Source organism: Dendrobates tinctorius, unplaced genomic scaffold (assembly GCF_039654945.1).
Source record: "Dendrobates tinctorius isolate UK_male_01 unplaced genomic scaffold, ASM3965494v1 ptg000069l, whole genome shotgun sequence".
NCBI lineage: Eukaryota > Metazoa > Chordata > Amphibia > Anura > Dendrobatidae > Dendrobates > Dendrobates tinctorius.
In genome coordinates this window covers 16,363,210-16,651,567 of record NW_027361737.1, presented here as the reverse complement: position 1 = coordinate 16,651,567, position 288,358 = coordinate 16,363,210, and positions in this window count along the sequence as shown.

Below are 288,358 nucleotides of genomic sequence, written 5' to 3'. Positions count from 1 at the left end.
TGCCATCTAGTTTCCTACCCCTCTTATTCTACCGGTACTGTGGGCACACTGACTGGTACTGAGGAAGAAAAAGAAAGAACAGAGAGAGAGAAAAAAGAAAACAGAAAGAGAAAGAAAGAAGAGAGAAAGAAATAAAGAAAGAACAGAGAGAGAAAGAAAGAACAGAGAGAGAATGAAACAAAGAGGGGACAGAAAAAAAGAACAGAGAGAGAGAAAGAAAGAAAGAGGGGACAGAAAAAAAGAAAGAGGGGAAGGAAAGAAAGAACAGAGAGGGAGAGAGAAAGAAAAGGAGGAAAGAAAGAACAGAGAGAGAAAGAAAAAAAAGGGAAAGAAAGAATAGAGAGAGAAAGAAAGAAAGAAAGAAAGAGGGGAAAGAAAGAAACAACAGAGAGAGAAAGAGAGAAAGGGGAAAGAAAGAAAGAACAGAGAGAGAAAAAAGAAAGAGGGGAAATAAATAACAGAGAGGGAGAGAGAAAGAAAGAGGGGAAAGAAAGAACAGAGAGAGTAAGAAAGAGGGGAAAGAACAGAGAGAAAGAAAGAGAAATAAAGAAAGAACACAGAGAGAGAGAAAGAACAGAGAGAAAGAAAGAATAGAAAGAAAGAAAAAAGGGAAAGAGAGAACAGAGAAAGAAAGAACAGAGAGAAAGAAAAAACACAGAGAGAAAGAAAGATTAGAGAGAGAAAGATAAAGATTACAGAGAGAAAGAAAGAGGGGAATGAAAGAGAAAGAAAGAAAGAACAGAGTGAATGAAAGATCAGAGAAAGAGAGGGAAGAAAGAACAGAGAGAGAAAGAAAGAGAGGAAAGAAAGAAAGAACAGAGAGAAAGAAAAAAGAAAGAAAAAGAACAGAGAGAGAAAGAAAGTGGGGACAGAAAAAAAGAGAGAGAGAGAAAAAAAAGAAAGAGGAGAAAGAAAGAACAGAGAGGGAGAGAGAAAGAGAGGGGAAATAAACAAAAAACAGAGAGAGAAAGAAAGAAAGAGGGGAAAGAAATAGAGGAAAGAAAGAACAGAGAAAGAGAAGGAAAGATGGGAAAGAAAGATGGGAAAGAAAGAGAACAGAGAAAGAGAAAGAACAGAGAGAAAAAGAACAGAGAGAGAGAAAGAGAGGACAGAAAGAGAGAAGAGAGATAGTGAAAGAAAGAATGAGGGGAAAGAAAGAGAACAGAGAGAGAAAGAAAGAACAGAGAGAGAAAGGAAGAACAGGGAGAGAGAAAGGAAGAACAAAGAGAGAGAAAGGAAGAAAGAGAAAGAAAGAACAGAGAGAGAAAGAAAAAGCAGAGAATAAGAAAGATTAGAGAGAAAAAGAAAGAGGGGAAGAAAGAAAGAACAGAGAGAGAGAGATAAAGGAAGAGGGGAAAGCAAGAAATAATAGAGAGAAAGAAAGGAGAGAGAAAGAGAGGATAGAACGAACAGAGAGAGAGAGAGAAAGAAAAAAAGAAAGATTAGAGAGAAAGAAAGAACAGAGAGAGAAAGAAATATTCTTTCAAGATACTATAGCAGCCCGGCTCCCATTGTAGTGCCCACCTGAGCCTCCCGATTCAGGACATATCATGATCCGCTCACATTGCCGGCATCCCCGAGTCCAAGGCGATCCAGCTGTCCGTGCTGTCGGAGGACACAGTGATGGATCTGAAGCATTCCCTGAAGTGCCTCCATGGTTCCGTCACAATCTCCTCCCGAAATTACTTCATCTCCGGTCAGCTTCTAGCCCGTCACTTCCGGTGGAACATCATGTGTGAATTTTAAAGTGCTCCTCGGGGCTCAGACTTGTACTCCTGTGTCCGCGGAAAAAGTAAGCTCCCGGCCGGGGCATACTCTCTCAAAATCGGGACTGTCCTGCTGGGAGGTATGGATGCTCCCCACCATACACCTTGTACACGTATGGCTCCGCACACTTCATACTTACACGGTTCCGCTTTTTATGCCTCGCACACACATGGCTCCACTCCGTAAACCTCGTACACATGCGGCTCTGCTCCATACACCTTTTACACACGTGGCCACGCTCTGTACACCTTGTACACACATGGCTCCACTCTGTAAACCTTGTACACATGTGGCTTTGCTCCATACACCTTGTACACATGCGATTCCACTCCATACACACGTGGCTCCACTCCATACACACATGGCTCTGCTCCACTCCATACACACAGCTCTGCTCCGTACAGTTCATACACACAGGGCTCCGTTTTGTACGCCCCATACACACACAGCTCTCTCCGTACAACCCTAACACACGCGGCTTCGCTCCGTACACCCCGTACACACGCAGCTCTGCTCCGTACACCCCGTACACACGCGACTCCGCTCCATATACCCTGTACATACTCAGCTCCGCTCCGTACACCCTGTACACATGCTGCTCCGCACACCTCGTACACACGCAGCTCCACTCTGTACACCTCGCACACACACAGCTCCACTCCATAAACCTCGTACACATGCGGCTCTGCTCTGTACACCTTTTACACATGTGGCCACGCTCTGTACTCCTAGTACACACATGACTCCACTCTGTAAACCTTGTAAACATGCGGCTTTGCTCCATACATCTCGCACACACGCGGCTCTGCTCCATACACACGCGGCTCCACTCCGTACACCCCGTACACATGCTACTCCGGTCCCTACAGACGCGGCTCCGCTCAGTACAGACATGACTACACTCCGTAAACCTCGTACACATGCGGCTCTGCTCCGTACACCTTTTACATACGTGGCCATGCACTGTACACCTTGTACACACATGGCTCCACTCCGTAAACCTTGTACACATGCGGCTTTGCTCCATACACCTCGTACACACGCGGTTCCACTCCATACACACGTGGCTCCACTCCATACACACATGGCTCTGCTCTGCTCCATACACACAGCTCTGCTCTGTACACTTCATACACACAGGGCTCTGTTTTGTACACCCCATGCACACACAGCTCTCTCCGTACACCCCGTACACACGCGGCTCTGCTCCGTACACCCCGTACACACGCGACTCCGCTCCATATACCCTGTACACACTCAGCTCCGCTCCGTACACCCTGTACACATGCTGCTCCGCACACCTCGTACACATGCGGCTCTGCTCTGTACTCCTTGTACACACACGCTCCGCTCTGTAAACCTTGTACACATGCGGCTTTGCTCCATACACCTCGCACACATGTGGCTCCGCTCCATACACACGCGGCTCCACTCCGTACAACCCATACATATGCTGCTCCGCTCCGTACAGACGCGGCTCCACTCTGTACACCTCGCACACACACGGCTCCATTCAGTACACACATGGCTCCATTTCGTAAACCTCGTACACATGCGGCTCTGCTCCGTACACCTTTCAAACATGTGGCCACGCTCTGTACACCTTGTACACACATGGCTCCACTCAGTAAACCTTGTACACATGCGGCTTTGCTCCGTACACCTCTCACACACGCGGCTCCGCTCCATACACATGTGACTCCACTCCGTACACATACTCCTCTGCTCCGCTCCATACAAGAGCGGCTCAGCTCTATATACTTCGTACATACAGGGCTCTATTTTGCACGCCCCATACACACACAGCTCCACTCTGTACAGCCCTTACACACACGGCTCAGCTCCGTACACCTCGCACATGCACCGCTCCACTCCGTACACCTCGCACACACATGGCTCTGCTCCATACACCTCACACACACATGGCTCTGCTCCGTACACCTCGCATACACAAGGTTCTGCTCTGTACACCTCACCCACGTGCAGCTCCGCTCCGTACACCTCACACACACATGGCTCTGCTCCGTACACCTCGCACACACACGGCTCCACTCCGTACACCTTGCACACACATGGCTCCGCTCCGTACACCCCATACACATGCAGCTCTGCTCCGTACACGCTGTACACACGCTGCTCCGCACACCTCGTACACACCCAGCTCCACTCTGTACACCTCGCACACACACGGCTCCACTCCATAAACCTCATACACGTGCGGCTCTGCTCTGTACACCTTTTACACACGTGGCCACGCTCTGTACTCCTTGTATACACACGGCTCCGCTCTGTAAACCTTGTACACATGCGGCTTTGCTTCATACACCTCGCACACATGCGACTCCGCTCCATACACATGCGGCTCCACTCCGTACACACATGGCTCTGCTCCGTACACCTCCTACACACACAGCACCACTCCGTACAACCTGTACATGCACAGCTCTGCCCGGTACACCTCGCACACACACGGCTCCACTCCGTACACCTCGCACACACACGGCTCTGCTCCATACACCTCGCACACGTGCGCCTCCGCACCGTACACCTCGCACACACATGGCTCTGCTCCGTACACCTCGCGCACACACGGCTCCGCACCGTACACCTCGCACACACGGCTCCGCACCGTACACCTCGCACACACATGGCTCTGCTCCGTACACCTCGTACACACGTGTGTTGCGAGTTCATTTTTCCCTTCACTACTGAGGCCCGAGGAACTCCCTCTTCTGGTAAAGAAAGGTAGTGAGCCTGATTATCAAACACCTGAGTCTGATGATGATGACTGGCTGAGTGGAGTTACTGACTGGATATAAGGCTGCCGACGCACTTCTGCCCTGCGGGTGATTTCTCTGTGGGATCCTTGGAGACCAGTCTGAATTCCTGCTCCTCTAAAGCTAAGTTTTCTGCTCGGCCTTTTGCATTTGTGCTTAGACTTTGTTTTGCTTTGTTTTTCTGGATTTCTGCCATTCCCTGCTGGGGTGTGCTGAATTCCTTTAGCTCTGTCTTCTGCAAATACCTGAGTGCTGATTTAGTTTTTGAAGCCTAGCTGCTTCAGGGTCTTTTTCATATCAGCTTGTTGGCTTATGTCTTTGATAGGGTTTTGGCAGATTGCAGACAGCAACCTTCCTTTCCTGTTCTGTTTAGCTAGCTTGGGCCCCATCACTTGCTCAGCCTATCTTTCTATCTGTGTGAGTGTTTTTTCATCTTGCTTCACCGTCATTATATGTTGGGGGCTGCCTTTTACTTTGGGGTCTGCTCTGGGGCAGTTTAGATTTCCTTTTCTGTCTTTAGGCTATTTAGCGCTCCGGCTGTGATCGAGGGGTCTAGGGCATCGTAGGAACCCCCCACGGCTACTGCTAGTTGTGTTGATAGGTTCAGGGGTCTGCAATCTGATAGTTGCCAACTTCTCTGGTTTTCTGGACGTAGCTTCTATTTTTGTGTCTGCCTCCTACGGTGACTCAATCATAACAGAATCACCGGCCATACCGCAGATCCTAGGGTACTCAATAGCAGGAAAGAATTGTAAAAAAAAAGAAAAAGTGTGTATATTTTTTCCTCTATATCTCTGAGGCCGTAGGGGGAATTTTTTTTTCTCTCAATGGAGATAAAGCAATTGTCCGATCGTGTGGAGCAGCTCGCTGTGGAAGTGCGGGGAATTTCCGCCTACCTTGCTCATTCACATGCTGCTGAACCAAAGATTCCTACACCTGATGTATTTTTTGGGGATCGGTCTAAATTTTTGAATTTCAAAAATAATTGTAAATTACTTTTTGCCTTGAAGCCTAACTCGTCAGGGAGCTCCGCGCAGCAGGTTAAAATTGTCATCTCTTTGCTGCGTGGCGATCCCTAGGATTGGGTGTTTTCTTTGAAACCAGATGATCCTATTCTGACTAATGTGAACGCATTTTTTCAGGCCTTGGGGTTGTTGTATGACGAACCTAATGCCATTGATCAGGCTGAAAAGACCCTGCTGGCATTGAACCAGGGTCGTGATTCTGCAGAATTGTACTGTCAAAAATTCCGAAAGCGGGCAGTACTTACTACCTGGAATGATAATGCCTTGGCTGCTCTCTTTCGGAAGGGGTTGTCAGAAGCCGTAAAAGATACTATGGTGGGATTTCCTGTTCCCTCTGGTCTTGACGATTCTATGTCATTAGCCATTCAGGTTGATCGGCGTTTGCGTGAACGCAAAGCTGCATGAGAGGTGTTGCCACCTGTTGAACAAATGTCTGAACCTATGCAATGTGATAGAGTTTTTTCCAGAGAGCAGCGTCGGGAGTTCAGAAGGCGTAATAAGTTGTGTTTTTTCTGTGGAGATGCCTCGCTTATTATTTCTGTCTGTCCTAAACGAGAGAAACGCTTTGCACACACGTTTTCTGTTGGTGGTGTTCAACCTAAGTTTCTTCTGGCTATTACTCTGATCTGCTCCCTGTCCACATTTTCCGCCAAGGCTTTTGTGGATTCGGGAGCAGCCCTAAACCTAATGGACTTGGATTTTGCTAAACGTTGTGGATTTCCGATGACACCTCTGCAGACGCCTATCCCTTTGAGGGGGATTGATGCTACTCCTTTGGCTAAAAATAAACCTCAGTTTTGGACCCAGGTGGTAATGCGGGTCGCCCCAGACCATCAAGAAAATTGCAGATTTTTGGTGTTGCATAATCTGCATGATACTATTGTTCTGGGGTTTCCCTGGTTACAAATTCATAACCCAGTTTTGGATTGGAAATCTGTGTCTGTGGTGAGTTGGGGTTGTCGGTGTGCCTTTAGTGAGGCTCCAGTGTTTTCCACCTCTCCTCAGTCGCATGATGTTCCTGATTATTTGGCGGACTTTTATGATGTATTTAGTGAGAATGAGTCTGCGTCTCTGCCTCCTCATAGGAGTTATGACTGTGCAATTGAACTGAGCCCGGGGTGTAAATTTCCCAAGGGTCGGCTCTTCAATCTATCTGTACCCGAGCACGAGGCTATGCGATCCTATATTAAGGAGGCGTTGGAGAAGGGTCATATTAGACCATCCTCGTCACCCTTAGGTGCCGGTTTTTTTTTTGTAGCCAAAAAGGATGGATCATTAAGACCTTGTATTGATTATCGTGCCCTCAACAAAATTACTGTTAAATATCAGTATCCGTTACCCCTGATTTCTGATCTATTCTCCAGAGTTAAAGGTGCTTGCTGGTTTACCAAGCTAGACCTCAGGGGGCGTATAATCTTATTCGCATTAAGCATGGGGATGAATGGAAGACGGCGTTTAATACTCCGGAGGGACATTTTGAGTTCCTGGTGATGCCTTTTGGGCTCACTAATGCCCCTTCTGTCTTCCAGTGCTTCATGAACGATATTTTCCGAGATTTTGTCGATAAATTTTTGATTATCTATCTGGATGATATTTTGATCTTCTCCAAGGATTGGGATTCTCATGTGGAACATATTCGGACTGTGTTCCGGATCTTGAGGGAGAATTCCCTGTATGTCAAAGCATCTAAATGCCTTTTTGGAGTACAGAGGATTTCTTTTTTGGGATTTATTTTGTCCCCGTCAACTATTGAAATGGACCCGGCCAAGGTACAGCCCATTTACGATTGGGTTCAGCCCACTTCTTAGAAGGCTCTCCAGAAGTTTTTGGGTTTTGCTAATTTTTATCGGAAATTTATAGCAAAATTTTCTAGTATTGCCAAGCCATTGACTGATTTGACTAAGAAGGGTGCTGATGTGTTAAATTGGTCTCCGGAGGCTGTTTCTTCCTTTCAGGAGCTGAAGCGAAGATTCACCTCCGCCCCGGTTTTGCGGCAACCTGATGTCTCACTTCCGTTCCAGGTAGAGGTGGATGCTTCTGAGATTGGTGCAGGAGCTGTTTTGTCCCAAAAGGATCCTGTAACATCTAAAATGAATCCATGTGCTTTCTTTTCCCGAAAGTTCTCTCCATCTGAACGTAACTATGATGTGGGGAATCGGGAACTGTTGGCCATGAAATGGGCATTTGAGGAGTGGAGACATTGGTTGGAGGGAGCTAAGCATCAAGTCGTGGTCCTCACTGACCACAAGAATTTGATTTAACTAGAGTCGGCTAAGCGCTTGAACCCTAGACAAGCTAGGTGGGCCTTGTTTTTTACACGTTTTGATTTTGTGGTTTCTTTTCTTCCAGGAACTAAGAATGTCAAGGCAGACGCCCTCTCTAGGAGCTTCTTTGCTGATTCTCCTGTGGTGACCAAGCCTGCTACCATCTTAGGCGAAGGGGTAGTTCTTTCTGCCATCTCGCCCGATTTGAGACGTGCTCTGGAAGAGTTCCAGGAGGACAAACCTGAGCATTGTCCCAGTGGAAAGTTGTATGTTCCTGACCAGTGGAAGAAGAGAGTGATGTCTGAAGTTCATTGCTCTGCTTTGGCTGGTCATCCAGGTATTTTTGGTACTAGAGATCTGGTGAGTCGGTCTTTTTGGTGGCCCTCCTTGTCTCGTGATGTCAGGAATTTTGTGCAGTCCTGTGGGACGTGCTCCCGGTCTAAATCGTGTTCTCTCTCTAGTGGGTTGTTGATGCCTTTGCCTGTCCCCAAGAGGCCATGGACCCATATTTCAATGGATTTCATCTCTGATATGCCTGTCTCTCAAAGGATGACTGTTATTTGGGTGATTTGTGATAGGTTCTCTAAGATGGTTCATCTTGTACCACTCCCTAAGTTGCCGTCTTCCTCTGAGTTGGTGCCCCTGTTTTTACAACAGGTGGTTCGCTTGCACTGGATTCCTGAGAACATTGTATCTGACAGAGGAGTCCAGTTTGTGTCTAGATTTTGGAGAACTTTCTGTTCCAAGCTGGGAATTCAGTTGTCCTTCTCCTCTGCTTTTCACCCTCAGACCAATGGGCAGACAGAGAGAACAAGCCAGACCTTGGAGTCATATTTGAGATGTTTTATTTCTGCTGATCAGGATGATTGGGTTTCATTTTTGCCCTTGGCCGAATTTGCTTTAAATAATAGAGCTAGTTCTGCCACTTTGATGTCACCTTTTTTTTGTAACTTTGGGTTTCATCCTCGATTTTCTTCAGGGCAGGTGGAGCCCTCTACCTGCCCAGGTGTTGACACTGTGGTGGAGAGAATGCACCAGATCTGGGACCAAGTGGTGGATGAGTTATCTCTCTCCCAGGAAAAGGCCCAGCGGTTTTCCAACCAACATAGGACCATTGGTCCCCAGTTTAAGGTTGGTGATATGGTGTGGTTATCATCAAAAAATATTGCTATGAAGGTGGCTTCTCCTAAGTTTAAGCCTAGATTTATTGGACCTTACAAGATTTTCGAGATTATTAATCCGGTCTCTTTTCGTTTGGCTCTTCCTGTCACATTTAAAATTCATAATGTGTTCCATAAATCTTTGTTGAAGAGGTTTGTTGAACCTGTTGTTCCGGGGGTGGCACCTCCAGACCCTGTATTGGTTGAAGGTAACATGGAATATGAGGTAGAGAAAGTACTGGATTCCCGTCTGGCTAGACGGAGACTCCAGTATTTGGTTAAGTGGAAGGGTTATGGTCAGGAGGATAATTCCTGGGTCTCTGCCTCTGATATTCATGCCAAAAGATTGGTGCGTGCCTTTCATCGGGCTCACCCTGATCGCCCTGGTGGCGTGGTTGAGGGTTCGGTGACTCCTCCTCAAGGGGGAGGTACTGTTTCAAGTTCATTTTTCCCTTCACTACTGAGGCCCGAGGAACTCCCTCTTCTGGTAAACTCCATTTTGATACAGGGAAGTGGAGTGGAGCCGTGTGTGCAATGTGTACGGATTAGAGCCGCGTGTGTACGGGGTGTACCGAGCAGAGCCGTGTGTACGGGGTGTACAGAGCAGAGCCGTGTGTGTGCGGCGTGTACGGAGTGGAGCCGTGTGTGCAAGGTGTACGGATTTGAGCCGTATGTGTGCGAAGTGTATTGTGCGGAGCCGCATGTGTACGGGGTGTGTGGAGCAGAGCCGTGTGTGTACAAGGTGTACAGAGCGGAGCCAGGTGTGTACAAGGTGTACGGAGTGGAGCCGCATGTGTACAGCGTGTACGGAGCAGAGCCATCTTCTGGTAAAGAAAGGTAGTGAGCCTGATTATCAAACACCTGAGTCTGATGATGATGACTGGCTGAGTGGAGTTACTGACTGGATATAAGGCTGCCAACGCCCTTCTGCCTTGCGGGTGATTTCTCTGTGGGATCCTTGGAGACCAGTCTGAATTCCTGCTCCTCTAAAGCTAAGTTTTCTGCTCGGACTTTTGCATTTGTGCTTAGACTTTGTTTTGCTTTGTTTTTCTGGATTTCTGCCTTTCCCTGCTGGGGTGTGCTGAATTCCTTTAGCTCTGTCTTCGGAAAATACCTGAGTGCTGATTTAGTTTTTGAAGCCTAGCTGCTTCAGGGTCTTTTTCATATCAGCTTGTTGGCTTATGTCTTTGATAGGGTTTTGGCAGATTGCAGACAGCAACCTTCCTTTCCTGTTCTGTTTAGCTAGCTTGGGCCCCATCGTTTGCTCAGCCTATCTTTCTATCTGTGTGAGTGTTTTTTCATCTTGCTTCACCATCATTATATGTTGGGGGCTGCCTTTTACTTTGGGGTCTTCTCTGGGGCAGTTTAGATTTCCTTTTCTGTCTTTAGGCTATTTAGCGCTCCGGCTGTGATCGAGGGGTCTAGGGCATCGTAGGAACCCCCCACGGCTACTGCTAGTTGTGTTGATAGGTTCAGGGGTCTGCAATCTGATAGTTGCCAACTTCTCTGGTTTTCTGGACGTAGCTTCTATTTTTGTGTCTGCCTCCTACGGTGACTCAATCATAACACACGTGGCTCTGCTTCGCACACCTCGCACACACACGGCTCTGCTCCGTACACCTCGTACACACACGGCTCTGCTCCATACACCTCGTACACACACAGCTCTGCTACATCCACCCTGTAAACCCCTCCTGACCCCACAAACAACGGCACCTTGAAAAAGAGCAGCGAAACGTGCGTCGGTGGCGTGGGGTTTAGGTCCTGTTATATATCGTCATGGGTAAGCACTTGGGCCATGTAATTATGATGTATATTTAATTGTACTTTTGCCTGTTCCATCTTTGGGGGATTTCATGCATACTGGCTTGTACTTTTATAATTTACTCCCATGGCGTTATATTTATTATGTATAGCACTTTGGCACTTTATGTGATTATGTAATCTGAGACCTAGCCTTCATTGCCTGATCCTGTCTTGTACTTATATGTATTTATGTTTGTGAAACTTATGTTTAATAAATTTTATATATTTTTTATAATTTGGACTCTGTACTCCTTATGGTTGTGGTTATCAAGTTCTAATGTGGAGTGTCCCCTGGGAGCCTTTCATGACCTAATATGGGTATTGGTTGAATGGGTGTCCTATCATATACTGTGCCTTGGTTGGTATGTTATTACACAACCAGCACAGCAGAGTCTTGCTTACACTGAGGCCCCTGATCATGTGACCTCGACTCCTCCCTTCCTGTGACCTCATCACAGGTCCTGTCACTGTGGCAGAGAATAGAACATAGCTGCAGAGCAGGGACGGAGATGATTAGTAGACTGAGGGCTGATGCGCACAGGACCTGTGATGAGGTCACAGGAGAGGAGGAGTCAGTGGTCACATGATCAGGGGGCTCTGACTTCTTCCCTCCTGTGAGCTCATCATTTACAAGCCTTTGCACGCTACCAGCAACACCAGCATGCAGGCTAAATTGTAGGTTCTGCTGGTATGCTGGTAGCCCCCTGAGCACAGCTACTGCCTGCCGCCTGAGCCACAGGCTCAAATGGCCTCATTATAGGTGCGGCCCTGTCCATTGTCTTCCCACAATTGCATTGCAAGAGCTAATGGGAATTGACATCAGAGATTGAGATTCAAATGGATAAAGCAAACTTCAGTCACTAAAGTTACAGGCAGTTGTCAGCTACAGTGGGAAAAATAATTATTTGATACACTAACGATTCTCCTAATTTTCCCACCTACAAAGAATGGACAAATCTGCAATTTTTATCAGAGGTACATTTCAACTTTGAGAGACAGAATTGAAACATTAAAAACATAAAATCACTTTGCATGATTTTTAAATAATTAAATTGCATTTTATTGCATGAAATAAGTATTTGATCACCTACCAACCAGCAACAATTCTGTCTCTCACAGACCTGGTAGTTTTTCATTAAGAAGCCCTCAAATTCTCTACTTATTACCTGTATTAATTGCACTTGTTTGAACTTGTTACCTGTATAAAAGACACCTGTCCACACACAATCAATTACACTCCAACCTCTCCATCGTGACCAAGACCAAAGAGCTGCCTAAGGATGCCAGGGACAAAATTGTAGACCTGCACAAGATTAGGATGGGCAAAAGGACAACAGACAAGCAGCTTATTGAGAAGGCAACAACTTTGGCATAAATATTAGAAAATGGAAGAAACACAAGATGACTGTTAATCTTCCTCGGCCTGGGGGCTCCATGAAGGATCTCGCCTCATGGGATAAGGATGATTTTGACAAAGGTCAGGAATAAGCTTAGAACTACATGAGAGGACCTGGTCAATGCCTTGAAGAGAGCTGTGACCACAGTCTCAAACATTACTGTTAGTAACAAACTTTGCTGTCATGGATTAAAATTCTGAAGGGCACGCAAGGTCACCCTGCTCACACCAACACATATCAAGGCCCGTTTGAAGTTTGCCAATGAACTTCTGGATGATCCAGAGGAGGCATAGGAGAAAGTTATGTGGTCTGATGAGATAAAAATCGACTTTTTGGTATCGACTCCACTCGTCACGTTTGGAGGAAGATGAAGGATGAATACAACCCCAAGAACACTGTCCCAACCATGAAGTATGGTGTTGAAAAATCATACTTTGGGGGTGCTTTTCTGCAAAGGGGACAAGACGACTGCACCATATTGAAAAGAAAAGGGATGGAGTCATGTATCTCGAGATTTTGGCCAACAACGTCCTTCCCTCAGTATGAACATTGAAGATGAGTCATGGCTGGGTAACTAAGGAGTGGCACCATAGGAAGCATTTTAAGGTCCTGGAGTGGCCTAACCAGTCTCCAGATCTGAACCCAATACAAAATCTTTGGAGAGAGCTGAAACTCAATGTTGCCCTGCGACAGCCTCCAAATCTGAAAGATCTGGAGAAGATCTGTATAGAGGAATGGGCCAAAATCCCTGCTGCAGTAAACTATTTATCTTTTATCTATTTATCTATCTATCTATCTATCTATCTATCTATCTATCTATCTATCTGTCTGTCTATCTATCTATTTATCCCTCACTCTCTCTCCTCTTATCTCTGCTTATTATATTTACTTCATTTGTGGTGGTTTCCCTCTCATTACCACATAGTACTGGTTTCTTCACTATCAGATCTCTACAAAGCATGAGAAAAGACATAGCAAGGAAAATACTGAGCATGTGCGTCCACCACTTGTAGTGGAACAAAGTTTTAGTGACAAGACAAACAGTATGGGACAACCCCTTTAGTGTAAAAATAAGATCGATTCTATTTTACTAAAAGACACTAGTAAACAAAATTACATCTCAGTTCAACCTAGGTCCATCAGTCACGGCAGATTTTGTACACAGTTATGGAAGCTTATTCATTTTCTCTTGTCACTTCTAGCGTTTCACACCATAAAGTAGAATGTCAGCTGAAAATTAGAAAGGAAGAAAATATTAGAAAATGGTTTCACTCACAATTGACCTGTCAAGTAAAATATAATGTATGTCACACACCCAGAACCACATAATAACCCAAGTTCAACAAGGGACTGACTGTGTTGTCATTCTTCTGCCCAAGAACTCGAAGATCAATTTTCAATACATCATACACTTCTGGGACAACTCATTGATTTCTTCTTTCCGTCCTTTAGATTACAATCTGGCTTCAGAACATTTCAATTAAAAAACTATTTCTTCCAAGATTTAAAGATCTGAGATATTCATTCGGAGGAAAAAAAACTTTTCAAACTATAGATCCTAGCAGCTTGTGTTAGTTGTGTGAAACAGTGCTTGCTCACTTCCTGATTTCCTATTCCTTTGCATGTTTATCACACTTAAATGTTTCAGATCACTAAAAAAATATAAATATTAAACAAAGATAACACAAGTAAACACAAAAAGCAGTTTTCAAATGAAGGTCTTTATTATTAAGAGAAATAGAAAAAGGAAATCCAAACCTACAGGGCCCTGTGTGAAAAAGTGATTGCCCCCACTTAAAACATAAACGAACTGAGAGTTATCACATCTTTGGGAAGCTGAGTTGAAATTCCTTAGCCACCTGAAGGCCTGATCACTGCCACACCTTTTCTCAATGAAGAATTCATTTAAATAGAATATGCCTGAAAAAGTGAAGAGACCAAAGGATCCTCAAAAGCTAGTCATGCAGAGAACCAAAGAAATTCTTGAACAAATGAGAAACAAAGTAATTGAGATCTATCAGTTTGGGAAAGGCTAAAAAGCCATTTCTCAAGATTTGAGACTCCAGCTAACCACAAGAGAGCTATTATCAACAAATGGAACAGTGGTGAACCTTCCCAGGAATGGCTGGTAGACAAAAATTACACCAAGAGCATAGCAACAACTCATCCAATAGATAACAATAGAACCCACAACAACATACAAAGAACTGCAGCCTCACTTGTCTCATTTAAGGTTAGTGTTCACGATTCCACCATAAGAAAGAGACTGGTCAAGACAAAAAACATTGATGAGCAATAAAAACATGAAGGCGCATCTCAATTTTGACAGAAAACATCTTGATGATCCCCAAGACTTTTGGGAGAATACTCTGTGGACTGACGAGACAAAAGTTGAAAAAATTTTTTGAAAGGTTTATATCACATTACATTTGGCATAGAAGTACCACAGCATTAAAGAAAAAAAGGAACATCATACCAACAGTAAAATATGTTGGTGGCAGTGTGATGATCTGAGGCTTTTTTGCTGCTTCAGACCCTGGAAAACTTGCTGTGGTAATTGGAACCATGAATTTTGCTGTCCAGCCATCTCTCCGTAGCCTCAAGCTGAAACGTGTTTGGGTTATGAAGCAGTACAATGATCCAAAACACACCAGCAATTCCACCTCTGAATGGCATAAGAAAAGCAAAATTAAGACTTTGGTGTTGCCTAGTCAAAGTCCTGATCTTAATCCATTTGAGATGCTGTGCCATGACCTTAATAAGGCGGTTCTTGCTTGGAAACCCTCCAGAGTGGCTGAATTGCAAAAATTCTGCAAAGATGAGTGGGCAAAAATTGCTCCAGAGCATTGTAAAAAAAATCCTTTTCTCTATCACATGTTGTGAATCATGTCCTAGAATCTTTCAACAATTGTGATTCCCATCATGTGGTTTATTGTATTGAATGCTGTTTGTGTAATGTAAGGTACATTGGTTGCAGGATCAGGAATATCAAAAAGTGAATAGCAGAGCATATAAATTTTATTAGCAACAATAATAACACCTACTTAGGTGCGGTTAAGAACTTTGCTACCATCCACGACAGTAAATTATCACATTTTAAATTCTATGGTATATAGAAGGTGCTTTGTATGCATAGGGCGGGAACTGACAAAAACAATTGGCATTAAGAGAAACTTTTTGGATTTTAAAATTAAATACAAAGTTCCTACTGTTTCTCTTATTCATTCTCGTCTGGACTATTGTAACTCTCTTCTAATCGGTCTCCCTCTTACCAAACTTTCCCCCCTCCAATCTGTCTTGAATGCTGCAGCCAGGATCATATTCCTCACCAATCATTACACCGATGCCTCTACCTTGTGCCAGTCCTTACACTGACTACCCATCCACTCCAGAATCCAGTACAAACTTATTGCCCTCACCCACAAAGCCCTCCATGGCTCAGCACCACCATACATCTCCTCCCTTGTCTCAGTCTACCACCCTACTGGCGTCCTCCGTTCTGCTGATGACCTGAGGTTAGCATCCTCGATAATCAGAACCTCTCACTCCTGTCTCCAAGACACGTGCTGCGCCAATTCTTTGGAATGCACTTCCCAGGTCAATACGAGTAGTCCCCAATCCCTACAATTTTGTGCATGCCCTGAAAACTCATTTATTCAGACTGGCCTACCGCCTCAACACATTAACCTAACTATCCCTGTGTGGCACAGTCAAAAGTTTTACCATAACCAAGTTCCGCGTATCATGTTCCCAAATGCTTTATGCATCTATTAGCCCTCTGTGTCCATACTGTTACACACTTAACATTATGGCTGGTCCATACAATCAGGGCAACTGTTACCACCCACCTTTCGTGTCTCCCCTTTCTCCCTCATAGATTGTAAGCTTGCGAGCAGGGCCCTCATTCCTCTTGGTATCTGTTATGATCTATGTGATTATTGTTATTCTGTAATGTCTATTGTCTGTACTTAGAGTTGAGCGAAACGGGTCGAAAAAATTCAAAAGTCGCCGACTTTTGGCAAAGTCGGGTTTCATGAAACGAAACCCGACCCTAGGATGAGGTCGGCCAAGAGGTCGGCGACTTACGCGCCAAAGTCACGTTTCAAAAGTTTGTTTTGCGCTCTTTTTCAGCCAATCAGGATCCACGGACACTGTGGGCAACGTGATGACATAGGCACGGGTCACCACCATCTTTCAGAAGGGCATGCAAGTGATTGGCTTGCTATAGTGGGCGTCACAGGGGGTATAAAAGGGCGTGCACGCCGACCGCCATCTTACTTCTGCCGATCTTAGTATAGGGAGAGGTTGCTGCTGATTCTGTAGGGAGAGCGTTAGGCAGGGAAGAAGAGAAAAAAACTGCTTCTGCTGCTAGCGATTTGGCCTGCACAACACACAAGTCACTGTGTGTGCAGTGCAAGGGGAGGCTATATTGTGGTGTATCAGTGGTGTTGGTTGTTGGGCTGCCTTCTAAGGCTTCCTGACACGCTGGCATTGCTGTTTACCCACTGCTCCGCAAACTGCTTTTTTAAAAGCAATCCAATCTCCCTTATCCTCTCGTCACTTTGGTCACAGGCAGCTGTGCCATCGAGCGTGTGACATAGCGCTCAGATATCAGTGGGCCGCACACAATCCACAAGTGTCCAGTGTCCAAAAGTGTACGCAGAGATTCAAAATCTCCATTATCCTCTCGTCACTTTGGTCACAGGCAGCTGTGCCATCGAGCGTGTCACATAGCGCTCAGATATCAGTGGGCCGCACACAATCCACAAGTGTCCAGTGTCCAAAAGTGTACGCAGAGATTCAAAATCTCCATTATCCTCTCGTCACTTTGGTCACAGGCAGCTGTGCCATCGAGCGTGTCACATAGCGCTCAGATATCAATGGGCCGCACACAATCCACAAGTGTCCAGTGTCCAAAAGTGTACGCAGAGATTCAAAATCTCCATTATCCTCTCGTCACTTTGGTCACAGGCAGCTGTGCCATCGAGCGTGTGACATAGCGCTCAGATATCAGTGGGCCGCACACAATCCACAAGTGTCCAGTGTCCAAAAGTGTACGCAGAGATTCAAAATCTCCATTATCCTCTCGTCACTTTGGTCACAGGCAGCTGTGCCATCGAGCGTGTCACATAGCGCTCAGATATCAGTGGGCCGCACACAATCCACAAGTGTCCAGTGTCCAAAAGTGTACGCAGAGATTCAAAATCTCCATTATCCTCTCGTCACTTTGGTCACAGGCAGCTGTGCCATCGAGCGTGTCACATAGCGCTCAGATATCAGTGGGCCGCACACAATCCACAAGTGTCCAGTGTCCAAAAGTGTATGCAGAGATTCAAAATCTCCATTATCCTCTCGTCACTTTGGTCACAGGCAGCTGTGCCATCGAGCGTGTCACATAGCGCTCAGATATCAGTGGGCCGCACACAATCCACAAGTGTCCAGTGTCCAAAAGTGTACGCAGAGATTCAAAATCTCCATTATCCTCTCGTCACTTTGGTCACAGGCAGCTGTGCCATCGAGCGTGTCACATAGCGCTCAGATATCAGTGGGCCGCACACAATCCAAAAGTGTCCACTGTCCACAAGTGTGTGCAGAAATTCTAAAACTCCCCTGTCCTATAGACACCTTGTACCTTGTTTTACATTACTATATAGTTTGTTGGATTTTGTCTACATTTCTACCAAAAATGAGGAAGGCTGGTGGAAGAGGCCGTGGAATTGGGCGGGGGTTGGCAGCTGGTAATGATGGTGTTGGTGGTGGATCTGATGGTAGTGGCAAGAGCAAAATAGGACCAAATGCAGGAGGTGTTGAGCCTGCGTCATCGTCTGTCTACATAAGGCCTCGAACGCTAAGTTTTCTAGGAGTTGGCAAACCGCTTTTAAAGGCAGAGCATCAGGAAAAAGTTTTGTCTTACATTGCTGACTCAGCCTCCAGCTCTATCGCCTCCTCTTCTTCAGTTGTAAAAAGTAAAAGCACTGAGTCGTCATTGGAGGCTCATGTTCATGAACCACACCTTTCCTTGTGTCCTTCACCCCAACCAAGATTAAAGGATGACGCAGGCCATACTACTGATTACTCCATGGAGCTGTTTTCACATACCATGCCTGGATTATCAAGTCAAATGGTGAATTACCCAGGCCAAGATGAATCTGACATGGAGTGCACTGATGCACAGCCGCTGATGGATGATTCTGCTGGTACATTCACTCAGAGCACTACATTGTCCTCGCAGTGTACAGAGCCAGATTTTGACCATGATGAGACTCAGGTGCCCCTTCCCGCACACTATACCACCATACACGGTGACACAGAGAAAGGTGCACATGACATAGAAGAGGAGGTGATGGATGACCCAGTTGTTGACCCAGATTGGCATCCATTGGGGGAAGAGGGTGCTGCTTCCAATAGCTCAGATGAGGAGCATCCACAGCAGACATCGACATCGCAACAGCTGTTATCTGGCAGGCCCGGAGCACTCCAAAGACAGGTTCCAAACATCAAAAGAGTTGCTGGACAGCTTGTCCAGAGGGTCAAAAGATCACAGCGTGCTAGGCCGCAAAATGTCTGCCAAAGTAGGAAGAGTGCAGTGTGGCATTTTTTTGAACAAAATCCTCATGATCAGGCCAAGGTTATCTGTAAGAAGTGCGCAAAGACCTTTAGCCGAGGGAAAAATCTGAAAAATTTGAATACCAGTTGCATGCTTAGACATTTAACCAGCATGCACTTGCAAGCGTGGACACAACACCAAACCTCAAGTGCCACATGTGCAACTGATCACAACGAAGGTAGTCAGCAACGCTACATTGTTTCCCCCACTGTAAGCACACCGGTTAGCACAGCAGCAAATGTTGAGGTGTCGTTGCAAGGCCACAGCAGTCAGGGAATCCCACTGTTATATCAACGAAAGACTGATTCTAGGCCATCAGAAACAACACCAACTCCATCACCATCATCAATCCTGTCTCAGTCCGCCCTGTCCACCGCTACTTCCACCATATGCAGCTCTCAAGTCCAGCTCACCCTCCCAGACACTATGAGTAGGTCAAGAAAGTACTCAGTCTCTCATCCGCGTACACTGGGTTTGAACGCCCACATTGCCAAACTAATCTCGTTTGAGATGATGCCCTTTCGGTTGGTGGAAAGCACAGCTTTCCGCGAACTCATGGCCTATGCAGTACCACGCTATGACCTACCCAGTCGCCACTTCTTCTCTCGCAAAGCCATCCTAGCCCTCCACCATCATGTGAAAGACCGCATTGTCCATGCACTCAAGCAGTCAGTGAGCGGAAAGGTGCACCTCACAACTGATGCATGGTCCAGTCGGCATGGCCAGGGCCGTTACGTGTCCATCACTGCGCACTGGGTTAATGTGGTGGATGCAGGGTCCACAGGGGACAGCGGTGGTGGGACAGTGCTGCCTAGCCCACGGTATAGGAAACAGTTGGCTGTAGGCGTTCGACCCTCCTCCTCCTCCTCCAGAAGCGACAGCTCGTCCACAGAGCGCAGTCGTACGAGCACTCCATCTGCAGCTGCCACTGTTGCACACGATGTGTCCCCCTATCGAGCAGCTAGTGGAAAGCGTCAGCAGGCTGTGTTGCAGATGATGTGTTTGGGCGACAGACACACCGCCGAGGTGCTGGCCGAGTACTTGAAGCGACAAACTGAGTTATGGCTGGGCAGTGTACATCTTGAGGCAGGCAAGGTAGTTAGTGATAATGGCCGTAATTTTGTGGCAGCCATAGCCCTTTCAAAACTCAGCCACATACCTTGCTTGGCTCACACCTTGAACCTGGTGGTGCAGTGCTTCCTCAAAAATTATCCGGAGTTAACAGCCCTGCTCCAGAAGGTGCGAAGACTGTGCGCGCACATCCGCCGGTCGCCAGTACACTCCGTTCGTATGCAGAAGCTGCAGCGATTGCTCCACCTTCCCAACCACCGCCTCATTATCGACATTGCAACAAGGTGGAACTCCACCCTGCACATGGTGGAGCGGCTGTGCGAGCAGAGGCAGGCCATAATGCATTTGTGGGAGGATACACGGCCAGGCACTTTGAGAGCAGACATGGAGTTGACAGGCGTGCAGTGGTCGAAGCTGAAAGACCTTTGTAAAGTCCTTCAGTGTTTTGAGGAATGCACACGGCTGGTAAGCGCAGACGACGCCATCCTAAGCATGAGCATCCCACTTATGCGTCTGCTCATGCAAACTTTGACGCACCTTAAGGAGCAGGCGTCTGCAGCCAATGTTGATGAGGAGGAAGAGGAGGAGGGAATCCTTGATGACATTCAGCCATTGTCTGCTCAGGGACCTCTCCTGGACGAGGTGGAGGAAGAAGAGGAGGAGGAGGAGGATGATGGGGATGATTACTTAGGGGAGGAGGATGCATCTCGTGGGGCAAGTGAAAATGTTGGCGTGGCAAGGTCTGGTACAGGGTTTGTGCATGACTGGAGGGATGTGGATTTGCCAGAAAGTGCTCCTCCACCCAGCACTCGCAGTGCATCATTGACACCGGGAACATTGGCCCACATGTCAGATTATGCCTTGCGGATCCTAAAAAGGGACCCCCGCATTGCCAAAATGATGAACGATGACGACTACTGGTTGGCCAGCATCCTGGATCCACGCTATAAAGGCAAATTACAAAACATCATGCCACAGGAGAACCTTGACCTAATATTGGCTAATAAACAAGCAACTCTGGTAAATCGGTTGCTTGAGGCATTCCCAGCACACAGCAGCGGTGATGGTTCTCACACGAGCCGTACGGGCCGGGGGCAGCTTGGCAGAGGTGTTCGTGGTGCACACAGCAGAAGTGGCGTTGGAGACAGGGGTTTCATGACAATGTTGTGGACTGATTTTTCAAATACCGCTCACACAACTGGTAATACTGCATCGATGGAAAGTGACAGGAGACAGCAGTTGTCAACTATGGTTACAAACTACTTTTCCTCCCATATCGATGTTCTCCCACACAGGTCATTCCCCTTTGACTATTGGGCCGCTAAACTGGACACCTGGCCTGAATTGGCCCAATATGCCTTACAGGAGCTCGCTTGCCCAGCTGCAAGTGTGCTATCGGAAAGAGTCTTCAGTGCAGCTGGATCAATCCTGACAGAAAAAAGGACCCGTCTGTCAACCCAAAATGTGGATGATCTAACCTTCATTAAAATGAACCACGCATGGGTTTCCAAGGATTTTGTCCCACCTTCCCCTGATGACACATAGGGTGACAGAAAAATGGCTTGCTTTGGTCCACCTCTTCCTGGTACTTCACCTATTTCGCCTTTTGCATCAGTTGAATGTCCAACATCAACATATGCCACTTTCTAAAACTCCCTAACTGTGCTGCCTCCCCCCCCATGGCCGGGGTCACCACCTAGCGCACGACACCGTGCGAGTGCCGTTGCCCTGGACAGGTGGGTAGGCCGACTCTTGGGCGCGGGCACTGGCACAGGGTCCCTCATAGTGCAATCAAGTGTCTCTGACGGTGGTGGTGCACACCCGCCGTCAGACACACCGCTGTACTATGAGGGGCCCAGTGCCAGTACCGACGCCCACGAGTGTGCCCCCCTTGCTTGGCCAGGGCCCCAGCATTTGCAATCTTTACCTCTCCCTGCTCCTCCGCTGTGTAATCTGGGCCGTCAAATCCATACTGTGCCTGACACCGTCTGAGCCTGCCTCCTGATGTATAGACATATATTTTGAATGTGTACGCTATCCATACATGTTATCCGGGGATACGGTACCCCTTCTAACCTTTGTGCAATGACGTGCAATCCATACTGGGCATAACACCGTCTGAGCCTGCCTCATGCTGTATAGACATATATTTTGAATGTGTACGCTATCCATACATGTTATCCAGGGATACGGTACCCTTTCTAACCTTTGTGCAATCACGTGCAATCCATACTGGGCGTGAGAACGGCTGGCGAGCTGTTAAGCAAGCTACAGCACCTGTCCAGACAAGTACAGGGATTCCCTAGCGAGGAGACTTATTTGATTGTTTTCTATGTTGGGACAGCAATTTTTGGGGAGCACTATACTCTGGAGAATGATAGATGGGGCCCACCATACACTGGAACATTCCAAAGGTGGACATCAGACACTGGAGCAGCATTTACAGGGCCCATTATACACTAGAGCATTAGAAATGGGGCCCATTATGTTTGGAGCATTATTTGGGCCCATAAGACAGTGGAAATTCATCCATGGGGACCAACATATACTGTAGCATTATGTGGAGCTCATCATATACTGTTTCAAACATTATATGGGACCAATGATTTTGTATGGAGAAATAGATGGGCCTCGTCATGAGATGTAAAAAGTGAGGTATTTTTCATTGTACTATACCGCTATTTCTCTGCCGTATCGGAGCATGATGAGTTGTGGTATGTGTTAAAGGGGCGCTCTTTCGCCCAGGGCACATGAAAACCTGCAGCCAGCCCTCCCCCCCCACAAATTTAGCCAAATAACCCCCATTTTTCAGTGCGTAACTTGTATTATGAAGTTAATTAAGGTTGACAAGCTTAAGTAAGAAGAATTGATGCTTTTGGCATTCAAATGGGCACTGTAGGTGTGTTTCCTGTCCTCCTCTCACTGCCGACTTTTATTCCCCATTGACTTACATTGGGTTTCGTGTTTCGGGACGACCCCGACTTTTCCCTATAATCGGACGATCTTGCTCGACCCGACTTTTGGAAAAGTCGGGTTTCACGAAACGAAACGCGACCCTAAAAAAGCAAAAGTCGCTCAACTCTATCTGTACTAGTCCCCTCTGAAATGTAAAGTGCTGCGGAATATGTCGCCGCTATAGAAATAAAATTTATTATTATTATTATTATTCTCTAATGGGATGAACTACAAAAACAATTTATATTATATTTATTAAATCAACTATAATTATATTTCACCTCCATTTTTTCCAATTTCCCTGCCATATTACAGTCATTATTTTACTGCTCAAGATTTTTTTCTCTCTGTAATCACCATAGTTAATCAGTGTAGCATGTAACTGTTGTTTCTAAATGCAATTTTCATTCCTTTGCATGTGATTGGCATTTACCCGTATATATATATATATATATATATGTTGTGTGTATTGAAAACCTATATCCTATGACTAAGTGACTAAGGCAACCTGCATCGTGCCAGAAACGCATCGGGTTTGATATAGTTTCCTTGGATCCTTGTTTTTAATGGATTATGAATAAACTCCCTACCTCTTCCGACAAGGCTACAACCTGCAGTAACCACCGATTGACCAAACCGCTGCACGACCAGCTCTACCCTCATCTACGGTATCCTTATCCATCCCTTGTAGGTTGGGAACCGTCGCGGGCAGGATCCTCTCTCCTCCTGTACCAGTCGTGACTTGTATCGCTTAAGACTGTACTTGTTTTTATTACATATACCCCTCCTCACATGTAAAGAGCCATGGAATAAATAATAGTAAGTAATAATAATAGCTGAATTTCAGTGTTGGATGGTTGTGCTGGATTCACTCCTTCCTCTTCCTCTAAGTGAAGATGAGTTTTTATTTTTAAAGCAAACTGCGCTTTGGAACCCTGGAGTTTCTGAAACTGAAAAATCCCTGTAAAATGATGGCTCCTGCCTGCGATCTACGCTTAGAGAAAGACAGCTATATTTTGAAGCAAACAACTGTATTAAAAGGAGGTCTTTCTGTTTACAAAGTGAATTGTTTTTGCATATGTTTCCTCTTCAACTTACAGTACATACCAAACTTTATGAAACTGGTTACACTTTTAAATACTCATTCATCACAGTCAGTACACTACAATAATGCAATATAGTGCATTTATGACAAGTGCATGGAATAAAAATGCTGCTGATTTTTGCTTCATATTTTTACTTGGGAAATCCATAGTCTATTACAGTATTAACTACGGTATGTGTATGTAAGCAGGTTGCGGGATGCAGTGACGCAAGAAAGGCAGAGCAAGAGTTAACAATTTAGTTGAACAATAAATATACTCCTCTCAAAGAGATAAACAGTTAAATTGCAAATGGAAGGAAAATAAACAATGACAGCATGATATCAGTTCACTCAATAAACTTATCGTGTCTGTGGTTTCCTCTGCAGCAGATGATTCGGTGAGGGTTGTAGACTTCGGAGGAGATTCCACAGCTCACGGTATAACTTCTGGTGGCGACGGGTGGTCTTGGGTTTTACCCGTTGAGCCCCTAGTCCATAAACTTGTGCAGCCAAAGTCAAGGGATCTGCATGCAGTCTGTTATCAAGGGAAGGCTGCAGCGTGCTATTTGGCAGAGGGCCACAATGACAAGTCCTTCACACAGCCCACGTGCCTATGCCCGAGCGTAGCACTGAGCTTAACGGAGCCCACGGCTCTTGCTCCACTTCTGGTGCCGGCGGCGTGCTTGTGTGGAGTCGACCATGGTACGTCGCAGTACTGCTGTACCCCAAGCGGAACGTGCTGCGCATGCACCAGCTCTGATACCACAGGTGGCAAACTGGCCATCGCTGCACGTGCTTTTTCTTTAGCCACACTCCCTGTTTCCGGGTTATGGTGTCCATCCGGTTCCCTATTCCTTCCCCCGGACAACATGGGATGCAGCCATGACAGTTTTGGACCCGGCTCAGTACAGGTACCTGCAGCCCGGTCTTCCTCCTTATACTCCACCTCTCCTTTAGCTTGCCATACCACAGGCGAGAGTTCCTGTAGTAGACGTTTACATTCTTCCATCTCTTGAATAATCCGCTGCCAAATAAATTGATCTTGTTCATATTCATTATGAGTGGGGGGTATTCCAGCTGTCGTCCGCTCGGTGCGACGTAACTCAGGTTGAATGATAGAGTCAGGCTGGGGTGTGGAGGACGGGGTACACCTTGAGTTCCCTGGAGCAGCCATCTCTGGAATTTCGGGCCCATGTACCTCCTCTGGTCTAACAGGCAGTGAACTCTCCATTTCAGGTAATGAAACAAATGGGTCCTCTTTATCACAATCAGGAACTGTAGGGGTGAGTGTTGCAGGGGCACTTGGCATTCTCTCACCTTTTACGGGATCTCGGGACAAGCAAGGATGCAACATGCTTTAGTGAATTATTCAGGTAGGTGCCCCTTCTGGTCAGCCATCACCAAGTAGTGTTCATACCCCAGATGGGCTGTGCCCACGGTCAAGAAGTCGATCATCAATAACTCTAAGGGAGCAGAAGTCACGATGGTTTGTGTGGGGCTCTATGTTCTGGAGGTTTAACCAGTTCACAGCTCTGAAATTGCTGACAGGCCTCTTCTACCACAGTTTTCAATCAGGGGTGGTAGACCAACTTCTGTAACTACTGGAATGTCTTTTCTGGGACAAAGTGAGCTCCTATCTCATGGGCCTCTGTAGCTACCATGCTGATCAATTTCTCTGGGAGTACCACTTGTCAGGTAACCCCCAACTCCCGTACCAATTGCACTTTCCGATACAGCAAGCCGTCTTCCAACTGGAGCCTCTCCCATAGCCTGAGAATCTGCAGCATTCCTGGGGACAGAGCATCCCTTTCTCTTCAGCTAGGGAGTTGTTTTAAGGCCACCCACTGTCTCAGCTGGGCAAGTTCCCTATCTTCTATCTGGAGTCGCACCCAGTTGTCTCAAGATCGTCCTAGTACTCGTTATCCCGACGCCTCCCCGATCTGTCCCTGCATCGCCACCAATGACCTGTCGAGTCCCCAGAACCTAGGAATCTCTTCTGCCTCTAGCTCTTTGATCCAGTCGGGTCCAGGTAGGTCATGGGTCACTCTTGACAGAGCATCAGCGTGTGCATTTTCAGCTCCTTTTCGGTACGCGTTCTTGTACTGATACTTCACCATTCGGGTCACCCATCTCTGCTCCAAAGCCCTCAGTTTTTCATTTTCTAGGTGGACCAGGGGGTTGTTGTTGTTCTGCGCTAAGACCTCAGACCCTAACAGATACTCTGAGAATTTCTCAGTCATCGCCCATACCAGGGCCAGCAATTTTAGCTTGAAAGAGCTGAGTTATCCGTGTTCTGCTCTGAGTCATGAAGGGACCAGCTTGCATAGGCAATCACTCGCTCCTTCCCATCCTGCATTTGTCACAGTACGGATCATAGATCATGTAGGCTTTCATCGGTGTGAAGGATGAAGGGCTGGGAGAAGTATGCATAGGCCAATATTGGGGCTTCAGTCAAGGCCGTGTTTAAGGCTCAGAAGGCTTCTTCCTGGCTATCTCCTTACTGGATGGTCCAATTCTTTGCACCAGACAGCATTCCTTTTAGTAACTCCAGCAGTGGATAAGCAATTTGAGTGAAGTTCTTAACAAACCTTCGATAGTACCCAGTGAGCCCCAGAAAGGCCCGAAAGTCTTTCACTGGCTTCGGGTTAGGCTAGTCTTGCACCGCCGCTATTTTCTCTTGTGCTGGTCTCAATCCCTCAGTGGATAAAACGTGTCCCAGGTTTTCAATTTGCTTGCAAAAAAGGTGACATTTTTGAGGCTTCACATTTAGGCCGTGGTTCTGTAACTGACTCAACACTTGCTCTAACCGTCGGAGATACTCTTCAAAGGTGGCTGCATAGACGATGATGCCATCAAGAGAGATGAGGACAGCTTCAAATTTCAGATCTCCTAAACATCTCTCTATCAGTCGCTGAAACGTGCCAGGAGCATTAGTCAGGCCGAAAGGTATTTGTTTGAATTCAAATAATCCTATGGGCATTTTGAACGCTGTCTTCGGCCGGTAATGCTCAGCCATGGGTACCTGCCAATATCCATGGGCCAAATCTAGGGATGAGAAGCGCTTCACTTTCCCCAAGATGGACAACAACTCCTCAATTCTTGGTAGGGGGTACGAATCCCACACTATACATGCATTCATTCGCCTATAGTTGACACAAAAATGCAGGGTTCCGTCCTTTCGAACTAGAATGATGGGAGCCTCCCATGGGCTCTGGCTCTCCTAGGTAACTCTATTCTGCAGCATGGGTGCCAACATCTCTTTTACTTCCTGGTATATCTGAGGCGGGATCTGCTGATATCTCTCACGGATTGGTGCAGCACTTCCTGTGGGTATCTCAAGGGTTATGGCTGTGGTACACCTGAAGTCATCGTCATGACGGGCGAAGACGTCTTGGTAATTCTCCAGCACAGCTTCCACCTGTTGCACCAGTTGGGGTGAGAGTCCCATCAGTTCAGCCCGCATCTGCTCCAGGATTCGACGCCCCTCCTACATACTCCCAGACTACTGTATCAGGGACATGGTAATGGTTACGACCCAAGGGTCCCCTTTTTTTTACTGCTAGCTGAACAACCTCTGGTTGTATTAGTTCTTCCAGCATGGCCAGCACCTGCGCCACTTCACTCTTGGGTGAGAGCGTAAGATTGTCCTCTCCCAGGTTGACACACCGCACCACTGCGCTACCGTCATGAACGATAGCCAATGTCCAAGCAATGAGGAGGCCCCGGGATATTTGTTCCATTACCATTGGCTCTATCTGGACTTCCATTCCTCGAGGAGAGTACAAGCTCGTACAGGTAGCATGAACACAGTCTGCCTAGGCAGCAGAACAAGTTTAGCACCTTCCAGGATCTTCACTCTTCCCAAAACCTTTCCTCCACTCGACTTTTCTTGGGCCTGAACAGTCCGTATCAGTTGTTGAAACACCTTCCTCTGAGGTGTGCGGGGGCTCCATTGATCCAGAAAAGCATCTGGTGACTCGCTGATAAGAAGAGTCCCTAGTTCTTTTAGTACGTTCATCCCCACATGACTTTGGCCATTGCCTGAGTCTCCAGTGGTTAACACAACTCCTTTCCGGCCCACATCTTTGCTGCACATGGTAATTTGCATCCAGGCCACCCCTGCCACCGGGATGGACAATTGATTGGCTGCTGTTAACTTAATCACCGGGCCCCATTCGGGCCGCATTGCCTCAGAAAAAGACATCTGAAATAGGTTTCTGGCATGGTAGTCACCTGGGAGCTGGTATCAACGAGACAGCGGACAGCCCGACCATCCATTTTGGCCCATATGAGGGGGCTCAAGGAAATCGTCCCACCGGCCATGGAGCCCACTAGTTTAACAGCTGCTGGGGTGAGCGGCCTCCCCCGCTTTTTGCACCCTCGGGCATAAGTATCCAATGTCTACACATCTGAAACAGATTGCCTGTCTCTCTGTTTGGGATGTCCCATTTCCTGGCGAGGTATAGGAGGCAAGTGGGACTTGGGGCCAGTTATGTCTTTGGGTGAATTCAGAGCCACAAGGGGGCTTTGCTGAGGTCATACCACTCTTCCTGCATTTCCTTCCAGATCTCTCTGATCCATCCTGGTTCAGCTATGAGGGAAGCGGGTACCTCCCCGCTTCGGATCTTCCCTGCCGAGGCTGCCGTCTCATGCTCACGCGCGTGCTTCTGCCCCAATTTTTAAGAAAGACATGCACAGATTAACAAGTAAGCACTCCCGCAGGGCCTGCTTAGGCGGCAGACTCCTGAAACTAGCTACAAGTTGGTCTCTCAAAATCACGTCAGGAGGCCCCACGCCCACATCATCCTGCTTGGTGATCGCTGCATGTGTTAAGCATCGGGTTCCTGCCTCTGCACAGGAGGAATCCCGATACTTGCATTCTGTGGTCTCCCATTCCTCTCCGGCCACAGAGGAGCCTGCTCAGCAAAGATGTTGTTCCCGGCGTCTTGCTCAGTCTACTACTGTTGACTTGGTTACTGCTGGCAATCAGGGTTCAGCTATAGTAACCTGCAATAGCCAGCAGTGAGCAGCTCTTGGGACTAAGTCCTTCTTTTGGCCCACTGAGCATGCCCGTCCTCTCATTGGACGTCTGAGGTCACATGCTCAGGTCCGATTGCTGCTCCCATTGGACCACTAGGAAAGTCCCGGAAGGACGCTGCTATAAAAGAGTCGCATGGCCACACAGCCATGCACTAGTATAAACAGCAATTGGTAGAGATGTGTGTGATGATGGATGCTTGTGAACCGCTGAATGACTCATTATGAAACCCCTTCCCTTTGATACGCATGTTAGTAGGGTTTAGAGATCAGAGTCAGCGCCGAGTTGTGTGGCAATGCCTAGTGCCCCAGTGCTCCCAGCTCCTCACACATGCTAGCACCTGTGTGCGCCAATGTACCTAAGGCACTACACTACCGCAGGTACTGCAGCATTCATTAGTGCAGCTCCGTGCGCATCCTATGCTCTTTCCAGGTCTGAGTTTAGGCTGGACAGCGGCCTCCGCCAGAGCTGCGCTGTGCGGTAAGCAACGTTCAGCTTCACCCTGTGACTTCTAACAGGGTACAGCATTCTATAGGTGTCTGTTCAGGCATCGCGGTTGCAGTGCTGAGCACAAGTGGGGCTAGAGGGGCTCTAACCCTGAGTCCTTGGGGCAGAGTCCTGTGTCTTATCACTAACATTCTCTTGCCAAGTCCTGTGAGGATAAACAGGCTCTGGTACTTGTTCCAGCGGCTCTGTGAGGTAAAGAGTTCACTCCTGTACACACCGGTTCAGCGGTTAACCCCTGGTGTTTAGTGCTTCGCCATTACTGAGCAGCAGTTTCCATTTCTGCAAGGTGGACCCCGGGTTGCGATCGCACTCCTTTATATTTTATATTTAGTGCGATCTGCAACCCTAACAGCGTGGATCTCTTGCAAGGCATTCATGTGTTGGGTCACGGACTTCCCCTCACTCTGAACATGGCTAAACAAGTGTGTGCACAATTCTCTGACATCCGTTGGGTCCCAATGCATTCCCTCCAAAATTTGTCACACGTTGGTGAAAGTATTCCACTCATGCGGGGGCCGAAACATAAAAGAACATCTGGCTTCTCCATCCAGGGACATCACAGCAATCACTCCCTGATGAAGCAGAAGCAAAATGGGCGTTGGAGTGGTGTGTGTGGGGGCAGAGGTGTGTCAGCACTGGTTTATAATTGTGGTGTCCATGTATGTATGTATACTGAATCATAGGTGTTTAAATTTCACTTTTATTTAGTTTTTTTTATTGTGGTAACACTTATTTTTTATAAGTGAATTTCACTTGATTATCAATCATGTTACTTTCCTCATATGCATATGCACTTTGATGCACTTTATATAATTTAACCATGTGGAATTATTATCATGAACACTTGGTTTCTTTCAATTGATTTTTTATTCACTAATGTATATTTTTTTAACCCAATGATTGAATAACGAAATATATACAGTATATACTATATATATATAAATATATATACATATATATATATATACAGTGGGGAAAAAAAGTATTTAGTCAGTCAGCAATAATGCAAGTTCCACCACTTAAAAAGATGAGAGGCGTCTGTAATTTACCGTACATCATAGGTAGACCTCAACTATGGGAGACAAACTGAGAAAAAAAAATCCAGAAAATCACATTGTCTGTTTTTTTTTCATTTTATTTGCATATTATGGTGGAAAATAAGTATTTGGTCAGAAACAAGCAATCAAGATTTCTGGCTCTCACAGACCTGTAACTTCTTCTTTAAAAGTCTCCTATTTCCTCCACTCATTACCTGTAGTAATGGCACCTGTTTAAACTTGTTATCAGTATAAAAAGACACCTGTGCACACCCTCAAACAGTCTGACTCCAAACTCCACTATGGTGAAGACCAAAGAGCTGTCAAAGGACACCAGAAACAAAATTGTAACCCTGCACCAGGCTGGGAAGACTGAATCTGCAATAGCCAACCAGCTTGGAGTGAAGAAATCAACTGTGGGAGCAATAATTAGAAAATGGAAGACATACAAGACCACTGATAATCTCCCTCGATCTGGTGCTCCACGCAAAATCCCACCCCGTGGGGTCAGAATGATCACAAGAACGGTGAGCAAAAATCCCAGAACCACGCGGGGGGACCTAGTGAATGAACTGCAGAGAGCTGGGACCAATGTAACAAGGCCTACCATAAGTAACACACTACGCCACCATGGACTCAGATCCTGCAGTGCCAGACGTGTCCCACTGCTTAAGCCTGTACATGTCCGGGCCCGTCTGAAGTTTGCTAGAGAGCATTTGGATGATCCAGAGGAGTTTTGGGAGAATGTCCTATGGTCTGATGAAACCAAACTGGAACTGTTTGGTAGAAACACAACTTGTCGTGTTTGGAGGAAAAAGAATACTGAGTTGCATCCAACAAACACCATACCTACTGTAAAGCATGGTGGTGGAAACATCATGCTTTGGGGCTGTTTCTCTGCAAAGGGGCCAGGACGACTGATCCGGGTACATGAAAGAATGAATGGGGCCATGTATCGTGAGATTTTGAGTGCAAACCTCCTTCCATCAGCAAGGGCATTGAAGATGAAACGTGGCTGGGTCTTTCAACATGACAATGATCCAAAGCACACCGCCAGGGCAACGAAGGAGTGGCTTCGTAAGAAGCATTTCAAGGTCCTGGAGTGGCCTAGCCAGTCTCCAGATCTCAACCCTATAGAAAACCTTTGGAGGGAGTTGAAAGTCCGTGTTGCCAAGCGAAAAGCCAAAAACATCACTGCTCTAGAGGAGATCTGCATGGAGGAATGGGCCAACATACCAACAACAGTGTGTGGCAACCTTGCGAAGACTTACAGAAAATGTTTGACCTCTGTCATTGCCAACAAAGGATATATCACAAAGTATTGAGATGAAATTTTGTTTCTGACCAAATACTTATTTTCCACCATAATATGCAAATAAAATGAAAAAAAAAACAGACAATGTGATTTTCTGGATTTTTTTTTCTCAGTTTGTCTCCCATAGTTGAGGTCTACCTATGATGTAAATTACAGACGCCTCTCATCTTTTTAAGTGGTGGAACTTGCACTATTGCTGACTGACTAAATACTTTTTTTCCCCACTGTATATATATATATATATAGACATGCATTATATATTTTTTGTCTATTTGATAAGTAATTATATTTATATTGAATACCACAATTATGATATATTTCATATATACTTTTTATTTATGATCTCTTTGCCAATCAGTTTTACATACCCTGCCCCGCACAGACAGTGTTATTTAATATAAAATTTTTAATTTTATTTTTTCGTACATTTTTTTATTTTAAATTATCTTAACAAAAGTCTCTTGTTTTTAATATGATATATTGTGACACCATGTTATTAATAATAATAATAATTTTATTTATATAGCGCCGACATATTCCGCAGCACTTTACATTTTAGAGGGGACTTGTACAGTCGATAGACATAACAGCATAACAGTAATCACAAAGGTCAACTCATAACAGATACCAAGAGGAATGAGGGCCCTGCTCACAAGTTTACAATCTATGAGGAAAAAAGGGAGACACGAAAGGTGGGTGGTAACAGTTGCCTTCCCCTTCATTGTTCAGACCAGCCATAGTGTTGAGTATGTAACAGTATGGACACAGAGGGATATTAGATGCATAAAGCATGTGGGAACATGATGCAGGGAACCTGGTTATGGTAAAACTTTTGACTGGGCCACCCAGGGATAGTTAGGTTAATGTGTTGAGGTGGTAGCCCAGTCTGAATAAATCCGTTTTTAGGGCACACTTAAAACTGTAGGGATTGGGGACTAATCGTATTGACCTGGGTAGTGCATTCCAAAGAATTGGCGCAGCACGTGTAAAGTCTTGGAGACGGGAGTGGGAGGTTCTGATTATTGAGGATGATAACCTCAGGTCATCAGCAGAATGGAGGGCATGGGTAGGGTGGTAGACAGAGATGAGGGAGGAGATATAGGCTGGTGCTGAGCCGTGGAGTGCTTTGTGGGTGAGAGTAATAAGTTTGTACTTGATTCTGGAGTGGATAGGTAACCAGTGTGATGACTGGCACAAGGTAGAGGCATCGGTGTAACGATTGGTGAGGAATATGATCCTGGCTGCAGCATTTAAGACAGATTGGAGTGGGGAGAGTTTTGTAAGAGGGAGACCGATTAGTAGAGAGTTACAATAGTCCAGACAAAAATGAATAAGAGAAACAGTAAGAGTTTTTGCAGAATCATTAATATATTAATAAAGCAATTATTACATTATATTTTTTGGATGAATATTTTTTGGAGGTTTATACCATCAATGCAATCTCTGTCTGCATAGTGGGTTTTATAGAGTGCATCCTCAGCATGTCCTTGACTCGCTCTGTCCAGCGCCTCAGCAGCGAGTTGCTCCCTATAAACTTTGGGAGATTGCTGACCATGTTCCCCAGTGGTAAGCTGGCCCTTGGAGCACCCATGACCACCTGGCCTGCCATCTATGTGCCCGTGGACTGTATCCTGCCGACTACGCCAAATGTAAGCAGGTTGCGGGATGCAGTGACACAATAAAGGCAGAGCAAGGGTTAACAATTTAATTAATAATAATAATAATCTTTATTTATATAGCGCCAACATATTCCGCAGCGCTTTACAATTTAACAGTTTCAAAACACAAGTCATAACTTACAACGCTATCAATACACTAAAGCAAAATAAGATGACCCTGCTAGTGAGAGCTTACAATCTACAATGAGGTGATGGAGATACAAGGTACAGGTGTGTATTTACAATGGTGTATTTACAATGATGGTCCAGCCATCTTCAGGGAATGAGGGATGGCTGGAGATAGCACATTCACTAAACATGCACACTTACACATAGAGTGACTTTGATTAGTGAACGTGATAGGACGCTCTGAACAAATATGTTTTGAGGGACGCCTGAAACTATGCAAATTGTGGATAGTCCTAATTTCGTGGGGTAGAGCATTCCAGAGGATTGGCGCAGCGCGGGAGAAGTCTTGGAGTCTGGAGTGGGAGGTACGAATTAGTACAGAGGTTAGTCAAAAGTCGTTTGCAGAGCGCAGCGGTTGGTTAGGCGGATAGACAGAAATGAGGGAGGAGATGTAGGGGGGTGCTGCACTGTGGAGAGCTTTGTGGGTGAGAACAAGTACTTTGAATTGGATCCTATAATGAAGGGCAGCCAATGTAAGGACTGGCGAAGAGCGGACATGTCCGAGTACCGATTAGCCAGATAGATGACCCTGGCTGCTTCATTAAGTATGGACTGGAGAGGGGATAGTCAAGTAACGGGGAGGCCAATTAATAGAGCGTTGCAGTACTCCAGGCGGGAGTGGATCAATGCTACAGTGAGGGTTTTTGTTGTTTCCATGGTGAGAAAAGGGCGGATTCTAGACATGTTATTTAGGTGTAAGTGGCAAGAGTGGGCAAGAGATTGTTAATGGAATGTGAAGGAGAGATTGGTGTCAAACATAACACCCAGACAATAAAGATACTCCTCGCAGGGAGATAAACAGTTAAATTGCAAATGGAAGGAAAATAAACAATGACAACTTGATAGCAGTTCACTCAATAAACTTATAGTGTCTGTGGTTTCCTCTGCCCCAGATGATCCAGTGAGTAGTCCCAGCAACGCCATTGCACTGTCTTCAGAGGAGGTGCCACAGTTAACGGTATAACTTCTGGCAGCAACTGGTGGTCTCCGGTTTTACCCGTTGAACCCCTAGTCCATAAACTTGTGCAGCCAAAGTCAAGAGAGCTGCATGCAGTCTGTTATCAAGGGAAGGCTGCGGCATACTATTCGGAAAAGAGGGCCACAACGACAAGTCCTTCACATAACCCACGCTCCTATGCCCCGTGCGCAGCACTGAGCTTAACAGAGCCCATGGCTCTTACTCCGCTTATGGTCCCGGTGGCGTGCTTGTGCAGAGTCTGCACCCCAAGCGTAGTACGCTGCGCATGCACCTGCTCTGACACCGCTGGCAGGAAATTGGCTGTCGCTACACACACTTTTTCTTTAGCCACGCCCCCTGCTTCCGGGTTATGGGGTCAGTCTGGTTCCCTATTCCTTCCCCCGGACAACATGGGACGCAGCATCGACAGTTCCAGATCCGGCTCAATACAGGTACCTGCAGCCCGGTCTTCCTCCTTACATGTATTAAATTTGAAGTCATCTCATCTGTATGTAGCAGATTTTGGGAAGGATTTTAAATTGGGCAACATGTCAAATTTGATTTTTGTTTTTTTTCTTTTATTGTAGGGGATGAAACCTACAGATCTGGGGTGTACAGCTCAGCACCTGCGCTTCCCTTGCTCGTCATCATGATTTCAGCAGCATCCATATCCTCAGAAAACGGACACTGTTGAATAGAATGGTGGATTAGGGAGCCATAGTAGATCTTCAAATGAGGCTGAAGAGCTATTTGTAGATCTGAAGCCTCTGTCGCTCCAGCTCTTTCCCTTATCCAGCTAGTCTTGGTTCGTCACTTTTCCCCTTGCTTGTCCCGTTTTGTCCTTTTCTATGTGCACTGACATTGTTTTCTCTTGCTGGATTGTCACTTCTCTTTAGACCCGAGGAAGAGGAATGTTAGGGCACATTGAAAGGAATTAGCCAAGGGAGTGCATACTGAGCATGTGTAGGAACTGGCTACTTGCGAATGCTCAATACAGCAGAGACTGTAAAAAACAGACGTACAGTAACTGAAGGCCCCGTCACAGTAAGCGACTTACCAGCGATCCCGACACCGATATGAAGGTGTCAGGATCGCTAGTAAGTCGCTATGTGATCGCTGGTGAGCTGTCACACAGACAGCTCCACCAGCGATCAGCACAGCGATGCCGAGCGCCCGGCATTGCTGGCCCTCCCTGTAAAAAATAGAATCAAAATAAAAAATATAGTTATTCTCACCTTCCGACGTCCCGTTCAGCCATCAGGCCTCTCTCCGGTCCCAGTGATCCTTTGCGAGAATGACCGCGAGATGTCACGGTCTCGAGGGATAACTAAGTCTCGCAGTCATTCGTGCAAAGGATCACTGGGACCGGAGCGTGGAGAGAGGCAGGATGGCTGAACGGACGTCGGAAGGTGAGAATAACTATATTTTTTATTTTTTTTATTATTTTTTACACCTGATCGCTGGTGTCCCGCCTGTCACACACAGCGATGCGTGCTGGCCAGCGGGAGAACAGCGACCAAAGAAATGTCCAGAGGTTTCTTCCAGCGATCAGTGATACCGGCAGGGGGGCTGCTCGCTGATCGCTGTCACACACAGCGATCTCGCTGGTGAGATCGCTGTTACGTCACAAAAGTTGTGACTCAGCAGCGATCTCGCTACCGAGATCGCTTAGTGTGACGGGGCCTAAATGACATCCCATTTTAGGGTTGTGAATGCAGCTGTCACTCCCCACTAAACACTTATTTGAGTCTCCCTGGTGCATGCTGAGACACCGTATGAAATGTAATTAAAAGTAAAAAATAAAACACGCAAAGGAAGATGGAGCAGAGAGGGATTCATATGGAACTTTAAATTGATGTACATTAGATAAGTGGCAAGATTATTAGATTAAATAGTTAAACATTTAGTGTGATATTCACTTTCGATTTTGGTCAACTCTTTAAAGGATTAAGTAATTTAGTCATTTAGTAATAGTACCATATGTCTGTTAAGTATCTTGTTTCATTTTCATCTAAAAAGCGCAGTGGAACTTTATGTAATAAGCAGATAAAATAACATGTAAGTAGCTGCCATGGTATTTATTAATGTGACCAGTAGCGTACAGGCGTAGCTTACAGGCAGTCTAACTCACAGATGATTTTCTAATCATGATAATATTGTATCCACTTCTTAGTTGTGAGCCGGACAAGGTTTTTACATACTGTATATCTGCCACTGAAATTTAGTCATCATTAGAGTTGAGCGAAACGGGTCGAACAATTTCAAAAGTCGCCGACTTTGGCAAAGTTGGGTTTCATGAAACGAAACCCGACCCTAGGATGAGGTCGGCCACGAGGTCGGCGACTTACGCGCCAAAGTCGCGTTTCAAAAGTTTGTTTAGCGCTCTATTTCAGCCAATCAGGATCCACGGACACTGTGGGCAACGTGATGACATAGGCAGGGGTCGCCACCATCTTTCAGAAGGGCATGCAAGTGATTGACTTGCTTTGGGGGGCGTCACAGGGGTTATAAAAGGGCGTGCACGCCGACCGCCATCTTACTTCTGCCGATCTTAGCATAGGGAGAGGTTGCTGATTCTGTAGGGAGAGCGTTAGGCAGGGAAGAAGACAAAAAAACTGCTTCTGCTGCTAGCGATTTTGCCTGTGCAACACACCAGTCACTGTGTGTGCAGTGCATTGTGGTGGATCAGCGGTGTTGGTTGTTAGGCTGCCTTCTAAGGCTTCCTGACAGCTGCATTGCTGTTTCCCCACTGCTCTGCAAACTGCTTTTTTAAAAGCAATCCCAATTTTTTTTTGTCCTGCTAAGGTACTGAGCGTGCATTTATTCACACCATACAGCGGTGTACGCTCCTCACACAATACCGTGTAACGGCTGTTATCACAGCCACAGTGAAGCTATCTGTGTGTCACTGTGGAAGGATAAGTGGAGGACTTGTTCCGTTCTTACAGACCTACACTCTAGGGAGATTCCTATTCTGCCCAATTCTACAATTCACTTTTTTCACACCTGTGCCATCGAGCCTGTGACATAGCGCTCTGATATTCAGTGGGCCTCACACAATCCAAAAGTGTCCAGTGTCCACAAGTGTCTGCAGAAATTCAAAATCTCCCTTATCCTGTAGTCACTTTTTTCACACCTGCTGCATCGAGCCTGTGACATAGCGCTCTGATATTCATTGGGCCTCACACAATCCAAAAGTGTCCAGTGTCTGCAGAAATTCAAAATCTCCCTTATCCTGAAGTCACTTTTTTCACACCTGCTGCATCGAGCCTGTGACATAGCGCTCTGATATTCATTGGGCCTCACACAATCCAAAAGTGTCCAGTGTTCACAAGTGTCTGCAGAAATTCAAAATCTCCCTTATCCTGTAGTCACTTTTTTCACACCTGTGCCATCGAGCCTGTGACATAGCGCTGTGATATTCAGTGGGCCTCACACAATCCAAGTGTCCAGTGTCCACAAGTGTCTGCAGAAATTTAAAATCTCCCTTATCCTGTAGTCACTTTTTTCACACCTGTGCCATCGAGCCTGAGACATAGCGCTGTGATATTCAGTGGGCCTCACACAATCCAAGTGTCCAGTGTCCACAAGTGTCTGCAGAAATTCAAAATCTCCCAGAAATTCAAAATCTCCCTTATCCTGTAGTCATTTTTTTCACACCTGTGCCATCGAGCCTGTGACATAGCACTGTGATATTCAGTGGGCCTCACACAATCCAAGTGTCCAGTGTCCACAAGTGTCTGCAGAAATTTAAAATCTCCCTTATCCTGTAGTCACTTTTTTGACACCTGTGCCATCGAGCCTGTGACATAGCGCTGTGATATTCAGTGGGCCTCACACAATCCAAGTGTCCAGTGTCCACAAGTGTCTGCAGAAATTCAAAATCTCCCAGAAATTCAAAATCTCCCTTATCCTGTAGTCACTTTTTTCACACCTGTGCCATCGAACCTGTGACATAGCGCTGTGATATTCAGTGGGCCTCACACAATCCAAGTGTCCAGTGTCCACAAGTGTCTGCAGAAATTCAAAATCTCCCAGAAATTCAAAATCTCCCTTATCCTGTAGTCACTTTTTTCACACCTGTGCCATCGAGCCTGTGACATAGCGCTGTGATATTCAGTGGGCCTCACACAATCCAAGTGTCCAGTGTCCACAAGTGTCTGCAGAAATTCAAAATCTCCCAGAAATTCAAAATCTCCCTTATCCTGTAGTCACTTTTTTCACACCTGTGCCATCGAGCCTGTGACATAGCACTGTGATATTCAGTGGGCCTCACACAATCCAAGTGTCCAGTGTCCACAAGTGTCTGCAGAAAATCTAAATCTCCCCTGTCCTATAGACACCTTGTACCTTGTTTTACATTACTATATAGTTTGTAGGATTTTGTCTACATTTCTACCAAAAATGAGGAAGGCTGGTGGAAGAGGCCGTGGAATTGGGCGGGGGTTGGCAGCTGGTAATGATGGTGTTGGTGGTGGATCTGATGGTAGTGGCAAAAGCAAAATAGGACCGAATGCAGGAGGTGTTGAGCCTGCGTCATCATCTGGCTCCATAAGGCTTCGAAGGCTTAGTTTTCAAGGAGTTGGCAAACCGCTTTTAACGCCAGAGCATCAGGAAAAAGTTTTGTCTTACATTGCTGACTCAGCCTCCAGCTCTATCGCCTCCTCTTCTGAAGTTGTAAAAAGTAAAAGCACTGAGTCGTCATTGGAGGCTCATGTTCATGAACCACACCTTTCCTTGTGTCCTTCACCACAACCAAGATTGAAGGATGACGCAGGCCATACTACTGATTACTCCATGGAGCTGTTTTCACATACCATGCCTGGATTATCAAGTGAAATGGTGAATTACCCAGGCCAAGATGAATCTGACATGGAGTGCACTGATGCACAGCCGCTGATAGATGATTCTGCTGGTACATTCACTCAGAGCACTACATTGTCCTCGCAGTGTACAGAGCCAGATTCTGACCCTGATGAGACTCAGGTGCCCCTTCCCGCACACTATACCACCATACACGGTGACACAGAGGAAGGTGCACATGACATTGAAGAGGAGGTGATGGATGACCCAGTTGTTGACCCAGATTGGCATCCATTGGGGGAAGAGGGTGCTGCTTCCAATAGCTCAGATGAGGAGCATCCACAGCAGACATCAACATCGCAACAGCTGTTATCTGGCAGGCCCGGAGCACTCCAAAGACAGGTTCCAAAAATCAAAAGAGTTGCTGGACAGCTTGTCCAGAGGGTCAAAAGATCACAGCGTGCTAGGCCGCAAAATGTCTGCCAAAGTAGGAAGAGTGCAGTGTGGCACTTTTTTGAACAAAATCCTCATGATCAGGCCAAGGTTATCTGTAAGAAGTGCGCAAAGACCTTTAGCCGAGGGAAAAATCTGAAAAATTTGAATACCAGTTGCATGCTTAGACATTTAACCAGCATGCACTTGCAAGCGTGGACACAACACCAAACCTCAAGTGCCACATGTGCAACTGATCACAAAGAAGGTAGTCAGCAACGCTACATTGTTACACAGGGTCGCCTTATTTCGCTTTAATTATTGTATTGTTAACGTTGTTATTATGACTGTTGTGTTTGAAACTGTTCAACTATAAAGCGCTGCGGAATATGTTGGCGCTATATAAATAAAGATTATTATTATTATTATTATTATTGTTTCCCCCACTGTAAGCCCACCTGTTAGCACAGCAGCAAATGTTGAGGTGTCGTTGCAAGGCCACAGCAGTCAGGGAATCCCACTGTTATATCAACGAAATACTGAATCTAGGCCATCAGAAAGAACACCAACTCCATCACCATCATCAACCCTCTCTCAGTCCGCCCTGTCCATCGCTACTTCCACCATATGCAGCTCTCAAGTCCAGCTCACCCTCCCAGACACTATGAGTAGGTCAAGAAAGTACTCAGTCTCTCATCCGCGTACACTGGGTTTGAACGCCCACATTGCCAAACTAATCTCGTTTGAGATGATGCCCTATCGGTTGGTGGAAAGTGCAGCTTTCCGTGAACTCATGGCCTATGCAGTACCACGCTATGACCTACCCAGTCGCCACTACTTCTCTCGCAAAGCCATCCCAGCCCTCCACCATCATGTGAAAGACCGCATTGTCCATGCACTCAAGCAGTCAGTGAGTGGAAAGGTGCACCTCACAACTGATGCATGGTCCAGTCGGCATGGCTAGGGCCGTTACGTGTCCATCACTGCGCACTGGGTTAATGTGGTGGATGCAGGGTCCACAGCGGACAGCGGTGGTGGGACAGTGCTGCCTAGCCCACGGTATAGGAAACAGTTGGCTGTAGGCGTTCCACCCTCCTCCTCCTCCTCCAGAAGCGAAAGCTCGTCCACAGAGCGCAGTCATACGAGCACTACATCTGCAGCTGCCACTGTTGCACACGAGGTGTCCCCCTATCGAGCAGCTAGTGGAAAGCGTCAGCAGGCTGTGTTGCAGATGATGTGTTTGGGCGACAGACACACCGCCGAGGTGCTGGCCGAGTACTTGAAGCGACAAACTGAGTCATGGCTGGGCAGTGTACATCTTGAGGCAGGCAAGGTAGTTAGTGATAACGGCCGTAATTTTGTGGCAGCCATAGCCCTTTCAAAACTCAGCCACATACCTTGCTTGGCTCACACCTTGAACCTGGTGGTGCAGTGCTTCCTCAAAAATTATCCGGAGTTAACAGCCCTGCTCCATAAGGTGCGAAGACTGTGCGCGCACATCCGCCGGTCGCCTGTACACTCCGTTCGTATGCAGAAGCTGCAGCGATTGCTCCACCTTCCCAACCACCGCCTCATTATCGACATTGCAACAAGGTGGAACTCCACCCTGCACATGGTGGAGCGGCTGTGCGAGCAGAGGCAGGCCATAATGCATTTGTGGGAGGATACACGGCCAGGCACTTTGAGAGCAGACATGGAGTTGACAGGTGTGCAGTGGTCGAAGCTGAAAGACCTCTGTAAAGTCCTTCAGTGTTTTGAGGAATGCACACGGCTGGTAAGCGCAGACGATGCCATCCTAAGAATGAGCATCCCACTTATGCGTCTGCTCATGCAAACTTTGACGCACCTTAAGGAGTAGGCGTCTGCAGCCAATGTTGACGAGGAGGAAGAGGTGGAGGGAATCCTTGATGACATTCAGCCATTGTCTGCTCAGGGACCTCTCCTGGACGAGTTGGAGGAAGAAGAGGAGGAGGAGGATGATGATGGGGATGATTACTTAGGGGAGGAGGATGCATCTCGTGGGGCTAGTGAAAATGTTGGCGTGGCAAGGTCTGGTACAGGGTTTGTGCGTGACTGGAGGGATGTGGATTTGCCAGAAAGTGCTCCTCCACCCAGCACTCGCAGTGCATCATTGACACCGGGAACATTGGTCCACATGTCAGATTATGCCTTGCGGATCCTAAAAAGGGACCCCCGCATTGCCAAAATGATGAACGATGATGACTACTGGTTGGCCAGCATCCTGGATCCACGCTATAAAGGCAAATTACAAAACATCATGCCACAGGAGAACCTTGACCTAATATTGGCTAATAAACAAGCAACTCTGGTAAATCGGTTGCTTGAGGCATACCCAGCACACAGCAGCGGTGATGGTTCTCACACGAGCCGTACGGGCCGGGGGCAGCTTGGCAGAGGTGTTCCTGGTGCACACAGCAGAAGTGGCGTTGGAGACAGGGGTTTCATGACAATGTTGTGGACTGATTTTTCAAGTACCGCTCACACAACTGGTAATACAGCATCGATGGAAAGTGACAGGAGACAGCAGTTGTCAACTATGGTTACAAACTACTTTTCCTCCCATATCGATGTTCTCCCACACAGGTCATTCCCCTTTGACTATTGGGCTGCTAAACTGGACACCTGGCCTGAATTGGCACAATATGCCTTACAGGAGCTTGCTTGCCCAGCTGCAAGTGTGCTATCGGAAAGAGTCTTCAGTGCAGCTGGATCAATCCTGACAGAAAAAAGGACCCGTCTGTCAACCCAAAATGTGGATGATCTAACCTTCATTAAAATGAACCATGCATGGGTTTCCAAGGATTTTGTCCCACCTTCCCCTGATGACACATAGGGTGACAGAAAAATGGCTTGCTTTGGTCCACCTCTTCCTGGGACTTGACCTATTTCGCCTTTTGCATCAGCTGAATGTCCAACATCAACATATGCCACTTTCTAAAACTCCCTAACTGTGCTGCCTTCCCCCCCATGGCCGGGGTCACCACCTAGCGCACGACACCGTGCGAGTACCGTTGCCCTGGACAGGTGGGTAGGCCGACTCTTGGGCGCGGGCACTGGCACAGGGTCCCTCATAGTGCAATCAAGTGTCTCTGACGGTGGTGGTGCACACCCGCCGTCAGACACACTGCCGTACTATGAGGGCCCCAGTGCCAGTACTGACGCCCACGAGTGGGCCCCCCTTGCTTGGGCAGGGCCCCAGCATTTGCAATCTTTACCTCTCCCTGCTCCTCCGTTGTGTAGTCTGGGCCGTCAAATCCATACTGTGCCTGACACCGTCTGAGCCTGCCTCCTGATGTATAGACATAGCTTTTGAATGTGTACGCTATCCATACATGTTATCCGGGGATACGGTACCCTTTCTCACCTTTGTGCAATCACGTGCAAGCCATACTGGGCCTAACACCGTCTGAGCCTGCCTCCTGATGTATAGACATATCTTTTGAATGTGTACGCTATCCATACATGTTATCCGGGGATACGGTACCCTTTCTCACCTTTGTGCAATCACTTGCAAGCCATACTGGGCCTTACACCGTCTGAGCCTGCCTCCTGATGTATAGACATATCTTTTGATTGTGTACGCTATCCATACATGTTATCCGGGGATACGGTACCCTTTCTCACCTTTGTGCAATCACGTGCAAGCCATACTGGGCCTAACACCGTCTGAGCCTGCCTCCTGATGTATAGACATATCTTTTGAATGTGTACGCTATCCATACATGTTATCCGGGGATACGGTACCCTTTCTCACCTTTGTGCAATCACTTGCAAGCCATACTGGGCCTTACACCGTCTGAGCCTGCCTCCTGATGTATAGACATATCTTTTGAATGTGTACGCTATCCATACATGTTATCCGGGGATACGGTACCCTTTCTCACCTTTGTGCAATCACTTGCAAGCCATACTGGGCCTTACACCGTCAGAGCCTGCCTCCTGATGTATAGACATATCTTTTGAATGTGTACGCTATCCATACATGTTATCCGGGGATACGGTACCCTTTCTCACCTTTGTGCAATCACGTGCAAGCCATACTGGGCCTAACAACGTCTGAGCTTGCCTCCTGATGTATAGACATATCTTTTGAATGTGTACGCTATCCATACATGTTATCCGGGGATACGGTACCCTTTCTCACCTTTGTGCAATCACGTGTAACCCATACTGGGCGTGAGAACGGCTGGCGAGCTGTTAAGCAAGCTACAGCAGCTGTGGTTTGCACACGTAAGTTTTTCATTTTTTTCAGGAATGACTGTTAGGCCTAATTCCGGAACTGCGGTTGACCTGCACTTACTGGGAAATCATCGTTCGCGAGTAATAATTGTAATCAGTGATCCCCATCACTAACGTTGTTCAGCGGGTTATCTGCACCTGTATGCGACAAACGCTGGCCTTTTCAGTGTAGCGCACATGCAGCCACGGACATGTAAGGGCATGACACACCAGTTATTGGCCAATCTCATGTGCCAGAGCCTCACGTGTCCCTCTAGTAAGCCGGACTCGGACCGCGGGGCATGACGGAGTCTCGTTCGTTAACGGAATTAAGCTTGCAATGTGTGCATCTGTTCTGTAGCTGGCATGGTTGAGGTTGCCCGTGTTGAGTCAAATTACGCCGTAGGCTCCACTCCTGGTGGTGCCCTTCTGGACATTCCTTTAAGGTTCAGCTTTGCAACCATACTGCCCACGTAAAACATACACTTTGCCTTCATGAACGCTGTTTGGAGGGTCATGACTCGTGGGAATCACGCCGCCCAATCATTTAACCTGCTAGAGAGATCCTTCGTTGCTCCCAAGCATGACATCACACTCCCTAGGAGGAAGGTAATGCCACTCTGGCGACCGTACTCCTGGGGGCGACACAAGTGCACTGATGCCCAGCCACTGCTCGATGAATCTGCTGGTACATTGACCCAGACCACTACATTCCCCTCGCACGCTACCCGGCCTGAATCTGACCCTGATGAAACTCAGGTTACCCTTCCCATATACAGTTCTATCTTACACGGTGACAAAGAGGAAGCTGCAGATGAAAGTGCAGGTTCGGCCCACCCGCCATCAGACACACCACCGTACTATCAGGGGCCCTGTGCCAGTGCCATCGCAAAACGAGTGGGTCCCCCCTGCTTGCTCAGGATCACAGCACTTGCAAGGTTGAAATACTGTGCAGTGAGATGGAAGATGGGGACGACGAGGAGTCCAGACTAGTACAGGGATTCCCTAGCGAGGAGACTTATTTAATTGTTTTCAACGTTGGGACAGCAATTTTTGGGGAGCACTATACTCTGGAGAATGATAGATGGGGCCCACCATACACTGGAACATTCCAAAGGTGGACATCAGACACTGGAGCAGCATTTACAGGGCCCATTATACACTAGAGCATTAGAAATGGGGCCCATTATGTTTGGAGCATTATTTGGGCCCATAAGACAGTGGAGCTTCATCCATGGGGACCAACATATACTGTAGCATTATGTGGAGCTCATCATATACTGTTTCAAACATTATATGGGACCAATGATTCTGTATGGAGAAATAGATGGGCCTCGTCATGAGATCTAAAAAGTGAAGTATTTTTCATTGTACTATACCGCTATTTCTCTGCCGTATCGGAGCATGATGAGTTGTGGTATTATGTGTTAAAGGGGCGCTCTTTCGCCCAGGGCACATGAAAACCTGGAGCCAGCCCTACCCCCCCACAACTTTAGCCAAATAACCCCCATTTTTCAGTGCGTAACTTGTATTATGAAGTTAATTAAGGTTGACCAGCTTAAGTAAGAAGAATTGATGCTTTTGGCAATCAAATGAGCACTGTAGGTGTGTTTCCTGTCCTCCTCTCACTGCCGACTTTTATTCCCCATTGACTTACATTGGGTTTCGTGTTTCGGGACGACCCCGACTTTTCCCTATAATCGGCCGATATTGCTCGACCCGACTTTTGGAAAAGTCGGGTTTCACGAAACGAAACTCGACCATAAAAAACCATAAGTCGCTCAACTCTAGTCATCATGTTAAATGTGTTTACTGGTAAAAAAAAATGCTGAGATCAATGATTCTTTGCTCTCTGCCTTTAGGGTGTAAATACTGTATAACCAATATAATAAATGACATTCATAGTTTCATAGGCATGCATGCTCTGACTGATGGAGCATTTGCATGTACATGTGAATTCAGATATCTTTAGTGGTTAAAGCCCCCGTCACACATAGCGATCTTGCTAGCGAGATCGCTGCTGAGTCACAATTTTTGTGACGCAACAGCGATCTCACCAGCGAGATCGCTGTGTGTGACACTGACCAGCGACCGGCCCCCCTGCAAGGTATCGCTGATCATCCTGGAATAGCTAGGACTTTTTTTGATCGCTTGTCTCCCACTGGCCAGCACGCATTGCTGCGTGTGACAGGCAAGAGACCAGCAATTAGCAAGCTGGTAACTAGGGTAAACGCAGGGTTTCTAAGCAGCGCGCGTCACTAAGAAACCCGATGTGTACCTTAGTTACCAGCGCGCTGATGCAGGGAGCTGGTAACCAAGGTACACATTGGGTTTCTAAGTGACGCGTGCTGCTTAGAAACCCGATGTGTACCTTAGTTACCAGCTCCCTGCACCAGTGCGCTGGTAACTAACGTGCATAGCGACACCGCGCGCTCGGCGTCTCTGGTGCTGGTCGCTGCTGAAGCTGCCTGTTAGACAGCTCACCATCGATCATGTAGCGACACACCAGCGATCCTGACAAGATGATATCGTTGTCGGGATCGCTGGTGAGTCATTGGTGGTAGAAGAAAGCTTTAAAGGGAATCATCTGTCAGCAGGATTTCAGTTGATGGTGGGAACAGAGCTTGAGTGAGAAAGGCTTCAGATCTACCATAGCCATTCAGCCTCATTTGCATATCAATTTGAACACTGATTTCTCACTATGATTGGAGCAGACTGGCTAGTCTGTGTCACATTTCCATCAGAACCTGCTTCTGCGATGTCTGCGTCTGTCGCCAGGCACCGCCGTTTTCACTCTGGGCAACGTTCATGATGTCAGAGATATGAGGTGTAGGATGTTGAACTCAGAAGCTCTGGACAGCGTAGGCTCTGTGCAGCCACTAAGGTTAGGGTGCATTGGACCTGCAGTACTCACCACTCTGACAGTGTAGGTGTGTGCTTTCCAATTGATATTATCAGCCCCTTTCTTTAGCCAATTGGAAAACACCACACCGTACTAAAGTTTCCAGCTTACTGCTGGAAGTTGCCAGATTTAGCTATGTGATTCACTGGTTAAGGTTTATGTTTCCTGCCCCTGTTAAGTATTGTGTTTTCTTGTTATGACCTTGGCTTGTTTATTGACATTTCTCCTGCCTGACAATTTTCTACATTTGGCTTTGACCCTGCTACCTGACTATCCTTCTATATAGCTTGCATTTCCAAACAGTAGCAGACTCTGGCCCTTGTCCAGGGGCCGCTGTGTAAGTTCAGATCCCTGTACAGAGTGTAAGGTAGCGCTTGTTATTCGGTTTGGGGATACTCGCTGTGCAGCCAAATAACCAGGTCTGGCACGGGTTTTTCATAAAACATCAACAGTCAATGCGGTTTATTCATCAGCATAAACCAAAACAATATGCAACAGTCTTATAGCAGACAACAGGGTATCTTCATAGTGGAGCTCTGCTCCCTCAGCCCTGTTGTCACACAGGCTGTGCTTTATCCAGCCAACAGGCTATTCAGACTCTCAGATAATCTCCCCTGTCCGGGTTACCTCTTATCTGCTTCATACTGCAGACATTCATTCCCTCTCCTGGGAACTGTCAGACACGTGCAGCCCTTATACACAGCGTCCACACATGCACTCAGGAAGGCAGCCACATCTTCCAGCACGTTAGCCAGATGAGACCTTCCAAACGGACCAAACGGGTCCAAGCATTCCCTCATGTGACCTACCCTGGTCACCTTATATGGTCCGTAGCCACGCCCATCGGATCACATGGCTATGACCTCATTGCAGGTCCTACAACCATTCACACACATACTGTTCACTATAGGCGTTCTAGACACACGCCCCTGGGTGGGTTTGTAGATGGTTGATGCCACCTGTCTCACCAACCACCTGAAGGCTTCTCCTTGACACATTGGAACAGAACATCAACAGTAGCCCTGCTGATCAACACATAATCTAGCCTTCATCCCAAGGCCACCCACCTTGGGATACATACCGGTCATTTAGGATCCTGTTCCGATTACCACCCTGGATATGGCTTTCTGCCCGTCCTTCACCACAAGAGGTTAAGAGTAAAGGGCAACCCCAGTGTTCTGGGCATTGGAGTAGCTTGTACCAAACCTTGTTTCTGGTAGACACTTTAGTGCTGCCAGACGACCACTGACAGAGACTTCATTGCAACCTGCTCACAGATTCCATTTAAAGCACCATTCCAGAATTTTTTTCAGCACTTCAGTGATGCCACTAAGGCATGTTTGCTACCTCTATTATTACTTAGCAGTTCCCTGCACCACTCCAGAACTGATCCGCCATCTTGTAACCTCAACTTATGACTGATCAGAGGTCAGAAGTAATTGTCAAAAGCTTTCAATAGAAGTCTATGAGAGCCTTAGTGACTTCCAGATTGCCCAGCAAACAATGGAATAATTTGGCATGTCGCAACCGATAACAGATGAAGACAGCGGCTGGTGAGTATAAGACTAGGGCCAGGTAGCTTACATTACTGACAGTATTACAACATTGAAAAAAACAGAGCACTGGACTGGTGCTTTAGAGGTATGGTCATGCAAAGTTTTTTTTTATATACACAGTAAAAATGAGCAAATCCATAGAAGATGGAATATTCACTCAAGTTTTCCCAGCAAATTTGATAAGCATCAGATTTTTTTGGACACAACGTACCCCAACCCAGGCAACAGGCTGGTTGATATGAAACTAATTGAATTGAACTTCACTTTACACACTCACCAGCTTTTCATGGAGGTCAGTCTTTCAGATTCACTGAATGTGTTGGTATATTGAGCAGTTGGTATTTAGATATATTAATACTGAGAGTTTTTCTTTTACTCTTGTGCAATCATTTAAGTCACCCAAAATTATATGTTCTTTATCTACAAAAAGTATATTTCATGTTATGTGAAGCTGATAGATTGCAGCATCAGTGACGTCTGGTTAGGACTCATTTGTGCCTTGTTCTGAGGAAGAGTGCAAAGCTTTATGTTCTCCATAAAAAGACCTGAATTCTCCGCCATGCCCACAGTCCTGATGACCCGGCCTTGTCCCCATTTTATAATGGACTGCTTATTGCACTTAAAATCCTGTATGAAATCTTATTTCTAGGCTTAACTGAAGTAATAAATAAATAAATAAACATGCATGCAAAAAAGCCTTATTGGTGTTCAAAAAAATGAATGAATTTTCCAGCATACTGTGTTTCAACTATTCAGTATTTTCAAGATCTCATATACCGTAGCTGTCTGTGAAAGGAAAAAATCCTCCTATCTTTTAGGAGTTTGCTGAAAAACATAGTCTGTAAGCCAAACACAGTAGCAGCACAAATCGTACTATTGTCGTAAAGGTTGAGTTCTCAGCACTGGTGAAAGAGTTGAACCAGTAATGGAGGTGGGTCCATATTAGTGTGGAGAAAGAATTTGACTAGCAGCAGAAGTAGATCCATATTAGTACAGAGCAAGGGCGTACATTAGAAATCATGGGGCCCCATATCAGACGTGTACCCCAAACAAAAATAATAATATTCAATGAGGTCACAGAAGAGCATATCTAACAACTTTGAAGGCTTTACAGAGTAATTTTTCTTCTCCCCTTTCTTTGCACCCATAAGGTATGATGCCAACAAAATTGCAACACAAACACCGCAGTGAATTCCTACACTGTACCCTTCACACGTACAGTATAATGACCATACTGTACCTCATCTCAACTCCCCCCGGTAAAGTATAGTGACCCCAACACAGTATGATCTCCCAACTGTGACCCCCACAAAGCAATACATGCAGTATAATGGGCGTACATACAGTATAATAGCCCCAAACCTCACCACACTCTATAAAGACCCCCAATAGCCCTTCAAGCAGTATAATTACCCCCACACAGCCCTCCACACAGTATGATGGACCCCACACAAATCTTCACACTGTATAATTGGCTGCATACAGTATAGTGGCCCCCAAATAACCCAAAATTAAATTATACAAGTGCATCTCACAAAATTAGAATATCATCAAAAAGTTAATTTATTTCAGTTCTTCAATGCAAAAATTGAAATTCATATATACTGTAGATATACTGTAGAGTCACTACAAACAGAGTGATCTATTTCAAATGTTTATTTCTGTTAATGTTGATGATTATGGCTTACAGCCAATGAAAACCCAAAAGTGTAGAGGTGAGTTCAGCGCATTTCACCGGAAGAATTTCACTGCGGTGAATTTGAACTGTGGTGAATTCGCATCTGCACCGTGAGACTTTTTCTCACTGAGCTACAGGTGATCTCACCAGAGGGAGGTCACCACAGTTCATTGGCCCGGCTAGGAATGCAACCTCAGTCACCGCTGGTCACTGATGCTGCACTCGCAGGAGCTCATTTATCAGTGGTTTTCAGCCTGAACGGTCACATCTTGGCATCATCCAGGTTCAAAACTAGTAATCCCCAGACATGGATTACGGCATGGGAAAGAACGACGAACCGGTGAGGGATATTGTTGTTTTTTGTTTTTTTTTTTATTACAGAAGATGAGAGCTTAGGTGTAAAAGGAGTTATGTAAGTATAACTGTGTTTGTTATTTTTAAATAAAAAAAGGAAAAGTATGTTTTCTTTTTATTTCAAATAAAAGACTTAATTCTGGCTGTGTCATAATTTACCATATAACTATAGGATTAGCCATGGAAATGAGTCTTATAGAAGCCTCTCCATTACTAATCCGTGGGCTTGATATCACTGGACAATACAAAGGTGACATCAATCTCACAAATATTAAACCACTTCCCAACGCTACAGGGAAAGTGGGAAAAGCTAGGCAAAGCAACAGAATCTAAGAGATCTGTCTTTTCTGGGTGGCTGCAGGCTGCTATTTTTAGGCTGGGGGGAATCAATATCAATGGCCCCTTACCAGCGTGAGAATACTGGCCCCCAGCTGTCTGCTTTAACAAAACTGGTTGTCGAAAATGGGGGGAGACCCATTCCATTTTTTTAAATTATTTATTTAAATAATTAATAGAACAGCATGAGGACCCCTCTATTGTTGATAACCAACCTTGATAAAACTGACAGTTGAGGATTGCAGCCCCCAGCTGTGAGTTTTGCCTGGCTGGTTATCAAAAATACAAGGCAACCCAACAGCCTCTCCTGCTCTCACTGTTATTAATGGCAGCAGGCATAGGCTGATAGGAGCAGTAGTCCTATCAGCTGATTCCAATGACCAGAGGTAAATTTTATACCTTCAATCATAGCTGTGAGCTGCTGCCATCTGACAGCGTGGGAACCGCGGTTGTCTGACTTGTGGTAATTATTTTACCACCAATTAGAAGCAGTGTTTGCCGTGCTGTCATGCACATGACAGCGTGGCAAATACTGGATGTTCAGGCCCCCCATTCAAATGAATGAGTTCCGGGTTTAAGTCTGGGCCCTGTTCTGGTACCCGAACCTTAATTTTTTTTTTTTAACTGTTCAGCTGAACCCGCTGGACCATAACATCCAGGTGTCCACCATCTCTGAAAATGAGGTCACATATTGGGGGTTTCTGCTATTCTGGCACCTCAAGGGCTCTTCCAATTTGACATTGTATCCTCAAACTATTACATCAAAATTTGAGCTTCAATATTTCGTGTCTTCCCTTCTGAGCGTAGCAATGTGCCTCAAAAATAGTTTTTCACCACATATGAGGTATCAAGAGAAATTGCATAACAAATTGTATTATCCACTTTGCTCCTCTTACCCTAATGAAAATCCAAAATTTGGGGCAAAACCAACATTTGTTCGGGAATATTTTTTAATAGTTCAATGTAATAAACTTCTATGAAGCATCTGTCAGATCAAAGTGCTTACCACACATTTAGATTAATTCCTTGAGGAGTTTAGTTTCCGAAATGTCATCACTTGTGAAAGTATTTCATTGTTTAAGCAGATCAGGGGCTCTACAAACCCAACATGATGTCTGGTAACGATTGGAGCCAATTTTGCATTTATAAAAGTGGTGCTCATTCCCTTCTGATCCCTGCAATGCACCCAAACAGCAGTTTTACTCCACATGTAAAATATGATATTTTTGTTTTCATGGCTCAAAGTTATAAACTTCTATGAAGGACCTGAGGGTTTAAAGCACTCACCAGACATTTAGATATATTCCTTAAGGGGTCTATCTTCCAAAATGGGGTCACTTTGGGGTTTTCTACTGTTTAGGCACATCAGGGACTCTTCAAACGCGACATGGCAACTGCTAATGATTTCAGCAATTTTTTTCCAAAAAGTCAAATGGCGCTCCTTCTATTTCGAACCCTGCCATACACCAAAATAGTAGTTTTCCTCCACATGTGGGTTATTGGCATACTCAGGAGAAATGGCACAACAAATTGTACAGTACATTTTCTCCTGTCACCCTTGTGAAAATGCTAAATTTTGGAATAATAGAACATTTTTGTGGGAAAAATGTAAGTTCTTATTTTCATGGCTATATGTCATAAACTTCTATGAAGCACTTGGAAATTCAAGAGGCTCACCACATATTCTGATACATTCCTTGAGGGGTCTATTTTCCAAAATTGGGTCACTTAAGAGGGGTTTCCACTGTTTAGGCACATCAGGGGCTTTCCAAATGCGACATGGTGTCTGCTCTCAATTCCAGCCATTATTGCTTTCAAAAAGTCAAACAGCGCTCCTTGCCTTACCTGCCCTTTTATGTATCTAAACAGTAGTTATACCCCATTTATGTTATATTGCCGTTCTCAGGAGAAATGCACAACAAATTTTGATGTCCATATTCTCCTTTTTCCTTTTTGAAAATAAAGAAATATGGGGCTAAAGTAAAGTTTTTGTGAAAAGTAAAGCACCTCAACGGTTAATAATCTTCTTGAATGTTGTTTTGAGGACTTTGAGGGGTGCAGTTTTTAGAATGTTGTCACGTTTGGGTATTTTCTGTCATATGGGCCTCTCAAAGTCACATCAATAATAATGTGGTCTCTAAAAAGATGATTTTCTAAATTTTGCTGGAAAAATTAGAAATCGCTGGTAAACTTTTAAGCCTTCTAACTTCCTTACAAAAAAAACTATATTTCAAAAATTGTGCTGATATAAAGTACACATGTTTGAAATGTTAACTATTTTGTGTCACATAACTCTCTGGTTTTAAGGCATACAAATGTGAAAATTGCAGAGTTCTCAAAGTTTTTTCCAGATTTCCATTTTTTCACAAATATACACAAATAATATCAATAAAATTTTACTAGTATCACGAAGTCATGCAAAAATAATCTCAGAATCAGTGGGATCTGTTGAAACTTTCCAGAGTTAATGCCCCATAAAGTTACATAGGTCACAATTGTAAAATTTGGCCTGATCATGAAGATGAAAACTGACTTGGAGAGTGAAGGTGTTAAAAAAGTACTCAACACTCCTTTTCATTCAGTAATGATGTCATCATGCCCAGTAAGCTTAAAAGTCAGACTCAAAGTGAGAATGATAGAAGAGGAAGCGTCAGCCACTCCCTCTTTCATTAATACCTTCAACTGATGCCCATAGATTTGAGCGTAATGAGGGGTACTATCACCGGGCTCCCTCAGCTCACGGACCCTATAGTAGCCACATGGCCAACCGCCATTGGAGGTACACAATTGGTACAGAGGAAGGTGTTTTTATTAACCTCCTAATGATTTTTTACATTTTTGCGCTCTCTGTCTTTTCCTTCTCTTTTTTAAAGAGCCATAGCTTTCTGTTTTTCAGTCTACATACATACACTGATCACAAAAATTTAGGGAATTTTTTTTAGAAATTGTAAAAAGAGATGAGTGGACACCTGGATGTTAGGGTCCGGCGGGTACGGTAGAACAGTTAAAAAAAAGTGAGGGTTTTGGTGCCAGAACAGTACCCAGACCCAAACCTGGATGGAATGGGGGGGCCCGAACATCCAGTGTGCATGACAGTGAGGCAAACACTGCTTCTGATCAGAAGTAAAATCATCACCGTAATAAAACAAAAATAAAAAACAACAACATCCCTCAAAATATCCCTCACCTGTCCGTCGTTCTGTCCCACACCGTAATCCATGTCTGGGGGATAAACATTTTTCAACCTGGATGGTGCCAAGATGCGACTGTCCAGGTTGAGAATCACTGATGAATGAGCTGCTGCAAGCGCAGCATCAGTGACTAGCGATGACATCATTGAGTTTACCACAGGTTACTGAGGCTGTGTTCCCAGCAGGCCAGTGAACTGCTGTGACCTTGGAGAGATGCTTGCTAGCACCATGAGAAAAAGTCTCACGGTATAGAGGCGAGTTCACCACAGTTCACTGGGAAAATTTAATTGTGGTGAATTTAAACTGCAGTGAAATTCTAATCCTCCCTAGTAACTTGAACCTGCTATTGTTATTGCTTATTATGAATACTGAAATACTATAGTATAGAAATATCTAATGAAAGTGTGGTTCTCATATGAAGCTCAATTTACTGCTGAGCTTCATAGGACCCCCAAGATGGCAGTTATGGGAGCCTTCAGCACCCTCCCAGATACTATTGTAGCCCTTTGGTTACCTGCAATCAGAGATATACTGTGGCACTTAAATGGATAAAGGGAATCTATCAGTTGCATGTAAGTAATAGGAACAGAATAAAATGGCACCTTGATATTTGGAATCCAATGTCCAGAGATATCTATGTTTTTCTTATATGTAAATGAGATGCTCAGGTCTAAAGGCCGGACACTGATCCCCCTGAAAATCTGCCTGCAGAGCTTAATTTAAATGAAAGAAGGCGTTACCAGTGTAAGATGTGTAACTAGCACAGAATAGTAGAATTGAACTTTCTCTAATAAGAAACCAGTAGCAGATGCAACTCTCACAGCTATGCTGTATTGCGACAATATTGCAGCATTGTCTACCTGTGAGATGGAAGCTGAAGCTGAGAGGAACCTGCAGATCTGTCAGGTATAACCACACACAGCTCTGCAGTAAGATAAAGAGAACAGAGAGTGGACATTGCATATCACACAGGTAACTCCCACTTCATGTAAAATAGATTCTGAAGGCAGTTTCTCATGCAGATCAGTGTCCAGCCCATACAGGGCATCACCATTCAACACACCTGAGCAAGTGCTGGGATCCTGAGCAAGCAAGGAAGGCCCAATTGCTTTCTGGGTCTCTGGCAAGCTATGGGCTCTGAGTCGGTGGGCCCCGTGCCAGTGTGTGCCCTGCCATTGGCAACCCCCATTGTGCTTTAAAGTGTTTGAAATAATTACCTCTCCCTGATACTCCACAGCTCTGGTCTCATCCGTGTCTTCTGACTCTGTGATGTCTCAGGGCAGAGGGCACGATGACATCACTACAGCACGTCCTCTGCGCTGACCACTGCAGGGGGTCAGAAGAGGCTGAGGAAACAGGAGCTGCAGTCAGCATGGAATGAGGAGAGGTGAGTGGTTGATTCTTTTTTATGTATTGAGCAATATATGGGGCCCATTATATACTGTGTGAAGCATTATGTGGGGCCCATTCTGTATGGAGCATTATATGGGGCCCATTCTGTATGGAACATTATATGGAGCACTGGGGTCAATGCTGTGTGGAGCATTGTATGAGCGCCATTCTTTATGGAGTACTATATGGGCCCCATGCTGTATGGAGTATTATACGTGGCCTATTTTTCTGTGTGGAGCATTATATGGGGCTCATTATGCTGAATGGAGCAATATATTGGGTCCATTATACTGTATGGAGGACTATGTGGTGCCCATAATACTGTATGGAGGACTATACTGTCCGGTCTAAAATGAAAAGATTGCAGTCACTCTGACTGCAGACAATTGAATCCCTGCCAGTACCTGACCTATTGTAGAATTTGCAAAAGATATCACTCATGTATTGCAAGAAGTAAGTGAAATCTTTGGCATTGAACTATACCTATGTTTCTATGCATCATGAATAGTGGTATGTGTTAAAATGAACTCTGTAACTCTATTTCCCCGGGCTCCCATGCCGCAATTCCTCTGGCATAAGACATTGTATCTCAGATATCAAGGTATCATTTTATTCAGCTTCCTATGACCTACAAGCCCATACAGATGGCTTATGAGGGTTGATCCTACTGACAGATTCTATTTAAAGGGAATCTGTCAGCCCGTTTTTTGAGTATTAGCTGCCCGTACCGCCATCAGGGGCTTATCTACTGCATTTTGTAATGCTGTAGATAAGCTCCCGATGAATCCTGAAAGACAAGAAAATAATATTATACTCACTCAGGGGCAGTCCGGGTTCAGTTTTGGTCCGATGGGTGTCGCGGTCCGATCCGGCGCCTCCCATCTTCTAATGTGACGTCCTCTTCTTTGCTGCCTGTCGTGGCCCCTGCGCAGGCGCACTGCTCGCCCTGTTGAGGGCAAAGCAGAGTCCTGCAGTACGCAGACGCTGGGAGAGGTCCGGCGCCTGCGCATTGCAGTTTTCTGCTCTGCCCTGTTGATGGTGCAGTAGTCACGCCAGGCAGCAAAGAAGAGGATGTCACCATTAGAAGTTGGGAGGTGCCGGACCACAAGACCCATCGGACCAAGACCGGACCGCCCCCCGGTGAGTATTATATAACTAATTTTTCTTATTGTTCAGGTTACATCGGGGGCTTATCTACAGCATTACAGAATGCTGTAGATAAGCCCCTGATGGCGGTGCCGGCAGCTGATACTCAAAAAATGGGGTGACAGATTCCCTTTAAACTACAATGATCGGCGTCACATCTAGCCACTGAAGTAGCAAGCTGATAACGGCTATGTAATACAGCTGGCATCCACCTGGTATAAAAGAGGATAAGCGCCTGGACTGGTTTCAGTCTTTTCTTAATGATCTATGCTGAAAATGTAGGTGGTATTACTGAGGAAGATCTAAACTAGTACAGGAAGTGTCAATTTCTTACTTTCATCTGTTCTATGACCACTACCACAGGGTATGTGCACAAGTTGCGGATTTTGATGCGGATCTGCAGCATTTTTGGATGCATCAAATCCACAGTGTAATGCACAACCAATGTTATTCAATGTTAAATTAACAATTGCTGTGCACATGATGCGGAAAAATCTCTCTCTCTCACCAAATCCGCACAGCAAAAATGCAATACAATCCGCAAGAAATTCGCATCAATTCTGCATGAGAATCGCAAGCATTTTGCCCTGCGTTTTCTGCCAACAGGTGCGGATTCTGTGCAGAAAATTCTGCAGGCTAATCTGCAACTTGTGCACATACCCTTAGCAGAGGAAGGGTAATTCAAGTTATCAGGCTCCTGAAAAGTGATATCTGAAAATCTAAACACTTTCCCATATAATAACCTACAATTTGCATTATTGAATGCATAGTCAATGGAACTTTACATTTGTATACAGCCGGGATGGAAGGAGTTGTTGCATTTTGTATGAATCTGACAGAAACACACAGTTGTGTGATAAAGTGTTTGCCCCCTTCCTGATTTCTTATTCTTTTGCATGTTTGTCACACTTAAATGTTTCAGCTCACCTGTGGCACCCCTGAGGCTCAGTCGTCACAGAGGTACTGCACCTTCTCCTAAGGTGTAGTGCCCCACCGCCTAGGTAAGTTGGGAACTCCTTTCCACGCTCCAACACACATTGCGGCTCATGCTTAGTGGGTAGCAGAGCACCTCTGGTGATTCCTTGCTTCGTAACACGAGATGTGCTGGGAGGTGGGTGGAGTGGAGATCCATATAAAAGAGTGGGAAGGTTTAGAATTGCAGGTCAGTCTGACAGGAGGTCAGGCGAGAGGAGTTCAGTTCTGAAGTTAGTTTTGAGTTCAGTTTGAGTTCAGTTTAGAAAGAGTGCTGCAGCTGCCTCAGTGATCTGAGCCAGCTGGCACGGGAAAGAGAAGAGAAGGAGAAAGACGTAGAACTGCCACCTAAGCTTCCATAAGAGAGAGAAGGAACAGCGCAGAACGAAGGAGTAGGAGAACAGAGAGGAGTTGTGGGTTGGAAGAGGAACCCTGCCTATAGGTTCTCAGCGCAAGGCCGGGGCCCGGTCCCCAAGGTTGTATGGACACTTATGGTTCTGCAACAGACACCGGTGGAGTAGTTGGCTGTAAATGCACTACTCTCATCTGAGACTTGGGACACAACATCAACACGGATAGAGAGCCGGGATCCAGGAGGTCCCCGATCGGGCTACAGCTGTCTGTCATGCAAGTAAGGTTCTAGGAACATCTGACAGGAGGAACTTCAGAGAACCACGGTACTGGAGCGCTTCACACTAAAAGGCGCAATAGAGGAGTCGTTCAGGAAAGGCACATGTTGGCGGAATGTTGGAGAGGAGAACCCTGACTTGCCCGGGAGGTTGATTGAGTCTCTACCCCGGAGGACACGGCATGGAGGCAGGCACCAGTGGGTACCACGAACTGTGAGTAAAGCTTTGAAACTACAAGCCCTGGTGTCCTCCATTCATTCGTCGCTAACACCTCCAGCACCGCTACATCTGGGTAACAGCATCTATACCATTCTATGCCTCTCCTCGTCCATTGCCCCTACACTGCCCTGGGACTACAGCTCCACCTGTGGGGAGCTATACCATCTTTGCTGCAACATATCATCAGTCCCAGCGGATCTGCATGCAGCGTTGGCTTAACATCTCCCTTGCCAAACACCACGGGTGGCGTCACAAACTATCCAAATAAACTATTACACTATTAACATCACCGCCATTGATATTGGGCGCCCAGGGCCACGGACCGGGTCACAGATGCCGTGATACTTTCCCCCTGACACCGGCCTGGTACCGAGTACCCCGCTGCCCTGGGTGTGAGGGCGACCCAATTTTGGCGTCACGAACAGGATGACGAGACCCGATGCCATCGGGTTCTGTGCGCCTGAAATTTGTGAGACTTTGTACTTTTGAAAATGTGTAGAAGACCTAATTTAATAGACTGTAAAATGGACATTAGAAATGGCCGCTGGAGCGGAGAAGAAGGGCGTGAAGAGATGGAAGGTCCTAAGAAAAGACCGCAAAGAGTATTGGGCCTTCCCTGCCTGAATTACTATGTGACAGCAACATGGCCCACACCCCGAGGGGTTCGTATACTGGCTTTGTATGGAGACGCTGGAAGAAGACGCCGCCCCCAGAAGGAGGGGCAGAAGAAGCCAGAGGAGGGAAAGGGGCCGAGGAAGGAAGAAGAACGACAGAACGCCATTTTGGAGAGTGAGGGAAGGAGGCCTGCGGAGCGCGGGGAAACGGATCTCCCTGGCGCCATGGCTGACGACTCCAACCCGATCTACGAGATGAACCGCCGGCATTTGGAAGAAGAAATAGTCAAGCTGACCACCTGGCAGCGGCTGAGGCAGGAGGCCTTGGGGAGACTGAGCTGGCAGCGCGCCCCGGAGGGGCCTACACCTGCGGTACCTGCGACACCGGTACACGCCGCTGCTGCACCGGATCTTCTCCTGGCAGACCTTGCGGAGCTTGGAGTCGCTGCCATGCCACCAGCAGCGTACTCTGTCACCTCTTTGCCGCTGATACCGGAGGAGTTGTACGCAGCCCTGGGAGCTGGAGCAGAGGAAGAGAAGCTCCTGCCCAGACCTGGCGTGGCTGCACAGGTCCCACCAGTGACCCCTGCGGAACCGCAGCTGCTATTGGCTCCATTGCCATCCCCGGTGTCTCACCGGACAGCGCCTATTGCCACCACGCCTGAACCGGAGCAGAGGCCACACCATCGGGAACTCCCTGGTATATACCCCAGCCTTCCTAACGGGTTGATGGGGAGGCAGAGGGGGACTCTTCTGTTGGGAGTACGGTTGGAGCAGGCATGCCGGATTCAACATCTACAGGCCAGAGGAGGGTCTGGATCGTTTCGGGACGTTGATTTCGGGATTCCTTCACTGCCCAGTCCCCAGGTAGTTGCTTGTCTGAGCCGCCAAGATGTAGAAGCACTATGAGCTAGACCTCATACCAGGACAGTAGAACTGCCTATTGAGGAAGAGCAGTTGATGGGCATTGAGATACATCATGGGTTCCATTTGCCACAGCTTCAAGGTCCTTTAGAGAGAAGCCAGAATCGGGATGATACCACCTCTGAGAACAGTTCCAGTTCAGCTTCCAGAACCCCAGGAGGGAACCACAATTAAGAAATACTTTTCAAATCTCGTTACCCAGGAGAGTTTGTTTGCACCAGTTGTGCCTTGTTTTGCTGTCATGTTTTTGTTTTTCTGGTAGCACCTTTAGTTGCCCTGTTTTGATTGGCAGCGTTCTTCAATTTTGAACTAGCGATCATGAGCTTGGAGTGATCCAAAAACTTTTATTGTAAATAGTTGCACCTCTTTAGGTGCCCTTTCTTGGTTTTACATAAAGACACTTTGCGAAGATAATGCTTTTGCATGGACACTTTTCGAAGATGATGTTTACCTCAAAGGACACTGCAAGAGATCCCGGCTGAGAGCGGTGTCCAGCACTTACAAGAATAACTGTTGAAAGTTTTACTGTGAAGTATTTAATAATGTGTTTTATAAGAGTATTAGTAACTGAGAAATGGCTTTTATAGAAGAATTAGGATGTAAATAAAGAACTGAAAGTAGACAGGTGACGGACCAGGTATTTGCGGTCAGCGTCTTGTGTCTAGAAGAGACAGTGAAAGTAGAAAAATAAATGTGTACTAGAGAAGGAAACTGAAAAAGAATGTATTACAGAGAATAGCACTTTGACTTGAGAATTGCACTTAGAATTAAAAATTTTAGATAGAATTGTTTGTAACGTTCAAGATGAGTACCTCCTATACTAGGAAGTTTAGTATAAGAAAAGTTTGTTATGCATTGAAAATTTTGTATGTTTCTTTGCTGTCTACTTTGTTATCTTGCAGCCCGCGGACGTGCTGTGTTTAATGGGGGGGATATGTGGCGCCCCTGAGGCTCAGTCGCCATAGAGGTACTGCACCTTCTCCTAAGGTGTAGTGCCCCACCGCCTAGGTAAGTTGGGAACTCCTTTCCATGCTCCAACACCTGCATCCCACACACAGGATAGTTCAACACTGATCACATTGCGGCTCATCCGTAGAGGATAGCAGAGCACCTCTGGTGATTCCTTGCTTTGTAACATGAGATGTGCTGGGAGGTGGGTGGAGGTGGAGATCCATATAAAAGAGTGGGAAGGTTTAGAATTGCAGGTCAGTCTGAAAGGAGGTCAGGCGAGAGGAGTTCAGTTCTGAAGTTAGTTTTGAGTTCAGTTTGAGTTCAGTTTAGAAAGAGTGCTGCAGCTGCTTCAGTGATCTGAGCCAGCTGGCACGGGAAAGAGAAGAGAAGGAGAAAGACGTAGAACTGCAACCTAAGCTTCCATAAGAGAGAGAAGGAACAGCGCGGAACGAAGGAGTAGGAGAACAGAGAGGAGTTGTGGGTTGGAAGAGGAACCCTGCCTATAGGTTCTCAGCACAAGGCCGGGGCCCGGTCCCCAAGGTTGTATGGACACTTATGGTTCTGCAGCAGACACCGGTTGGCTGTAAATGCACTACTCCCATCTGAGACTTGGGACACAACAGCAACACAGATAGAGAGCCAGGATCCAGTAGTGTTGTGAGTTCATTTTCCCCTTCACCATTGAGGTCTGATGAACTCCCTCTTCTGGTGAAGGAAGGTAGTGAGGCTGATTACAAAGCACCTGAGCAGAATGATGATGACTGGGTGACTGGGATTGCTGACTGGATATAAGGCAGCCGACGCCCTTCTGCCTTGCGGGTGATTTCTCTGAGTGATTCTTGGAGACCAGTCTGATTCCTGCTCCTCAAAAGCTAAGTTTTCTGCTCTACTTTTTGCATTTGTGTTTTGGTTTTGTTTTGCCTTGTTTTTCTGGATTTCTGCCTTTCCCTGCTGGGTGAGCTGAATTCCTTTTTGCTCTGTCTTCAGATAATACCTGAGTACTGATATAGTCTTTTTGAAGCCTAACGTCTTCAGGGATTTTTTCCCTATCAGTCTGTTGGCTCTTGTTTTTGAGAGGGTTTTGGCGGATTGCAGACAGCAGCTTTTCTGTTCTGTCCTATTTAGTTAGCTTGGGCCCCATCATTTGCTCAGCCTATGAGTCTATCTGTGTGAGTGTTTTTTCATCTTGCTTCACCGTCATTATATGTTGGGGGCTGCCTATTGCTTTGGGGTCTGCTCTGGGGCAGTTTAGATTTCCCTTTCTGTCTTTAGGCTATGTAGTTCTCCGGCTGTGATCGAGGGGTCTAGGGCACCGTAGGAACCCCCCACGGCTACTGCTAGTTGTTGTTGTTAGGTTCAGGGGTCTGCAATCCGATAGCTGCCAACTTCTCTGGTTTTCTGGACTTAGCTAGTATTTCTGTTTTTGCCTCCTACGGTGACTCATTCATAACAGAATCACCCGCCATACAGCAGATCCTAGGGTACTCAATAGCAGGAAAGAATTGTAAAAAAAAAGTGTGTATATTTTTTCCTCTATATCTCTGAGGCCGTAGGGGGAATTTTTTTTTCTCTCAATGGAGATAAAGCAATTGTCTGATCGTGTGGAGCAGCTCGCTGCGGAAGTGCGGGGAATTTCCGCCAACCTTGCTCATTCACATGCTGCTGAACCAAAGATCCCTACTCCTGATGTGTTTTTTGGGGATTGGTCTAAATTTTTGAATTTCAAAAATAATTGTAAATTATTTTTTGCCTTGAAGCCTAACTCGTCAGGGAGCTCCACGCAGCAGGTTAAAATTGTCATCTCTTTGCTGCGTGGCGATCCCCAGGATTGGGCGTTTTCTTTGAAACCAGATGATCCTATTCTGACTAATGTGAACGCATTTTTTCAAGCCTTGGGGTTGTTGTATGACGAACCCAATGCTATTGATCAGGCTGAAAAGACCCTGTTGGCATTGAGCCAGGGTCGAGATTCTGCAGAATTGTACTGTCAAAAATTCCGAAAGTGGGCGGTCTTTACTACCTCGAATGATAATGCCTTGGCAGCTCTCTTTCGGAAGGGTTTGTCAGAAGCCGTAAAAGATACTATGGTGGGATTTCCTGTTCCCTCTGGTCTTGACGATTCTATGTCATTAGCCATTCAGGTTGATCGGCGTTTACGTGAACGCAGGACTGCACGAAAGGTGTGGCCACCTGTTGAACAAGTGTCTGAACCTATGCAATGTGATAGAGTTTTGTCCAGGGAGCAACGTCAGGAGTTCAGAAGGCGTAATAAGCTGTGTTTTTTTGGTGGAGATGCCTCGCATATTATTTCTGTCTGTCCTAAATGAGAGAAACGTTTTGCACACATGTTTTCTGTGGGTGGTGTTCAACCTAAGTTTGTTCTGGCAATTACTCTGATCTGCTCCCTGTCCACATTTTCCGCCAAGGCTTTTGTGGATTCGGGAGCAGCCCTGAATCTAATGGACTTGGATTTTGCTAAACATTGTGGATTTCCGATGACACCTCTGCGGAAGACTATCCCTTTGAGGGGGATTGATGCTACTTCTTTGGCGAAAAATATACCTCAGTTTTGGACCCAGGTGGTAATGCGGGTCGCCCCAGACCATCAAGAAAATTGCAGATTTTTGGTGTTGCATAATTTGCATGATACCATTGTTCTGGGGTTTCCCTGGTTGCAAATTCATAATCCAGTTTTGGATTGGAAATCTGTGTCTGTGGTGAGTTGGGGTTGTCGGTGTGCCCTTAGTGAGGCTCCGTTTTTTTCCACCTCTCCTCAGTCGCATGATGTTCCTGACTATTTGGCGGACTTTTATGATGTATTTAGTGAGAATGAGTCTGCGTCTTTGCCTCCTCATAGGAGTTATGACTGTGCAATTGAACTGAGCCCGGGGTGTAAATTTCCCAAGGGTCGGCTCTTCAATTTATCTGTACCCGAGCACGAGGCTATGCGATCCTATATTAAGGAGGCGTTGGAGAAGGGTCATATTAGACCATCCTCTTCACCCTTAGGTGCCGGTTTTTTTTTCGTGGCCAAAAAGGATGGTTCATTAAGGCCTTGTATTGATTATCGTGCCCTCAACAAAATTACTGTTAAATATCAGTATCCGTTACCCCTGATTTCGGATCTATTCTCCAGAGTTAAAGGTGCTTGCTGGTTTACCAAGCTTGACCTCAGAGGGGCGTATAATCTTATCCGCATTAAGCATGGGGATGAATGGAAGATGGCGTTTAATACTCCGGAGGGACATTTTGAGTACCTGGTGATGCCTTTTGGGCTCACTAATGCCCCTTCTGTCTTCCAGTGCTTCATGAACAACATTTTTCGAGACTTCGTGGATACATTTTTGATTATCTATCTGGATGATATTTTGATCTTCTCCAAGGATTGGGATTCTCATGTGGAACATGCTCGGACTGTGTTCCGGATCTTGAGGGAGAATTCCCTGTATGTCAAAGGATCTAAATGCCTTTTTGGGGTACAGAGGATTTCATTTTTGGGATTTATTTTGTCTCCGTCAACTATTGAAATGGACCCGGCCAAGGCACAGGCCATTTATGATTGGCTTCAGCCCACTTCTTTGAAGGCCCTCCAGAAGTTTTTGGGTTTTGCTAATTTTTATCGGAAATTTATAGCAAAATTTTCTAGTATTGCCAAGCCATTGACTGATCTGACTAAAAAGGGTGCTGATGTGTTGAATTGGTCTCCGGAGGCTGTTTCTTCCTTTCAGGAGCTGAAGCGAAGATTCACTTCTGCCCCGGTTTTGCGGCAACCTGATGTCTCACTCCCGTTCCAGGTAGAGGTGGACGCTTCTGAGATTGGTGCAGGAGCTGTTTTGTCCCAAAAGGATCCTGTAACATCTAAAATGAATCCCTGTGCTTTCTTTTCCCGAAAGTTCTCTCCATCTGAACGTAACTATGGTGTGGGGAATCGGGAACTGTTAGCCATGAAATGGGCATTTGAGGAGTGGAGACATTGGCTGGAGGGAGCTAAACACCAAGTTGTGGTCCTCACTGACCACAAGAATTTGATTTACCTGGAGTCAGCCAAACGCTTGAACCCTAGACAGGCTAGGTGGGCCTTGTTTTTTACACGTTTTGATTTTGTGGTCTCTTTTCTTCCTGGCACTAAGAATGTCAAGGCAGACGCCCTCTCTAGGAGCTTCTTTGCTGATTCTCCTGTGGTGACCAAGCCTGCTACCATCTTAGGCGAAGGGGTAGTTCTTTCTGCCATCTCGCCCAATTTGAGACGTGCTCTGGAAGAGTTCCAGGAGGACAAACCTGAGTGTTGTCCCAGTGGAAAGTTGTATGTTCCTGACCAGTGGAAGAAGAGAGTGATGTCTGAAGTTCATTGCTCTGCATTGGCTGGTCATCCAGGTATTTTTGGTACTAGAGATCTGGTGAGTCGGTCTTTTTGGTGGCCCGCCTGGTCTCGTGATGTCAGGAATTTTGTGCAGTCCTGAGGGACTTGCTCCCGGTCTAAACCTTGTTCTCGCTCTAGTGGGTTGTTGATGCCTTTGCCGGTCCCCAGGAGGCCATGGACCCATATTTCAATGGATTTCATTTCTGATATGCCTGTCTCTCAGAGAATGACTGTTATTTGGGTGATTTGTGATAGGTTCTCTAAGATGGTTCATCTTGTACCACTCCCTAAGTTGCCATCTTCCTCTGAGTTGGTGCCCCTGTTTTTGCAACAGGTGGTTCGCTTGCACGGGATTCCTGAGAACATTGTATCTGACAGAGTTCAATTTGTATCTAGATTTTGGAGGACTTTCTGTTCCAAGCTGGGAATTCAGTTGTCCTTCTCCTCTGCTTTTCACCCTCAGACCAATGGGCAGACGGAGAGAACAAACCAGACCTTGGAGTCATATTTGAGATGATTTATTTCCACTGATCAGGATGATTGGGTTTCATTTTTGCCCTTGGCCGAATTTGCTTTATATAATAAAGCTAGTTCTGCCACTTTGATGTCACCTTTTTTTTGTAACTTTGGGTTTCATCCTCGATTTTCTTCAGGGCAGGTGGAGCCTTCTGCCTGCCCAGGTGTTGACACTGTTGTGGAGAGAATGCACCAGATCTGGGACCAGGTGGTGGATAAGTTATCTCTCTCTCAGGAAAAGGCCCAGCGGTTTTGCAACCGACATAGGACCATTGGTCCCCAGTTTAAGGTTGGTGATATGGTTTGGTTATCATCAAAAAATATCGCTATGAAGGTGGCTTCTCCTAAGTTTAAGCCTAGATTTATTGGACCTTACAAGATTTTGGAGATTATTAATCCGGTCTCTTTTCATTTGGCTCTTCCTGTCACATTTAAAATTCATAATGTGTTTCATTCATAAGTCCTTGTTGAAGAGGTTTGTTGAACCAGTTGTTCCTGGGGTGGCACCTCCGGACCCTGTATTAGTTGAAGATAACATGGAATATGAGGTAGAGAAGATACTGCATTCCCGTCTGGCTACAGGGAGACTCCAGTATTTGGTTAAGTGGAAGGGTTATGGTCAGGAGGATAATTCCTGGGTCTCTGCCTCTGATATTCATGTCAAAAGATTGGTGCGTGCCTTTTATCGGGCTCACCCTGATCGCCCTGGTGGCGTGGATGAGGGTTCGGTGACCCCTCCTCAAGGAGGAGGTACTGTTGTGAGTTCATTTTCCCCTTCACCATTGAGGTCTGATGAACTCCCTCTTTTGGTGAAGGAAGGTAATGAGGCTGATTACAAAGCACCTGAGCAGAATGATGATGACTGGGTGACTGGGATTGCTGACTGGATATAAGGCAGCCGACGCCCTTCTGCCTTGCGGGTGATTTCTCTGAGGGATTCTTGGAGACCAGTCTGATTCCTGCTCCTCAAAAGCTAAGTTTTCTGCTCTACTTTTTGCATTTGTGTTTTGGTTTTGTTTTGCCTTGTTTTTCTGGATTTCTGCCTTTCCCTGCTGGGTGAGCTGAATTCCTTTTTGCTCTGTCTTCAGATAATACCTGAGTACTGATATAGTCTTTTTGAAGCCTAGCGTCTTCAGGGATTTTTTCCCTATCAGTCTGTTGACTCTTGTTTTTGAGAGGGTTTTGGCGGATTGCAGACAGCAGCTTTTCTGTTCTGTCCTATTTAGTTAGCTTGGGCCCCATCATTTGCTCAGCCTATGAGTCTATCTGTGTGAGTGTTTTTTCATCTTGCTTCACCGTCATTATATGTTGGGGCTGCCTATTGCTTTGGGGTCTGCTCTGGGGAAGTTTAGATTTCCCTTTCTGTCTTTAGGCTATGTAGTTCTCCGGCTGTGATCGAGGGGTCTAGGGCACCGTAGGAACCCCCCATGGCTACTGCTAGTTGTTGTTAGGTTCAGGGGTCTGCAATCCGATAGCTGCCAACTTCTCTGGTTTTCTGGACTTAGCTAGTATTTCTGTTTTTGCCTCCTACGGTGACTCATTCATAACACAGGAGGTCCCTGATTGGGCTACAGCTGTCTGTCATACAAGTAAGGTTTTAGGAACATCTGACAGGAGGAACTTCAGAGAACCATGGTACTGGAGCTCTTCACACTAAAAGGCGCAATAGAGGAGTCGTTCAGGAAAGGCACGTTGGTGGAGTGTTGGAGAGGAGAACCCTGACTTGCCCGGGAGGTTGACTGAGTCTCTACCCCGGAGGACACAGCATGGAGGCAGGCACCAGTGGGTACCACGAACTGTGAGTAAAGCTTTGAAACTACAAGCCCTGGTGTCCTCCATTCATTCTTCGCTAACACCTCCAGCACCGCTACATCTGGGTAGCAGGATCTATACCATTCTGTGCCTCTCCTCGTCCATTGCCCCTACACTGCCCTGGGTATACAGCTCCACCTGTGAGGAGCTATACCATCTTTGCTGCAACATATCATCAGTCCCAGCGGATCTGCATGCAGCGTTGGCTTAACATCTCCCTTGCCAAACACCACGGGTAGCGTCACGAACTATCCAAATAAACTATTACACTATTAACATCACCGCCATTGATATTGGGCGCCCAGGGCCACGGACCGGGTCACAGCTGCCGTGATACTTTCCCCCTGACACCGGCCCGGTACCGAGTACCCCACTGCCCTGGGTGTGAGGGCGACCCACACCAACAAAAATTAAAATATTATACAAAGAAGACACAAGTGAACACAAAATGCAGTTTTTAAATGAAGGACTTTATTATTAAGAGAAACAAAATCCAAACATAAAGGAACCTGTGTGAAAAAGTAATTGCCCCTAAACCTAATAACTGGTTGGGCCACCCTTAGCAGCCACAACTGCAATTAAATGTTTTTGATATCTGGTAGTGAGTCTTTTACAACAATCTGCAGGAATTTTTGCCCATTCATATTTGCAGAATTGTTGTATTTTAGCCAGATTGTAGGGTTTCTGAGCATGAACCACCTTTTGAAGTTATGCCGCAGCATCTCAATCACATTAAAGTTAGGAGTTTGATTAGGCCACTGCAAAGACTTAATTTTGTTTTTCTTAAAGGGAACCTGTCACTTCATTATAAAATGCTGTAGATAAGCCCCAAAAGGCAGTGGCTGCATCTTATAGTGGCAAAACAAGGTGACAGGTTCCCTTTAAGACATTCAGAGGTGGACTTGTCAGTGTGTATTGGATCATTGTCCTGCTGCATAACCCAAGCACGATTAAGCTTGAGGTCACGAACAGATGGCTGGACATTCTCCTTTCAGGATTTTTTGGTAGACAGCATTATTCATGGTTCCATTTACCACAGCAAGTCTTCCTGGTCCTGGAGCATCAAGTCAGCCCCAGAACATTACACCACTATCACCACATTTTACTGTTGGTTTGATGTTTCTTTTCTGAAATGCTGTGTTACTTCTACGCCACAAGTAGTGGGACATATACTTGCCAAAAAGTTAAGCTTTTATGTCTTCAGTCCACCAAGTATTCTCCCAGAAGTCTTTGAGATCATCAAGATGTTTTCTGGCAAAACTGAGATGAGCCTTTTTGTTCTTATTGCTCAGCAGTGGTTTTCGTCTTGGAATTCTGCTATGCAAGTCATTTTTGCCCAGTCTTTCTTATGGTGGAGTCATGAACACTGACCTTAACAGAGGAAAGCGAGGCTGCAGTTCTTTGGATGTTGTTGTGGATTTTTTTATGATCTCTTGTATGAGTTGTCACTGAGCTGTTGGGGTAATTTTGGTCTGCCGGCCACACCTCAGATGGTTCACCACTGTTCCATGTTTGCACCGTTTGTGGATAATGGCTCTCACTGTGGTTCGCTAGAGTCCCAAAGCTTTAAAAATGACTTTATAACCTTTTGGGTATTTTCTCCCACTCTTTATTCAAGCTCTTGAATGTTTGCAGGGTTCTTTTCCTAATGGCAGTTTTCAGCTCACCCCAAAGATTTTCAATGGAGTTGAGGTGATGGCCATTTTAAAACAGTTAATTTTTTCTTTTCCCACTATTTCTATGTACTTTTGGAGGTGTGAATTGGGCTATTGTCTTGCTGGAAGACCCATGATCTTCGACTCAAACCAAGTTTTCTTACACTCTGTAGGACATTTTGCTCTAAATTCTCTTGAAAATTCTCTGATTTCATGATTCCTGTCATATGGTCAAGGCCTCCAGTGCCAGACGCAGCAAAGCAATCCCACAGCACTATGGATCATCCACAATGCTTAACTGTTAATAGGGTGTTCTTTTCCTTATAAGCTTCATTGCGCCATCTGAAAACAAACTGCTGCTTTGCATTGCCAAAAAGCTCTAATTTTATTTCATCTGTCCACAGAACATTTTTACAGAAGGATTGTGGTTTGTCAAGGTACTCTTTAGCAAAAAAGTTCCTTTTCTTCAGCAATGGTTTCTTCCTTGACCTTTGCCCATAAAGCTCTGCTTGTTTTCGTGTGCAGCATATGGTACTTGTTGAAACCATGATCGAAGACTGTTCCAGGTTGGACTTTAGGTCTTTTGATGTTTGATGGTGAAAAAAGAAAGAGGACAACATCTACAAAAATCATACAATGATCTAATGACGCTAGGCAAAAATATATATAACTGAACATGAGGTTATTAGTTTAACATTCTGATCAAACTGTATGACGCCTACTGCCACGTCATGGCAAACCACGTAGTGGGTCCCTTTGATGTTTGATGTGTTTTTTCCACCATTCGCACCAAGCTTTGAAGACATCTCTTGTCAATTTTACTCTTTCCCCAAGTCCAAGGAGATTCTTGACAATTTCATGCTTGGCAAACTTCTTAATAACATTGTGCACTGTTGAAACTGGGATGCCAAGGTCTTTGGAAATGGCCTTATACCCTTTGTAAAGGCCCCTTTACATTTAGCGATGCACCAGCAATCCGACCAGTAATCCGACCCGGTCAGGATCACTGGTGCATTGCTAAATGATAGCTAGTGAGCTGTCACACAGGCAGACCTCACAGTGATGCAGCAGCGATACAGCGGACGATACTCACCTTTCACACACAGCGATCCTGACGTCCTCCTGCCCGCCTCCACGCGTCGCTCGTCGTCACAGCAGGAAGCCCAGCAGGAAGCTGACGACGAGAAATGGGGCCGGACATTCTCGCGCAATCAGCAATGGACAGCGGGGGAGCCGGTCGGAGGTAAGTATCACACATAGCGATATCGCTAGCGATATCACTATAACGTCACAAAATCGGTGTAAAACCCCCTTAAGTCTTGTGTCTGCTAATAATAGCAGTTCTCATATCCTTAGACAGCTCTTTTTTCTTCATCATTGTGACAAAGGAACAGGTCCTACCATGTGGCTTTTTAAAACATTGAAGTCATCAGTTATTGGCTAATTTATGTCACATGGGAACCGACAAATAATCATAGGTTATTCTCACTTGTGATTTACCACAGGTGAGTGAAAATGTGTTTCCATACTAATTTAATGTAAAGGGTATCAATACCAGTATCACAGCAAGATTTAAGTTTTTCTATTTTTCCCTCCCATTGTTTTTCATTTTAACCACTTAGTGACAGAGCAAATTTGTTACTTAATGACCAAGCCAATTATTACAACTCTGACCACTGTAACTTTATGAGGTTATAGCTCTGGAACGCTTCAACATATCCCACTGATTCTGAGAATGTTATTTTGTGACATATTGTACTTCATGTTAGTGGTAAAATTTCTTCAATATAACTTGTGTTTATTTATGGAAAAAATGGAAATGTGGCAAAAATCTTGAAAATTTTGAAATTTTAAAACTTTTAATTTTTGTGCATTTAAATCAGAGTCATGTCACACAAAATAGTTAATAAATAACATTTTCCACATGTCCACTTTACATCAGTACAATTTTGGAAACATAATTTTTTTTTGTTAGGACTTTATAAGGGTTAAAAGTTGACCAGCAATTTCTCATTTTTCCAACAAAATTTACAAAACCATTTTTCTTAGGGATCACCTCACATTTTAAGTGAATTTGGGGGTCAATATTACAGAAAATACCCAAAAGTGACACCATTCTAAAAACTGCACCCCTCAAGGTGTGCAAAACCACATTCAAGAGGTTTATTAACCCTTCTGGTGCTTCACGAGAACTAAACAATTGGGAAGGAAAAAATGAACATTTTTCTTTTTCTCATAAAACATTTACATTGGAGCCAAATTTTTCATTTTCACAGGGGTATCAGGAGAAAATGGACCACAAATTTGTTGTGCAATTTCTCCTGAGTACGCCAATACCCCATATGTGGGGAAAAGGCACTGTGTGTGCAGGGCTCCGAAGGGAGGGAGCACCATTTGACTTTTTGAATACAAAATTGGCTGGAATCAATGGTGGCGCCATGTTGCATTTGGAGACCCCCTGATGTACCTAAACAATGGAACTCCCCAATTGTAACTCCAACCCTAACTCCAACACACCCCTAACCCTAATTCGAACCCTGACCATAATCCTAACCACGACCCTAACCCCAACACACCCCTAACCCTAATTCGAACCCTGACCATAATCCTAACCACGACCCTAACCCCAACACACCCCTAACCCTAATCCCAACCCTAACCATAACCCTAACCACAGACCTAACCCTAACACATCCCTAACCCTAATCCCAACCCTAACCGTAATCCCAAACATAAACTCAACCCTAGCCCTAGCCCAACCCTAACTTTAGCCCAACCCTAATTTTAGCCCAACGCTAATTTTAGCCCAACCCTAACTCTAGCTCCAACTCTAACTTTAGCCCAAACCTAACTTTAGGCTAACCCTAGCCCAACCCTAAATTTAGCCCAACCCTAACCCTAGCCCCAACCCTAACTTTAGCAGAACCCTAACTTTAGTCTAACCCTAACCCTAGCCCTAGTCCAACCCTATCCCTAACTTTAGCCCAACCCTAACTTTAGCCCAACTCTAACCCTAATGGAAAAATGGAAATAAATACATTTTTTATTTTATTATTTTTACCTAACTAATGGGGAGATAAAAGGGGGTTTGATGTACTATTTTTTTAAATTTTGATCATTGTGATAGTGTCTATCACAGTAATCAAAATGAACCAATAGGAATAGGAACAATTTCCTATTGTTGCCGGGTGATGACCGCCAGATCTTGGCGGGTACACTGCACATGCACCCGCCATTTTCTTTCTGAAAGAAGATGCCGGTGGCCCGGGGGACTTCACAGGGGGTTTCATGGACAATAGAGGTACCAGGGGGATCAGGGGACACCATTTTTCTCTCATTTGACTTGCGATCACATCAGAGGAGAGAGAAATTAAATGGGAAATCTGACTTTTTTTGCTGTCGCCTTTAATCTGTTAATAATGGCAATCACAACACTGGGGTCAGTAAAAATCGACCCGAATCATGTTCTATGGGGTCTCAGCTACCCCCAGTAGCCGAGACCCTGGAGAAATTCTGACTCTGGGGGTCGCTATACACTTATTTCTCAGGGGTTGTAAAAAGCAGTGCTGAGGCATTAGTACCCTTAACTGCCGCCGATAAAATGCATATCGGCGGTCGTTAAGGGGTTAAATTATTGTTTATCATTTGCTCTTTTGTATTTAACGCTAGTGCTCTTCACAAAGGTACTGTTTCACTTGAGTCATTTTTTTCTAGTGATATTCCACATTATGCGTTTAAACTTCATTGGTGCCAATAATTATGAGCAGAACTGTAAGTGATTTCTTGATTGAGAACGGGTGTGACAGTAATCAGGCCTGCGTGTGATAAGATGTGATAAACCTCAGTTAATTTATGTTTTAAGAGGAGCAATCAGTTTTTCACAGGGCCCTGTAGGTTTGGATTTCTTTTTCCATTAATAATAAGGAAGACCTTTTATTTTGTGCCTAATTGTGTTATCTTTGTCTAATAATTAAATTTGTCTGGCGATCTGAAAGATTTAAGTGTGACAATCATGCAAAAGTATAGGAAATCAGGAAGAGGGCAAACACTTTTTCACACAACTGCACAACTGTACTTGCTTCTTGTTCCATTTGATGCCGTGTTAGAGAGGTATTCTGCCCTAGAAGCACCTGACAGAGCTCCAAAGTGCAGTATAATAAGCACCTACAGCTTAGTGTGGAGCTGCCTGGACTCCATATACCTCTGCACAGCTTTGCATATATTTGCATATTTAGCCTTTCTCTTGTTTTCTTGTTTGTATGTTATTAACATTTCATTTTGGAGGAAACATCAGTTCTCCGCTGTGGGTTGGATGAACCCATCTCCCTTGGTCACTTCCCCTATTTGTTTTCTTACAATTTTTAAGCATGTGTTTTTTATAGCTTGATACAAAGTGCTTTTTAATGTACTGTACAAGTAACAAGTTGACAGTTTCTTTATATTATCCTCACCTTTAAGCCGTGGCTTGTGCTGTATAAACAATGTGGGAGCTAATTGACTATTTATTGTTGGCTGTCTGCCTTCAAATCTGTATCTGGCTTCCTATAAACCATGCACCATCCATTAATGTATGTTTAACATTGTCTAAATGGATCCAGGTCCAACCCTTAATATAAACACAAACTCCTATTAATATGTGTAGTAGAGTGAGAATTGTAGCTTACGTTCCAAGGTTGGACGAAGGGGCAATTATTTATTATACATCCTTACACATTTTAATTCCTTCAAATAAAACTAAAGACTATCCTGTTCTGAAGACAATAAATCAGAACTTTCCATGTCATAAAATTACAGTAGCTCAAATTTCAGAAACTTTTAGAAACCTTGGGCACGCAGTAACAAAAGTTAGCAGATTACTTAATGGTAGTCAAGTAATCTGGGCAGTATATATTCTGCAATGATTGCTTGTGTGTACTCAGGGTGGCAGTCATTTTCACGCAATTAAAACCTATCTTAAAAAAATTCAGAAATAGATGGATGGGTTGTACCACACACCATATCATTTTATTTGCATCAGGGAAGAATCCAGATGTTTAGGACCAAACGTACCATTCATCTTAAGCAGTTGATGCCCTTTTCTGGTGCCTTCAGAACTTTGTTCTCTAAATCCAGAATCTGAGACTGGGATTACTAGAGACATAAAAGACATACAGATAAGGTCAATATAAACAGCATAAGAATGGTGGATGGATTAAATAGTCTCTGTACATGGAGACAACTTGATCTTGTTTATTAGATATTGTGATAAATAGGTAATGGGCAAATGACTTTATTTAAGGGGACTCTGTAAGCACAGAATGACTGATCAAACCTAGTACAGGTGCTTGGTACATCATTGTGGGGGCATACATTAAAATACATATTCCCACCGGCTTGTTTTCTATCTGTCTAGCTGTCAATCAAAGAGAAGTGAGGGGTGATGCTTGAGGGAAGACAAGCAGGTAAAAAATGACTAGCCACACCTTTGTGCACACAGTGGAGGTACTTGGTGTATACAGTCATTCTGTGCTGACAGAGTCCATTTAAAAATCATGTTTTCTTATCCCCCAAAAAATTACTCCAAAAATCCTCAATTCTGTCTACACTGCTACTCATTTCTCTGATCGTGTGTAATCCATCTCTAGTAGCAAAATAAAGGATGGAATCTCCAGCGCTGGACTTCAGTTAAAAATACATCATTTATTGTAAATTCTTAAAATCGAACAGAAAAAAGTGTGGATAAGGACATACAGGCAGATGGGGTCTCTGGTGGTCTCCAACCAACGCGTTTCGACCTAGAGGGTCTTACTCATGGTTCACACTAGACCAATACTGACGACTACAAATAGTACAAAAACTAGTAAATCACAGGTGTTGGACAAAAGAATTAATGAAAATAGGGAGTATCCCTACCAGTTAACTCTTGCAAACACTCAGCCTAATGTGGAGCTGAAACAAAAACTAGTCGGAAAAACAGGAAAAAAAAACAAAAAAACAAAAAAAAACTAATAAAAAGATATCATAAGAATATAATAACAATCACAAAAATTATCAGAATAACCAGAATTGAATAGGACTAAGTAGAATGTAAATATACAGAAGAAAATATCAATCTAATTGCAATATTAAATCAAGTCGTTTGTTCAGACCTAATGGTACTCTTGTATTTAATTTAAAAATCCAAAAGGATTCACGATTCAATAATTTTCTCCTGAAATCACCTCCCCTAGTAGATCTATAGACTTTCTCTATTGCTATAATTTTGAGGCTATCAGTTTTACCTCCATGAACAGTTTTACAATGATAAGAAACTGTTGAAATATTATAATTGCTACTAGTAGCTTCTGACAAGTGTTTCCTAATTCTCTTTTTAAGAGGTCCTATTGTGCAGCCTACATATTGTAGGTTACAAAAAACGCATTCAATAACATATATTACTCCTTCTGAATTACAATTTATGTGAGACTGAATAGGGTATGATATGCCAGTAACATATATTACTCCTTCTGAATTACAATTTATGTGAGACTGAATAGGGTATGATATGCCAGTAACACTAGAAGTGAATCTGCTGGTTTTAACCACATAGTTGCAGACTTTACAGGGATGATGTCCACATTTGGAAAAGCCTAAATGTAAAACTGGTAAAACTGATAGCCTCAAAATTATAGCAATAGAGAAAGTCTATAGATCTACTAGGGGAGGTGATTTCAGGAGAAAATTATTGAATCGTGAATCCTTTTGGATTTTTAAATTAAATACAAGAGTACCATTAGGTCTGAACAAACGACTTGATTTAATATTGCAATTAGATTGATATTTTCTTCTGTATATTTACATTCTACTTAGTCCTATTCAATTCTGGTTATTCTGATAATTTTTGTGATTGTTATTATATTCTTATGATATCTTTTTATTAGTTTTTTTTTGTTTTTTTGTTTTTTTTTCCTGTTTTTCCGACTAGTTTTTGTTTCAGCTCCACATTAGGCTGAGTGTTTGCAAGAGTTAACTGGTAGGGATACTCCCTATTTTCATTAATTCTTTTGTCCAACACCTGTGATTTACTAGTTTTTGTACTATTTGTAGTCGTCAGTATTGGTCTAGTGTGAACCATGAGTAAGACCCTCTAGGTCGAAACGCGTTGGTTGGAGACCACCAGAGACCCCATCTGCCTGTATGTCCTTATCCACACTTTTTTCTGTTCGATTTTAAGAATTTACAATAAATGATGTATTTTTAACTGAAGTCCAGCGCTGGAGATTCCATCCTTTATTTTGCTTCAGTCAACACCCCTGATCAAGGTGACTCCGTGCGCAGGAGGATTATGGATCGCAACCGAGACTGGTGAGCTGACCTCCCTTCATTTTCCCTATCCTTCTATAATTATCTCTAGTAGCAGAGACACCGAGGCAGATTACAGGAAGTGGGGGTAGGTCTGTTTCTTTCTGCTCCTGCTCTCCTGTGTGATGGCGGTGGGTGTGGACCCACTGCTCCACCGGCCGAGACTATCCTGGAGGGGTGTGAATTACCTACTACACAGTTTTCACTAGAACCTCTGGTGTTGATGATAGGTTTGAGTCGGTAAGTCAACTGGTGCCACTCCAGGGCAGTCCCCAGACCTGAAACAACTGACTGTCAAGGAAGGAATGTGTAGCACAGGAAAGTGAACACGGAAGTGTAGTCACGCAGTCCAAGGTCAGGACATGCAGCACATGTTTAGGATGCATAGCCGGATTCTGGAGTGGAGAGTAGAGTTGAGTGAAACCGGTCGGTCAAATTCAAAAGTCCCCGACTTTTGCTGAAGTCAGGTTTCGCCGATCGAATCCCGACCATAGCGACCCGCGTGCCAAAGTTGCATTTCCCATCATGCTTCCAGCGCCTTTTCTCAGCCAATGATCAATGACGCACACTGTGGGCAACGCGATGACATAGGCAGCGGCCACCACCATCTTATATATGGGCAGTGCAGTGATTGGCTGACTTTGTGTGGCGTCACAGTGGCTATAAAAGCCCTGAACGCCGACCGCCATCTTACTTCTGCCGATCTTAGCATAGGTAGAGGTTGCTGCTGCTCGTTCTCAATAGGAAGAGTGTTTAGGCAGGAAAAAAAAATTCAACTGTGCTTCTGCTGATAGCGATTTTCACTGTACAATGCAACAGTTTGTGTGCAGTGACAGGGGAGGCTATATTTTTGTGCAGCAGCTCTGGTGGTTATTAGGCTGCCTTATAAGGCTACCTGATAGCTGCATTGCTGTGTGCACACTGCTGTGCAGACTGCTTTTTTTCAAAGCAAAAATACTTTTATTCCTTTTTTCTGCACAGTTATCGAGCGTTCATTTTTTCACACACCGTATAGAGGTGTACGCTCCTCACACACTACCGTGTACCGGCTGGAATCACGGACAAATACGTGCTATCTGTGTGTGACTCCGTACAAAGATAGACGGAGATTTTCATTTTTCCATACATACACCGTATAGAGCTGTCCGCTTATCAAACAGTATTGGAGATCTTCTGTTTGTATTGAGGTCAAATCTATACAGAGACAGCGTGTGTGTGTGAGACTCCGTAAATACATATACAGAAATTTAAATTTTTCCATACACTGTATAGAGCTGTCCGCTTGTCAAACAGTATCCTATATCTGCTGTTTGATTATGGTCAAATCGATACAGACACAGCGTCTGTGTGTGACTCCGTTAAAAAATAGCCGGATAATTAAAATTTTCCATACAGACACCGCATAGAGCTGTCCACTTGTCAAACAGTATCCCATATCTGCTGTTTGATTACGGTCAAATCGATACAGAGACAACGTCTGTGTGTGCCTCCATTAAAAAATAGACGGATACTTAAAATTTTCCATACATACACCGTATAGAGCATTCCACTTGTCAAACAATATCCCATATCTGCTGTTTGATTATGGTCAAATCTATACAGAGACAGCATCTGTGTGTGACTCCATTAAAAAATAGACGGATACTTAAAATTTTCCATACATACACCGTATAGAGCTGTCCGCTTCTCATACAGTACCATATCTCTGCTGGTATTTTTGGTACATTTTCCCAAACATGAGGAAGTCTGGTGGAAGAGGCAGTGTACGTGGGCGGGGGGGTGCAGCTGGTCCTGATGGTGGTGGTGGGGCATCTGCTGGATATGTCAAAAGAACAATAGCAGCTAAGGCAGGAGGTGTTGAGCCTGCATCATCGTCTGGCACAAGAAGGCCTTTAAGATTCCATTTTCTGGGAGTAGGTAAACTGCTTTTAAAGGCGGAGCATCTGGAACAGGTTTTGGCTTACATTGCCGAAACAGCCTCCAGCTCTATTGCCTTCTCTTCTGAAGTTTCAAAAACTGCAAGCACTAAGTCGTCAGTGCAGGCTTCTGGTCAGGAACAACACCTTTCCTTGTGTCCTTCACCCACACCAAAAGTGAAGGATGCGGCTGGCCACACTTCAGATTACTCCATGGAGCTGTTTTCAAATACAATGCCTGGTTTATCAAGTCAAATCCTGAATTCCCCAGTCCAAGATGAATCTGACATGGAGTGCACTGATGCACAGCCACTGCTAGATGATTCTGCTGGTACATTCACCAGCAGCACTACATTCCTCTCGCACGCTACAGAGCTAGAATCTGACTCTGATGAAACTCAGGTGCCCATTCCCGCATACTATAGCACCTTACACAGTGACACAGAGGAAGGTGCTGATGAAAGTTCCGGTTCCCTGAGCAGGTGGTGGGGGGCATACTCATGGGCGATGGCCCTGGCACAGGGCCCTTCATAGTACGCAAAAGTGTCTCTGCCGGTGGGAGGGTCCACTCACCGTCAGACACACCGACGTACTATGAGGGGCCCTGTACCAGTGCCGTCGCCCACGAGTGGGCCCCCCCTGCTTGCTCAGGGCAACAGCACTTGTAATACTTACCTCACCCTGCTCCACCACCGTGACGTCTTCCGCGTTTCATGACAGTGACATTTAGGTCAGAGAGCGCGACGACATCAAGTCTGTATGCCCTCTGCCTAAACAGTCCAAGTGTAGAGAGCTGGAAGATGTTGACGCTGAGGAGTCTAAAGTAGAGCAGTGCCCAGCGAGGAGAGGTATTTAATTTTTTTAACGTTTGGGATCAATTTTTGGGGAGCACTATACACTGGAGAATGAGATATGGGGCCCATCATACACTGGAAAATTCTAAATGGGGCAGATCAGACACTGGAGCAGCATCTAGGGGCCGATTATACACTGGAGCATTAGAAATGGGGCCCATTATATATGGAGCATTATTTGGGCCCATAAGACAGTGGAGCATCATCCATGGGGACCAACATATACTGTAGCATTATGTGGAGCTCATCATATACTGTATGGAACATAATATGGGACCAATTATTCTGTATGGAGAAATATATGGGGCTCATTATTCTGTATGGCGTACTATGTGATGGCCATAATACTGTATGGAGTAATATACTGTCCGTTTTTTTAGCTATTGTTGAATTTAAAATAGATCAGTCATGTCATGTAAGCAGTGAAGTATTTTTCATTGTACTATACCTATATTTCTGTGCCGTATCGGAGCATCATGAATTGTGTTATGTGTTAAAGGGGCCCACTGACACTCTTTGGCCCGGGGCACACGAAAACCTGGAGCCAGCCCTACACCCCCCCCACAACTTTAGCAAAATTACCCCCAGTTTTCAATGCGTAACTATTATTATAAAGTAAATTAAGGTTGCCAAGCTTAAGTAATTGGAATTGATGTTGTTGGCATTGAAATGGGCACTGTAGGTGTGTTTACTGTCCTCCACTCCCTGACGACTTTGCTTCCCCATTGACTTGCATTAGGTGTCGTGTTTCAGTCGGACCCTGATTTTTCCCTATAGTCGGCCAATTTCGTTCGACTCGACTTTTGAGAAGATCGGGTTTCATGAAACCCGACTCGACCCTAAAAAAGGCAAAGTCGCTCATCTCTAGTGGAGAGATCAGACAAGGCAAGCAAGGTTGGTAACAGGATAAATGGCGCAAACAACACCCTGCCAGAGCTCAAGTTACTACCTGCAACAGAAGCTAGGCTCAGGGAAGGTGTGGAGGGAGGAGCTGCCTAATATAACACCTGCTAGGAAGAGAAAGGTCAGGGAAGCTAATCAGTGCAGGACCTAGAGGCTACAAGTTCCTGCAAAGTCCGGCAATGACCCACTATAGCCGGGTGGACAGTCTCCAGCAGAAGGAGATATAGCATAGCTGGAGATGTTACACAAAACACAACCCAGGCGAGTCACCAGCATAACATCCTGTCTGTAATAACACATACAGGTATAATAGAAAGGCATGCTTTCAGTTCAAGTCAGGCAAATCATTAGACACTGACAGAAGTAATAAATGCTGAGAAGACAGGGATAGGAAGTTCAAGCACCTATAGTGCTGGGTAAATGCTGATGAAGAGCAACCACCCACTCAAAAAGATTAGGATGACAGGTCACAGTTCCTGGAGATTAGACAGCCATGAGTCCAGGGTGGATTGGTCAGCCTCACGTAAGGAATGGCCCTGTTGATGTTATGTTGGAACTTCCCCAAAAAATGGATCCTGAAGGAAGTCCCACAGGCAGTGTTCAGCACATAGCACTGTATGCAATATGTGTAAACCAAACCTATCAATAATATACACCATCTGTCTTACCACTTGGCACTGAAGTATGTCTTCATCGTATGTTTCAGAATAGTCTTTCTAACAATCCATATACTTTACAATGTTCTTAAGTCATTACTCAATTTCCATAAACATAACTCTACATTTACAAACTTTTTTTTACATAATCGCTTATTTTTATGCCTGACCCTCTCATTTAAAAATTGCCCTTTCGTATTTTCTTGTAAGATCCTTTCTCCTTTTTACCAAATTGCTCAAAATGCAAACAGAAAAGTTGAAACACCCTGTAATCAGCAGGTAATTTCACATAATATATGTTGTGTGGTATAAATTTGTACGCCGCCCTAATACTTTTGTGATTCCTGATTTACTCTTGTAATATGTAACACATGGCTGCTTATAAATAGCAGACCAAGGATGAGGATGAGACTATTGAGCTCCTATACAGAGATTAGATTCAAAATCTGCTTTACCAATGATTCATTGATTCCAGGCTCTTTGATCTGTTTGCAAAGATTTACTAATCTGTGAATTGCTAATTAAAAGATCTGCAGAGCACAAGAATATGACATGTGTGCTAGTAAATGTTATTTGTTGGGATCCCACCTCCTTCTGTGGTGTCTGTATGCCACATTTATTCTTCTGTTCTTAGTTATAGATCACCACAGTTAACAGCCATTGGGTCTGATTTATCTTTGCATTGTTTTTAAATCACTATTTGTAATACTGTGATATTCATTGACTTTGTCAAATTTTTTTTGTCAAATTCTCAAAATAGCACATGTGGTTTATGAACTTAGCACCAAAATAAAAAATCTTCTTGACTTTTGTCTTTTAACTTTTTTTTGTGACTTTTTAGTGCCAGGAGTTGTGTTCTGCTAAAATGTCCCAAAATTTTACAAAAAATTCAGACATACAAAAAAATCACTCTGGGGGAGGGGATGAAGTACATTTAGACAAAAAAAAAAATCAATTTTTAAAAAGTTGCAAATGATAATTTTGCTGAAAATCTGGAAATCCAAAATCCTGCCTACAATGTAGAATAAAACATCGGATAGCACTTTGCTGTGTTATTCGCTCATGTAAGCAAGCCCAAAGACAAACAAAGTAACACATAGTTCAACAGTTGCAGCTGTGAGGGCTCTGTCTGTAGTTTGAGAAATTGACACCTCACAGGTCCTCAACTGCCAGCTTCATTAAATAGTACACACAAAACGCCAGTGTCAATGTCTACAGTGAAGAGGCGACTCCGGGATGCTGGACTTCAGGGCAGAGTGGCAAAGAAAAAGCCATATCTGTGACTGGCTAATAAAAGGAAAAAATTAATATGGTCAAAAGAACACAGACATTGGACAGAGGAAGATTGGAAAAAAGTGTTATGGACAGATGAATCCAAGTTTGAGGTGTTTGGACCACACAGAAGTACATTTGTGAGATGCAAAACAGCTGAAAAGATGCTGGAAGAGTGCCTGACACCATCTGTCAAGCATGGTGGAGGTAATGTGATGGTCTGGTTTTGCATTGGTGCTGGTAAAGTGGGAGATTTGTACAAGGTAAAAGGGATTTTGAATAAGGAAGGCTATCACTCCATTTTGCAACGCCATGCCATACCCTGTGGACAGCGCTTGAATGGAGCCAATTTCATCCTACAAAAGGACAATGACCCAAAGCACACCTCCAAATTATGCAAGAACTATTTAGGGAAGAAGCAGGCAGCTGGTATTCTCTCTGTAATGGAGTGGCCAGCGCAGTCACCAGATCTCAACCCCATTGAGCTGTTGTGGGAGCAGCATGACCGTATGGTACCCAAAAAGTGCCCATCAAGCCAAACCAATTTGTGGGAGGGGCTTCTGGAAGCATTGGGAGAAATTACTCCAGATTACCTCAGCAAATTAACTGCTAGAATGCCAAAGGTCTGCAATGCTGTAATTGCTGCAAAGGCAGCATTCTTTGACGAAAGCAAAGTTTGAAGGAGAAAATTATTATTTCAAATAAAAATATTTTTTTCGAACCTTGTCAATGTCTGGACTAGATTTTAAATTCACTTGGCAACTCATTTGACTAATAAATGTATGAGTTTTCATGGAAAATACAAAATTGTCTGGGTGACCCCAAACTTTTGAACGATAGTGTATATTTAATGGGTTACCTAAATGCTAGCTAGATATTACATGAAATAGAAAAAAAATAATGGTAAAATTCAGCTCATAGGCTCTATAAAAATGGCACAACATTTGTCTATGCTACTATATTAGAGTTTAACCCCTTAACCCCCAAGGGTGGTTTGCACGTTCATGACCAGGCCAATTTTTACAATTCTGACCACTGTCCCTTTATGAGGTGATAACTCTGAAACACTTCCATGGATCCTGGTGATTCTGACAAATTTTTCTCGTGACATATTGTACTTCATGTTAGTGGTAAAATTTCATTCAAATAACTTGCGTTTATTTGTGAAAAAAAACTGAAATTTGGCGCAAATTTTTAAAATTTCGCAATTTTCCAACTTTGAATTCTTATGCCCTTAAATCACAGAGATACGGCACACAAAAAACTTAATAAGTAACATTTCCCACATGTTTACTTTACATCACCACAATTTTGGAACCAAAATTTTTTTTTTGTTAGGAAGTTATAAGGGTTAAAGGTTGACCAGCGATTTCTCATTTTTGCAACACCATTTTATTTTTACGGACCACATCATATTTGAAGCCACTTTGAGGTGTCTATATGATAGAAAATACCCAAAAGTGACACCATTCTAAAAACTGCACCCCTTAAGGTGCTCAAAACCACATTCAAGAAGTTTATTAACCCTTCAGGTGTGTCACAGGAATTTTTTGAATATTTAAAAAAAAGTGAACATTTAACTTTTTTTCCCCAAAAAAATACTTCAGATTCAATTTTTTTTATTTTACCAAGGGTAACAGGAGAAATTGGTCTGCAAAAGTTATTGTGCAGTTTATCCTGAGTATGCTGATACCTGATATGTGGGGGGGAACCACTGTTTTGGCGCATGGCAGAGCTCAGAAGGGAAGGAGCGCAGTTTGACTTTTTCAATGCAAAATTGGCTGGAATTCAGATCGGATGCCATGTCACGTTTGGAAAGCCCCTGATGTACCTAAACAGTGGAAATCCCCCAAAAGTGACCCCATTTTGGAAACTAGACCCCCAAGGAACTTGTGTAGATATGTGGTGAGAACTTTGAACCCACAAGGGCTTCACAGAAGTTTATAACGTACAGCGGTACAATGAAAAAAATCATATTTTTTCCACAAAAATGATCTTTTCATCCCCAATTTTTATTTTTCCAAGGGTAACAGGACCCTAAAAGTTATTGTGCAATTTGTCCAGAGTACGCTGATACCCCATATGTGGGTGTAAACGACTATTTGGGCTCATGGCAGAGCTTAGAAGGGAAGCAGCGCCATTTGACTTTTTTGGCTGGAATTGAGATCGGACACCATGTCGCGATTGGAAAACCCCTGATGTACCAAAACTGTGAAAACCCACCACAAATGACACCATTTTGGAAACTAGACCCCCCCAAGGAACTTATCTAGATGTGTGGTGAGAACTTTGAACCCCCAAGGGCTTCACAGAAGTTTATAACGTACAGCCGTACAATTAAAAAAATCATATTTTTTCCACAAATATGATCTTTTCACCCTCAAGTCTTATTTTTCCAAAGGTAACAGGACCCTAAAAATTATTGTGCAATTTGTCCTGAGTACGCTGATACCCCACATGTGGGGGTAAACCACTATTTGGGCGCATGGCAGAGCTCAGAAGGGAAGCAGCGCCATTTGATGTTTTTGGCTGGAATTGAGATCGGACACCACGTCGCGTTTGGAAAACCCCCAACAAATGACACCATTTTGGAAACTAGACCCCCCAAGGAACTTATCTAGATGTGTGGTGAGCACTTTGAACGCCCCAGTGCTTCACAGAAGTTTATAACGCCCGGGCGTGAAATTAAAAAAATCTTATTTTTTCAACAAACATGATTTTTAGTCCCCATTTTTTATTTTCCTAAGGGTAACAAGAGAAATTGGACCCAAAAGTTGTTGTCCAGTTTGTCCTGAGTACGATGATACCCCATATGTGGGAGAAAACTACTGTATGGGCACACGTTGGGGCTCGAAAGGGAAGTAGTGATGTTTTCGAATGCAGACTTTCATGGAATACTCTGTGGTTGTCATGTTGCATTTGGAGAGCCCCTAATGTACCTAAACAGTGGAAACCCCCCACCAAATGACCCCATTTTGGAAACTAGACCCCCTAAGGAACTTATCTAGATGTGTGGTGAGCACTTTGAACCCTCAAGGGCTTCACAGAAGTTTATAACGCCCGGGCGTGAAAATAAAAAAATCTTATTTTTTCCACAAACATGATCATTTAGTCCCCAATTTTTTTTATTTTCCCAAGGGTAACAGTAGAAATTGGACCCCAAAAGTTGTTGTGCAATTTGTCCTGAGTACGCTGATACCTGATATGTGGGAGAAAACTACTGTATGGGCACACGTCGGTGCTCGGAAGGGAAGTAGTGACGTTTTGGAATGCAGACTTTGATGAAATGGTCTGCGGGTGTCATGTGCGTTTGGAGAGCCCCTGATGTACCTAAACTATTGAAACTCCCCACAAGTGACCCCATTTTGGAAACTAGACCCCCCACGGAACTTATCTAGATGTGTGGTGAGCACTTTGAATGCCCAAATGCTTCACAGAACTTTATAACGCCCGGGCGTGAAAATAAAAAAATCATTTTTTTCCACAAAAATGATATTTTTGCCCCCAATTTTTTATTTTCCCAATGGTAACAGGAGAAATTGGACCCCAAAAGTTGTTTTGCAATTTGTCCTGAGTAGGCTGATACCCCATATGAGGGGATAAAACACTTTGGGCGCATGGCAGACTTGGAAGTGAAGGAGCGCTGTTTGACTTTTTCAGAGCAGAATTGGCTGGAATTGAGATCAGATGCCATGTTGCGCTTGGAGAGCACCTGATGTGCCCAAACAGTGGAAACCCCCCAATTATAACTACAACCCTAACCCCAACACACCCCTAACCCTAATCTCAGCCCTAACTCTAGCCCTAACCCTAGCCCTAACCCTAACCCTAGCCCTAGCCCTAACCCTAGCCCTAACCCTAGCCCTAATGGGAAAATGGAAATAAATACATTTTCTTTTAATTTTATTACTTTTTCCTAACTAAGGGGGTGATTACGGGGGGTTTGATTTACTATTTATAGCGGGTTTTTATATTTGGCAGCTGTCACACTCTAAAAGACGCTTTTTATTGTAAAAATAGTTTTTGCATCATCAGTTCACCACATATTGAGAGCTATAATTTTTACATATTTTGACCCACCGAGTCATGTGAGGTCTTATTTTTTGCGGGACGAGTTGACATTTTTATTGGTATCATTTTCGGGCACATGACATCTTTTGATCGCTTTTTATTCTGATTTTTGGGACGCAGAATGAACAAAAACCAGCGTTTCATGAATTTCTTTTGGGGGGTGCATTTACATCGTTCCACCTGCGGTAAAATTGATAAAGCCCTTTTATTCTTCAGATCAGTACGGTTACAGCGATACCTCATTTAGGTCGTTTTTTATGTTTTGGCCCTTTTATGCAATGAAAACAGTTATATATAAAAAATAATTATTTTTGCATCGCTTTATTCTGCGAGCTATAACTTTTTTACTGTTTTTGCTGATGATGCTGTATGGCAGCTCGTTTTTTGCGGGACAAGATGACATTTTCAGCGGTACCATGGATATTTATATGCGTCTTTTTGATCTCGCGTTATTGCACTTTTTGTTTGGCGGTATGATAATAAATCATTATTTTTTGTTTGGTTTTTTATTTTTAATTTTTAAGGGTTTCGCTAAAGGGGTTAATTAGTGGGACAGTTTTATAGGGCGGGTCGCTACGGACTCAGCGATACCAAATATGTGTACTTTTATTGTTTTTTATTTCCAAAAAATGAATTTATTAGGGAATATTTTTTTTTTTTTATTTCGCAATTTTTAAAAAATTATTTTTACACCTTTTTTTTTTTAACTTTATTACATTGTCCCAGGGGGGACATACCTGTCATGTGACAGATCACCCGGTACACCCCCCCGGTACACCACGATCATGTTTGTTCGCGGTGTGCAAGGGGTTAACGTGTCGGGGGCGGTCCGTGACCGTCCCTGACACATTGTGACGGGTGTCAGCTGTGATAATCAGCTGACACCCGGCCGCGATCAGCGTTCGCTCACCACGTGGGCGCCGCTGATCGCTGTGACGTACTATCCCATCCTGGGAATTAAGTCCCAGGGCACATGGACGGGATAGTACGTCACATGACAGAAAGGGGTTAAAAGGGTTGTCCAGGTTTGGCATGAAAGTCCAAGTCACTCAGTGTGACTGCTGGTTTGTGAATCTTCCATTGCACATAGCACGCACTGTCAGGATTTTCCAGTGCCGGTGGTAGAAACGGGTGGTCATGTGACTGTAGGTATCAATATGTATACTTCCGGCGACATTCTGACTAGATGTGCACAGTCTCACTCAATCCAAGTTAATTGAATAAGGCCATGCCCGTCTAGTTGGAATGTGGCTGGGAGTTTGCATATCACATACTTACTATCGCAACCTTTACAGCATGCAATGTGTGCGTTTTGGAGATTCACAAGTGATTTTCGTGATAAATCTGGACAGCTCCTATGATTAACCCAATAATAATGTGACAATTTTTCAATTTTTTTTTCATCTCTGTAGTTTAAAAGCTTTTGTTTTATTTTTCAAAACGGCATATTTTTTGTGGGATAATTTGATATTAAAATGGCATAATTTCAGATCTGCGTGTAACAAATTGCCTAGCTTTCTATTCACTTTTGGTGCAGGTAGGGAGAAAAAACATAGCAATTCCCCCATTTTTTAAAGGTTTTGTATTAATAACATTGACCATGAAGTATTAATGACACAATAACTTTCGTCTGTGTGTAATTACGGTTTTGGTAAAACCAAATTTATTTAGTTTTTATTTTTATATTTTTATTAGTGATAAGCAAACGTGCTCGGATAATATGTTGGAGTCCCTACAGCTGCATGTTTTGCAGCTGTTAAACAGCTGCAACACATATGAGGATTGCCCATGATTGTTTGTTAGGCAATCCCCGCATTTGTTGCAGCTGTATAACAGTCACAAAACATGCAGCCGCAGGGATGCGAACATATTATCAGAGAATAGAACTTGAATTCTGAAGCCACCTATTTGAAGTAGCAATCCTAAAAAGTCGCTATCAACTCTTAAATGAGCTTTGCCACATGACTTAGAATAAAAGGCAAACCAGAATCTCAACATGAAGAAGCCTGTTTCAGAGTGTTTGCCCCTCCTCAGTGCATAGCATGAGATCTGATTTGAATGTATCAGAGGGCTCTGACTGTGGTCTAAAGACTAATATTTCTCCTTATGGAGAGCGACATGCTTGACATGTCCGGGAAAGGAGGCTTATAGGCCATGCAATGCTCCTCTGGGAAGTTAAATATGCAAGTTGTTTCTTTAGAGAAGAAGGGAACTTAAACTCTGGTGCAACTTGTTGGAAGTAGCAGTCCTAAAAGTGAATATCAACCCTTTGTTGAGCCTTATCATATGACTTTGAATAAAACAGATTTCTTGCTATGCACTGAGGAGGGGCAAACACCCCAAAACAAGTGTTGGCACATTGAGATTCTGGTTTGACTTTTATCCTAAGTCATGTGACAAGGCTAAATGTTATTAAAGGGTCAATATTGACTGTTAGGATTGCTACTTCCAATGGGTGCCGCTAGAGTTCAGGTCCTCTTCCTCTAGGAAGAAACAACTTGCACATCAGAAAGGCTGAAACACACAGCAAGTAATGAAGACATGAGGCTATATTGAATTCCTCTTATGTTGCTCTTTATACTGTATATTTAGCATAATACATGTGCAATCCTTCATGAACACATCAAATTCACTGAGACTTAGATATGGGCATACAGTTGTCTGAAAAAGTGTTTGCCCCTTTCCTGTTTTCCTTTTTTTGCATGTTTGTCACATTTAAATGTTTCAGATAACCAAACAAATTTAAATATTAGCGAAAGATAACACAAGTAAACACAAAATGCAATTTCTAAATGAAAGTCTTTATTATTAAGGAAAAAAGAAATCCAAAACCGCATGGCCTTGTGTGAAAAAGTGATTGCCCCCTAAAACTAATAACTGGCTGGGCCACCTTTAGCAGTCACAACTTCAATCAAGCATTTGTGATAACTGGCAATGAGTCTTTTACAATGTTCTGCAGGAATTTTGGCCCATTCATCTTTACAGAATTGTTACAATTCAGAAACTTTGAAGGGTTTCCGAGCATGAACCACCTTTTTAAGGTCATGCCAAAGCATCCCAATCGGATTAAGGTCAGGACTTTGACTAGGCCACTCCAAAGTCTTAATTTGTTTTTCTTAAGCCATTCAGATGTAGACTTGCAGGTGTATTTTGGATCATTGTCCAGCTGAATAACCCAAGTGCGTTTCAGCTTGAGGTCACTAACAGATGGCCTGATAGTCTCCTTCAGGATTTTATGGTAGACAGCAGAATTCATTGTTCCATTTACCACAGAAAGTCTTTCAGGTCCTGAATTAGCAAAACAGCCCCAGACCACCATCACCATATTTTATATTTGGTATGATGTTCCTTTTCTAAAATACTGTGTTACTTCTACTCCAGAAGTAATGAAACATATATCAGCCATAAAGTTTAGCTTTTGTCTTGTCAGTCCACAGAGTATTTTCGCCAAAATCTTGGGGATCATCATGATGTTTTCTGACTAGTGTTGAGCATTCCGATACTGCAAATATCGGGTGTCGGACGATATTCGCTGTATCGGAATTCCGATACCAAGTACCAATATTTTTTCAATATCGGATACCAGAATCGGAAGTCCCCATAATGCAATGAGCCACTGTTGTGGCTGTGATTTGCTGCTGAAATGATGTCATCATGATGCACGGTCTGTGCCGACTGCGAAGGGTCTGTACGGGTCTCTCGGGGGCCTGTGCCAGCTGTCGGTGGTCTGTGCCGGCTGCCGGGGGCATGTGCTGGCTGCCGGTGGTCTGTACGGACCTCTCAAGGGGCCTGTGCCGGCTGACGGTGGTGTGTACGGGCCTGCCGGGGGCCTGTGCTGGCTGCCGGTGCTCTGTACGGGCCTCTTGGGGGCCTGTGCCGGCTGTCGGTGGTCTGTGCCGGCTGTCGGTGGTCTGTGCGGGCCTGTCGGAGGTCTTGTGTGTGTGCAGGCATCGTCCGATGAGACTACAAGTCCCATCGGGCGATGACTGCTACACTGACAGTGATTGACACATTAGCCAATGATGGGACAGTAGTAGTCCCATCATCCGGCTAATGTGTTGAATGTAAAATAAAAATATATACATACTACATACATACTACATACATGCTACATATATACAACATTCATACAACATACATGCATACTACATACTACATACATACTACATATATACAACATTCATACAACATACATACATACTACATATATACAACATTCATACAACATACATATATGCTACATACTACATACATACTACATATATACTACATTCATACAACATACATACATACTACATACATACTACATATATACAACATTCATACAACATACATACATACTACATACATGCTACATATATACAACATTCATACAACATACATACATACTACATATATACTATATTCATACAACATACATACATACTACATACATACTACATATATACTACATTCATACAACATACATATGCTACATACATGCTACATATATACTACATTCATACAACATACATATATACTACATACTACATACATGCTACTAGGGTTGAGCAATACCATCCGATATTCAAAAGTATCGGATCAGAATGGATCGGCCTGATACACAAAAAAGTATCGGGTATCGCCGATTCTGATACCGGAAGTCACATTAAAGTCAATGGGACAGAAATATCGGAATTAAAAAAAACCCTTTCGGGAGGGGGGAAGAGTGTGGGTGGTGCGTGGGCGGATACTGTGCGTGTCTGTGTGTGCGGGCTGTCGGTGGTCTGTACGGGCCTGCCGGGGACCTGTGCCGGCTGCCGGTGGTCTGTACGGGCCTCTCGGGGGCCTGTGCCGGCTGTCGGTGGTCTGTGCCGGCTGCCAGGGGCCTGTGCCGGCTGCCGGTGGTCTGTACGGGCCTCTCGGGGGCCTGTGCCGGCTGTCGGTGGTCTGTGCCGGCTGCCGGGGGCCTGTGCCGGCTGTCGGGGGTCTGTTCCGGCTGCCGGGGGCCTGTGCTGGCTGGCGGTGGTCTGCACGGGCCTCTCGGGGGCCTTTGCCGGCTGTTGGTGGTCTGTACGGGCCTCTCAGGGGCCTGTGCCGGCTGTCGGTGGTCTGTGCCGGCTGCCGGGGGCCTTTGCCGGCTGCCGGTGGTCTGTGCGGGCCTGCCGGGGGTCTTGTGTGCGTGCAGGCATCGTCCGATGGGACTACAAGTCCCATTGGGCGATGCCTGCTACACTGACAGTGATTGACACATTAGCCAATGATGGGACAGTAGTAATTCTATCATCCGGCTAATGTGTTGAATGTAAAAAAAAATATATATATATACATACTACATACATACTACATATATACAACATTCATACAACATACATACATACATACTACATACATACTACATATATACTACATTCATACAACATGCATATATACCTCATACATGCTACATATATACTACGTTCATACAACATACATATATACTACATACTACATACATGCTACATATATACTACATTCATACAACATACATATATACTACATGCATGCTACATATATACTACATTCATACAACATACATATATACTACATACATACTACATACATACTGCATACAATACATTCATACATTCATACAATACATACATATAGACATACAGTACATATAACATAGAGTACATACTCACCATCACTTGTCACTTTGATCCCCGAAGCCAGTGTCATCTAAGAAAGAAATTAGAAAATAACAAACAAGCCATATACTCCCTGATCCGCAGAAATCCACGAGAGTCCCACGCTGATTTTCCATGGCGAACAGCAGCATCAGCTGATGCAACCGCTCTCTAGGGGCTTCAATAATCCAATGACGGAAGGTAGGTATCCTTCCGCACTGTATTCCTCCGCCACTGTAAAAAAATAGTCTTCCATGTTTTTGCCATTTGAGAATAATAGCTCTTATTGTGGTTCGATGGAGTTCCAAAGCTTTAGAAATGTCTTTATAACCTTTTCCAGAGAGATAGATTTCAATTGCTTTGTTTCTCATTTGTTCCAGAATTTCATTGGATCACAGCATGATGTCTAGATTTTGAAGATCTTTTGATCTTGGGGGGGCTGGATGTAATCACTTTTTCACACAGGGCCCTGTAGGTTTGGATTTCTTTTTGCCTTAATTATAAAGGCCTTAATTTAAAGATTGCAATTTGTGTTTAATTTTGTTATCTTTGTTTAATATTTACATTTGTTTGGTGATCTGAAACATTTAAGTGTGACAAACATGCAAAAGTATAGGAAATCAGGAAGGGGGCACTTTTTCACACAACTGTATGTGTTATTATTGTGTTCACACTTTCCCAGACTGTCTATGAAAATCAAATGTTCTACCATAGGAGGGCTGTTTAGAAATATCCAAGGAAATGCAATTACTGTGCAGCACTGTGGTAAACCAGGAAATTAGTTGGAAACTACTCAGGCAGAATCATTTAAAGTAGGCCCTGTTAGAATATAAAACTGCATCTGGGAGTAGAAGACCTTTCGTTTCCTAATGGTATTAATTTGGAGTCACAGATAATATGACTCTCTGGAGGACTCGATAGTACAGACTACAGAACACTCAGAAGCTCTTCATTACTGGCAGTAAGGTCAGAATACACCAGCCTTAAGTATTCCATTACTTTATTATATCTCATTACAAATTATTCTAATACAAGAGAATGAATATACAATTAGAATAGCAGGAAAGCAATTTTATTACTTAATATTATCCACTAAATACTATATATATTTATATTTCCATAATAAAGCTGGCAGGTAATTGTAGAAAAAAACATGCACAGTCTATCCCCAACAATGACCAGTATAACTGTATATGTATACAATTTTACAGGAAACATATTTTGGAAATACGTAAGATGAAAATACCTAAAGAAAAATTATAGCAATTGATGTCAGTGACTCTAGATCTGTTTGGCAACAATGCTAGCCACCGTGCCACCCATCTGCCCACATTATGCTTGTTAATTAAAGGTATCATAAATGCTGTAAAGTAAAAGTTTACAGCCTAATGAAAATGTTAAAAAGATATAAGACACTTGTGTTTTTCTCATAAAGTTTAGTCTAAACTTACATAGTGCTGGATAAACTGTCAGAATGAGTTTTCATTCCATGAATGGAATAAGGATTCTTTCATTCATTGCCAGAAACCAGAGTTCTTGAATATGATAAATAGTTGAAAGTATCTCAGAAAGTTTCTCTTACATTCAAGGGATTAAAAGATATTGACAGCATTTTGCAACTGTTTCAGTGCATTGCAATGAAAAACAATCCATGTATCTCCATTAGTGATGAGCGGGTATGACAAAATTCAAATTCACCAAATCGATTAGCAGAGAAGTTATTCTCTGCAAATTGAATGTCACATATTATGTTTTGTCGTCTCTCTAGATGACAGAACATAATAAATGTAAGGTGTAAGAACAGAAACCATAAAGCACAATCACCTCACAATTCACCTGTCCGGCCCGACTGCTCACTCTGGTGCCCGCTGCCCGCTGTTCAGTCCTATTCTTTCCCTTGTTGTGACCTGCATCTCCTGGCCTATTCCCTCCAAACTGGGACCTTTAGCATAGAACAAGCCTCACATGTTACCTCTCATTTGTGTTGCACGCGATGGCATCATTTTTTCTCTATGATTCTATGATGTGTGAATCGCAGTGACCTCTGAGACCTGGTCGCGGCCTGAAGAACTGGTCTCAAGTGAACAGGCTGGAACTACTACATCAAAAAGCATGAGAATAACAGGAGCAAACAAAGTATCAAAGGTTTAAATAGTAATTTTAATGCACAATGTTTAAAGGTAAACAATTAGTACAAAATGTGCGTAGAGACAGGTAGATGCATGACAGCCATAGGTAAATTAAATCCACCAATGAGTCAGTGCAAGGTACATAGCATATAATTGTAGATAAGAGGAGCACAGTGCCAGCCTAAGTACATGTATTCTCAAGCTCAATGAGCATAATAAATATGTGGTTGGAAGGGGTTCATCTTACCAAGAAAAGTGGATGGCATTGTATGTCATAGCTAGGGTTTTGAACTGGAGCCTCTGGACAATAGGAAGCCAGTGAAGGGCTTGGCATAGAGGAAAGGCTGGGGAATAACGGGGAGACAGGTGGATTAGTTGGGCAGCAAAGTGTAGGATAGATTTGAGTAGTGCAAGAATGCTAGAGGGGAGGCCAGAAAGTAGGAGGTTGCAATAGTCAAGGCAGGAGATGATGAGGGCGTGCACTAGTGTTTTTGGTCAAGGAATGCACGGATCTGGGAAATATTTTTGAGTTAGAGTCAGCAGGAGGAGGCAAGGCCATGGATATGTGTCTTGAAAGAGAGGGCAGAGTCGAGGATCATCCCCAGGCACCGAGCATGCGGGACTGGAGAAAGTGAGCAGCCATTGACATTGATTGATAGGTCTGATGGAGGGGTAGAGTGAGGTGGGGGAAAGATAATGAATTTTGTTTTGTCCATGTTCAGTTTTGGAAAGCGAGCAGAAAAGAAAGCTGAAATAGCAGACAGACATTGTGGGATTTTGGTCAGTAGGGAGGTGATGTCAGATCCAGATAGGTAGATCTGCGTGTCATCAGCATAGAGATGATACTGAAAGCTGTGAGAAGAGTAGGGGTCAAAGAACTGAGCCTTGGGGAACACCGAAAGACAGGGGTTGAGGTGAGGAGGCGGTGTGGTGGTGCGTCTCAATCCACATTGTGTAATAATTGTTTACTTTTAATCATTGTCTATTAAAATTGCTATATAAACCTTTGATACTCCGTTTGCTCCCGTTTTTCTCATGACATTTTGGAGTAGGTTTCTTGCCTGTGACCCATTGCACCAACCCTTGGTCTAGTGTCTCACATTATTATGGAACTCGGTTGCCAGTTTGTTACATCAAAAAGCAGATGCCTTGAGGACTGTTGTTCTCTGCCTACCATCCAATCCTGTTCTGTCCACTGTTGAATTTTTTACCTGTTCACTTGCGTCATTGATTGCAGCCATGAACAGAGCTCAAAGGTCACTGTGTTTTACGTGTCACTGACATCATGACATGCGATGAGTACTGTCCTCCGACGCGTGAGGTCGGTAATAAACATGTTAGAAGATGCGGGTCATGATGAGGGAAAGAAGAGGTCTTTCTAGGGCCGGGGTCAGACTTGCGAGAAACTCGCACAAGTCTCGCACGTCAATACCCGGCACTGCTGCCGGCACTCGAGACCGGAGCTTTCAGCTGCATAGAAATACATGCAGCTGAACACTCCGATCCGAGCGCTGACCGCAATGGCAGGTATTGACGTGCGAGACTCGTGCGAGTTTCTCGCAATTCTGACCCGCCCCAAGGACGAGGCTGCCGGCAGCAAGGAGCAGAGAGGCTGAACACATAAGGGGTGAGTATAGATTTTGTTTCTTAAACGGCCACCATTTTTCTGAATTCATGAAATACGAATTTACAACAATCGATATTCTCAAAATTGCAGATATTTTTTTATAGTTGAGTAGCATGCAATTCTACTTTAATAAGTTTGTTCATCTCTAGTCTCTATGGTTACACACCACAAATAAATTTGTGTGCATTTATTATTATTATTATTATTATTATTTATTTATATAGCACCATTAATTCCATGGTGCTGTACATGACAAGGGGGGTTACATACAAAGTTATAGATATCATTAAACAAATTTACAATGACAGACTGGTACAGAGGGGAGGAGACCCTGTCCTTGCGGACTTACATTAGATTTTTTAAAGGCCTAAATATTATTACATAGTTGATTATAAACATGAGTAACATGTTTGGTGAATGAAGGAGGTGATTGATTCATCACATAACGTATTAATCAGTAGTGAGATGCCAATAAAGTTAGGACCTCAGTGCATCTTATTACACCAGTGCTTTGTAACCTGTGGCTTTCCATTTTGTGAAAAACTACAAATCCCACCATTCCCTGACAGCCAGTGGCCTGTCGCTATCAGGGCTTCATGGGAGTTGTATTTTTCAATAGCTGGAGAGCTATAGATTTGGGAACGTTGCTATTACACCACGCTTCGGTGTTATTCTCTGCAGGTAATCTTGGATGACTGGTTACCAGTGAAGACATAATTGTCTCATGTAAGGTCAGCATAATATTTAAGGTTTCCAAATCCAGTTGCTCCAGTGTCTCTTGGTATTCAGCCTTGTCTTGCATATCTATATTGCTTACACCAGTGGGAATACATAATACGGCAATCCGCTGATTGCATTGTAAAACATGCAATGTATAACATTAGACAGTTGCTCTCACCAAATAGCTGATTGCTACATCAGCGACAGCTACAAATCGACACATAGCACTGCCCAAAGCGTGCATTAGCAGATCATGTGTGCCAGACAGAGGGAGAACGGGAAAGCTAAAGCTTTTAAGGTTGTGCACAGCATGGAAGTGGTCACCACTGAACAAGCGTGAATACACCAAGAATAGCGACACTGCTGGGGTTTTCAGTAAGATCAGTGTCACACGTGTATTAAGAAAGAAAACAGCATCTTAATAGCATTCACCCAGCAGCAGCCCTGTGGTCAGAAACCAAGTACAGGTGGAAAAGGCCAAAGTAGGCTAACACAGTGATGATGTGAACGAGGCAGCGGTAGAGAGCAGCACCAGTAATCATAATGGAATAGCGAAATGTATAACAGAATGGATGGTCTAATGTAGTACCCCCTCCATATAGTGCAAGTGTCAGGTGTTTTACACAGCCGATTCTTGAAAGTAACTACTGTAATGGGAGCAAGCAATGTTTATAACAGTTTGACTTCGTAGATGCTGTTGCTGTTGATAATCGTGACAATGAAAGCTAGGAATAAAGGAAGTTTGCTTCTGATGTCTATTGCCCCATCTATGACATTCACAGGACACTGGCAATTATCAAGTAGAATACTGGCATAGTATGATGACAAAGGTATATAGCAGCATCACATATATCCCAAAAATAAGCTCAGCTGCTGTAGATCAGGACCATTATTGGATCAATCGCTAGACAATACATATACAAGCAGAAATGTGGAAACCACAGAATGCGACCAAACGATCCTTAATATGCAAAAATTGGTATCAATCTTTATTGAGATGACAAGAACGGGGTAACAATGAAAGGACATGTGCAAAAAACAGCAAAAAGTGCAATAGTGCGAAACGGACGTGCAGACCTGACCACGGCCAAGGAATACGTAATAGATAATATAAGTCACAATTTCAAGTGCAAACAATTATTACTGCCATGTTATATTAAGGGAATGCATAAACATCAAAGTACTCGTATAAAAATACATGCATGATTCCCTTCAGAAGCAATCAGGGCGGCCATATGCTGAGGCTGATATATACACCGGGTAAATATAAACAGGAAATACCTCACATATGCCCTTAGATAACACCAAGTGGCGCTGCCTAAATACTGCCTATTAGTCCTCAACTAGTAACAGCAGCCCCAGAATATGCATCCATATGGAAACAAAAATTCATACTTAACAGAGGACCCACAGCTGAAAAGGTAATAATGGTGGTAAAGCTCTAAGCCACCCCAAGGGGAGATACAAAATCCCACCCCCCATGCAACAGTAGTCAGCCGCAGGATGATGTTACCTCAGGCAGTAGATTCCAACAGGCCAGGCGGTCAGCACGTCACCCCGACGCGCGTTTCGGAGGAACACTCCTTCGTCAGGGGGCGTGAAGAGATTAAAAACCCTCTAGTTTAAATAGCACTCAACTGGAAATGCCCGTGACGCAGAACAGGAAGTGATGCATGCGTCCCCATGACAACACGGGACGCCAGATGGAGACCGCGTCATGCAGCGGGAGGTCCCGGGTGAAGTACCCGACACTCCCCCACACACATAGAGACGCAGAGACCATACAACATGCCGGAGCATGACACACACGCGTAACATGTCCACGCCACGTCATTTACCCACATTAACGCTTATCTTCAGAATGTATCAATAGGAACTAGATGTAGCAAACTAATTGTTAAAACTACCAACTTTAAACATAACTCTAATGTCTCTGTGCCACCATATAGATTGAACAATCACTGTATAGTGGCAAAAAGTGCATACCATATAAATATGTATGTTGTTATATACATTGCAGTAAACATTGAGGTAGTAACCACAATGAGTCACTATATGTGGACAGAATAACTATATCGTAAAAATATGTACATAAAGCAATGCATATCAATATGGACAATAATCTAAATATTACATACATATCTATAATAATAAATGCCCTAAGCAGCTTCCGGTTGTAACAACTTCCGTCCAGTTGTAACCGGTGACGTCACCACACACACACGCACATATTAACCCTCAACACACCACACCGCCTCAACACACACTCCTCTCACCTTTCACCTCCACTCATGTCCACTCACTCTTTCACTCCACATACGTTCCTTTCTCTCACTCCGTTTCTCATACTCACTCCGTCATCGTCGCTGCCCCGACATCTTCCTCCGCCACCGCGATCCAGGATCCAGACGTTCTCCAGGCCGCCGACATGTTCTTGCGGGACGCCATCTTGGATGTCGTGAAATCCCGCGAGATTCAAGATGGCGTCGCTGCAACAATATGTCGCTGGCGTGGACGACATCGGGATCCAAAAAGATGGCGTCGGCGAAATATCGCGAGATTACGCCGACGCCATTTTGGATTCCGATGTCGCCCATGCCAGCGACATGTTGCGGCGACGCCATCTTGAATATCGCGGGACTTCACGACATCCAAGATGGCGTCCCGCAAGAATATGTCGCTGGCGTGGGCGACATCGGGATCCAAAATGGCGTCGGCGTAATCTCGCGAGATTTCGCCGACGCCATCTTTTTGGATCCGGATGTCGTCCACGCCAGCGACATGTTGTTGCGGCGACGCTATCTTGAATATCGCGGGATTTCACAAAATCCAAGATGGCGTCCCGCAAGAACATGTCGGCGGCCTGGAGAACGTCTGGATCCTGGATCGCGGCGGCGGAGGAAGATGTCGGGGCAGCGACGATGACGGTGTGAGTATGAGAAACGGAGTGAGAGAAAGGAACGTATGTGGAGTGAAAGAGTGAGTGGACATGAGTGGAGGTGAAAGGTGAGAGGAGTGTGTGTTGAGGCGGTGTGGTGTGTTGAGGGTTAACATGGCAAGAGGTGTTAACGACGTCCGCCGACGCCATCTTGCATTCGTGAAATTGCATCATTTACCTCACGCCGACTTGCTGTGCGGACGCTTGGCATTGCCTGTACCACCATAACTACTGCTGCCTTGGTCCTATGCCTGTTTACTGCCGGTGTCTAATTACTGGACCAATTTGCCTATACCGCCATAACTACTGCTGCCTTGCTCCTCTGCCGGTGTCTAATTACAGGACCAATTTGCCTCTACCGCCATAACTACTGCTGCCTTGCTCCTCTGCCGGTGTCTAATTACAGGACCAATTTGCCTCTACCGCCATAACTACTGCTGCCTTGCTCCTCTGCCGGTGTCTAATTACAGGACCAATTTGCCTATACCGCCATAACTACTGCTGCATTGCTCCTCTGCCGGTGTCTAATTACAGGGCCAATTTGCCTATACCGCCATAACTACTGCTGCCTTGCTCCTCTGCCGGTGTCTAATTACAGGGCTAATTTGCCTCTACCGCCATAACTACTGCTGCCTTGCTCCTCTGCCGGTGTCTAATTACAGGACCAATTTGCCTCTATCGCCATAACTACTGCTGCCTTGCTCCTCTGCCGGTGTCTAATTACAGGACCAATTTGCCTATACCGCCATAACTACTGCTGCCTTGCTCCTCTGCCGGTGTCTAATTACAGGACCAATTTGCCTATACCGCCATAACTACTGCTGCATTGCTCCTCTGCCGGTGTCTAATTACAGGGCCAATTTGCCTATACTGCCATAACTACTGCTGCCTTTGTCCTCTGCCAGTGTCTAATTACAGGGCCAATTTGCCTATACCGCCATAACTACTGCTGCATTGCTCCTCTGCCGGTGTCTAATTACAGGACCAATTTGCCTATACCGCCATAACTACTGCCTTTGTCCTCTGCCAGTGTCTAATTACAGGGCCAATTTGCCTATACCGCCATAACTACTGCTGCCTTGCTCCTCTGCCGGTGTCTAACTACAGGACCAATTTGCCTCTACCGCCATAACTACTGCTGCCTTGCTCCTCTGCCGGTGTCTAATTACAGGACCAATTTGCCTATACCGCCATAACTACTGCTGCATTGCTCCTCTGCCAGTGTCTAATTACAGGGCCAATTTGCCTATACCGCCATAACTACTGCTGCCTTGCTCCTCTGCCGGTGTCTAATTACAGGACCAATTTGCCTCTACCGCCATAACTACTGCTGCCTTGCTCCTCTGCCGGTGTCTAATTACAGGACCAATTTGCCTATACCGCCATAACTACTGCTGCCTTGCTCCTCTGCCGGTGTCTAATTACAGGACCAATTTGCCTATACCGCCATAACTACTGCTGCATTGCTCCTCTGCCGGTGTCTAATTACAGGGCCAATTTGCCTCTACTGCCATAACTACTGCTGCCTTTGTCCTCTGCCAGTGTCTAATTACAGGGCCAATTTGCCTATACCGCCATAACTACTGCTGCCTTGCTCCTCTGCCGGTGTCTAATTACAGGGCCAATTTGCCTATACCGCCATAACTACTGCTGCATTGCTCCTCTGCCGGTGTCTAATTACAGGACCAATTTGCCTATACCGCCATAACTACTGCCTTTGTCCTCTGCCGGTGTCTAATTACAGGGCCAATTTGCCTATACTGCCATAACTACTGCTGCCTTTGTCCTCTGCCAGTGTCTAATTACAGGGCCAATTTGCCTCTACCGCCATAACTACTGCTGCCTTGCTCCTCTGCCGGTGTCTAATTACAGGGCCAATTTGCCTCTACCGCCATAACTACTGCTACCTTGCTCCTCTGCCGGTGTCTAATTACAGGGCCAATTTGCCTCTACCACCATAACTACTGCTGCCTTGCTCCTCTGCCGGTGTCTAATTACAGGGCTAATTTGCCTATACCGCCATAACTACTGCCTTTGTCCTCTGCCGGTGTCTAATTACAGGGCCAATTTGCCTCTACCGCCATAACTACTGCTGCCTTTGTCCTCTGCCAGTGTCTAATTACAGGGCCAATTTGCCTCTACTGCCATAACTACTGCTGCCTTGCTCCTCTGCCGGTGTCTAATTACAGGGCCAATTTGCCTCTACCGCCATAACTACTGCTGCCTTGCTCCTCTGCCGGTGTCTAATTACAGGGCTAATTTGCCTCTACCGCCATAACTACTGCTGCCTTTGTCCTCTGCCAGTGTCTAATTACAGGGCCAATTTGCCTATACTGCCATAACTACTGCTGCCTTGCTCCTCTGCCGGTGTCTAATTACAGGGCCAATTTGCCTATACCGCCATAACTACTGCTGCCTTGCTCTTCTGCCGGTGTCTAATTACAGGGCCAATTTGCCTCTATCGCCATAACTACTGCTGCTTTGGTCATCTGCCTGTTTACTGCCGGTGTCTAATTACAAGGCCAATTTGCCTCTACCGCCATAACTACTGCTGCCTTGCTCCTCTGCCGGTGTCTAATTACAGGGCTAATTTGCCTCTACCGCCATAACTACTGCTGCCTTGCTCCTCTGCCGGTGTCTAATTACAGGGCTAATTTGCCTCTACCGCCATAACTACTGCTGCCTTGCTCCTCTGCTGGTGTCTAATTACAGGGCCAATTTGCCTCTACCGCCATAACTACTGCTGCCTTGCTCCTCTGCCGGTGTCTAATTACAGGGCTAATTTGCCTCTATCGCCATAACTACTGCTGCTTTGGTCATCTGCCTGTTTACTGCCGGTGTCTAATTACAGGGCTAATTTGCCTCTACCGCCATAACTACTGCTGCCTTGCTCCTCTGCCGGTGTCTAATTACAGGGCTAATTTGCCTCTACCACCATAACTACTGCTGCCTTGCTCCTCTGCCGGTGTCTATTTACAGGACCAATTTGCTTATACCGCCATAACTACTGCTGCCTTGCTCCTCTGCCGGTGTCTAATTACAGGGCTAATTTGTCTCTACCGCCATAACTACTGCTGCCTTGCTCCTCTGCCGGTGTCTAATTACAGGGCCAATTTGCCTCTACCGCCATAACTACTGCTGCCTTGCTCCTCTGCCGGTGTCTAATTACAGCATCAATTTGCCTCTACCGCCATAACTACTGCTGCATTGCTCCTCTGCTGGTGTCTAATTACAGGGCCAATTTGCCAATACCGCCATAACTACTGCTGCCTTGCTCCTCTGCCGGTGTCTAATTACAGGGCCAATTTGCCTCTACCGCCATAAGTACTGCTGCCTTGCTCCTCTGACTGTTCACTGCCTGTGTCTAATTACAGGGCCAATTTGCCTCTACCGCCATAACTACTGCTGCCTTGCTCCTCTGCCGGTGTCTAATTACAGGGCCAATTTGCCTCTACCGCCATACCTACTGCTGCCTTGCTCCTCTGCCGGTGTCTAACTACAGGGCCAATTTGCCACTACCACTTCATAACTACTGCTGGGCAATTACAGGGTCAATTAGTATCTGTTTACTCTACAATACTCCAGGACGCCTTCTTCACTGCCAGATAACTGCCAAATAGACTCCTTTACCTGTGCCAACCTGAGTCATAACAAAAAGTATGCCAATGCCAGTGAAAGGAAAGCAGCTTTAGCACTACGACAAAATCAACATCGTGCTAATGAGACTCCTGAGGAAAAACACCATCGCCTTGAGAAGATTAAGGCTTATAAACGCCGTCGCCTCACACACGAATCCCCTAACTCTAAATCCATAAGATTGGCTGAAGAAGCCTCTGCACGCCGTCACCGCCGACAACAGACGGCCTCTTCCTCATCATTATTAGACTCACAACAGGATGCTTCCACATCAGCATGTGGAACAATTTACTGCTACACTTCATCCCATATGCCGTTCACTGACATAACTAATCAGCAATCTGTTTCTGCCCTATCAATACCACCATTCAATACCAATGCACAGTATGCCAATGCCAGTGAAAGGAAAGCAGCTTTAGCACTACGACAAAAACAACGCCGTGCTAATGAGACTCCTGAGGAAAAACAGCATCGACTTGACAAGATTAAGGCTTATAAACACCGTCGTCTCACACACTAATCCCCTAACTCTAAATCTATTACATTGGCTGAAGAAGCCTCTACACGCCATCACCGCCAACAACAGACGGCTTCTTCCTCATCATCTATAATAATAAATGCCCTAACCAGCTTCCGGGTTGTAACAACTTCCGTCCAGTTGTAACCGGTGACGTCACCACACACACACGCACGTTAACCCTCAACACACCACACCGCCTCAACACACACTCCTCTCACCTTTCACCTCCACTCACGTCCACTCACTCTTTCACTCCACATACGTTCCTTTCTCTCACTCCGTTTCTCATACTCACACCGTCATCGTCGCTGCCCCGACATCTTCCTCCGCCGCCGCGATCCAGGATCCAGACGTTCTCCAGGCCGCCGACATGTTCTTGCGGGACGCCATCTTGGATTTCGTGAAATCCCGCGAGATTCAAGATGGCGTCGCCGCAAGAACATGTCGCTGGTGTGGACGACTCGGGATCCAAAAAGATGGCATTGGCGAAATCTCGCGAGATTACGCCGACGCCATTTTGGATCCCAATGTCGTCCACGCCGGCGACATGTTCTTGCGGCGATGCCATTTTGGATCGGCGAAATCCCGCGATAGTCAAGATGGCGTAGGCGCAAGAACATGTCGCCGGCGAGGACGACGTCGGGATCCAAAATGGCGTCGGCGAAAACTCGCGAGATTTCGCCGACGCCATTTTGGATCCCGACGTCGTCCACGCCGGCGACATGTTCTTCCGGCGACGCTATCTTGACTATCGCGGGATTTCACGATACTCAAGATGGCGTCGCCGCAAGAACATGTCGCCGGCGTGGACAACGTCTGGATCCAGGATGGCGCCGGCGGAAGAAGATGTCGGGGATCGTGGAGCAGTGGCGATGACGGCGTGAGTAGGAGAGACGGAGTGAGAGAAGGGGTCGTATGTGGAGTGAAAGAGTGAGTGGAGATGGTGAAAGGTGAGAGGAGTGTGTGTTGAGGAGTGTGTGTGTTGAGGGTTAACATGGCAAGAGGTGTGATGCTATCGCATCCTCCCGATGCGATAGCATCGGGCCATAATCTAGTCTTTTTATAAACATTTCCACCATCAATATAGTTTACATATAAAAGTACATCACTCACATTTTGCAATATAACCCTCATCGATACAATTTGCGTATGAAAATACATCACACACATTTTTTACAGTACATAAATCAGTGACTTCGAGTACTTTCTTCCTGAAAGCGTGGATGTCGTGCAGTGGAAGATCAGGGCAGTTCCAGGGCCAAAGATAAAAAATCTAAAAATTAAATAAAAACACGTAAATAAAACTACTGCACGAATGCCTATCCTGACACTACTCCAAAGACTAGGCACGTAAATCACAGGAATGGAACATATGATATACTTTCATACAACCCATAGGGATGCACCGTGTTTAGAGGGTTTTTATTCTCTTCACGTCCCCTGATGAAGGAGTGTTCCTCCGAAACGTGCATCGGGATGACGTGCTGACCGCCTGGCCTGTTGGAATCTACTGCCTGAGGTAACATCATCCCGCGGCTGACTACTGTTGCATGGGGGGTGGGATTTTGTATCTCCCCATGGGGTGGCTTAGAGCTTTACCTGTTGTGAGTTCATTTTCCCCTTCACCGTTGATGCCTGATGAACTCCCTCTGCTGGTGAAGAGAGGTAGTGAAATTGATTGGGTTGGGAAGAACCTGTCATCTGAACAGGTGGAGCGTGATTGGACACCCGGAATCACTGAGTGGATATAAGGCAGCCGACGCCCTACTGGGGTGCTGGTGATCCTTTCTGCTCTGAGCTCTTGCAAACCAGTTCAGTACCTGTCTTCTGAAAGCTAAGTATTTGCTCTCTTATTTTTCCATGAGATATTGTCTGTTTACTTAGTGTTCGTGTTCTGCCTGCCCTTGTTGGTACAGGCTGAGCTCCATTTTTGTCTCTGGTCAAGTTGATCTTTTGCTCAGTCTTCAGAGTATACCTGAGTGCTGACATAGTGTTTTTGAAGTCTAGTGACTTCAGGGCCTTTTTTCTATCAGACGTGTTGGACATTATTTTGGCAGTATTTTTGCGGATTGCAGCCAGCATCTTCTCTGTCCTTTCCTATTTAGTTAGTTGGGCCCCATCGTTTGCTCAACCTGTCTTTCTGTCTGTGTTTGTGTTTTCATCTGCTTTTCACCGACAATACATGTTGGGGGCTGTCTATTGCTTTGGGGTCTGCTCTGGGGCAGTTTAGATTTCCCCTTTCTTTCTTTAGGCTTATTTAGTTCTCCGGCTGTGAACGAGGGGTCTAGGGCACCGTAGGAACCCCCCATGGCTACGGTTAGTTGTGTGAATAGGATCAGGGGTCTGCAATCCGATAGCTACCAACCTCTCCAGTTTTCTGGACTTAGTTTGTATTTTTGTTTTTTCCTCCTTCGGTGACTCATTCATAACATTTACCTCCATTATTACCTTTACAGCTGTGGGTACTCTGTTAAGTATGAATTTTTGTTTCCATATGGATTCATATTCTGAGGCTGCTGTTACTAGTTGAGGACTAATAGGCAGTATTTAGGCAGCGCCACTTGGTATTATCTAAGGGCGTATGTGAGGTATTTCCTGTTTATATTTACCTGGTGTATATATCAGCCTCAGCATGTGGCTGCCCTGATTGCTTCTGAAGGGAATCATGCATGTATTATTATACAAGTACTTTGATGTTTATGTGTTCCCTTAATATAACATGGTAGTAATAATTGTTTGCACTTGAAATTGTGACTTATATTATCTATTACGTATTCCTTGGCCGTGGTCAGGTCTGCACGTCCGTTTCGCACTATTGCACTTTTTGCTGTTTTTTGCACATGTCCTTTCATTATTACCCCGTTCTTGTCATCTCAATAAAGATTGATACCATTTTTTGCATATTAAGGATCGTTTGGTCGCATTCTGTGGTTTCCACATTTCTGCTTGTACAGTAGAATACTGGCAGGTTTAAGTCCCCTTAGGGGCCAATAAAAAATATGTAAAATACATTAAACAGAGATAAATATGTAAAAAAATTAAAAGTTTAAATTAACTCTCCCTTTCTTGCAATGCAAATAAGGTAGCAAAAAATCTTAATATAAAAAAGTACATATTTGATGTCAACAAATGTGTAGTTGTGCAAACTAATAAAATATTAAAAATATATCCCATATGTTGAAGTCAAAAACAACTTAAATCTAAATATAAATAAATTACTGTAACCAATCTGTGACGGATCGCACAGAAGAAGGGGGTGTTGACTTCACTCACCTTGGGGAGGGGAGAGAAAGACCCAGCAAAGATCGGCTCTCTGACACCACCACTTGCCCCAGGTTAGTCAGGGAACTGCACCAAGGACAAATAGTTGCTGGAAAGGCTTCCCTTAGAGGTACGAGTTATTGAGGCACTCCCAGTGAGGGAGATGTACATCACCAGTCCAGGCTGGGGATATACATATAAACCTCCTGGCCATCAAAGCCAGAGTTCCTCACTAACACAGTGCGGTATTTTGCCACCAGTTTCTCATTCAACATAAGCCCGTCCCACAACAGGCTTATATCAGGTCAGAAACCAACCCGGGTAGCGTATAATTAACCAACGGAGCATGCGGACGTGGGGATTCACTTATCGACATAAAAGAGCAGCCATAGATTAATTTTATATTTTATCACCGAAAAGACGCACTAGAAATATACAGGTATATATTTACAAGAACAATATACAGGTATACAGTCAGGAGTGTAGTACAAAGATAGGGTTTAGATAGGTTGCAATTACCGTGTTTTGTAGCATGTGACCACAGGGAGGCGCTGATGGATCACAGGTCCAAATCTTAGTTGTGTGGTTTTCCTTGCTGCATCAGCTAACGTTCTCTCCTGCCAGTAAAAAAAAATCAGTTCAAAATGAGGGTGTGCCTGATATCTCCTGGGCTGCTCCCTCCCACACTCTGCACCCATTGGGCTTGTACAGCCTCTCTCCTCCCACATCGGAGAGTATTATTTTCTGCCTACAACCATGGGGGCTAATAACTTTCCGCCCGAAGCTCTGAATGAAATGGCAGCAATGTCACTGGATTCTGCTAGATTTTATCTGTGCATAGAGACTAAATATACCTACTGTATGTTGTTATGAATGAGTCACCATAGGAGGCAAAAACAGAAATACTAGCTAAGTCCAGAAAACCAGAGAAGTTGGCAGCTATCGAATTGCAGACCCCTGAACCTATCAACAACAACTAGCAGTAGCCGTGGGGGGTTCCTACGGTGCCCTAGACCCCTCGATCACAGCCGGAGAACTAAATAGCCTAAAGACAGAAAGGGAAATCTAAACTGCCCCAGAGCAGACCCCAAAGCAATAGGCAGCCCCCAACATATAATGACGGTGAAGCAAGATGAAAAAACATTCACACAGATAGAAAGATAGGCTGAGCAAATGATGGGGCCCAAGCTAACTAAATAGGACAGGATAGAAAAGCTGCTGTCTGCAATCTGCCAAAACCCTATCAAAACAAGAGCCAACAGACTTATAGGGAAAAAAGCCCTGAAGACACTAGGCTTCAAAAAGACTATATCAGTTCTCAGGTATTTTCTGAAGACAGAGCAAAAAGGAATTCAGCTCACCCCAGCAGGGAATGGCAGAAATCCAGAAAAACAAGGCAAAACAAAACCAAAACACAAATGCAAAAAGCAGAGCAGAAAACTTAGCTTTTGAGGAGCAGGAATCAGACTGGTCTCCTAGAATCCCTCTGAGAAGTCACCAGCAAGGCAGAAGGGTGTCAGCTGCCTTATATCCAGTCAGCAATTCCAGTCACCCAGTCATCATCATCCTGCTCAGGTGCTTGGTAATCAGCCTCACTACCTTCCTTCACCAGAAGAGGGAGTTCATCAGACCTCAATGGTGAAGGGGAAAATGAACTCACAACAGTATGTTATTCCTGGTAGCTAAGCTTTACAACTCCATAATGCAGGGTTCTGGAGGTGGCTAAATGGTATGAGTGTGTTGGGGTAGGAGTGCCGATTCCGATTAGGTGCTCAGCTAGTCTCAGAGATATTGCATTCTGTTATTATAGGTCATTTTCCAGATTCAATACTTCAGAGCCTTTCTGTGACCTGCAGTGCATGAGTTAGATAAAAGAAATCTAGTTTGGCTGTAGCTGCACTAGAACTCAGACGCTTGTGCGAATTGCTTGTCACCCGAGCTTCAAAGAGCTTGTTCTTGGATTTTTAATTAAAGAAAACCATTGCATTAATTTTTGTGGCCTGGGGGAATGCCAAGGTGGGGGCACATTCCAGGAGGGACATCTCTGTAGTCCCTCACAGCCATATTATAGTGCAGGTTTTACTGTGCCATGACAAACTGGGAGGTGCCAGAACAGCCGAGTGACCACATTTTATAAACTGCACCTCTCAATGAATTTATCTGGAGGTGCAGTCATCATATTGACACTACAGGTGTGTTACAGAATTTTACACCATTGGGCAATGAAGTAAAAGTAATTACATTTTTAGTCCCAGATTATTCAATTTCACACTGGGAAGTATGTAAAAATGGCACCAAAATTTGTCCCACAATTTCTGCTGAAAATGGAAGTACCCATATGTGGCTGTACAGCACTGCTGAGCCACATAGTGAGACTCGGAAGGGACAGAGTGCTATTTGCCTCCTGGAGAACAGATTTTCCTAGAATAGTTTGCGGACTCCATATACAGAGTGACCCTATATTGGAAATTATACTCCTTTGAAAATTCTTCTGGGGTTCTGTCTGAATCATGTATTTCAGAGATTTACATGGAAATCCCGTCTGTGTAAACGCTCAGCACAAAGTGCAGGATAAATGTGAACCGAGTCTTACTGTGATTTTTGGGAAACAGAATGCAGTTGAAGAATTGGTTTAATTTATTTTTTACTCTGTTCCTCATGTAGTATAACTGATTAGACAAATTTTTCAGGTTGGTGCAATTACAGCGATACCAGATTTAGAGTGGCTTTTTATGTTTGGCTGCTGTCACACACTAAAAGATGCTTTATTTGCAAAAAGCAGTTTGTGAAATGCCATATTTTGACAGCTTTAATTTTTCCAAATTTCTGCTGACAGAGGTATGTGAGGTCTTATTTTTTGCATGACAAGTTGACATTATTATTGGTACCATTTTTGAGCAAATTGTATTTTTTGATCACTTTTTATTCCGATTTTTGGGAGGCAGAATGAACAAAAACCAGCAATTCAGGATTTTTTTTAAACTGATAACACAGATATAACACATTTATTTTTTTTATGTTTTGGTGCTTTTACAAAATAAAACTATTTTATAGAAAAATATACTGTAGTGTCTATATAAAAGTATACTTGCGGTCTTTCCTGATGAATAAGTGTTTTGCACTTTGAAATGCATACATTACTATTTCATTTGACAATCTGGGATATACGTCTTATCAGTAATCAGCAAGCGCATAAATCATCCACAAACCTCTCCTTTCTTTCCTGGATATTGTTTGGTCATTTTACTTACCCGTGGATCTGCTGCAGCAGATGTGCTTTATTACATGCTTTGTAGATACTCATAAAAAGTGAGTGTAATTTTGATTTTATCGCCTGCCATACTCCTCAGATAAGCAAAAACATAAGCCACGGAGACACCATCACATGTTTCTCAACGCAAGCAATGACTAGCCAGGTCTTTCACCGGGAAGGAACAACCACGGGAAGGGCAGTCTCCAATGAAGGAAACCACCTATGCCAAAACATGGTATCCATCCACAGACAGCTGTTTCGGGGTATTGCCCCTCATCAGTGTGGAGTAGGAAACTGGCTAGTAGGAGCAATGCCTTGTAAAAGACCATGAAAAAGGGAGGATGATTGACCTCATGGAGATCAACATCCGACACTGCGGAGACACCATCACGTGTTTCTCAACGCAGTGATTCTAGAGCACTGCCCCCATCCCTTATGGGAAATATGTAAAACATGCAAAAACATAAGCCGCGGAGACACCATCACATGTTTCTCAACGCAAGCAATGACTAGCCAGGTCTTTCACCGGGAAGGAACAACCACGGGAAGGGCAGTCGCCAATGAAGGAAACCACCTATGCCAAAACATGGTATCCATCCACAGACAGCTGTTTCGGGGTATTGCCCCTCATCAGTGTGGAGTAGGAAACTGGCTAGGCATTGCTCCTACTAGCCAGTTTCCTACTCCACACTGATGAGGGGCAATACCCCGAAACAGCTGTCTGTGGATGGATACCATGTTTTGGCATAGGTGTTTTCCTTCATTGGAGACTGCCCTTCCCGTGGTTGTTCCTTCCCGGTGAAAGACCTGGCTAGTCATTGTTTGCGTTGAGAAACATGTGATGGTGTCTCCGCGGCTTATGTTTTTGCATGTTTTACATATTTCCCATAAGGGATGGGGGCAGTGCTCTAGAATCACTGCGTTGAGAAACACGTGATGGTGTCTCCGCAGTGTCGGATGTTGATCTCCATGAGGTAAATCATCCTCCCTTTTTCATACTCCTCAGATAAGACCTATGTTGAGCTGATCTCTCCTCCAGCTCTGCAATTAGTGCGGCTGCAATGATACAAGTTAAGGGCCTGTCACACTAAGCGATATCGCTAGCAATATTGCTATAACGTCAATGGTTTTGTGACGTAGCAGCGATATTGCTAGCGATATCGCTATGTGTGATATTTACCTCTGACCGGCTCCCCTGCTGGTTATCGCTGATCACGCGAGAACAGCCTGGGCCATTTCTCATCATCAGCTTCCTGCTGGGCTACCTGCTGTGGCGACGAGCGACGCGGGTGGGAGGACGTCTTCATTGCCTCGACTGACAGGTAAGTAGCGACCGCCGACCGCTGCTATGTCGCTGGTGAGATCTGCCTGTTTGGCAGCTCACTAGCAACCATTTAGAGATGCACCAGCGATCCTGATCGGGTCATATCGTTGTCGGGATCGCTGGTGCATCGCTAAGTGTGGCAGTACCTTTAGTTACATTATGCACTCTAATTAACTTGCTAGAGCCTGGTGACCCAGATGTCGTAATGATGACATCGAGTCACTATTTCAAAGATTGGGCCCCTGCAATGACATTGGAGGGCAAATGGGGCTTCTTCCCTCTGCTTGCTTTCTAAATGCTGCGAATGTGGCGCCCCTGAGGGTCCGGTCACCACAGAGGTACTGCACCTTATCCAGAGGTGTGATATCCCACACTCAGGTAAGGAGGGAACACCACACAGAACTCCTATCACTTGCACCCAATACACACCAGACTGGCCAGGAAAGGGTGTTGGGAAGCAGGTGAGAATGGTAGGTAGAGTGGGAGGAGCTTAGAAGTGGAGTGATAGCTAGGCATCCAATCAGATTGAGGAAGGTGACAGTTGGTGGGAGGAGTTAACTCTGAGGTAAATAGATCTTTCCAGAGTAGTCAGTCGGTGACAGGATAGCGGAGGACCAGGACTGACGCAGTGAGGGTCTCAGTCAGTGAGAGAAACATCCAGAGAAAAGCTCCTAAGAGAAGGGATCCTAGGGGCACTGATTGTGCGTTAAGCCAACCGTGGGACCCGCATCCTGAAAGGGAGGACCAGGTCGCAGTGAGGAAGCCGGCCCCTCAAACTAGTGGAGTACTACAAGGCTCAGCTAGAAAGCCGGAGGCTGAGGTAACTTTAAGTGCCTCAGCCACAACCGTACACATTCCTAGCAAAGGTGGCTGTAGAGGATCCCGGGGCCCGACCCCTGTCGCCCGGTGAGATCCGTGGCTGCTGGCTTGGGGACACTGTGTGTGAAGGCGCAGGGCAGGAGAGAGAGGAGTGAACAGTGCAGAGAGATGGCCTAGAAAGGTTAACACAAAGAGGAGTCCTGAAAAGGTGAACCCAATCTACCTGGGAGTTGGCTGGACCCCTCACCCGGAGGACACAGTACCAAACGGGTCATCAAGTAACAAGAAACTCGTGAGTAAAGACCTTGAAACTGCACCCAACTGTGTCCTTTGTCTTTTTACATCTCTCCTGCCATACACTGCACTCAACATCACCATCACCGGCTCAACTGCCCTGGGACACAGTTCTACCTGTGGAGAGCTTTACCATCCCTGCTGCCCTAACACTGTCCCAGAGGATCTGCAGAGCAGCGTCGGTTTAACACCCGCATTGCCGAATACCCCAGGTGGGGCCCCAAATCCCCTTTCTCCTACAACTTTCCTAACATCTTGCCCCTACATCTGAACTTCCATCATCATTGACATTGGACCCCCAGGGCCACGGACCGGGTCACCATCACCACCGTGACACACTTCAACTTTGAGAGAGCCTGAAAGGCCCAGTACCGAGTAACCCCCAGCCCCGCTGGGCGCTCCACAATCAATATCCATCACAGCATTTAGGGGGTTATTCTATCTCACATACAGCTTGCACCCCATGTATTCCACATACAGCTGGTACCACCATGTACCCCACATATAGCTTGCACTCACATAGAGCTTGCACTCCTTGTATCTAAGTACCATGGTTATCTGTGACTAGTGCCCCATCTTCTCCAGTCCCTGATGTTTAATGCAAGGAAAAAAAAATTCCTGCAGTTTTTATGATGGCTCTCCTACACGAGTCACATGGACATGACATCATCACAGTTCCTTCACCAGGAGGATTAATGTCTTCTGTCCAGGAAGAATGCTAATAAGTAGAGTTGAGCGACTTTTGGTTTTTTAGGGTCGCGTTTCGTTTCGTGAAACCCGACTTTTCCAAAAGTCGGGTCGAGCAAGATCGTCCGATTATAGGGAAAAGTCGGGGTCGTCCCGAAACACGAAACCCAATGTAAGTCAATGGGGAATAAAAGTCGGCAGTGAGAGGAGGACAGGAAACACACCTACAGTGCCCATTTGAATGCCAAAAGCATCAATTCTTCTTACTTAAGCTTGTCAACTTTAATTAACTTCATAATACAAGTTACGCACTGAAAAATGGGGGTTATTTGGATAAAGTTGTGGGGGGGGAGGGCTGGCTGCAGGTTTTCATGTGCCCTGGGCGAAAGAGCGCCCCTTTAACACATACCACAACTCATCATGCTCCGATACGGCAGATAAATAGCGGTATAGTACAATGAAAAATATCTCACTTTTTACATCTCATGACGAGGCCCATCTATTTCTCCATACAGAATCATTGGTCCCATATAATGTTTGAAACAGTATATGATGAGCTCCACATAATGCTACAGTATATGTTGGTCCCCATGGATGAAGCTCCACTGTCTTATGGGCCCAAATAATGCTCCGAACATAATGGGCCCCATTTCTAATGCTCTAGTGTATAATGGGCCCTGTAAATGCTGCTCCAGTGTCTGATGTCCACCTTTGGAATGTTCCAGTGTATGGTGGGCCCCATCTATCATTCTCCAGAGTATAGTGCTCCCCAAAAATTGCTGTCCCAACATTGAAAACAATCAAATAAGTCTCCTCGCTAGGGAATCCCTGTACTTGTCTGGACAGGTGCTATAGCTTGCTTAACAGCTCGCCAGCCGTTCTCACGCCCAGTATGGATTGCACGTGATTGCACAAAGGTTAGAAAGGGTACCGTATCCCTGGATAACATGTATGGATAGCGTACACATTCAAAATATATGTCTCAGGAGGCAGGCTCAGACGGTGTCAGGCCCAGTATGGATTGCACGTGATTGCACAAAGGTTAGAAAGGGTACCGTATCCCTGGATAACATGTATGGATAGCGTACACATTCAAAATATATGTCTCAGGAGGCAGGCTCAGACGGTGTCAGGCACAGTATGGATTGCACGTGATTGCACAAAGGTTAGAAAGGGTACCGTATCCCCGGATAACATGTATGGATAGCGTACACATTCAAAATATATGTCTCAGGAGGAAGGCTCAGACGGTGTTAGGCCCAGTATGGATTGCACGTGATTGCACAAAGGTTAGAAAGGGTACCGTATCCCCGGATAACATGTATGGATAGCGTATACATTCAAAATATATGTCTCAGGAGGCAGGCTCAGACGGTGTTAGGCCCAGTATGGATTGCACGTGATTGCACAAAGGTTAGAAAGGGTACCGTATCCCCGGATAACATGTATGGATAGCGTACACATTCAAAATATATGTCTCAGGAGGCAGGCTCAGACGGTGTCAGGCACAGTATGGATTTGACGGCCCAGATTACACAGCGGAGGAACAGGGAGAGGTAAAGATTGCAAATGCTGGGCCCTGCCCAAGCAAGGGGGGCCCACTCGTGGGCGTTGGTACTGGCACTGGGCCCCTCATAGTACAGCGGTGTGTCTGATGGCGGGTGTGCACCACCACCGTCAGAGACACTTGATTGCACTATGAGGGACCCTGTGCCAGTGCCCGCGCCCAAGAGTCGGCCTACCCACCTGTCCAGGGCAACGGCACTCGCACGGTGTCGTGCGGTAGGTGGTGACCCCGGCCATGGGGGGGAGGCAGCACAGTTAGGGAGTTTTAGAAAGTGGCATATGTTGATGTTGGACATTCAGCTGATGCAAAAGGCGAAATAGGTGAAGTACCAGGAAGAGGTGGACCAAAGCAAGCCATTTTTCTGTCACCCTATGTGTCATCAGGGGAAGGTGGGACAAAATCCTTGGAAACCCATGCGTGGTTCATTTTAATGAAGGTTAGATCATCCACATTTTGGGTTGACAGACGGGTCCTTTTTTCTGTCAGGATTGATCCAGCTGCACTGAAGACTCTTTCCGATAGCACACTTGCAGCTGGGCAAGCGAGCTCCTGTAAGGCATATTGGGCCAATTCAGGCCAGGTGTCCAGTTTAGCAGCCCAATAGTCAAAGGGGAATGACCTGTGTGGGAGAACATCGATATGGGAGGAAAAGTAGTTTGTAACCATAGTTGACAACTGCTGTCTCCTGTCACTTTCCATCGATGCAGTATTACCAGTTGTGTGAGCGGTATTTGAAAAATCAGTCCACAACATTGTCATGAAACCCCTGTCTCCAACGCCACTTCTGCTGTGTGCCCCACGAACACCTCTGCCAAGCTGCCCCCGGCCCGTACGGCTCGTGTGAAAACCATCACCGCTGCTGTGTGCTGGGAATGCCTCAAGCAACCGATTTACCAGAGTTGCTTGTTTATTAGCCAATATTAGGTCAAGGTTCTCCTGTGGCATGATGTTTTGTAATTTGCCTTTATAGCGTGGATCCAGGATGCTGGCCAACCAGTAGTTGTCATCGTTCATCATTTTGGCAATGCGTGGGTCCCTTTTTAGGATCCGCAAGGCATAATCTGACATGTGGGCCAATGTTCCCGGTGTCAATGATGCACTGCGAGTGCTGGGTGGAGGAGCACTTTCTGGCAAATCCACATCCCTCCAGTCACGCACAAACCCTGTACCAGACCTTGCCACGCCAACATTTTCACTTGCCCCACGAGATGCATCCTCCTCCCCTAAGTAATCATCCCCCTCATCCTCCTCCTCCTCCTCTTCTTCCTCCACCTCATCCAGGAGAGGTCCCTGAGCAGACAATGGCTGAATGTCATCAAGGATTCCCTCCTCCTCTTCCTCCTCATCAACATTGGCTGCAGACGCCTGCTCCTTAAGGTGCGTCAAAGTTTGCATGAGCAGACGCATAAGTGGGATGCTCATGCTTAGGATGGCGTCGTCTGCGCTTACCAGCCGTGTGCATTCCTCAAAACACTGAAGGACTTTACAGAGGTCTTTCAGCTTCGACCACTGCACACCTGTTAACTCCATCTCTGCTCTCAAAGTGCCTGGCTGTGTATCCTCCCACAAATGCATTATGGCCTGCCTCTGCTCGCACAGCCGCTCCACCATGTGCAGGGTGGAGTTCCACCTTGTTGCAATGTCGATAATGAGGCGATGGTTGGGAAGGTGGAGCAATCGCTGCAGCTTCTGCATACGAACGGAGTGTACAGGCGACCGGCGGATGTGCGCGCACAGTCTTCGCACCTTCTGGAGCAGGGCTGTTAACTCCAGATAATTTTTGAGGAAGCACTGCACCACCAGGTTCAAGGTGTGAGCCAAGCAAGGTATGTGGCTGAGTTTTGAAAGGGCTATGGCTGCCACAAAATTACGGCCGTTATCACTAACTACCTTGCCTGCCTCAAGATGTACACTGCCCAGCCATGACTCAGTTTGTCGCTTCAAGTACTCGGCCAGCACCTCGGCGGTGTGTCTGTCGCCCAAACACATCATCTGCAACACAGCCTGCTGACGCTTTCCACTAGCTGCTCGATAGGGGGACACATCGTGTGCAACAGTGGCAGCTGCAGATGGAGTGCTCGTACGACTGCGCTCTGTGGACGAGCTTTCGCTTCTGGAGGAGGAGGAGGAGGAGGAGGGTCGAACGCCTACAGCCAACTGTTTCCTATACCGTGGGCTAGGCAGCACTGTCCCACCACCGCTGTCCCCTGTGGACCCTGCATCCACCACATTAACCCAGTGCGCAGTGATGGACACGTAACGGCCCTGGCCATGCCGACTGGACCATGCATCAGTTGTGAGGTGCACCTTTCCGCTCACTGACTGCTTGAGTGCATGGACAATGCGGTCTTTCACATGATGGTGGAGGGCTGGGATGGCTTTGCGAGAGAAGACGTGGCGACTGGGTAGGTCATAGCGTGGTACTGCATAGGCCATGAGTTCGCGGAAAGCTGTGCTTTCCACCAACCGAAAGGGCATCATCTCAAACGAGATTAGTTTGGCAATGTGGGCGTTCAAACCCAGTGTACGCGGATGAGAGACTGAGTACTTTCTTGACCTACTCATAGTGTCTGGGAGGGTGAGCTGGACTTGAGAGCTGCATATGGTGGAAGTAGCGGTGGACAGGGCGGACTGAGAGAGGGTTGATGATGGTGATGGAGTTGGTGTTCTTTCTGATGGCCTAGAATCAGTCTTTCGTTGATATAACAGTGGGATTCCCTGACTGCTGTGGTCTTGCAACGACACCTCAACATTTGCTGCTGTGCTAACCGGTGGGCTTAAAGTGGGGGAAACAATGTAGCGTTGCTGACTACCTTCGTTGTGATCAGTTGCACATGTGGCACTTGAGGTTTGGTGTTGTGTCCACGCTTGCAAGTGCATGCTGGTTAAATGTCTAAGCATGCAACTGGTATTCAAATTTTTCAGATTTTTCCCTCGGCTAAAGGTCTTTGCGCACTTCTTACAGATAACCTTGGCCTGATCATGAGGATTTTGTTCAAAAAAGTGCCACACTGCACTCTTCCTACTTTGGCAGACATTTTGCGGCCTAGCACGCTGTGATCTTTTGACCCTCTGGACAAGCTGTCCAGCAACTCTTTTGATGTTTGGAACCTGTCTTTGGAGTGCTCCGGGCCTGCCAGATAGCAGCTGTTGCGATGTCGATGTCTGCTGTGGATGCTCCTCATCTGAGCTATTGGAAGCAGCACCCTCTTCCCCCAATGGATGCCAATCTGGGTCAACAACTGGGTCATCCATCACCTCCTCTTCTATGTCATGTGCACCTTTCTCTGTGTCACCGTGTATGGTGGTATAGTGTGCGGAAAGGGGCACCTGAGTCTCATCAGGGTCAAAATCTGGCTCTGTACACTGCGAGGACAATGTAGTGCTCTGAGTGAATGTACCAGCAGAATCATCCATCAGCGGCTGTGCATCAGTGCACTCCATGTCAGATTAATCTTGGCCTGGGTAATTCACCATTTCACTTGATAATCCAGGCATGGTATGTGAAAACAGCTCCATGGAGTAATCAGTAGTATGGCCTGCGTCATCCTTCAATCTTGGTTGGGGTGAAGGACACAAGGAAAGGTGTGGTTCATGAACATGAGCCTCCAATGACGAGTCAGTGCTTTTACTTTTTACAACTGAAGAAGAGGAGGCGATAGAGCTGGAGGCTGAGTCAGCAATGTAAGACAAAACTTTTTCCTGATGCTATGCCTTTAAAAGCGGTTTGCCAACTCCTAGAAAACTAAGCGTTCGAGGCCTTATGTAGCCAGACGATGACGCAGGGTCAGCACCTCCTGCATTCGGTCCTATTTTGCTCTTGCCACTACCATCAGATCCACCACCAACACCATCATTACCAGCTGCCAACCCCCGCCCAATTCCACGGCCTCTTCCACCAGCCTTCCTCATTTTTGGTAGAAATGTAGACAAAATCCAACAAACTATATAGTAATGTAAAACAAGGTACAAGGTGTCTATAGGACAGGGGAGATTTAGAATTTCTGCACACACTTGTGGACAGTGGACACTTTTGGATTGTGTGAGGCCCACTGATATCTGAGCGCTATGTGACAGGCTCGATGGCACAGCTGCCTGTGACCAAAGTGACGAGAGGATAATGGAGATTTTGAATCTCTGCGCACACTTTTGGACACTGGACACTTGTGGATTGTGTGAGGCCCACTGATATCTGAGCGCTATGTGACAGGCTCGATGGCACAGCTGCCTGTGACCAAAGTGACGAGAGGATAATGGAGATTTTGAATCTCTGCGCACACTTTTGGACACTGGACACTTGTGGATTGTGTGAGGCCCACTGATATCTGAGCGCTATGTGACAGGCTCGATGGCACAGCTGCCTGTGACCAAAGTGACGAGAGGATAATGGAGATTTTGAATCTCTACGCACACTTTTGGACACTGGACACTTGTGGATTGTGTGAGGCCCACTGATATCTGAGCGCTATGTGACAGGCTCGATGGCACAGCTGCCTGTGACCAAAGTGACGAGAGGATAATGGAGATTTTGAATCTCTGCGCACACTTTTGGACACTGGACACTTGTGGATTGTGTGAGGCCCACTGATATCTGAGCGCTATGTGACACGCTCGATGGCACAGCTGCCTGTGACCAAAGTGACGAGAGGATAATGGAGATTTTGAATCTCTGCGCACACTTTTGGACACTGGACACTTGTGGATTGTGTGAGGCCCACTGATATCTGAGCGCTATGTGACACGCTCGATGGCACAGCTGCCTGTGACCAAAGTGACGAGAGGATAATGGAGATTTTGAATCTCTGCGCACACTTTTGGACACTGGACACTTGTGGATTGTGTGAGGCCCACTGATATCTGAGCGCTATGTGACACGCTCGATGGCACAGCTGCCTGTGACCAAAGTGACGAGAGGATAATGGAGATTTTGAATCTCTGCGCACACTTTTGGACACTGGACACTTGTGGATTGTGTGAGGCCCACTGATATCTGAGCGCTATGTGACACGCTCGATGGCACAGCTGCCTGTGACCAAAGTGACGAGAGGATAATGGAGATTTTGAATCTCTGCGCACACTTTTGGACACTGGACACTTGTGGATTGTGTGAGGCCCACTGATATCTGAGCGCTATGTGACACGCTCGATGGCACAGCTGCCTGTGACCAAAGTGACGAGAGGATAATGGAGATTTTGAATCTCTGCGCACACTTTTGGACACTGGACACTTGTGGATTGTGTGAGGCCCACTGATATCTGAGCGCTATGTGACACGCTCGATGGCACAGCTGCCTGTGACCAAAGTGACGAGAGGATAATGGAGATTTTGAATCTCTGCGCACACTTTTGGACACTGGACACTTGTGGATTGTGTGAGGCCCACTGATATCTGAGCGCTATGTGACACGCTCGATGGCACAGCTGCCTGTGACCAAAGTGACGAGAGGATAATGGAGATTTTGAATCTCTGCGCACACTTTTGGACACTGGACACTTGTGGATTGTGTGAGGCCCACTGATATCTGAGCGCTATGTGACAGGCTCGATGGCACAGCTGTGACAAAAGTGACTAGAGGATAAGGGAGATTGGATTGCTTTTAAAAAAGCAGTTTGCGGAGCAGTGGGTAAACAGCAATGCCAGCGTGTCAGGAAGCCTTAAACGGCAGCCCAACAACCAACACCACTGATACACCACAATATAGCCTCCCCTTGCACTGCACACACAGTGACTTGTGTGTTGTGCAGGCCAAATCGCTAGCAGCAGAAGCAGTTTTTTTGTCTTCTTCCCTGCCTAACGCTCTCCCTACAGAATCAGCAGCAACCTCTCCCTATACTAAGATCGGCAGAAGTAAGATGGCGGTCGGCGTGCACGCCCTTTTATACCCCCTGTGACGCCCACCAAAGCAAGCCAATCACTTGCATGCCCTTCTGAAAGATGGTGGTGACCCGTGCCTAGGTCATCACGTTGCCCACAGTGTCCGTGGATCCTGATTGCCTGAAAAAGAGCGCAAAACAAACTTTTGAAACGCGACTTTGGCGCGTAAGTCGCCGACCTCGTGGCCGACCTCATCCTAGGGTCGGGTTTCGTTTCATGAAACCCGACTTTGCCAAAAGTCGGCGACTTTTGAATTTTTTCGACCCGTTTCGCTCAACTCTACTAATAAGCACTTCTCTGCCCATGCTGCAGGGGCATTTACATCTAAAGCTCAACTTCAAAGGCCCCGACTCTGAAAAAGCCAGGTTTTTGCACTTCATACAGCATGAGTATGAAGAGAAAAAAAAAATTAATTATTCCTCCCTCACCTGCCGCCGTAGGCACTCGCCCTCGGTTGCCTTGTGGCAAATTCGGCCCTGACTGTGGCTGCCAGATATGGCATAACCCATTGATCATATTTATATGATATTTTGGCTGAATTTATCTAGGCACTATCACTATTTGTTAACTGTTGGTTTCTCTCAAGTCTTTGACTGTTGTAATGGAAAGAAAAGTTTGCATGTCAAAAAGATAATGAATATTTCCTGTGCTGAGGATTGTAATTGATAAGCGCATTGCAAATTCTTTCCCCGTTCTTTATGGTGGAGAAAATGCCTCATTAATGCATTTTATAAAAGAAAACAACATGAGCTCATAATAGTTGCATTTCCCCATATGTAAAAGGTAATATTAAAGAAACATATGGGGAGGTTTATCAGTAGTGTTGTAGGATACACAAATTAATGGGTTGGTAAAAAAATCAATAGACTGCTCTAAATTTGTTACATGGTTTAATATATTTTGCTACCCCATAACTAGGATATATCTACATCATGATTATGATTATGGTGCAAAAAATAAAAGATTTTTAAAATGTTGCAACTTCTTTTGGCCCATCAGATGTTTAAAAAAATGTTAGATTTAAGGGTAAAAGTTGCTAAGATGTGAGTAACTCCTCTAGGAGGAACAGGGTGCAGAGAAACTGAGGCTGATAGGAGCAGAGAGTATTTCACAGAGACTAAATCCTCATCAGCTGCATTACCTCAGCAACCCTGAAGAGGAGAAGTAACAGCAGAGGACAAGACTTATCCCTTGAGCAAGCTGGAGAAGAAAGGTTGAGTTAACAATACTAGAGACCATGGAGGTTGTCAGCCATTACTGGAAAAAAAATTGAGGACACAGAAGGAAAGTACAGTTTGCAGGCTTATAGTTATACAGTTCCGTGTGAGCCGACAGTGAACCCTGGAGCTGTATCACAACTACAGACCATCCACCTCCACCTGACTTTATATCAAGGAGAAGAATTCTGTCTGCTTTTCCCAAGTGACAGTATCATGAAGCTCCAGACTAGAATCCTGTGCTACGTCTGAACTGCTACATCAAGAAGTGAGTAGCTACTGATGGAATTTGTGGTTCCACTGGGGGGAACTATATTAGAGCTATCTGCTGGGACTTGTGGTTCAATGCACAAGAAATTATCATAGGACCAGCCGTAGAGGGGTTTTGTTCTTATTGTATTACGTGCATCAACGGTTTTTGCAAGCACGCCAACATCTGCGCCAATCGGGCCCCGACATTGGACTGTGTTGTTTCCAATGCTGCAGCCATTTGTAGTTTACACAGTTGAGCAAAAGGGAAACAATGTTTTGAACTTTTGACTTTCAGGTTCCATATCTCACCATTGACTACTACTTCGAATGTGAAACTACCATCATTTCATATACAATCTTCTTGACTATTTCATAAATAAATTTAACTTACAACTATTTAGCATATAATTAGTTATGCAGATTCTTGTCATGTCATTGCATTGTTAATGTTTTGCTCCTAAAAGCTAAATTTTAATTTTTAGAACTTGGTTTTTAACATTGCTTTGAATCCCTTTGGGCAAGCTCTCAATCAGCTTCAAGCATATCTTGACCAAAATCTCATCAAAGTTGATGCGTACTGGTCTACTCACTTATGTATGTGTACAGCTTTTTCTTCAACTCTACCCACAAATGTTCGGGTTAAGTTCTGGTGACAGAGGGGGTAAATCCGGCATCTCCGCAGAATTTTTATTGAACTATTTCTTCCCCAATCTCAATATATGCTTCGGGTAGTTGTTTTTACCTTGTTTATTCCAGATCCATTTGCACCCATCAGAGCCTAATCTATAGACTTCCGTCTCAACACTCCCAATCATCCGTTTGCAATCTTCTACTGTCCACTTTTTGTACTTTTGTGCAAACTCAAGTCAACGCATCTTATGACGATATTGAAGTCAAGGCTTCTTCACCTTTTTTTGGGACACCATTCCAGACTTGTGTAACAAGTGCCAGACGGTGCTTTCATGGACATCTGTGTTTGTCACGCCAGAACTGATAGACCTTGTAATAAGCCAACTTGTTGAATCTGATATTATGCCTGAATGTTCACCTCTTGGCTTTTGAATGGATGGATGGACTTCATTTTGCATTCTTCCAACTGTCATGGCCCTGAACTTGTACAGAAAATAAAGACATTACAGAATAATACATAACTCAGATACCAAAAATAGGGAGGGCAAGGATTCGCCAGTTTCTGAGCTATTGTAGAATTTACAATAGATATCAATCATGTAATATAAGAAGTAAGTAAGTAAGTGAAATCTTTGGCATTGTACTATACCTATATTTCTTATCTGTGCATCATGAATTGTGGCATGTGCTATAGGGGCACACTGATACTCTTTCACCCGGGCCTACAAAAAGCTGGAACCAGCACTGCTGATCGCGCGAGATCATCCTGGTCCATTTCTCATCGCCGGCTTCCTGCTGGCGCCGACGAGCGACTCCATGGATGCAGGCGGAAGACATCACCCTTGCTGCGAGTGACAGGTAATTGATGACCGCCGACCACTGCTGCATCGCTGGTGAGATCTGCCTGTTTGGCAGCTCACTAGCGACCATTTAGCGATGCACCAGCGATCCTGACCGGGTCGTATCGTTGTCAAGATCGCTGGTGCATCGCTAAATGTAACAGGACCTTCAGAAAGGAGTAATGAAAACCAGACAACAAGCCACATAGATCCCTGGTGGCACAAAAGATAACAGATCCATTTGCACCCATCAGAGCCTAATCTATAGACTTTCATCTCAACACTCCAAATCATCCGTTTGCAATCTTCTACTGTCCACTTTTTGGCAAAGTCGATGCATCTTATGACGATATTGAAGTCAAGGCTTCACTTTTTTTTGGGCCACCATTCCAGACTTGGTTAACAAGTATCACACGGTGCTTTCATGGACATCTATGTTTGTCATGCCAGAACTGATAGACCTTGTAATAAGCCAACTTGTTGACTCCGATATTTTGCCTGGATGTCCACCTCTTGGCTTTTGAATGGATGGATGGACTTTATTTTGTATTCTTCCAACTTTCATGGCCCTGAACTTGTACAGAAAATAAAGACATTACAGAATAATACATAACTCAGATACTAAAAATAGGGAGGGCCCTGCTCACAAGCTTACAACATCAACTTTTAGATCCCCTAAATGCACACACTGCGCTGCAAGGATTTGCCAGTTTCTGAGCTATTGTAGAATTTACTATAGATATCACTCATGTGACTCTTTCTCCCGGGGCCTACAAAAAACTGGAGCCAGCACTGTCTCTCAGAAAGGAGTAATGAAAACCAGACAACTAGCCACATAGTTCACTGGTGGCACAAAAGATACCAGGAAAAAACAGGACTGATGTTGTCACTCAACACCAACAATAAAGGTGCAGCGCTGCCCAGCGGATAACGCCAAAGCCAAAGGGACAGGAACCCGGCACAGATGTTACAGATTATTATAAAAATGTTGCTTTTCAAAAAGCTTTTTGTCCCATGCCACACATCATAGCGTTTATTAAACCAAGAGAAATGTTAAGGAATTACACCTCTGAACTACAATTATTTGTGCCACTTTGAACAAAATTTTGGTACAGTTTGCTTTGAAATTCCTCTGGCTGTCTTCTATATTCAGTATATTATCAGTCTATCAATCTGGCTGTATGTATATATACATTAAAGAGTAAATGGAGAAGGGATCAACTGGCTGTGTATATGTGTCTCCCAGAACAATATGTTGTAGGAAGCTTTATTCGATCAGGGACCACTGTGAGCAAATGAAATCTTTCTTTATCCATACGGGAATGTGTTAACACATATAAATGACAGAGTATCAATACATTCTAAATGACCATTTATTTAGTAAACTTAGAAAATAAAATGCACTTTCAATTTAGTTTTCTTTTAGAGCCCACTAAAACCATAATAAAGATATGTATTCACATCTTGTATAAGCCACATGTCATTTTCTATGAATGTATCCATCTTTATGAACCTCAATATTCACCTTTATGTCTCCATTTGGGCCTCTGTAGTTACTATAAGAATCATCTCTGATGGATCCCTCTGTCTCTATGTCCTTGTCTTATATCAAAACATTGTACGTATCACACACTTTGACAACCTCAGCCTCAGGAGAACAAGTGCATGGACCATGTGTTTCTCTGCAAGGGTAAATAGAGAGCATCATATCTTTATTTTCTTGTATGGGCTCATACCCAAGTGGCCTTGTGGAAGCAATTTCAGTTTCCTCAATAACTTAATAATAAGGTTCATTGCTTGCACCCCCTTCTCCCATATTGACACTGTGAGAACTTTTTTTCTAGTAATGAAGTTCAGTTTAATCTACACTAGAAAGTTTCAGAAACAATCCAGACATTTCTACTCCACAGAAACAATACAAAGGTTTTTGATTTACCATAAATATATGTAACGGTATAGGTAATTAGTAGTTGATTGCAATTTTAAGCCTAAAATCACAGTTTTCTACAAAATACATTTCTCTCTGGACTGCGTTTGTGACTCACTTTTCTGATACTTGTATCTTATGGTTAGTAGAGAAAGTCCTGAATTTAAATTATTATTTTTTTTATGAACATACTGTAAATACAACTGGGGAGAGAAACTTCACAACAAATCTGAAACAAGTAAGCAATTGGCACTACAATGGCTACGGGTCACAATTAATCTAATAACTCCAAACGAAACCCTTAATTTGGTATCAACAAAATAAATAACAATATTTTGTTAATTTACAATACATTATGCTAAATAAAAATATACAAATAAATAAATATATAAATATATTTTTATTTTAGTTTTTAGCATGAAGTATTGTGAACTAATAAAATGTTATTATTTTTGATGATGCCATTATCAGTGATCTGTTCTTTCATTTCAGATTATAAGGGTAAAATAATATTATACTTAAATTATTTAAAGGCAACCTGTTACGTCCAAAAATGCTATTTGCCTACTGATAGCTACAGGTAAATGACATTTAAATTCTGTGCAGCCGCCTTACTGGAGCAGTGGTTATAGGGAGAAAATACATTTTTATTCTCCCAGTGGCTGCTCTCTTCCAGTCTCTAGGCAAAGAGTGCAAACAGCGGTTCCAATGAGAGCTCACTATACATTGAGCTTGGCTGTAATCACTTCCCGCAGTCCGTCTTGAAACGAGTTAAGGATGGCATGCTCAACATCAATGCAGGTTGTATAGGTGTAAGAGTAAGAGCAGGAACCCTTTATCTCCCGACTGATTAAACAGTCGGGAGATAAAGGGTTAGTCAGGGGATACAAAGAGTACATTAAAGGTAAAGGATATAACAATGGTTCAGACGATGGAAGTTCGCTAGCATAGATGTAAGGCAGTCCTTAAACTGCAGCTCCTGCTGCGAACTCACTTGTGCTGCAACGGCTGGCACGGTGTCCTCTCTTGTGGGGTCAGGTAGACGATAATACCCCATCTTCTAGTAATAGTGGTCGGCCTTCCACTGCCCCTTGTCCATATACTGCTGTGGCTATTAACCCCTTCATGACCAAGTCTATTTTGACCTTAATGACCAGGCCATTTTTTGCAATTCTGACCAGAGTCCCTTTATGAGGTAATAACTCAGGAACACTTCAACGGATCCTAGCGATTCTGAGAAGGTTTTTTCACGACATATTGGGCTTCATGATAGTGGAAAATTTTTGCGTTTATTTGTGAAAAAAATGGAAATTCTGCAAAAATTTTGAAAATTTTGCAATTTTCAAATTTTGAATTTTTATTCTGTTAAACCAGAGAATTATATGACACAAAATAGTTAATAAATAACAATTCCCACATGTCTACTTTACATTAGCACAATTTTGGAAGCAAATTTTTTTTTTGTTAGGAAGTTATAAGGGTTAAAATTTGACCAGCAATTTCTCATTTTTACAACAAAATTTGCAAAACCATTTTTTTAGGGACCACCTCACATTTGAAGTCACTTTGAGGGGCCTATATGGCAGAAAATACCCAAAAGTGACATCATTCTAAAAACTCCACCCCTGAAGCTACTCAAAACTATATTCAAGAAGATTATTAACCCTTCAGGTGCTTCACAGGAACTAAAGCAACGTGGAACAACAAAATGGACATTTTAATTTTTCCAACAAAAATTTTCTTTTAGCATCAATTTTTTCATTTTCACATGGGCAACAGGATAAAATGGATCCTAAAGTTTGTTGGGCAATTTCTCCTGAGTACACCGATACCTCATATGTGGTCATAAACCACTGTTTGGTCGCACAGCAGGGTTCAGAAAAGAAGCAGCGCCATTTGACTTTTTGAATGGAAAATTAGCTCCAATTGTTAGCAGGTGCCAAGTCATATTTGGAGAGCCCCTGTGTGCCTAAACATTGGAGCACCCCCACAAGTGACCCCATTTTGGAAACTAGACCCCCAAGGAACTTATCTAGATGCATAGTGAGCACACTGAACCCCCAGGAGTTTCACAAATTGATCTGTAAAAATGAAAAAGTACTTTTTTTAACAAAAAATTTATTTTAGCCACAAATTTTTGATTTTCTCATGGGCAACAGGATAAAAAGGATCCTAAAGTTTGTTGGGCAATTTCTCCTGAGTGCACTGATACCTCATATGTGGTCATAAACCACTGTTTGGGCGCACGGCAGGGTTCAGAAGGGAAGGAGCGCCATTTGACTTTTTGAATGGAAAATTAGCTCCAATTGTTAGCGGGTGCCATGTCGTGTTTGGAGAGCCCCTGTGTGCCTAAACATTGGAGCACTCCCACAAGTGACCCCATTTTAGAAACTAGACCCCTCAAGGAACTTATATAGATGCATAGTGAGCACACTGAACCCCCAGGAGTTTCACAAATTGATCCGTAAAAATGAAAAAGTACTTTTCTTTCACAAAAATTTTCTTTTAGCCTCAATTTTTTCATTTTCACATGGGCAACAGGATAAAATGGATCCTAAAATTTGTTGGGCAATTTCTCCTGAGTACACCGATACCTCATATGTGGTCATAAACCACTGTTTGGGCGCACGGCAGGGCCCATAAAGGAAGGAGCGCCATTTGACTTTTTGAATGGAAAATTAGCTCCAATTGTTAGCGGGTGCCATGTCGTGTTTGGAGAGCCCCTATGTGCCTAAACATTGGAGCACCCCCACAAGTGACCCCATTTTGGAAACTAGACCCTCCAAGGAACTTATCTAGATGCATAGTGAGCACACTGAACCCCCAGGAGTTTCACAAATTGATCCATAAAAATGAAAAAGTACTTTTTTTTCACAAAAATTTTCTTTTAGCCTCAATTTTTTAATTTTCTCATGGGCAACAGGATAAAAAGGATCCTAACATTTATTGGGCAATTTCTCCTGAGTACACCGATACCTCATATGTGGTCATAAACCACTGTTTGGGCGCACGGCAGGGCCCAGAAGGGAAGGGGCACCATTTGACTTTTTGAAAGGAAAATTAGCTCCAATCATTAGGGGACACCATGTCGCTTCTGGAAAGTATGTAGTGTATGTCAGGTTGGTGTGTGGTGTGGTGTATGTCAGGTTGGTGTGTGGGGTGGTGTAGTGTATGGGAGCTTCATTTGTGTGATGTAGTATACACAACACAAACACACCAATTTGATGTACACTACGCCACACACACCAACCTGAAGTAAACTACGCTACACACACCAACCTGACACACTACGTCAGGTTGGTGTGTGTGGTGTAGTGTATGTCAGGTTGGTGTATGGTGTAGTGTAGTGTACGTCAGGTTGGTGTTTGTGGTGTAGTATACACAACACACACACCAACCTGATGTACACTACGCCACACACACCAACATGACACACTACGTCAGGTTGGTGTGTGTGGTGTAGTGTATGTCAGGTTGGTGTGTGGGGTGGTGTATTGTACGTGAGGTTCATTTGTGTGGTGTAGTCAACCTGACGTACACTACACCACACATACCAACCTGACGTAAACTACACTACACACACCAACCTGACACACTACGTCAGGTTGGTATGTGTGGTGCAGTGTATGTCAGGATGGTGTATGGGGTGGTATAATGTACGTGAGGTTCATTTGTGTGGTGTAGTATACACCACACACACACACCAACCTGATGTACACTACGCCACACACACCAACCTGACGTAAACTGCGCCACACACACCAACCTGACGTAAACTATGCCACATAGAATCATAGAATCATAGAATCGTAGAGTTGGAAGGGACCTCCTGGGCCATCTGGTCCAACCCCCTGCTCAAAGCAGGATTCGCTAAATCATCCCAGTCAGATGTCTGTCAAGCCTCTGTTTGAAGACTTCCATTGAAGGAGAACTCACCACTTCTCGTGGCAGCTTGTTCCACTCATTGATCACTCTAACTGTCAAAAAGTTTTTCTTAATATCTAATCTGTGTCTCCTCCCATTCAGTTTCATCCCATTGCTTCTAGTCTTTCCTTGTGCAAATGAGAATAAAGTTGATCCTTCTACAATGTGACAGCCCTTTAGATATTTGTAGACAGCTGTTAAGTCTCCTCTCAGTCTTCTCTTTTGCAAACTAAACAATCCCAAATCCTGCAACCTTTCCTCATAAGACAGGGTTTGCAGACCGGTCACCATTCTGGTTGCTCTTTTCTGAACTTGCTCCAGTTTGTTGATGTCTTTTTTAAAATGTGGTGCCCAAAACTGGACACAATATTCCAGATGAGGTCTGACCAAAGAGGAGTAGAGGGAAATAATGACTTCACGTGATCTAGACTGTATGCTTCTGTTAATACATCCTAGAATTGCATTTGTTTTTTTTGCTGCTGCATCACACTGTTGACTCATATTCAGTCTGTGATCTATTAGTATACCCAAGTCTTTTTCACATGTGCTGTTGCTTAGGCCTATTCCTCCCATTCTGTATATGCTTTTTTCATTTTTATTGCCCAGATGTAGTACTTTGCATTTTTCCCTGTTATAAACCATTCTGTTAGTTGCTGCCCACTTCTCCAGTTTATTTATATCTTTTTGAATCCTCTCTCTCTCTTCTCTAGTATTAGCTATCCCTCCTAGCTTTGTGTCATCAGCAAATTTAATCAGTTTACCCTCAATTCCTTCATCTAAATCATTGATAAAGATGTTGAACAATACAGGGCCCAGGACAGAGCCCTGTAGTACCCCACTTGAGACATTCTTCCAACTGGATGTGCAGCCATTTACGACCACTCTTTGGGTCCGATCACTAAGCCAGTTATGAATCCACCTAACAGTTGCCTTGTCCATTCCATACTTAGTCATTTTTTCAATAAGTATTGTATGAGATACTTTGTCAAATGCTTTGCTGAAGTCAAGATATACTATATCTACAGCATTTCCTTGATCCACCCAATCAGTGATTCCGTCATAGAAGGAAATTAAGTTAGTCTGACATGACTTATTAGTTACAAACCCATGCTGACTCTCTTTAATCACTTCATTCTTATCCAGGTACTCACATACATGTTGTTTAATAATTTGTTCAAAGATCTTTCCTGGTATAGACGTCAGACTCACCGGCCTATAGTTGCCTGGGTCCACCTTCTTCCCCTTTTTGAAGATAGGAACAACATTTGCTCTTCTCCAGTCTTCTGGCACTTCTCCTGTTCTCCAAGAATTTTCAAAGATTATGGAGAGGGGTTAAAAAATTTCTTCTGCTATCTCCTTCAGTACTCTGGGGTGTAATTCATCTGGACCTGGAGACTTGAATTCATTTAGGTTAGCTAAGTGTTTCCTCAATATCTTTCTGTTTATAGATATCCTGGATTCTTCTATTCCCTTAATAGGACAGTGAAGAACAGTTGATGTTACATTTCCTTTCTGAGAGAAAACAGATGCAAAATAGGAATTTAAAAGTTCGGCCTTCTCAACATCCTGTCTTACCATTTCATCATTTTCATCCTGTAAAAATCCTATAGCATCTTTGACTTTTCTTTTACTTTTGACATATCCCCAAAATCCTTTATTATTGCTTTTGACATCTCTTGCAAGCCTCAATTCATTGTCAGCTTTAGCTAATCTGATTTGTACCCTGCAGGTTCTGCAGACAGCATTATATTCTTCTTTAGATATGCCTCCCTCTTTCCATTTTATAAACATTTTTTTCTTCCTTTTTAGCATGTGCTTAAGTTCTGTGTTCATCCATCCTGGCTTCCTTAAATGCCTCCTATTCTTCCCTCTTTTCGGAATTGTTAACAATTGTGCTTTGAGAATTTCATTTTTCAAGATTTCCCATCCTTCCTGGACATTTTTGTCTTTAAGGATATCCAGCCATTGGATCCCTCCAATTCTCTTTCTGAATCCCTTAAAATCAGCCTTTCTGAAATCTAACCTTGACGTCTGAGTCTTCACAGGTCTTCCTCCTCTAGTTATCCAAAATTCTAAAACATACACGCACACTACGTCAGGTTGGTGTGTGTGGTGTAGTGTATTTTAGGATGGTGTGTGGTGTAGTTTAGTGTACGTCAGGTTGGTGTTTGTGGTGTAGTATACACCACACACACACCAACTTGACGTACACTACTCCACACACACCAACATGACACACTACGTCAGGTTGGTGTGTGTGGTGTAGTGTATGTCAGGTTGGTGTGTGGGGTGGTGTAATGTACGTCAGGTTCATTTGTGTGGTGTAGTATACACCACAAACACACACCAACCTGATGTACACTACGCCACACACACCAACCTGACGTAAACTGCGCCACACACACCAACCTAACACACTACATCAGATTGGTGTGTGTGGTGTAGTGTATGTCAGGATGGTGTGTGGTGTAGTGTAAGTCAGGTTCGTGTTTGTGGTGTAGTATACACCACACACACACCGAACTGACGAACACTACGCCACACACACCAACATGACACACTATGTCAGGTTGGTGTGTGTGTGTGGTGTAGTGTATGTCAGGTTGGTGTGTGGTGTGGTGTAGTGAACGTCAGGTTGGTGTTTGTGGTGTAGTATACACCACACACCAACCTGACATACACTACAACACACCACCCACCAACCTGACGTACACTATGCCAAAAACACCAACCTGACACTACGTCAGGTTGGTGTGTGTGGTGTAGTGTACGCTAGGTTGGTGTGTGTGGTGTTGTGCATGGCACTATAGGGCTGGAGGACTTGATCAGAAAGATCAACTCCCCCCATGTGATGGTTGTACTCCAGGACACAATCCGGTTTGTGGACCAGTGCTGGGGTACCTCGAACGGTGGTGGCCGTGGTGCCGGGACCATGGATTGTGGTCAAGATAAAGACTTCTCTTTTGTCTTTGAACTTGACCATAAGCATGTTGCCGCTACATTGGGCTTGGCTCTCACCCTTTGGGAGAACCTGCTCAATTAGCGACACAGGGAGACGCCTCTGGTTTCTGCGCACGGTACCGCAAGCGATGGTAGCTCTGGCAGAGAGAGATTGAAAGAGTGGAATGCTTGTATAAATGTTATCAACGTACAGATGGTAACCTTTATCAAGCAGAGGGAGGACCAAATCCCACACTGTTTTCCCACTCACCCCCAGAGCAGGTGGACATTCTGGGGGCTGGATCTTGGTGTCCTTTCCTTGGTAAACTCTAAAGCTGAGAGTGTACCCTGAGGTACTCTCACACAGCTTGTAGAGTTTTATCCCGTACCTCGCCCTTTTGCTGGGCAGGTACTGATGGAACTGCAGCCTCCCTTTGAAGTGGACGAGGGATTCATCCACACAAATTTCCCTTTCAGGAATGTACACTTCAGCAAACTTGTGGCTGAAGTGTTCGATGACCGGCCGAATTTTGAACAGTCTATCAAAATTCGGGTCATCGCGGGGAAGGCTGTCAGTGTTGTCCCTGAAATGGAGAAATTTATGAATCGCCTCAAAACATCGGCGACTCATAACCATGCCAAATACTGGAGTTTGATATAAAATATCAGTATTCCAGTATTGGCGAATTTCCGGTTTCTTCATAATCCCCATGTGAAGGACCAGTCCCCAATATTTAATCATTTCTACAAAGTCCACGGGACTCCAAGTAGAGAATGAAGAAATTGGGTGTTCGGCCAAAAATTGCTGGGCGTACAAGTTTCTTTGCTTCACCATGAGACTGACAAGTGACTCAGAGAAAAAGACTTTGAAAAAGTCTATTTCCCTGAAGTTGGCAGTCTCGAACTGGATTCCTGATTGGGGAACAAAATCAGGAATAAGTGGAGCAAAATTTTCAGGGACGGGGGTCCAGGAGGGAGCACTAGTGCTAGGTTGGGCGTGACTAGCACTAGGTTGGGGGAAACTCACACTTGGCTGTGGGACTTCCTCCAATGACTCTGACACTTCCTCTAAGGCCTCCGACTCTTCCTCCCTGGGCTCCGAACGATTTCTCATCCTGCGACATCTTGGTGGCGGTAAGTCTGTGTCACTGAAGGAGGAAGAGTGGGAGGAATAGAGAAAGGTGGGGTCATCTTTCTCACTATCAGTTTCGGAGCCAATAATTTCATATGCCTCCTCAACTGAGTAGACCCTTTGGGACTGGGATGACTGGGATGAGCGGGACATTGTGCGTGTGGTGTGTGTGCGTGTGTGTAAAAAATCATGTGCATGTGCGAGTGTTTAGTGAAACTTTCTACTTTGGGGGGCTGTCAGGTGTGGGGGGCTGTCAGGCACGCAGGGGGCTGTCAGGCACGCGGGGGGCTGTCAGGCGTGTGGGGGGAATGAGGGGAGCAGAAGAAGAGCAGAGGGAGAGCTGCAGGTGGAGGAAGTAGCAGCAGGTGGTGATCAGCGGGTGATCATAGGGTGATCACTGGGGGGTGATCACTGGGGGGTGATCAGAGGGTGATCACTAGGGGGTGATCAGAGGGTGATCACCAGGGGAGAATGGGGCTATCAGGCGTGGGGGGGCAGGAGGGGAGCAGAGGAAGAGGTGTAGATGGCGGCAGCAGTAGCAGGTGATCAAGGGGTGATCACTGGGGGGTGATCACTGGGGGGGTGATCAGGGGGTGATCACTGGGGGGGTGACCAACAGAGGAAGATGGGGATATCAGGCGCGGGGTGGCAGGAGGGGAGCAGAGGAAGAGCAGAGGAAGAGCTGCAGATGGAGGCAGCAGCAGGTGATCAGGGGTTTGATCAGGGGGGCAGGGTGTGATCACCAGGGGATGATGGGGATGTCAGGTGCGGGGGGGGCAGGAGGGGAGAAAATAGAGCCAGCAGCAGCAGGTGATCAGGGGAGAATGGAGAGGCTGTGTAGTGATCAGGGGGGCTGGGTAGTAATCAGGGGGGCTGGGTAGTGATCAGGGGGGCTGGGTAGTATTTGGGGGGCTGGGTAGTGATCAGGGGGGCTAGGTAGTGATCAGGGGGGCTGGGCAGTGATCAGGGGGGCTGGGTAGTGATCAGAGAGGCTGGGTAGTGATCAGGGGGCTGGGTAGTGATCAGGGGGGCTGGGTAGTGATCAAGGGGCTGGGTAGTGATCAGGGGGGCTGGGGGTGATCACTGGGGAGGTGATCAGCAGGTGAGAAGGGAGCTGTCAGGCGCAGGGGGAAGAGGGCAGGAGGGGAGACAATAGAGCCGGCAGCAGCAGGTGATGAGAGGGGGCAGGAGGAGATCGCCGGAGCTGGGAGTGATCAGAAAGACAGGGGGGAGGGAGCAGAAGTCAGGAGGAGTGGAGGCAAGCAGAGGGGAGTACCGGATATTGTCCTGTCCTCGGCGGCAGCAGCAGGGGCGACGGCAGCAGCGGCGGCGATTGCGGTCTCTGTGGGGCAGGCCAGCGGTCAGGAACCTCGTTCCTCAGTGTCCACGGATGGGATGAAGCTGAGAAGCGAGGCAGCCATTGTTTTACCCCACCCCTCCACATCTGATTGGAGGGCTAGCGTCACATGGACGCTAGCTCCAATCAGATTTGAGGGGGGTGACAAAAAGGTCACTAGGAGTGATCGTATCCCCGGAGGGGTGAAGCCACCCCCCCTGGTGTCAAGTATAGGTCCCTCTGTACCTGCGGGTCGGGTGACCTTTCATTGAACCCGGTCACCCGACCCACAGGAGGGAGATCTATTCATGACACAGGGTATGCGTCACTGGTCGGAATGGCACCGACTTTCATGACGCATATGCTGTGTCACTGGTCAGGAAGGGGTTAAAGGCATAGGCCACAGACCGGTACGAGCCCAACATGGCTCCTTAACTGTAGGTCACAAAGGTCAGGACAACTATTCTGTGTCCACATCAGGGTGCGAGTGTCAGTCCTGTGTGGTTTCTCTTAGGCAGGTGTGCGGTACTCACGGTCAGGTCATGTACAGCACCTGGTACTCTCTAGCTGTCACTGGACAAACACAGCACATCCTGCTCTCCCTGGTCCCCGCTGTTGGCGTTAGGCGATGCTGGTCTGCCTGGCACTGGTACTCCCGGCCGAAGCACTCCTCTCTTGGTCTGCTGCGACACCCGGATCAGCTCCGTTCTGGGTGCATGGCTCTGCACGGCTCTCACTGCTGGCAAGGCTCTTCTCCGCTGACACGGCTTTCCCTGCTGACACAGCTCTGCTCTGCTGGCATGGCTCTGCTCTGCAGGTGACCAGGAGTCCTTCTATATGGCCCATCGCCACACTGGGACACCCTGATGGGGGAAGCAGAGGGCGCTGCTCACCACTCTGCATGCTGCCCTCTGCACTGCTCTGCACCGGCGCCAGACTCTCTCTTTTGGTGCACTTTCTCCTTTCATCTGCCAGCTGCTGCACGCCCTTTTCTGGCTTTCCCCACTCCCTCCTGTCAGCAGGAAACTCTGTCTCTCTCAGGCTTCTCTCATGCAGCAGAGGGAGGTCCGCCCCACTCAGGGTTCCCCCCGGGAACAGAGGATGCAGCCCTTCTAGTTCCGGATCCGGCATGCAGGCACCCGAGGTCTGGTCTATCTCCTTACACTCCCCCTCTCTTTTAACTCGCCATTCTACTGGTGAGGCTTCGTCATACTCCAGGAAGCTCACCTGAGGGCCTATAGCTACCCCAACATTTGCAACTCCTCCTGCCTTTCTGGCTCCATCTTCTCCCAGTAAGGCTTATAGAGGTCACTCCAACCTTCTAGTGAAGTGGTAGGGACTTTAGTCACTTTTCTCACATCTTCAGTCTCATCCAATATCTTGGCAACATCAGTCACTTTCACATCTTCCTTCTTCGTTTTCCTTTTCTTAGCTTTGTTGCTAGACGGTTCGTCCTTTCCTTGTCTTCTTTGGAAACCTTAGGAACTTCTTGCTCAGACTCCTCAGTCTGTGGACTAAGTACAGGCAATTCTTCTCCAATGCATCCCCCTCTTTGACAGGTGCACTCCTGTCAGGACTGAAATCGGATGGATTAAGACTATGCAGACCGGACCTTTCATCGTAATCGCTGGGTACTGCAGGCATCACTTCCCATTGCTTTTCAGCCACACTCTCTGCCTCAACCGGCTGCTTCGCCTCTTCCAACCGGTCAAGATCTCCGGGGCTGTCAGGCGACAAACTTTCCACTTAACAGAGCGAAGCCAGTGGTTCTTCCTTTTCACAAATGGGAATCGTGGAAGTGGGCATACTGGGAACATCTGACACTTGTTCTTTTTCTATGGGTTCCCATAACAGGCAGGGACACGACAGGCTTCGGTGGATCATTTGATTAGACACCTCTTCTTCCCTTTCGGGTGGGTCTTCATGGACGGCACCCACTGTTCCTGTTTGCGAGAAGGAAAAATCACGTAACTTGTCCTCTGAAGTGAACGGTTTGCCAGTCGTCAGCTCAGGGGACCCTGATCCGATGGAAGACCTGAAAGGTGCCCCTGAGGTACTCCCTCCAGAAATGGTAGACTATGAAGAAAGAGAAGGTACTGAGACATTACCTTCAGCAGCTCTATAATTTGAAGAGGCGAATCTTGTGACACTCCAAACTGGATACAAGGGTGCCGTCCGTGGAGACCCACCCAAAATAGAAGCGGTGTCTAATCGAATAATCCACCGAAGCCTGTCGTGTCCCTGCCTATTATGGAACCCGTAGAAAGGGAACAAGTGTCAGGTGTTCCCAGTACGCCCACTTCCACGATTCCCATTTGTGAAGAGGAAGAACCACTGGCTTAGCTCTCTGAAGGGGAAAATTCGTCGCCCGACAGCCCCGGAGATCTTGACCGGTTGGAAGAGGCGAAGCAGCCAGTTGAGCCAGACAGTGTGGCTGAAAAGCAATGGGAAGTGACACCCGCAGTAACTAGCGAGGATGACTAAAGGTCCGGTCAGGGCAGTGTCAGGGCTTCTGCGAATAAACCAGCTGCCAGAGTGGGCCAAAACGAGCAGAGGCAAAAAGCTGCTAACAGAGACTGCCGACAATGATGTAAATGGTCCCCGATGACAACGCTGACTGTGAGTGACAGGAAGCCCAGTCAGGACATCAGCATGCGCATGCACTGACGGGAGAATTGGGACACCCGCTGTAAGGGGTTTCCCTTTGTACCCGAGTCGAGTCGCTCGCTGTCCCTGTGCGCTGACAGGGGGAAAGACTGTGCTCTGTCCGATCGTTGTTTCCTGACATACCGATCATCGACCGGACCTTGAGGAATCACCGTCGCCGCCAGGAACCAAGACGTCATCTTTTCCAGGACCATACCGGACCCCATACGCGCCACTGCTTTGGCGCCAACATCCACATCCTGAACTAACTGCATTCTGAAGTCGTCTGACTGATAAGTTTGCTAATCTTGAACTTCCTTCCCTATTCTTAACACCCGTTTCCCCTGAGTTACATCCCCTGTGTCCCTTTATACTGTTTTCCCTGTTTTCTCCCTGCAAGGAGTATACCTGTTAAATAAAAACCCACGTTAACCCTTGCTCTGCCTCCGACCCGTTACTGCATCTTAGTAGCTGCTCACATAGGGCTGCTAGAAAAAGCAGACCTCTGTGCTTTGCTATTTCTGGCAGTCTCTTAGACAATAAGTGGAGGCCGAATTTGCGCACTCAGATCCAATCAAGTTTGGGCTTGAGCCCTGTTCTCGGAGGTTCCAGATGCCTGCGGATCTTCCTTTGAAAGCATTGGCTATCTTTTATCCTACCACAAACACCCACAAACACATAGCCTAATGATCCATTTATCATTTTAACTTTCAACCAATACCAATAGATGCATGTTAATGTTAACCATAGATGTCAAGTTCTATGTGTCTACATACTCATGTCTGCACAAAAACAGTGCAGAAAAGCACTAGTCCAAATATGATTTTACAGCCTTTGCCCAGGAGAAAATTAAATCTCAATAAAACTGGCATACATGTGTTTTTTGTGTGTATCAGACTATATTTAATAATTTCCCACAATAATACAGATAGTGGACATTTTTTATCCGAGATATAAAACCCATCAAGACACACGAGTTATGTCATGATGATATAAATAATCAAGAATTGTCTTTGCAAGGAAGTCTTATTCTATATTAGAATATTATGTCTTTTCTATGTCTCATTAGCTTTCATACATCCTCAATACTGGCAGTAGTTGAATGAAGTGTTTCTTTACTTAGTGATGTCGAGAAGAAGACAATATGTCCCAGTGATGCACACAGCTACTCAACAAACGTATAAAGCTGTATTCAACAACATCTGCTCCTTTTCCTAAGTCAAAATTTAATGACTACCACCTTAATCCTGGAAGGGCAATACTGGTACTAAAAGTGCTTGTGAATATCTTTCCCACAGAACTTGGGTATGTAACCAACATAATTAAAATTTGCTTGCTCTAATCCTTGTTTGAAGAACCATAAAATGGAGTGTCATAACACAAGGTTTACTGACCGCATCCTGAATGCTCTGGGTTACAGGGCAAAGGAACAGATCTCCTTAAATAGGCATCTGGCATTTCATTTATAAATCACCTATCATTCATTAAACCTCGCATTGGGGAAAACATTGAGGATTTGACTGAGATTTGAATTGACAATGAGTGTGTCAATGTGAGCCAAGCTGTGACTTAGGCTTTGTTTAATAAGAGGCTTTCCTTCAGTCTAGTGTGGTGCCTTCCTCCTAATCCTCTGACATTACTCAGTGGCAGAAACCCATTATCTACTTTTATACTGCTCATTTTCTTTGCATAAACTTTTATTTTACCAAGCAGTATTAAATTCAACCTTTAGACGTGCTGATTGTATGGATTATATTAGCACAGGATAAGCATGTATTGATGTTCTACTAAGTTTATCCTGAAGCTCATCTATGAAAGAATACTTTTGGTTATTAAAGGTTATCCCACTATTAACATTTATCTCCAAGCCTCAAAATAGGGGAGAGATGTCCGATGGTGATTGCCCATGTGCTGCAACTATTAATGATCACTAGAATGGTGACCACTCTCCTTAATTACTCCTGCAATGGATATTGGCTAATTATGAACACAAAAGTTTGAGAGATGCTAGAACAGCTAACTTAAAATCTGTTTTTCAAAATTTTGTACCAAATTTACTACTCTACATCTTTCTGTAAGAAAAAAATAAGATTATTAAGCAAATAATTGCTAAAGTAATTGGGAAAATATGAAATATGGTCCATTGAAACAACTTTCATTTTTTTGCTTTCTCTATTTCGTTCCTTCTTCCAAAGGTCATTACTAGAGATGGGCGAATCCGTGGATATTCGGGTTCGGCCGAACATTTAAAAAAAAAACGGTACCCGAACTCTAAACTGAACCATATTCAAATTAATGGGTGACCTGAACATCGGGTGTTTCCCACACTGTCATGTATGTGACAGAGCAAGAAACACCGGCTCTGATTGAGGGTAAGTTAATTACCGCCGGTCAGAGCGCGGTGGTTCCCATGCTGTCATACAGATGACAGCGTGTAAGCCAGCAGCTGTAACTGGTAGTAAAAAGGTTACTGCCCGTCACAGGCATTGACTGATGAGAGTACTACTCTGATTATCCTACACCTAGTCTCGCTGACAGGTGTACTATAATGGGAGTATTCACCAACCATTGCAGCCAAAACCACACTTCAGCCCTCAGCTATTGGCATTATCTTGGTTGGTTATCAAAAATAGAGGGTGACCCCATACTGTTTTTTACAATTATTTAAATAAATAACTTTTAAAAAAAGCACAGGATCCCCTTCATTTTTGACAATCTGCCAAGCTAAAGCAGACAGTTGGGAGCTGGTATTCTCAGACTGATAAGGGGCCATTAATATTGGCCCACCCAGCCTAAAAATAGCAGCCTGCAGCCCACATCAGAAAATGTGCAAGTTTTAGATGCTCCAATTCTTGTGCTTTGCCTAGCACTTCCCACTTGCTATGGTGCGGAGGCAGGTGGGATAATAGTTGTGGTGTTGATTTTAGCTTTGTAATGTCAGCTGACAGCAAGCCCACAGATTAGTAATGGAGAGGCGTCTTTAAGCCCCCATTACTAACCCCATAGTAAGATTGTAATAAAGACACAGCAAGAATAAAGTTCTCTATTTGAAATAAATCTCCCCACCCTCTTTTACTAATTTATTATTGTAAAATAAAAAATAAAATCCAGCCTTGTGTATTGTGCCCATCCAGCTTAGTGCAGAGTGCACTTCCACTGTATACCGCTCGACCCATCCATCCTGGTGCACAGTAGCCTTCCAGTGTCGTATATCGTGGCCGTAAATATGAGAAAAGCAAACAAGCAACTTGGTCATGGTGCAGCTAGTCATTATGATGGAACTGCTGCAGGGAAAGGAAGTGATATTTCTGTACCTGCTACGGCCCAAAATACAACAATTTTCCCTGGTACACGCAGGTGCCAGGACATTTGGCATCTTTTCATAGGTGTGAGTAATGTCTACTGAATGGTGAGGCCACAAGATGCTGAAAATGTAACAGAATGGATGGATGAAAGTGACTAGTTCCTTGGCATTGTCTTCCACAGATTCACCTGCAGAAAGTGCAGATTTGGCAGCTGAGAACAATGGGCACGAATATTCTTCTACCTCACCCTCTTAGAAAAAGCCATGCTGTCTGAGCCACAACTCATGCATTAGTGTCTTCTGCTGTTTGAGGACTTCGTTGGCTAATGTTCCATGGCCCATCCACCTGGCTCTTCCCCACAAGAAGAAGAGACTGAGTGCACTGATGCCCAAAAACTTATTAAGCTGGAAAATTAGAAAGTGGGAGGGCAAGTGCACATGGTCAGTGGACCACTGCAGGATATCTCCGATGATGAGGAAACACAAGTACTGTCATGTACACACTTCTCAGTACATGATGTGAGGTGTGCCTGCAAGGGTTAATTTATCTCCTCTCACTCTTAACCTCTGTTATAGGCTATAAAGTGAGCATAAATCACACCCCGACACAGTCCGCACACACCCATTTCTTAATGCACTGCCACCAGTCATCAAATGGGCAGATGAGTCCCAAAAACATGTTACTGTCAGACAGTCAAAAGGTCACACTATTTTTAAGGCTATGGCTTCATTAGAGCATACAAGGATCTAACTTATTAAAAATGTTAGGTGAAACAACTCCATTTGTATGCTGTTCATAAAGTTAGAGAAAAAAACCCAGAAGCTCACACAGGAAAAGCATGTGACTGTATTTCCTGTTTTTCCTGTGTCTGTGTATGAGAGAAACAGCCTGCTGTAGATGCTGCAAAGACTGAGACACACAAATGATTTATTCCCAATCTATTAAGCTTATCATTTATTGTTTCTGATTGTTCCTGAATAATGAAGCTCTAGTTGTCACACGCTTGGAGAGTATCCTGAATAATCCACTGCCAACAAATGTAAAGCTTTGGTATAAAAAATATACAGTGCATACAATAATAGATACACTACTGTTCAAAAGTTTAGGGTCACTTAGAAATTTCCTTATTTTTGAAAGAAAAGCACAGTTTTTTCCAATGAAGCTAACATTAAATGATTCAGAAATATACTCTATACATTGTTAATGTTGTAAATGACTATTCTAGCAGAAAAAGTCTGGCTTGTAATGCAATATCTTCATAGGTGTATAAAGGCCCATTTCCAACAATCAACACTCCAGTGTTCTTATGGTACTTTGTGTTTGCTAACTGTGTCAGAAGGCTAATGGATATTTAGAATACACTTGAAAACCCTTGTGCAAGTATGTTAGCACAGCTGAAAACAGTTTGGCTGATTAGAGAAGCTATAAACCCGACCTTCCTTTGAGTTTGTTGAGAATCTGTAGCATTACATTTGTTGGTTCCATTAAACTCTCAAAATGGCCAGAAAAAAGAACTTTCATGTGAAACTCGACAGTCTATTCTTGTTCTTAGAAATGAAGGCTATTACATGCAAGAGATTGCCAAGAAACTGAAGATTTTCTACAACGGTGTACACTACTCCCTTCAAAGGAGAGCCAAAACAGGCTCTAACCAGAGTAGAAAGAGAATTGGGAGGCCCCTCTGCACAAGTGAGCAACAAGGCAAATACATTAGAGTCTGTAGTTTGAGAAATTGACACCTCACAGGTTCTCAACTTGCAGCTTCATTAAATAGTACACACAATATGCCAGTGTCAACATCTACAGTGAAGAGGCGACTTCGAGATACTGGCCTTCAGGGCAGAGTGGCAAAGAAAAAGCCATATCTGAGACTGGCTAATATAAGGAAAAGATTAATATGGGCATAAGAACACAGACATTGGACAGAGGAAGGTTGGAAAAAAGTGTTATGGAGAGACGAATCCAAGTTTGAGGTGTTTGGATCACACAGAAGAACATGTGTGAAACGCAGAACAACTGAAAAGATGCTGGAAGATTGCCTGATGCCATCTGTCAAGCATGGTAGAGGTAATGTAATGGTCCGGGGTTGCTTTGGTGCTGGTAAAGTGGGAGATTTATACAAGGTAAAAAGGATTTTGAATAAGGAAGGCTATCACTCCATTTTGCAACACCATGCCATACCCTGTGGACAGCGCTTGATTGGAGCCAAATTCATCCTACAAAACGACAATGTCCCAAAGCACACCTCCAAATTATGCAAGCAGATGGAATTCTATCTGTAATGGAGTGGCCAGCGCAGTCACCAGATCTCAACTCCATTGAGCTGTTGTGGGAGCAGCTTGACCGTATGGTACGCAAAAAGTGCCCATCAAGCCAAACCAACTTGTGGGAGCGGCTTCTGGAAGCATGGGGTGAAATTTTTCCAGATTACCTCAGCAAATTAACTGCTAAAATGCCAAAAGTCTGCAATGCTGTATTTGCTGCAAAGGGAGCATTCTTTGACGAAAGCAAATTTTGAAGGAGAAAATTATTTCAAATAAAAATCTTTTTTTTGAACCTTGTCAATGTCTGGACTAGATTTTAAATTCATTTGGCAACTCATTTGATTATAAAAAGTATGAGTTTTCATGGAAAACACAAAATTGTCTGGGTTACCCCAAAATTTTGAATGATAGTGTTTGCAAACATAAAAATAAAATAACACAGATATATGCAAAACAGCTATAAAAAAGTTATCTTCTGTTTCCTTGAAAGTAGGAGAATTGAATTATGGATCACATCAGGATACACAGTCCTCACATGTGAACAACTTCTTTTGTTCCACACAGTTTTTTTATAGTCCTGACCATAGGCTCATATTTCCAGGATCACCTGGATTAGCTCTTTCAAAAGTTGCTGTTTGTGAATGGACAATGGGCTAAATTGCGATACTTTAAATTTCTTGTGTCTGCCCCTTCTCTCTCTACAATCAATAGGAAATATTCTGTCCAGTTACAAACAATTTGCTAGCTCCTTTGATGCTCCCTTGTTTGATACCTCTCATTCTCCAAGGAGATCACCCAGTGGTTCTGAGTTCCTTCAATAATAGTAGGCAAATGTTATGTCATTTTTCTTAGAGACAGCCATGTGAATACAGCCTTGCTAGTCATTTACTAATATTATAGTTTCTCTTACAATTATATATTTCCTTCAAAGATACCAAATGGTATATCTTCTTGCAGTGTGCCAACCGGCAAGGAGGGCAGAGGTGTGGAGTGGTTTGAGATTGATGCGGAGAATGGTCAGATCGTAGACTCCACATCAAGCAAAGGCCATCATAGTGATGTTATCAGTTCTGATGAAGATGAGGTTATCTCGATGCGCCAGTATCACAGACCAAGAGGGAGAAGGGTGGAAAAGCACATCCATCAGCCCATAGCCAGTACATCAGTCACTACTGCCCACTGTGCCAACGAAATGAGCACACCCAAGCCAGCTTAAAGGAGCTCCCTATTTTTTTAAACAATGTCCTGACAAGACATGGTTGGTTTGCACACTGTGCCGTCAGAGCCTTAAGTGAGGCAAGCATCTGCTAAACCTGAGCGCGACCTGCGTGACTAGGCATCTGAAATATAAGCATGAGCTGCACTGGAGTCCACATGTGCATGACAGATCAGAGCCATCTTCTGTTCCCTATTCTGCTGCAGTCTTGGCCTCTTCCCTTGCACGTGATCAACAGGGCTACTACCATCATCACCAGTGCCATCAAGTGTCTCCACACCATCCCATGGAAGTTTACAGCTTTCTATTTTCCAAACCCTGGAAAAAAAGGACTAAATTTGCCCATAACCACCTACAAACCATGCTTCTCAATTACAGAATTTGAAAATTAAACTCCTTCCACATGCTTCCATTCCGGCTGGTGGAGATGGACTGTTTAAAAAATTTGATGGCAGTGGCTATCCTATGATATGTTGTTTCCAGCCGTTACCTCTTCAGGCGGGTCATGTCTGCCCTGCACAGACATGTGATGGAGAAAATCAGGTGTTCACTGTGCAATGCCATAAGTGGCAAAGTCCACATAACAACTGATATGTTGAACAGTAGGCACGCCACTGCCGTTACATCTCCCTAACTGCTCACTGGATAAATGTCGTTAACCAAGAAAATGTAGGAGAGATCAGCACAAATAGGGTCTTATGCAAAAAATACAGTAAGCTTTACACTCAGATGAAACTCACCAGTTCAATCTGTTAAATATAATGCATATAATGTAGAAAATCAGCTGCAGCTGATTCCCGAGTCAGCAAGAGACAATCGGAAATCAGACAGTAAAAGAAGTTAGTGGACAAATTTTGCTCGGCCAACAGAATTGAGACATATATCCCAGTGTGGTTCAGTAAGGTGGTGGACTGGGATCAAATAACAGACAGATGAGTGGTTGGTGTAACTGCACCTCAAGCACAGCCAGGAGGTGGTGTGCGATAACTTGTGAAATCAGGTAGCAGATTGTCATTGCCTCTTTGCAGCCACATGAGCCAATACATGCTGCACTGCCTGCGCAATGACAGCTGAGATGCCTATATTTTCACCAGTGAAAATTACTGGGAGCCCACCCTGCGGGATCTCTGCTACAAGGAAAGAGACGCATGATTGCTTCTGTTAGTGGAGCGGGATATAAAATTGCAGCAATACAAGAAGACACTTGTACAGAAACTATTGATGCCCTTCTCACCTGACAGTGGAGTCAAAATGGTACAGCAAGGCAGAGGTGGAAGAGGAAGTCATCCACACAGCTCTGGCATCACCAGGACCTCAGAAGGCAGAGTTAGAATGTCCGCCATGTGGCAAAATTTCATGAGCACACCACATCATACAGCTCCACAAAATGATACTGCTGTATCAACAGACTACAGCGTTTACAGAAAATGGTAGAAGAGTACAAGTCCACACATATTCAGGGACAATCTGATAGTGCTGAACGATTTAACTATTGGGTGTCAACTATTGGGCCTGCCCTGCATCAAGTGCTATGTCAAAGCTCGCCTTTAGCACTGCAGGTGGTGTTATCACAGACAGTCACATCCAACTGTCCACAAACAGCATGGGGAAGATAGTATTCCTAAAATTGAACATTATGTGGATCACAAAGGACATGGCCATACCTTTGGTTGATTAGACAATTATACCAGCCGCATCCAGCCATGGTTACACTGTATTTTGCATTTGGTTCATTTTGTTGCATGCCAAAATTTCAAGAAAACCCACCAAAAATGTAAAACAGTGTTGGCCACCTTCCACTCTTCCATGTACACCACTAAATCCAGCTACAACCCCTCCTCCAATTGGACCTCTGCATTATGTTTCAATTTGTTTAATTTGTTCAATTTTGATGTACAAACTTGGTCAAGAACTACAGGACCTCTGTAATTGCAAACAAACGTTTTTGTATCAAACATAAAGTTCTGCTTTCTTTTATATCAAATACTTATTTCATGCAATAAAATGCAAATTTTATATAAAAAATCATACAATGTGATGGGCAGCACGGTAGCTCAGTGGATAGCACTGCAGCCTTGCAGCGCTGGAATCCTGGGTTTGAAACCCACCAAGGACAACATCTGCAAGGAGTTTGTGTGGGTTTCCTCCGGGTACTCCGGTTTCCTCCCACATTGCAAAAACATACTGATAGGGAATTTAGATTGTGAGCCCCATCGGGGACAGTTATGATAATGTGTGCAAACTGCAAAGCGCTGTGGAATATGTTAGCGCTATATAAAAATAAAGATTATTATTTTCTGGATTTTTTAAAAGATTCAGTCTGTCACAGTTGGACTGTACCAACGAGAAAAATTACAGACCTCTCTATTCTATGTAGCTGGAAAAACTTGCAAAATCAGCAGTGTATCAATTATTAAACATTAAAATAAAATTTGGGGACATTTCTGGACAATTGCTAATCTATCATTTAGCACTTTTGATTCCATTGGTGTTGGACCTACAGTTCTGGTTGCACTTGTGGGTCACATAACAAGCACTATTCTTACTCATCCCCTTAACCAATGTTTCCTCCATACCTTTCTTCTTGGCTCCATGGATATTGAGATAAGTGACTCCATGTGACCAGCTTTGAAAAAAAAAATAAATTCAGAGTAATGAAAAAGGTTTTTTAACAGCTGGTCATCTTGTGTCACTTATCTTCAGCAAGGAGAGAAGATAAAGAAAGACATATCTTTATTTTACCTGCTGCTTACCATTTTGAACGCATTCCTTTTTTTGAGATATCTGTTTTGTTCTGCTCCTCGGACTCCCATTGGGCTTTCAAACATGCTTGTGTACTGTACATACTACATAAATTACATGACTGCACTTTTATTATTATGTGTACCTCGTCACAGCTTTGTATTCACCTCTTTGTTGCCTCGGCAGGAAAGCACAGTCAACGCAGCTGTTTCTACTACCAACCACTATAAAAGTAAGCCACTGGACATATTTTTTTAATTACTCCTGCCTACATGAAATATATATTGTGCCATAAAACACTTTTTTGCCAGATAGGCCAACAGTAATGCAAGCCCTCTGGTAGAGTCAAGAACTGGGGAATAAATGCTCACTAGACAAAAGGCTTTTTTATACAGCTGTGCTGAGGTGTTCCCCGGTCGGTATGTCTAGCAGATGGAAGACTATGTGTTTCAGCACTGCAAATCAGGCCGATGATAAGGGGACACGTCTTCAGTCTGTATCCCTGCGTCTTACTGCATCAGATTGCTCACTGAGTTAATGTTGCAAAACTCCTTTGGAATTAATATGATCGTTAGCGAACCATATATTCTGCTGTCACACCATGGATGACGGAGTCAAGGCTCAATATGGGAATCAGTTAAGAATAAAATACAGAAGCAATAAATATATACAAAAAGCATGCACCTGATTCCTCTAACATAAAGTCATGTCAGTTCTAAAGTACTGGCAAATGTATTCATGGCTTCTACTCCTCAATAAATCTTTCCAGAGCGTGGCAAGACTGGCTGGTCGCTGGGAGGAATTAGACGACACTCTGGGGTTCCCAGATTTACTGCTGAACGCTTGTCAGTTCCAGACTTGACTTCACAAAGACAAGTTCTTAGCAAACACTATGGAAACCAGAAAGCGTGCCCTACGAGGCTGTGAATGGCATGAAAGTATTCCATGTTAGGTGATGCAGTCCACCGAGCAATTGCTAGTTTTCTAACAAGGAAGAAATCACTAGAAAAAAAAATCTTTTATTTCCCAGATATGGAAAGTTGGGAGAACAATCATCAAAGGAAAGTACTGAATATAAAGTGGAGGATTTGTAGAAGGCATCTATTCATACAAAGCCATGACTGAATTCATAAATTATATACTATGTGGTTTATTATACCATACATAAGTAAAAAGCATATCGTAGTCCTATTTATCTTACCAACAATAGCTATTCCATATATCAGATGCTATTTTGTATTATTTCTTTAAGTGCGGTGGATGACTGGGCACATATTGTCTGATTCTAATGTGGCTACAAGATCTTTTAGAAAATGACCAAAAAAAGCTACCTTACCATGCAACATCTCTTCCCTTCATATTTCTATCTGTACAGATGACTTCACAAAATTGTACAGTGATATTCTAAGGCTAGTTTCACACTAGCGTTTATTCCATGCAGTGCATGGTGCCGCTAAGCCCCGCCCCCTGCCAGATCCCTGCCCACCCCATCCGGTTATCGCCGCCTACTATCGCACATGGACACTTGCGATCTGCGCACCCAATCTTTAGCATAGGGTGCGCAGATCGTGCGCTGGCCGTGCGCTAGTAGGATTTTGGCATGCGCTGCGCACTTTTGAAGGTGCGCCCATGTGCGCCAAACGCAGCATGTTGCATTTCGGCGCTCTCGGCGCACCTTCAAAAGTGCGCAGCGCATGCCAAAATCCTACTAGCGCACGGCCAGCGCACGATCTGCGCACCCTATGCTAAAGATAGGGTGCGCAGATCGCAAGTGTCCATGTGCGATAGTAGGCGGCGATGACCGGATGGGGCGGGCAGGGAGCCGGCAGGGAACGGGGCTTAGCGGAGCCATGAGCTGCATGGAATAAACGCTAGTGTGAAACTAGCCTTAAGAAGGGTATTTTCAAGAATGATGAACAGTCTATATAATATGAATACCTAAGGTCCTGCAATGCCTGCACATGAGGAAGGAGAAACTGAAAAACTATAATTGCTAATATTATTGTACCTACTACATATTGGGATAGGATCTTGGAGATGGGAATGCCCTGTAACTTTTGACAATATTTTCACTCTAATTATTTAATCTTTGCCAAAAAGGACATAATAAAAAATGCTAGATAGGAAGGTTCATTTACACAGAGCAAAATATGTCAAAAGGCTGCAGTATGAGTATGGTGTCTTCAGTTGACAAATTGGACTTGTGAAGCAAGTGTAAAAAAACAGACTTGAGCAAGACATGGTTTGATTTATTCTTTTTGATTTTTTCAATATATATGTATCCTACTCTGAAAAGCCAGGTCTGGCTTGTCACTCTTCACAACAAGAAACGTTACCCTTAGATCCCAGTCTTAAGCCTCTCACCTAGCCAACTCAGATCTCATACTTTACCCTGATGGGGAGTAATACCCCGAAGCATCGTATCTGTAAATTAAGACTCAGATTTTACTTTTATCCTAAGTCATATGGAAAAGTTTGTTACAGGGTCGATATTGACTTTAAGGATTGTTACTTCCAATAGGTGGCACTAGAATTCTAGTCCTCTTCCTCTCTGAAAAGGCAATTTGCATATGGGCTTTCTCAACAAAATTCAACCCCTTTCCAAAAAAAGATGTAATATGAAATACTAGGTGGATTCACATCTAAACAGCCTGCTCTTGCATAACAGAACTGTATTGGTGTGGAGTGTACAGTTATAAATTTTGACTAATGAAACATATCTAAGAAAAATCTTTGCAACACATTTTAGAAGTTAAACAGTCGCAGTTATGTGTCTTGGATTTTTGGAACTTTCTTTAGTAATTTAAACAATTATTGAAATAATGCTATCTCTATTTCTGAGCTGTTTGCTCTAGCAAATTCTCACTATCCTATAGGCACCTTAAATGGCTGCTGCCTTCTCTGTTTAGACTATTATATAGGCTATAATAGTCCCTAGTAGTGATAAGCGAGTATACTCATTGCTTGGGTTTTACCAAGTATGTTCGAGCATCCTCCGAGAATTTTGGCATGCTTGGAGATTTAGTCTGTCGACGCTGCTGCATGATTTGCGACAGCAGGACAGGCAGAATACATGTAAGGATTGTCTGTTTGTTAGGGAATCCCCACATGTGTTCAGGCAAATCATGCAGCTGCTTCGACACAAACTAAATCTCCGAGCACGCCAAAATACTCTGAGGACGACACCCGAGTATTGTCGGAGAAAAGCCGAGCAACGAGTGTACTCGCTTATCACTAGTCCCTAGTGATTGACTGTGCTATTCTATGTGATATAATAGCTTCAGGGAATTATGGAGGAAGGAAAAGAAGTTGTGCTTGAGGTCATGTCAGCCATTCTTTGACTGAAGCAATCTTCTGCAATATATAAAAATTTGGCAGGCTTTTTTTGGCGATCCACACAAATCAAATCCAAATCGTTTAAATCAATTTGATTTTCTGTAGATGTAAGATAAAGACAAATTAACAAATATAAATTATAAATTTAGTGGCAGCGGGATTGTCACAAGTATCTTTTGTCTCCTTGGGAAAAGAACCACTGCCAGAGGTTATTGACAGTGCATGTTCTGACTAATCAACTTAACTTGGTGGGTCATCTGATCAGTGCACGTTTATGGGATAAGATGGCTAATAGCTATCTTTAAAGGGGTTGTCCAGTCTAAAATGAAAAGTCTGCAGTGACTCTGTGTGACTGCAGACTTTTCATTCAACTCCAGCGCCTGCACTCTGCGCTGCAAGAATTCACCAGTCTCTGAGCCCGGGAAATACATTGATGTATGCGATGTGCATACTCCCGGGCAAAAGCCATCTAGTAGACATGGCCTCACTCTGCATAAGTGTATTGAGCGAGGCTGCTTCCCCTACACAGCCAGCACTCACTCCATACACTAATGTGGAGGGAGGCCACGCTCACTAGATGGCCTGGGAGTATGCACATTGCATACATCACCCCCTTTGCTGGCTCCGAAACCGGCCAATCCTCACAGCACACAGTGTGTGCGCAGGGGGATTCAAAACTCTACAGTCTCACAGTGACTGCAAACTTAATTTTAGACTGAGCAAAGTTTTTATTAGACAGTGAATGTTTTTTTTCCATACAAGTCCCTTATATATGAACTGTTCTGATATACTGTAATAATTTTGTGACAATTAACTAATTTAATACAATTTTAATACAATTTTCTTCTCCATTTCAAATTTGGATGGCAACACTACTGCACTTCTTGACTATTTCATTCATACATTAAGTTCCTTCTCAATTTTGGTTAATTTGATTTTTGGATTAACTAAGAGGTTCATTTTATAAAATACATATATAAAATATTAGTTATGGAAAATGCTTAGTAAAGCATTTCTGCAATTAAACAAACTGTTCACACTTCATGTAGAATTACATATTTAAGTCAACTCACATTCTAGCCACAAGTAGGTGCTGATTTGGTCTAAGAGGCTGGTTTTCAACCATTAAAACAGGTAGCATGAGACTGAAGGTATCATTGATTTTATTTAAGCTCGCTGACACCTTACCAAATACTCTCAGCTTTACATCATTTTGAGCTTAGCAATAGGTTGTTCTCAAAACTGCATTCATCGGATAAATGAGATATTTCCCAATTTGAAAGCTAAAAATATAATAGACAGGTTGTTGAGCAGCTGCGAGGGAACTGTGACTTCCTGGTTGTTTTTTAGAGGATTAGCCTTCTGAAAGGAGACTAACATGAAAAGTAGTGTTTTATTAAAAAGAATCATAAAAGCACTATTTGTGTTTCAGGAAAGGTGTTAATAGGGAGTTTATACTTTTTCACTTTATGCTCATATAACCGCAAAAATGTAGTTTTTGGAAAGTACTACAGATCTTAAAGCCTGTTTCCATTGCTAATGTCAAAGCAAGAATCATGCAGAGTAAATAGAATGAACACAAATATCACTGTTCTTGCTTGGAAAATAGGGCTTATGCGCGCAATATACTCAGGGCGTTATCTGATTTGCTCCAAATTTAGGCTGGCTTCACATTTATAGATGGATTATCTGCGGCCATCTGCGGACACAGCCGTACCTCCTCCGGTCAGCTCCGCCTACGGCCGCATACTTCTGCATGTGGCCTGCGTACCCTATCTTTAACATTGGGTACGCAGGACATGCGGATGTTTGTGGATGCCTCCGCATGTGTCATTTTGACAATGCGGGGACCATACAAAAATTCCAACATAATGCATTTGACTCGGGTCACTGCATCATCAAAACGATGCATGTAGAGGCATCTGCGTACATCTGCACGACCTGCATACCCAATGTTAAAGATAGGGTACGCAGGTCGCATGCAGAAATATGTGGCCATAGGCGGAGCTGACCGGAGGAGGTGCGGCTGTGGGCGGAGCTTCACAGAGGAAGTTCGCAGATGGCCACAGATCCTCCATCTGCAAATGTGAAGCCAGTCTTAGTCTCCAGCAGAGAAACAACCCCAAACACACAGACAATATAATGAAGAACTTCAGCGTGAAGAAGAATAAGTAGTCTTGGGAGTAATGATATGGTCCCCACAAATCACTGACCTCAACATTATCGAGTATACAGAAAGATACAAAAAGTTTTCTGCAAGCCTACAGCCACCAAGGATCTGTGTTTAATTCTCCAAGATGTTTGGAGCAGTAATCTCTTGCTGAGTTCCTTCAAAGATTCTGTTCACGTGTATCCAGAAGAATTGGTGTTGTTTTGAAGGCAAAGTACGGTCACACTAATTGATTTGATTTAAATTTCTTTATTCTTCTCTCAATTTGCAGTTTGTTAATTGATAAAAACAAACTATTAACACTTCTATGTTTGAATGCTTCTTTGTTTGCAGCATTTTTTTCATACTTGCCTAAATTTTTTTTACAGTACTAAATAAAGCTGGAAGTTCTGACTGAATGTGAGAGGTCCTGATATTTCAGCACTCATAGCAGGAATCAGGAGATACAATGAAGATCGGATGGGTGACAGTGAGGAGCATAAGGGCCAGAGAAATGAGCAGTGGGGTGACTATAAGGATTTCTTTTATTTTTTCCTATATTACATTTATTATGCTGTGAGGTCCGTAGAGACCTCAGTACATCATAAGGGATATTCAATTTGCAGAAACTAACATCACAGCAAATCATATGTTATGGGAAAATTCACATTTTGCCTGATCCGCTTATCATTAATCAACAAACAAAACTAAAAAATCAGCAAGATCTGTCAAAACTACTTGGTCATAAAGATATAGCAAACAAATTCCTAATTACAAGCAGGAAAGGTATGACCTACTATAGTCTGCTTTAAGAGCATGCAAATGTGCATGAATACATACTCAAACATCTTGAGGTCATGACCAATAAGGTCTGATTTGATTTGTTCCAACATTGATTTATTCATTTAGCTGTTGAAATAGCTTTTGTCCCTTTTACAAACTACTGTGGTCACACACAGAAGCAAGATATGCTGTCATGTTTTGGCACACGATCAGAATCACCTATGGAAGGACCCATGACTGGTCCTACTTGGTATAAAGCATCTCAAGGGCACTAAAGATATAAAAAAAAACAAAGACATAAGAAAAGAGACATGACATACCAAAAAGAATCACTTTAAAATGTCAAATATTTATTGAAACTGATTAGAGCAAAGCACTTATAAACACTTAAAAAAGTTAGCTTGCACAATACATGGACCAAAGTAACCACATTGGAGCTGAAACCCAACTTGCCTATTCACTAAATATATAAATGTTTCAAATGTTTGAGCTATAGATACATAAAAAATACACGACCAAATAATACAGAGCGCTGAGTACAAACACTAAGTATAAATAATTAAAACATAAAATAATCAACCAACCTGTAAACCAGAATAGTACATAGTGAAAACAGACCTAAATGGATATAAGTTGCATAAGATGCTAATGCTATGCAAAAATTAAAGGCAGACCATTATTACTATGACAATAGCCCATATGTAAACAATGAGAGATGGATAGAGTACGAGCCGACATATAATAGTTTTGTAAAAGAACTACAGTTGTACTTCTGTATGGCATGTCTTTTTTTTATGTCTTTATGTTAAGTTTTACATGCCTAAGGTTGATTCCTTATATATGGTGGTGCCTACTTGGTTCTTATTGGATATAAAAAAATGTGTTGGGAAGATATTAGATATAAATTTTCCACTCATCAAAGGAAGGTGTAGAAAGCTAGTGTGGAACCAAGGGAGCATAAAATATTGAGTATATGGCTTTTGTCTATTCATTGGCAAAATGTGGAACAAACAAAGGGAACATGAAAAAATTTGAAGCGTTGGCACTGACAAAATGTTTCAAAATATCCTTAAAACAGAAGTACAGTAATATGTGATATATCTTTAAGAGTCAACATGTTTTCTGAATTCAGTATTTGAAGCCAAAAGAATAGGAATTACTTTATGAGCGCAAGTTCATTATTATTCTCAAGTTTCTTGGTCTTAAACTTTGCAGAAACCACACACTATAATGCATTTGAAATTTGCAACCGTACCATAATCTACCATTTTAATACTCTTATTATGGGAAATATTGAAGTAAAGCCAAAGACTTTACCCAAAAAAAGAGAAAAATAGAAACATTTTATGATAGCATTATAAATTATATCCATAAATGCCAGCTCCCTAATGGAACATTGGGTTTTCAGTTAAAATAAAGCAAACTGTTTTAGCAAAGGTTATTTGAACTCTCATCTGTTCTCACATGGTAAACCAGAGTTCTTAAACTCCAGTCAATAAAATAGAAGTTGCACCTTCTCTTATTCTTTAAAGGAGCAGGAACACTTACTGAGCAATAGGCACGTTAACACACAGTTTTCAAAGTGCAAGTCTAATGTGACAGATTAATAACAAGATTACAAAACGTACAGAAGTAATGAGGATCGCAAAAAAAATATTGTACCGACAGAATCTGTCATTATAAAATTGCACAATGTCAAATTTTGTTTTAATATGCAATTTTCATGCAGACTATTGAGCACACACAATGGGTCAAAGCAGGTTATAGTCTATAAGGTAGTAGAGTTCACTGAATTCAGAAGCGCATGTTGGGGATTGGGGGGTTTCTTGGTGCTGTACTTGGTTTAATCTGACTTACTGAAAGTTTGTAGATGTATTTATTGCTGGAACTTGATGATTTTGGATGCTCTATTGAGACTGTTTTTTTTGTTCCCTACTGTCCATTTCTACTTGTAATTGGTTTGCGCCCTCTTAAACCTACAGATCACAATATATTTAGTATGATATTCTTATATTAGGCTATTGTATGATACATCGCATTAGGTAGCTATTTGCTTTTCCCTTCCTATATGTGTGGGTTATCCCTTTCTATGTAGTTTTCCTACTGTGTACTGTATATGTCCAATGTCTTAATGAAGATACTCTATATGGATACAACAATTAAGAATATAAATACTTAATTACTGAATTTGTGTTTTTTGATGAGTTTTTGTGTGTTACTAAATTGGTTGTTGTCGTTGTAACAAGTCAATTTATTAACCTTTTTCTCCTAAATAATCTATAATTAATAAGGATGAGCGAACATGCTCAGTGACACTCAAATATTTCTCAAATATCTGGGTACTCGAAATGGCTTACTGCTCAGTGAGCATTGGGTGGTGCTCGATTTCAAACTCGAATCCCGTCTTGCATGTTTTCCGCCTGTTATACAGTCAATTAGCATGTGGAGATTGATTGCTGTAAAGCCATGGCCATCTTTCTAGCGGCATTTTTGTAATTGGTTGGCTGTGTGACGTCATCAGGGGTTATAAAAGTATAGTTGCCGCCAGGTCCACCACACTGACACCATCGCACAACTCTGTGATAGTTTGTATTGGAGGGAGAAAGGGTTTGTCCAGGCGTATGTATGTACAGTATAACGAATTAGAGTCCTGTAATGTTGATACTGGGGCTGAAGCTGAACAATCATGCGAAGAGGCCTTCTAAGGGCTAATCGTTTGCATCACTGTTTGTATCACATACATTCTGCACTTAGTCTAGGGAAAGATAGTTGCAAGACCAGCGACAGTGGCAGAATGCAGTCTGTAGACAGGGATTAGGACTGTGCAGTCCCTTGCAAAATATGTAGCTGTGGCATTTTTCTAATTTTTTTGTTGGAAAAAATATAACATATTTACAGATGGGCGAACCCGAAAAGTAAATTTCGGGCTCCGTACTGAACACCTAGGACAGATAGTCCATTTTACTGTTTGGGTTTGGCACCCCGAACAACACGTGTTTCCCACGCTGTCATCTGCATGACATCACGAGAAACTTGGCTCTGATTGGTGGTAAGATCATTACTGTTCAGAGACACCTGCACAAATATGACCTTCATAGGAAGAAAATTTATTCTGCGTCCTCACCATAAAATCCATCCTCAAAATTAGGCAAAAGAACATCTAAACAAGGCTGATGCAATTTGGAAACAAGTTCTGTGAACCGATGAGGTTAATATACTGTAGAACTGTCTGACTACAATGATCAAAAGTATGTATGGAGAAAAAAGGGCACAAAATTTCAGGAAAAGAACATCTCGCCCACCATTAACCATGGGGGTGTATCATTCATGCTTTGGGGTTGTGTTGCAGCCAATGGCACGGGGAACATTTCAGGGGTAGAGGGAAGAATGGATTCAATGAAATTTTATCAAATTCTGGATGCAAACATTACACCATCTGCAAAAAGGCTGAAGTTGAAAAGAGGATGGCTTCTACAAATCGATAATGGTTCTAAACACACTTAAAAATCCACAGCAGACTACATAAAAATCCCTAAAACAAGAATTGAAAGACTATTGTCTGACTACAAAAAGTGTGTACAAGCTGTGATCATTTCAAAAGTTGGTTTTACTAGGCAATAACCATGCAAGGTGACCAAACTTTTGCATTGTACAATTTTCCTTTTTGCAATTTTTAAAATGTAAAAGATGAAAATATTTTTGGGCCTAAAATACAAAGTAAATATGTCATCCTGCCACTGTATGCACATGCTATTTTTCATTTATTTGATACTATAAATTTAGTTTATGGCTGTATTTTTCTCGCTGCACTTCACCAACTTAGACTATTTAGCGCTGATGCATCACACATAAATCAGATTAAAAATATTTAAACACAGGCTGTGATATAGGAAAATAGGAAAAAAAAGCAAAGGGGATGAAAACATTTGCAAGCCACAATATAGTGTATGTGGTTAACATAGTCCTGCTCGACTTCTTTTTTTCTTTGTAGTTTTCATAACCTAGATTTACTAAAGGTGATATTTATTATTTTTAAATAAGCACAAGGTTTTACATAGCTTTGCTGTTGAGTATAAAATGTAAAATTGTATGTATCAGTGTTTGCTTGGAGGCCACATCGATTAACATGCGTAGGTCATGATGTCCGGGGGGATCCCACGCTTTCTATGTGTCAGAAAAGAAATTTCTTTTGTTCACTGGGGGAAATTGCAATGTATTGAAAAGGTCTCCTGGTATTAGGTTTAGTACGCGAGTTTTCCAAGAAAAACAAGTATGACATCTGTTGTTATGTTAGCGGAAGAAATATAGTAAATGATCATCTGAGTATTCTTCACCTTTCCCATCGAAGCTTGCCGTAATAAATGAGGTTATACCTGATGTTATCCATTGTGAGCTCTCAGTATAATCATTCTCTTTAGAAAGTTGAATGTGTGCATACTGTATTATTTGCCTGCTTTCAGATTTAAGTCTGTCTCATCTGTTCACTGTCTGTCAATCTTTACTGGACGTTCTCGGAGGAAATTAGCACATCTTTCACAGAAATTTAAAACACATGTCCTGCGCTGCTGATCCTTTATTAGTTTTGGATGCAGAAGAATCATAATATAATCTAAATGTAATACATCCTGAGAATTTGTGCTACATCATCACTGGACCCTCTGGATAGAGTGAGAAGTGAGAAAAGAAAGTTTTACGAAGCATGAAAACCCTAATACTAAAGCGGCCAAAAACAATTGAAAACGGTTCAGCGCTCATGTAGACTGTGTCTTTACGTTGAAAACTCTCCCACTAACTATTGCATGGAAACTTTATATACTGAGATTTAATTTTCTATTTTCAAAAAGGCTATATCTCTAAATTAAAGTAGATTTACATCGTCTTTGGTTTTGCCCAGAAGGACAGAATGTGTTGATTTCACCTCTCAGTTACTGCTTTTGGTCATCCAGGAGACCAAAATTAGAATGGGTTCAGAGTTCAATGGGGGCATACAGTGTCCTTTTCAAATTCCTACATGGTTCCTTTCCAGTGACAATCCTTGTCTTGTTATATTACCATGGGGCTCTTATTAATGGAGTTACCTCTTCCCTATTCAGCTTTGTTCCTTAATTAATTTTCCTTAGTTTCCCTTTATTGTTGTTCTGGAGTTGAAGCTTGGACTACCTAATTACTGTCTTTGCCTGATGTCACTGCCTGACCTCCTGGAACTTGGCTATCCATTGACAATAAATTTGGGCTTCATTCTGCTATTGTCTGCTCTCTCTCTGGGTTTCACCTGATTTGTTTAGGCATTTCCCTAAATATACTCCACTTGTCAGCAGCTGCTCCATGTAAGCAGCCAGCAACCCCTAAAGGTCCCCTCACACCAAGCGATGCACCACCGATCCTGACAACGATACGACCTGGTCAGGATCGCTGGTGCATCGCTACATGATCACTAGTGAGCTGCCAAACAGTGATCAGAACCAGTGAGGACGCTGTATCCAAGGTAAATATCGGGTAACTAAGCACGCGCATCGCTTAGTTACCTGCTGTGTACCTTGGATACCAGCGTGCTCGCGCTGAGAGCTGGTATCCAAGGTAAATATTGGGTAACTAAGAGCGCGCGGCACTTAGTTACCCGCTGTTTGCCTTGAATACCAGCTCCTAGCGCGAGCACGCTGGTATCCAAGGTACACAGCGGGTAACTAAGCGCCGCACGTGCTTAGCTACCCCATATTTACCTTGGATACCAGCTCTCAGCATCTGCTTACAGTGCTAAGAGCTCGCTGATCGTTGGTCTCCCGCTGCCACACACAGTGATGCGTGCTGGCCAGCGGGAGACCAACGATCAAAAAATGGCCCAGGACATTCCTGCTCGATCAGTGATACCCAGCGGGGGGGCCGGTCGCTGATGCGTGCCACACACAGCAAGATCTCTAGCGAGATCGCTGATGCGTCACAAAATCAGCGATCTCGCTATGTGTGACGAGCCCCTAAGTCAAAGAATACTATATTCCTGTATGATGGTATAAGGGTGAACACTAGAGAGCTTTAAGCACCTGCGAAACTTAATGGCTATTACAAAGTTGATTTACTGTACTGTAAATTTCATTTTAGAAAAATGGATCAGTAGAAAAAGCCTTTAAAGGTGTGTTGCCTGGACTTTTTTTTATAATTTGTGTGTGTACCTAGGAAGCAGAATGCTGACAGTTTGTAAAATACTCCCTGTTAGCATTCTGCATGGTGTCCTAGATATCACACTTAGCCTTCCTCTAGTGTTAGCTTTCTGTTACTCTTTCTTATGTTAACGGGTCGGTTTTGACCCGTGTCTTAAATCACCCCTAGGATACCCTAAAAACAGTTATTTATGATCCAATTTGTTTCTTACCTCTTAGCTACCTTGTTAGGGTTTCTCATCCATGGAAGGATTGATTTTAATATTTTTGTTTTGGCCCCCTGGGCCTTTCATTTGAGAGCATACCCTTCATTTTCAATATAAAAATATTGTCAAGTGAACCTCAAGAGAATAATATAAACTTAAAAAAGTTTGTTATATTACTTGACTATTACTGAAGGGTTTTAGAACACATTTCTTAAATGTAAAAAAAATATACATATATATATTTTTTATTATTAACTCTAGTAACATCTATGGTGTTACGGGTCAACTTTGACCCATATCTAACTACTTTATGAAAAAGGCAAAAAACAGATTTTTTTTTTTTATAGAACTTTAATGCAAATAAAAGATGAAAATTATATTAACATTAATAGCAATAATAATAAAAAGTAGCTTTTCTAGGTCAAACAAACAAACAAACAACAATCAATCAAGCAAATCAAATCAACAGAAATCAAGTACTAGTTTTTAGATGCATTAGTATTTAGATGCATGTGTGGCAAAAAGTGATACTTTTTGTGTGTTCTTTGCAGAGGTATTTTTTGCAGGCGAAGCACGATGTGTTTGTCTTTCTGTCCTTATTGCTAGGGCAGACCTGACACCTCTTTCTTTTAGAATCAGGTGGTCTCACTGGGGTTGTGGCTGTTGTGGTTGATGTTGAGGCAGGCCTGGTTGAGGAGGATGCTGGTGATGATGCTCTTTGTGTTGCTGTGGGTGTGGACGAAGCACTTGTTGAGCTCTGGAGTTGTCGGACCAAGGCTGCAGCGGCTGGGTCTTCGGGCACTTGTTCCCTTTGGTCAATGTGCGCCTTGACAAGGGATCTTCCTAGTTCCTCAAGAAACATACTCTGCTTGTTTTTTTCTTTGAATTCCATCCTTGGTGAATGTGGGTCCACAACACAAATGAATTGCATGCTGACACATCAAGGATATTGTAAAATACAACCATTGGCCATCTCCTAGTCATTCACTGGCAAGTGTAGGTGGCAGTCAGCTTGTCCAGGTTGTCCACTCCTCCTTTGTTTTTGTTATAGTCTTGGATGATTCTGGGCTTTTTGTCACTTCCTGATGACACAGCTGCATCTTTGTGAAGTGTGGACATCAGTACCACATTCCGTCGTTTTTTGGGGCAGTATGAAACAGCAGTGGTGGTGTCTGCAAAAACAAACTTTGAGGAAAGTGGAGTCCTGTCCTTCATCTGCAACAATTCAGCTGGCAGCTCAGGTTTGTTTTTTTTCACTGTGCCCACCATGGTGATTTTCCTCCTGAGAAGTTCTTGTCCAAGGTCATAGCTGGTAAAAAAATTGTCACAAGTAATGTTGTGACCCTGCAGTCCAGTAGTCATATCGAGGACTACACGTTTTCCTTGTTTTTTTTCAGGGATGCCGCTTGCAGACTTGCCTGTGTAAATCTGTAGATTCCATGCATAGCTAGTTTTTGCATCACAGGCTGCCCAGATTTTTATGCCGTACTTGCCTGGCTTACTAGGCATGTATTGCCGGAAGGGGCATTTTCCGCAGAAAGGGAGAAAACGTTCGTCTACTGTCACCTCTGGCCCTGGGTTGAACATCAGTGGAAGGAGCTGCACCCATTTCTCCCAAACATCCCTGATGGGAGCAAGTTTGTCAGATTTTGTTCTCATGTCTCTGTTGTCGAATCTGAGGACTCTTGATATCATTTGAAACTTTTTAAGTGACATTGTTGCCCGGAAAATATTCCTGCCTGTCGATGCATCCCAGAGACTATCAGTGGCCTCATTGCAGGATTTGTACACTCCAGCAAGGAGAAGAACACCAATGTAGGCATCCAGGACATCATCATGAAGGTCATTCCACATGTTGCCGTGGACTTTTTTTCCTTCAAGGTTTGTCATAGCAATAATGACTTTTTTATTGACATTGGCATAAACAGATCAAAACATGTCTTGATGTCACTTATTCTTGTCACAGCAAACCTTGTGATCCCAGGGGTCATTTTTATGACATTTGCAGCATCTGCCCTGCCATGTACATCTGGAGGTACTGAGCTCCAACTGATCTTGCCACTTTTGGATTTGAATCTTTCAGCGGGAGCAGCTTCAGCACCAGTGACTTCCTCATGAGACTGATCAGAACTGTCTGTGTCTTCCGGTTGATACTCCACATCATCTTCCGCCTCAGAAACCTGTTCATCTGTATCAGTTTGCTGCTGTGTGTCCTCTGATTCATTATCATCTAAGATATAATCCAGAATTTGGCTTACATCAAATCTTCTCCTCATTGTTGCATGTGTAAACTGGAGATGTATACTCTGCAAAGTACCAACTCTAAGCTGATTTGGCCATACATGCCTGGACATGTCCCTAACTCAAGTTGTTGGAGTTAGGGCTGGCTGTGGGTTTATATTGTGTTTATGAGTTCAGTTTTGGGACTTATTATTGTTTTTTTACTCTTATATTAGACATGGGTCGAAATTGACCCCAACAACACAAATGTTATAATTTTAATAAGAGCATTTTAGAATTTAGTAAAATAGTTTTATTTTATTGTATTTTGTTTAAAAATAAGTTCCTGAAAAAGTCAAAAAGTCTTGATGCAATAAACAAATGTATGTAGAATTTGTATGCATTTAAAACCTAAAACGGGTCGGTCACGACCCTAACACTAGAGGAAGGTTAGTCTGGTGAGCAGCTGTCTCCTGATTCTGGAGGTGCTGCTCACTCTCCCACTTTTCCTGTCTGGCAGAAAGTGGTCAACCGACCCCAGTGTCTGCCGGATCCTCCCCCTCCTGCCTCCTGCTCCAGTCTCTCCCTGCAGCACACAGTGAGAAGCAGCAGGGAAATGATGCAGGTGATTGGACAAAACAGGAAGAAAAAGGCTTCTACTTAGGTGAGCTTAACTGTATCCCTCCATCCCTCTCTCTCTTACTCATCTATCCTTCCATACACACAAACACATTCATCAACACACATGCATCCATCCGCACACATAGATCTAGCAACACACACATCCGCACACACACATCCATCCGCACTCATATATAATAATCTTTATATAGCGCTAACATATTCTGCAGCGCTTTACAGTTTGCAGACATTATCATCACTGTCCCCGATGGGGCTCACAATCTAGATTCCCTATCAGTATGTCTTTGGAATGTGGGAGGAAACCCACGCAAACACGGGAAGAACATACAAACTCCTTGTAGATGTCCTTGGTGGGATTCGAACCCAGGACACCAGCGCTGCAATGCTATCCACTGAGCCACCATGCTGCCCTATATATCCATCCACACACATACAACCATCCACCTACACACATGTATCCATACACACACACACACACACATACATCCACACATCCTTATAGACTGATGTTCTGAAGCCACTGAGGTTTATTATGTGGTATTCAAGATAAGAATTCAAAGTCCATGTTGCAAGTATAAGAAAAATGCGTCACTCACCATTTGTTTGAAAAAATTCAGTCCTTTATTTCTTCTTCAGACAAATAAGCGATGGGACATAGGCATGAGGTGCAGCGATGAGTGTGAAATGGCTGTTGTCCGTCTCATACACATCCCTTCACCCCCTGCCTGCCACCCGCCACTTATTTGACTGAAGATGAAATAAAGGACTGAATTTTTTCAAAGAAATAGTGAGTGACGCATTTTTCTTAAAATTCCAACATGGACTTTGAATACTTATCTTGCTGAGCACCATCTGCATTTCTTTACAAATAGTGATAACTAGTGTTGAGTAGAGTTGAGCGACTTTTGTTTTTTTAGGGTTGAGTTTCGTTTCGTGAAACCCGACTTTTCCAAAAGTCGGGTCGAGCAAGATCGGCCGATTATAGGGAAAAGTCGGGGTCGTCCCGAAACACGAAACCCAATGTAAGTCAATGGGGAATAAAAGTCGGCAGTGAGAGGAGGACAGGAAACACACCTACAGTGCTCATTTGATTGCCAAAAGCATCAATTCTTCTTACTTAAGCTTGTCAACCTTAATTAACTTCATAATACAAGTTACGCACTGAAAAATGGGGGTTATTTGGCTAAAGTTGTGGGGGGGTAGGGCTGGCTCCAGGTTTTCATGTGCCCTGGGCGAAAGAGCGCCCCTTTAACACATAATACCACAACTCATCATGCTCCGATACGGCAGAGAAATAGCGGTATAGTACAATGAAAAATACTTCACTTTTTACATCTCATGACGAGGCCCATCTATTTCTCCATACAGAATCATTGGTCCCATATAATGTTTGAAACAGTATATGATGAGCTCCACATAATGCTACAGTATATGTTGGTCCCCATGGATGAAGCTCCACTGTCTTATGAGCCCAAATAATGCTCCAAACATAATGGGCCCCATTTCTAATGCTCTAGTGTATAATGGGCCCTGTAAATGCTGCTCCAGTGTCTGATGTCCACCTTTGGAATGTTCCAGTGTATGGTGGGCCCCATCTATCATTCTCCAGAGTATCGTGCTCCCCAAAAATTGCTGTCCCAACATTGAAAACAATCAAATAAGTCTCCTCGCTAGGGAATCCCTGTACTAGTCTGGACTCCTCGTCATCCCCATCTTCCATCTCACTGCACAGTATTTGAACCTTGCAAGTGCTGTGATCCTGAGCAAGCAGGGGGGGCCCACTCATTGGCGACGGCACTTGCACAGGGCCCCTGATAGTACGGTGGTGTGTCTGATGGCGGGTGGGCCGAACCTGCACTTTCATCTGCAGCTTCCTCTTTGTCACCATGTAAGATGGAACTGTATATGGGAAGGGTAACCTGAGTTTCATCAGGGTCAGATTCAGGCCGGGTAGCGTGCGAGGGGAATGTAGTGGTCTGGGTCAATGTACCAGCAGATTCATCGAGCAGTGGCTGGGCATCAGTGCACTTGTGTCGCCCCCAGGAGTACGGTCGCCACAGTGGCATTACCTTCCTCCTAGGGAGTGTGATGTCATGCTTGGGAGCAACGAAGGATCTCTCTAGCAGGTTAACTGATTGGGTGGCGTTATTCCCACGAGTCATGACCCTCCAAACATCGTTCATGAAGGCAAAGTGTTTGTTTTACGTGGGCAGTATGGTTGCAAAGCTGAACCTTAAAGGAAATCCAGAAGGGCACCACCAGGAGTGGAGCAAATGGTTAAATTCAACTCCACCTGGGAAACCTCAACCATGCCAGCTACAGAACAGATGCACACATTGCAAGCTTAATTCTGTTAACGAACAAGACTCCGTCATGCCCCACGGTCCGAGTCTGGCTTACTAGAGGGACACGTGAGGCTCTGGCACATAAGATTGGCCAATAACTGGTGTGTCATGCCCTTACATGTCCGTGGCTGCATGTGCGCTACACTGAAAAGGCCAGCGTTTGTCGCTTACAGGTGCAGATAACCCGCTGAACAACGTTAGTGATGGGGATACTGATTACAATTATTACCCGCGAACGATGATTTCCCAGTAAGTGCAGGTCAACCGCAGTTCTGGAATTAGGCCTAACCGTCATTCCTGAAAAAATGAAAAACTTACGTGTGCAAACCACAGGTGCTGTAGCTTGCTTAACAGCTCGCCAGCCGTTCTCACGCCCAGTATGGATTACACGTGATTGCACAAAGGTGAGAAAGGGTACCGTATCCCAGGATAACATGTATGGATAGCGTACACATTCAAAATATATGTCTATACATCAGGAGGCAGGCTCAGACGGTGTTAGGCCCCGTATGGCTTGCACGTGATTGCACAAAGGTGAGAAAGGGTACCGTATCCCCAGATAACATGTATGGATAGCGTACACATTCAAAATATATGTCTATACATCAGGAGGCAGGCTCAGACGGTGTTAGGCCCAGTATGGCTTGCACGTGATTGCACAAAGGTGAGAAAAGGTACCGTATCCCCGGATAACATGTATGGATAGCGTACACATTCAAAATATATGTCTATACATCAGGAGGCAGGCTCAGACGGTGTTAGGCCCAGTATGGCTTGCACATGATTGCACAAAGGTGAGAAAGGGTACCGTATCCCAGGATAACATGTATGGATAGCGTACACATTCAAAATATATGTCTATACATCAGGAGGCAGGCTCAGACGGTGTTAGGCCCAGTATGGCTTACACGTGATTACACAAAGGTGAGAAAGGGTACCGTATCCCCGGATAACATGTATGGATAGCGTACACATTCAAAATATATGTCTATACATCAGGAGGCAGGCTCAGACGGTGTTAGGCCCAGTATGGCTTGCACGTGATTGCACAAAGGTGAGAAAGGGTACCGTATCCCGGGATAACATGTATGGATAGCGTACACATTCAAAATATATGTCTATACATCAGGAGGCAGGCTCAGACGGTGTCAGGCACAGTATGGATTTGACGGCCCAGACTACACAGCGGAGGAGCAGGGAGAGGTAAAGATTGCAAATGCTGGGGCCCTGCCCAAGCAAGGGGGGCCCACTCGTGGGCTTCGGTACTGGCACTGGACCCCTCATAGTACGGCGGTGTGTCTGACGGCGGGTGTGCACCACCACCGTCAGAGACACTTGATTAGACTATGAGGGACCCTGTGCCAGTGCCTGCGCCCAAGAGTCGGCCTACCCACCTGTCCAGGGCAACGGCACTCGCACGGTGTCGTGCGCTAGGTGGTGACCCCGGCCATGGGGGGGGAGGCAGTACAGTTAGGGAGTTTTAGAAAGTGGCATATGTTGATGTTGGACATTCAGCTGATGCAAAAGGCGAAATAGGTCAAGTCCCAGGAAGAGGTGGACCAAAGCAAGCCATTTTTCTGTCACCCTATGTGTCATCAGGGGTAGGTGGGACAAAATCCTTGGAAACCCATGCATGGTTCATTTTAATGAAGGTTAGATCATCCACATTTTGGGTTGACAGACGGGTCCTTTTTTCTGTCAGGATTGATCCAGCTGCACTGAAGACTCTTTCCGATAGCACACTTGCAGCTGGGCAAGCGAGCTCCTGTAAGGCATATTGTGACAATTCAGGCCAGGTGTCCAGTTTAGCGGCCCAATAGTCAAAGGGGAATGACCTGTGTGGGAGAACATCGATATGGGAGGAAAAGTAACCATAGTTGACAACTGCTGTCTCCTGTCACTTTCCATCGATGCAGTATTACCAGTTGTGTGAGCGGTACTTGAAAAATCAGTCCACAACATTGTCATGAAACCCCTGTCTCCAACGCCACTTCTGCTGTGTGCACCATGAACACCTCTGCCAAGCTGCCCCGGCCCGTACGGCTCGTGTGAGAACCATCACCGCTGCTGTGTGCTGGGAATGCCTCAAGCAACCGATTTACCAGAGTTGCTTGTTTATTAGCTAATATTAGGTCAAGGTTCTCCTGTGGCATGATGTTTTGTAATTTGCCTTTATAGCGTGGATCCAGGATGCTGGCCAACCAGTAGTCGTCATCGATCATCATTTTGGCAATGCGGGGGTCCCTTTTTAGGATCTGCAAGGCATAATCTGACATGTGGGCCAATGTTCCCGGTGTCAATGATGCACTGCGAGTGCTGGGTGGAGGAGCACTTTCTGGCAAATCCACATCCCCCCAGTCACGCACAAACCCTGTACCAGACCTTGCCACGCCAATATTTTCACTTGCCCCACGAGATGCATCCTCCTCCCCTAAGTAATCATCCCCATCATCATCCTCCTCCTCCTCTTCTTCCTCCACCTCATCCAGGAGAGGTCCCTGAGCAGACAATGGCTGAATGTCATCAAGGATTCCCTCCTCCTCTTCCTCCTCATCAACATTGGCTGCAGACGCCTGCTCCTTAAGGTGCGTCAAAGTTTGCATGAGCAGACGCATAAGTGGGATGCTCATGCTTAGGATGGCGTCGTCTGCGCTTACCAGCCATGTGCATTCCTCAAAACACTGAAGGACTTTACAGAGGTCTTTCAGCTTCGACCACTGCACACCTGTTAACTCCATGTCTGCTCTCAAAGTGCCTGGCTGTGTATCCTCCCACAAATGCATTATGGCCTGCCTCTGCTCGCACAGCCGCTTCACCATGTGCAGGGTGGAGTTCCACCTTGTTGCAATGTCGATAATGAGGCGGTGGTTGGGAAGGTGGAGCAATCGCTGCAGCTTCTGCATACGAACGGAGTGTACAGGCGACCGGCGGATGTGCGCGCACAGTCTTCGAACCTTCTGGAGCAGGGCTGTTAACTCAGGATAATTTTTGAGGAAGCACTGCACCACCAGGTTCAAGGTGTGAGCCAAGCAAGGTATGTGGCTGAGTTTTGAAAGGGCTATGGCTGCCACAAAATTACGGCCGTTATCACTAACTAAATTGCCTGCCTCAAGATGTACAATGCCCAGCCATGACTCAGTTTGTCGCTTCAAGTACTCGGCCAGCACCTCGGCGGTGTGTCTGTCGCCCAAACACATCGTCTGCAACACAGCCTGCTGACGCTTTCCACTAGCTGCTCGATAGGGGGACACCTCGTGTGCAACAGTGGCAGCTGCAGATGGAGTGCTCGTAAGACTGCGCTCTGTGGACGAGCTTTCGCTTCTGGAGGAGGAGGAGGGTCGAACGCCTATAGCCAACTGTTTCCTATACCGTGGGCTAGGCAGCACTGTCCCACCACCGCTGTCCCCTGTGGACCCTGCATCCACCACATTAACCCAGTGCGCCGTGATGGACACGTAACGGCCCTGGCCATGCCGACTGGACCATGCATCAGTTGTGAGGTGCACCTTTCCACTCACTGACTGCTTGAGTGCATGGACAATGCGGTCTTTTACATGATGGTGGAGGGCTGGGATGGCTTTGCGAGAGAAGAAGTGGTGACTGGGTAGGTCATAGCGTGGTACTGCATAGGCCATGAGTTCGCGGAAAGCTGCGCTTTCCATCAACCGATAGGGCATCATCTCAAACGAGATTAGTTTGTCAATGTGGGCGTTCAAACCCAGTGTACGCGGATGAGAGACTGAGTACTTTCTTGACCTACTCATAGTGTCTGAGAGGGTGAGCTGGACTTGAGAGCTGCATATGGTGGAAGTAGCGGTGGACAGGGTGGACTGAGAGAGGGTTGATGATGGTGATGGAGTTGGTGTTCTTTCTGATGGCCTAGATTCAGTATTTCGTTGATATAAAAGTGGGATTCCCTGACTGCTGTGGCCTTGCAACGACACCTCAACATTTGCTGCTGTGCTAACCGGTGGGCTTACAGTGGGGGAAACAATGTAGCGTTGTTGACTACCTTCTTTGTGATCAGTTGCACATGTGGCACTTGAGGTTTGGTGTTGTGTCCACGCTTGCAAGTGCATGCTGGTTAAATGTCTAAGCATGCAACTGGTATTCAAATTTTTCAGATTTTTTCCTCGGCTAAAGGTCTTTGCGCACTTCTTACAGATAATCTTGGCCTGATCATGAGGATTTTGTTCAAAAAAGTGCCACACTGCACTCTTCCTACTTTGGCAGACATTTTGCGGCCTAGCACACTGTGATCTTTTGACCCTCTGGACAAGCTGTCCAGCAACTCTTTTGATTTTTGGAACCTGTCTTTGGAGTGCTCCAGGCCTGCCAGATAACAGCTGTTGCGATGTCGATGTCTGATGTGGATGCTCCTCTTCATCTGAGCTATTGGAAGCAGCACCCTCTTCCCCCAATGGATGCCAATCTGGGTCAACAACTGGGTCATCCATCACCTCCTCTTCAATGTCATGTGCACCTTCCTCTGTGTCACTGTGTATGGTGGTATAGTGTGCGGGAAGGGGCACCTGAGTCTCATCAGGGTCAGAATCTGGCTCTGTACACTGCGAGGACAATGTAGTGCTCTGAGTGCATGTACCAGCAGAATCATCTATCAGCAGCTGTGCATCAGTGCACTCCATGTCAGATTCATCTTGGCCTGGGTAATTCACCATTTCACTTGATAATCCAGGAATGGTATGTGAAAACAGCTCCATGGAGTAATCAGTAGTATGGCCTGCGTCATCCTTCAATCTTGGTTGGGGTGAAGGACACAAGGAAAGGTGTGGTTCATGAACATGAGCCTCCAATGACGACTCAGTGCTTTTATTTTTTACAACTTCAGAAGAGGAGGCGATAGAGCTGGAGGCTGAGTCAGCAATGTAAGACAAAACTTTTTCCTGAAGCTCTGGCTTTAAAAGCGGTTTGCCAACTCCTAGAAAACTAAGCCTTCGAGGCCTTGTGGAGCCAGACGATGACGCAGTCTCAACACCTCCTGCATTCGGTCCTATTTTGCTTTTGCCACTACCATCAGATCCACCACCAACACCATCATTACCAGCTACCAACCCCCGCCCAATTCCACGGCCTCTTCCACCAGCCTTCCTCCTTTTTGGTAGAAATGTAGACAAAATCCAACAAACTATATAGCAATGTAAAACAAGGTACAAGGTGTCTATAGGACAGGGGAGATTTTGAATTTCTGCAGACACTTGTGGGCACTGGACACTTTTGGATTGTGTGAGGCCCACTGAATATCACAGCGCTATGTCACTGGCTCGATGTCGCAGGTGTGAAAAATGTCACTAGAGGATAAGGGAGATTTTGAATTTCTGCAGACACTAGTGGACACTGGACACTTTTGGATTGTGTGAGGCCCACTGAATATCAGAGCGCTATGTCACAGGCTCGATGGCACAGGTGTGAAAAAAGTGACTACAGGATAAGGGAGATTTTGAATTTCTGCAGACACTAGTGGACACTGGACACTTTTGGATTGTGTGAGGCCCACTGAATATCAGACCGCTATGTCACAGGCTCGATGGCACAGGTGTGAAAAAAGTGACTACAGGATAAGGGAGATTTTGAATTTCTGCAGACACTAGTGGACACTGGACACTTTGGATTGTGTGAGGCCCACTGAATATCAGAGCGCTATGTCACAGGCTCGATGGCACAGGTGTGAAAAAAGTGACTACAGGATAAGGGAGATTTTGAATTTCTGCAGACAATAGTGGACACTGGACACTTTTGGATTGTGTGAGGCCCACTGAATATCAGAGCGCTATGTCACAGGCTCGATGGCACAGGTGTGAAAAAAGTGACTACAGGATAAGGGAGATTTTGAATTTCTGCAGACACTAGTGGACACTGGACACTTTTGGATTGTGTGAGGCCCACTGAATATCAGAGCGCTATGTCACAGGCTCGATGGCACAGGTGTGAAAAAAGTGACTACAGGATAAGGGAGATTTTGAATTTCTGCAGACACTAGTGGACACTGGACACTTTTGGATTGTGTTAGGCCCACTGAATATCAGAGCGCTATGTCACAGGCTCGATGGCACAGGTGTGAAAAAAAGTGACTACAGGATAAGGGAGATTTTGAATTTCTGCAGACACTAGTGGACACTGGACACTTTTGGATTGTGTGAGGCCCACTGAATATCAGAGCGCTATGTCACAGGCTCGATGGCACAGGTGTGAAAAAAGTGACTACAGGATAAGGGAGATTTTGAATTTCTGCAGACACTAGTGGACACTGGACACTTTTGGATTGTGTGAGGCCCACTGATGCTGCATGGTGTGAAAAAATGCGCGATCAGTACCTCAGCCGGACAAAAAAAAAATTGGGATTGCTTTTAAAAAAGCAGTTTGCAGTGCAGTGGGTAAACAGCAATGCAGCTGTCAGGAAGCCTTAGAAGGCAGCCTAACAACCAACACCGCTGATCCACCACAATATAGCCTCCCCTTGCACTGCACACACAGTGACTGGTGTGTTGTACAGGCAAAATCGCTAGCAGCAGAAGCAGTTTTTTTTCTTCTTCCCTGCCTAACGCTCTCCCTACAGAATCAGCAACCTCTCCCTATGCTAAGATCGGCAGAAGTAAGATGGCGGTCGGCGTGCACGCCCTTTTATAACCCCTGTGACGCCCACCAAAGCAAGCCAATCACTTGCATGCCCTTCTGAAAGATGGTGGTGACCCCTGTCTATGTCATCACGTTGCCCACAGTGTCCGTGGATCCTGATTGGCTGAAAAAGAGCGCAAAACAAACTTTTGAAACGCGACTTTGGCGCGTAAGTCGCCGACCTCGTGGCCGACCTCATCCTAGGGTCGGGTTTCGTTTCATGAAACCCGACTTTGCCAAAAGTCGGCGACTTTTGAAATTTTTCAACCCGTTTCGCTCAACTCTAGTGTTGAGCATTCCGATACTGCAATATCGGGTATCGGCCGATAGTCGCTGTATCGGAGTTCCGATACTGAGTTCTGATACTTTTAGAATATCGAATACCAGAATCGGAAGTTCCCATAATGCAATGAGCCAGTTTGATTTTATTCAGCTAATGAGGAATCCTAAGAAGTGTGGGCACATCCTGTTATGCATGTTAGGCATGTTAACTAATGGCATGGCTGTGATTGGCTGCGAGCAGACCACCCAGCTGCTCCTCCCCCAGACACACGCTGAACAGTGATCTATGGAAAGTGAAACTAGTGAGGGAGGAGGAAACGACCAGTTCTCATTTCAATGCCAGAACACACCACCCGGACGTTTATCTTAGAAGCAAGAGATGATATCTTGGAAACCGTGCAGACTAGCCACAGAAGGTAAATTACTTATTGTCAGCATTCTGCAGCCCAGATATGCAGTGAGATTATGTGAAAAGCCCGGACAACCCGTTTAACATAAAAAAAAATAATTCCTGCTATTCCATTTGATTGGGCTAAACCTCTATGCCTTTAATGTCTCCTCCACCTCCCCCAATACATTCTACATTATTCTTAGTTGTTTTCCTTCATGTAAAATTAACCTACAAGGAAAGTAAGGGTTTATTTTCATTCCGATATTTGTGTCCCATTGAATTGCATTGGTTTCCGGTATCGGAATCGGTGATATCCGATATTTTTAGGGTATCGGTCCGATCCAATCCGATCCGATATTTCCCGATATCGGAAGGTATCACTCAACACTAGTGATAACTCATAGGTGTAGTATTTTCTCTCTATAGAAAGTGGTATGGTGCCTCGGACATTCTAATATAATCATTCTATTATGTGGTATATATGTAGATATTCATCATTAAAGACTAATGTTCTGTAGCAGCTGAGATGAGGACATGTGATGCTTTATCACCATGGTTGTGATGTGGGGACATGAGGAGCTCTGTCAACACTGTGGATGTGGAGTGCAGTGATTGTGCTGCTTCCCACAGACACAGAACACTGAGTGTGCAGAAGGCAGAGCTAGACACTAAAGCCCCCTTTACATTTAGCGATGCACCAGCGATCCCGACCACGATATGACCTGGTCAGGATCGCTGGTGCATCGCTAAATGGTCATAAGTGAGCTGCCAAACAGGCAGATCTCACAGTGACATAGCCACGCAGCAGTGGTCATTACTTTCCTTTCAGACGCGGCGATGATGACGTCCCCCCACCCGCGTCCACATGTCGCTTGTCAGCACTAGCAGGAAGCCCAGCAGGAAGCAGCCGATGAGAAATGGACGTGGATGAGCTCGTGCAATCAGCGATAGCCAGAGGGGAGCTGGTCAGAGGTAAGTATCACACATAGCGATATCGCTAGCAATATCGCTGCTGCGTCACAAAATTGGTGACGCTTTAGCGATACTGCTAGCGATATCGCTATGTGTAAAGTCCCCTTAAGGCCAGGCAGTACCAGCTCCAGCTGTGTGGTTAGATAATAAACTACAGGGAGCTGTCAAGTTTGGTAGAGCTGTGAGTAAACAAAGTGGGTGCAGGGAATGAAGTGAAATTCATGGAGAAGGAAAAGTAGAAACTAAAAAACTAAATTTATAGGGGTGTTCTGTATCAAAACACAGCACAGGTTAGCTTAAAAAATATTTGGATTTCGGGTTGGACAACCTCTTTAACCCCCTTCACCCTGAAGCCTACTTTCACCTTCCTGACCAATTCATTCAATTCTGACTACCGTCAATTTTTGAGGTCATAACTCTGGAATGCGTCAATGAATCTCACGGATTCTTAGAATGTTTTTTCGTGAAATATTGTAATTCATGATAGTGGTAAATTTTCTTTGATATGATTTACGGCAGCATGGTGGCTCATTGGTTCATATCACACCAAGGACAAGATCTGCAAGGAGTATGTTCTCCCCGTGCCTGCATCAGTTTCCTCCCACATTCTAAAGACATGCTGATAGGGAATTTAGATTGTGAGCCCCATTGGGGCAGTGATGATAATGTATGCAAAAACTGTAAAGCGCTGTAGAACATGTTGGTGCTACATAAATAAAGAGATTATTATTTGTGAAAAAATCAGAAATTTGGTGAAAATTTTTAAAATTTAGCAATTTTGTAAAATTTTAATTTGCATGCCCTTAAAAGAGAGTCATGTCACACAAAATAGTTAATAAATAACATTTGCCACATGTCTACTTTACATCAGCACAATTTTTAAAACATACTTTTTTTGTTTGAAAGTTAGAAGGGTTAAAAGTTGACCAGCGATTTCTCATTTTCACAGCAAAATTTGCAAAACCATTTCAGGGACCACCTCAGATTTGAAGTGACTTTGAGGGGAATATATAACAGAAAATACCGAAAAGTGACACCATTCTTAAAACTTCACCCCTCAAGTTGTTGAAAACCTCATTCAAGAAGTTTATTTACATTGTTCTAAAATGGGAAATTACTATATAGTAACAGATCACTGATCTGATACTCTGCAATGCTTCTGCACTGCAGGACAGCAGAACAGCAACAAACAGACAGTGGAGGCGGCATGTCAGCTCCTGCTCTTAGCAGGCACGCACAGGCCAGCTTCCGTGCAGGATCCTGAATGACCCCACGGGCATCTTGTGGCCGGGAATCATGGAGAACATCAGCACAATGCGATCGCATGGCATTGTGCTGATGGGAGCAGACAGGGAGCTCACTCCCTGCGCAATGGTCTTCAATGTTACTCTCACTATTGGCAGCGGCATAAGAGGGATTAAACATCCATGGTCAGTGCTAGCACCAGTCTTGGGCATTGCTGCAGAGTGTCAACTCTCACATAGATCTGACACCCACACTCGATTGCTCTGCTTTAGCACAGTACATATACTGTGGTTTGCAGGAACGCAGCTCCCACAGCATGTAAGAAATGGGTTAATACTTTTGAGGGTAATTATGAGTATTTAGTTATTCCATTTGGATTGGTTTTGTACCGGCTTTGGTTTCTTTATGAAGTTTGCAAATTACATTCTTTGTGGTAGTTTACGTGGACTATATCTTGATTTTCTCTATTAAATATGCCTTCCTTGTCAGTTATATATGCTCTGTTCTGTAATAGCTTAGAGAAAATAATTTTGCCAAGATGTATCTTCTGTGAAGTTAATTTTCTGAGTTATATCTTGTTTGCCAAAAGTTTGCAGATGGACCCCACCATGGTCTAAGCAATTAAAGAGTGGTTTCAGCCAAAAAGCTTAAAGGCTTTAAAATATTTTCTGGGATCTTCAAACTACTACTGTAAATTTATAACATTTTTTTATTTGTAAACCTTTATTTAACTTGACTTAATAAAAAGCAGATATACAGTGAGAAAAGCAAGTATTTGATGCACTGCTGAATTTGCCAGATTTCCTACTTACAAAGAATGAAGAGGTTTGTATTTTTTATCATAGGTACACTTCAAACGTGAAAGAAAGAATCTGAAAAAAATCAAGAAAATTACATTGCACGATTTTTACATAATTAATTTGCATTATATTGCATGAAATAAGTATTTGATACATTAGAAAAGCAGAACTTGCTATTTGGTACAGAAACCTTTGTTTGCAATTACAGAGGTCAGACGTTTCCTGTAGTTCTTGACCAAGTTTGCACATGATTTTAGCACAGTGACATCACACTCTGGTCAGCATGTGTAGGCTATTTTTTTCTGCCGCGTAACCAAGGACGCCACCGGCCGGGGCACTCCTGGCTCTGCGCGGTCCCTTTGTGATCTCCAGAGCTCTGCAACATTTTATGGGACAAACCTGCTGGTGTTTGTGACAACAGCCTGACATCAGGGATTTCAATAGAACCACAGCAGGTTAGATAGTCAGCTATTACAGCTGCACATAATATCTCCTCTTGCTGTTTGGTACTGCCATTTTTCATTCAGTATATTCTGTACACTTCAGCCCAGCAGACAGGCAAAATTTCTTGGCACCAAAAGCATTATTGAGTGAATATTTTTAAAGTGAGCAATTTCATATGCAGCTAATCTTCTATATGGGTGCAACAACCCTGCTGGCATCACTGTATGGCCTCCCATCCTCCACCAGCCTTACTCTCTACTCCGGGCCATGCTGTGAGTTCTGTCTGCTGACGGCTCCATGCTGTATGCCTTTTGCCTCCTGCCTGCTCTCTGAATACTTCCTGGCTATGTGCCTAGGGGGCGGTGCCGGCACTCTTTGGTTCTTATAGAATCAGTGTGCACTTGCCTGTGGTGCCCCCAGCCAATTACCAAGAGGCCTCTGGTATTTAAAGCAGCTCCTCATGGTGGAAGCTGCCTGAGCAACTATTTCCCTCAGTCAGTGCCTTGCTGCTGAGGTGCCAGGTCCTGTCCTATTTCTGCCTTCTCTGGGGGCTGCATACCCAGATCTGTTTCTGTGCGCTTTGTGTCTTGTTTCTGCCTTCCTGAGGGCTGCATACTCATGCTTGTGTCCTTGTCCTGTATTTGTCTCCGTGTCTGTACCTATGTGTACTGTGTTCCTATACCTGACCTTGTCAGTACTCAGTCCTTACCTCTGTCTGTTGGTCTCCTTGTTTGTGGCTCCTTTCCCTGCTGTGTCTATCCTTGTACCATCTACATCTGCACCTGCTCCCCCTACCTGCAGTTCTCTGCTCTGCACTTGCTCCACATACCTGTGGTTCCATCCTGCTCTGAATACCTGTGGTTCTGTCCTGCTCCACATTCCTGCGATTCTGTCCTGCTCTACATACCTGCAGTTCTGCCTTTTGCTCCGCACTCCTGCAATTCTAAAAAAAAAACAAAAAGCAAAAAGCACAAATATCCTGAAATAAAAAGTAAAAAATAAACTGCAAATAATGCATAAAGGTAATAATAATAATAATAATAAGGGTATTTAGTAAACATAATTTTGATCAAAATAATGTACAAGCCATCCCGCCACGTCACGGCAACCCTTGTGGGACAGTCCTACTCTAGTATTTAAAACCTTTTCACTTGCCAAGTGACGTGAATGTGAACAAGGATCGAGGGACTAACCCACTAGTAAAAGTATAGGCCAGACTGGATGGCTTTTCCAGCTCAGAAAGAGGGCAGTCACACTCTTAGATGCACTGAATGCACAATGAAATGAGTGTGACTGTCCCACAAGGGTTGCCGTGACGTGGCGGGATGGCTTGTACATTATTTTGATCAAAATTATGTTTACTAAATACCCTTATTATTATTATTACCTTTATGCATTATTTGCAGTTTATTTTTTACTTTTTATTTCAGGATATTTGTGCTTTTTCCTTTTTGTTTTCTCTGGTTAATGGTCATGTGTTAATATGCACTTACATTGTGCATACACATTAATTTACTTTCTCAGTTTATACTCCAGTTTTCTTTTTTTTTAACTCCTACAATTCTGCCTTTTGCTCCGCACTCCTGCAGTTCTGCCTTTTGCTCCGCATGTCTTTGGTTCTGCCTTTTGCTCTGCTCTTCTGTGGCTCTGCCTTTGCTCCGCGCTCTTGCGGCTCTGCCTTTGCTCCGCGCTTCTTGCGGTTCAGCTTAATGCACTGCAACCAGCGACTCTGTTCTGCTCATCGCTCCTCCAGTCTGACCCCACACACTACTCTTACCTGTCCGTGTTTCTGTCCTTCCCGAGTCTGTCCCTGCTTCTCCAGTCTGAACATATCCCTACCTGTTCCCATAAACCATTCATTCCAGTCCATGTCTCTGTCCTTCCCTGTTCAGTCTCAGCTCCTCCCCTTCCTGTATCCTGCTCAATACCTACCTATGTTCCTCTACTACCTGAACCGGTTATATTCCCGCTAGCCATGCCTGCCTGTCCTGCCAGAGTGTCAGTCGTGCCCGCCTGTCTGCCAGTGTCCCAGCCGTGCCCACCTGCCTGCCAGTGTCTCAGTCGTGCCCGCCTGTCTGCCAAGAGTACCAGTCATGCCCGCCATAGTATCAGTAATGCCTGTCTGTACTTGTCTACACTTCTCATAGTGTTCAGCTCCTCATTGGGATCAGCAGCCACAGCCAAACATCACACTGGAATGATACCTGGCCCTGCCGCTCAAGCTTGACCTCATCATCAGAGGCTCCAGTGAACACAAAGGTAGCTGCTTAGTCAATCCCCTTCCAGGGTAGTCTGGTATGTGGCACAGTGGGGCTACACCCCCACACTCACACCAACCAGTCAGGGCACGAGTGTTACAATGGATTACTAATAACTTTGCATGTATTAGATTTTATTACAGTAGATTGATTATTGTGACACCATTAAGGGCATTTTTTTATTCATTTATTTGTAGTCATTTATAAGGATTAGCACAACAAATTAGTTTTGATTTCATGTTACTAATGATAATGTTTGAGACTTGGTCCCAGCTCTCTTCAGGTCATTGACCAAGTCTTCTCATGTAGTTTTTAGCTGAATCCTGACCTTTCTCAGAATCATCCCTACCTCACGAGGCGAAATCTTGCATGGAGACAATGACCCGAAGCATACTGCTAAAGAATCACTCGAATGGCTAAAGAGGAAATTTGTAATTGTTTTGGAGTGGCCTTGTCAAAGCCCAGATCTTAATTCAAATGAAAATCTGTGGTCAGACTTGAGGATTTCTGTTCTCCATAGGAAACCATCTAACTTCAAGGAGCAAGAGCAGTTTTGCCTCGAGGAATGGGCAAAAATCCCAGTGGTAAGATGTGAAAAGATCATAGAGACTTATCCAAAGTGACTTACAGCTGTAATTGTTTCAAAAGGAGGCTTTACAAATTACTGACCTTATTGGGGTCAATAGTTATGCACACTGAGGATTTCAATTATTTTATCCTATTTATTGTTTGCTTCACATAAAATAAACTAATGTTCAAAGTTATAGGCACATTCTTTACATGAACTGATGCAAACCCTCCACAAAAAAATTTAATTCCACATTTGAGGTAGAAAAGCTTAGAAAATGCCAAGGGGTGTGTGTATATTTTCACAAATATACAAAATTAACTATTAATTATGACAATATAATATTGCAGTGTACATAAAAAGTGCAATAGTGCTTAAGTGTTCAAGTAAATTGCAGGTGAACATAAAAATAATGTAATATCAAGGAGAAGACTCAACCTATAGTGTATAGGAACAAAGGTAACTTCAAACTGATGTATTTGACTTCCTAATTAATCCACTGTCCATGTCAGAGCATAAGATCTGGTGTACAGTACAATGTTCTGTCCTTGCTAGGGAGGTATTGAACTAAAGGATGCACATAAGAAGAATCTCTGGTTCTGCTTCTGATTTTCACTTTAAATTATCTATCTATCATCTAACTTTGTAAATCTACTTCCTTGTAAGCTAAAAAAAAAAGAAAAGCTGTTGCTCCCGCCTATTTTGTATTTGACCTCTATATTTCATATACAGTGGTCTTTCCCTTTGGACTTTTAAAATGTTATAAAATGAGCCACAAATCAATCAAGCTCTAAGAGCCGAGAGGCAGCATGACTGATGTGAGGATACCTACTGGCTGGTTTTTATTAGGCAGCACAAGCAAGTTGAGAGATGTTGTATATTTTGGGTTATGGAGCGTTTGATGGTTATGTATAAAAATGTACTTTTTATGAGCACTTGAGGTAAGCTGTCCACTGGAGCATACAGTGCGCAGAGCCGAGGGGATGGTTTCTTATTGCATTATGTTCACGGGAATGTTTATTACTGTATGAAAGTTCAAGTTATATATTAAAGTTTCTTTTACCTTTTCTAAAGATTTTTTTAAATTTTTTGCACTTTTACTTTTCAACTTCCTTTATCCGGTTGAAATTATTATGTATTTTATCAAGTTGAGTCTTGACATGGCCAGCAGAATGCCTCCATTTACCCTGAACATGTATTCACATATAGAGGAGGTGGTGCTTTCAACTTGACTTGCCATCATAGAAGATGGTGGTAAAAATCCACTGAACGACAAACTGCACTAAGGCTACTTGCACTCTTGCGTTCTGAGGTGCAGCGCAGGGCCGCAGCTAAGCTCTGCCCCGGCCGCGGCCCCTCTGGTCAGCTCCTACTATGGGTGCATGACGCTGCATGCGACCTGCGTCCCCTATATTTAGCGTTGGGTACTCAGGCCATGCGCTGGTGGAATAATCTCTTCTCTCCTTGACTACAGGAAATGATTTGACATTTATACCCACTGTTATACTCCTGGGTGACAGGCCTCCATGGTTAAAGGGAATCTATAAGCAGGTTTTGCTATGTAATCTGAGAGCAGCATGATGTAGGAGCAGAGAACCTGATTACAGCGATATGACATCTACTGGGCTGTGTGTCGCTATTTCAACACATCCAGTGTTTTATCACCAGGAGGTTAGCTTTACAGGACAACTTGGCAGGTGCAGAGAAGTCCAACCATGCAGCCTCCAGCACTGATTAGTAGCTTTCCGTCACTTGTAATATACACAGAGAGCTGTGATATGGATGGGATTTTAAAGCTCAACAATTGAGTTCTGCTAGATCTGCAGCAGATAAAACAGTGATTCTATAGAAACTGCTGCATGCTGTAAATTAAAGAAGTTGTCCAGTCCAAGTCAATAAGTTTGACTACAGACTTATAAATTCCCCAGTGCCCACACTGTGCGCTGCAGGGCTTCGCCGGTTTCTGACCGAAACAGGAGGGTATGTATGAGTTGGTTATAGGAAGTTTCGCCCCCAGCAGTTCACCCCCAGCAGTTCGCCCCAGGGACTGTTGACTGACTACAGGGTTAATCCCACCAACTATCTCTGCAGAACTGAGATATTGGCTTTGCTGAACTAAAGTGGTGGTTAGCCAGCTTCTACAGAACCTCTAAAGCAAATGTGCGGGGGCAAAATGAACCCGGGGGGAACTGGTGGGGGCGAACTGCTGGGGGGCAAACTGCTGGGGGAGAAACATCCAAATCCCATATGAGTTATACATACTCTCGGCCAGACCTCACCTAGAGGGTGTGGTCTCACTCCTTACATTTGTATTGAGCGTGGCTGCGGCTATGCAGTGGGCATGGCTTACTAGAAGATGCGGCCTCGCTCCAAATAAGTGGCCATGCCCACCTTCCAGGAGTATGCGTAACTCATATATCCTCCGGTCCCAGCTCAGAAACTGACAAATTGACATAGCACACAGTGTGTGCACTGGGGGAATTCATAAGTCTGCAGACAGAGTGACTCCAGACTTATTAGTTTGGACTGGACAACCCTATTAAGTGATGCTGCTGTCAGATTAATTTCATATTTCTTTTTGCAAAGAATAGAGGCCATGCAGTCTGATAAACAGGAACAGTTTGACAAAGAACCACCATTTCAGAGTGCAATATCTCTTTCCATATTTACATCTAATGTCTCCAGTCAAGATACTACTGCTTCATGGTCTTCAGACAGACTACGTAGATATTATTCACAAGACCTTCTATACTTTCCATTTCATCTTCATCTCTTATCTTTTCTCATTCCATATGTTTGTATTTATTTTTTTACTTTTTTCTAAATGTGGTGCTGAACAAACTCCCCATGATGTAAAAAATTATGTGTTTCGTTTGTTGGAAAGCTCTTTTTTGATGTTTCATATAATAAAACACTTTTTAAAATAAAAGCTAAAACAAATGAAACTCCCAGCTTTACTTGTGGATTATTTACTGATTTTTTTTATTGATTTTTATTTATTACGCTTTATTTCCTATTTCGTCCTTTTAGGGTGAGTGACAAAGGTTTCAGCTCAATACCATAAACCCTTTGAAAGTTGAGCACAAAACAAGCATACTAATGAACCCAGATTAAAGAATAATGACAAATAAACCCAAGACATTCTGTAATTATACATACTGTATACATTGCATGGTAGTCTATTAGGCATAATATGAGATATTTATGGACATACCACATGTCATGAATGAAGTACTGAATGTATTACTTAATAAACTGTAAGCAACAAAGGGAGAATTCAAAATGTTATTTTGGGATTGGAATTTTAAAATTTTATTAAATTAGCTTTTCTGATTACAAAAATACAATGTATTAATAAGGACAGAACTCCTGATGTGTGTTTAGTGAATTCCTGTATTGTACATAGAATAATAATTCCATAAACTAGCAAATAGGCAATACCATTCTTGCAATCGATAAGATGTATCAATATACAATATTAAGGCCCCACATACATTAAAGAAGAGAGATAGAAATAGAAAGACAAAGTCACTGAGGGCTTTACAGTGTGTAAGAAATATAAAAGCCTGTTATTAAGGTAATATAACATCACAGATGAATCAATTATCAGCCATATGTAGTGACTATGGAGGTCCAGCACTTCCCTATATAACTTGAATCCTTGGATTCATTTTCACAGAATGAGACTACCATTATTACATCAGATTAGGTTTTTTTCTTTCCCTATGGAGAAAGAGCTGCGTGCGCTGACTTATCTCAACACTGTGTAAGCATTAAATGGCACTGTTTGGAGGGCCCCCACTTTTATACTGGCTGTGAAAGTCCCCGACTGACAACATTACAACAATGTGATGCCTTAACTGTAGTGCATTAAAGAGTAGCCCCCGTGGCCACACAAAAAATCATTAGCCCACTTGTTAATGCTTCTGTCCATATACTTGGCGGTCCAAGTATATGTTAATTGGCGCAACGGATTTTTTTTGTTTTAAGCCTTCACAAGTTGAATTGCAAAGTGTTTGAATTAGAGGCAACATTCAAATTTTAGAAAATTCTACTCAAATTTGACCCCCCAAGGATCAATCCATTAATTTCTGCTCAGTGTGAATTACACACTCTAAGGCTAGCGTCTCACATCCGCCAACATTCCTTATCTGAGTATGTACCGAGGTGTCTACACCTGCTGTGGATTTCATAACTCTGCAGCCTCATACTCATATCTGAAGTTGTTTAGTTTGGGTCAGGAGACTGCCATTCAGTCTGTGCATCGCAGTTTGGACTTGAACTTTGGCCATTTTCCTATCTTTATTGAACTGTAACGGAAACCATTTGTTTCCTTCGATACAATCCTTATAAAAAAAGACAACTATCACAAGTGGCAACTTTTTTGTGTCTACTGTATTTAAGCATTAACAGTCTATATGTTTCACTTAATGTCTAACTCTCCATTAATAGAAAAAGTATCATTCCATCTTGAATCCATGTATTTATCTGGTACTTTGAACCAGGCAGCTCAGCCTCTGATCTTTATGAAACTGCTTTTCATGTTAGTTATAGTCAACCATGCATGGAAAGGAATTTGAGAAAAACTTTTCCAAAGGAAACTATAAAGCAACACCAAAAAGGAGATATTTGATTTGCTAAAGAGTAAAATAGATTTCTGCAGAAAGCTAAAAGCATTAGTGTCAAAGACAAGTCTGTCTTCTATGTTATGGTTCTCATAGACTTGATATACTTAAATGGAAAAAGAAAGCCATATATTTTGATATTGTCAGTCAAAGAAACAATAGGGGAAGTATTGAAAATTAAAATCATACAGTATTGGGTTATTATTTATAACATATGGTTATATGCTAAAGAAAAAATTGCCAGAACTTATTTTGAATACATAGGAACATTAATATGACAAATTATAAAGAAAAATTTCCATCATCGCAATCGTCATACGCAAAATTAAAAGCTGGATTTATTCCCTTCTTGTGTCCAAGCCCTCAAAAAAGGATTTTTTTTATCAGCGTTTTGAATCAGATTTTCCTCAGTGTTTGGTCAGTGTGTAATTTTTTGCCAGTAGAATTTCATGTGATATTTTTTAGGATAGAAAAACTGTTAAAACTTCTACCCAGTACAATATTTAAAAAATTATGTCTGTTATTTCTACAGATACATAAACTTATATGGGTGATTTTGATCCATGACTTAGATCAAATTTGGACTTGTTGTTAAGGTTTGCGGATCGCACCAAATATAGATTATGATAAGGCGCGTTCGCAACCCGGGGTCCACCGTGCAGTGATGGAGAAACCGCAGCTAGGAAACAATGGCGGAGTGTAGCTGCGAGCAAGCACTGTAATCACACCGAGTTAAACGTCACTCGGTGTGAACAGAGTGCTAGGTACCATACTCTATTACTCCACAGAGCAGTACACACACAGAAAGCACTCTAAGTTATGCCCTGTTAGACGTCACAGGAGCATAGAAGCAATGACGCTAATTGGGGTCCCTATGACTTCCCCCCTAAGCTGGTGGTTGAGCCTGCCCTGTTACACGGTTTGTGTAACTTGCACATGCGACTGAATCGCCCTGTGCAGGTGCTAAGCTCCAGCGGGAGTTCCCACCTTATTCTTCCTGTCTAACAATGCTCTCACAGCTAGTAGCAGGACACGTGCACACAGGGTGGTAATGCTTCTACCAACACACAAAACACATGTTATCTTAGTGCACCGATGAGTGCACCAGAGGACCTTTTATACATTCCTCGATTAAGTCCAGTCTGCCAGGATCTTGCTCGTGGGCCAATCCGGAGCCGGCACGGTACCTGTGCAGGTAACAACCGACCACCAATGAGAGGTTGCCACCTCACGAGCATGCTCAGTAGAGAAAATCCTGGACTTAAACTCAGGAATGACTGTTCGCCACTGTCTAATGTTAGTTACCATAGCTGAACCTGGAGAGGCAGCAGTAGCAACACGCACAGCCCAAGTCTGAGCAAAACGCTGAGACCGACGTCTTTGCTGAGCAGCATGCACTGTGGTCGAAACTGAATATGAGACGGCACGAGAAGACAAGGCTTGGGATACATCCTTTGCAGAGGGAGGATCCCGACGCCTAACACATCTCTTGATGGTCCTCAAAAACACAAATACATATGAACATAATGTGGGCTCATCTTCTCTCCATGAAAAACTTGGATAGAGCTCATATACGTAAAAGTGGATGCCCGAATGAGGCCTAATCAATGTTTTCCCACCATTTTTGTTCACATCAATATATGTAGTTCAAAAAAGTAAAAGAAGTATTAAAGGAAATTATATATATTTGTACTTATACAAGTATAAGTACATTGTACTTTATTGTAGAGATAGTAAAAATGGCAACATTACAAGATATAAAAGGAAACCAAAGGTCATTTATATAAAAGGAGTAACAAGATTCTTTACTACTTTAGCTTGCAATTTTAATAATATTTTATTTTACAGGTGGTAAAAATTACAAAAGCCTTAGCAAAATGAGAGAAACATTGTAGGAACCTGCTGATATTGATAGGATCAGTCAGCATTTGTATGGGGATAGACTTGATATGTTTCAAAATGTTTTTTCGCTCCAGCTGGAGGCAGAGGTGTCTGGCAAAAAATATTGCAGTTGAAAAACAAAAAAAAAAAAGCATGCATGTTTCAGGTGGAATTGGCAGATATAGCTGTTGAATAAAGAAGACCATTTAAGAAAATCTATGTTGAAATTTTTGCACCCTGTGATAGTTCTTAGATTGTATTCACATTTGTCATATTAAAAATGGAGGGAATATTGTGGTTTTTACCTGTCTATGGTTCCTTAATTGTAAACGACAGGTGTAATTGCATTGCTGCTAGTTCTGCTGATATGAGTGGTGACCAATCCCACATCCTTAAAAGGTTACCTGATGACTGTTGGTTATACAGTTCCTTTGGAGACCATCCAAGCTGGAGACAGGAGCTTTCTGGTGCAGTGGTGCTTCAGCTGAATGCTGTGATCTGGTGCCTTACTCTGCTGTGCGGTGCATTGCAGCAGAGAAAGCTAAGTGTTGTATTTTTGTTCCCCATGCCGTTTTGGTGTCTGTCTTACCTTACCTTATCTTGTGTTGTCTTAGTGCTGATACCAGTGTTCTCACTTGCCAATTCCCTACTTAGGGATAGGAGCAAGGAAAGTGAGGGTTTAGGTATCCTGGCCTGTGATGGGGTGAAAAAAAACATATAGGGACGATAGGGAGATCAGGGCACATCCTTAGGTGAGTGCAGGTGGTATCCATTCCCCTGTTCCCTATCGACAGGGCCTACCACTGTTATTGTGTCCCTGGTGTTCCTTTGTGTGTTTCGCTGTTCGGTGACCGACCTTTGGGTCGTGTCACACTAGGTCAATTACTTCATGACAATAATGTACTGAAAAGCTAGATAAAATTCCAAATGTGGTGAAATGGTGAAAGAATGTAAATCTGTCATCGCCTTTTGGATTTCTTTTTTACAATGTCTTCTTGTACAGTGAATTTGACCTGGCAATATTTTTCTTCAGATTAATTAATACCATTATGGTGGTGCAAAGTATACTTTTTTCTTTTTATTATTTTAGAGGTTCAAAAAAATTATAGAACTTTGTAAAAAAAGATTGGCTTTTGTTTCCTTTTACTGACAGCCAAAACGTTTTTGTATGTGTTTAAAGAGAATGTAATCAAATTTTTTTAACAATTGAAGAAAGTTTAAATTATTAACATTGCAATTAAAAAAATACATTTTTAAATGGTATAAAATATTAATAGTGATTTAAAAAATTGTGTTGTTTTTAACTTTTAAACACAAGGGTGAGCATCTGCTGACTTTTGTCATGAAAACCTAATGTAAAGCTATCTCGCATTACATTACGACTGTGGAAAATGTTGGCGAGATCTGCTCGTATGTGTCTGATGTCTCTCCGCTTTTCTCCTTCTGTATGTTAGCAAAAAAAAGAGAAAATAAAGTTTCAGGATCACAGTGCAGCTCCATTTTGTTGGTAACTGCAACATGATACCGTGATGTGGACAATGTTTCCCAGCAGAGATGAGCGAATATGTTTGGAAAATGATCGCCAACTTAAATTTGGCACAAAAATGGTACATTTGGATTAGTGATCTTTAACACAAGCATTTTTCTTAAAATTCGAAAAAGTCCGTCACATTCGGTAAAAGATAGAATAAAAGCCGGTAATTTATGGGATGCATTCAGTAAAATCACAGCGTGACAGGTTAAAATAGAATAGTTAGAATAGATATATACACATATATATGTATATACAGTATACAGTTGTGGCCAAAAGTATTGACACCCCTGCAATTTTGTCAGATAATGCTCAGTTTCTTCCTGAAAATGATTGCAATCACAAATTCTTTGGTATTATTATCTTCATTTAATTTGTCTTAAATGAAAAAACACAAAAGAGAATGAAGCAAAGAGCAAAACATTGATCATTTCACACAAAACACCAAAAATGGGCCAGACAAAAGTATTGGCACCCTCAGCCTAATACTTGGTTGCACAACCTTTAGCCAAAATAACTGCGACCAACCGCTTCCGGTAACCATCAATGAGCTTCTTACAATGCTCTGCTGGAATTTTAGACCATTCTTCTTTGGCAAACTGCTCCAGGTCCCTGATATTAGAAGGGTGCCTTCTCCAAACTTCCATTTTTAGATCTCTCCACAGGTGTTCTATGGGATTCAGGTCTGGACTCATTGCTGGCCACCTTAGAAGTCTCCAGTGCTTTCTCTCAAACCATTTTCTAGTGCTTTTTGAAGTATGTTTTGGGTCATTGTCCTGCTGGAAGACCCATGACCTCTGAGGGAGACCCAGCTTTCTCACACTGGACCCTACATTATGCTGCAAAATTTGTTGGTAGTCTTCAGACTTCATAATGCCATGCACATGGTCAAGCAGTCCAGTGCCAGAGGCAGCAAAGCAACCCCAAAACATCAGGGAACCTCCGCCATGTTTGACTGTAGGGACCGTGTTTTTTTCTTTGAATGCCTCTTTTTTTCTCCTGTAAACTCTATGTTGATGCCTTTGCCCAAAAAGCTCTACTTTTGTCTCATCTGACCAGAGAACATTCTTCCAAAACGTTTTAGGCTTTTTCAGGTAAGTTTTGGCAAACTCCAGCCTGGCTTTTTTATGCCTCTGGGTAAGAAGTGGGGTCTTCCTGGGTCTCTTACCATACAGTCCCTTTTCATTCAGATGCCGATGGATAGTATGGGTTGACACTGTTGTACCCTCGGACTGCAGGGCAGCTTGAACTTGTTTGGATGTTAGTCGAGGTTCTTTATCCAACATCCGCACAATCTTGCGTTGAAATCTCTTGTCAATTTTTCTTTTCTGTCCACATCTAGGGAGGTTAGCCACAGTGCCATGGGCTTTAAACTTCTTGATGACACTGCGCACGGTAGACACAGGAACATTCAGATCTTTGGAGATGGACTTGTAGCCTTGGGATTGCTCATGCTTCCTCACAATTTGGTTTCTCAAGTCCTCAGACATTTCTTTGGTCTTCGTTCTTTTATCCATGCTCAATGTGGTACACACAAGGACACAGGACAGAGGTTGAGTCAACTTTAATCCATGTCAACTGGCTGCAAGTGTGATTTAGTTATTACTAACACCTGTTAGGTGCCACAGGTAAGTTACAGGTGCTGTTAATTACACAAATTAGAGAAGCATCACATGAATTTTCGAACAGTGCCAATACTTTTGTCCACCCTCTTTTTATGTTTGGTGTGTAATTATATCTAAATTGGCTTTAGAACAATTCTTTTTGTGTTTTTTCATTTAATACAAATTAAATGAAGATAAAAATAACAAAGAATTTGCGTTTGCAATAATTTTCAGGAAGAAACTGACTATTATCTGACAAAATTGCAGGGGTGTCTATACTTTTGGCCACAACTGTATATATATATTATCAGTGATACACATATATATATATGAACATACTGTATATTACATAGATAGAAGAAAAGCCAACAATTCAGCAGCCGCGGTAGTGTAGAATCACAGCAGGAGCCAACAGGATAGAAGAGATGGATTACATACAGGAAATACATTTAGAATAGGTAGATATACAGATGTCTGTGATAAATGCAATTATCATAGAATCATAGAATCATAGAATCGTAGAGTTGGAAGGGACCTCCTGGGCCATCTGGTCCAACCCCCTGCTCAAAGCAGGATTCGCTAAATCATCCCAGTCAGATGTCTGTCGAGCCTCTGTTTGAAGACTTCCATTGAAGGAGAACTCACCACTTCCCGTGGCAGCCTGTTCCACTCATTGATCACTCTAACTGTCAAAAAGTTTTTTCTAATATCTAATCTGTGTCTCCTCCCATTCAGTTTCATCCCATTGCTTCTAGTCTTTCCTTGTGCAAATGAGAATAAAGTTGATCCTTCTACAATGTGACAGCCCTTTAGATATTTGTAGACAGTTATTAAGTCTCCTCTCAGTCTTCTCTTTTGCAAACTAAACATTCCCAAATCCTGCAACCTTTCCTCATAAGACAGGGTTTGCAGACCAGTCACCATTCTGGTCGCTCTTTTCTGAACTTGCTCCAGTTTGTTGATGTCTTTTTTAAAATGTGGTGCCCAAAACTGGACACAATATTCCAGATGAGTTCTGACCAAAGAGGAGTAGAGGGAAATAATGACTTCACGTGATCTAGACTGTATGCTTCTGTTAATACATCCTAGAATTGCATTTGCCTTTTTTGCTGCTGCATTACACTGTTGACTCATATTCAGTCTGTGATCTATTAGTATACCCAAGTCTTTTTCACATGTGCTGTCACTTAGCCCTATTCCTTCCATTCTGTATATGCTTTTTTCATTTTGATTGCCCAGATGTAGTATTTTGCATTTCTCCCTGTTAAAAACCATTCTGTTAGTTGCTGCCCACTTCTCCAGTTTATTTATATCTTTTTGAATCCTCTCTCTCTCTTCTCTAGTATTAGCTATCCCTCCTAGCTTTGTGTCATCAGCAAATTTAATCAGTTTACCCAGATGATGTTGAACAATACAGGACCCAGGACAGAGCACTGTGGTACCCCACTTGAGACATTCTTCCAACTGGATGTGCAGAAATTTACGACCACTCTTTGGGTCCGATCACTAAGCCAGTTATGAATCCACCTAACAGTTGCCTTGTCCATTCCATACTTAGTCATTTTTTCAATAAGGATTGTATGAGAGACTTTGTCAAATGCTTTGCTGAAGTCAAGATATACTATATCTACAGCATTTCCTTGATACACCCAATCAGTGATTCCGTCATAGAAGGATATTAAGTTAGTCTGACATGACTTATTAGTTACAAACCCATGCTGACTCTGTTTAATCACTTCATTCTTATCCAGGTACTGACATAGTACAGTGTGTGCAGCTTTCTGTACATGCATTTAATTAAAGATTATTTTTCTGAAAAGAAAATGGCGTGGGCTCCTGTGTAATTTTCGTAACCAGCAGAGGGAAAGCCGATGGCTGGGGGCCGCTGTTTATGGCCTGGGAAGGGGGTAATACCCATGGAGCTTCCCAGGCTATTAATATCAGCTCACAACTGTTTACTTAGCCTTTACTGGCTATTAAAATGGGAGACTCTAAAAAACTGATGTAGGGTCCTCCTATAATTAACAACCAGGAAAGGCTATGAAAATAGCTGTGGGTTAATATTAATAGCCAAAGAAGGGGCCATAGATACTGGTCCCCCAAGCTAAAAACATCAGCTTTCAGCCACGCCAGAAAAAGAAAATCTCAAAGATGCGCCAATTCTGACAGTTAGCCTCGCTCTTCCCACTTGCTCTTTAGCGGTGGCAAGTGGGGTGATAGTTGGGGGGGTTGTTGTCACCTTTGCATTGTCAAGTGACATCAAGCCCCAAGGTTAGTAATGGAGAGTCGTCAATAAGACACCCCAATTAATAATCACATAGTCACATTATAAGAAAACACAGACACCCAGAAAAAAGTCCCTTAATTGAAAAAAAGATACAGATTCTTTTAATAATCTAAATTAAACCATACTTAAAGCCACGCCTAAATCCACTGAAGCCCTTGCTCTCCTGTAATAAATCAAAAATAATAGAACAAAAATATACCATACCTGTCTGCAGTTCTGTCCCGTACCGTAATCCATGTCTGGGGGATAGTTTTCAACCTGGGCAGTGCCAAGATACGACCGTTCAGGCTGAGAACCGCTGGTGACTGAATTGCTGCAAGTGCAGCCTCAGTGACTAGAGGTGATGTCACAGGTTGCGTTCCCAGCCGGGCTGAACAGTGGTGACCTCTATGAGTTCCTCACTAGCACCGTGAGAAAGTTGCATGGTGCAGAGGCGCGTTCACCAGGAGAATTTCACTGCGGTTACATGATTTGGGAAAGTTTAGCTTTGCAAAAAAGAAGATAGAGAGGAGGCTTAATAGCTGTCTACAAATATCTCAAGGGCTGTCACATTGTAGAAGGATCATCATCATTCTCATTTGCACAAGGAAACACTAGAAGCAATGGGATCAAATTAAATGGGAGGAGACACCGATTAGATATTAGAAAAAACTTTTCAACAGTTAGGGTGATCAATGAGTGGAACAGGCTGCCACGAGAGGTGGTGAGTTCTCCATCAATGGGAGTCTTCAAACAGAGGCTGAACAGACATCTGTCTGGGATGATTTAGTGAATCCTGCTTTGAGCAGGGGGCTGGACTAGATGACCCAGGAGGTCAATTCCAACTCTACCATTCTATGATTCTATGAAATATGAACCCCACTTGCCACCGCTACAGGGCAAGTGGGAAGAGCCGAGCAAAGTGCCAGAATTGGTGCATCTAATAGATATGCCTTTTCTGGGCAGCTGTGGGCTACTATTTTCATGGGGTCAATATCCATGGCCCCTTACCAGTTTGAGAATACCCAGCTGTAAGCTTTAGCAAGGCTGGTTGTTAAAAATTGGGTCCCCCATGTCATTTTTTTAAAGTATTTATTTAAATAATGAAAAATGCAGCGTGGGGACCCCTCTATTCTTGATATCCAACCTTGCTAACACTGACAGCTGAGGGTTGCAGCCTCCAGCTGTGAGTTTTCCTTGGCTGGTTATCAAAAATAGGGGGAGCCCACGTAGGTTTATTATTTGTTTACAGCACAGGATCAGCTAATTAATATTCCCATTCTCCAGCTCTCACTGTTATTAGCGGCAGCAGGTGTCAGATGATGGGAGCGGTTGTCCCATCAGCTGACACCAGTGACCGGAGGTAAACTTTATACCTCTGATCATAGCTGAGCGCTCACACTGTCTTTTGACAGTATGGGAACCACGGCTCTCGGACCAGAGGGGATAATTTCACCGCTGATCAGACGCGCTACGCCAGTGTCTGACATGCTGTCACACAGCTTGGGAAACACTGGCTTTTGTGCTGTGTATGTTTGTCTATATTCGGCGATTTATTCGACAATTAAAACGGTGAATATTACAAATTTGGTGATTATGAGCCGAACCAAATATTGAAATATTCACTCTTCTCTATTTCTGAGGTCTAACGGCAATGCAGATTCTGTTAGTTGGCACTGTGCTGCTCATGGGTCTTTACGGAGATCTGAGAGGAGGAGTCACTTCATTGCAGCTGCTGCATTGCACAGATCACAGTAACTGCACAGTTCAGCAGACAGTATCACATATGATAGGATTAGATATAAAACCCAGTTTATTGTATCACACATAGTAGGATTAGATTCACAGATCTTTGGACTGTGTCACATATGATATGATTAGATAACTTTGCAAATTATAATACACGAGATAGGATTAGAATCTTGGCTCAACAGGCTGGATCATACAAGCTAGGATAAGACACATGGTATGTGGAATGTATTACACATGTTATGCTTAGATGTCCAGCTCTTCTGACCATCATACATGGCAGGATTAGATACATTGCTCTGTGGACTGTATGACTCATGATGGGATGTGATGCATGGCTCTGCAGACTGTATCACATTTGATACACAACTCAGTGGACAATTAATGTGATCTGAGCAGAGCCATCATGTCATTACAGCACTCAGATCACAGTAAGTACCTGAGAGTTCTCATCAGGTCTGGGCATCAGCACTGCGCTGGTGATTTCACCCATTGTCATGTGCTTTTTACTGGATGAAATCTCCACCATAGTCCTGGCACCCATACCTGTGATCACCAGCTATCAATGCTCTGCTCAGATCACAGTAACTACCGTAGAGAACTCATCAGGCCCAGACACCAGGGCTGTGGCAGTGACTACATCCAGTGGTGAGTACAAGTCACTACACTGTGTTCCAAATTATTATGCAAATAATATTTTTCTATGATTTTCCTAAATAGTCAGTACAAATGACAGTCAGTCTAATAAAAGTCATCACCCGTGAGAGTATACATCACATTTTATTGAAGAAACCTCCCAATGATAACAGTATAATCTCCAAAATGAATAAAAACTCAAATTGCACTGTTCCAAATTATTAGGCACAGTAGAATTTCTAAACATTTGATCTGTTTTAAAGAACTGAAAATGCTCATTTGTGGAATTTGCAGCATTAGGAGGTCACATTCAATAAACAAAAAAGCTATTTAACTCCAAAACATCCTAACAGGCCAAGTTACATGCTATCATAGGAACCCTTCTGTGACATCACCTTCACAATTCTTGCATCCATTGAACTTGGGAGTTTTGGGAGAGTTTCTGCTTGTATTTCTTTGCGTGAAGTCGGAATAGCCTCCCAGAGCTGCTGTTTTGATGTGAGCTGCCTCCCACCCTCATAGATCTTTTGCTTGATGATACTCCAAAGGTTCTCCATAGGGTTGAAGTCAGGGGAAGATGGTGGCCACACCATGAGTTTATCTCCTTTTATGCCCATAGCAGCCAATGACTCAGAGGTATTCTTTGCAGCATGAGATGGTGCAGTGTCATGCATGAAGAGGATTTTGCTCCTGAAGGCACATTTCTGCTTTTTATACCATGGAAGACAGCTGTCAGTCAGAAACTCTATATACTTTGCAGAGGTCATTTTCACACCTTCAGGAACCTTAAAGAGCCCTACCAGCTGTTTCCCCATGATTCCCGCCCAAAACATGACTCCTCCTCCTCCTTGCTGAAGTCGCAGCCATCCACCAACCATCCATCTGGACCATCCAGGGTTGCTCGACACTCATCAGTAAACAAGACTGTATGAAAAATAGTCTTCATGTATGTCTGGACCCACTGCTACAATTTCTGCTTGTGAACACTTTTTAGGGGTGGCCGTATAGTAGGTTTATGCACCACAGCAAGCCTTTGAAGGATCCTATACCATGAGGTTCGAGGGACTCCAGAGGCACCAGCAGCCTTAAATATCTGTTTGCTGGTTTGTAATGGCTTTTTAGCAGCTGCTCTCTTAATCCGATGAACTTGCCTGGCAGAAACCTTCCTCATTCTGCCTTTATCAGCACAAACATGTCTGTGCTCAGAATCAACCACAAATCTCTTAACAGTACGATGGTCACGTTTAAATTTTTGGGAAATATCTAATGTTTTCATCTCTTGACCAAGGCATTGCACTATTTGATGCTTTTCAGCAGCAGAGAGATCCTTTTTCTTTCCTAAATTCCTTGAAACCTGTGCCCTGCTTAATAATGTGAAACACCATTCTTAAGTAGTTTTCCTTTAATTGGGCTCACCTGGTAAACTAATTATCACAGGCATTTGAGATTGATTTCAGTGATCCAAAGAGCCCTGATACACAATACCATCTATGAGTTTATTTGAAAAACAAAAAATTACATCTTTATGACACTTAAATCCAATTTGCATAATAATTTGGAATGCAGTGTAGATAAAATCTGCGCTGTGCCTAGAGCTGTGCTCATCACTCTCCAGTAATTACTGTGATCTGATCACTGCAATGATACAATGGATCCAAATCACAACAATAATAGGTAAGAGGGGAAAATTGTAACCTAATGTATAACATTGAGTTACTATGAAATGATGCCAGGATTCCTCCATGACTGTGAACAGGGCAGCCCAGTTAAAAAGTTTTATGAAAAAAAAAACACCATTTAATTTTGCACATAAGTCTGCACATGTGCTGTTCAGTAAAACATTTATAATACACCTACAAGCAAAGATGCTATTTTTTTATTTTAATAAATATGAATTGACACAATAAAATTAAGGACTAAATTGCACAAAGTTTTGAAAGTCATCTCTATTTAAATAATTTAAGCTACTACTGCACCCATTTTAGTACAATTTTTGTGTTTGCGCTTCTATAAAAATTGTCACCTAGTTATTCTACAAGAGAGATATATATCTTTGTTCCTGAGTTATTCTGCATTTCTCAGTTGTGCATGTTTCCCTTAACTTACTACAATATCTTGTTGACCTCTTTAACATTCTTTGAACAACAGCAAACTGTATATTATTAAATTGTAATATGAAAATATATGTTAATCCTTCTGTACATGAACATAAGCTTATATTGGCATTCTGTTTCTGTTGAAAGAATTGTGAATTATTACCACTTTCTGAAGGTTCCCAAGCCAAAGTTGTGTGTTTCATGATATATGGAAACCCATATATCCATGATGTAGACTTTGAAGACAACTGCTTCATCCTCCCTTAAAGAAAATATGATTGAAATGAAAAGGTTTTCACAATACACATAAATAAATGTCAACTGACACTCGTTCTCCTCCATACGTCATCTCCTTGAAGGGATTTTGATGAGATCAGCCGATTTAAAACAAATAAGCAAGGTATTTTACATTACAACGCTATATTTTAACTTGACTTGGTTCACATTTCACTGCAATTGTTTCACACGTGAGAATCAACCAAGGCGTCCAACTTTGGTTCATGACATATTGTAAGAATGTCCAAACACAAGACAAGTCAATGATGTCATTCACCCTCATAACTCTGTTACTTTTGGACGTAATTTATGAGCAGAACATAGAGTTGAGCTGTAGATTCGCTGCTGTTTATGTTACAATCAAGGAGAGTCAGCATTCCATCTGTTCAAGGTGTCTACGGTGTAACTGCCACTTACCAGAAACTCCTGGGAAATTATAATCAAAGATAACTCTAAACCCAGTACACTCAAATATGGGTTTAACATCCAATCAACCAAGGAATTTTGCTGAGATTATTTTTGACATTTAATGTACCTGTAATATAGTTTCAAGAAAATACTACAAAATTCCAAATGTGGTTCTGAATGCAATGAGTGGATTGTATTTCTAAAATTTCTAAATATTATACTGATATCTATAAGACATAGGTAATCAGAAACCTTAGCATGAGAGCGGACTGTTTCATTGGCGTTGCAGATTTGCAGCATATGTTCAAAACAAGTTCAACTTGGGAACCAACTGGATCAAGTTTGTTTGTTTCCTGACAATCATGTACTTTTTTTTAGATTCCTAATTTTTAAAAATGGTTTTGATTTTTTTAAATATTGTAATATTATACGTTTCAGCAATATACAGTTACAATCAAAATTGCTCAACCTCATTATAAGTTAAGTTTATTTGCAAAATTTACAAACTTTCTGCTGGTTGCTATTAATCATTAAAACACAAACTTCTTGCAGCTCTACACAATTCATAGAAGAAGTGGTTTCTCCAAATTCAACACAAAATTTCACCAAACCCTTTCTTAACAAGGGTTTTAGTACCTAGTGCATCTTTGTTTGTTAAATCTTGCTGCAAAAGTGATGTGGAGCCAGACAATAACTTCTGGCAGCATTCTGGTGGAATCTTAGCCTATTCCTCATGGGCACTAGCCTCTAGTTCACTAATATGTTTCAGTTTGTGCGCTTTAATCCTACTAAAGATTTTCTATGAGGTTCAGGTCAGGATACTGTGATTGCCACTTAAACTTGTTCCAAGAATCCTTCTGAGACTAACAAGCAGCCCTAGAATGTATGCATACATTGAATGTATAAGATTTGAACTGCATTACTGCTATAATAATAATAATCTTTATTTTTATATAGCGCTAACATATTATGCAGCGCTTTACAGTTTTTGCACACATTATCATCACTGTCCCCGATGGAGCTCACAATCTAAATTCCCTATCAGTATATCTTTGGAATCTGGGAGGAAATCGGAGTAACCAGAGGAAACCCACACAAACACGGGGAGAACATACAAACTCCTTGCAGATGTTGTCCTTGGTGGGATTCGAACCCAGGACTCCAGCACTATAAGGCTGCAGTGCTATCCACTGAGCCACCGTGCTGCCAAATAGATATAGAATATACTTACAAAAATGAAGGTACTTTCTGCATAAATTGGCCAGTTTATGTGCGGGCCCATCAACCATGACAAGGTATACCTTTCTTTGATGGTGGGACTGCTTTTATGCTATACTTGATCAAATACTGAATTACTAAGAACTCTGTATTACTTAAATGCACTTTTGCTTTATATTTGTTTAATTACAGCAGGGTTTTTCTCATTTTGTATTTTGTAGGTTTTGCAAAAATGAAGGTACTTTCTGCATAAATTGGCCAGTTTATGTGTGCCCATCAACCATGACAAGGTGTACCTTTATTTGATGGGACCCTAAGCCTAGTATTTATCAAACATTGCTCTCACAGGCTATAATCCTACAAATTTAAAGGGCAGGCAGAATCCAGCATTAATTAAAAACATCTTGGGCTGATGGGAGAAGTCATAAGACAGAAAAAGCAGTCATAACCTCCAATAGTAAACTGCAAAAAAAACCAAACTGACCAACACCTCAATACAGAATAAGGCTTTTTTTTAATTAATGCTGGCTCCTACCTGACCATTACATTTGTAGGCTTATAGCCCGAAAGATGCATGTTTGATAAATATTAGGTTTATGGTCCCATCAAGAAAGGTCACCTTACCATGGTTGATGGGCACACAGGAAATGTCCAATTTATGTGCTTAGTACCTTTATTTTTGTAAGCATATTCTATATAGTAGTAATGCAGTTCAAATCTTAGAAATTCAATGTTTGCATACATTTTAGCACTTACATTCTCTTGTTTTTATAATGAGCAGTCATGGCAGCTTGCACCTGCTCACTCTAGCTATATTCTATATGGAGCTGCTGACCAGATTTTTTGCTTTTTTCTTCTTAAACTAAGTCTTAGTGGACTTTGAGGTATGGTACCCTAAAAGTGTATGACAGAGGCACCCTCGTTCAACGACGACTGTGCCCTGAACTGTCTTTAAACAGAGAATTGAGATTTGTGTCTTTAAGTAAAGGGATGGATGCTTATTTCACCCTAATCAATGAATAAATAACCATTACATTTTTAAATATATATTGCAGAAACTGCTTATAATAAAGAATGCAGTCAAAAGGCACCTATCATTAAGGCATACTGATACGATGATGTTATATAGATACCAAAAAGTACCTATCTGATACAATAAACCATATTCATCTGAGCTGATCATTCACAAGATCAAGTTAATAGTATCCTCAATTACTTATCTGATATAATATTCCATGTCCGTCCAAGTTTTTTTGAAGCATTGCCAACGCGTCTAGGAGGTTCATCAGGGGACCAGGAGGAGCCCATCATGGCACCCATATTATCCTTTACCTGGTAACTGGTTCAATGTACTGTGCTCAATCAATGGGTCTTCTTTATCGTCCCCTGATGACCTTCCTAGACTTCAGGGGAAATGTGTTGAGAATGATTTAAAAACTTGGATGGAGATGGAATATTATATCAGATAAGCACTTAGGATTTTATTTGTAAGCCTTAATGATAAGTGCATTTTGACTGCATTCTTTATTATTACCACTTTATTCAACATATATTTATAAATATAATGGTTACTTATTCCTTGATTAGGTTGATAACTACATGATACCGTTATACTTAAAGATGCATATCTTTAGGTATTTTCTTTGTTGATAGTGTATGTTTACATAATAATAATTATCAGCTTAGGTACAGTTCAGGGCACAGTCAATTTTAAGTGGGAGCACCACTGTCGTACTCGTTTAGGGTGCCAACCTCTTCAGTTAGGTAGGGTTAATCTTTTAGGGTAACTGCAGGCCCTTGCCATTGAATAATTGTATTAAATATTAAATATACATTTTTGTATCCTACCAATTGATGGATGGCCATTTCAATTTTGTGTCCTGAACAAATTTTGACTTTTGATTTTTTTTTGCCAGGAAACTGTCATGAATATTCGTTGGTGAATATTAATAATTAATAAAGAAGCTATATTTTAAAGGGGCTACTCTTTGTTTTGGTTCTGTGATGTTGTAACCCCCTATGGTTTCTATTTAAACTTTTTTTGTTCGTTTTTGGACTTTGATGTATTCTTAGATTCATTGTTCTGTTGAAATGTCCAATAATGCCCAAGCTCCAGGACCTTCACAGAAGGCATAATGTTTTCTCCTAGAATTTCCCCTCCACATGCTGCAGGTTTCTATTGCTGGATGAAGCAAAGCTACCCCAAAGCATTACTGGGCTGCCTCCGTGCTGTACTGTGGGCATTTTTTTTACCTTATGCTTCATTCTTTGATACACAGAACAGAATCCACAAACTTCTATGACTTATTTAGTTTGTTTTGATCATATTTGAGGCAACTTGTGCTCTTACTTTCTTGTACCTTTTTGGTCAATGGCGAGAATGGGGAGTTTGCGCAAAAACTGTTTCAGGGTTTAGTGTTTTGATGCAGGTCTTTTACAGTCACTCAAAGATTGTTTATGACCTGCCTCCTCAGGAATCTGGCCATAGCCAGTAATAGCTTCCTCTTTTTGCCTCATCCAGGTAGTATAGCCAGTATTTCTTTAACTTTATACCAAACAGAAACTTTTCCAGCCTATTCTGTATTAAAATATTTTAAAAACTTGTATTCCATATAAAAAAGTGTCACTTAAAATAAATCCTAGCATGATGTAATTACCTACCCATTTCAGACTAAACTTTTTCCTTTATCATGGAAAATTTTAGTCTAAAATGCATGCGTCACTACATCACGCTTTGATTTATTGTGAGTGCAAGTGCAAAGTTTTACGATTTGGAATAAAAGTTTTTGAGTTTTTTCAAGAATTGTCTTAAAATGTTTTTTTGTTATGCAGTTTTTGGCCACAAAGGGCAGGAATGTCATTTCCTCAATGAGAATCATTGGCTTCAACTAAGATGAGTTGGACAACACCCATTTTCATTCCTTTAACTTTAACCTGTGACATCTGCTTCCAACTGCATCTAGGAAAAATAAATGCCTTTAATGTCTTTTTGTATTTTTTTCTTATTTAAGCAGTGCAATGACTTCTTCTTTTAAATTGTTTGGACCATACTCTTAACTTAGTCATATTAATAACATTTAATTAAGCACAACAGTTATCAAAGTCCAGCCAGTCCAGGTATTTGATTTGCTTTATCTCAGGCACGCATGAACCATGTAATGAAGCCATTAATGGACTTCAGAAGCCAGATGTGCAAATCTCTGCTCTTATAAGGGATTATATCCAAAGAGTTAAATGATTTTGAGCCTGCATTGGTCAGTGAAAGTGAATTTCATGTTGAAATTGGAGAAATCACATATTGTGTTGAGAGGGTTACATTGTTCTTATAAAAAAAAGTATAGAGATTTTATATTTTGTTAATAAACCTAGTAAACCTAATTTGTAATGGGGGTTGAATAATTTTAATTGCAAGTGCAAAAGTATGCATTTCATAACCTAAGGTCATGCTAACTGTGATCAATGAGTAGAACAGGATTCCACTAGAGGTGGTGAGTTCTCCTTCAATGGAAGTTTTCAAACAGAGGCTGAACAGATATCTGTCTGAGATGATTTAGTGAATTCTGCATTGAGCAGGGAGTTGGACACAATGACCCTGGAGGTCCCTTCCAACTCTAGCCTTCTATGATTCTAAAGTTGTACTTTGATAATTGCCTATGTGATTTTTTTTACTAACTGTAATGGTTGCATATCTTTTCTTGAAGCTGATTAGTCGACAGTTTCATGCCACACATCTCAGTATATGATGAGCTGGGACAAAAAGAGAGAAAGGACACATGCGTATGCATGATGTCATCACTTACTGTCAAGCAATAAGTAAAAAAGAAAGAATGTGTTGGGCTCAGGTCTGGAACCTTATTCAGTCCAGTTATAAAAAAAGTGACCACAGCGCTCCATAGTGTATTCCCATTTGGCCAACAGTAACTCAGTAAGGTTAGTTTTATCCTCGTTGTGGCCACAGATAGCTTTACATATGAAATGATTTTCTGTGTATTTATCAGATATAGCAGAGTGTTTTTAATGGTTAGTCATGATGGAAGGACAGCCTATTCCATATTTATGGCTGTATAAAATTCTTTTTACTTTGTATTGGTGCGTGTTCCAAATTACTAATTCTAAGAATATAACTAGATGAGCGAATATTTCAATGTTCAGTTCAGCTCATGATTACCGAATTTGCAATATTCGCCAATTTAATCGTCAATTAAATAACCAAATATAGCCAGACATATACAGTACAAAAGCCAGTGTTTCCCAAGCTGTGAGACAGTGCGGGAAACAGCAGTGTAGAGCTTCTGATCAGCAGTGAAATCATCCCTGCCAGTCAGAGAGCCACGGTTCCCACATTGTCAGAAGACAGCGTGAGCCTGCAGCTGTGATCGGAGGTAAAAAGTAACTGGTGTCAGCTGATGGGACTATATATTTACATATTCTATTTGTATATACTTAATGTAATTCATCTCTCTATCCTGTCGGCTCCTACAGTGATTTTACACTACCGCGTGTTAAGGCCCCGTCTCATATAGCGAGATCGCCAGCGAGATCGCTGAAGCGTCACCGATTTTGTGATGTAACAGTGATCTCACCAGCAATCTCGCTACATGTGACACATAGCGGCGACCGCCCCCGGCTGGATATTGCTGATCGTGCTCGAATGTCCTGCGCCATTTTTTCATTGTCGGCATCCCGCTGGCCAGCGCACGTCGCTGTGTTTGACGCTGACGAGCGATCTTGTTGGCGACGCAGAACGCGACCTCGTTGGCGATGCAGAACTTAGGGACGCAGGCGGAAGTTGTCAGAAAAGCAGCTGTGTGACAAGGTACCAACGAGCGCCGAGGTCGTTAAATGGATCGCCGTTGGATAGCTGCATCATTGAAGAGATCTGCCTGTTTGGCAGCTTACTAGCAATCATGTAGCAATGCACCAGCGATCCTTACCAGGTCGTATCGTTATCGGGATCACTGGTGCGTCGCAATGTGAAAAGGAACCCTTAGGGTTTGTGGAATTTACTAAATAAAATATAAAGATGAAGTGAGTTCGCAACCTGGGGTCCTCCATGCAGAGATGTAAAACTGCAGCTAGTGTGAACAATGGCGGAAGGAAAGGTGTCGCTATGGCAACTCAAACATACAGTGTTAACCATCACACTGTGTGAACAGTAGCCAAATAAGTGCTCTCTGTTATGCCACAGAGTGGTAGGCAAATAACAGAACGAATAGCAATGTTCCCTGTTAAATGTCACAGGGCACAGCAGGGATGGTGCTAGTGAGGTCTCTACGGATCAGCCCCTAGAATGCTGGGGTTAGAGTCTGAGCGGACCCACAACGCGCATAACATCACATGAGTGATGCCACTAGTTGGCGCAGATGTAAGGTAGGGACTCAGCCTAGGCACTGACTGGGCTGAAGGACACGTGCACACTACTCCAAACCGGAGGAGCTGGAGTAACCTTAGTACGGAACCAGCTTTAAACACATGCACAGCCCAGGGAAGGGGAAATATAGGGAATCATTCACCAAAGGCATGCATACAAAATACACCACATGGTCTATACTAGCACCAGCAAGCAAGGCAAATCAAGGGTGCCCGAGCGGACCAAGACTTAGATCCCACTCTAGAAACCTCCATGGCCTCTTGGGGCTCAGATGCCTGGACTGGAGATTCCAGAGGCTTGGCGAAATTTGGAGCCAGCCTAAACCTCTGCTGATACTGCACTCGCTCCATCCCTCGCTCGGAGTGCCAGAGGTCGATGCGAGTGGAGACAGATATTAACTCCTCCAGTGTGGCCAAAATCTCCCTACTGGCCAAAGCATCCTTCACATGGTCAACCAGTCCTCTCCAAAAGACAGGGATGAGGACTTTATCTGGCCACTCCAGCTTTGACACCAGATTCCGGAAGCGGATGGCAAAGTGGCTGACCAAAGAGGAGCTCTGCGTTAATTCCAACAGCTGAAGTGCCGTGTCGTGGGTGACGCGAGCTTCTACAAATACCTGCTTCAGAGCACTCAGGAACCACGAGATGCCCCGCACCACCAGATTATTGCGCTCTCACAGTGGCGTAGCCCACTCCAACGCCCTGTCCGACAAGAGTGAAATCACAAAGCCCACTCTAGCTCGCTCTGATGGAAAACGTGCAGCCAGCAGCGCTAGATGTATCGCACACTGGTTCACGAATCCCCTACAGGTTTTGCTATCACCAGTGAACTTATCAGGCAGCAGGAGACAGGATAGAGTTGGAGCAAGGGTCGCAGCAGACACACGAGATGCAGCTTCACTAGCTGCCTGAGCTGCCACTGCAGTAACATCCACTGCTGAAGTAGTGCACTTGAGAGCGGACAACCTACCCTCCAGCTGTTGGATGTACCACTGCAGACACTGCTCATCTGCCATAACTAGCCAGACCCTGGCGCTAGTATAATGCTAGGGTTTGTGGAACGCACTAAATAAAATATGAAGATAAAGTGCGTTCGTAACCTGAGGTCCACTATGCAGAGATGGAAAACTGCAGCTAGTGTGAACAATGGCGGATGGAAAGGTGGCGCTATGGTAACTCAAGCACACAGTGTTAACCGTCACACTGTGTGAACAGTAGCCAAATAAGCATGCTCTGTTACGCCAGAGCAGTAGGCAAATAACATAACTAATAGCGCTGTTCCCTGTTAAATGTCACAGGGCACAGCAGGGATGGCGCTAGTGAGGTCTCTACAGCTTAGCCCCTAGAATGCAGGGGTTAGAGTCTGACAAGACCCACAACACGTACGACTCAACCTCCTTCCGGCATTGTTAGCCTAGGCACTGGCTGACCGGGTTGAAGGACACGTGCACACTACTCCTAACCGGAGGAAACGGAGGAACCGGAGTAACCTTAGTATGGAACGGGCCTTAAACACATGCACAGCCAAGGGAAGGGGAAATAAAGTCATCCACCAGAGACCTGCCTACAAAATACACCACATGGTCTATACTAGTGCAAGGCCGTGCAGCTGTGAGATCCTTTTATAGATTCCAGTCAGCCAGGACCTTACTGGTGGACCAAAACAGATTTGCATGAGGACATGAGCAGCTGAACGCCAACCACCAACGAGAAGTTGCCACCTCACGAGCATGCTCAGCAGGGTAAAACCCAGACTTAGTCCCAGGAACGACTGTTCACCGCTGTTTGTTGCTGATTGCTATAGCTGAACCTGGAGAGACAGCAGCAATAAATGGCACAGTATGGGTCTGAGCGATCCACTGAGACTGACGTCTCTGTTGAGCAGGATCCCCTGCGGTGGAGACTAGATGGGAGACCACAGGAGAAGACACGGCTTGGTATCCATCCTGTGCAGAGGAAGAATCACTGCGCCTAACACCACGACTGATGAATTACTGACTTTTCTTCTATCTATGTAATACATATATATATGTGTGTGTGCCACTGACACCTACTGCATATATGCAGTAAATATGTATTCTATGTACCTATTCTAACCTGTCTCGCTGTGATTTTACTGAATGCGGCACTTGAATTATCGGCTTTTATTCTATCTTTTACTGAATGTCACCAACTTTTTCTGATTTTAAGAAAAATGCTTGTGTTACCGATCACGAATCCGAATGTACCATATTCATGCCGAATTTATGTTTGGCGATCGTTTTCCGAACATATTCGCTCATCTCTAATTAGTAGTTACAAAAAAGGACATTTATGAATAATTCTTTTGTTAACAGTTTCCTTACTGGGTGCAGTAACTCATCTTCTTCCTTTTTGATAACCATCCATGACCTATTGAATATAAATTAAGCAAAAAAAACTTCCATGTTAATTCTCTGCAGTGGGAGCCTGGAATCTTGGAGCAGCTCAGACTAAACAGTCACAAATTGGAGGCATCCATCAGTTTTATAGCTACTTCTCCTTATCCTGGATTCAATTTGTCTAACTACTTCAAAAAAGCATCCAAGCTTTGAGTGGCCGCTCTTTTCAGCACATATTGAGCTTGTTCAAGGAATGTTTGTTTTGCGAGGTTTTCAGCCTGGACCACAGAGGAAAATATCTCTGCACATAGTGTATTCATTATTTCATTCAACAAGCAGTTGTAAACTGGCCAGTTCTGAGATTTTGCTGCCATCACATAAACTATAAACTCATGAAATATCTAAAATAACTCCATTCTATAATATCTCCAATATTTATTAAAGGCTAGTCCATGGAATATATTCAGCTACGTTTTAGAGAATAGTGAAGGAACTATGAATGGAATAATTTGACCAATATATAATGTATATATTTCCAATTTAGCCTATTGTCATACCTAAGGCTGGTTTCACATTTGCGTTTTTTAGCGCTGGAAAAAAACGCATACCTGCGCATGCGTTTTTTCCCCTATATTTAACATGGGTGCGCATACCTGCGCGCTGGTAAGCGCATGTATGCGATTTTCATGTGCTGCGTTTTTTTGGGGTGTGCGTTGGTATTTTCCAGACGCAGCATGTTGCATTTTTTGGCCCTGCAAAAAAGCGCATGCGCACATATGCGCACGTTTTGCGCTAAAAATGGCCATTATAGCCTATGGATGCGCATATGTGCGCACTGGCATGCTCATGTATGCGTTTTTTTGCATATGCGTTTTTTTTTTTTAACCATGGAATTTAGGGGTTTGGGTTAGAGTTAGGGTTAGTTAAGGGGGTTTAGGGTTAGGGTTAGGGTCAGGGTCAGGGTTAGGGTTGGGGTTTGGGTCAGGGTTAGGGTTAAGTATGGTTTGGTTAAGGGTTAGGGTCAGGGTTAGGGTCAGGATTAGGGTTAAGTATGGTTTTGTTAAGGGTTAGGGTCAGGGTTAGGGTTAGGGTTAGGGTTAGGGTTAGGGTCAGGGTTAGGGTTAGGGTTGGGGTCAGGGTTAGGGTTAGGGTCAGGGTTAGGGTTAAGTATGGTTTTGTTAAGGGTTAGGGTCAGGGTTAGGGTCAGGATTAGGGTTAAGTATGGTTTTGTTAAGGTTTAGGGTCAGGGTTAGGGTTAGGGTTAGGGTCAGGGTTAGGGTTAGGGTTAGGGTCAGGGTTAGGGTTAAGTATGGTTTTGTTAAGGATTAGGGTCAGGGTTAGGGTCAGGATTAGGGTTAAGTATGGTTTTGTTAAGGGTTAGGGTCAGGGTTAGGGTTAGGGTTAGGGTCAGGGTTAGGGTCAGGATTAGGGTTAAGTATGGTTTGGTTAAGGGTTAGGGTCAGGGTTAGGGTTAGGGTTAGGGTTAGGGTCAGGGTTAGGGTTAAGTATGGTTTTGTTAAGGGTTAGGGTCAGGGTTAGGGTTAGGGTTAGGGTCAGGGTTAGGGTTAGGGTTAGGGTTAGGGTCAGGGTTAGGGTTAGGGTTAGGGTCAGGGTTAGGGTTAGTAAAGTCATGGTTTGGGTAGTGTGAGGGGCCACCTAAAAATGTTGGAAAAAAACGCAAACGCGGTAAAAACGCACTAAAAACGCATACAAACGCATAAAAACGCTGCGTTTTTTTCATGCATGCTCATAAAAATGCTTGAAAAAAACGCAGCAGTTGTATGCTTATGTATGCGTTTTTTCAATGCGTTTTTTTGCGGGAAAAACGCGCTGCAAAAAAAAGCAAGTGTGAAACTAGCCTTAGATGTACATTTTGGATTATTTTATAGCTTCAAAGATATATGGTTATTTATTTATTATGCTTTGCTTATATAGCGCTATCTTATTCCGCAGCGCTTTACAAACATTATCATCACTGTCGCCAATGGGGCTCACAATCTACATTCTTTTTAGTTTGTCTTTGGAGTGTAGGAGGAAACTGGAGCACCTGGAATAAACCCACGCAAACACGGGGAGAACATACAGACTCCTTGCAGATTTTGTCCTTGGTGGGATTTGAAGCCAGGACCCCAGTGCTGCAATGCTAACCACTGAAACACCAATTTTTTTACAGAAGGTTCTGCTACAGTTACATACACCTAAACTTGTTTTGGAAAAACCGATGCTCTCGCTGCAAGAAGAACCCTATTGAAATATATGGTGCTGGTTTTCATTCGTAGAAATCTTCCACATATGGGAATAGACTCTTATTGCTACACCACTATGTTATGAATAAATTGTACAGGAATATAATGTAGACTTATTGTGTGCAAATGTCCACAAAATGCTCTAGAGGTTGTCTTGTATAATTGGTGTTGGCAAATGATTTATTACATATTTTACAAAATGTTACCATTCTGAATACTGGGACACAGAAATCTCTCCAATGTAATAATCTACATTATCGTACCTGTCTGTTTTTGTTAATATCATGATTTTTATTAATAATAATATTACTACTAGAGATAATCAAATCAAGCAAAATTCAAAATAGCCGGAGCGGGTTTATATTCTATGAATTTAATATCCATTATTATTTACAGACCCCAGAACATAATAGGCAGACGATTAAAAAAGTAACAAGAATACTGATACTCACCTTACCGCTCACCTCTCTGGTCCCTTCACTCTTCACCGTCACCCTTATGGGTCCTGCCGGATCTAGTTATCACTAGAGTTGAGCGACTTTTGGTTTTTTAGGGTCGCGTTTCGTTTCGTGAAACCCGACTTTTCCAAAAGTCGGGTCGAGCAAGATCGTCCGATTATAGGGAAAAGTCGGGGTCGTCCCGAAACACGAAACCCAATGTAAGTCAATGGGGAATAAAAGTCGGCAGTGAGAGGAGGACAGGAAACACACCTACAGTGCCCATTTGAATGCCAAAAGCATCAATTCTTCTTTCTTAAGCTTGTCAACCTTAATTAACTTCATAATACAAGTTACGCACTGAAAAATGGGGGTTATTTGGCTAAAGTTGTGGGGGGGGAGGGCTGGCTCCAGGTTTTCATGTGCCCTGCGCGAAAGAGCGCCCCTTTAACACATACCACAACTCATCATGCTCCGATACGGCAGAGAAATAGCGGTATAGTACAATGAAAAATACCTCACTTTTTACATCTCATGACGAGGCCCATCTATTTCTCCATACAGAATCATTGGTCCCATATAATGTTTGAAACAGTATATGATGAGCTCCACATAATGCTTCAGTATATGTTGGTCCCCATGGATGAAGCTCCACTGTCTTATGGGCCCAAATAATGCTCCAAACATAATGGGCCCCATTTCTAATGCTCTAGTGTATAATGGGCCCTGTAAATGCTGCTTCAGTGTCTGATGTCCACCATTGGAATGTTCCAGTGTATGGTGGGCCCGATCTATCATTCTCCAGAGTATAGTGCTCCCCAAAAATTGCTGTCCCAACATTGAAAACAATCAAATAAGTCTCCTCGCTAGGGAATCCCTGTACTTGTCTGGACAGGTGCTGTAGCTTGCTTAACAGCTCGCCAGCCGTTCTCACGCCCAGTATGGATTACACGTGATTGCACAAAGGTGAGAAAGGGTACCGTATCCCTGGATAACATGTATGGATAGCGTACACATTCAAAATATATGTCTCAGAAGGCAGGCTCAGACGGTGTTAGGCCCAGTATGGATTGCACGTGATTGCACAAAGGTTAGAAAGGGTACCGTATCCCTGGATAACATGTATGGATAGCGTACACATTCAAAATATATGTCTATACAGCATGAGGCAGGCTCAGACGGTGTTAGGCCCAGTATGGATTGCACGTGATTGCACAAAGGTTAGAAAGGGTACCGTATCCCTGGATAACATGTATGGATAGCGTACACATTCAAAATATATGTCTCAGGAGGCAGGCTCAGACGGTGTTAGGCCCAGTATGGATTGCACGTGATTGCACAAAGGTTAGAAAGGGTACCGTATCCCTGGATAACATGTATGGATAGCGTACACATTCAAAATATATGTCTATACAGCATGAGGCAGGCTCAGACGGTGTTAGGCCCAGTATGGATTGCACGTGATTGCACAAAGGTTAGAAAGGGTACCGTATCCCTGGATAACATGTATGGATAGCGTACACATTCAAAATATATGTCTATACAGCATGAGGCAGGCTCAGACGGTGTTAGGCCCAGTATGGATTGCACGTGATTGCACAAAGGTTAGAAAGGGTACCGTATCCCTGGATAACATGTATGGATAGCGTACACATTCAAAATATATGTCTATACAGCATGAGGCAGGCTCAGACGGTGTTAGGCCCAGTATGGATTGCACGTGATTGCACAAAGGTTAGAAAGGGTACCGTATCCCTGGATAACATGTATGGATAGCATACACATTCAAAATATATGTCTATACAGCATGAGGCAGGCTCAGACGGTGTTAGGCCCAGTATGGATTGCACGTGATTGCACAAAGGTTAGAAAGGGTACCGTATCCCGGGATAACATGTATGGATAGCGTACACATTCAAAATATATGTCTCAGGAGGCAGGCTCAGACAGTGTTAGGCCCAGTATGGATTGCACGTGATTGCACAAAGGTTAGAAAGGGTACCGTATCCCTGGATAACATGTATGGATAGCGTACACATTCAAAATATATGTCTATACAGCATGAGGCAGGCTCAGACGGTGTTAGGCCCAGTATGGATTGCACGTGATTGCACAAAGGTTAGAAAGGGTACCGTATCCCTGGATAACATGTATGGATAGCATACACATTCAAAATATATGTCTATACAGCAGGAGGCAGGCTCAGACGGTGTCAGGCACAGTATGGATTTGACGGCCCAGATTACACAGCGGAGGAGCAGGGAGAGGTAAAGATTGCAAATGCTGGGGCCCTGCCCAAGCAAGGGGGGCCCACTCGTGGGCGTCGGTACTGGCACTGGGCCCCTCATAGTACAGCGGTGTGTCTGACGGCGGGTGTGCACCACCACCGTCAGAGACACTTGATTGCACTATGAGGGACCCTGTGCCAGTGCCCGCGCCCAAGAGTCGGCCTACCCACCTGTCCAGGGCAACGGCACTCGCACGGTGTCGTGCGGTAGGTGGTGACCCCGGCCATGGGGGGGGAGGCAGCACGGTTAGGGAGTTTTAGAAAGTGGCATATGTTGATGTTGGACATTCAGCTGATGCAAAAGGCGAAATAGGTGAAGTACCAGGAAGAGGTGGACCAAAGCAAGCCATTTTTCTGTCACCCTATGTGTCATCAGGGGAAGGTGGGACAAAATCCTTGGAAACCCATGCGTGGTTCATTTTAATGAAGGTTAGATCATCCACATTTTGGGTTGACAGACGGGTCCTTTTTTCTGTCAGGATTGATCCAGCTGCACTGAAGACTCTTTCCGATAGCACACTTGCAGCTGGGCAAGCGAGCTCCTGTAAGGCATATTGGGCCAATTCAGGCCAGGTGTCCAGTTTAGCGGCCCAATAGTCAAAGGGGAATGACCTGTGTGGGAGAACATCGATATGGGAGGAAAAGTAGTTTGTAACCATAGTTGACAACTGCTGTCTCCTGTCACTTTCCATTGATGCAGTATTACCAGTTGTGTGAGCGGTATTTGAAAAATCAGTCCACAACATTGTCATGAAACCCCTGTCTCCAACGCCACTTCTGCTGTGTGCACCACGAACACCTCTGCCAAGCTGCCCCCGGCCCGTACGGCTCGTGTGAGAACCATCACCGCTGCTGTGTGCTGGGAATGCCTCAAGCAACCGATTTACCAGAGTTGCTTGTTTATTAGCCAATATTAGGTCAAGGTTCTCCTGTGGCTTGATGTTTTGTAATTTGCCTTTATAGCGTGGATCCAGGATGCTGGCCAACCAGAAGTCGTCATCGTTCATCATTTTGGCAATGCGGGGGTCCCTTTTTAGGATCCGCAAGGCATAATCTGACATGTGGGCCAATGTTCCCGGTGTCAATGATGCACTGCGAGTGCTGGGTGGAGGAGCACTTTCTGGCAAATCCACATCCCTCCAGTCACGCACAAACCCTGTACCAGACCTTGCCACGCCAACATTTTCACTTGCCCCACGAGATGCATCCTCCTCCCCTAAGTAATCATCCCCATCATCATCCTCCTCCTCCTCTTCTTCCTCCACCTTGTCCAGGAGAGGTCCCTGAGCAGACAATGGCTGAATGTCATCAAGGATTCCCTCCTCCTCTTCCTCCTCATCAACATTGGCTGCAGACGCCTGCTCCTTAAGGTGCGTCAAAGTTTGCATGAGCAGACGCATAAGTGGGATGCTCATGCTTAGGATGGCGTCGTCTGCGCTTACCAGCCGTGTGCATTCCTCAAAACACTGAAGGACTTTACAAAGGTCTTTCAGCTTCGACCACTGCACACCTGTCAACTCCATGTCTGCTCTCAAAGTGCCTGGCCGTGTATCCTCCCACAAATGCATTATGGCCTGCCTCTGCTCGCACAGCCGCTCCACCATGTGCAGGGTGGAGTTCCACCTTGTTGCAATGTCGATAATGAGGCGGTGGTTGGGAAGGTGGAGCAATCGCTGCAGCTTCTGCATACGAACGGAGTGTACAGGCGACCGGCGGATGTGCGCGCACAGTCTTCGCACCTTCTGGAGCAGGGCTGTTAACTCCGGATAATTTTTGAGGAAGCACTGCACCACCAGGTTCAAGGTGTGAGCCAAGCAAGGTATGTGGCTGAGTTTTGAAAGGGCTATGGCTGCCACAAAATTACGGCCGTTGTCACTAACTACCTTGCCTGCCTCAAGATGTACACTGCCCAGCCATGACTCAGTTTGTCGCTTCAAGTACTCGGCCAGCACCTCGGCGGTGTGTCTGTCGCCCAAACACATCATCTGCAACACAGCCTGCTGACGCTTTCCACTAGCTGCTCGATAGGGGGACACATCGTGTGCAACAGTGGCAGCTGCAGATGGAGTGCTCGTACGACTGCGCTCTGTGGATGAGCTTTCGCTTCTGGAGGAGGAGGAGGAGGAGGAGGAGGAGGGTCGAACGCCTACAGCCAACTGTTTCCTATACCATGGGCTAGGCAGCACTGTCCCACCACCGCTGTCCCCTGTGGACCCTGCATCCACCACATTAACCCAGTGCGCAGTGATGGACACGTAACGGCCCTGGCCATGCCGACTGGACCATGTATCAGTTGTGAGGTGCACCTTTCCGCTCACTGACTGCTTGAGTGCATGGACAATGCGGTCTTTCACATGATGGTGGAGGGCTGGGATGGCTTTGCGAGAGAAGAAGTGGTGACTGGGTAGGTCATAGCGTGGTACTGCATAGGCCATGAGTTCGCGGAAAGCTGTGCTTTCCACCAACCGAAAGGGCATCATCTCAAACGAGATTAGTTTGGCAATGTGGGCGTTCAAACCCAGTGTACGCGGATGAGAGACTGAGTACTTTCTTGACCTACTCATAGTGTCTGGGAGGGTGAGCTGGACTTGAGAGCTGCATATGGTGGAAGTAGCGGTGGACAGGGCGGACTGAGAGAGGGTTGATGATGGTGATGGAGTTGGTGTTCTTTCTGATGGCCTAGAATCAGTCTTTCGTTGATATAACAGTGGGATTCCCTGACTGCTGTGGTCTTGCAACGACACCTCAACATTTGCTGCTGTGCTAACCGGTGGGCTTACAGTGGGGGAAACAATGTAGCGTTGCTGACTACCTTCGTTGTGATCAGTTGCATATGTGGCACTTGAGGTTTGGTGTTGTGTCCACTCTTGCAAGTGCATGCTGGTTAAATGTCTAAGCATGCAACTGGTATTCAAATTTTTCAGATTTTTCCCTCGGCTAAAGGTCTTTGCGCACTTCTTACAGATAACCTTGGCCTGATCATGAGGATTTTGGTCAAAAAAGTGCCACACTGCACTCTTCCTACTTTGGCAGACATTTTGCGGCCTAGCACGCTGTGATCTTTTGACCCTCTGAACAAGCTGTCCAGCAACTCTTTTGATGTTTGGAACCTGTCTTTGGAGTGCTCCGGGCCTGCCAGATAACAGCTGTTGCGATGTCGATGTCTGCTGTGGATGCACTTCATCTGAGCTATTGGAAGCAGCACCCTCTTCCCCCAATGGATGCCAATCTGGGTCAACAACTGGGTCATCCATCACCTCCTCTTCTATGTCATGTGCACCTTCCTCTGTGTCACCGTGTATGGTGGTATAGTGTGCTGGAAGGGGCACCTGAGTCTCATCAGGGTCAGAATCTGGCTCTGTACACTGCGAGGACAATGTAGTGCTCTGAGTGAATGTACCAGCAGAATCATCCATCAGCGGCTGTGCATCAGTGCACTCCATGTCAGATTCATCTTGGCCTGGGTAATTCACCATTTCACTTGATAATCCAGGCATGGTATGTGAAAACAGCTCCATGGAGTAATCAGTAGTATGGCCTGCGTCATCCTTCAATCTTGGTTGGGGTGAAGGACACAAGGAAAGGTGTGGTTCATGAACATGAGCCTCCAATGACGACTCAGTGCTTTTACTTTTTACAACTGAAGAAGAGGAGGCGATAGAGCTGGAGGCTGAGTCAGCAATGTAAGACAAAACTTTTTCCTGATGCTCTGGCTTTAAAAGCGGTTTGCCAACTCCTAGAAAACTAAGCGTTCGAGGCCTTATGTAGCCAGACGATGACGCAGGGTCAGCACCTCCTGCATTCGGTCCTATTTTGCTCTTGCCACTACCATCAGATCCACCACCAACACCATCATTACCAGCTGTCAACCCCCGCCCAATTCCACGGCCTCTTCCACCAGCCTTCCTCATTTTTGGTAGAAATGTAGACAAAATCCAACAAACTATATAGTAATGTAAAACAAGGTACAAGGTGTCTATAGGACAGGGGAGATTTTGAATTTCTGCAGACACTTGTGGACACTGGACACTTTTGGATTGTGTGAGGCCCACTGATATCTGAGTGCTATGTGACAGGCTCGATGGCACAGCTGTGACAAAAGTGACTAGAGGATAAGGGAGATTTTGAATCTCTGCACACACTTTTGGACACTGGACACTTTTGGATTGTGTGAGGCCCAATGAATATCTGAGCGCTATGTGACAGGCTCGATGGCACAGCTGTGACAAAAGTGACTAGAGGATAAGGGAGATTTTGAATTTCTGCACACACTTGTGGACAGTGGACACTTTTGGATTGTGTGAGGCCCACTGATATCTGAGTGCTATGTGACAGGCTCGATGGCACAGCTGTGACAAAAGTGACTAGAGGATAAGGGAGATTTTGAATCTCTGCACACACTTTTGGACACTGGACACTTTTGGATTGCGTGAGGCCCAATGAATATCTGAGCGCTATGTGACAGGCTCGATGGCACAGCTGTGACAAAAGTGACTAGAGGATAAAGGAGATTTTGAATCTCTGCACACACTTTTGGACACTGGACACTTTTGGATTGTGTGAGGCCCACTGATATCTGAGCGCTATGTGACAGGCTCGATGGCACAGCTGTGACAAAAGTGACTAGGGGATAAGGTAGATTTTGAATCTCTGCACACACTTTTGGACACTGGACACTTTTGGATTGTGTGAGGCCCAATGAATATCTGAGCGCTATGTGACAGGCTCGATGGCACCGCTGTGACAAAAGTGACTAGAGGATAAGGGAGATTTTGAATCTCTGCACACACTTTTGGACACTGGACACTTTTGGATTGTGTGAGGCCCACTGATATCTGAGCGCTATGTGACAGGCTCGATGGCACAGCTGTGACAAAAGTGACTAGAGGATAAGGGAGATTTTGAATCTCTGCACACACTTTTGGACACTGGACACTTTTGGATTGTGTGAGGCCCACTGATATCTGAGCGCTATGTGACAGGCTCGATGGCACAGCTGTGACAAAAGTGACTAGAGGATAAGGGAGATTGGATTGCTTTTAAAAAAGCAGTTTGCGGAGCAGTGGGTAAACAGCAATGCAGGAATGTCAGGAAGCCTTAGAAGGCAGCCCAACAACCAACACCACTGATACACCACTATATAGCCTCCCCTTGCACTGCACACACAGTGACTGGTGTGTTGTGCAGGCCAAATTGCTAGCAGCAGAAGCAGTTTTTTTTCTTTTCAGCAGGACAAAAAGAAAAAATTGGGATTGCTTTTAAAAAAGCAGTTTGCGGAGCAGTGGGTAAACAGCAATGCAGGAATGTCAGGAAGCCTTAGAAGGCAGCCCAACAACCAACACCACTGATACACCACTATATAGCCTCCCCTTGCACTGCACACACAGTGACTGGTGTGTTGTGCAGGGCAAATCGCTAGCAGCAGAAGCAGTTTATTTGTCTTCTTCCCTGCCTAACGCTCTCCCTACAGAATTAGCAGCAACCTCTCCCTATACTAAGATCGGCAGAAGTAAGATGGCGGTCGGCGTGCACGCCCTTTTATACCCCCTGTGACGCCCACCAAAGCAAGCCAATCACTTGCATGCCCTTCTGAAAGATGGTGGTGACCCGTGCCTATGTCATCACGTTGCCCACAGTGTCCGTGGATCCTGATTGGCTGAAAAAGAGCGCAAAACAAACTTTTGAAACGCGACTTTGGCGCATAAGTCGCCGACCTCGTGGCCGACCTCATCCTAGGGTCGGGTTTCGTTTCATGAAACCCGACTTTGCCAAAAGTCGTCGACTTTTGAATTTTTTCGACCCGTTTCGCTCAACTCTAGTTATCACTGAAATCCTAAGACCTCTGGTGCTAAACCAGGACTTTAAGCTCATACAAGGCCAGGGAGTGTTCTGGTCAAGCATGTGAAAGGTCATAGAGGATTGCAGCGCTTCCAGCGACTGTAATAAGATGTGGTGAGGACTGGACGGTAAACGTGAGGAGCATAGGGCCAGAGAGGTTAGCAAAAAGATGAGTATAAGGTTTTTTTTTATTTCTTCAATTTTGATTAATCTTTACAATGGAATAAAAAGGACCCTAATGGCCACCATCCTGTTGAATCCGCGCCAAAGACAATTACTCAAAAATCCATATTTTAACTAATTTGAATGTTTGTAACAATCAAGTAGAATTCAATTCCATTTGAATATATTTGCTCATCTTTATTAGAGGTGAGTGAATATGCTATAGTCACATTTTTCAGATTTACTCAAAGTGGGCCAGAAAAATTGAATTACATCAATTTAATTTAATTCATATTGAATGAGCCACAATTGGCTTTGTCTTTGTTGCCCTGTTTGTTGGGTTGGTGTACTAAGGTGCACAGTAGCGCCACTTATTTCCTGGGTGGAGGAAGGGGACAGACGAAGGGCTAATATAGGAATTAAGGCAGGGGTAGAGGCCCTGGCATCTGAAGTATCCCAGGGAACATTGCGAGCTAGGGTGCCCCCTAGTGTTAAGGCCAGGAAAGGAGCCCATAGTTCCAGGCCACTCAACAGCTGTGTCGTGACAGCAAGTTATGATGTCATGATGCCAAAATGAGCATCCTGGATGCACCAGCTAAGAGTGAGAAGGAGACTGGAGCATGAGCAGATGCCTTAGGAAGCCAGTTGAAGTTTAATACCATTTTAGCCTATATAAATACAACAAATAGTCACCTGATGGCTGCTATTGTGCTGGATTTGTGCAAATGGAATAGATAAAAAATCAAATTAGCTAGAATCTACAAGTTTTTGCAAAATTCTAAAGAAATGTGATTAGTTTAAAATTGATTAACTCATTCTTAAAGATTACCTGTCATGTCCCAAAAGACTATTACCCTGCAGAGGTAGGGTTAATCTGCATTTTATTACCATTTTAAAGCCGTGCTGCCACCGTACTGTAATCCCAGTTGCTGATAGAAAATTACCTTTATTCCCCTCGGCATGTGTAATTCGTACATGACTATGTCAATAACCTTTTGTTAAAGCCAAATACCAGGAATGATAAAAAAACAAAGCAACTTTGTTTAAAATATGACATTCCAAATGGAGACGAAAACCGCAGTGACAAAAATACAATAAAAACGCATGTAAAAAACGCTCTCAAAAACGTAATTTCCTAGGAGTTTAGAATAATTTGACCGGTGCAGTTTTTAATATAGTATCACTTATGGGGATTTTCCAATATGTAGGCCACTCAAAGTCACTTAAAAACTGAGTAAATCTGTAAAAAATGGGATTCCTACATTTCCTAGAAAATTTTCTGCTAAATTTTAAAGGGAAACTGTCAAGCGATACATGCTCCCCAAACCTCTGGCAATATAAATTGTAAACTGGCTCAGTGATTGCAGCCAGGTACGATTCAGAAAAAATGTACATGAAGATCTGTCCAGCTCTTACCAGGGTCAATACATGTGGTTGACAGGTCTATCCCTTACATGTACAAAAGGAAAGACCTGTCAACCACTTGAAGTAGTGCTGACTATAGCTGACTGGTGGCGGCACCAGACTAGTGTTGTCTCCAGGTATGGTCCCTGACCAGCTTCTCAAGGTATAGTTTCTCTGATTGTACAGCCAGGGTGTGAGCGTGCTACCCACAGTTTGAATGCAAAGGAGGCCAATTCTGGTCTGTGTTTGTTAGTAATACTGCCCTGATGGCTGGTGCTAGCCATGCTTTTTCTCCCACTGTTATCGGTTAACATTTTCTTACCCATGATATGGTATGGGTTTCTTTTTCTTTTGTACTACTTTGTCCATTGCTTATGACATTTTTTCTTTTACCATACATTTTGCAAAATACTAATAATTAACTTTTGACAATCTTTTCAACCCCAAACTTATCGAGAATTTCACAAGAAAAACCGTGGTGTGCTTGGTTTTAACATAACTTTATTCTTTCATGAGCTATTTACAAGTTTATGACCACTTATAAAATGTGTTCAAAGTGCTGCCTATTGTGTTGGAGTGTCAATGCAACCCTCTTCTCCACTCTTGACACACTGATAACAACACCGCAGAAGAAATGCAACTGTAAGGGAGTCAGATTCCTTGTAATGTGGTGGTGCACCATCTTGCTGGAAAAACTCAGGGAACTTGTCATCTTCAGTGCATAAAGAGGGCAACACATCATCATGTAGCAATTTCAGATATCCAGTGGCATTGAGGTTTCCATTGAAGAAGAAAGGTCCCACTATCTTTGTACCCCATATACCGCACCATATCATCGATTATGGGTGTCAGGTTCGAGCATTCCTACATGAACAGTTTCCAGGTAAGTGGATTGGTCGTCATGGGTCAGTTGAATGGCCACCAAGGTCTCCCGCTCTGACCCCCTTAGACTTTTATCTTTGGGGTCATCTGAAGGCAATTGTCCATGCTGTGAAGATACGAGATGTGCAGCATCTGAAACATCAGATACTGGAAGCCTGTGCTAGCATTTCTTCTGTGGTGTTGCTATCAGTGTCTCAAGAGTGGGAGAAGAGGGTTGCATTGACAATCCAGCACAATGGGCACATTTTATAAGTGGTCATAAACTTGTAAATAACTGATGAAAGAATAAAGGTACGTTAAAGCCAAGCACAGCATTGTTTTTCTTGTGAAATTTTCAATAAGTTTGATGTGTCACTTGACCCTCTTCCCATTGAAAAAGATAAAGTTGGATCCAAAATGGCCAACTTCAAAATGGCCACCATGGTCCCCACCCATCTTGAAAAGTTTCCCCCCTCCCATATACTAATGTGCCACAAACAGAAAGTTGATATCACCAACCATTCCCATTTTATTTAGGTGTATCCATATAAATGGCCCGCCCTGTATATGGCATGAATAATGAATGGACCTAAACCTCTTCCAGGAATAACTTCTCTCAATTGTCCAGGATCAACTAGGTGATGAAGAATGCTTTTTCCAGAATGATGGATCACCATGTCACAATGCAATAGGGATACCTAAGTGACTCAATGGATAAAACATTGAAACATTGAAATTTTGAGTCCATGGCTAGGAATCTTCAAAGACCGAAATTCTGTGGTCAATCCTCAAAAATTGTGTGATCTGAAAAAGCACAGAAATTATGATACATTTCAAGCACTGATTAGACAAAATTGGGTTGTCATCAGTCAGTATTTAGCCCAGAAGCTGATTTCCTTCCGCCAGGGCGAACTACATACATCTTGAAAATTAAGGTTCAATACTGTAAATATTGATTCTTTACACAAGTATTGAATCTTTGCATAAACTTGATATGTTTGTCAATAAAAATGTAAAAACTTGAAAAAAAATATAAATGCACTTCAGTAACCCTAGAACTATCTGACTAAAAGATCTGAAAATACTGAAGAAGTGAAAACCAAAATTTGTGTTAATCTTTACACTTTTCACCTAAACTATACTGTATATCAGTGATCAATCACACTATCTGGAATTGGTGCAGGTACTCTAAAGCCCCCGTCACACATAACGATGTCCCAGCGATCCCACCAATGATCTGATATGGATGGGATCGCTGGGACATCGTTAGGCTGATCGCTGGTGAGCTGTCACATAGACACGTGTACGCCGGTTTCCAAGGTAAACAGCGGGTATCCTGGAGCCGCGGCTTCTGGATACCCGACGTTTACATTAGAAACCAGAGTCCAGCATCACTGATCGCTGGTCTCTCGCTGCCACATGCAGTGATGCGTGCTGGGCAGTGGGAGACCAGCGATGGAAAAACGTCCCAGGCCGCTCGAGCACGATCAGCGATAACCGGCAGGGGGCCGGTCGCTGATCCCCATCACACACAGTGATCTCGCTGGCGAGATCGCTGATGTGTCACAAAATCAGCGATCTCGCTAGCAAGATTGCTGTGTGTGACAGGACCCTAAAGGTACTGTCACACTTAGCGATGCACCAGCGATCCCGACCAGCGATATGACGCGGTCAGGATCGCTGGTGCATCGCTAAGTGGTCGCTAGTGAGCTGCCACACGGGCATATCTCACCAGCGACATAGCAGGGGTTGGGGGTCGCTACTTACCTGTCAGACGAGGCGATACTGACGTCCTCCCCCCGCGTCCACGCGTCGCTTGTCGGCGCCACAGCAGGAAGCCCCAGCAGGAAGCTGATGACGAGAAACTGCCCAGGACGTTCTTGCGCGATCAGTGATAACCAGCGGGGGAGCGGTTGGAGGTAAGTATCAGACATAACGATATCGCTAGCAATATTGCTATAACGTCACAAAAACCAGTGACGTTATAGCGATATTGCTAGCGATATCGCTTAGTGTGATAGGCCCTTAACTCTCTTATCTGTCTCTCCATATCACTTGAATCTCTGCATTATTCACTGACTGTTATGCCCATCTTTTCACCACTCATTTGTACAACATAATACTTTCTCAAGTACTTGTCTTGTCCACTGTCTTATAGCTTTCTTTTCCTCTTTGTATATCTGTTATCCCTGACATCCTCTTACTATCACTCTAAAATGGCTACAATATTCCCTACCTCAGCTTTTTTACAAGTTATGATAGTCCCTTCTGATTGTTAATGTAAGAAGATGAGCCCAGACAGAGTCAGTGGTTTCCGGTGCCCTTTAAGGTCGGAACTATCAGGACTGTCACGACTGTTGCCGGGGGAGGCTTCTTCTAGGAGGGAAGGACCTTCCCGCTGGACAGCAGGGGGCATGGGGTATATAAGGAGGACTGAGAGCAGGAACGGAGCAGACTTGGCGGGAAAGCGACAGGAGAAGGTTGACTCCAGCTGACAACTCCATGCCACTCATCCCTCAGTGTGCTGACTATAAGATTTAACTTGACACTGTTAAGTTATCGTCTGACCCTGTTCTTTTAGACAGCGATGTCTTGTCTATGGCAACAGATAAGCTGCCTAGAGACTACCCCAAAGGACCGCCCACTGCCGCGGTCTGTGAGCGTGCCCACGGCTCATGTTCTGTGCCATTCCTGAGGTATTCACATAAAGGACTGTTTCCGTGTTCCAGCACACTCAAACCAAGCAGGACCAGATCCATCAGCACAATCAGGAGACAGTGCTTCTCGTTCCTCTGTAACAGAGCCAAAGACTTTGTCCACGATATGCGACGCCGTTGGGAGATTTTCCAGCCTTTCCCCTGCAAGAACTGCAAGCAATAAATTACCTTATTTTTGTATATCTTATTCTCGAGTTTGCAATTCCCACCGCTGCCATACTAATCTTGCCTCCCTACGTGGAGTACTACTTGTTAATTGCCTGTTCAGTAAACCCTGTTATCCCCTTCTCTGCCTCCGGCTCTTCACTGCATCCAATGAACCTCTCTTGTTTACATTAGCGCTATTCTTTGCAGTGGAATAGTTGAAGGGCATAATGGGATTGATTGATACAATCATTTGCAATATATTAGATGGCATCATGTATTATTTTGGTGATTCATGTGACTCAAATCACAATTTGTTCAAATTCACCGGGACATGTGAATTTCATCATTTCATAAAATTCAAATCCAATTGCTTAGCTAACATCTTCTGTCTATGGGTTCTGTGTGGTTTTACAACCATATGCTGTTTATTTATCTCCTTACTGACATCTGCCATATTGAATGGCTCAATACCTGGCTGATAATGCAATGACCTACTTCTAACAATCGCAAAGCTCCGTAACCGACTATTAAAACTCGTTAAATGCCACTGTGAATCTCTGACAGCGGCAATAACAGTGCGTCAACATGATGGTGTGTCATTCTGTGCATCATATGTGCTCATCAACACCCCTGTAACATGATAACGGGGCACCGATGGGTTAATAACACAGCCAGTGATCTGTTGAAGACCTCTGTGCTTTTCATCATGAAACTCCATTGAAACACAGCCTTCAGCTTTGTTTCAAAGGAAACCATTATTTTTACAATATGCAACAATACAGTGATATTGCTATTTATAGTACAAGAGATCATATGATCATAGGTTCAAGGCCCATAAGTATACCAATAAATACAGTAAAATTTTAAAAAATGTGTTAAAAAATGAAAAGAATTAAAATTAACAAAAAGGTTAAAATCCCGCCTTTTTTCTCCTCATTAATAATAAAAAAGAATAAAAAATTGAAAAAAAATACACATATGTGGTGTTACCACATACATATAAGTACAATCTATCAAAATATAAAAAGAATTAACCAGATCAGTAAACACTGTAAACAGAAAAAAATTAAAAAAATGGCAAAATTGTAGTTTTTTTGGCTGCAAAACCACAAAAAAAAGTAAGAAGAGATCAAAATGTCATATCTATCCTAACATGTTATCCACAAAACATTGTCTTGCTCTGCAAAAAATAAGTCTTCACAGCTCCTTCGAAAATTGAAAACATTATGGATCTTAGAAAAAGGCGACACAATACATTTTTTTTTACAAATTTCTGATTCTCCTTAACCACTAAAATAATAAAAAAAATGGACAAGTTTGATATCGCCATAGTTATACTGATGAAGAGAATTATATTGCCAGGTCAATTTTACCACCCAGTGTATGGCGTAAAAACAATTCCCAAAAATCAATGTAAGCATTGCATTTTTTTTCAACAGTTTCACTGCACTTAATTTTTTTCTCCATTTTTCAGTACACTATGTGATATAATGAATGGTGTCATTCAAGAGTACCACTCAACTTGCCAAAAATAAGCTTCCATACGTCTAGGTGGACAGAGAAATATAACATTATGGTTCTTGGAAAAAAAGACAGAAAATGGCCATGTCGGGAAGGGTTGTTAAACAAATGTGAGTTGCAATAGTTGGGGCAGCAAACACCTGTGAAGACTGAAGGTCCGCAAGAGGACGTCCATTGCCACACTTAAAGAAAAATAGGAAACTAGAGCCACGGGAGTGATCTTGTGGGGACAGTTGAGTGGCGAGGTGAGAATAGTTTTTTTTTCCAGAACGCTAACTATATTATGCTCTGCAGTCTGCTGAATATATTCAATGCAGATCTACCAAATTGATTTTCAGCAGATTTGCTTATCACTGTTGAGGGAAAGAATCTATAAGAAAGTTGAGATTTCATTGTTGGTTTGTTGTATCTGTTTCTAATTAATTTCTCCCTGCAAACTTTTGTTCAGCCAACAATCTGAATCCTTTATTATGCACATCCAACATGTACACTGTTAGTGTGAGTCATGACAGGCAAATGTTTGGCATTCTGTAATTTCGTACTTATCGTTACCATTTTGCCTTACATGTGAATTTTTCTATCCCCTTTGAGTGCATTGTTTAGGGATGGTGACTGATAGAAGACAATTTTAGTTTTAGAATTTCTTTTTAGATTTGTTGTTTACCATATGGGTTAAATAACGCTCCGTCACACACAGCGATCTCGCTAGCGAGATCGCTGCTGAGTCACAAGTTTTGTGATGCAACAGCGATCTCACCAGCAAGATCGCTGTGTGTGACACTTATCAGCGACCGGCCCCCCTGCCAGGTATCGCTGATCATCCCCAAATGGACAGAACTTTTTTTGGATCGCTTGTCTCCCGCTGGTCAGCACGCATCGCTGCGTGTGGCAGGCGGGAGACCAGCGATCAGCGAGCTGGAGCTGGTAACCAACGTAAACATTGGGTTTCTAAGCGTCGCGCAGCACTTAGAAACCCGATGTGTACGTTAGATACCAGCGCGCTGGTGCAGGGAGCTGGTAACCAAGGTACACATCGGGTTTCTAAGCACCTCACGCTTAACGTACACTGCGGGTAACTAAGCGACGTGCATCACTTGTTACCCACATGTTGCTGTCCAGATCGCTGGTGAAGCCAAACAGGCAGCTCACCAGCGATCATGTAGCGACACACCAGCGATCCTGACAAGTTCATATCGTTGTCGGGATCGCTGGTGAGTCGCTATGTGTGACGGGCCCTAATTTAATATACTGTACTTATAGATAATTTTTTTATGGACTTGGCGATATAAAATATTCCTATTTTCTTTGGGCATGGACGGGCACATTATTACAGGACAAGGGACTTTATTACAGTGGGAAAAGGGGGTGATTTAGCTAATGGGCAAGACTTTGCTTGGTGAATGACAGGAAAGCATGACCTACCTTACTTCATTACGCCCAATTGTAAAGTCTGATGGAGGAGGAATTATGCTATGTAGTTGATTTTCACTGGATGCTTTAAGCCCCTTATTTTCAGTGAAGGGAAATCTTAACCTCTTACCAACCTTACTTATGTCATGCTAGAGTTACAGGTTTTCTGACATCGCAACACTGCAAAAAATGAAATAAAAGACAATCAAAGCATCATATCTACCCTAAAATGGCATCAGTAAAAACATCTGCTCAGGGGGCAAAAAATAAGCCAGCACACAGCTCCATCAAACAAAAATTGAGAACGGTATGGACATCAGAAAATGGAGACACAATCTTATTTTTTAATAATAATAATCTTTATCTATATAGCGCCAACATATTCCGCAGCGCTTTACAGTTTAACAGTTTCAAAACACAAGTCATAAGTAACAATATTAACAATACAATAATTAAAGCAAAATAAGATGTAAAATTTGTAAAAATTTTACAAATTTCCAAACTTTTTTGCCACTTAAACAATGAAAAAAACTGTGCATGTTTTGTGTCTCCGTAATTGTACTGAAATGAATCATATTGTCTTTTTTTACCCTATCATGAACAAGGTACATAGAAAACATTAAAAAAGAATTGTGGAATTGAATTACTTTTTTGCAATTTTGCCTGGTGTCATTCAAAAGATCAATTCTTATATGGGTTTTGCATAGGAATAATAAAAAAGTTATGGCTTTTGGAAAAATAAGAGGAAAAACCTAAAATGCAGAAATGGAAAATAGCCATTTAAGTAAGAAGATTATATTGCCTTCACAGTATATCACATTTTAGGAAATTGCATGCTTCCAACTTTGCGGGAACAGTCTAGGAAAGGCCCTATTCTGTTTTAGCAAGAATCTGATCCACTGTGCAAAAGCAAGGTCCATAAAGGCATGGTTGGGTGCAAGGCCGCTTCTGTCATGAGGAGAGATTAGGAAAGATTAGCATATTGCCCTCTGTGGCAAACTAAAATGACTGTCCTGGAAAGGCATTTTGCCTTCCTTCAGAAGTGGGATTTTGCCATTTCGCTGAACTGGTTGTTAAACATGACAGCCATCTTCAAGAACAGCAAGACTGCTCTCTGCATATATGGTAATTATATTTGTAGCTTTCAGACATGAATACAATTGAAGATATTATTAGTGATGCACAGGTACTATGTGATAAAGTCGCCTGATTTTGTTGCTGATGTCACTAGGAAGAGAGAGAGGAAGGTATTGGCTTGTGGGCACAGTATGAGGGGAGGGACAGTATGAAAAGGGAGCATAGTATGGAGAGGGGCAATGTGTGTGGAGAGTACAACGTGGGAGATAGTATGGAATGGCGTCAGTATAGAGATTGCAATGTGAGGGGACTGTGAAGAGGGGGTAGCATGGAGGAGGGACAGTGTGTGGGCACAGTATAGAGGGGGCAATGTTTTGGGACAATGAAGGTGGGACCTACATAAGAGAAAATAGTAGAGTGGGGACAGCATGAAGTGCTGATATGTGAAGGTATAGTTCAGAAAGGGGGATAATGTGGTCAAAATTTCCAACAAACACTTCCAAACTCTTATGGAAATTCTTCCCACAAGAGGGGAAGCTGTGTTAGCTTCAATCTTGGGACCAACCCCATATAAATGTGTATGAATTTAGAATAGGACATTATAAAAGCTTTAGGTTTATCGTATAGTTGCTTCAATACTTTTATTCATATAGTAAATATGGAGTGAGTATTCAGTTGTACAGTACATAGACAGTATATACATACTGTGAGACAGTGAGGGGAATTAAGGGCCATTATGTGTCCCTTAGAATGTTCTTAGAAGCATATTAAACTATTTGACCAAGCCAGATTTAAGAAAATCTGAAATTGGCTTTTATTTTTGGAGAGATCTGCAGAATGGTAGTGGGGCAGGTCTCTCCCTCCACTCCCGGTTTTGCAAGTGACCCATGTTAACGATTCACATTTAAACTTTGAGTTGAGGTTTAGGTGTGTCAAGTTGTGTTTTTTGATATCAGCAGAGTAGGAAGCTCTGTGCAGGACAGGTCTGTGTGAGTCTGAACACAGGTCAGAGCAAGGAAGCAAAGTCCTGATGCACACACAAGGGATACGGCGGTGAACAACAGAGTGTTACAGACTGTAACGGACAATCCGGCTGAGATCCAGAGAATAACTATTGACTTTTTGTTGTAAGTCGCCAAAATAAAGACTTTTAAGTTTGACTAACCAGGGTCACTGCCACCCTCCTGCAGTGTAAGAACACCACTGCATTACAAGACATGACCCTAAGCACACAGCTAAAGTAACAACTAGAGTTGAGCGACTTTTGGTTTTTTAGGGTCGCGTTTCGTTTCGTGAAACCCGACTTTTCCAAAAGTCGGGTCGAGCAAGATCGTCCGATTAGGAAAAGTCGGGGTCGTCCCGAAACACGAAACCCAATGTAAGTCAATGGGGAATAAAAGTCGGCAGTGAGAGGAGGACAGGAAACACACCTACAGTGCCCATTTGAATGCCAAAAGCATCAATTCTTCTTACTTAAGCTTGTCAACCTTAATTAACTTCATAATACAAGTTACGCACTGAAAAATGGGGGTTATTTGGCTAAAGTTGTGGGGGGGTAGGGCTGGCTCCAGGTTTTCATGTGCCCTGGGCAAAAGAGCGCCCCTTTAACACATACCACAATTCATCATGCTCCGATACGGCAGAGAAATAGCGGTATAGTACAATGAAAAATACTTCACTTTTTACATCTCATGACGAGGCCCATCTATTTCTCCATACAGAATCATTGGTCCCATATAATGTTTGAAACAGTATATGATGAGCTCCACATAATGCTACAGTATATGTTGGTCCCCATGGATGAAGCTCCACTGTCTTATGGGCCCAAATAATGCTCCAAACATAATGGGCCCCATTTCTAATGCTCTAGTGTATAATGGGCCCTGTAAATGCTGCTCCAGTGTCTGATGTCCACCTTTGGAAAGTTCCAGTGTATGGTGGGCCCCATCTATCATTCTCCAGAGTATAGTGCTCCCCAAAAATTGCTGTCCCAACATTGAAAACAATCAAATAAGTCTCCTCGCTAGGGAATCCCTGTACTTGTCTGGACTCCTCGTCGTCCCCATCTTCCATCTCACTGCACAGTATTTCAACTTTGCAAGTGCTGTGATCCTGGGCCCACTCGTTGGCGATGGCACTGGCACAGGGCCCCTGATAGTACGGTGGTGTGTCTGATGGCGGGTGGGCCGAACCTGCACTTTCATCTGCAGCTTCCTCTTTGTGACCGTGTAAGATGGAACTGTATATGGGAAGGGTAACCTGAGTTTCATCAGGGTCAGATTCAGGCCGTGTAGCGTGCGAGGGGAATGTAGTGGTCTGGGTCAATGTACCAGCAGATTCATCGAGCAGTGGCTGGGCATCAGTGCACTTGTGTCGCCCCCAGGAGTACGGTCGCCACAGTGGCATTACGTTCTTCCTAGGGAGTGTGATGTCATGCTTGGGAGCAACAAACGATCTCTCTAGCAGGTTAACTGATTGGGCGGCGTTATTCCCACGAGTCATGACCCTCCAAACAGCGTTCATGAAGGCAAAGTGTTTGTTTTACGTGGGCAGTATGGTTGCAAAGCTGAACCTTAAAGGAATGTCCAGAAGGGCACCACCAGGAGTGGAGCCTACGGTTAAATTCGACTCCACCTGGGAAACCTCAACCATGCCAGCTACAGAACAGATGCACACATTGCAAGCTTAATTCCGTTAACGAACGAGACTCCGTCATGCCCCGCGGTCCGAGTCCGGCTTACTAGAGGGACACGTGAGGCTCTGGCACATGAGATTGGCCAATAACTGGTGTGTCATGCCCTTACATGTCCGTGGCTGCATGTGCGCTACACTGAAAAGGCCAGTGTTTGTCGCTTACAGGTGCAGATAACCCGCTGAACAACGTTAGTGATGGGGATCACTGATTACAATTATTACCCGCGAACAATGATTTCCCAGTAAGTGCAGGTCAACGCAGTTCCGGAATTAGGCCTAACCGTCATTCCTGAAAAAATGAAAAACTTACGTGTGCAAACCACAGGTGCTGTAGCTTGCTTAACAGCTCGCCAGCCGTTCTCACGCCCAGTATGGATTGCACGTGATTGCACAAAGGTTAGAAAGGGTACCGTATCCCCGGATAACATGTATGGATAGCGTACACATTCAAAATATATGTCTATACATCAGGAGGCAGGCTCAGACGGTGTTAGGCCCAGTATGGATTGCACGTGATTGCACAAAGGTTAGAAAGGGTACCGTATCCCCGGATAACATGTATGGATAGCGTACACATTCAAAATATATGTCTGTACATCAGGAGGCAGACTCAGACGGTGTTAGGCCCAGTATGGATTGCACGTGATTGCACAAAGGTGAGAAAGGGTACCGCATCCCCGGATAACATGTATGGATAGCGTACACATTCAAAATATATGTCTGTACATCAGGAGGCAGGCTCAGACGGTGTTAGGCCCAGTATGGATTGCACGTGATTGCACAAAGGTTAGAAAGGGTACCGTATCCCCGGATAACATGTATGGATAGCGTACACATTCAAAATATATGTCTGTACATCAGGAGGCAGGCTCAGACGGTGTTAAGCCCAGTATGGATTGCACGTGATTGCACAAAGGTGAGAAAGGGTACCGTATCCCCGGATAACATGTATGGATAGCGTACACATTCAAAATATATGTCTGTACATCAGGAGGCAGGCTCAGACGGTGTTAGGCCCAGTATGGATTGCACGTGATTGCACAAAGGTTAGAAAGGGTACCGTATCCCCGGATAACATGTATGGATAGCGTACACATTCAAAATATATGTCTATACATCAGGAGGCAGGCTCAGACGGTGTCAGGCACAGTATGGATTTGACGGCCCAGATTACACAGCAGAGGAGCAGGGAGAGGTAAAGATTGCAAATGCTGGGGCCCTGCCCAAGCAAGGGGAGCCCACTCGTGGGCGTCGGTACTGGCACTGGGCCCCTCATAGTACAGCGGTGTGTCTGACGGCAGGTGTGCACCACCACCGTCAGAGACACTTGATTGCACTATGAGGGACCCTGTGCCAGTGCCCGCACCCAAGAGTCGGCCTACCCACCTGTCCAGGGTAACGGCACTCGCACGGTGTCATGCGCTAGGTGGTGACCCCGGCAATGGGGGGGAGGCAGCACAGTTAGGGAGTTTTAGAAAGTGGCATATGTTGATGTTGGACATTCAGCTGATGCAAAAGGCGAAATAGGTGATGTCCCAGGAAGAGGTGGACCAAAGCAAGCCATTTTTCTGTCACCCTATGTGTCATCAGGGGAAGGTGGGACAAAATCCTTGGAAACCCTTGCATGGTTCATTTTAATGAAGGTTAGATCATCCACATTTTGGGTTGACAGACGGGTCCTTTTTTCTGTCAGGATTGATCCAGCTGCACTGAAGATTCTTTCCGATAGCACACTTGCAGCTGGGCAAGCGAGCTCCTGTAAGGCATATTGGGCCAATTCAGGCCAGGTGTCCAGTTTAGCGGCCCAATAGTCAAAGGGAATGACCTGTGTGGGAGAACATCGATATGGGAGGAAAAGTAGTTTGTAACCATAGTTGACAACTGCTGTCTCCTGTCACTTTCCATCGATGCAGTATTACAAGTTGTGTGAGCGGTATTTGAAAAATCAGTCCACAACATTGTCATGAAACCCCTGTCTCCAACGCCACTTCTGCTGTGTGCACCACGAACACCTCTGCCAAGCTGCCCCCGGCCCGTACAGCTCGTGTGAGAACCATCACCACTGCTGTGTGCTGGGAATGCCTCAAGCAACCGATTTACCAGAGTTGCTTGTTTATTAGCCAATATTAGGTCAAGGTTCTCCTGTGGCATGATGTTTTGTAATTTGCCTTTATAGCGTGGATCCAGGATGCTGGCCAACCAGTAGTCGTCATCGTTCATCATTTTGGCAATGCGTGGGTCCCTTTTTAGGATCCGCAAGGCATAATCTGACATGTGGGCCAATGTTCCCGGTGTCAATGATGCACTGCGAGTGCTGGTTGGAGGAGCACTTTCTGGCAAATCCACATCCCTCCAGTCACGCACAAACCCTGTACCAGACCTTGCCATGCCAACATTTTCACTTGCCCCACGAGATGCATCCTCCTCCCCTAAGTAATCATCCCCATCATCCTCCTCCTCCTCTTTTTCCTCCACCTCGTCCAGGAGAGGTCCCTGAGCAGACAATGGCTGAATGTCATCAAGGATTCCCTCCTCCTCTTCCTCCTCATCAACATTGGCTGCAGACGCCTGCTCCTTAAGGTGCGTCAAAGTTTGCATGAGCAGACGCATAAGTGGGATGCGCATGCTTAGGATGGCGTCGTCTGCGCTTACCAGCCGTGTGCATTCCTCAAAACACTGAAGGACATTACAGAGGACTTTCAGCTTCGACCACTACACACCTGTCAACTCCATGTCTGCTCTCAAAGTGCCTGGCCGTGTATCCTCCCACAAATGCATTATGGCCTGCCTCTGCTCGCACAGCCGCTCCACCATGTGCAGGGTGGAGTTCCACCTTGTTGCAATGTCGATAATGAGGCGGTGGTTGGGAAGGTGGAGCAATCGCTGCAGCTTCTGCATACGAACGGAGTGTACAGGCGACCGGCGGATGTGCGCGCACAGTCTTCGCACCTTCTGGAGCAGGGCTGTTAACTCCGGATAATTTTTGAGGAAGCACTGCACCACCAGGTTCAAGGTGTGAGCCAAGCAAGGTATATGGCTGAGTTCAGAAAGGGCTATGGCTGCCACAAAATTACGGCCGTTATCACTAACTACCTTGCCTGCCTCAAGATGTACACTGCCCAGCCATGACTCAGTTTGTCGCTTCAAGTACTCGGCCAGCACCTCGGCGGTGTGTCTGTTGCCCAAACACATCATCTGCAACACAGCCTGCTGACTAGAGTTGAGCGATACCGTCCGATACTTCAAAGTATCGGATCGGAATGGATCGGCCGATCTTAAAAAAAAGTATCGGTATCGCCGATTCCGATACCGGAAGTCCCATTCAAGTCTATGGGACTTCCGGTATCGGAATAAGAAAAACCCTGTTTTTGCCTTGTACAGCCTCTCTGGGGTCTGTACGGGCCTTTCGGGGGGCTGTGCCGACCTGCCAGGGGGTCTGTGCAGGCTCCGGTGGTCTGTGCCGGCCTGCCGGGGGGCTGTGCCGGCCTGCCGGTGGTCTGTGCAGGCTCCGGTGGGCTGTGCCGGCCTGCCGGGGGGCTGTGCCGGCCTGCCGGTGGTCTGTGCAGGCTCCGGTGGGCTGTGCCAGCCTGCCGGGGGGCTGTGCCGGCCTGCCGGTGGTCTGTGCAGGCTTCGGGCGTCTGTGCAGGCATCGTCCGATGGGACTACAAGTCCCATCGGGCGATGCCTGCTACCATGACAGTGATTGACACATTAGCCAATGATGGGACAGTAGTAGTCCCATCATCCGGCTAATGTGTTGAATGTAAAAAAAAAAAAAATTACATGCTACATACATGCTACATACATACAACATGCATACTACATATATACTACATTCATACTACATACTACATACATGCTACATTCATACTACATATATACTACATGCATGCAACATGCATACTACATAAATACTACATGCTACATACATACTACATATATGCTACATACATACTACATATATACTACATGCATGCTACATACATACTGCATGCTGCATACATACTACATATATGCTACATACATACTACATATATACTACATGCATGCTACATACATACTGCATGCTACATACATACTACATATATACTACATGCATGCTACATACATACTACATGCTACATACATACCACATACATACTACATACATACTACATACATACTACATGCATGCTACATACATAATACATGCTACATACATACCACATACATACTACATATATACTACATGCATGCTACATACATAATGCATGCTACATACTACAAATATACTACATGCATGCTACATACATACTACATGCTACATACATACCACATACATACTACATACATACTACATACATACTACATGCATGCTACATACATACTACATGCTACATACATACCACATACATACTACATATATACTACATGCATGCTACATACATACTGCATGCTACATGCATGCTACATACATACTACATACATACTACATGCATGCTACATACATACTACATGCTACATACATACTACATATATACTACATGCATGCTACATACATACTACATGCTACATACATACCACATACATACTACATACATACTACATGCATGCTACATACATACTACATGCTACATACATACCACATACATACTACATATATACTACATGCATGCTACATACATACTGCATGCTACATGCATGCTACATACATACTACATACATACTACATGCTACATACATACCACATATATACTACATACATACTACATACAATACATTCATACAATACATACATAGACATACAGTACATATAACATAGAGTAACATACTTACCAATACTTGTCACATTGTTCCCCGAAGCCATTGTCTTTTACGGAATAAATATTAACATAACAAACCACAAAAATACTCACCCACGATCCGAAGCAGTCCACGAGTGTGTCCCACGACGATCTTGGGTAGAGAACTGCAGCATCAGTTGATGCTGCCGTTCTCTACGGGCTGCAGGAATCCAATGACGGAAGGTAGGTATCCTTCCGCACTGTATTCCTCCGCCACTTAAAAAAAAAAAGTCCTTAGTCTCACTTTATGCCATTGCTGTGTGGGAATTTCCCACGCAGCAATGGCATAAAGTGAGACTAGGGACTTTTTTTTTAAGTGGCGGAGGAATACAGTGTGGAAGGATACCTACCTTCCGTCATTGGATTCCTGCAGCCCGTAGAGAACGGCAGCATCAACTGATGCTGCCGTTCTCTACCCAAGATCGTCGTGGGACACACTCGTGGACTGCTTCGGATCGTGGGTGAGTATTTTTGTGGTTTGTTATGTTAATATTTATTCCGTAAAAGACAATGGCTTCGGGGAACAATTTGACAAGTATTGGTAAGTATGTTACTCTATGTTATATGTACTGTATGTCTATGTATGTATTGTATGAATGTATTGTATGTAGTATGTATGTAGTATGTATGTGGTATGTATGTAGCATGTAGTATGTATGTAGCATGCATGTAGTATATATGTGTTATGTATGTAGCATGCATGTAGTATGTATGTAGTATATATGTGGTATGTATGTAGTATGTATGTAGTATGTATGTAGCATGCAGTATGAATGTAGCATGCATGTAGTATATATGTAGTATGTATGTAGCATGTAGTATATATGTAGTATGTATGTAGCATGTAGTATGTATGTAGCATGCATGTAGTATGTATGTAGTATATATGTGATATGTATGTAGTATGTATGTAGTATGTAGTATGTAGTATGTATGTAGCATGCATGTAGTATGTATGTGGTATGTATGTAGTATGTATGTAGCATGCAGTATGTATGTAGCATGCATGTAGTATATATGTAGTATGTATGTAGCATGTAGTATGTATGTAGTATATATGTGGTATGTATTTAGTATGTATGTAGTATGTATGTAGCATGCAGTATGTATGTAGCATGCAGTATGTATGTAGCATGCATGTAGTATATATGTAGTATGTATGTAGCATGTAGCATGTATGTAGCATGCATGTAGTATATATATAGTATGTATGTAGCATGTAGTATGTATGTAGCATGCATGTAGTATGTATGTAGTATGTATGTAGTATTTTTTTTTTTTTTTAACATTTAACACATTAGCCGGATGATGGGACTACTACTGTCCCATCATTGGCTAATGTGTCAATCACTGTCATGGTAGCAGGCATCGCCAGATGGGACTTATAGTCCCATCGGACGATGCTTGCACAGACCCCCGGACATCAGCACAGCCCCCCGGCAGGCCGGCACAGCCCCCCGGCAGGCCGGTACAGACCCCCACAGGGTGCACAGACCACCGGCAGGCCGGCACAGCCCCCCCCGGCAGGCCGGTACAGACCCCGGGCAGTCCACACAGCCCCCCGGCAGGCCGGCAGAGACCCCCGGAAGGCCCGAAATGACGGCGCATCATGATGCGCACACACCGCGCATCATGATGACGTCAGGCTGTCAATCAACTTTGAACTTCCGATTCCGATGCCGACTTCCGATATTGAAAAAATATCGGAAGTCGGTATCGGAATTCCGATACAGCAAGTATCGGCCGATACCCGATACTTGCGGTATCGGAATGCTCAACACTACTGCTGACGCTTTCCACTAGCTGCTCGATAGGGGGACACATCGTGTGCAACAGTGGCAGCTGCAGATGGAGTGCTCGTACGACTGCGCTCTGTGGACGAGCTTTCGCTTCTGGAGGAGGAGGAGGGTCGAACGCCTACAGCCAACTGTTTCCTATACCGTGGGCTAGGTAGCACTGTCCCACCACCGCTGTCCCCTGTGGACCCTGCATCCACCACATTAACCCAGTGCGCAGTGATGGACACGTAACGGCCCTGGCCATGCCGACTGGACCATGCATCAGTTGTGAGGTGCACCTTTCCGCTCACTGACTGCTTGAGTGCATGGACAATGCGGTCTTTCACATGATGGTGGAGGGCTGGGATGGCTTTGCGAGAGAAGAAGTGGCGACTGGGTAGGTCATAGCGTGTTACTGCATAGGCCATGAGTTTGCGGAAAGCTGTGCTTTCCACCAACCGAAAGGGCATCATCTCAAACGAGATTAGTTTGGCAATGTGGGCATTCAAACCCAGTGTATGCTGATGAGAGACTGAGTACTTTCTTGACCTACTCATAGTGTCTGGGAGGGTGAGCTGGACTTGAGAGCTGCATATGGTGGAAGTAGCGGTGGACAGGGCGGACTGAGAGAGGGTTGATGATGGTGATGGAGTTGTTGTTCTTTCTGATGGCCTAGAATCAGTCTTTCATTGATATAACAGTGGGATTCCCTGACTGCTGTGGCCTTGCAACGACACCTCAACATTTGCTGCTGTGCTAACCGGTGGGCTTACAGTGGGGGAAAAAATGTAGCGTTGCTGACTACCTTCGTTGTGATCAGTTGCACATGTGGCACTTGAGGTTTGGTGTTGTGTCCACGCTTGCAAGTGCATGCTGGTTAAATGTCTAAGCATGCAACTGGTATTCAAATTTTTCAGATTTTTCCCTCAGCTAAAGGTCTTTGCGCACTTCTTACAGATAACCTTGGCCTGATCATGAGGATTTTGGTCAAAAAAGTGCCACACTGCACTCTTCCTACTTTGGCAGACATTTTGCGGCCTAGCACGCTGTGATCTTTTGACCCTCTGGACAAGCTGTTCAGCAACTCTTTTGATGTTTGGAACCTGTCTTTGGAGTGCTCCGGGCCTGCCAGATAACAGCTGTTGCGATGTCGATGTCTGCTGTGGATGCTCCTCATCTGAGCTATTGGAAGCAGCACCCTCTTCCCCCAATGGATGCCAATCTGGGTCAACAACTGGGTCATCCATCACCTCCTCTTCTATGTCATGTGCACCTTCCTCTGTGTCACCGTGTATGGTGGTATAGTGTGCGGGAAGGGGCACCTGAGTCTCATCAGGGTCAGAATCTGGCTCTGTACACTGCGAGGACAATGTAGTGCTCTGAGTGAATGTACCAGCAGAATCATCCATCAGCGGCTGTGCATCAGTGCACTCCATGTCAGATTCATCTTGGCCTGGGTAATTCACCTTTTCACTTGATAATCCAGGCATGGTATGTGAAAACAGCTCCATGGAGTAATCAGTAGTATGGCCTGCGTCATCCTTCAATCTTGGTTGGGGTGAAGGACACAAGGAAAGGTGTGGTTTATGAACATGAGCCTCCAATGACGACTCAGTGCTTTTACTTTTTACAACTGAAGAGGAGGCGATAGAGCTGGAGGCTGAGTCAGCAATGTAAGACAAAACTTTTTCCTGATGCTCTGGCTTTAAAAGCGGTTTGCCAACTCCTAGAAAACTAAGCGTTCGAGGCCTTATGTAGCCAGACGATGACGCAGGCTCAACACCTCCTGCATTCGGTCCTATTTTGCTCTTGCCACTACCATCAGATCCACCACCAACACCATCATTACCAGCTGCCAACCCCCGCCCAATTCCATGGCCTCTTCCACCAGCCTTTCTCATTTTTGGTAGAAATGTAGACAAAATCCAACAAACTATATAGTAATGTAAAACAAGGTACAAGGTGTCTATAGGACAGGGGAGATTTAGAATTTCTGCAGACACTTGTGGACACTGGACACTTTTGGATTGTGTGAGGCCCACTGAATATCTGAGCGCTCTGTCACAGGCTCGATGGCACACTGTGACCAAAGTGACTAAAGGATAAGGGAGATTTTGAATTTCTGCACACACTTGTGGACACTGGACACTTTTGGATTGTGTGAGGCCCACTGAATATCTGAGCGCTCTGTCACAGGCTCGATGGCACAGCTGTGACCAAAGTGACTAGAGGATAAGGGAGATTTTGAATTTCAGCAGACACTTGTGGACACTGGACACTTTTGGATTGTGTGAGGCCCAATGAATATCTGAGCGCTATGTGACAGGCTCGATGGCACAGCTGTGACCAAAGTGACTAGAGGATAAGGGAGATTTTGAATTTCTGCACACACTTGTGGACACTGGACACTTTTGGATTGTGTGAGGCCCAATGAATATCTGAGCGCTATGTGACAGGCTCGATGGCACAGCTGTGACCAAATTGACTAGAGGATAAGGGAGATTTTGAATTTCAGCTGACACTTGTGGACACTGGACACTTTTGGATTGTGTGAGGCCCAATGAATATCTGAGCGCTATGTGACAGGCTCGATGGCACAGCTGTGACCAAAGTGACTAGAGGATAAGGGAGATTTTGAATTTCTGCACAAACTTGTGGATACTGGACACTTTTGGATTGTGTGAGGCCCAATGAATATCTGAGCGCTATGTGACAGGCTCGATGGCACAGCTGTGACCAAAGTGACAAGAGGATAAGGGAGATTTTGAATTTCAGCTGACACTTGTGGACACTGGACACTTTTGGATTGTGTGAGGCCCAATGAATATCTGAGCGCTATGTGACAGGCTCGATGGCACAGCTGTGACCAAAGTGACTAGAGGATAAGAGAGATTTTGAATTTCTGCACACACTTGTGGACACTGGACACTTTTGGATTGTGTGAGGCCCAATGAATATCTGAGCGCTATGTGACAGGCTCGATGGCACAGCTGTGACCAAAGTGACTAGAGGATAAGGGAGATTTTGAATTTCAGCAGACACTTGTGGACACTGGACACTTTTGGATTGTGTGAGGCCCAATGAATATCTGAGCGCTATGTGACAGGCTCGATGGCACAGCTGTGACCAAATTGACTAGAGGATAAGGGAGATTTTGACTTTCTGCACACACTTGTGGACACTGGACACTTTTGGACTGTGTGAGGCCCAATGAATATCTGAGCGCTATGTGACAGGCTCGATGGCACAGCTGTGACCAAAGTGACTAGAGGATAAGGGAGATTTTGAATTTCAGCAGACACTTGTGGACACTGGACACTTTTGGATTGTGTGAGGCCCAATGAATATCTGAGCGCTATGTGACAGGCTCGATGGCACAGCTGTGACCAAAGTGACTAGAGGATAAGGGAGATTTTGAATTTCTGCACACACTTGTGGACACTGGACACTTTTGGATTGTGTGAGGCCCAATGAATATCTGAGCGCTATGTGACAGGCTCGATGGCACAGCTGTGACCAAAGTGACTAGAGGATAAGGGAGATTTTGAATTTCAGCAGACACTTGTGGACACTGGACACTTTTGGATTGTGTGAGGCCCAATGAATATCTGAGCGCTATGTGACAGGCTCGATGGCACAGCTGTGACCAAAGTGACTAGAGGATAAGGGAGATTTTGAATTTCTGCACACACTTGTGGACACTGGACACTTTTGGATTGTGTGAGGCCCAATGAATATCTGAGCGCTATGTGACAGGCTCGATGGCACAGCTGTGACCAAAGTGACTAGAGGATAAGGGAGATTTTGAATTTCAGCAGACACTTGTGGACACTGGACACTTTTGGATTGTGTGAGGCCCAATGAATATCTGAGCGCTTTGTGACAGGCTCGATGGCACAGCTGTGACCAAAGTGACTAGAGGATAAGGGAGATTTTGAATTTCTGCACACACTTGTGGACACTGGACACTTTTGGATTGTGTGAGGCCCAATGAATATCTGAGCGCTATGTGACAGGCTCGATGGCACAGCTGTGACCAAAGTGACTAGAGGATAAGTGAGATTTTGAATTTCTGCACACACTTGTGGACACTGGACACTTATGGATTGTGTGAGGCCCACTGAATATCACAGCGCTATGTCACAGGCAGAAATTGGCTAGTGTATCACAAACTACAAGGTGTATGTAGAATTGGGCAGAATAGGAATCTCCCTAGAGTGCAGGTCTGTAAGAACGGAACATGTCCTCGTTTTATTCTCACAGAGTGACACACTGATAGCTTCACTGTGGCTGTGATAACAGCCGTTACACGGTACTGTGTGAGGAGCGTACACCGCTGTATGGTGTGAAAAAATGCACGCTCAGTACCTCAGCAGGACAAAAAAAAAAATTGGGATTGCTTTTAAAAAAGCAGTTTGCGGAGCAGTGGGTAAACAGCAATGCAGGAATGTCAGGAAGCCTTAGAGGGCAGCCGAACAACCAACACCACTGATACACCATTATATAGCCTCCCCTTGCACTGCACACACAGTGACTGGTGTGTTGTACAGGCAAAATCGCTAGCAGCAGAAGCAGTTTTTTTTCTTCTCAGCAGGACAAAAAAAAAAAATTGGGATTGCTTTTAAAAAAGCAGTTTGCGGAGCAGTGGGTAAACAGCAATGCAGGAATGTCAGGAAGCCTTAGAAGGCAGCCCAACAACCAACACCACTGATACACCACTATATAGCCTCCCCTTGCACTGCACACACAGTGACTGGTGTGTTGTGCAGGGCAAATCGCTAGCAGCAGAAGCAGTTTTTTTGTCTTCTTCCCTGCCTAACGCTCTCCCTACAGAATCAGCAGCAACCTCTCCCTATGCTAAGATTGGCAGAAGTAAGATGGCGGTCGGCGTGCACGCCCTTTTATACCCCCTGTGACGCCCACCAAAGCAAGCCAATCACTTGCATGCCCTTCTGAAAGATGGTGGTGACCCGTGCCTATGTCATCACGTTGCCCACAGTGTCCGTGGATCCTGATTGGCTGAAAAAGAGCGCAAAACAAACTTTTGAAACGCGACTTTGGCGCGTAAGTCGCCGACCTCGTGGCCGACCTCATCCTAGGGTCGGGTTTCGTTTCATGAAACCCGACTTTGCCAAAAGTCGGCGACTTTTGAAATTTTTCGACCCGTTTCGCTCAACTCTAGTAACAACGGAATGGCTTCTGAACAACTCTGTGACCATTCTTGACTGGCCCAGCCAGAGCCCTGACCTAAACCCAATTGAGCATCTCTGGAGAGACCTGAAAATGGCTGTCCACCAATGTTCACCATCCAAACTGATGGAACTGGAGAGGATCTTCAAGGAAGAATGGCAGAGGATCCCCAAATCCAGGTGTGAAAAACTTGTTGCATCATTCCCAAGAAGACTCATGGCTGTACAAGCTCAAAAGGTGCTTCTACTCAATACTGAGCAAAGGGTCTGAATATAACCATGTGATATTTCAGTTTTTCTTTTTTTATACATTTGCAAAAACTTCTACATTTCTGTTTTTTTTAGTCAAGATGGGGTGCAGAGTGTACAATAATGAGAAAAAATGAACTTTTTTGAATTTACCAAATGGCTGCAATGAAACAAAGAGTGAAAAATGTAAAAGTGTCTGAATACATTTCGCACCCACTGTATATTTAGACTTCTTTCCTCTGTGGTCTATATATCAGTTTATATTACTGAGTGCTCACTCTCTACTCTCTGTGTATTGCAGACATTACAAACCATAAAATATAACAGTGAAAATGGGGATTTAAGATTCTGGTGAAAATGTGCAGGCTTGTAGTGGCAGCAGATCCTTATCAGCACATGTTAACAATGGTTCTGTTAGTGTCTATACTAATCCCCCTCGTAAAGTGAACTTCAAGCAGGGCAGCAGTGCAGACATGACCCATAAAAGCTGTTATTGATGGCTTTCGTTTATCTAGCCCTCTGACATTTTAAGATGATGTAGTGATTTACTAAAGCAGAGCTGCCCTCCTGCAAATTCCCAGTCACTTATGCTGCAGTCTGTGATGGCATTTGATCAAACTGTAGTTTGGATTTAATTGCCATGAGCTGCTGACCTTTTCCTGCACTAATTCAATTGTTGGTTGTGGTTTGATGGTCGTACAATTGCATTACTATTCTACATAGCTCCAAATTGTACTGGAATTATATGATGCCAGAAAAGGACAAAAGTATTATAAAAATTACATTTACTGGCAAGATAGAAAAAATATATTCTTTGAAGTATTCAAAGCCATGGATTACTCAGTAGATGGCTAAATTTATTTGTTTCCCAAATAAGTAATCTTGCACCTAGTTTTGCACTTAACGTCCTTATGTAAAAGCAACATGCAATTACATTATGGTAAAATTGTTCTTTTAAACCAGTTTTGTTCCAAGGCATTTTGGGCCAGAACTCAGAGGCGTGGATAGGGTTTTGGTTCTACGGGGGGTGAAAATTCTGAGTGGACCCCTAACCAGGTAATCTTGATAACTATGGTGACACACCCTAAGGCCGGCGTCACACTAGAGAGGAATACGGATGAGTGCTATGCGAGAAAAAAAACGCATAGCACTAGGACCACTGTTAATCTATGGGGCAGCGCCCATCATCCGTTTTTTTTTCTCGACCGCATTATACGTGCGATTTGCCGCATATATCGGCTGAGACTCGCCAATGCAAGTCAATGGGTGCGAGAAAAAAATCGGACCATCAGTGTGACTTGTGAGAAATACTCACCAGTGTCCTTTGAAAAGCCAGCAATTCATGTGCGGTGTACAATAAAATCACACTGACAGCTTACAAATGAATAGATAGAATAGGTGTGTATATATACACCGTGGAAGCGCTTGAACAGCGCGAAACGGCCGTTGTCAGCTTGTGAACACTCTTGCCACACCACTCTGACCTGACATGTAAATATGTGTCAATAAAGGAGCTATATTTTATCCTGTCGAGTGCGACCTTTCCTATACTTGGATTCAATATATATATATATATATATATATATATATATACATATATATATATGTATATGTATGTCAGTGACACACATATATATATATATGTATCTTTATATTTCATAGAAAGATAGATAGAAGAATAGCCATTAATTCATTTGTCGGCTTCTGTAAAATCAAAGCAAGAGCCGACAGGATAGAAGACATGGTTTACATACAGTAAATCCATGCAGAATAGTTAGATATATAGATGTCTGTGAGCAATACAGTTAGTATAGCATGTGTGCAAATTAGGGGACATGTATGTATTTAATAAAAGATTATTTTCGGGGAAAAAAATGGAGTGGGCTCCCATGCAATTTTCTGCACCAGAGAGGGAAAGCCAGTGAATGAGGGCAGATATTTATTGCCTAGGAAGGAACCATGGTTATTGCCCCACCAGCTAAAAACATCTGCCCCCAGCCTCCCCAGAAAAGGCGCATCTGTAAGATGCGTCAATTCCGGCACTTAGCCTCTCTCTTCCCACTGCCCTGTAGTGGTGGCATATGGGGTAACAGGGGGTTAATGTCACCTTTGCATTGTAAGGTGACATTACGCCCGGCTTAGTAATAGAGAGGTGTCAATAAGACACCTATCCATTACTAATCCTATAGTATGTAAAGGGTTCGAGAAACACACAGGCAGAAAAAAGTATTTTAATGAAATGAAACACCACACAGTTTTGCCATCTTTATTGTTCTGCTAATCCAAATGATGCCCTCGATCTCATGTAATAAAGAAAAAATAAAAAAAAACAAAAATATACCATACCTGCTCTCCGTTCAGTCTCACAGCGTAATCTATATCTGGGGGATAAACAGTTTACAACCGGGAGTGGTGCTAAAGAGTCTACCCTGGCTGTAAACTACCAGTGAATGAATGAATGTTGAAGGATGTTGCAGGCTGCAGATCACTCTCCATGGCGTCTCCAGACTCTGTCACATGTGCTGAGTGTGAACCAGCTGCCTGCAACATCCTTCTGCATGACCGGTTTGGCAATGGGTCAGTAATGGTGTGGGGTGGCATTTCTTTGGAGGGCCACTCCATGTGCTCACCAGAGGTAGCCTGACTGCCATTAGGTACCGAGATGAGATCCTCAGACCCCTTGTGAGACCATATGTTAGTGCGGTTGGCCCTGGGTTCCTCCTAATGCAGGACAATGCCAGACCTCATGTGGCTGGAGTGTGTCAGTAGTTCCTGCAAGATGAAGGCATTGAAGCTATGGACTGGCCTGCCCTTTCCCCATACCTGAATCTGATTGAGCACTTCTGGGACATCATGTCTCGCTTCATGCACCAACGTCACGTTGCACCACAGACTGTCCAGGAGTTGATGGATGCTTTAGTCCAGGTCTGGGAGGAGATCCCTCAGGAGAACATCTGCAACCTCATCAGGAGCATGCCCAAGCGTTGTAGGGAGGTCATACAGGCACGTGAAGGTCAAACACAATACTGAGCATCATTTTGACTTGTTTCCACTTTAATTTTGTCTTGTTTTGATTTTCATTTTGACTTGTTTCCACTTTCATTTTGGGGGTCTCTCCAAATCCAGGCCTCCATTGGTTCAAAAATTTGATTTCCATTGATGATTTTTGTGTGATTATGTTGACAGCACATTCAACTTTGTACAGAACAAAGACTTCAATGAGAATATTTCATTCATTTAGATCTAGGATGTGTTATTTGAGTGTTCCCTTTCCTTTTTTGAGCAGTGTATTTTAATGCAGTGTTGGAGAGACCAAAAAAACCCATAATTCTGGCAGCACGGTGGCTCAGTGGTGGTTAGCACTGCAGCCTTGCAGCGCTGGAGTCCTGGGTTCAAATCCCACCAAGGACAACATCTGCAAGGAGTTTGTATGTTCTCCCCGTGTTTGCGTGGGTTTCCTCCGGGTCCCCTGGTTTCCTCCCACATTCCAAAGACATACTGATAGGGAATTTAAATTGTGAGCCCCATAGGGGACAGTGATGATGTGTGTAAAGTGCTGCGAATATGTTAGCGCTATATAAAGATTATTATTGTTCATTTTGATTTTTTTCCTGTTATGCTGTTTGCCAATCAGATTAATTCTTTTTATGTATTGATCTGAACTCGGCGATACCAAATAGGTGTATTTCTAATTGTTTTATTTTGAATGGTTGATTTAAACTTTTTTTTTTCTCTCATTACCTGCTTCAATTGTCTCAGTGGGAGACTAGAAGTTGCGATCATCAGGTGGCCTGCGTTACACACAGCAGGGCTTCAGCCAAAAGGGGTGAATACTTTGGCAAACCACTGTGTGTATGTATGTGCAGGCGCTTCTCACAAAATTAGATATCAACAAGAAGTTAATTTATTTCAGTTCTTCAATGCGAAAAAATGAAACTCATATATTATATAGAGTCATTACATACAGAGTGATCTATTTCAAGTGTTTATTTCTGGTAATGTTGATGATTATGGCTTACAGCCATTATCTCAGTAAATTAGAATAAATTAACAAAAAACACATGCAAAGGCTTCCTAAGCATTTAAAAAGGTCTATTAGTCAGTTTTAGTATGGACCTTACAATTTTCTAATATATCAACATTTACTAATCTTTAGGTTGAAGCATTTAATAAAACAAGGACATGTTGGGACTACGCAGTCATCCGTAGATGGCCTGTCGAGGGATACAGTATTTACAACGAAAAAAAGAGCTAATAGACAGGTGAGGCAGACTACTTTATCAACAGATTAAATCCTCAGAAGGAAAAGAAAGAGATAATTAATTTCTGAAGTGTGCTACTGTTTCAATACACCGATCAGACTGGCACCAAGCTTTCTCACAGAGCAGCCGCTACCCCAATAAATTACCCTGTGATTTACAGAGTGGGAGGAGGAGAAGGCTGCAAATCTGAATCTATTGAACAAAACTCTCTTGTGCTTATATTATTCATGTGCCAGTAAGAGTGTTATTGGCCTTTATCAGATTGAGGTGCAAGTGAATGTAGCTACAAATTACCTGCAGCAGTACATTGGCAACGGTAATATGCCGTAAGGTAATTAGACTCTGGCCTGATTTATAGTATTGTTTCCTATATAAATTCCTTCCATTGTATCCTTCCATGGTAAACGCCTTCTAGTCCCGGGGGGGGATGTGTGCTGATACACTGAGTGACATGTGTAATAGACTGCTTTAATTAAAGTAGAGCAATGCAAATTTCAATTCTGCTAACAATAACACAATGGATTTTATTTCTTCGAATAATTGCAGAGATTAGAGGGAGGGGGTCGTTACTGGTTAATGCTGCCGATGCGACTCTAATGAAAATCTTTCTTGGTAATATTTACCTTTTAGCGTCGATTTTGATATAGTTTTAGAAAAAGAAAACGACATTAGGGAAACGTTATTGTAATTGAATGTATCTTTTTGGTAAATAATATAAGCTGCTGTTTCTATTCAGATATTTAATGTGCATGGAGGCTTAGTTCTGCTATGTCTGCAGGTCGAATGAGGGCACAGACAGCAGGATACTGCATCTTTAGCGGCAGATTGACTAAAAATGGAGTTCATCATGAGTTCTTATGTTGTTAAGATGAATGATGCTGTCGATTATGCTAATATTGCAATGAAAACATTGACTCGTGATGGAACAAAACACGGCCTGAACTGTACTTTGGTCTAGTTTTTAATTTAGACATGTCATAGAAAAAAACTAAAAAGTTATTACTAGCAGAGTTCATAAACAATCAATTAAATGAGTGAACGAGTGGTCCACTACAGGACAACTTCTTGCTAGAGGGACTTTGTCGGCACAGAGTGACTGTTCAAGACACTCCCAGGTGCTCGGTGCTTCACGGTAGGACCAATCTTTTAAGTACCATGATTAAGTCCGGAGTGTCGAAACGTGACGGTTGGTAGCCCTCTGGGATCTGCGTGTTGTCCACATTGTGCCTGTTTTTATGAATTTTTTCCATTAAAGACAAAGTTTTATATTTTTCCACGCTGGAGTATCTTTTCTTCTTCATTCTCTGGAACTTGCACCCCCAAGCCAAGGCGGCTCCGTGCATGGAACTAATCCTTCGAAAGGAACTGCAAATGGTGAGCTGACTTCTACCGTTCCCCTTCCCTTTTTACAAATCATTTAAGTACACCTTCCCACCTGCTTGTTTTCGATCAATCTCTATCCTCCCCTCTTTTTTGGTTGACCAATCTGGCTTGACAGTGCCAGAGAAGGGAGGAAGATAGATCATAGAATCATAGAATGGTAGAGTTGGAAGGGACCTCCTGGGTCAACTGGTACGACTCAAAGCAGTCTTCAATAAATCATCGCAGACAGATGTCTGTCCAGCCTCTGTTTGAAGACTTCCATTGAAGGAGAAATCACCACCTCTTGTGGTGAAAACAAGCAGGTGGAAATGTGTAGCTAAATGTTTGGCCCCACCGTGATGCAATTAGCGCCAGTACTTCGTTTCAACACTTATTCTGTGCTCCCACCATGATGCATCGAGCGCCAGTACTTCATTTCAACACTTATTCTGTGCTCAAAGAGTGCCTTTAAAGACTCCAAGGTGCTGCTGAGTAAAAAAAAATCTTTACAAAACTTGCAGGCCAGCGTTGCTGCTCCGCTCTCAACCCTGATCCACTGGATTCTTGACAAAAGCAATGTCACATAACTGCTGCAGAATAGGTATAGTCACTGATCTGCTGTAGCCTTTTCAGTTTTGTATAAGCATAATGTGTTTCTTTTGCTAGGACAAAAAACATGAATGCCACAGTTAATTAGTATTCACTGATTGGCTGCAGCGATCACATGACATTGATTATGTCAGGAGATCCGTTAAGGACATAGAGATAAAAAATAAAAAATAAATAAAAAGCACTGGCGTCAGTCTGAAAGGTAAGTATACATTTTCTTTTGCTTTATCCAGCAACACGGGGTCATTGATAGTGGGCAATCCAGTTGCAGTCAACCCATTTGTCTAATTGGACATAGGAGTGCTTTGTACCTTTTGAAATGTATCTTTGAGATCTACAAAAGTTCAGTGAGTATGCATACAATATTGTCTTGAAAGTTTTTCTCATTAATACATATCGCAATATAGCGACACAGAATTGCTTGTCTGCAAGGAATCAATGTAGCCAGGATGAGAATGGAAGGCGAGGTGGTTCACCAATGGCCCATAGGGAGCAGAACAATTTATCGCATTATTTAAAAAGCAGTCTCCTATGTTTAGAATTCACTGTACGTATTAAAAATTGGATGCTACATCTGAGCATCTTGTAATGCTATAGGTTCAAGAGCTCGATAAGTGCTTCAAATTGGTGCAATTAAATGAATGACTGTCAATCTTGAATCATGCCGAAATAAAGACTGAGAGGGCGAGAAAATTCTAAGAGCACTGTCCTAGTAACTTGAGAGAGAGCTTGTCCCCCTCCTGATGTCAGAATGCATGGCGCAGGAGCTGCATACCATTTAAACAAGCACTAATTTGTGCTAAACCTACAGGACTAGTGCATATTGCAATTTTTCCCACAAGGACTTTTGATGCAAGTGGAATATTGCTCATATGCACAAACTCATTGGTCAGTGTATTAAAATACACTTGTCTGAATGCAGTCTAAGGGCTTTTAACACTAGCATAAATCTGTCAGTGTGCTTTTCTTGTCAGCCACATGCCTCACACTGAGAGTTCATGGAACGTTATAGCCAGTATGCTATTGCACGTGGCTGACTGTTCACACAGACCAATGGTTTGCACGGCTGTTTTATGGAGCAGAGTAGTAGGGCATGCAAAGTAAAGGCACCTCAGGCACCTGTCTGGTCCACAAGTGAAAAAAATAACAGCATTTATGCTGGTTTCACATTTGCGTCTGTGTACGCAGCTTTTCATCCGCATACATCCACATGTGTCCAGTGTACATATCTTTAACATGATGCATGCAGGGACATGCACTTGCATGCATTCGCCTGCGGATGATTACGCATGCGTCGTTTCCTGGTGTGTGGCGGGGTGCGGCTAACGCAACATGTTGCATTTTTTAAGGCATCAAATTTCCTTGGCCATAAGCATGCGGACGCTTGTGGATGGATTGCGTCAAAACAACGCATTATAGTCTATTGGAACGCATAGGTACGCAAGGATATGCGTACGCTTGCGCTTGTGTACTCATGCGTTTTTCTAGGTAAAGATGTCCAGGAACTGGTTTAAGCCACCCCCCACACAAAGCTGTATAAAAAGAAGGTGTGGGCACTGGAAGTCCAGTACTCTCCAGACTTTGGAAGTGATTACAAGCCATTGGATCTTATTTGAAGACTCTGAAGTATCAAAATGTGAGTATACAAGCTAATGTCTGTCTGTCTGTCTGTTTTTCTCCCTGCAGTCTGTAACCACTTCTGTCTCTCTTGCAGCATTCCTCACCATGTCCTCCAGTGCTGAGCAGACCGCACAGAGTGGACAGGAGACTGAATTGAGTACATTTGCTATTGATTGGTAAGTATTGACTGTCAATATGACACATGTAGTAAAATAATGTATTTTATTTACAGAGCCAATCCCAGTGCAGATGAGCAGGAGCAGCAGACTCAGGCCCAAGTTCTGGTTGCAAGATGGCGTGTAAGTATTCTTGACTGTTTTTGGATATTCTTGACTGGTTTTGCTTTAATCTTTGCAACATTAATGTTTTTCTTTCTTTTCTAGGTTCCACAACGGGAGGAAGAAACTATTGATAATGACCTCCTCATCACATTGGTGGAGGAGCGAGTTCCATTGTGGGACACCCAGGATTAGCAGCACTCAGACGCAGTGGTGATTCTGCGGCTGTGGAATGAAGTGGCCCAATCGCAGATGGATGACTTTGACAATGCCACGCCACAAGTCTGAAAGGATTTTCGTAAGTATTGCAATGTGGTCAATGCGGCTGTGAACCTATAAGGTTGGGATCACACAACCTTGTGTGATGCGAGAAACTCCTGCCAGTTTCTCTCATCACACATGGTTGTGTGATTCCAGCCTAAAGTGCATTGTTTAACAATTTTTTACCCCTTCACAGTGAACAAAGTCAGAACTCATTGGCGTTCGATGAAGGATCATGTCATGGCGGCGGCGGTGACCGCCGCCGTTCCAGCAGCGGAGGAGTCCGCCGCCGCCTCTACTCTCCAGCCCACGTCTCGCCGCGCTGTGCCCGCCTCCTCCTTGCTCCCGTCCTCCCGGCTCGTGGCTGTCCCACGCAGGCGCCCTAGGCTGCGGGCGCGCGCTCTGCAGAATTTTTAACCCTACAGCGCCAGCCCAGAGTCCCTGGTCGCCCAATCATCCAGCAGCGTATGGTATATCAGGTGTCTCCAAGATGGTGGAGACGCCTGATTATCGTGTGCTTCTCCTAGCGATATTTCTGGCTGAGTTGTAGGGGCTTACCTACAACTTCCTTTTGTACCCCATACCTTACTCCGTTCTGTGCTCCGTGTCTAGTTCTGTATTCCGTACTCAGTCCTGTACTCCATAGTCCGTCCTGTACTCCTCACTCAGTCCCGTGCTCCTTACTCTGTCCAGTACTCCGTACTCAGTCCTGTATTCCGTACTCCGTCCTGTACTCCTCACTAAGTCCTGCACTCCTTACTCAGTCCTGTACTCCGTACTCAGTCCTGTACTCCGTACTCCATCCTGTACTCCTCAATCATGGACACCTGGCTTTCTGCCTTACAAACTGCTGACCCAGGGAATGCCCCATTGCTAGCTGGGATCCAGCAGGAGCTCGTGCAGCAGCGTGATGCCCAGTCCCACATCCTGAGTTACATGGCGTCCGTAGATGACCAACTTCTGTCTCTTCAGTCCTCTGCTGCCGCTTTGGCCCTACCGCGGGATCCCGTATGTCACCCGCCACCACACTTAGGAAAGCCTCCCAGGTATAGCGGCGACCCCAAGTTATGTCGGGGTTTTTTAAATCACTGCTGTTTACACTTTGAGCTTCTGCCCCAGCAATACCCCTCTGATCGAGCCAAAGTAGCGTTTATTGTGTACCACTTTGAGGGGGAGGCCTTAGCTTGGGTGAATCCCCTGTGGGAGAGAGATGACCCGGTGGTATCTAGCATACAGAACTTCCTGGATACTTTCTGCAGGGTATTTGACGAGCCTGGACGCGTGGCCTCTACCACTGAGGCTCTTTTTAACCTCCGTCAGGGATCTCTCACCGTAGGACAGTATGCCATCCACTTCCGGACACTATCCTCTGAGCTAGGGTGGAATAATGAGGCCTTGGTTGGGGCCTTTTGGAGGGGACTCTCCGGCAAAATACAAGATGAGCTTGCCGGCCGAGACACTCCTACCACCCTGGAGGATCTCATATCCCTAGCCACTAGATTTACGGTTTCAAGAACGCTTCCGAGAGTCAGTTAGGGAAAGGAGACCCTTTAGGCTATATCAAGAGCCCATTCCCCACTCCCCGGTGACTCCTAGTAATTCCGCTCCTGAGCCCATGCAGGTGGACCGAGAAAAGTTGTCCGGGCAGCGACGCAGGGAGAGAATGACACAGGGGCGATGCCTTTACTGCGGCGGGGCCAATCATTTTGTGCGCACTTGCCCAGAGAGGCTGGGAAACGCCTCCACCTAGGCCAGGTAAGAGAGGCCTCCCTAGGTGATACTGATTCCTCTCTGCCCCTTACCATTTCGGCTCTAATTGTTTTAGGTCGGGAACGTAGATCTGTGGAGGCGTATGTGGACTCGGGTGCAGCTGGTAACTTCATCCGGCTCAAGGAAGTGGACCAGTTCCAGATTCCAGTGGTTACTCTAGAAAATCCACACACGATCGCCTCTGTGGATGGCAAACCGCTACCTGAACCAATCACCATGGTCACTGTCGAGGTGGAGTTACATGTTGGAGTACTTCACCGGGAAAAGATCGCCTTTTACGTCCTGCCTAAATTGTCTCACAACGTGCTCCTCGGCCTTGCCTGGCTACGCTTACATGAACCCGTCCTGTACTGACACTCTGGGGAGATCCTACGCTGGGGACACTCCTGCCATGAACACTGTTTGTTGTCGGTACTTCGTCCTGGATCACTACCAGCTCCTGCCGATCTTCCTGGGCTTCCCATGGCTTATCATTTGTGCGCCGATGTCTTCAGCAAGAAAGAGGCGGAGACCCTGCTGCTGCATTAGTCCTACGATTGCCCAATCCAGTTGATTCTGGGAGCTACTCCCCCCAGTGGGAGAACTTATCCACTGTCTCCAGCGGAGACCTCGGCCATGTCAGAGTACATCCGGGAAAACTTGGCCCAGAGTTTTATTCGGAAGTCATCTTCGCCTGCTAAAGCAGGGTTTTTCTTCGTCTGGAAGAAAGATGGATCCCTTCTGCCGTGTATTCACTACCGAGGCTTGAACAGTATCACAGTCAAATCTAATCCCTGAACTCTTTGACCGTTTGAGAGGGGCCCGGATCTTTGCCAAGTTGGATCTGCGGGGAGCCTATAACTTGATCCGAATCCGTGGCGGGGACGAGTGGAAGATAGCCTTCAATACTCGGGATGGCCATTACGAGTATTTGGTCATGCTTTTTGGTCTCTGCAATGCCCCGGCGGTGTTCCAGGAGTTAGTTAATGAGATCTTCCGAGACCTGCTGTACTCATGTGTCGTCGTATATCTAGATGACATCCTCATCTTTTCACCTGACTTATCCTCCCATAGGAGGAGTGTTCGGCTGGTCCTGCAATGCCTACGGAAGAACTGACTCTATGCTAAATTAGAGAAATGCCTATTTGAGCAAACTTCATTGCCCTTCTTAGGGAATATTATCACGGACTCCGGGGTGAATATGGACCCCGAGAAATTATCTGTTGTACTCAAATGGCCATGTCCGGTCAGAGTAAAAGCCATCCAACAGTTCCTGGGTTTCGCAAATAATTACAGGCAGTTTGTCGCTCACTTCTCCTCGGTGACCAAGCCCATCTACGCTCTGACCTGAAAAGGGACAAAAGCAGATGTTTAGCCTTCAGAGGCTAAAGAGGCCTTTCTTGCCTTGAAACGGTCCTTTGCTACAGCCCCGATTTTAGGCCCTTCGTCCTAAAGGTGGATGCGTCCTCCAGTGGAGCAGGGGCGGTCCTTTCCCAGTGGACGTCTTCGGGCCATTTGGTGCCTTGTGGGTTCTTCTCTAAATCATTCTCTCCTGCAGAATGCAACTATTCATTTGGAGATGTGGAATTATTGGCCATTAAGATGGCTGTGTAGGAGTGGCGGTATCTTCTGGAGGGGGCGGTCCATCCATTTATAATCTTCACGGACCACAAGAATTTGGTGTACCTTCAGTCTGCGCAAAGACTCAATTCCAGGCAAGCCAGGTGGTCACTGTATTTTTCCCGCTTTGACTTCAAACTCCATTTTTGGCCTGGGAATAGGAATACCAAGGCTGATGCCCTATCCAGGTCTTTGCAATCACCTGAGACTGAGGAGGTTCCTTCATATATCATTGAGCCTGCCAAATTTATCACCGTGGCACGCGTGATGCTTTCCCCCATTCTGCCAGGCAAGACCTTCGTCCCACAAAATAAGAGGTCGGAAGTGCTAGACTGGGGGCACTTCTCCAAGATTGCGGGGCACGTCGGGGTCAAGAAAACCCTCAGCCTTCTCTCTCACTACTATTGGTGGTCTTCTCTTCATCAAGATGTGACAGATTTCATAGCCTCCTGCACAACTTTTGCTCAGAACAAAGTATCAAGGATGCTGCCGTCCGGCCTGCTTCACCCTCTGCCTCCCCCTGAGGCCCCTTGGCGGCAGGTCAGTATGGATTTCATTACTGATTTACCTCGCTCTTCCGGGTGTACTACTATCCTAGTAGTGGTCGATCGCTTCTCCAAGATAGCCCATTTTATCCCTTTGCCCGGATTACCTACGGCACCTGAGTTGGCCAAGGTCTTCATCCACCAGATCTTCAGACTTCATGGACTCCCTCAACGAATTGTGTCTGATCGAGGGGTCCAGTTTACCTCCCGATTCTGGAGAGCACTCAGCAAACTCATGGGTATATCTCTGGATTTCTCCTCCACCTATCATCCTCAAACCAATGGGCAAGTGGAGCGGATCAATCAGGTATTGGCAGCCTAACTGCATCACTTTTCTAACACCCATCAGACAACTGGGTGTCCCCCCTGCCATGGGCAGAGTTCACCCATAACAATCATCCTAATGAGTCCACCACTAAAACGCCGTTCTTTGTGGTTTCTGGCCAGAACCCTGGTGTTCCGCAGCAGATGCACTCTCTTCAGAGTTTTCTCAGGTCTGGAGGGAGACCAGAGAGGCATTTGAAAAATCCAGTATCCGGATTAAGAGACATGCAGACAAGAGTCGCAGGGACCTTCCACAATACCAACCTGGTGAAAAAGTATGGCTTTCAACCAAGCTTATCCGCCTAAAAATGCCTTCGTACAAACTGGGTCCCCGGTACATCGGTCCATTTGAGGTTCTTGGATGCATTAACAACGTGGCTTATAAATTGAGGTTGCCAGCTTCACTCCGGGTCCCTAACACCTTCCATGTATCGCTCCTTAAACCTGCTGTTCTTAATCGGTATCGCCCTGTACCACCTCCTTCCCCTCAGCCAGTAGGGACCGATAATATCTTTGAAGTAAAAGATATCCTAGCTATGAAAAGAGTTCGGGGACGAACCTTCTTCCTTATCGATTGGAAGGGTTTTGGTCCTGAGGAGAGGTCCTGGGAACCTAGAGAGAATGTTAATGCTCCACTTATTTTAAGGAAGTTTTTGTCCAATCTCAGGAGGGGGAGACGTAAAAGGGGGCTACTGTCACGTCGGCGGTGGTGACCGCCGCCGTTCCAGCAGCGGCGGGGTCCGCCGCCGCCTCTACTCACCAGCCCATGCCTCGCCACGCTATGCCCGCCTCCTCCTTGCTCCCGTCATCCCGGCTCATGGCTGTCCTGCGCAGGCGCCCTAGGCCGCGGTCGCCCACTCTGCAGGATTCTTAACCCCGCAGCGCCCACTCAGAGGCCCTGGCCGCCCAATCATCCGGCAGCGTTTGGTATATCAGGCGTCTCCAAGATGGTGGAGACACCTGATTATCGTGTGCTTCTCCTTGCGGTATTTCTGGATGAGTTGTAGGGGCTTCCCTACAACTTCCTTTTGTACCTCGTACCTTACTCCGTTCTGTGCTCCGTGTCTAGTTCTGTACTCCGTACTCAGTCCTGTACTCCGTACTCCATCCTGTACTCCTCACTCAGTCCTGTGCTCCTTACTCCATCCTGCGCTCCGTGCTCTGCCCTGTGTTCCTGACCCATCCTGTATCTCCGGTTCATCTTGAACTCATGTTCCGCTAGTTGCTCTCTGGTGCCTTGAGCCACCCCTTTTGGTTCTAGCTGTCGCGGTATCTGTCTTCTGAGGGTCTGCCCCTAACGGTCCCTGTATAGGGGTCGGCTCCACCTGGCGCGCTCACCCTCGGGAGCTTCAGTTCCACGATCCAGAGGGTCCACTCTCAGACGTTGCCTTTACTGGTCGCCACAGATCACTTCAATAAGGACCTGAAACAGGAGATCAAAGTTCGAAGTGGTGCTGCTCAAAAGGTCAGGAAATACAAGTACCATAGGATGTGGTCTTTCCTGAGGCCTGTGCTTGCTCAGCGAATGTAAGTATTTTTGTGTTGTGTTCCATTATGTTGTATTCCATAATCTGATTTTTTCTATTCCACAGGATATGTTGGTGCTTTTACAATTGTTATTTTTTTTGTAGTAATGTTTTTCATTTTTTTTCCCCACAGAACCTGGAGCAGGACCATCAAACCGGGATCGTCCTCAGTTGGAGCGGCCCCTCATCGGACAGCCACCGAACAGTCCCAGTCGTCCACCAGCGATGCAACAAGTGGGTAGGCTTCACAGGCTGGGGAACAGGCAACTGGTTCTTCAGGTGTTCCCCTGTCCCAGGCCTCTGCCACTGCTCTTTTTAGGTCTTTCTGCCAGTGGCAGAAGGCCTTGGACACGTCATTCATGCCCGAGTTTGTTCACATGAGCTCGGTCTTCCAGAATGGCCTGAATGTGCTCGTAGATAAACTGGAAAGTGGTTTTGCCCATATACAGCTGTGGCCAAAAGTATTGACACCCCTGCAATTCTGTGAGATGATACTCAGTTTCTTCCTGAAAATGATTGCAAACACAAATTCTTTGGTATTATTATCTTCATTTAATTTGTCTTAAATGAAAAAACACAAAAGAGAATGAAGCAAAAAGCAAAACATTGATCATTTCACACAAAACTCCAAAAATGGTCCAGACAAAAGTATTGGCACCCTCAGCCTAATACTTGGTTGCACAACCTTTAGCCAAAATAACTGTGACCAACCGCTTCCGGTAACCATCAATGAGTTTCTTACAATGCTCTGCTGAAATCTTAGACCATTCTTCTTTGGCAAACTGCTCCATGTCCCTGATATTTGAAGGGGGCCTTCTCCAAACTGCCATTTTTAGATCTCTCCACAGGTGTTCTATGGGATTCAGGTCTGGACTCATTGCTGGCCACCTTAGAAGTCTCCAGTGCTTTCTCTCAAACCATTTTCTAGTGCTTTTTGAAGTGTGTTTTGGGTCATTGTCCTGCTGGAAGACCCATGACCTCTGAGGGAGACCCAGCTTTCTCACACAGGGCCCTACATTATGCTGCAAAATTTGTTGGTAGTCTTCAGACTTCATAATGCCATGAACACGGTCAAGCAGTCCAGTGCCAGAGGCAGCAAAGCAACCCCAAAACATCAGGGAACCTCCGCCATGTTTGACTGTAGGGACCGTGTTCTTTTCTTTGAATGGCTCTTTTTTTCTCCTGTAAACTCTATGTTGATGCCTTTGCCCAAAAAGCTCTACTTTTGTCTCATCTGACCAGAGAACATTCTTCCAAAACATTTTAGACTTTTTCAGGTAAGTTTTGGCAAACTCCAGCCTGGCTTTTTTATGTCTCAGGGTAAGAAGTGGGTTCTTCCTGGGTCTCTTACCATACAGTCCCTTTTCATTCAGACGCCGATGGATAGTACGGGTTGACACTGTTGTACCCTCGGACTGCAGGGCAGCTTGAACTTGTTTGGATGTTAGTCGAGGTTCTTTATCCAACATCCACACAATCTTGCGTTGAAATCTCTTGTCAATTTTTCTTATCCGTCCACATCTAGGGAGGTTAGCCACAGTGCCATGGGCTTTAAACTTATTGAAGACACTGCACACGGTAGACACAGGAACATTCAGATATTTGGAGATGGACTTGAAGCCTTGAGATTGCTCATGCTTCCTCACAATTTGGTTTCTCAAGTCCTCCGACAGTTCTTTGGTCTTCTTTCTTTTCTCCATGCTCAATGTGGTACACACAAGGACACAGGACAGAGGTTGAGTCAACTTTAATCCATGTCAACTGGCTGCAAGTGTGATTTAGTTATTGCCAACACCTGTTAGGTGCCACAGGTTAGTTACAGGTGCTGTTAATTACACAAATTAGAGAAGCATCACATGATTTTTCGAACAGTGCCAATACTTTTGTCCACCCTCTTTTTTATGTTTGGTGTGGAATTATATCCAATTTGGCTTTAGGACAATTCTTTTTGTGTTTTTTCATTTTAGACAAATTAAATGAAGATAATAATACCAAAGAATTTGTGTTTGCAATCATTTTCAGGAAGAAACTGAGTATTATCTGACAGAATTGCAGGGGTGTCAATACTTTTGGCCACAACTGTAAACACACTTTTCCAGGATGTCAACTAATGCCTTGACCACCTGGAAGCCGAATTTCAGAGACCGGCAAGACATTTTTTTACTGCTATAGAGCGGGGCATGTCAGAACATCTTACTTCTGATCTCCAGCTGAATGTGATGCAGGCCTGTAATGCTGCTTATGGTCAGGCTATGCAGCAGGCTCTGTACTTACAGCAGCCACACATGGCATTTCCAGCCTGTGCCACCACTAACCTACTTCACCTCTTTACCAAGTTCTGCTGTATACAAATGTACCACCACCACCATGCTCCGTCCTGCTGCACACCACTATACCACCACCACCATGCCAGTGCCTGCTGCTGAATGCCAGTTCACCGTGACCACCATGCCGGTTCCTGCTCCTGCACGCTCGTCCAGATCCACGTTGCCGAGTCCTGCTCCTGCACGCCCGTCTACCTCAACAGTGAAGAGTTCTGGTACTGCATGCCATCCTCAACTCACCATTCCCACCCTCCCAAAGAGACACAGAAGAAGCAGGCTTCCTAGTAGCAGCTCTAGACAGAGATCTGGAAAGAAATTCAAAAAGAAGTGTGGCCCCAAAAACTGTCCTACCACCTCCACCCTCACCTCCCAATGTATCTCTGTTGTCCAATTTCTCTCTCCCTTCCAGTGTGTCTCTCTCTTCCCATGGTTCCCTTCTTAATGTGTCTACTCCCATCCCTGACCTCCCAGACCCCACACATTTAGTAGGCCCTTCCCCTGGAAACCCTTCATCATCCACACATAGCCAATCATCCCAGCTCCACACCCCCCCAGTTCCATAACATTTCACCCTCGTACATTCAAAAAAGTTAGGTTTTTTTGGCAAATAAAATTGTGGGTTTTTTTCCCCAATCACAACTTGTTCTTTGTCTCTTTCTGCCCCGTCACCATCAAAACACACTGTGAGCACCTTATAAAACTAAGTATTGTAATGTTGAGGGCACCTGTAACAGGTGTTTAAGGTGTTTTATTATTTTTGTCAGCAAACATAACAGGTACATTTTAACATTCCAGGTACATAACATTAGAGGTACATAACATTACAGGAACATTTTACTGGTTTAAATCATTTCATCTTGCCATGCCACATGTCCTATATCCGAAACAAAGTAGGCAGCAAATGTATCCCTCATTTGGGCAACTGCCCTTGTTTTCCTCAGAGAGTGATGTTGATACTCTGGCAATGGGGTAGAAACAGGTTCATCAAGTTCTACATTGGGTCCCTCTTTAGCCATGATGTAGTTGTGCAGAACCACACATGCTTTTACAAATTCATCGACAGTCTCAATTTTTAGATTAATGATTGTTCCCAAAATCCGCCATTTAGATATCAGCAAACCAAAGGCACACATCACTGTTCTTCGTGCCCTTGTAAGACGGTAGTTAAAAATCCTTTTTGTGTGGTTCAAGTCCCGACTGTTGTATGGTTTAAGGAGGTTTCCACACATCTGAAAGGCCTCATCCCCAACCACAACAAACGGGATTGGAGGTCCTTGAGTTTTGGGAAGAGGTCGTAGTGGTGGGAAATTTAAATTATTCCCATAAAAGTGTTGGCCCATGTCCGAGTTTTTGAATGTCTGGGAGTCATTACCTTTTCCAAAAGATCCAATATCCACGGCGACAAATCTACAGTCTGCAGCTGCAATCGACATGAGCACCATAGAAAAGTATTTTTATAATTAAAATACTCGGATCCAGTTCCAGCCGGTTTGATAATTTGAATATATTTTCGGTCCACAGCTCCCAAACAGTTTGGAAAATTACAAATTCCCAGAATTTTTCTGCATTTTCCTATCAGATTTCAGGAGTGGGTAGGGGGATAAATTTCTCACATAGAACATCTCACAAAGCCCGGCAGGATTCTGCAGCAATCCCAGAAAGGGTGGAAATGCTAATCCGGAATTTGAAATGGAGCGATGATAAGCTCTCTCCGGTAGTCAGGAATCTGCCGAAAAGAGAAAGGAAAAAAAAATTAAGTGCATGCCTTTTAGAACAATAATATTTATGACAGCTGTTTTGCTGAACAGAAAAAGAAAAAAAATTAAGGACATGGCAGAACAATAATATTTATGACAGGAATTTTGTTTTAAAAAATACGTACCTTAGGTTCACTGCTGACGTTCCTAAGCAGGAATTGCTGTACGTAGCTGTGTGTCCTGCCTGCTAATGGCTCCTTGTACACATAGCAGCAAATCACTGAAACTCTGTTGAGACATCTTTGTGTACTCAAAATATTTATCTGGGTTTTCATGGAGCTCACTGTATAAGGAGTGGTAGGCTCCACGGCTCTCTCGGAGTTCAACAATGGGGTGTTGCCAAAAGCAATGACGACGTCTTATTCGTCTTTCTCTTTTCCTTTCTTGTTCACTAGCAAATGCAAAGGCAAGAATCAAGTTCACATCCAAATCCAGATTACGATAGAAACTCTCCATGCAAAGATCCATCTTGACGCTGGATACAGCAGCAAAAGATGAGGATTACATCTGTACAAGGATAGAAGAAAGAATGGCCGACAGCAACTTCTGGATCCAGGAGAGGCATGTTCAAAGTCCAAAGACCCAGTTGGACATCACAAAATCCAAAATAATGAAGAGGAACAGCATCTCATCCGGGTGAAAAACATATAGACGTTTATTTCGCCATGACAAAAAATGCGACGTTTCGACCATCACATGGTCTTTTTCAAGCATAACATACAACACATATGGCGGTCTTAAATAGGCCAATATGGCCAATCAGAAACAAGTATCCACCCACTTTGGATAGATAGCAAAATATACACACAAAAAATACATATTACATGCATAATAATATAGTACAAAACAGTCGTAAAATATTTCACAGGAATTATATACTCTTGTAAACACATGGTGCTAATAAACAGAGATACAGCTGCCTATGGGATATTTGTATCCCTATATCACTTAGCAACCCTCCACCAATCCAATCTAATCATACAAAAGGTGTCACAACATAAGAAAGATAGCCAATGATTATGTTCTTTTACCTGGCGCCAAAGGATCAGTAACCTATTGAATCTACCCACACAAACCTGAGCGTCATAGGTCCGTTTGCTGGCGTTCCATAACATTCCCTCAGAATCATCAGACAGCGTCAGCCTATTGTCGCACAGGAAATGATGTCACCCAGTCTCGCGATATCATACCAGGGAATCACGCATGCGCATTGGCGCTCTATGTAGTCAAACAGTCCACAATCATAGAGACCCATGCTCCTCTATGCACGGTCACGTGACAAATCACATGACCATACCTGCACCAACCAGTACTCAGAGCGGCCACCTAATCCAATTATATGGCTGCAGTCATCGGAATCACAATACCTATGCATCCACAAATCAAAAACGGGTCCAAGGAGATTTATCACAGTGGTGATCAGCATACTATATATGGGACTGATTATGGGACCAATATGTAAACAAAACTTGAATGTCGATAATAAACAAATAACACTCACAAGACCAGTCACATGATAATAGTTATAAAGTCGCAATAACGTGTATTCCCACAAAACTGGTACCAACTCAATTATAGGCGCAACGTTATAATACCCCCAGTCAGTATAGCGCAAAAAATTGGTCTAAAGTGCTTACTCTGGGAATAACTGAAACCCAAAATTAACGCACAGCTAATATAATCACAAAAACACAGCCACCAATCAGTATGTCACACACAAGGAGATCCTTAAAGGGCTAGTGTGGTAATAACTGTATCCAGAGAAAAAAGTACTCAGCCACCATAATCATATAATCACAACCCTTGCTCACATAGACACAAATGTGAACCTAGCCTTACTCATCTGATCTGCTTTTTGGGATCATACTTGCCCATTAAATTAAAAGGGTGCTTTATAGAATAGATGCCATTGGACACCATCTGTATATCATTCAGTTTTTATATGTCCTTTGCAATTATTAAAAAAAAATCTCTGATGAACTCACACAATGCCACCCCACCTGACATCACTATTACGTAAGAAGTATCAGGTAGTGGGGTCTCTCCACTTGCACCAATGTGATATTCTGCACATCATGAGGACAAGTAAGGTTAGCTTGGTACAGTTTTTCACACACCACCTGTCCACACGGGCCCAGAAAGGCATGGGGAGTGAGATGATGTAGCCCACCCCTGCTTAGGGGAATTGTGCCTCCCTCAGTTCTGTTTATTGCTACTTATTGAGGGTAAAAGGAACCTTCTGGATGCTCATTTGATTACTGCATTCTTTCTGTATAAGAAATCAGATACTCTAGAATACTTTGGTCTGCAACGAGTTATCACAGGAACAGGTGTGATTATTTAAAGGAAGCACAGTGAGTGTCATTATTATAAGAAGGCACAAAGTGTGGCAATATTATTAGAAGGTACAATTGGGAAATTATAACAAGGAAGCATAATTAGGAGAATTCTTATATGGAGGCACTATGAGGGGTAATATAATAAGGAACCACAATGGAGGCATGATTATAAGGCATAATGGGATTATTCTTACAAAAAGAGTCACAGAGAACTTTATTAGTATAAGAAGGCATAAGCGGGGGCATTATTTTTCAATAAGGCAAAATGGAGGCTTCATTATTTTGAGAAAGCACAATGGGAGGCATAATTATAAGGAGGCACCATGAGGATTATATTTATTAGGAGGCACAGTTGGGGTATTATTATAAGGAGGCACAATAGGGAGCATTCTTATAATGAGGCACAATGAAGAACATAACAGGGAGGTAACATGGGGAGCATTCTTACAGTAAAGATGCACAGTGGACATTATTATAAGGAGCAGTGATGGGGGCATTTTAAAAGGCACAATGGGAGCATTCTTTCAATAAAGAGGCACAAGGGACATCAAAATTAAGAGGCATGATGAGTGGCTTTATCAGGAGGAAAAGGAAGGTCATATTGTAAAGAACACACAGGTGGCCTTATTATACTGAGAAATGGGGTTGGGGAATATTTTGTAATATAGGGGGCTGTATAACAGAAGAGTATTATTGCTATGGAGAGACACAGAGGGGGACACTATCACTATATGAGGCACTAATTATAGCACAATATTGGTTGTGTAGAAGTGAAGGAATGTGAGGCGGGTGCTGAGGAAACGATAAGTCAAAGATGTCTCAGTGTTCCATTTTTCAGAGACATGTCATTGATCGTAGAGGTGCTCATGGCGGTTTGGGCTGAAAGTAACATATAAAGGAAAGTAAATGCATGCAATCATTTCAAAATTTCAAAAATGAAATTCTCAAAGCACAATTGTTAACAATTCCGAAAAGAGGGAAGAATAGGAAGCATTTAAGGAAACCAGGATGGATGAACACAGAACTTAAGCACATGCTAAAAAGGAAGAAAGAAATGTTTATAAAATGGAAAGAAGGAGACATATCTAAAGAACAATATAATGCTGTCTGCAGAACCTGCAGGGCACAAATCAGATTAACTAAAGCTGATAATGAACTGAGACTTGCAAGAGACGTCAAAAGCAATAATAAAGGATTTTGGGAATATGTCAAAAGTAAAAGAAAAGTCAAAGATACTATAGGATTTTTACAGGATGAAAATGATGAAATGATAAGCCAGGATGTTGAGAAGGCCGAACTTTTAAATTCCTATTTTGCATCTGTTTCTCTCAGAAAGGAAATGTAACATCAACTGTTCTTCACTGTCCTATTAAGGGAATAGAAGAATCCAGGATATCTATAAACAGAAAGATAGTGAGGAAACACTTAGCTAACCTAAATGAATTCAAGTCTCCAGGTCCAGATGAATTACACCCCAGAGTACTGAAGGAGACAGCAGAAGAAATTTTTGAACCCCTCTCCATAATCTTTGGAAATTCTTGGAGAACAGGAGAAGTCCCAGAAGACTTGAGAAGGGCAAATGTTGTTCCTATCTTTAAAAAGTGGAAGAAGGTGGACCCAGGCAACTATAGGCCGATGAGTTTGACTTCCATACCAGGAAAGATCTTTGAACAAATTATTAAACAACATGTATGTATATACCTAGATAAGAATGAAGTGATTAAACAGAGTCAATATGGGTTTGTAACTAATAAGTCATGTCAGACTAACTTAATTTCCTTCTATGACAGAATCACTGATTGGGTGGATCAGGGAAATGCTGTAGATATAGTATATCTAGACTTCAGCAAAGCATTTGACAAAGTATCTCACACAATCCTTATTGAAAAAAATGACGAGACTTCAGCAAAGCATTTGACAAAGTATCTCACACAATCCTTATTGAAAAAAATGACTAAGTATGGAATGGACAAGGCAACTTTTAGGTGGATTCATAACTGGCTTAGTGATCGAACCCAAAGAGTGGTCATAAATGGCTGCACATCCAGTTGGAAGAACGTCTCAAGTGGGGTACAACACGGCTCTGTCCTGGGCCCTGTATTGTTCAAGATCTTTATCAACGATTTAGATGAAGGAATTGAGGGTAAACTGATTAAATTTGCTGATGACACAAAGCTAGGAGGGATAGCTGATAGCTAATACTAGAGAAGAGAGAGAGGATTCAAAAGATATAAATAAACTGGAGCAGTGGGCAGCAACCAACAGAATGGTTTTTAACAGGGAAAAATGCAAAGTACTACATCTGGGCAATAAAAATGTAAAAAACATATACAGAATGGGAGGAATAGGGCTAAGATACAGCACATGTGAAAAAGACTTGGGTATACTAATAGATCACAGACTGAATATGAGTCAACAGTGTGATGCAGCAGCAAAAAAGGCAAATGCAATTCTAGGATGTATTAAGAGAAGCATACAGTCTAGATCACGTGAAGTCATTATTGCCCTCTACTCCTCTTTGGTCAGACCTCATCTGGAATACTATGTCCAGTTTTGGGCACCACATTTTAAAAAAGACATCAACATACTGGAGCAAGTTCAGAAAAGAGCGACCAGAATGGTGACCGGTCTGCAAACCCTGTCTTATGAGGAAAGGTTGCAGGATTTGGGAATGTTTAGCTGCAAAAGAGAAGACTGAGAGGAGACTTAATAGCTGTCTATAAATATCTCAAGGGCTGTCACATTGTAGAAGGATCATCTTTATTCTCATTTGCAAAGGAAAGACTAGAAGCAATGGGATGAAACTGAATGGGAGGAGACACTGATTAGATATTAGAAAAAACTATTTGACAGAGTGATCAATGAGTGGAACAGGCTGCCTCGAGAGGTGGTGAGTTCTCCTTCAATAGAAGTCTTCAAACAGAGGCTGGACAGACATCTGTCTGGGATGATTTAGCAAATCCTGCTTTGAGCAGGGGGTTGGACCAGATGGCCCAGGAGGTACCTTCCAACTCTACGATGCTATGATTCTACGAGAACGTCAGTTATGAGTCACTGGATTTATCTGCACAGTATGCACATATATGGCCTACAGAACAATGTTGTGCAGCCGATGTCTACTACAGTATTATTGGCCTCATATTGCAGTACTGACGGTAACATTGGTCTTGGTACATCATTCATGGCATCATTCTGTCACTATGTGATGGCATTATGTGGTCACATCATGGTGGTATTTTTTAAACTCCTATTGTGGTATTATTGTTAATAATGGTTTTCAGTATATTAATTTCCTCCAATGGCAGGCAGGATGGCATATCTAATAGAGACCCCTATCTGGGAAAATGCTATCCTACGAGTGGGGACAACATATTCATGTGCAAATGATACACACAACCTCAAAGAATATTTCATGAGGTTTAATACAATGAAATTGCACAAAATATAAAGATTTAAAAGAAATCTTTATTAGAGATTAACACATAAATAAAAAAGGATGTTATATGTAATTGTGGCGCCCCTGAGGGTTCAGTCATCACAGAGGTACTGCACCTCCTCCTGAGGTGTGGTACCCCACCATCCAGGTAAGGTGGAGACACCTGACCACAGTCCAACACCTGCATCCCACAAAACATAGTAGTGTAGCAAAGCACCCTTTGGTGGCTCCCTGCTTGGAACACGAAAAGTGCTGGGAGGCGGGTGGAGTTTAGTCTGCATCAAAAGAGCGGGAAGAAGTGAGGATTTAGTCAGATAGTCACATGAGAATGACGAGGTCAGTCTGTGAAAGGAGATCCCCTGAGTGGGATGGAGAAAGGAAGTGCTGCAGCCGACCTTAATGACCTGGATCCGCTGGCACAGGAAAGGAACATCAATAGAAATCCTGACTCTCCATAAGAAGGAAAGGATTAGTACGGAACGTGAGGAGAAGAAGAGAACTAAGGATTAGGGTTAGAGGAGAACCCTTCCCAAGTTCTAAGCGCAAGGCCGGGGTCCGGTCCCCGAGGTTGTATGGATACTAAAGGTCCTGCAGCAGACACCGGAGGAATAGAAGTTGTCACCACTTTATTCCCACACAAGACTTGGGGGCACAACTGCAACGATAGTGAGCTGGGACTAGGTAGTAAGGAGTCCCCGAAGCAGGCTACAACTGTCTGCCGTACAAGTAGAGTTCATAGGATCATCTGGCTGGAGGAACTCCAGTGTAACTCAGTACTGTGAGTACTTCACTAAAGGCGCTAAGAGGGAGACGTTCAGAAAAGGCACATATGTTGGCGGAGTGCTGGAAAGGAGTACTTCATCTTGCCTGGAAGTTGGCTGAGTTCCTGACCCGGAGGACACGGCATGGATGTGGGTTCTTGTGCCACAACAGACTGTGAGTAAAGCTTTGGAGCTACATGCCCTGGTGTCCTCAACTTATTCCTGCGTCAACCTGCCTGGCACTGCTACATCCCTCCTGTGCCTGACACTACACCATCTAAGTGTCACTTCACCTACTCTGCCCTGGGACTACAGCCCTGCCTGTGGAGGGCTATAACATCATTGCTGCACCACACCATCTGTCCCAGAGGATCTGTCTGCAGCGTCGGCTTAACATCATTCATTGCTGAACACCACAGGTGGCATCACGACTCATTCATTCTAATCATCATAAGCACACTGAACATTTCCCTTTTACAATGGGTGCCCAGGGCCACGGGCGGGGTCCCAGCTGCCGTGACATCTCCCATTGAAGCTTATCGGGCCCGATACCGAGTACCCCACAGCCCTGGGAGGGCGACCCATAATCAAGTAGTAGGAACAAAAGGAGAAAAGGAGCAAGCCCCCATAGAAGAAACATTTGCGAAATGGCGCTGTCGGGGTGGGAGCACGAGGCAGCTGGCTCTCCTGCACTTGGCACTTTATAGGTAATACTTACTTTTTTCATCCACTTTACCTTGGGATATACTTGCATTAGGAAGCTGTTACTGCTAACCCCTTTCTAGGGGTTATATATATTGTTTGCCTTGGTTGTGCTGCACTTTTGCACTTAACAGGTAATATTTACTCATTTCATCCACTTATGATACACTTGCATTAGGTCCTACTTGCATTAGGCAATACTTACTTTTTTCATCCACTTTACCTTGTGATATACTTGCATTAGGAAGTGGTCATTGTTAGCCCCTTACTAGGGGTCATATATACTGTTTGCCTTGGTTGTGCTGCACTTTTGCATTTTATAGGTAAAGTTTACTCACTTTATCCTATATATCTGTATACTGTTCAAGGTCATCGTGTTATCAGGAGGTATATACTGTTTGCCTTGGTTGTGCTGCTATGCACCAGTCACTTTCTTTTGAACTTCATACCCTTGACAACAACTGTTTTTTTTAAGTATCTATATTCTGCACTATGCACTTTCTTTGTATACTTATGAATTAGTATTGTCTTCTTTCACTCCATGAAAAGGTTTGATGATGAACATACTGTATATATTTTGATATTTTGTTGCACTTTGCAAGCGTACAATAAGTGCTAACATAACCTGGCAAGATTTCCTGCTCCCATGCTCCTTTTCTCCTTTTGTTCCTACAGCTTGATTACATATAACATCCTTTTTTATTTATGTGTTTAATCTCTAATAAAGATTTCTTTTGAATCTTTACATTTTGTGCAATTTCATCGTTTTAAACCTCATGATATATTCTTTGAGGTTGTGTGTATCATTTGTATGAATAGACGCTTTTTTTGCTATAACAATTTTTTGAGACTGTGCTGCGGAATATGTCGGCGCTATAAAAATAAAATTTATTATTATCATAATATATTCATGTGCAATTTCAAATGCCAGTTTTGAATTTCAGTCCTATCTGGCCCTTGGCACCACCAATGGAAAATGCTTGTAATTGTAGTTCATCAACACCTGAATTATCACATATTAAAAACCTAATTCCCCTTTGATTTAACTGGAGTCAGAAGTGAAGAAAACTACTGCTTCCTTTGAGTATAATAATGGATTCTGTGAACAGTCAGAAAGCTTCTCACCAAATGCTACAACTGTTTCTGTGCATTAGCATAAATAGATCCTGTGGGAACAAACTACCTTTTCAGTTTTATGACTGCAGTTTGGATTTAGATGAGCAGAAAAATTACATCTATGCCAGAGAATACGGTGGTACAGAGCGTGTATATTATCATCTCTTGTAGAAGCCCATATGGGGAGTCTATCAAGCTTTCTCTGGGATTTTTTTTACTGCGTTTTAAAGCTTCATCACATATGTATTTATATTGTATTTTAAAGAGTATTTCCGGTCTATAAATGGCAGCTTGTATTCTGCTGACAGGTGTGCAGGACAACCACTGGGAATATGGAAGTCTATGAAAATGTTCAAGATATTATTGGAAAGCTTCAACATCAATGTCCAAGTAAGGTTATGTGCCCACGTAGCGTTTTAAAACGCACAATGAAAACCGGACTCCTTCCCAGAAATCGTGCGTTTTTTTCCTGCGCGATTTCACCGCGATTTTACCGCGATTCTGTTCGCGATTTTGCCATGATTTTCTCAAGCACTTTCCAAGCGATTTGAAGCATCGCTTGGAAAGTGATTGACAGGTTGGTCACATTCGTCAAACATAGTGTTTGACAAGTGTGACCAGCTTTTTACTATTGAGGCCGCCTATGCGGCCTCAACAGTAAAAGATAAAATGATAAAAAAATGAAAAATCGGGGTATATTTACCTTCCGACGTCCCACACTGCCATCCCGGGCCTCAGCGTTCCCAGCGATGCCTTGCGAGTAGAGTTGAGCGAAACGGGTCGAAAAAATTCAAAAGTCGCCGGCTTTTGGCAAAGTCGGGTTTCATGAAACGAAACCCGACCCTAGGATGAGGTCGGCCACGAGGTCGGCGACTTACGCGCCAAAGTCGCGTTTCAAAAGTTTGCTTTGCGCTCTTTTTCAGCCAATCAGGATCCACGGACACTGTGGGCAACGTGATGACATAGGCACGGGTCACCACCATCTTTCAGAAGGGCATGCAAGTGATTGGCTTGCTTTGGTGGGCGTCACAGGGGGTATAAAAGGGCGTGCACGCCGACCGCCATCTTACTTCTGCCGATCTTAGTATAGGGAGAGGTTGCTGCTGATTCTGTTGGGAGAGCGTTAGGCAGGGAAGAAGACAAAAAAACTGCTTCTGCTGCTAGCGATTTGGCCTGCACAACACACCAGTCACTGTGTGTGCAGTGCAAGGGGAGGCTATATAGTGGTGTATCAGTGGTGTTGGTTGTTGGGCTGCCTTCTAAGGCTTCCTGACATTCCTGCATTGCTGTTTACCCACTGCTCCGCAAACTGCTTTTTTAAAAGCAATCCCAATTTTTTTTTTTTGTCCTGCTGAGAAGAAAAAAAAACTGCTTCTGCTGCTAGCAATTTGGCCTGCACAACACACCAGTCACTGTGTGTGCAGTGCAAGGGGAGGCTATATAGTGGTGTATCAGTGGTGTTGGTTGTTGGGCTGCCTTCTAAGGCTTCCTGACATTCCTGCATTGCTGTTTACCCACTGCTCCGCAAACTGCTTTTTTAAAAGCAATCCAATCTCCCTTATCCTCTAGTCACTTTTGTCACAGCTGTGCCATCGAGCCTGTCACATAGCGCTCAGATATTCATTGGGCCTCACACAATCCAAAAGTGTCCAGTGTCCAAAAGTGTGTGCAGAGATTCAAAATCTCCCTTATCCTCTAGTCACTTTGGTCACAGCTGTGCCATCGAGCCTGTCACATAGCGCTCAGATATCAGTGGGCCTCACACAATCCAAAAGTGTCCAGTGTCCAAAAGTGTGTGCAGAGATTCAAAATCTCCCTTATCCTCTAGTCACTTTGGTCACAGCTGTGCCATCGAGCCTGTCACATAGCGATCAGATATCAGTGGGCCTCACACAATCCAAAAGTGTCCAGTGTCCAAAAGTGTGTGCAGAGATTCAAAATCTCCCTTATCCTCTAGTCACTTTGGTCACAGCTGTGCCATCGAGCCTGTCACATAGCGCTCAGATATCAGTGGGCCTCACACAATCCAAAAGTGTCCAGTGTCCAAAAGTGTGTGCAGAGATTCAAAATCTCCCTTATCCTCTAGTCACTTTTGTCACAGCTGTGCCATCGAGCCTTTCACATAGCGCTCAGATATTCATTGGGCCTCACACAATCCAAAAGTGTCCAGTGTCCAAAAGTGTGTGCAGAGATTCAAAATCTCCCTTATCCTCTAGTCACTTTGGTCACAGCTGTGCCATCGAGCCTGTCACATAGCGCTCAGATATCAGTGGGCCTCACACAATCCAAAAGTGTCCAGTGTCCAAAAGTGTGTGCAGAGATTCAAAATCTCCCTTATCCTCTAGTCACTTTGGTCACAGCTGTGCCATCGAGCCTGTCACATAGCGCTCAGATATCAGTGGGCCTCACACAATCCAAAAGTGTCCAGTGTCCAAAAGTGTGTGCAGAGATTCAAAATCTCCCTTATCCTCTAGTCACTTTGGTCACAGCTGTGCCATCGAGCCTGTCACATAGCGCTCAGATATCAGTGGGCCTCACACAATCCAAAAGTGTCCATCCAGTGTCCAAAAGTGTGTGCAGAGATTCAAAATCTCCCTTATCCTCTAGTCACTTTGGTCACAGCTGTGCCATCGAGCCTGTCACATAGCGCTCAGATATCAGTGGGCCTCACACAATCCAAAAGTGTCCAGTGTCCTAAAGTGTGTGCAGAGATTCAAAATCTCCCTTATCCTCTAGTCACTTTGGTCACAGCTGTGCCATCGAGCCTGTCACAAAGCGCTCAGATATCAGTGGGCCTCACACAATCCAAAATTGTCCATCCAGTGTCCAAAAGTGTGTGCAGAGATTCAAAATCTCCCTTATCCTCTAGTCACTTTGGTCACAGCTGTGCCATCGAGCCTGTCACATAGCGCTCAGATATCAGTGGGCCTCACACAATCCAAAAGTGTCCAGTGTCCAAAAGTGTGTGCAGAGATTCAAAATCTCCCTTATCCTCTAGTCACTTTGGTCACAGCTGTGCCATCGAGCCTGTCACATAGCGCTCAGATATCAGTGGGCCTCACACAATCCAAAAGTGTCCAGTGTCCAAAAGTGTGTGCAGAGATTCAAAATCTCCCTTATCCTCTAGTCACTTTGGTCACAGCTGTGCCATCGAGCCTGTCACATAGCGCTCAGATATCAGTGGGCCTCACACAATCCAAAAGTGTCCATCCAGTGTCCAAAAGTGTGTGCAGAGATTCAAAATCTCCCTTATCCTCTAGTCACTTTTGTCACAGCTGTGCCATCGAGCCTGTCACATAGCGCTCAGATATTCATTGGGCCTCACACAATCCAAAAGTGTCCAGTGTCCAAAAGTGTGTGCAGAGATTCAAAATCTCCCTTATCCTCTAGTCACTTTGGTCACAGCTGTGCCATCGAGCCTGTCACATAGCGCTCGGATATCAGTGGGCCTCACACAATCCAAAAGTGTCCAGTGTCCACAAGTGTCTGCAGAAATTCAAAATCTCCCCTGTCCTATAGACACCTTGTACCTTGTTTTACATTACTATATAGTTTATTGGATTTTGTCTACATTTCTACCAAAAATGAGGAAGGCTGGTGGAAGAGGCCGTGGAATTGGGCGGGAGTTGGCAGCTGGTAATGATGGTGTTGGTGGTGGATCTAATGGTAGTGGCAAGAGCAAAATAGGACCGAATGCAGGAGGTGCTGTCCCTGCGTCATCGTCTGGCTACATAAGGCCTCGAACGCTTAGTTTTCTAGGAGTTGGCAAACCGCTTTTAAAGCCAGAGCATCAGGAAAAAGTTTTGTAAAAAGTAAAAGCACTGAGTCGTCATTGGAGGCTCATGTTCATGAACCACACCTTTCCTTGTGTCCTTCACCCCAACCAAGATTGAAGGATGACACAGGCCATACTACTGATTACTCCATGGAGCTGTTTTCACATACCATGCCTGGATTATCAAGTGAAATGGTGAATTACCCAGGCCAAGATGAATCTGACATGGAGTGCACTGATGCACAGCCGCTGATGGATGATTCTGCTGGTACATTCACTCAGAGCACTACATTGTCCTCGCAGTGTACAGAGCCAGATTCTGACCCTGATGAGACTCAGGTGCCCCTTCCCGCACACTATACCACCATACATGGTGACACAGAGGAAGGTGCACATGACATAGAAGAGAAGGTGATGGATGACCCAGTTGTTGACCCAGATTGGCATCCATTGAGGGAAGAGGGTGCTGCTTCCAATAGCTCAGATGAGGAGCATCCACAGCAGACATCGACATCGCAACAGCTGTTATCTGGCAGGCCCGGAGCACTCCAAAGACAGGTTCCAAACATCAAAAGAGTTGCTGGACAGCTTGTCCAGAGGGTCAAAAGATCACAGCGTGCTAGGCCGCAAAATGTCTGCCAAAGAAGGAAGAGTGCAGTGTGGCACTTTTTTGACCAAAATACTCATGATCAGGCCAAGGATATCTGTAAGAAGTGCGCAAAGACCTTTAGCCGAGGGAAAAATCTGAAAAATTTGAATACCAGTTGCATGCTTAGACATTTAACCAGCATGCACTTGCAAGCGTGGGCACAACACCAAACCTCAAGTGCCACATGTGCAACTGATCACAACGAAGGTAGTCAGCAACGCTACATTGTTTCCCCCACTGTAAGCCCACCGGTTAGCACAGCAGCAAATGTTGAGGTGTCGTTGCAAGACCACAGCAGTCAGGGAATCCCACTGTTATATCAACGAAAGACTGATTCTAGGCCATCAGAAAGAACACCAACTCCATCACCATCATCAACCCTCTCTCAGTCCGCCCTGTCCATCGCTACTTCCACCATATGCAGCTCTCAAGTCCAGCTCACCCTCCCAGACACTATGAGTAGGTCAAGAAAGTACTCAGTCTCTCATCCGCGTACACTGGGTTTGAACGCCCACATTGCCAAACTAATCTCGTTTGAGATGATGCCCTTTTGGTTGGTGGAAAGCACAGCTTTCCGCGAACTCATGGCCTATGCAGTACCACGCTATGACCTACCCAGTCGCCACTTCTTCTCTCGCAAAGCCATCCCAGCCCTCCACCATCATGTGAAAGACCGCATTGTCCATGCACTCAAGCAGTCAGTGAGCGGAAAGGTGCACCTCACAACTGATGCATGGTCCAGTCGGAATGGCCAGGGCCGTTACGTGTCCATCACTGCGCACTGGGTTAATGTGGTGGATGCAGGGTCCACAGGGGACAGTGGTGGTGGGACAGTGCTGCCTAGCCCACGGTATAGGAAACAGTTGGCTGTAGGCGTTCGACCCTCCTCCTCCTCCTCCAGAAGCGAAAGCTCGTCCACAGAGCGCAGTCGTACGAGCACTCCATCTGCAGCTGCCACTGTTGCACACGATGTGTCCCCCTATCGAGCAGCTAGTGGAAAGCGTCAGCAGGCTGTGTTGCAGATGATGTGTTTGGGCGACAGACACACCGCCGAGGTGCTGGCCGAGTACTTGAAGCGACAAACTGAGTCATGGCTGGGCAGTGTACATCTTGAGGCAGGCAAGGTAGTTAGTGATAACGGCCGTAATATTGTGGCAGCCATAGCCCTTTCAAAACTCAGCCACATACCTTGCTTGGCTCACACCTTGAACCTGGTGGTGCAGTGCTTCCTCAAAAATTATCCGGAGTTAACAGCCCTGCTCCAGAAGGTGCGAAGACTGTGCGCGCACATCCGCCGGTCGCCTGTACACTCCGTTCGTATGCAGAAGCTGCAGCGATTGCTCCACCTTCCCAACCACCGCCTCATTATCAACATTGCAACAAGGTGGAACTCCACCCTGCACATGGTGGAGCGGCTGTGCGAGCAGAGGCAGGCCATAATGCATTTGTGGGAGGATACACGGCCAGGCACTTTGAGAGCAGACATGGAGTTGACAGGTGTGCAGTGGTCGAAGCTGAAAGACCTTTGTAAAGTCCTTCAGTGTTTTGAGGAATGCACACGGCTGGTAAGCGCAGACGACGCCATCCTAAGCATGAGCATCCCACTTATGCGTCTGCTCATGCAAACTTTGACGCACCTTAAGGAGCAGGCGTCTGCAGCCAATGTTGATGAGGAGGAAGAGGAGGAGGGAATCCTTGATGACATTCAGCCATTGTCTGCTCAGGGACCTCTCCTGGACGAGGTGGAGGAAGAAGAGGAGGAGGAGGATGATGAGGGGGATGATTACTTAGGAGAGGAGGATGCATCTCGTGGGGCAAGTGAAAATGTTGGCGTGGCAAGGTCTGGTACAGGGTTTGTGCGTGACTGGAGGGATGTGGATTTGCCAGAAAGTGCTCCTCCACCCAGCACTCGCAGTGCATCATTGACACCGGGAACATTGGCCCACATGTCAGATTATGCCTTGCGGATCCTAAAAAGGGACCCCCGCATTGCCAAAATGATGAACAATGACGACTACTGGTTGGCCAGCATCCTGGATCCACGCTATAAAGGCAAATTACAAAACATCATGCCACAGGAGAACCTTGACCTATTATTGGCTGATAAACAAGCAACTCTGGTAAATCGGTTGCTTGAGGCATTCCCAGCACACAGCAGCGGTGATGGTTCTCACACGAGCCGTACGGGCTGGGGGCAGCTTGGCAGAGGTGTTCGTGGTGCACACAGCAGAATTGGCGTTGGAGACAGGGGTTTCATGACAATGTTGTGGACTGATTTTTCAAATACCGCTCACACAACTGGTAATACTGCATCGATGGAAAGTGACAGGAGACAGCAGTTGTCAACTATGGTTACAAACTACTTTTCCTCCCATATCGATGTTCTCCCACACAGGTCATTCCTCTTTGACTATTGGGCCGCTAAACTGGACACCTGGCCTGAATTGGCCCAATATGCCTTACAGGAGCTCGCTTGCCCAGCTGCAAGTGTGCTATCGGAAAGAGTCTTCAGTGCAGCTGGATCAATACTGACAGAAAAAAGGACCCGTCTGTCAACCCAAAATGTGGATGATCTAACCTTCATTAAAATGAACCACGCATGGGTTTCCAAGGATTTTGTCCCACCTTCCCCTGATGACACATAGGGTGACAGAAAAATGGCTTGCTTTGGTCCACCTCTTCCTGGTACTTCACCTATTTCGCCTTTTGCATCAGCTGAATGTCCAACATCAACATATGCCACTTTCTAAAACTCCCTAACTGTGCTGCCTCCCCCCCCATGGCCGGGGTCACCACCTAGCGCACGACACCGTGCGAGTGCCGTTGCCCTGGAAAGGTGGGTAGGCCGACTCTTGGGCGCGGGCACTGGCACAGGGTCCCTCATAGTGCAATCAAGTGTCTCTGACGGTGGTGGTGCACACCCGCAGTCAGACACACCGCTGCACTATGAGGGGCCCAGTGCCAGTACCGACGCCCACGAGTGGGCCCCCCTTGCTTGGGCAGGGCCCCAGCATTTGCAATCTTTACCTCTCCCTGCTCCTCCGCTGTGTAATCTGGGCCGTCAAATCCATACTGTGCCTGACACCGTCTGAGCCTGCCTCCTGAGACATATATTTTGAATGTGTACGCTATCCATACATGTTATCCGGGGATACGGTACCCTTTCTAACCTTTGTGCAATCATGTGCAATCCATACTGGGCCTAACACCGTCTGAGCCTGCCTCCTGAGACATATATTTTGAATGTGTACGCTATCCATACATGTTATCTGGGGATACGGTACCCTTTCTAACCTTTGTGCAATCATGTGCAATCCATACTGGGCCTAACACCGTCTGAGCCTGCCTCCTGAGACATATATTTTGAATGTGTACGCTATCCATACATGTTATCTGGGGATACGGTACCCTTTCTAACCTTTGTGCAATCACGTGCAATCCATACTGGGCCTAACACCGTCTGAGCCTGCCTCCTGAGACATATATTTTGAATGTGTACGCTATCCATACATGTTATCTGGGGATACGGTACCCTTTCTAACCTTTGTGCAATCACGTGCAATCCATACTGGGCCTAACACCGTCTGAGCCTGCCTCCTGAGACATATATTTTGAATGTGTACGCTATCCATACATGTTATCTGGGGATACGGTACCCTTTCTAACCTTTGTGCAATCACGTGCAATCCATACTGGGCCTAACACCGTCTGAGCCTGCCTCCTAAGACATATATTTTGAATGTGTACGCTATCCATACATGTTATCTAGGGATACGGTACCCTTTCTAACCTTTATGCAATCACGTGCAATCCATACTGGGCCTAACACCGTCTGAGCCTGCCTCCTGAGACATATATTTTGAATGTGTACGCTATCCATACATGTTATCTGGGGATACGGTACCCTTTCTAACCTTTGTGCAATCACGTGCAATCCATACTGGGCCTAACACCGTCTGAGCCTGCCTCCTAAGACATATATTTTGAATGTGTACGCTATCCATACATGTTATCTGGGGATACGGTGCCCTTTCTAACCTTTGTGCAATCACGTGCAGTCCATACTGGGCCTAACACCGTCTGAGCCTGCCTCCTGAGACATATATTTTGAATGTGTACGCTATCCATACATGTTATCTGGGGATACGGTACCCTTTCTAACCTTTGTGCAATCACGTGCAATCCATACTGGGCCTGACACCGTCTGAGCCTGCCTCCTGAGACATATATTTTGAATGTGTACGCTATCCATACATGTTATCTGGGGATACGGTACCCTTTCTAACCTTTGTGCAATCACGTGCAATCCATACTGGGCCTAACACCGTCTGAGCCTGCCTCCTGAGACATATATTTTGAATGTGTACGCTATCCATACATGTTATCTGGGGATACGGTACCCTTTCTAACCTTTGTGCAATCACGTGCAATCCATTCTGGGCCTGACACCGTCTGAGCCTGCCTCCTGAGACATATATTTTGAATGTGTACGCTATCCATACATGTTATCTGGGGATACGGTACCCTTTCTAACCTTTGTGCAATCACGTGCAATCCATACTGGGCCTAACACCATCTGAGCCTGCCTCCTGAGACATATATTTTGAATGTGTACGCTATCCATACATTATCTGGGGATACGGTACCCTTTCTAACCTTTGTGCAATCACGTGCAATCCATACTGGGCCTGACACTGTCTGAGCCTGCCTCCTGAGACATATATTTTGAATGTGTACGCTATCCATACATGTTATCCGGGGATACGGTACCCTTTCTAACCTTTGTGCAATCACGTGTAATCCATACTGGGCGTGAGAACGGCTGGCGAGCTGTTAAGCAAGCTACAGCACCTGTGGTTTGCACACGTAAGTTTTTCATTTTTTCAGGAATGACGGTTAGGCCTAATTCCGGATCTGCGGTTGACCTGCACTTACTGGGAAATCATTGTTCGCGGGTAATAATTGTAATCAGTGATCCCCATCACTAACGTTGTTCAGCGGGTTATCTGCACCTGTAAGCGACAAACGCTGGCCTTTTCAGTGTAGCACACATGCAGCCACGGACATGTAAGGGCATGACACACCAGTTATTGGCCAATCTCATGTGCCAGAGCCTCACGTGTCCCTCTAGTAAGCCGGACTCGGACCGCGGGGCATGACGGAGTCTCGTTCGTTAACGGAATTAAGCTTGCAATGTGTGCATCTGTTCTGTAGCTGGCATGGTTGAGGTTTCCCAGGTGGAGTCGAATTTAACCGTAGGCTCCACTCCTGGTGGTGCCCTTCTGGACATTCCTTTAAGGTTCAGCTTTGCAACCATACTGCCCACGTAAAACAAACACTTTGCCTTCATGAACGCTGTTTGGAGGGTCATGACTCGTGGGAATAACGCCGCCCAATCAGTTAACCTGCTAGAGAGATCCTTCGTTGCTCCCAAGCATGACATCACACTCCCTAGGAAGAAGGCAATGCCACTGTGGCGACCGTACTCCTGGGGGCGACACAAGTGCACTGATGCCCAGCCACTGCTCGATGAATCTGCTGGTACATTGACCCAGACCACTACATTCCCCTCGCACGCTACACGGCCTGAATCTGACCCTGATGAAACTCAGGTTACCCTTCCCATATACAGTTCCATCTTACACGGTGACAAAGAGGAAGCTGCAGATGAAAGTTCAGGTTCGGCCCACCCGCCATCAGAAACACCACCGTACTATCAGGGGCCCTGTGCCAGTGCCGTCGCCAACGAGTGGGCCCCCCCCTGCTTGCCCAGGATCACAGCACTTGCAAAGTTGAAATACTGTGCAGTGAGATGGAAGATGGGGACGACGAGGAGTCCAGACAAGTACAGGGATTCCCTAGCGAGGAGACTTATTTGATTGTTTTCAATGTTGGGACAGCAATTTTTGGGGAGCACTATACTCTGGAGAATGATAGATGGGGCCCACCATACACTGGAACATTCCAAAGGTGGACATCAGACACTGGAGCAGCATTTACAGGGCCCATTATACACTAGAACATTAGAAATGGGGCCCATTATGTTTGGAGCATTATTTGGGCCCATAAGACAGTGGAGCTTCATCCATGGGGACCAACATATACTGTAGCATTATGTGGAGCTCATCATATACTGTTTCAAACATTATATGGGACCAATGATTCTGTATGGAGAAATAGATGGGCCTCGTCATGAGATGTAAAAAGTGAGGTATTTTTCATTGTACTATACCGCTATTTCTCTGCCGTATCGGAGCATGATGAGTTGTGGTATGTGTTAAAGGGGCGCTCTTTCGCCCAGGGCACATGAAAACCTGGAGCCAGCCCTCCCCCCCACAGTCTGTAGCCAAATAACCCCCATTTTTCAGTGCGTAACTTGTATTATGAAGTTAATTAAGGTTGACAAGCTTAAGTAAGAAGAATTGATGCTTTTGGCATTCAAATGGGCACTGTTGGTGTGTTTCCTGTCCTCCTCTCACTGCCGACTTTTATTCCCCATTGACTTACATTGGGTTTCGTGTTTCGGGACGACCCCGACTTTTCCCTATAATCGGACGATCTTGCTCGACCCGACTTTTGGAAAAGTCCGGTTTCACGAAACGAAACGCGACCCTAAAAAACCAAAAGTCGCTCAACTCTACTTGCGAGACCTGTGATGACATTGGTCTCGCGTTACTATAGCGATCTCGCGAGACTACGTCATCACAGGACCTGAGTTGCCGCAAGGCATTACTGGGAACGCTTAGGCCGGGAATGCAGCGCGGGACGCCGGAAGGTAAATATACCCCGATTTTTTATTTTTTATTCTTTTTTTTTACAGGGGTATGGTACCCAGGGCCTGGTGGACAGTCTCCTCTCCTCCACACCGTGGGTACCAACTGCACATGAGACGCTTAACTTCCCGCATGGTGGGCATAGCCACATGCGGGAAGTAAGCGATTCTCATGCATTCCTATGGGTGCGGAATCGCGGCAATTCTTTGCGATTCCGCATAAAAGAATGATCATGCTGCGATTTTTTCCGTGATGTGATTCCGCTGCGGAAAAAAGCGCAGCATTAGCACAGCATGTGCGGAATGCCATAGGAATGCATGGGGTGCGTCATGTACAAGATTTTTAAATGTTTTCACAGCGTTTTCACGCCGAAAATCGCGGCACAAATGCTTAAAAATCGCATCGTGGGCACACAGCCTAACAGTGTATAAATAGTCTTTAGATAAGACACTAAGGGTGGAATTCATCCTGAGAGGATATTTTGAAGCCAATTTTGCTTGTTTGCGATTTGTCTTGTCCTTTCTTTGTGACTTTTTAAAATATTGCAATCATTAATCTAGGCTTATCTTCTTCACCCCTGAGCCTGTTTTCACCTGCATGACCAGGACAAATTTTCCAATTTTGATCAGAGTCATTTTCTGATGTAATAATTCTGGAATACTTTAACGGATCCTACTGATTTTGAAAACATTTTTTTGTGACATATTTTAATTCATGAATTCATATTTCTTCAATATGACTTTTGCCAGAAATGTGGCAAATATGTTTCACTTTTCAAACTTTTAATTTTAATGCCCTTGAACTAGTTATGTCACACAAAAGAATTAATAAAAAGCATTTCCCACTTGCCTACTTTACGTCAGTTCAATTTTTGAAACTTTTTTTTGTTAGGAAATTATAAGGATTAAAAGATGACCAGCATTTTTTTTTTCATTTTTCTAAAAATTTTTTACAAAACTAGTTTTGTTAAGGACCACATAACATTTGAAGTGACTTTGAGGGGTCTATATGACAGAAAATACCCAAAAGTGGCACTATTATCAAAACTGCACACATGAAGGTGCTCAAAACCACATTCCAAAAGTTTATTAACCCTTCAAGTGCTTCACAGGAATTAATGGAATGTGAAAGGAAAAAATGAACATTTCATAAAAAATTAAATTCAGACCCAATTTTGTTTATTTTCACAAGGGTAAGAGGATAAAATGGACCTTAAAATTTGTTATGAAATTTCTCCTGTTTATGCCGATACCCCATATATGGGGAAAAACTATTGTTTGTGCGCTTTTTTTAATGTAAAATTGGCTGGAATAGTTAGCACAGGCCATGTTGCATTACGAGAGCCCCTGATGGGCCTAAGCAGCGGAAACCCCCCTCAGAAAAATTATCTCGATGTGAGCTGAGCACTTTGAACCCCCAGGTACTTCACAAAAGTTTGAAATGTTGAGGAGTGAAAAAAAAACAACACTTCTAAAACAAAAATATTTTTTAGCTCCAAATTTTGCATTTTCACGACGGTAACAAGAGAAGTTGCACTATACAATTTGTTGTGCAATGTCTCCTGAGTATGCCGATACTCAATATATACTACTGTTTTGGTGCACGGCAGGGCTCAGAAGGGTGGGAGACAAATTTGACATTTTAAAATGCAAAATTTGATGGCATAATTAGCGGATGTCATGTCATGTTTGGAGAGCACCTGATATGCCTTAACAGTGGAAACCTCCTACAAGTGGCACCATTTTGGTAACTAAACCATTCAAGGAATTTATCCAGATGTGTGGTTATCACTTTGACCCCCAGGTCAAGAGGTTTACAGAAGTTTTTAACGTTGAGACGAGAAAATATAACATCACATTTTTCCCACAAAATGTTGTTTTAGCCCCCAAATTTGCATTTTTTACAAGGGTAACAAAAGAAAATGGAACTAAAATTTGTTTTGCAATTTCTCCTGAGTATGCCGATAACTCATATGTTGGGGGAAACTATTGTTTTGGTGCACGGCAGAGCTCAGAAAGGAAGGAGTGAAGCTTTGAAGCTCAAAATTTTCACAATGATCAGCAAGTGTCATGTTGCAATGGATAGCCCCTGATTTGCCTAAACAGTGGAAAACCCCCACAAGAGACATCATATTGTAAATGAGACCCCAAAGGAATTTATTTAGATGTGTGGTGAACACCTTGAACCCAAAGGTGCTTCACAGAATTTTACAAGGTTGAACTGTGAAAATTAAGAAAAATATATTTTTCCCTCAAAAATGTTGCTTTGGCCCCAGTTTTTTTTCCTTTTCTCAAGGACAACAGAAAAAAATTGATCCCAGAATTTGTTGTGCAAATCTCCTGAGTACATAGAAACCCCATATGTGATCAAAAACTACTTTTGAGGCACAATGAAAAGTTCAGAAGGGAAGAAGTGCCATATATTGATTTTTGTGAGAGTGCCATGTCACATTGGCAGAGCCCCTGATGTACCAAAATTGCAGAAACCCCACATAAATTATATAATTTTACAAACTACACCTTTCAATTAATTTATCTAGGGGTGCAGTGATCATATTAATGTAAGAGGAGGGCAGGACTGTAGTTGCAGCCGAGGACACCGGGGATCTGGTTTCCTGACCTCCTACAGAAATACTTTCAGCATCTACTGGTGTACTTGTTCTTGTTGCTGGTCCACGGTCAGGGATTCCACTGCGGTGCGACCGAGCTCCTGCACACTTGATTCCAGTGCATGAAGATGAAATAATGGACACAGATACCAGTTCTGATGCAAAAACAATGCTTTAACTTTCTTCTTCAACGGTCACAGACACATCAGTTACATCACAGTCCACACAGCATTCCTCCTGCTCTTTCCCTTTCTTACTTTCTTTGCCCTCACGTACATTATGGGGTGTATTTACAACAAACCTCTTAAAAGGGAGGAGGCAATAAAGGGGTGTTCTAACCCAATCCCCTACATTCCCTCTTTCCTAAAATTTGGTTGTCTCCACCAAACAAACTTTAATATTGACACTATACATATACAACAATGTTCATTACTTGGTGATGAAACTCAGCAGCTCAACTTCTCAAAGATACAAACCCGGCTCACAGTCCTCCGAGTTAAGTCCACTAATATATACATTCACAGTATACAGCCCATTTTGAAATCTGCCAGTCTTTCTGAGATAGAGCTCCCCCTTTCCTTATGGAGAGCAAGTTTTCCAGGAGCCGTCAGTATCTTGAAGGCAGAGCTCCCCATTTCCTTAAGGGTAGTAGGCTTTCCCATAAACAAGGCAAATATACACTTTTATATACACTTGAAAGCAACTTTTTGTCCACATGTTCCATCAGGCTTCTGGACTACTACCGCTACAATGATGATATTTTAATCATCTGGACGGAGTCTGAGCCACAGCTAAAGTCGTTCCACGAACAGTTTAATCAATTTCATCCCACCATCAACTTAACACTCAACTCCTCCAGCACTGAGATTAACTTTTTGAACACTATCATTAAGCTACAGAACAATGAAATAGAGACATCCCTGTATCAGAAGCCAATCAACCGTCCAACATACCTTAAATGGGACAGTTTCCATCCAAAACACATAAAGAACTCTATTATCTACAGCCAAGCCACCAGATACAATCGTATATGTTCCAACCCCATGAATAGAGATGAACACCTTGGTCACCTCAAAGAGACCTTTTTGAATCAGGGCTACCATCCAAGAACAATTCAAAACCAAATTACAAGAGCCTCCAGAATGTCAAGGAATCACCTGCTACATTACAAAGCTAAAGAAGAAAATAACCGGGTGCCTATAGTAGTCACCTACAATCCAAATCTGGAGGTGCTAAGGGAACTGCAAGGAAATTACAACCTTTACTACAAAAAGATGCCTGATTACAATCCATTTTTCCAGACAGCCCACTACTGTACTTTAGGCAGCCCCCAAATCAAAGAAGCATCATTGTCAGAAGCTCCCTGTCCTCTCCAACAGCTGCAGGAAGCATTCCTTGCAACCAGGAAAAATGTAAAACCCGTCTATTTATAATGACCATGGTGTTATGAACTGGTCACCGAGGAGGATGGCAGGAATAGGCTACGCCAACAGTAAACCAGAAAGGTTGGTAACTTAGAGGATTGCAGACCCCTAATCCTTGCAACACAACTAGCAGAACCCGTGGAGCATACCTACAATGCCCTAGATGCCTCGGCACAGCCGGAGAGCTAACTAAGCATAAAGCAAGAAAGGTGAAATCTAAACTGCCCCGGAGTAGAACCCCAAAGGAATAGATAGCCCCCAAACATATATTGTTGGTGAGACAAGATGAGGCACAAACGCAGGCAGAAAATAGACTGAGCAAATGATGGGGCCCAAGCTGTCTAGACAGGATAGGACAGGAAAGACACTGTCTGCAATCACGCAAAAACCATAAAAAATCCAACACGTCTGATGTACAAAAAACACTGAGGTCTCACGACCTCTCCCCCACTATATCATCATTCTGGTGTGAACTGGCAGCAAAGCAAAAGAGACTAATATAACGGGAGACTGAACAAACTGACACAAGCTGTAATACATGGAGTGGGGTCCAGCACAGTCCCAGCAGGGAGCAGGCTGAACCCTCACAGCAAAGCAGAAAGCAGAAAAAGGCAAAACCAGATCAGATGCAAAGGATTAGCAAATGAACAACTTAACTGAAAAATGAAGGATCAGGCAGGAGACAGCAGACCTCAAAATGCACAGGAAGAAACAAATCACCAGCAGCCACTGAGGGAATCCTGCTCACTTAAATACTCCAGTCAGTAACCCCTGACTTCCAATCATCGTCGTCAGGTGGCACACTTCGGCCAGCTCCACTACCCACCGTAACCACCAGAGGGAGCCCCGACTCAGAAGTCAGATCGAGAGAGTTCACAACACCACGGACAAGATAAAGATCCCCAATTCACATCAGGATTACGTGATCCCAGGTACTTTCAGCTGCATCACATCTAATGTGGTGTACTTAATTATTTGTACTAAATGTCCAACTGGGGGTCTGTATGTGGGGGAGACAGGGCACAAACTGAGAGCAAGGATGAATTCTCATTGCCACACAATAAGAGAAAAAAAAGAATGGATCTACCTGTGGCAAAACACTTTTGTATGCCTGATCACAGCACCATGGACATGAAATTACTGGTATTGAAAGGTAACTTCACATCTCAGAGAGACAGAAAAGTCTAGGAGTAAAAACTCATAATGACCTTTGACACTCTCGGTGCAGGAATGAATGTGTCACATGGATTTATGTATTTTCACATCAATTAAGGAATTTACTCCTAAGACCTTGTGGGTGCATCACAACACATTACCAGACCTCAATCAGAGGACAATAAAACTTTCACTCCTTATCTATGAACTGGTCCAATATTTATGGCCATAAGTGTCTATTAGAGGATCAGGGACTGGAAATAACAATAGGGAGCAAACTATCAAGGTGTAATGGCAACATAAAGTATACAGCCATGCAGTGTCCCAAAATCCAACAGGATAGCTTACCAGGGAGAGGAGGAGAGGGAGAGCCCAGCAGTAAACAACCCCAACGTTTCGCAGCGCACCAGGCCGCTTTGTCAAGAGTTTGCTTGCTAGTTTGCTCCCTATTGCTATTTCCAGTCGCTGATCCTCTTACTCAGACTTTGGGCATGATTACCTTATATTTACATGGGGCTTTGGGTATATGGTTACATTGGGGATGCTTGCTGGGAGATTTTCCATCATGATGGGAGGAGTCGGTGATACTTGGGTTTATATCGTCTGCATCATTTAACTGGCACTTTACTACTAATGTAAATCATCTATAGCACTTTTCTTGAGTAAAGTTTTGACATTTTTAATATGCAAATTACCTCATGCTCTAGTTCTTCCTCCTGGATTCAATAGTTTGATTTGAGCTTGTGCACCTGGTACTGGAGTTTGGGTTGCTCTCCCCATCTCCATTGTGCCATATTATGTTTATGGGGCTCTTGTTGCCAGCTATGACATGAAGCAGATTGTCATACCTTATACAGTGGAGGCCAGTACCTGAACCATCACAGATCAGTAGTTCCAGTGGAGCACAGTTTGTACAGCGGAGTCGTTTTCTATCTCCAGAGTCACTGGGTAAGGCTACTTTCACACATCAGGTTTTTCTGACAGGCTGGATCAGGCTGTTTTTTTTCAAAAACGGGATCTGGCGAAATCTGCCGCCAGATCTAGTTTTGTCTCATTGAATTGTGTTAGCGCCGGATTGCACCGCATGGCCTTCCAGTTCTTCCGGTTTTCGCCGGTTGCGGCTAAATGTTTCATTCGGCGTCTGGAAAAAACCTTTCTTGTAACATTTTTTGTCTGCGGCGAAAAACCAGACAGCGCTTCCAGCTTTTTGCTACAATGGTAGTCTATGGGCACCGGAAAAAGCCAGATCTGGCCACCGGATCCGGTTTTTACGTCTGAGCATGCTCAGATCCCATTGCACAGCCCCCAGATAACATATATAAACAATGCCAGTGAGGCACTCATCCATCCATTACCATGCAGCCAGCCAGCCACAGAGGAGCCAGCCACAGAGGATTCAGCCACAGAGTAGCCAGCCACAGAGGATCCAGCCACAGAGCAGCCATCGGCAGAGCAGCCAGCCACAAAGAAGACAGCGACAGAGTGGGGCCAGCGACAGAGCATGTCCAGCAGCTGCAGAGCATCCAGCAGCCGCAGAGCCAGGGCAGCCAGCAGCCACAGGGCAGCCAGCAGCCACAGAGCCTGGCCAGCCAGCCAGACATGTTGTATTCTTCTGGGAGCCTTCCCTCGCATCATCCACGCTTAGAGGTAAAAAAAATTTTTGGGTTTTGTTTTTATTTATGTCTTTATGTATATCACAATACATCTTTGATATGCCAACTCCGAGCAAGTCGTCCCATTTACTGCACCGGCTATTTGGCACAATACCAGTGATCCATTGTCTGTCCACCATATTCGTGCCCTCTAGATGCTAAAATTGCCCCCTAGAAAATGGTAATGCCCTGTGCAAGTTCCATAGTAAAAAGGGTGACCAAATTTTACCCCTTGAAAGTAATGATGCCCTGTGTATTCTTTTGATGGTCGCATAAGTGTTCTTATAGCAATAAAGCTTAAATGCCCCACTGAATATGTATGTATATATATATATATATATATATATATATATATCTATATCAAAATATATTAATCGATAATTTTTGTATAAAAAGAAGCTGCAACAGCAGAAGAGGTGCTTCCAGAAGAAGACACATACATTTTTGTTTGTTTTTATTTTATAGTCTTCAGATTCTGGTGTCCGATCCAGAGGTCCACAAAGCGGCTCCCAGAGTCGGTGTGAGCGGACAAGCGGTCAACATGGGGTAAGCACCTTTATTTGTTGTTTTAAAATTTATTTTTTGTCCCTACTATTTGTGGTTGTTTGGAGTCTAATGTATTTTTTTTGTCTTTTTTAACAGGGTTCACAGTGTGCTCCTGACTCAGATGGTGAGGAGGAGGCAGGCCTAGATATTGACCTCCTCATCTATCTGATCTGAGAGCGGGAGCCACTGTCGAATATGGGAGACCGCAGCCACGCAGGTCTCACTGCGGCTTTGGGAGCAAGTCTGCCAGCAACTTGTTGCCAATTGTGAAGGCCTCGAGGTTCGGGCCCAGCATAAAGCACGTAAATATACACCGTTCAGTCATGTTGCCTGATGTAAAAGTATTGCATACTAACCAATTTGTGCTTTAACTTTTCAGGTGAGAGAATTGTGAAGCAGTGGCGGTCAATCAGGGATTGCTTCAAGACGGAGTTAAACAACGAGATGCGGGCCCCGAGTGGATCTGGAGGACGCAGGAGCAAATATAAATACTCAAGAGCCCTGTTGTTCCTCCGGGAGACGATGGTGAACAGAAGGTAAATTCAAATGCAAGTAAAGCTTCAAACCACACATTTTTCCAGTCTGTACTCGAGCGCATGGATAAGCTATCTCCTGACCAGCAGATGCATGTAATGCAATCATGCCAGTCTGCTCTAGCGCAAGTTAGCTCCCAACCACCTCCATCCACCCCGGTACATCCTCCCACACCTGTCCCCCCCTTCAGCCACTGTCCCTCCTCCCCCTCCTATGCAATACCAGCAGCCTGCCCCATAACAGCAGCCTGTCCCGTACCAGCAACCTTCCCCGTAGCAGCAGCCTGTCCTGTACCAACATACCGCCCCATACCATTTCACAACCACATCACCCACGTCTCCACTCCCTGCCCACTACCACCATTCTCCTTCAACACCCATCATGCCCCAAACACAACCCTCTTCTCCACCCTCCACCTCTTCTGTCTCCCAGTCCTTCGACTCCACTCCTCAAACATTCCAAATTCCCAACACAACTCCCGGTTTCATGTCCACCCATTCCATTTCTTTCTCCACCCCTTCACCTGTTCCTATCGATCCTTCACCGCCACCACCATCACTTTCCTCTCTCCACACTCCCAATGTCGAAGTGTCCCAATCTGACAGCCCCTCCAGCATTATTCCCAACTCCCACTATATAGATTTGTAATTTTTTCGGTTTAATAATTTGTTAATAAAAAAACAGTTTGTTTAAAAATTTGGTCTTTTATTTGGTTATAAGGTTTCTAAGTTAAAAAAAGGTTTTTAAAACAAGGTTAAATACTGTGGTTAAAGAAGTTAAAATACATTGGTTAAAACACAACCTGGTACACAACTTGGGTAAAGAAGATAAAATACTTTGGTAAAGAAGGTAAAATTCTTTGGGCAAAAACCAGGTACACAATTAGGTAAAGAGGGTAAAATCCTTTGGGTAAAGAAGGTAAAATCCTTTGGGTAAAGCACAACCAGCTACACAACTTGGGTAAAGAAGGTAAAATACTTTGGGTAAAGAAGGTCAATGACTTTTGGTTACAAGGTACAAGACCAATTTTTCAAACTCTCTCATCCTGCCATTCTACTCAACCTTGAGGTGAAATAAAGTATTCAGCAAATTTGTCCCTCATTCTTGAAACTGACACAGAACTTCTATACGCAATGTTGTGATAATCATGCAAGGTGGTTTCTTCAAGGTGGTCATCAATGCAAATCTGTTCCATGCATATAACAAAATTGTGCAGAACCACACAAGCTTTCACCACCTCGTCCACAGTTTAAGTCTTCAGGTTGATAGCGGTCAATAGAGCTCAGAATTCTGGAGATGGTGGAAATCCCAAGTCTGAACTGGAAATGGAGTGACGAAAGAGATTCTCCAGTTGCATGGAATCTGTGACAAAAAAAGGGAAAAATGAGTACATAATAAAAAAATAACATTGCACTTACAAATCAGCTTAACATTTGGAGATACAATAAAAACAATTATTAAAAAACTACCAGCAACAACATTGCAGTAGAAGTGTGCTTTACAAGGAGGAAAAATGCCTTACCGAAGAGTCACCATCAGATGCTCCGGTGGTGAAATGGAGAAGCGGCAATATGTGTCACTTCTTCTGATGAGGTGTCCAATTTATTCCACCAAAAAATCAAAGTTCTCCATTTGCATCCGAACATATGAGAAAAATTTCTCAGGGTTTCCTCGTAGCTCCATGTATAGTGTAGAATACACCCCACACGTCATTCTCTTGGCTGAGATGGGGTGAATCCACAAACGTAGCCAGCGCAGACGCTTGATGCACTGCTGTCTCTCACACTCCTTCTCCAGAACAATCGCTTTCAACCGATTCACCTCAACAATAAAATCAACGTTAATCTTCAGAATGTTTGCTATCATGCCTTCCATCTTCGCCAGACACTTGCTCTCCTCTACAACATGCACTTGCTCCTCTACAACCTATCAAATATGGCCTGTCAGAGCACTGTATATATAGGTTTTCAGTAGCCAATCATATTTGGGAGCCTCCCATGGGCTTTAATAAAAACCGGATCCGTCGTAAAACAGATAAAAAAGCGATGAAACGGATGGAAAACCTGATGAAACGCATCCGGTTTGCCACCGGAACAGTCTGCCTGGTCCAGCGGAAAACCGAATCCGTTTCATCAGGTTTTCCAAAAAGACGCCGGATTACGCTGGATCCGTCGCTTAGGCGCAACGCCAGATCCTGTCAGAAAAAACCTAATGTGTGAAAGTAGCCTAAGTCTCTGTTTTGTAAGTGTTTAAGCTCTTATGGCCATCAGGGTCCTATCTCTCAAAGATCCAATCATCTCTGCTAGAGATGAGCAAATATTTCAATATTCAGTTCTGCTCACAATCGCCGAATTTGCAATATTCGCCGATTTAATTGTCCCTGCATAACTTAAGGTGTCAATCCCGTGGGTCTAGTGATTTCCTGCATGAAGTGGTAATTTAGTTCACATTACGTCTATATCATTAGTCTATCTCAGTACATACATTTATACTCATTTCACTTATCTTCAGTGCCCTTTCATCCTCAGTAGCCGCTGCTTCTCAGACGTCAGTTTCTCCATATTATTAATGAATATACCCAGGTATTAATTGATTGTTTTTGGACTTTTTCTCCTTCTTCATTTACATAACATCCCCAAACATGTTCATGTGCCATTATCATTCACCGTCTTGTTCTCTTTTTCTTCCAGTACTGAATAGTGCCTACTTATGACAGCTGTTCTTTAATAATAATACATGGAGTTTTCCATTACAGCTCCTCTCAGGTACCTGTCTTGGCACTCATTCCAATTGGCTATCACCTTTCATGTGGTGTTTGCACACCTAGTAGTACCAGCCGACCACGAATCTCACAGTATCCTTTATTGTCTAGTGTCACACTTGTTGCTTGTTTAACCTCCTAGGGCACTTCTCTTATATATGCTCCTTACATACCATCACAGCATGGACTCTCTATCACCGCCCATGGAACCTATGGAGTCTCACTAAGCTCACTTGAACCTTATCTCAGGATTCGCTATTTCAGTATTTATTTAGTCATCGATTTCTTGTTTAAACTTTACATGATGTTCATACGTTTATCATCAGCATCCTGTTGCTCAGATATTTGTTACATACTTATTTGTTCACTAATTGTAATGTCTTATCTTTTTTGTAAACTCACTCTAGTTAAAACCAACTCTGAAAAAATTCTGTTTCTGATGAAGGTCAATTGTATGACCAAAAACGTTCAAAGGAGTATATTGAACTGGATGCTTTTTACAATAAAGGAACGGTCAAATCATTTTTTCTTTTGAGTGCCAAGTTTTTGTACTACATTAATTGTCGATTAATTCGCCGAATATAGCCGAACATACACAGCACAAAAGCCGGTGTTTCCCACGCCGGTTGTGAAATCATCCCCGC